The 269,976-nt window shown below is 40.4% G+C and overlaps 3 protein-coding genes and 1 long non-coding RNA gene across 10 annotated transcripts; all 4 read left to right on the forward strand.

The window, feature by feature from the left end:
* The first annotated feature begins 25,296 nt into the window (after positions 1 to 25,296).
* Positions 25,297 to 65,414, forward strand: LVRN (laeverin). Of its 3 annotated transcripts, XM_075740305.1 has the most exons (20): positions 25,297 to 25,910; positions 33,439 to 33,581; positions 34,794 to 34,933; positions 38,118 to 38,244; positions 40,458 to 40,612; positions 41,970 to 42,083; positions 45,037 to 45,180; positions 45,474 to 45,539; positions 45,675 to 45,740; positions 46,808 to 46,977; positions 48,410 to 48,486; positions 51,393 to 51,532; positions 53,037 to 53,092; positions 54,381 to 54,534; positions 55,386 to 55,480; positions 56,091 to 56,198; positions 59,996 to 60,166; positions 62,277 to 62,417; positions 63,631 to 63,706; positions 65,191 to 65,414. In XM_075740305.1, the coding sequence occupies exons 1-20, from the start codon at positions 25,312 to 25,314 to the stop codon at positions 65,335 to 65,337; spliced, it is 2,889 nt and encodes a 962-aa protein (XP_075596420.1). In that variant the 5' UTR covers positions 25,297 to 25,311; the 3' UTR covers positions 65,338 to 65,414. The 3 variants fall into 3 exon arrangements, with proteins under 3 accessions (XP_075596420.1, XP_075596421.1, XP_075596422.1); XM_075740306.1 differs by lacking the exon at positions 62,277 to 62,417; XM_075740307.1 differs by lacking the exons at positions 62,277 to 62,417; positions 63,631 to 63,706; positions 65,191 to 65,414 and adding an exon at positions 56,896 to 56,914 and having other exon boundaries at positions 59,996 to 60,146.
* An 8,028-nt stretch (positions 65,415 to 73,442) lies between these two features.
* Positions 73,443 to 83,870, forward strand: ARL14EPL (ARF like GTPase 14 effector protein like). 4 transcript variants are annotated; one of them, XM_075739795.1, is made up of 5 exons: positions 73,443 to 73,593; positions 76,024 to 76,108; positions 80,562 to 80,681; positions 83,045 to 83,184; positions 83,567 to 83,870. In XM_075739795.1, the coding sequence occupies exons 3-5, from the start codon at positions 80,571 to 80,573 to the stop codon at positions 83,787 to 83,789; spliced, it is 474 nt and encodes a 157-aa protein (XP_075595910.1). In that variant the 5' UTR covers positions 73,443 to 73,593; positions 76,024 to 76,108; positions 80,562 to 80,570; the 3' UTR covers positions 83,790 to 83,870. The 4 variants fall into 4 exon arrangements, with proteins under 4 accessions (XP_075595910.1, XP_075595907.1, XP_075595909.1 ...); XM_075739792.1 differs by lacking the exon at positions 73,443 to 73,593 and adding an exon at positions 73,831 to 74,051; XM_075739793.1 differs by lacking the exon at positions 73,443 to 73,593 and adding an exon at positions 74,475 to 74,582.
* An 8,321-nt stretch (positions 83,871 to 92,191) lies between these two features.
* COMMD10 (COMM domain containing 10) lies at positions 92,192 to 206,893 on the forward strand. Of its 2 annotated transcripts, XM_075740315.1 has the most exons (7): positions 92,192 to 92,289; positions 92,431 to 92,521; positions 95,447 to 95,557; positions 97,278 to 97,433; positions 119,867 to 119,977; positions 205,665 to 205,724; positions 206,365 to 206,893. In XM_075740315.1, the coding sequence occupies exons 1-7, from the start codon at positions 92,258 to 92,260 to the stop codon at positions 206,401 to 206,403; spliced, it is 600 nt and encodes a 199-aa protein (XP_075596430.1). In that variant the 5' UTR covers positions 92,192 to 92,257; the 3' UTR covers positions 206,404 to 206,893. The 2 variants fall into 2 exon arrangements, with proteins under 2 accessions (XP_075596430.1, XP_075596431.1); XM_075740316.1 differs by lacking the exon at positions 119,867 to 119,977.
* A 1,901-nt stretch (positions 206,894 to 208,794) lies between these two features.
* On the forward strand, positions 208,795 to 217,437 carry LOC142599476 (uncharacterized). The gene is made up of 3 exons (XR_012833046.1): positions 208,795 to 212,376; positions 215,600 to 215,746; positions 217,307 to 217,437. It is a non-coding gene; the product is annotated as an uncharacterized LOC142599476 (long non-coding RNA).
* The last annotated feature ends 52,539 nt before the right edge of the window (positions 217,438 to 269,976 follow it).

Here is a 269,976-nt window from a genome sequence, read left to right on the forward strand (position 1 = left end):
ACATTTGCCAAAGTATACAGGTCCAAATGAGAGCTATAAAACTTCTTGGTCTTGGAGTAAATATGTTGAAATTGTGTTGTTTTTATGAAAGCATTGTTTTAGTAGAAGCTTACAGTTAAATGGTATTGCGTGTGCCTTTCTGTTTATGGAAATGTTTGGATGGAGGGACTAGCAGAGAGAGGGATGTGAATCAAGAAAGGGATCTAGGGATTTTTGCTGATAGTTATGGAGGTAAATGGGATCAGAGATCTACTGGAAATTTGTTAACTTGTGAAATTTCTAAGCTAGTGTGCAGGAGTGGACTCAGGAGATAGATAGATAGATAGATAGATAGATAGATAGATAGATAGATAGAAGTATAATAATTTCTTTTCCTACTACTTCTCTAAACTCTTCTTCTAACTATGAAAAGGTCCTTTGTCCATGCTGAATAAACCATAGCCTCACTTACATGGCATTTTTGCCGAGATGAATGTGCAGTGTACACATGGTCTACCATTATGTGGCAACTGAGGAATGATAACTCTCATGATTAAAACTGATTTATCATGGTGTCCCTGCAGTTCAATTTAGGTAACCTCTGTTCTCTTTCCTGTGTTTTCTTAATGAACAGAATGTTACAAAAGTTAAGCAATCAGAAAGTTAGAGTTGTCGCTGTCTAAAGTGCACTTCTAATCTAAAAATTATATGCCAATAATGAAGAAGTAATAGCCTGCAAAATGTTGATCCATAAGAGGTTGTGAAGACTACTATACTTCAATCCCTGTTTTGAAGTTTGAGGTTTGTTTAAATACGTTCTCTTTTCTGTCCCTTTTATTATGAGGATAGCATTGAAAAGAAGATTTTTGAATGTTTTAGAGCTTGAGGTGGTCTGAGTAGGTGTGACCAAGATGCTTTCATATCTACTTATGTAGTAGTACACTTCCTAAGCTCCACCACACACAGCACTTGTACAACTTGAAATGAAATTCAACACGGGCAAGTGTAGGGTCCTGCACCTAGGGAAGAACAACCCCAAGCACCAGCACAGGTTAGGATTTGACCTGCTGGGAAGCAGCACTGAGGAGAAGGATCTGGGAGTGCTGGTGGACAACAAGCTCTCCCTGAGCCAGCAATGTGCCCTCGTGGCCAAGAAGGCCGAAGGTATCCTGGGGTGCATTAAGAAGAGCATGGCCAGCAGGTCGAGGGAGATTATCCTCCCCCTCTACTCTGCCCTGGTGAGGCCACCTCTGGAATCTTGTGTCCAGTTCTGGGCTCCCCAGTTCAAGACAGACAGGGAACTACTGGGGAGAGTCCAGCGGAGGGCTACAAAGATGACAAGGGGACTGGAACATCTCTTGTATGAGGAAAGGCTGAGAGAGCTGGGTCTCTAGCCTGGAGAAGAGAAGACTGAGAGGGGATCTTATTAATGCTTATAAATATCTAAAGGGTGGATGTCAAGAGGATTCATTGGTGCCCAGTGACAGGACAAGGGGCGACGGGCACAAACTGGAACACAGGAAGTTCCATCTGAACATGAGGAAAAACTTCTTTACTCTGAGGGTGACCGAGCACTGGAACAGGCTGCCCGGAGAGGTTGTGGACTCTTCTTCTCTGGAGATTTTCAAAACCCACCTGGACACAATCTTGTGCATCTTGCTGTAGGTGATGCTGCTTTAGCAAGGGGGTTGGATTAGATGATCTCCACAGGTCTCTTCCAACCCCTACCAACCTGTGATTCTGTGACTTGGCAGAACCAGCAAACAGGCTGTGTTACTTCCTTGTGTAGTGCTTATGTAGTGACAGTATAAATGTCCCCATATGAAGGAGATAAAGGAGTGTGACCTAAACTGTCCCAGATGTGATGATGCACTAATGCTGCTTTGTGGTCAGCTGTGCTTGGGGAAAGGAAGAGAGACAAGCACACTCTTTTCGAAGAGGCTGACAGACTTTAGGCACACAAAAGTATCCTATTAATTCACACTCTACTGTGACTCACTGCTATAATTAGAAACACATTGTGTTTATTTGTATCCCTAAAACTAATGAGCTTAAAGTACTCCTCCTTTAGGAATATTGAGATCCATCTTGTGTTTCAGTGGATAACAAACAGAGTCTAGCTTTTTCATGCTCAACATCATTGTTTATTTAGAAATGTCATAATGCCCTACCACATAGTAATTCCCAAATGCAATCACTCATAAATCAATACAGAGCAGCTTGTTTATCTTGGGAGAGAGACATCAGTTCTGCAGGTTAGGAATTTTGCAACATAATGGTTTTGTAAAATGATTATTAGCTGTGACCACAGCTGTTAATGACTGAATCAGACTTGATAGGAATTTTTACTAAGAGTGTTCACTGCATGCAATATTTGCTTAAAACCAAAGGAGCTCCCAAAGCAGCACCTGTGCATGGAGTGATGATGCCCTGCCATCCAATAGTAGTTCCAATTACAGAATGTTTTCCTCTGCTCTGAGTTTCTCATTCTCTGGTTTTTTGCAGGAAATCTTTGAGGATCTTGGTTTTCTCCCTAAATGGAACAGCAACAATTTCCAAAGTTTGAAAAATTTCCAGACACTCCTCCTAACCATTTCTGAACTGTAATTGTCTTAAGATACCATCTTTTTAAATTTTGCTAGTAAAATTCACAAAATACCTGCCAAGTCATATTCAAAGAAGATGTGCAATATTTATTTTATCATACATTTTCCTAGTGAAGCACAAGTGTGGGAATTAAGGTAACATGCTTCACCACGAAGACCTGGATCTTGAGGAGGTTGGTGGGGTTTAGCAAGACAGGATGTTTCAAATGCAGACATTTTGAATGACCGGGCTGATTTAGACTTATGTGAAAAAGTAATGTATGATAAATAGATTTTCACTATTTCATCCTATCACTAGGATCAAATAGTGAAGGTTTATGTCAGCATTCAGTGCATGTCTTTTTCCTACTTTGTATGTTACCATTTAGAAAATAATGGTGCATTTTTTTTCAAGTTTTCACTTTTCAGAATTGTTTCTACTTTTTGTGATTGAGATAGATTATGTTGGATGTTAGTACATTCCTTATTATATAAATATGTGATTTTGAAATGCAATGCATTACAGTGCTTGCTGTAGTGTAATACAACTACTCCACCAAAAAAACAGTTTGTTCCCCTAAGATCCAAACAAGTATGTTCTGTATTTACTTCATGCATTCAACCACAACAAATTTGACCTTCACTTAATTTGCATGTTTCTTCTCTGTTTAAAAACATACAACATCCAACACATTTATCTAGCTTGTGTTAAAACCACTATAAAAGATTATTGTTTCAGTATGTAACACAAACTAATACAAGTGGAGCATTTTTATTTTCTGTATAGTGTAATAGCAAAAATCTAATATTTTCAAAAGATAGAGAAGATTCTTAATTTCTGTTGGCACTTAATGTTATACAGGGAGAAAGGTGCCTGTGTTTATGGCTACCATTATTTATTTATATAAAACATTATATCTTTACATCATTCTTCATGTTCCTGCAACTTAATTTAGGTTATGAAAGTTGAAGGAGAGGTTACAAGCCAGACTCTTCATTGATTTTGCTGGTTTATATCATCTGTAGATTTTTCTTCCTTCGACTTTGGTACCAGGAAATGGTGGAGTCAGGAAATCCAGAGCACTGACCATGGGGAATGTGGGTTTCAAAAGAATCAGGCTAGTTTTAATAAAATACAGAGCTGATCTTTTCAGCAGTGCCAACCATTTGGGACTCCACACAGAAACCATGGGAGTCATCAGTCTGTACCGCTGCACATTGAGAAGGAGACCAATAAACCTGCAATTTAGGGTCCTGCACCTAGGGAAGAACAACCCCAAGCACCAGCACAGGTTAGGATTTGACCTGCTGGGAAGCAGCACTGAGGAGAAGGATCTGGGAGTGCTGGTGGACAACAAGCTCTCCCTGAGCCAGCAATGTGCCCTCGTGGCCAAGAAGGCCGAAGGTATCCTGGGGTGCATTAAGAAGAGCATGGCCAGCAGGTCGAGGGAGATTATCCTCCCCCTCTACTCTGCCCTGGTGAGGCCACCTCTGGAATCTTGTGTCCAGTTCTGGGCTCCCCAGTTCAAGACAGACAGGGAACTACTGGGGAGAGTCCAGCGGAGGGCTACAAAGATGACAAGGGGACTGGAACATCTCTTGTATGAGGAAAGGCTGAGAGAGCTGGGTCTGTTTAGTCTGGAGAAGAGAAGACTGAGAGGGGATCTCTCTCAGTTCCACCTGAACATGACGAAAAACTTCTTCAGTTTGAGGGTGACTGAGCACTGGAACAGGCTGCCCGGAGAGGTTGTGGACTCTTCTTCTCTGGAGATTTTCAAAACCCACCTGGACACAATCTTGTGCAACCTACTTTAGGTAATCCTACAACCTGCTGTAGGTGAACCTGCTTTAGCAAGGGGGCTGGACTAGATGATCTCCACACGTCCCCTCCAACCCCTGCCATTCTATGATTCTGTGATTCTGTAATTTACATTTCTGAGACTGAGCATTACTGATCAGACCAGCTTCCTTGACATCCTTGCACCTCAGTGCATGGGACTTTGACAGGAACAATGGAAACTGAAAGCTAGATTTTGCTGTGAAGATAGAGTAACTTTATGTAACCTAGTATTTATTTAACTGGACTAAGGAGTTATGCAAGTTTCACAGAGGGTCTGGAAAGTAGGACGGGGGGCTGAACCCCGTGATCAAATTTGCCAGTGTTGCTCCATGCGTTTTTGTACTCTTTTGTATTCTTTTGGGACCTCTGTAATTCTGGAAGCCTCTTAGATGTTACAGTTTGCTAAAGGGTTCAGAGATTAGCAAAGACTGGCAAAGAAGGATCTAAACAAATCTGTCTCTCCAGGGTAACCTCAATGACAAGCTCAGCATCATTGTGAAACCACAGGTCATATCAAACCACAAATCATAACATTCCTAAGTGGTTCAAAATATGTCTGTGTGTGGAAGGACCAGAAGGTCCATAAGGCCGTGTTTACAAGGCATTTGAACACCTAACTACCATTGCCATAAGCCTAGGTTCATAAAGTAGCTTTGAGCCTCTGCTTTTGGGGTTCTTTTTTCTAGGTAGTAGTTTCTGTTTCCAAACAGTGAAGTCCTCACAGAAGCAGTCTAAATTAAAGTTCTCTCTTCACACAGAAAAATCCCTGCCTGTAATCTGCCCAGCTGTACGTGAATGTACTAATAACAGGCTCTGCCTAAATAGAAGGAATTGCAGTTCTCTCTCTACCTACTTATGTGAATTGGCTTCCAGACTTCAGAAAACCCAAAATGTCAAACAATGTTTAAAACAAGAAAAAAGGTTTGGAGTACTTTCCTGCTGCCTGGATTTCACAGCCCAGATTCTTCTCCAGTGGATTTGAAGAGCTAGGCTTTTGAGAGTCTATCCACCAAAGCAGGGTAATGCATGGGAAGATAATCACTAGAGGTGCTGAGGAAAGAAATGAGGTTTAAGTGTTAACAACAACTGATGTCCAGGTGGATGTGTCTTCCTGAGCATTTAACGTGGTCAAGTATACTCTTGTTAACCACTCAATGATAAGATGCCAACATCCATGATGCCAAACCAGGTGATTCTGGAAGGTGCTGCATAACCTGCAGCTCCCACTGACCTAGTGCTTTTCAGGGTTCACTAAGCCCTGGAGCATCCTGACTTGGGATCTGGTCCGTTGCCAAGCTCATTGGCAGCTGTGAAGGCAAATAAAACATAGGTTGGTTGGCGTGTCGAATGAGTACTTCAGATTTTGAGAAGGGTAAAGGTGTACTAATATTTACAGTCCTAAATTAATCTGAATAGATCTAAAACAATTTATTCCAGCTGCAGGGGGAATGCAGACAGCTGCATGATATTCTCAGATTTCCTGTTAAACAGAGGTAAACGAATGCCTGCAAAAGGGAGAAATTATCTGTCTGGGGTTTTTTAAGGGTGGGGAGGGAGTTACATTTTGCAACAGGGACATTTTTCTAGTTGAAGCCTTCCTTATTTGGAATTTGTAAATGTATTTGTCTCCTCCTTCCCACACAGCTGGACTCGTGTGTTGTCTCCTGGAATGGGAATGATCACCCGTTCTTTTCTGGACAGCTTTAGCCAAGTGTTACTTTTGAGCAGCAGTATTCCATGACACCTTCATCTAATACATAAAAATTAGAAAAAAAGAGAACCTATATTAGAATCCAGTTTCTAAATATTTGCCTAGCTCAGAAGATGCTATTAGAATAGTTATGTTCTGTACGCTTGCTGAAACACGATGAGTAAACCAGGAGGGAGGACAAATTATTCCACAAGAGCAGAAGTAATGAAGCCTGATTTCCTCCAAATCTGTATGCTCTGTCACCCAACACCTCTCCCTGAAATAAGCCAGTTTCCCTCCAGTATCCCCTGAGATCTGCATCTCAGTAACTCGAGATCTTCCTGTGCTGGCAGTGTTTCCAGTTTAGCACTTGCCTCTATGTCCTTTTTTAATTTTTTTTCCCCTGTGTTTCTGAGGTGAGGGGAGAAACACAAGCTGGAGTTAAGAATGAGTGAATGAGCAGGCAGTGCCATGTGCTGAGGGGTCAGCCAATGCAGATGGGGTGAATGGCCCCCCACCCTGTGCCAAAGGGAACTGGGAATAGCCATTCCCCCAGCTTTGCTCTCGGTAAGGATACCAGGTTTTATTTTCTCTCTCTGTAGATACAAAACATCTGGGCAATTAAATATTTTTGAGATGTCTAGTTTTGCCACACAGGCTAAAATGGATCAACAGGTTCAAAAGTGAGACGGACGGACTGAAAAAGCTTTCTTCTTTGGACAGGTATGCTGATAATACTGGTAAGAATATCTGCCATTCAGCATTAATAGCCATAGCATATGCTATTTGATACATTCAAATGGCGTGTAATGATTGTAGTATAGAAACCTAGACAAATAAAAAAAATTAGTAAACTACTAGAGTTGGGTAATTCAACGGCTACAAAGTTTAGCATAAAAGCCAACAGGGTGCCTTCTTGTGCCATTGAGCTGGAGGGTTCATTTCTAAATGAATAAATGGACTCAATGTCTGTTCTTAGTTCCTTAGTCTTACTTACATGAAGTAGAAAGAACAAAATTCAAGTTCTACAGATCCTTTTCTTGATATTTTTGCCTTTTTTAATAGAGTAACCAAAACCATCTCTGACTTCCCAGATAGGTTATTATTTAGGGTTGGATAAATGTATTTAGGGTTTGGCAAGTTTTCCTTGTTTTCCACCACCCAGCCATGCCAGCTGGGTATTCTAATAAATAAACATCACTATATGTAGTAATTAAAAAAAAATTCTAATAGATTGTGTTTATGGGAGTTGTGATGTCATAACCACAGTGTGTATGTTATCATCATGAGATCTTAATCTACAGAGGAAAAAGAGTGCTTTAACCCTTACATGAATACTAATCCTCATTCTTCTTGTATGAATTTATTCCCTCCTATTCCCTGTAATTTTTGCTGTCACTATGGATCTTCACATAAGAAAATTGTTTATTTGAAGTCTTTTCTACTATTTCTTGCTAGCATTTAAAATTTGACTCCTATGCACGTCACTGTAAGTGACGTAACTTGATTGCTCTCAAGAGGTCTTTTCATGTTGATCACAGTGGGAGAACTTTCTTCATGTGGATAGGGCAATTATGTTCAAGTCTCAAAAGACAAGACTGTATGCTTTTAAAAATGGCTATTGTAACTGGGTCCAACAGTATAAGCTATTCAGTACAAGTAAATTCTATTTAATGGCAACATAAAAATAACTAACTTGAAAAATTCAAAATTATATAGCCATTTGTTACAGCTCATGAAATAACTTTTATTAATTGCTGTTACAACAGTTACAGATAAAATGTGTTTCTGATTCAGTCGCTTGTTTGTGACAGTTACTTAATAGCCCTTTCCCATCAAAGGAGTTCAAAAGTATGGATAATTAAATATCTATCTTATCTATCTTATCTATCTATCTATTTATTGTGGAGACAATTAAATATCTATCTGTTTCAACTAAGATAATTCATTCTCTGAATGAGACTACAGCAAAATCTACTACTAGGTGTAGGTGAAAAATTCTGATTGCTTTTTCTAACACCCCAGTCCCCTATTTTCTGCCCTTCTCTTCCCTTTTGTACCAAATATTTTCTGTTTGGCAAATGGATGGACCATCACTGTCCTTTGTGCCATTTTAGTAGCCTTTAGTAGTTGTTGACTCTACTCGTTATTACCTTGACATACCTGCCTGGAGAGGAGCAGCCGCTTTCTCTGTCCACGACATCAGATGGTCTTCAGAACCAGAGAGATTTTACCATACCACATTACATTATTCCTTTATAAGATCTCCTCCTAGGTTTGACATTTGTGCCTGACAGATTGCCAGATTGCTCATCAGTCTGAGGATCTGTGCTGCCCGGTTTTGCCAGAGTGTCTCCTGCCTCTTTTCTCCAGTCTTGGGAAGATTCAGCTTTAGCAATCCATTAAGAAGTGCAAGGGTAAGGCAGATAAGCCAGAAGAGAAAGTGGAAATGAAAGAGGACTCCTGAAAGGAGATGCAGAGACAGGTGCAGTATGGAAAGTGTGAAAGGGTAATTCAAGACAACAACCTTGTGCGGCTGCTCAGTTTTTTATAGGACTTGGAGCATGCCAATACGCCCTCAAACAGTATCTCTGCTTTTCCATGACCCCTGAGCACAGAAAAGAGTTGCTGGCCTGTAAAATACAGTGTGCCCTATAACTGTATAGCTTAGCTATGTTTTGAGGGGGTTGGCTTTATTGGTTACTGAATAACAATAACGGAACATAAATCTTGGATTAAGCTTTCTCCCCAAGACTCTCTAGTCCCATGATTTCCTGCCTGTAAAACCTCCTGCTGCCTCCAACTACAATCTTACTGTCACATATCAAACCCAGATGAATTAACTGTAGGATCACTGAACCCAAAGGGAGCTCTTGTTTTTCCTGGTATTACAACAGAATGAATCTGATGATTACATCAGCCATTTTACTGGAGTGATTTTTTAGGAGTTTTTCTGAATCTTCATATCTGTCCTTTGACATCCATTTTAAGCAACACCAATATGTAGAGAGCCAAATGGTGGGCTTTCTTCTGCTGCTCCTATGGCAGTATATCCTGTATAATATTTCTGAGAAGTTTGAGTGTGCACCTAGTTTATTTAAATATATCTAAGACTAGGGTAAAGCACGCTCTGTTAAACAGCCTAAGATGATAAATGCTAAAGTGGTAAAATGCTAAAGCGAATCGGTCTGGGACCAAGAGTCTCCAAACACATGGTAAAGTTAGAATTGTGTCTCCACCAACTGCTGTGTTTTTCTTACCATGTGCTGGCAAAGAGTCTGTGGCTGTTTCAGCATATCCTGTCTCTTGATCAAAAGGAAAAGCTTACGATGGCCTATACATTGTGCAGAAGTCCTCCCAACCATTCCATAAATCCTTTACATTTTTTCACAGGCAGATGGTTTACATTTTCCATTCTCTGTTATATCTGCATTGGGATACAGTCTTTTATCTTACAGTGACTTCAACTGAAAAATAAACACCCATCTATTACACCGTATTTCTTCAACTGAGAAGGATTCTGCAAAATGCTCTTTAAGCTTATTACCTTTGTCTTAGAAATCTTAGGACTGTATAAACCTCTTTGATATGAAGTATTTATTGTAGGCTCAATAACAGCATACAATAAATTAAGAATAATTTATGTGACAATTTATGTGGGATTCCCACATTCCTACAGTACTTCCCAGCCAAAGACCTCAAAGATGGAGGATAGTAATTTTTCTTGACTTTTCTGGGCTCAGAATAGCAATATTGGTACGGCTGACAAAAAGGTGGTTCGATTCCTTTCCCATTTGCTCCTCTGAGAATGCTCTCTTTGTTTTAACATTATAACTGATGAGTGTCTTCTTCAGCCAGTGCTGCCTAGAAGTGTGTATAACCCCCATGCAAGTCAATCATTCGCTAATTCAATAGAGTCTAAACACAAACTTGAGGAGGCAAAGTCATATCACTTGCACTAATTTGCTTTATCCTAATGTTCTTTATAAGAATCCAGTTTTGTTACGCCAACCCGGGGTTCGCTCTGGCTTGTCAGCCCTTGGATGTCTAGATTTTAAGTGGGAAGAGTACCATGTCATATGGTCACTCAGTAAATGGTACTCAGTTACCTGGACTTTAGAGAGGCAAATAATTCATTAAATGCGAGGGGAAAGGGCACAGTCATCACTCCACCATTGCTTCCCTCCTTCCTCTCTCTGTATTCCCTCTTTAAGTGGAAGAGGGGGGGGAGGTGTCATATTCTTTCCCATTGCCCTCACAGACCATAGCATTGGCTCAGCATGGGAGAGGGTGAACAGCTGCACGGGGGCAGGAATAAATAGTCAGGACTGAAGGAGGACGGGAAACTTTAAAACCAGTGTTGCCACTAGAGATGTGTAAGATGAAATTGCACCCTCCGTGATACCACAGAGCTGAAGATTTGCTAACATACCAAAAGTCACGCGGTGACATTCTTGCCTGTATATATCACATCCCCAGAAAGCACAGAGCTGGTTGCAGCCATAAATCCAATTAGTGAAAAATTCCAGCATTTCTACATATTTTTCATTTTGTTTTAGTTGAAGGTTTTTTTGCTGAATTTTAAATGTTTCATTTTGAATTCAGATATTTGTAGATTTTTTTTATTCCTCATTTTTATTGTACATATTTTTAAGTTATCATTTTGTTATATATATTCATAGTTACTTTTGTGATTAGAATTACAGTAGGTATTTTGGTAACAATTATATTAAATTTTACTCAGTAAGTTAATTACAGAGCTAGGAAATTATATTCAGGTATTTCACTGTTCATTGTTTCATAAGTGATACTAAAAAGACAATACAAAGAAAATGACTGTATAAAATTAAAATGTGAACAATTTAAAATAATTTCAAAATGAAAATATTTTTGAAATTACACAGTCCAATACTTTTCAAATGTCTTACTTCATTTTAACTCAAAGTGTCATTTTCATATTTTTCAGTGAAATTAACATTTCCTGGTTGCTACTGAAGATATACACATATTCTGCCACTGCGATGTAGGAAGATTTGCCTCGGTAAGTGTGCTAACAACTGTACCTGTGAACTTCTGTCTACAGTTGGCAAGAGTAAAGCCAAGGATTCAACTCGAGCATGCCATCTCAGTTTTGAGAGGCTCTTGAAGAGTGGGCAAAGAAACATTAGAATGAAAATAAGTAAATAAAAATAGAAGAAAAAGCTGTAATACCAGCACGCCAGATGCAAGCCCTTAGTATTATTTTGCTACTTACAGCCTGTATGGCTGAGCTATTTTGAACTTACCTTTTTTGCATGAACCTAGCAAACTCTCCACTTGCACAGCTTTTCTTCCTCTCACCAGATGGTCCCAGTGGATTGCATGGTCAAGATCTGATTGCTGAAGCTATTGGAGGGGGTGGTCTTTTCTGTATGATAGGATGCTTAGTGAGCTCTATATGTGCATTTTCTGATACTGCAGTCATTTTGTTGTGGTAATCAATTTTACACAAAAGAGAGAAGGTAAGATACTTTTGGAAGCAACCACAAAGACTTTCTAGGTTAACTGGAAAGGAGTGTGTTTGCATGAAGTTTTAGCATAAAAGATGTAACATTAGACCTTTACTAACTTCTCTTTTGGTTTTGAGACAACAATCTCTCTATGCATATTAAAACATGTAATTAAATAAATGAGCAGATGTTCAGAATTTCCTCCCTCTTTCTTTTCTTTTTTTTTTTTTTTAAACCTCTCCTGTTGGAAATCTATTGTTCCAGTTCTCTGATTGTTTGGATCATTCCTGGAATTCTTGTTTTTAATTTAATAATTCCAGAAATGTTGTCCTGCTATTTGTCTGCCTCTTTCTTTTGCAACTGCACACAAAAGAAGTGCTTTGCCGACAGCATTTACAATACAGAATAAGATAATATTTAAATGTCTGTAATCAGCTGTGTATGTTCACATTCAATGTTTTTCTTTTAAATAATCAAGTGTGTGCAAAAGATGTGGCATTTTGTACAGATATCCTGAGATCTGCTTCAGGATCAGCCAGCAGAAAAGTAATAATGGATATATATTTACAGCAGCGTCATGCTAAACTTTTAAAAAGGGGTCGTCACAAATTTATGCTGTTTCAATTGTCAATATGTATAACATTTCTCAATTAGAGAAATATAGACACCTTCCTTTTACCTATAAAATTCATACTTCGCAGTTCCTTCATCCCATAATTCTTTCCAATTTCAATTTTGTCACTCAGTTCCCACCATAGTACCTCTTTCCTCTTCTGCTAATTTCAGGAAAGATTCTTTGTTTGACAAAACAGTCATGGCAATGGCAAGTCTTGGTGTGGCAAACCACTACATCAACCACACCAGGTACCCTCAGATTTCTGCATGTGAGGCATTTGTGTGTGATTAGATACCGTTTCTGTGGCATGTTTGGTGGTAGATGGGGCAACAGGCTCGTTTTGGTTCCTGAGTCCTGCCAGTTGCTTCGGACTGCTGGTGAGTATCATTATTTCACAACTGCTAGATAGATACTTGGACAATAAAGATTTTGAGTTGCTTTTCGGTACTGAATATATAAGCAACACTCTAATGCGAGTTCAGGCAAAGAAAATGGAAGGCTGTGCAAGTGGAAGATGTCTCCTAGATGAACTTTTAGCTTTGCCATATCTTCCCTGTACTGTAGTAGCAACTGATCCATTGAGCTGTGAGGTGCTGGGGTAGTGCTGGGGAACCTATCTTGTACAGCCTTCTCTGATGGTAGTAAGGGATACAGCATGACAACAGAGATGGCAATAACAATAAACACAGTTGTTGGCCAACAGTCAACTTGGTTGCACTTTCAGAAGGATAGTCATAATGGTAAAATGAAGTCACAGTTCCCCATGGTGGATTCTTTAGTTCTTGCCTATTACAATCACACCACTTTGTTTAGGGATGACACAATGAATTTGGGGAGAATACTGAGATAATTCTTGGAATGAACTCCAAGCTTCATTATTTCTGCTACATATTACCCACAACAAGTAACCATGAAGATATTTGAAGTGATCCCACATTGTCTTTTTATGATACAATAAAACATGTTTATGCAACTCAAGTATCTATTACAAGAATGAAGTAGTATAACAAAAGTGGCATACTGGTAGGGATTTGTCTCACTTGCTTTTTAAAAAAAATCAATTGTTAGCTAAACTTTGAAAATAATCCCAGTTTGAGAAATAAAAACCATCAAAGGGACTATATGCAGTTTTTCTATTCAGAGATAGAGTCCTGTATAGTTGCATTTGGTCCAACAAGTTTGTTAGAGATATTTCCCCTAATATTCTTTTGAAAAATTACTCATTGTCTGAGAAGATTCTTTACCAATAGGACAGATCCCATAATGTATAGAATGTGAGCAGAGGGAAGTAAAGAAACTGAGAATGGAGTAAACCACTGTGACTTGATATGCATTACCATTCAAGCAGAATTATTTAAGGGAAACTTAATTACCAAAGGGAAAGAAAGTGACATGTATCAGGAGAGGCAGCTCCTGAAGGAGTAATGGAAGGGGTAGGATGAGAGCAGATCTTTCTTTGGAAGGTGTATTGTCCACTGTGCTCTATGTTGCTTCTTCCATTTGACAAGATCTTTCTGGCCCAGAGAAGCAGTGGTTAAATACTGTACACCCATATAATGCTATATTAATTGCACTGCTGTCTATACTTATTTCCTGACTAGTCTGCACCCACTCTGTATCTTATGACAACATTGGCCAGAGATTACAATCCAGAGACTTGTGGACAGAACTCAGTTGATGTGAGGTCTGTGTTTTGCCCTTTGTGCTTCCCAAATCTAAATGGAGACAAGATGTCAGGGTTCAACATTTGAGATTTCCATGTCTTTTGAAATGTGATTAGAAAGATTATAGTAAAGGGTTGGGTTCTAATGTACTCTTGTTTGTCTCCAAATTTAAGAAAGAAAATACTCACAGCCCTAACAACATAAATATGGAAAGGGGAATAAGGATGAAGGAGAATAGAGCCAGATTTGGCAGAAAGGCCAAAGGTTGCACTTGGGTTATTAATGTTTTGCAAAGTCAGCGATCCTGGGAGTTGAAGAAACATCTGTAATGGCTAGTCCACATCAAATGAGTATGATGCCAGTAAACAAACCAAGAGAAAAGAAACTGAAATTTTTCAGATCATGGATCATGTTATTATGATTCTTCAGCTCCACCTATGAGTTCTGTGAATCCCAAAGATCTCCTCACACAAACATGGAATAAATGGTGCCTTTGAAAAGTTCATAAGGAGCCCTCTGCCTAAACAATTTCCCAGGGCATAACCCCTGGATTAACAACATGCTAAAGTGGGCAGAGAGAAAAGAGTGATGAACAAAAGGTATAAATAAAACACAAAGAAGTGATTATTTTTGATCAGTGCTTTTTCATCCTTTACAGAATTCATACTGTTCTTGCATATCAGTATAGAGCAGAAATTAATATGATGAAGTAAATGGGATACATGTGTCTAAATGAATATAAGACAAGAAAGCAAATACTCTTTGTTCAATGTGGGTGAAATGTCTCAACATTTGCCTGGGCAATGTTTTCGGGAAATGTCTAGAATATGTTTTTATGTAATCCATGCAAAATAAGGGTGTCCCATCTACATTTTGTGGGTTATCTTTACTTTGAAATGTGTTATCTCCAGTTTGATCAAGATGCAGAGAAAGCAGTGGGACTATCAGCAAAATAGGAGTGATGTTACTCTACACAGTAGTCTCAAAAATTTGCTGCAGTAAACCAGTGCCGGTGCCACTTTTTGCCAGCCCTGGGATGAATTTCTTACCTTCAATGATTAATGCAAAAATCATTCTGTGTTTTTATACTTTCACTTTCCTTGTTACTCATTACTCTGCATTTTGAAATGTCTTGACTTATGGAAAAAAAACACGCTGTCAAGGCTCAGGGTAGCTATAAACTCAAGATGTTGCTGAGATGTAAAATCATGTACTCTCTATGCTGAGATTCATCTTTGTGTATCAACGACAGCAGGAAAAGAGCCTTTCCTGTGAAGTGTCTGTTTATAACCTCTGAGATGCCATCGGCTGAAGTAGAGTATGGAACAGTAGCCATCTGAAAGGAAAAGAGAACACTTTGTTGTATTATGGAAATAAACACTTCAGACTTCACGTTTTATTGGCACAGGCACTAATTTGAGCACATGGTGAGGGAAGAAGTCATGCAATGAGGGACAAAGGGACTATTAAATGAGAAGATGGATTGAGGGGGTGCTTGAAAGGGGTAATCAAAACCAGGAGGATTTGATACTTCAGAAAAGGAAACACTACGAAGCATAGACTGTTCATCCTGGACATCATTTGGAGCGTCCATAAAATGGGTGTGGGGTTGGTAATAAAAACTGAGCTTGCTTGAAAAGCATCCAATAGCTTCCCATGAGGTTCCCAGAACAAAAGTTATTTTAAAATTCCTTTTTGTAAGTGAGTCTATGATAATCCTGGTATGTTGGACATCTGCTTGGACTTTGAGGTTTATCTCTTCCTCAGGGTCAGCTTCAGGGCTTAGGACATGGATCTTGTGGGACCCAGGTTTTAAGTTCTGGTTAAAATTGCAGTTCTGATTGTAAGGTTACTTCATTCCCACCAGGCGTGACCTCAGGGAAGAAAAAGACCCATTCACAACGTTAGGGGCAGGAACTGAAAATGTGTGCATATGTCTGATTGTTGTCCATTACTGTTCTATGCAAGAGCTCTTTCGTTGCAGCACTGGAGCTTCCCCTGGAATCGCCTCTGTCCATTTTCTTCATTTTGCCATGTGCTTCTCTAGATCTAGGCATTACAGTGATGCTGTTGAGACAGGAGGTGAGCCTCTCCTTTCCCCAAACCATAAGCAAATCTGTGCAGTGGTCCCTCCAGAACCAGGTGTGACTGATGTAAGACCAAGAGTGGTGTGCGATGCTAGCACTAAATCCTTGAAAATGAGGGAGATCTAGTGGTGTGCTAGTAATTAAAGATGACTATGAGTCAGTATCATACAAGAGCAGTAAAGGAAACATAGCGAACCAAAGAGGTCCTGATATGAATGAAACCAATTTGGGGCATCCATGGGAAAGCGCCTTAAGGAGTAAAGTTCATCAAAAATACACCAAATGTTTTTTTCTCCAAGCAACTGAATGAATTATCTGATTTTCTAGAAGTCCCTAGCTGACAATTTAAGAACTAATAGTGGGATGTGATGTAGACAAGTCATGAGAGAAGGACAGGTGGCTTATCCAGCTTGTTGTTTAACAGCTTCTCTTTCTTCACGCCAAGTCCCAGAATGTAATTTTTTAAAAATCTAGCTGACTGGCTCAAGTGAGTGAGGTCCAGTCACCACAGCAGGTCATCCCAAAGGCTTGCCAGGCGGTGGGGTGGGAAGAATTCCTGGGCCACCCTTCTTCTGACTGGCTAGCAATACAAGACCATGCTCTTCCCCAGCGTCAGTGCTGAGCTCCACATAGCCTGAAGATTTGAACACTATCCCAGAACGTACTTGCTTTTTCTTCGGTATTTGTTTTGGTTTATCTGCCTGCTAGGCTTCCCCCTCTTCTTGCCTCGCAACTAGATTTGATAATATCAGTGAAAAGTGTGGCTAGCAGCCCATTTCTGTACTTTACTGACATCATTCTTTGTGTTTTCATAACAAACTAATAACATATGTTGCATGCACCCAAACTTTCTCAGGTTGAACTTGCCTTTTTTTTTTTTTTTTTTTTTTTTGAGGGGGGACACTCTGCTTCTGTCACCCCTGTAGCAGACATGAAGAATTTGGGATCCTCCTTTTTGTGACATGTCTCTCTCTCCTTTATAGAGATTTGATAATTTGATGCTGTAGATTGATTATAAATGGCACAAATTCCCCATCTTGACTCTGACTGTAGCAATCCTGCAGGTGGACACTAATCAATCAGAAACTATCACCTGAATAAACTAGTGATACAGCCTGCTGCCTTCAAAGCTCTGTGGCTTCCTACCATTTCTCCTCACCTTGCCATCAGCTGGGAGTTGTCTTCTCACTGATCTTCATGTCACCATCTCCATCTTTCTCAGAAGTGCATACTCACTGTGTACTCCTAATGCTTTTCCAGTATCTTCTTGGAAACCACCACAGCACACTTAGGAGTCAGTGGCATGGACCAGCCTGCAGTCCCAGCTCTGCAAAAAAGAAAGATCAGAAATATTTCCCCAACTCTATTCTTGTCACTGAGCTATCTCCAAAGGCATTTACTGTGTCATTAGTCCTGCAAGAAGGTTTTGTAGCTACAGTTTTTAAAACACAGAAAAATGCACACAAGTGAGTTTTGTACTAATAGAAGGAGCCATTCTGAGTCTGATCTACAGCCTTTATTCTGTTATGATCTTTTCTACACCAAAGACAGGGTCCAATACCCAGCAGCATTACTGTTTTACACACGTTAATTTTAGGTGAAAACATTATTCCTATTGTATTGCAAGTAGGGGTGTCCCATTTCTGTACCATATTCTATGTCACAATCTCTGTAGGAAACTGATTTGTAATTAATGCATTCTGAAATTCCATGACTTCTGTCACATACAGGTTTTCTTGTGCCATGTTGCACACCACCAAGTACAGAGATTTGGTAAACTATTTGCCAGCCGATCATACGGGCTTCAGCAGAGATCTTCCTCTTTTTTGTCTGAATGGATCAGAAGCTTAGCGATCACATGAGATCAGATTTAGGGTTTGCAAGAGCAAATATATCAAGTAGCAACAGAGAAATGCAATGGGATGGCAGGCTGCACCAAGACGATAATGCTACATAGGCACGGTGCTCTGAGATGCAACAACAGCATACTAGAGGGTTAAACATACTAAAGAGTTAAACTGGAGATCTGTTTTATTCCATTTATAAATCAGGCTCAAGCCTTAGTATGTTTCCACCAAAGTTCTGCCAGAAAGAGGCCCTGGAAAACGGGCTCTCTGAAGTCTGTAGGGATACACGGAGCTCTGGCCAATTTGATCACAAGTTGACACGTAGCCACATTCTGCAGAGAAGCACAGGTTTGTTGGACCAATAAAAATTTGGGGAGTGTTTTGTGAAGTTCTTCAAGAAGTGTATCTTGCAAAATATGATACCCAGATTCTAAGGATAAAGACCATCTGTAAGCTTTAAAGCTGTTGAAGTCTTGGGTGTTTGGCTTTCTGCCAGCATGTGAATTCAAAACAGTAGTTTTCAGGTGGTTTGTAGTCTGATTGGTTTAATGAAGATTTTAATAGGACAAAAACCTGTGAGGAAGCAATTGTCCTCATTTCTCAGTAATTTTGGAAACTTTGGTGCATCACAAAATGTAGCAAACATCTTGAGTTATAAGTTAAGAGGATAGATTTAAAAACAATCTTCAGTACCTGAAGTATTTTATTTTTGATGATGACTATGAGGAGGAGGAGGAGGAAGTGCCAGTAGTGCTTGCTGTAGATGTGCAATAATAATGCTCTGTTGCAGAGCTAACTCTCAACACATAAAAAGCAAGCAGTTTCCTAGGACAGTGGTGCTCAAAAGGTTAAGCTGAGATTATACAGATAGGGTGGCCCAAAAGGAGTGGGTCTGTAGAGCAAAGCAGTTGGAAGCAGAGGACTCAGACCTCAAAGCATACACATTTCCAGGGAGTTAACTTCAAATTAGCTGTGGTGTCCTGGGCTGAATGCCCGTCAGTGGCTGGAGCGCATGAGGTGCAGCAGGAGACTGGTTTCAAAGGTCTTGACAAAGACTTTGTGTTGCCCACCGTTCTAGACAGCCAGGCTGGCTGGCATCTGCCAAGTGTGGATAAAAACATTATTTCCAGCAGGAACAGCCATTGCTCTCTCTTCTGCTATTCTCCTTGCACTAACAGGAGAGCAAGCTGGACACTTTAAGGTTCTGCTTATTTCCCTTCCAGCTCCCTGTGCAGCTCTAGGGCTGAAGTAAGCTTTGTGAAGCATTTCCTGTACTTGGCTGTTGCAATCTCAGGCTTGCATACCATCCAAGAGCCTTACTTACAACAAAAGCAGACAAAACAAGAGGAGACACGTGTCCTTGATCCAACTCTGTTGGTCCAACTCCACAGGTGAGAAATAGTTTACAGTATCTCAATATACCAGTTCTTCAAACTTTAACTTGCTATTCCTCCTAGAGAGCTGATAAATCTTGGTATGACTAGCACTCAGGGGACAAATACAACATTCCTGGTTCATTTCAGTGAAGCTGCCAGAAAAATACCAGGCATTTGAAAGCTTGTAAAACACTTCATAAAAAGGGCCAACAACTTTGAAAATGCCACCATTCATTATATTAAACCATATCAATCTACTGACATTTAATGCCATTTAAAAAAAAAAAAATCCACTTGCAAGTTATTTGTGGTCAAATGTTTGCTCACTTTCATACAGTCTCACCAGACAAAAGCTTGAAAATATTGGTATATTTGGAGAAAAGCTGATACCTATTCAAGTTGGTTTTAAGTGCAGTAACAATCAGAAAACATTAAGCTTCACAAAAGAAAAAGTTAAATGCTGTCTGGAACAAAGTTTCACATGCTGCAAGTGATTCATGCATTCACTCTTCCTTTTCTTATTAAATCCTTAATTTTTTTTTTTCAAAACTTCATTTCAATTAAGACTGCATTGTTACAGTTTTTTTCTTTGCTAAGCAAAGTGGTGAAAACGTGGTACACTTCTTTCCCACATATCCTCAGTTGCAAGACTTCGTTTATCAGTCTTATTGATTGCCTGCCACAGCTTGGAACTCAAGGCATGGAATTAACAACTGACAGAGTTACCAACTACACAGAAAAATTACTGATAAAACCATGGCCTCCTTAATTCCATCTAAGACAGCCTGGTGTAATTTTTGTCTCCTGCTCACATTCTGGATAGTGGTTTTCACGTCTGCTGTGGTTGCTTCTTGGTTACTTTCCTTATCGCTCTATGGAGCTCCTTCAGTTCCTTCTGATGCTCTGCTGACCCTCCCCTCTGAGGAGGAGGTGGCTCTCCCAGGTATCATACCTTCAAACAGGGCTGCAGGCCTCCCTTGCTCCTTTGAGCATCCGGAGCTGCCTGGAGGGAGTCTTCTCCAGCTCTGAGCGCAGCTCTGCTCACTGGACACATCTATCATTTCATTAACACCCAGTTTTATAGTTCATCACTTCTCCATTTTACCCATACCATTTAGGGATTACTCTGTTGTCCTCCACAAGGAGCACTACCCGAAGAAATTGCTTGGGTTTGCCCCAGTTGCTGTCTTTTCTCCACTACTGAGAATTGTTGCTCCTACCCATTGTTTGTTATAGATCCAAACCATTGCATTAGTACATATGCCCACAGAGGGAGTCAGTGAGGCCCTGCTAAAAAGTTCACAACTGATCCATCAAACTAGAACAGAATTTAAAACCAAATTTTTGCATAGTTTGGTAGTCTCTGAGACAGAGGATTATCAGTGGCCTGTTGGTCCGAAACACTGAGGAACATCTTTTAATTAAAGCACGAGTGAAAAATTACTTCAATTACAGTATCAGACATCATTAGCAATAATGGCAATATTTCAGATAGGCTTCCCTACATACAATTTTTTAATTAGCTGCATGACACTCTACGGTGAAAGCACTCTCCTTGCTCATATAGCGGTCACCATGCAATGACACCTCACTCCAAACAGTTAATGTGAGTTTTCAGTATCACGTTTTTTGACAACACTCCAATGCTCGGTAAAATTTGACCCTTTTAAGTTGAAAGTCTTATCCACATTGCCTTTCTGTACTGGCCTGTATTGGCCAGTTAAGATCATCTTGTCAATACAAATACAGATCCATGCTCACTTGCTACTGTGCCAGCTTGTAAACTTTACATCCACTGGCAGATCTATACAAGGAGTACAAAATGTCTTTAGAACAGAAACACTGAAACAAAGGTTTGGTGGTGGGGTATTTTTTTTATATTGTTATTATTATTATTATGGAAAGGAAACTTTGTTCTTTTAAGTCTAATTCCAATTTACTTGGTAACTAGTATCACCTGTGTTGACTTTTTCATATTGAAGAAACATACTCCATGAAGGAGGACATAAAGCAGTCATCCTGAGCCCACAGGAAAGCTGAGGACTTCTTTGACACATGCAGTAAGAAGTTATGGTCCTCAACTGCTCATGCTTGGCTTATGTGTATTGCACTTATTTGCAGGTATGCTAACTATGTATGTCCCCCTATAACTCACCCTTCTTACTTCAGATGGCTGGGAAACCTGAAATATCCACTAAAGCAGACCTTCAAAGCAATAGTAAAAGTCTGCAACTTCAGCATTGCCTATGGAATAGCTCCTGTGACAGATACTTTCAGGCATTACAACATTTTCAGCTCTGAGATATTATTGGTTGTGTTGAAGAAGGAGAATAAATGATGCAGAGTAAATTACAGTGCATAAAATGAGGAGACTTTTTAACTTTTTAAAGTTAAAAAAAATACAGGGACTTCCTGGATGTAAGTAGTGCACATGGATCCCTCATGCCTAGAAGGAGAATTGGTCTGACTTCATAAATACAGAAAAAAATCCGGCACCTCGGCAAAACCTGAAGAGGAAACAAGATCTACAGTACTGTTAAAAACAACATTTCAGGAGTGTTGAGCACCCCCAATGCCCACTGCTGGAATCGCCATACATGCCATCCCTCAGAACTTCTCAAATTAGGTTGAACAAATCACCAATAATGAATCATCTTTCAGCCTAACAATTATTTCACATTACTTAAACACATGATTATCCTTTTTCTGAGCATCCAATATACATAATTTATGATGATATACAGTATTTTTTATGAAAACAATGCTATTAACCTGAAAATCTGAAAATCTTGATAAACTTTATTTATGGGTCATTGTAATATTTTGCTAATTGCAATTTCATCTCAAATTTCCTGGCCAGCTGCAACATGAAGTGCCGATTACGTTACTGCACCTTAATGGATAGCAGATCCCATGCTGTGATATGTGACCTTTTTCTGTTTAAAATTCAGTGGACACCGATGAGACTGAACAGTTAGTGAACATGGCACAGACCTCTTCGTCTGGAAAAAACATAGTGAAGTTTGTCAGATGCTTTGGTGTCCTTCAGAGCGACAGAGCTGTCTGACTCCTTTTGTAACAGGTGATTCGTTTCTACTTTCAGATGTGTACTAGAGGCTTCTGCTGGCTTAAACACAAGCCTCCTTTTTCCATGCAAGGTCAGGATTTGGGCTGAGCTACAGCCTGAACAAAAGACTCTGCCTGACATGCTGCGGCCTGGCCTGGCCTGTCCCAGGACCTCCTGCAGCTTCAGCCTCAGAAACATGTTGTTCAGACATCTTAACTTTGCAAATTAAGTTCAACAGGATGGTGAACTGCAGTATTTGCAACAGAAACTACTCACGTTTTGTACTACATGCAAAGTATTCTCCCATTTCAAACACGTGAGTGTGTGTGTTCCCACCAGGAGGGGAATCCACAGTTGTGGGTTGGTAAAAGCCTTCACCCATCAGTCGCTTTATAAGGCAACTGTTATAAATTATTTGGGAGGAAAAGGCAGTTAAACAACACTTCTTAAAATATTTATTGTAAGTCATAACTATTGTGGTTTTATTATGTGTTAATTGAGGAAAGGAGCAGGTTTGAATTCTCTGCTGCAAAAAAGAGAAAATAAAGTACATTTTATGGATATGAACTGTAAACTTTAAAACATATCCTGCACCATTAAGAAGTGCAACCTTCTTGTGGGGTCTGCATTACTTACAGGTTTATTACAGAGCAGTTCCACTTTTTTTCACAGACATGGAATGAAATGCCTCACAATTTTGATTTTGCCTGTACCTTGTTCTGAAGAGGTGAGTGGCTGAGCATGTTTTTACTGAACAATACTGAGGGTGTATAAACAACATTTGGAAAGCAGGACATTGAAATCCTCCACGATTTTCTACAATGTCTGGGCTCCTGCCTTAGAAATACGGCGCACTTTTACGATTTCTTGTTCCCACCACCTCCTTCTTTGTAGCACCGTCTTCTTTCCTGATCTTTCTGGGAGCTCTCGATCATTCCTCCTACCCAGTCTCTGTAGTGTATCATCAGCAGTCCCATGGGATGGAGCAACTCTGCGGACTGGCACAACAAACTGCTTCTCAAACTTACAGTGACAATAAGAGGGAAAAGACAGCTAAACAGCTAAAACATTTTCTGGGAAATTTTTTAAGTGGCGTGCAGCAGGTCATACTTCGGTGAAGGCAGTTAGTTTAGGGCTGCTGTGTGGCTGCAGGTCCAGTGACCTCCAAGAAGTTGGTTGGAGATCGTTGTAAAATCCTAATATGATGTTGCAAAACATGCTAGGAGAAAAGGGAGAAGCTGCTCATGTGCGAGTTGAAAAGTAAAAGTATGCGAGGTATGTGCGAGGATAAAGGGTGAAAGGATGACGGGTTCAGTGGAAAGAGTACAGAGGCCTGAACTCAAGAAACAGAAACAGGTCACAGGGTGTGGGTGGGGAAGACTGGAGTAAATGAGAACAAAATGAGAAAAGAAGCACAGAAAAAGAAACATACAGTCAAACTATGTGAAACAGAAGACGGGTCAGTGCCAGAAGACAGCCCATTGGGAAGCCAATGGTTAACAGCAGCAAAGGCATCAGGGCAGGTGGTTGATGAGGTGGGAAGGATGGGAGAGCCCACAACCAGCAGGACAAGCTGGCAGAGGGGTTCCCCTCCATCCCTCAAGTGACAGGCAAACAATAGATCATGGTCTTCTGCTGGGACCAGGAAATTTCTTTGTTCAGTGGCTCAGAACTATTCCCTAGACCTGCAGCAGCCAGCCCTGCTGTGCCCAGCATGAGGAAAGCAATAGCTGTATTCTGTACAGGACCATTAAATTAGCAGGAGGCATAACCTTTAGTCAGCCTAGCTATAACTGGCGACAAAACAGACTGTCCTACCTAATCCAATGCCTCAATTTTGCAAATAGAGCTGTTTGGTGTTGGGGGTGGCTGTTGTGTGAGCTACAAGCCCAAGGGAATTGACTTGGGTTCAAAACAATGGGGGGAAAAAAAACTGAATTAAAAAAAAGAGGAGGGGAAAAACCTGCTTGTAATCCAGATTAAAAAGTGTCCAAGGCAATGGCATGCAAAGGCCACCATTCCTGGCTACTGCTCCTGTTAAAGCATGGCTCATCGTGATTTTTGAAGTGGAGCTGCAACTGAGCAAAACCACCAGGCAAGTTTTATGAAGTAACAAAGATTTAATTTTGCAATCTCGCTGGCAATCTGGCCTCAATTTGACAAACCCTTTAAGTATATCTTTAACTGGGAACATGGGATTAATTGTATTGATTGTATTGTTTGTACAACGTGGTGATGTTTATAGCTTCAACTGAACTACGCAGGGAAGTGAGGCTCTAAACGAGGACGGTTTATCAGAAACCCACTTGGTCATTGGTTTTTTTATGTACCAAAGATTTTTCAGACTCTATGTGCTTCTCCCAAATCTTTTACCTTGTAGATTTCCCACAAGAGCCGATCCGCTGTAGCCACAACACTCTGCACACTTCAAGCAGTGACCCCCACTTTCTCACTCTTTATCTTGCCATTCGTTAGGGCAGTGAAAAAGTACGAATATTTCTGGGTTTAGTTTTTTTTTTTTTTCTTTTTCCTGGCGCCGCTCCCGCCCGGGCACGGGGAGTCCCCAGTTCCGTCCGACGGTCGCCCCGGGGTACCGGGGCTTTCGGCAGCCCCGAGCCGTCGCCCTGCGCCCAGCCCCGGCCCGGGTGTACCGGGGGCGGCCCGTCTGTCGGAACGGTGCAGTCTGTCCGAGCAGTGCTGTTACCACTCATCCCCGGGGGTCCTCGGGCGCGGTCCCCATCCAGTATCATCGCCCACCTCCGCCGCCGCCTGCGCCCCCCGTGCTCTAGGAACCGCTGCTCAGCTGCCCGCCGTCTTGTGTCCCGCCCGCCCCGCAGGCTGTCACGCTCCCTCTGCCCGCCGCGCCCCGCTCCCGGCGAGGGGGCCGTGGCTCTCCGGGCTGCCCACACCGCCGGAACAGCCCTCCCAGGAGCGGCTTCCCTAGGAGGGGGGCACCCATCTCCCCTAGCCCGGCCCGGCGCGTCCCGCCCTCAGACGCGCTCACTCCCCCCGCGCCGCCGCCCCGTAAGTACCGGGCGGCGCAGGCCGTCGGGCGGTGCAGAGCGGCGGGGATGGGTCCCCGCGGCGGCCGCGGGCTGTACGTGGGGCGGAGGGCCGCCGCCCTGCTGGCCGTGCTGCTGCTGGCGCTGCTGGCCGCGCTGCTGGCGCTCGCCGCCCTCTACGGGCGCTGCCGGCAGGAGGCGCCGCCGCCGGCGCGCCCCTCGCCCGCCGCCCCCGGCCCCACCGCCCCGCCGGGGCCCACTGCCGCTGGCGGCTCTGGCCGCCGCTTGCCTGGCCACCTCCTGCCGCTCCACTACGACCTGGAGCTGTGGCCGCGGGTGCGGCCGGGCCAGGCGGGGCCCTTCTCCTTCAGCGGGCAGGTGAACATCACGGTCCGCTGCCGGCAGGACACGGACGCGGCTGTGCTGCACAGCTCCGGGCTGCGGAGCTACGGGGTCCCCGCCGTGCGCGGTCCCTTGCCCGAGCCGGGCGCCGCCGTGGAGGTGGCGAGGCTGCGGCAGGAGGCGGCGGACGAGGTGACGGTGCTGGAGCTGCGCGGCCGGCTGCGGGCCGGGCGCCGCTACGTGCTGCAACTGGGCTTCCAGGGCCGGCTGGAGGAGGACCTCGACGGGCTCTTCCTCACCCGCTACACCGACCAGGGACGGAGCAGGTAGGCGGCGGCGGCCGCCCTGGGGACCCCGCGCCCCTCCGCCGACGGCACCGGAGGTCCCGCGGCAGGGTCACCCGTGGCGTGGAGGCGTCGGATGCAGCTCCGGGAGCTGCTGTGTCTCTGCAGACAGTATTTCAGGTGGTACCAGGGCTGGACGGCACTTGTGGGCGCAGCTCGTTGCCCTGCGTGGCAAGAGAGACGGCTGCTGTGCACGGCGGGGCTGCCCAGGGCGAGGTCAGCACCTTTTCCCCAGGTGCACTTCACCGGTTGCCAAGATAACATGTCAGAAACTCAGGTTTATGCTCAGTGATGGTCTCTCTCCTCTCCAGAGAGCACCAGCTAGATTGCCCTGGCTTTCCTTCAGCAGCTGACCTGATCCACAATACCAGCTCGTGGTGCCTTGCAAAGACCATGCTGAGATGGTTTGCAAAGATCTTGTTTGCAGAAGCTGGTGAGGAGCTGCTGCTCTGGAGTTAGTCTGGGAGGGCTTCCTGAGGGTCTGTTAGACGGGGGGGTCTGTCTTTGGCAGAGGAAAGAGTATCTCAACTGGTCAAGCAACGTTTTCTGGGCAATTTCAAGTCTTTCACTGCCTTTGACTGGCAGCGAGGGGTCAGACGATACCTACGCCCAGTTCCTGGGAGCTGCAGTCTGGCTCAGCGTCTTCGTTCTGGCCTCGCACATGTGTGTGTAGCACTGACAGCTCCTCACCTCCCCTACCTGTGCCCGTGGGGAGCATGTCTTTATCCAGAACCCAGGATTTCGAATGTGTGTTTGGGCAGGAGTTTAGAGACGTTCACCACGTGCAGTTTCAGAAGTATGGTGGGATAGGATGGGTGGCCGCTTGAGGCAGCTGGACTTTGTAGGTGCTGTTGCACATGAAGTTGATTGGCTGTTATCAAACAACCGATGATGACCTTAGTGAGTGCTATTTGGATGCTTTCCTTTTTGTTTTCTTTTGAACTGCAGAATCCGCACTGGGGCAGTGTGACCTTATCAAGCAGCTGATCATCATGAACACATTTTCACCCTCAAAATAGTGCTTGCTTATTTAATTTTTTTATTGGGAATCTTGGGAATTATAAACTTCTGGATGTGTAACTTGCTAAAGAAAAGTGAAACTTAAGATTATGATTCAGATAGTTCCAGTGGAAGACAAGTTTCTCAAAATAGGTGTTTAAAGCAGAAGCAGATAAATTGCTTATTTTAAAGTTATCTAATTTTTAATAATTAAAGATGTAGTGAATTGCTGAGGATCAATGAGTCAGAAGGAAAACGAGAATTAAAATTCAGGTGTTCTTGGCTCCTAGCCAAGAGTCCACTAAAATAAACTGAATCTCAACAGTTCATACACTTCTTGTTCAAGCAGATAGTATTCAGTTACGCACAAGATCCATACATGCAAATCCCTGTATGAGTAGCAATATTAAGAAACTACAAAATAAAGTTGGTTTTATTGAAACGGAGGAGGACTGTGTGGTTTTTCCACAACAATGAGTTGGCTTTTCAGCTGCCAGCTCTTGTGTAAATTTTTACTGATATCATTGTCTGCCACATCTGGAAAATTTAACTTATGCAGACTTTTTTTTTTTTTTTTTTTTAAGAGAAAGCAGATAAGTTGGTTAGCCTTAGAGAAAAATGCAGTATGCTAATAAGTATTTTTAGGAAATAGATTCTGGTTTACTTCAGTTGCTACTTCTTCATTCACAGGATTATTTGTGCAACTTTTGAGTTAAGGAAAAGCTAGAGTACATTGCTTAATTTACATAATTTTAAAAATCCAAGTAATTAAGAAAGGAGCAAGCACTTAATTGCATAATATTGTATCACGATGCTTTCTTATGCTGTATTAATTCAATCAAATCCTATCTAAGAAACTCTGAATTAGACTATGACATTTTTTGATTCAGACTGTGTAAAATTCAGAGGATCTAAAAAATAAAAAAGCTATTGTCAGCTGTGCTGCCAAAGTAGAAAATAAGAAAAAATGTTTTTAAGTCATTAAAATAATGTGTATAGTTCAATTTCCATTTGTTTAAAGGATTTATGACAATTGTTCTATTCCATTCTTAGCTCATCACGAAGCACTAATGAAATGTGAGACTGCAGTCTGGTTAAAGAGATGCCAGTGGTGTTCAGACATTGAAATAAATTAAAAGAAATCAACTGATTGCAGATATAACATATTGTCTTGGTTACTTGTTCCTGCTCGCATTCCTGATATTCTTGAATGGATTTTGCATATCTTTTCTGCTTGAAAAAGGCTTTCTCTAAATCAAGAGTATGCAACAGATTGTGTTTTTTTTGTTTTTATTATTTTTGAGGAGGTATGTTTTGAGGGCTATAGTCTGTAAGCTCTAGCAAGCTATTAATGATGCAAAAAGTTGGATTCTAATGGATTATCTATCAGGAGCAATTTAAAAACATTGAGTACCCTTCAGCTGTCAGTACAAAGCCTGTTACTATTCAGTGAGGAAACCACTATGTCCAGCAGACTGCCCTGTAGCTCTTCTAAAGTGACTCATACCTGGATCCAGCAGACTTTCGGGGTCTAATTCCTGTGTAGGCTTTTGATTTCAGCACGTAACCTAAACCACCAGCTGTAACAGACAAAGTGCCATTTATCTATGGTTATGCAGACTCCTGTATTTCTTGCATGCATACAAGTCTTAGTGTTTTTTGTAATTTGTGCTTATGGAACCCCTAGAGAGACCTCTTGTTTCAGAAGAGTTTAAGCACAGAAGGGCAAGCTTTCAGTAGACAGCTATATCCTAAAGAGAAGCAAAGTTCCTGAAATGTTTGTTCCATCTGGGCTTTGGCATTGGCTTTTTTCCTGGTCAGATATCCACATTGCTCTTGGCAGCTTGGCAGAATTAGGTAGTTGACACAAAGTACTGTTCCCTGTCCTCGCTCCAAGTTGGAGCCGGAGCACACTGGCAAGGTGGTGTGGGAAAGTTGTTTGCAGAGACAGCTATTTTCAGAAGAGTTAACCTCACCTCTGTGGAAAACAGAATAAACCAGAGCTCAAACTTTACTGAATTTCCAGCATGGAAATTGTTTGTTATCAGTTTGATCATCAATGACTGCATATATTTTTACTGTTGTTGACACTTTGTACTACTCACCTGATCGGTCTTACATACAAAAGAAAACTCCAGAAAATGGGAGCACTCTTTATGGATAGCACACATCCCATGTCTGCAGTGCTTGCAGGAGCAAAGAAAGTAAAAAAGGCAGATGCTCCCATTTCACCAGCACTGAGTATTTGAAGGCTTTCCTGTTGAAATGGGGAATCTGTATTCTGCATATAGCTGGGAGAGTCTGTGCCAGGATGTAGGTAGGCAGAAAGATACAGAAACTGCCTTTGCGCTTCCTCTGTAGTAGCCCTGGTTCAAACATATATGATGCATGAAGCAGGAGGTTTGCTGTAGCATTGTTCTGCACACAGATCTTGGACTGCTGTGAATGAGCTTATGTATACTACTCCAGGGTTAGGGGATCCTCATGGAGTGTACAGTAAAGTGCAGGCTCTATGTCACTGTTCAGATCAGTGTTTCAAAATCCTGTGAGAATTTTGCTTGGTAGCCACTCTGCACATACCCTGTGCAACTTCTATAAAATACTTGGCTGGATAGGGCTGGTATTAACGAGCATCCCAAAATGTAATTGCACACAGTATTTGTGCTGATTTTTATCAGTTGCTTCTGTACCAATTACTAGAATGAGGACAAAGGGAATTAGAACAGCATCGGTACAGTTAATTGTGTCTCAGAGCGGGGGATCTGAAGTTCTTCTTAGCTCTGTTTTATATGAATCTGTGGGTATGGCCATCAAAGACAAGGTACAGAAATCAGAGCAAATAATAGGTTTGTTTTTTTCTTGAGCTGCATGTTAGTATTGAGCACTGTTCATCTGAAAAACGGACTGAGTGTTGTGGACAGCTGCTGCACAGAACAGGATTCTGCTCACTGTAAAACTCCCTTACTTTGAGCCACTTCAGAGTTTGTTTTACGGTTTAATTCTTACATATTTTTAGAGTGGAATAAATCAACTATAAGAGATGTTAACACAAAACCCCATTATGCTATCAGTATTACAAATAACATTTTAATGAGAAGGCAATTTTAGAATAATAACTTTTTTGCATCAACATAAAACATTTCTTCTACAATTACTCTGGTTTTTTATCGGGTGAAGCAGGGTACACTAGGCATTCATGTACTATACAGGATGCATTTCTCATTTTCCTTTTCTTCTTTTTAGACACTAACTTAAAAAATAAAACTGTTTAGTATAAATTGTCAGTGATTTAGGCTAAGAGATCCTGTTATCTGTTTGTTTATCATTATTTAAAAGTACTGTGACTTTGATTTTGTTTTATGAGGGGAAGGAGGCATTATATGATACTTATGAAAAAAGAAAATTAAATCTATGCACAAAACTGTGGACTTGAGAGGAATTTATTTATCTGCTTAGGCAATATTACCCTGTTTTAAAAATGTATTTCCTTTTGGGTAATTTGTTTTGTGATAATATTGCAGTGTGGAAAAAAGTTTGCTAGTTATTCAATTCATGCTAATACCTTCACCTTAAAAAAACCCCACCAAAAAAAACAATAAAAAAGCCCAAACAATGACTCATTCTGACAAATGATGTGAGGTAATGAGAGTTTGAAACACTACTTACTTGTGTTTCATGCATGAAACATTTCCATTTTTCTTTTTTATTTGGAGTCCTCCTGAAAAATAACATTTAATCTGTCCTCATATTTCTTTTATATCACGATGTTTTTGCCCAATATGTGCTATATTGTATTCTTGACCAAGAATTTCTAGTGGGCAAATTTGCTAAGTGTCTGCATCAGTTTCTGCTGGTTTCTTGTGGGAAAAGTTGCAGTCGTGGAGTTGCTCAGTGTTTCCTAGAACCAAGCTGCAATTGATTGCACAACTGAAAGCACAGAAGCACACTTTGCTGCATAGGAAAAAGAGATATAGAGTATTTTCAGTGATTGATTCCCTTGGTGAACTGGCTCATCACTTTTGCTTCTCCTGTGCAACCCTGGCAGAAGTTTAAGTCACTTTCTGTCATTGGACAAGATAAAGGAGGAGAGGAGGTGATAACTTGTGTCCCAGGTGGAGTTTCAGCTGCATTCAGCAAGGTGGCTGGTGGCTGGCACAGCACACACTTGACTCCGCAGAGAATCAGGTCCGTAAAGAAAATCTCCCTGCACTGACAGGCAAGAAGTCGAATACACTGTGCTGCTTGCTCTCGAGCCGTTCCTTGCTTCAAAATAGACGTCGTGGTCCCAATAGTGACTGTGCATCAACATGTGTTCAACATGGGTTGTTTTAAATGTCAGAAGTTGTCTTGTGGTACAGCATCAGATATGTCTGTTAAATGAAATGTACCATGTTTTGAGAGTGCAGTGCTTTTACACAGTTGTCCTGTTGATAACTCGGTTCCCCAACATCATAAATGAGGATGACATAGTATAGATGAGCTGCTGATGCTTTCAGCATTGGGTTTATTAGATTGCCTTTGAGCAGGGTTAGATAGCACAGCTATAAAAATGGCAACAGCCAAACATTTTTTAAAAGAAAGGGGCTCCTGGAGGGCTGGCCTTGGGAACTGGGTGGAAAGCATTGCTGGCATTTGTCAATGGAAGCAGGAAGCTAGTGACTCGGTTGCTTGGGTTGAACCACATCCAGTGCGGTATATTTTCTGCAAAGTGATGTAAATATCGATGGAACGCTAATCCATTCATTTCAGGTACCAACAAAAGGGAATCTGAAAACATGCAACCTTAGGTTTCAAACATAGGTTGAGTGCTACAGATCATGATTGTGTGCAGTCACGTTGTGCTTGTAGGAGGATCTGATTTGTTACTCCACTGCATAGTGCAGATCCGACTCATTACATACTGCTGCTTAATGTATAGATTCTGACCTGATGGCTCCTGGCTCATTTGGCATGTCTCTGTGCTAAGTGTAAGCCTTTGTGAATCTGGTGTGAATACACTGTCAGGGAACAACTCAACTACAGGTGAAAAATATTAGCTCTGTGATAGTATTGAGGTCACTGAAACAGCAGATTATGCCATTCTTGTATGCCCAGCTGCTGGCTACTACTTGGCTGATAGGTATGGAGCTTTGAGAACCATTGCATGCGTATTTTTTTCTAATTCCTGGTAAAGTTGCCCTAACGTGAACAGCCCAGATGTACAGCTCTTCTCTGAAACTGTGGCCATGGGACACGGTGATTTATCTTTTGATTCCAGCCAGTGTGTATCACAGAAGAGTGAGAGATCATTCAGACAGATCTGATCAAGTAGTTAGTTTATTGAATTCTAATCAGTAAATTTAAGTGTGTAAAATATTTAATAAGTCCAGATGGATTGGCAGTCAATACTGTACTATTGACTACACTTAAAGTTAGTATGGGATTATTGTTTAAGCTTACTATACGTATTTTAAATGTTATATGCATGCCAAAAATGTCACTTACTAACCCACTGATGTCTGGTGTCAGGGAAAGGATCTCTCAGCCTTGAGGGGTAACCTTGAGAGGCGTCCCTTCTCAAGGGGAGATCACCGCCATGCAGCCAGCTGCTATGGAGGGAGAGCTTGACGGACCCTGATGGCTACAGATACTTATAGTGTAAAGTGGTTGATTTGTAGTTTGATTTTATGCTGTTAAGGCAGTTTTGGATGTTTTTCAGCCCAGTTTCCAGCCAAATGTGTTTTTTGGATTTGGTGCTGGGTTCTCACTGCTGGCATCACACAACAGGATTAATATCAGTTAAGCCTTCTTGCTGAGCATCTGCCTGGACCAAAGTTCAGTCAGTTCAAACAGGAGGACACATCCTTCACAGTGTGTCACAGAGATCTTGCCCCAAGTGAGGCAAGGCTCCATAGCTTAAGGTAGAAAAGGATTCTCTTGAATGTTTTCCCGGATTTGCCAGTGCACTGGGATAGCCCTGGTGCTGCTTTCCCTGGGGTTCTTCTCTGTGTGATTTGACAGAAATGTTCAAGTGCATGTATACGCAGTCACCTAACAGTTACTACATTTTTTTATTAAAATGTACCATTAAAATAAGAGTGCATGCATTAGAGGGAGGAGCAGATGTACAGAGAGATTCTAATTATGAAATTAAAGTTGGCCATTGTATCACTTTTGAGCTCTGGCCTGCTGTGTGCAAAACTTAAATCAACTCTGTGTTAATAAATGAACTAGAAAGCTCAAATATTTAAAATATGATATCTGGAAAAGGCCTGTGAGGCTGTGAGGGGAAAAAAAAAAAGAAAAGGACCTAATTAAAAAAGACTGCTTTTCTCTAGAAGCATCCAAACTGAACTGACTATTGGGCACAGGGATTTGATCATGGCTTTAAATAATAACCAAACCTTTTCCAAATTTGCATATCTATGTGAGTCACTTCTTGCTTTTTCTAATTTGGTGTTTCTATAAACTATATATTGATTTTTATCATCTGTAGCGTGCTGGATTAATCTTACTTGTATTTTTAATACAGTATGCTGATTGCATCCCAACTGGAACCAACATATGCCAGGACAGTTTATCCATGTTTTGATGAACCTGCCTTGAAGGCCACATTTAATATCAGAATTGTCCATGACCCAAGCTATGTGGCTCTTTCCAACATGCCTGCTATTGGTAGGTAAACAGCAAGTAGACTTACGGGTTTTTTTCCCCCTACATTACTTTTTAAAAGGGTGTAATTTATCTGAACAGACTATGTCATCCGATACAGCAGTGTTCTGTTGTCCATGTGCTAATGCCTTGAAAACGCACAGAAAATCTGTGCCTATGAAGTAAAAAATGTGGAGACAGTTATTCGTAATTAATGTCTCTGATGGCAATAATTCTGTGGGTTTGTAAGTTAAGATGTACTGTCCTCTGGTTGCTGGAGGCTGCGTAGGGTTTGATTCCTGGCATTTACTGCTTAGTCAGTGTGTCTGTCTCACTGCGTGACATCTGCTTAAAACAAAATGGCAGCCCCAGTATGCAAAGCCTGTAATTGTGTGTATGAAGGGATTCCTTTCATTCCAAGTAGATTTTAAGACATATTTATGACATACAAAAAATTGTTTTACCTGGCAGAGACACTATAGCCTTCTGTGTATGTGCAGAATAAGAACGAGAAGACTATAAAGCTCTGGAAATGCTTCTCCTGTCTCTTGCTGCGATCTTGTGTGGGATGCGTGTGGAGTATAAGGTTCCAAACAAATTCTGTAAATTAGTGTTCCTACGGAAATCTATTGGATCTCTTGCTTCCTTCTTAGTATCTTTTTTCCTGCAGTTCAGTGCCGTGAATCTTTATTTTTCACCTCAATAATTTTCAGCTATAACAGGAAGTTTTGTGAGATTCACATGGAAGCTAAGTAATAGATTATATTATAATAGATGGGAATCTCTGTGGAATCACTTAAAGCATTTTATTCCCCTGACAGTCTTGTCCACTTCTCTCTTATGTAGAAGGAAGGTATCTGATGAAGTATTTCATAATTCTGGGGCACACATGACCTATATTTGAATCATAATAGGTCATACATTTTAGAGATATGCAGCATGGGATAAATTGTCCAAGGTTTGCCCACATCCTAAAACTGACACAGTTGATATCCTTCCAAGACTTCAATTAAGAAGCTCAAGAGTGGATTTTTTGTTGTTTACATGGAAGGTCATGACTCTGATACGTGGCAATAGCAATGAGGCTGGCTACGTGCCTTCTACCAGAAACATATGAAGGTAGTGCAGAAATACAGCATATTAAAGAGAGGTGTAAAAAACCATGCAGAAAACACAAATTTCCTTATTTGTTATGGAAGAGCAATGATTTGAATATTTCTTTGATATTTTTTCTAGATGTATCTGAAATGAAGGATGAGAACGGAAGCCTGTGGGCTGTTACCACATTTAACACTTCACTGAAAATGTCAACTTACTTGACTGCTTTTGTGATTTGTGATTTTGATTATGTCACCAGAACTGAGCGAGGAAATGAGGTAATTATGAGACTGCGTAATACATTATAGCAGTTTACAACAGAAATTTGCTCTGTGGTACATCTTGTGCTTTAGAAGATATCATTGACATTAACTGTGCTTTCTGTTTCAAAACTATTTGCTTATGTGGCAAAACTGTTAACATTTATCCTGCAGATATTTCTCCAGAAAGCTTTCCCTTAGGACAATTAGTTTATTGTCCTGTCTTGATCATTTCATACAATTCCACAAGTAGGTATAGGCTCTGTATGTTAAAACTTCAGCTATGTTGCAGAAAGTACTGGTCATAATTCAGGGTCTTATCTTGTTAGCTCTCTTAGTTGGAAAAAATATCCATTTCCACTGCTGTGACAAACCATTGAAGCTCAGTGCCTTGTTCTTCAAGACCCTTTGAGGAGCGGTGCCATGACATCAGTGGGAGCAATACTGTGCTCCAAGCATTTTGTACACTAGTATTTTAACCTTTTATTCTGCAGTGGGCACATTTTTTAGCCTCCAAAAGTGACTGGTTTGTGTTTGAAGCTTCTCCATCAGTGAGTATTCAGTTTTGCTCTTACACTACAATGGCAAAGCTTCTTGAGGGAATCTGTTAAAAAATACACTCCGATGGCACCAGTCGTTTCACTTTCCTTTTGCTGAAAGTCAACAGGGGAAAGATGTTCCAAAATAAATAATAAATTCAAGCATAAAGCTATTAAGGGTAGCATATACTTGCTATCCTTAATAAATGATGGCACATGGTTTCTTCACTGTCATCCTACTGGGGAAAGGTGGGACAAGGTGAGAGGACAGTGCAGAGGTGACCAAGGAAGCACAGTATTAGCTCCTTTTTAAAGTGAAGAATTGACTTGGTGTGTCTGTATTGGGGTTGCATGGCAAGGTTTTGGGAGCGGGGGGATTGTAGGGGTGGCTTCTCTGGGAAGCTGCTAGAAACTGCCCTCACGTCCAATATAGCCAATGCCAGCCAGGTCCAAGACAGACCTGCTGCTGGCCAAGGCTGAGCCCATCAGTGACAGTGGTAGTGCCTCTGGGATAATGTATTTAAGAAGGAAAAAAAACCCAAACCCACCAAGAGCAATTGCAGCCAGAAGAGAGGAGTAAAAATATGTGAGAGGAACAGCCTGCAGACACCAAGGTCAGTGCAGGAGGGGGAAGAGGTGCTCCAGGCATTGGAGCAGAGATTCCCCTGGAGAAGACCATGGTGAGGCAGGCTGTCCCCCTGCAGCCCATGGAAGTCCATGGTGGAGCAGATATCCACCTGCAGCCCGTGGAGGACCCCACGCCAGAGCAGGTGGAGGCACCTGAAGGAGGCTGCGACCCCGTGGGAAGCCCATGCTGGAGCAGGCTCCTGGCAGGACCTGTGGCCCTGTGGAGAGAAGAGCCCATGCCAGAGCAGGTTTGCTGGCAGGACTTGTGACTCCGTGGGGGACCCACGCTGGAGCAGTCTGTTCCTGAAGGGCTGCACCCCGTGGGAGGGCCCCCAGGCTGGAGCAGGGGCAGAGTGTGAGGAGTCCTCCCCCTGAGGAGGAAGGAGCGGCAGAGACAGCATGTGAGGAACTGACCCCAACCCCCATTCCCCGTCCCCCTGTGCCGCTGGGGGGGAGGAGGGAGAGAAATGGGGAGTGAAGTTGGGCCTGGGAAGATGGGAGGGTTGGGGGGAGGTGTTTTAAGATTTGATTTTATTTCTCATTATCCTACTCTGATTTGTTTGGTAATAAATTAGATGAATTTTTTCCGAAGTTGAGTCTGTTTTGCCCATGACGGTAACTGGTGAGTGATCTCTCCCTGTCCTGATCTCAACCCAGGAGCCTTTCGTTATATTTTCTCTCCCCTGCCCAGCTGAGGAGGGCAGTGATAGAGCAGCTTTGGGGGGCACCTGGCCTCCAGACAGGGTCAACCCACCACAAGATCATACCTGCCATCCACTGTATAGAACATGTTGGATGCTTACGGCTCTGACTGGTGCGATTTTCTTGGGCTGATGTGTATTGACAGGAGTTAGCAAAGCTAAGCATTCAAACCAGCATTTTTCAGAGGGAAGTGGCACCACCCATGATCTGTGAGATAGAGGGGAGACGGTATTTCACCCTTTGATTTCAGACAGAGTTGCTCAATTTGTGCCTCCACAGTGTTTGTGTGAGCATGTTCGTTGTGTCCATTTTGTCATTGCTGGTAAGTAATTTACAACCCGAAACAGTGTCATTATAACTCAAAGCGCATACTAGAAGTAGGATTTTAAGTCTGCCCATTGTGTTTAAGTTTTGCAAAGTGAAGTGATCTGGTCTTTGAATCTCCTCTGAAGCCTTGGCTGAGAAGAGGGGCTCAGAGGCTGAGGATACTCTGTTGACTTTATTTTTTCCCTTGTAAATAAAATCCTGATGCTTCCCAACTGTGCTCTTAGCTTTTGGCTGTGCAGCTCCTTGTGAGGCCATGTATTGCATTTAGATGCAATAAATGTGGGGGCTTTGAGCTGCTAGGCTCCTGGGAAGGGTCTTGCATCCAGAGATACAGAGATACATAAAGTCTCAGTCTGCTCCATCACCTTGGGCAAACAGCTGCCCTCGTCAGTACTGTGACAGAGCAAATGGGCATGGGAGGGGAAAGCTTTGCTTGCTGCTGCTGTCTCCGTTATTCAGAAGTACAGATGTCATCTGCTTGAATATCATCTGCTCAGATGTCATCTGCTGTTTCCAACAGCACTGAGAGGCCAGTGGTTTGTTTCATGCTGTGAGAAAGTTCAGGAGGAGAGATGTGTATGTTCAGGCAGCAGACACACTCTGAACATCCATTTCTCTCTCTTCAGGGAAATAGTGGTGGTCTGAAGGAGAGTTTGTCACCCATATTCACTGGCTGGAATGCATTGGCTTAAGATGTGTGACTTCAAATAGTTTTACAGCATTTCCCGTTTAATAAAAGTGTCCGTTTATTCCAGCAATGTGTAGATGGATTCAAGTCTTGGCCCTTTTGAAGTGCTGGAACTCTCCTAGATTTTAGGAGGATTAGGCACTGTGCCACATTTTGTTAGGTCCAGCAAAACTTGAGTTGGATATTTTTTTCATTAAAAGCTTCATTGCAAGTTCTGGTGTGGACAGACAGCATTTTCAAACAATGATTCACAGAAGAGAAGCAAAGAAAATGAAAATAAGAGGTTTGTGTAAAATAACACTTCCTCGTTTTATTGCAGATACGTATTTGGGCTCGGAAAGAGGCAGTTAAAAATGGGTATGTTGACTATGCTTTAAATATCACAGGCCCAATATTTTCATTTCTGGAAGACTTACTTAACGTCAGCTACCCTCTGCCAAAGACAGGTGAGATATTACTTATTTTCTTAAATGGACCAGAAATGGCTGCTGCTGGTGTAATATTCACAGAAGCAATGGGTTCTTTTGCAGTATTCTCTTTTTACAGCTTACCACATTTATGGAAGAAAAAACCCCTAAGCTTTAACTCACTGAATTTGCCTTTCTGCATCATGGCTCTTATCAGCCTATGCCTCAGCACTCTTACCTTTACATCCCTCTCATTCTTTTAAAGCATCCTTTCCTAATAAAGGGGCAAATGGGGCTGCAAAATGGATAGAAAGGAGTTGTTCAGTCACATGGCTATTTCTGGGATGCATAGACTATACCAGGCAAGGATGTTGTTGTCAGTACATCCTCTTAATAAATCCATGCTTGCCATAACCCATGTCTCCCCAAAGCATTCCTTGCTCTCTTCAATATGCCCCTGTCGTCGTACCTGTGAATTGGCTGAGTGCTCCCGCACATTCCTCCCCAGAAAAAAAATTCCTGCAGGAAAACATTGTTTCTACTTAAAATGGACATCAGGTAAGTGAGTTAAGTGAAGCTTCAGTCAAGAAGAAAGGGTGCCGTCATGTAGTTCCACTGTACTGTTTGTCTGGTTCTTGTACTTGGATTCCCAAGGGCTTCAGCATTAATATTATGGGGAAATGTGCTCTTTTATACAAATTGGTAGGATACTGAGAGCACAGAAGGCAGTTCTTATTTAAAATGAGTTTTGGAGCTGCCTATGATCTTAGCAGATTGCAGGACTGTGGGAGAAGATTTTCCCTCCTTTCTAGACCAGATAATTTGTGGATTTGTCAAATCTATTTTGGCACTTGAAATAAATAAATTTTCATCTGTGTAAATGTATTATCTCCCCGTGTATTTGGAACAACTTGAGAATTACTCACTACACTTCTTGTGGAAAAGGTAGTATACTCAGTCTTCATTCATTACATTTTGTTATCTTAGTAATCACACAAGCTACTCAAGGGCCGTAGATGACTCTGTTTCACACTTGTGTTCTGTTTAGCAGCAGTGTCAATACATTAATTCATTAGTATAAAAATACTACAAAATTGAGGTAGAAGAATGGTATTGCAGGCTTCCTGTTAGGTAAATCTCAGTTTCACAGAATCCCCACTGTAACGTCTTGCAATACCATTTGCATTTCCCAATGACTTTCTTTGAAGTTTTGCTTAAAAATCAATAGGATTAGATCAACCAAGAATAGCTCCTTGTAAATGCTAGAGATTTCTATTGTGAACTCAAAATGTGAAATGAAGAACAAACTTATTTAAAATAATGGGTATTTAAGGGTTTGTCTTCACCTGATTTTAATGCAGTTATAAGTGAACTGTCTTGCCCCACGCTGGCTAGATGAGGACTGCCTCACCGAAAGTGAAATGCCTTTGCTGTAAGCCTGAGGCAGTAAGCCCTGCTGAGATGCAGTCTAGTTTTGCTTGGGTTCAGCACCATGCTTACATTTACTGCCTAGCTTTGGGACTGGAACTGGCTCATGATCAGCTGGTTTGGAGTACAAGCTTGTGTCTGCTCCCAAAATGCTCGGTGTATCTTTTCCAAATTTTGCTCTTTGCTGCTGAGTTTAAACAGTGTATCTGTCTTTGAGATCCTTGATGTTTCGTCCAGCTCTCACATTTGAACTGGAAAACTGCTTCCTGTGCATAAGGCAGGAGGGTAGTACAGAGGTAACAGCTCTACTGTGGAAACAAAGAGATGATGTTTCTAAGTCACCTTTCAAACAAGAGTGGAAAGGATCCCTCTACTCACAGAGCTGAAAGAGCAAGATTTTTTTTTTATCAGTTGCTAGTCTGAAGAAAGCGGTAAACATGATCTTTCCCAAACACATTGAGAAACTCATACAGAGAGATTTCTGAGAACCAGAAGCGAATATATTCTCTCCTAGCATTGGTAGAGTACAGCCTTCATTTTTGTTCAAAATATTTCTATGTACAAGATACAGTGCAGATCTGGGCTTTGCAGGAATTTCTTATGTGGCTCCCTGAAAGAATGGCAGTCATAGATGAAAAGTATGACAAGAAGAAATTTCAGAGACCATTTGCAAGAGTGTTGCCATAATATCACAAAGAACCACTAAAATGTAGTATCCTTTAATCGCACACTGAACCAGTGTGAGCATTAAAATTGTGAGCATTTTACTTCCAAAAATTTTAAAGGTTTTTTTTCTTTTTCTTTCTCTGTTTGAATCCATTTAGATCTGGTTGCACTGCCTGATTTTGGAGCAGGTGCTATGGAAAACTGGGGGCTAATGACTTTCCAAGAATCATCACTGATGTACCTCCCAAGTGATAAATTCACAAGCAGAAAGGCAATGATTGCCGTAATTGTGTCACATGAGCTAGGACACCAGGCATGTGGTAAAAAATTCTGTATATTTTTTTGTCTATGAGGTAGTTTCTTTCCAGATGCTGATGATGCAGTCACTGTAGAATAGAAATGGTGACTTGACAGTAGGAGGTGTGAGCACTGGAGTACTGGAAGACTGTTTGATCCTATGTTCCACTAATAAATCAATATTAAAAGCAGGTTCTATCATATTACAGACTGCATGCTGACTGCACAGAACTCATTGACGCAAAACTGTTAATGGGTTGCTTATTTTTTTTCTTGCACAGTACCTGAATGCCATGCTAGAAAACACTGTAGGGACATAGGGCTGACACAGTGCTCTCTATATGCAGTGTACTCAGTACTGCATGGGAGAATTAATGGACTTCATGAGTATTCTTTGGTAGCGCCAGTGGATGTACATATTGCAAAAGGTATTTTGGTTTTTTGTAAGAAAAAACTATGGTATGATAGAACAAAATCAATGTGAATACATTTTATGCTGTAGCTGGACCTTTGTCTGGTTTTCATAGAGATTTTCAATTTGTTTCTTACTTGGTTTGGAATGATAATGCAGTTTCATTTTTTTTATGGGCTATGTTTAATTTACTGTTGTTTGCCAGAGCAACAACTGTTTGCGCTTAATCAACAGCGTTAGTGAAAGAGTTTAACTTGGCTAGTGCACTTGTATGCCCTTCTGACAAGGTCTGTAACTTTTCAGACCTTCAGATGAGCAGAGTGTTTTTATTGCAGGCTGATAAAACAAATGTCAGTAAAGTCTATGTTAAAACAAGGCTGTAGTTCAAGTTGTTAAGAATTAACAAATACAATATAAATCTGCAAATGATCAGTTTTTTGTTAAATATGATCTGCCAAATAGGATTATGTAGGAGCTGTTGTGGAAGTTGTATTGCTTGCCAGGATAGGGATTTGCTGATTTTGGAAATGGTTATTTCCCTGGTTCTGTTTATCATTTCCCTGACAATTTCCTTTTGTTAAGAACATCAAAAATGTTTTTGTAATTGCTTGATAAATGCCCTACTTTCAATCATAGCCTGATATGATCTTTTAGATATTTAAATTTTATTGGGAAGTGTTTAAAATGAATAGAGTAAAAGAATGATATAAAGCACTGACATCCATACTCAAGGTATAAAATTGTAGATGAAACAACTAAAAACCAACTGCCCTGAACCTCTGACTTTTTCCAAGGTTCATCTTTTTCTACTGAATTTTCACTATCTGAAGGAATATCCAGCATCTTATTCAATTGACATGTACACATTAAATAAAGTTACTTCAGCATAGATATGTGTGTTTAACCTGCAAAAATGAAAACAGCAGTCCAAAGACATGTTGAGATGTTTTTTCTTTCTAAGTGGTTTGGAAATCTGGTTACAATGAACTGGTGGAATGATCTGTGGCTTAATGAGGGACTGGCATCTTACTTTGAGTATCTGGGAGCTACCTTTGTTGAACCCAAGCTTTCACTGGTAAGTACTAATGCTTACTGAAGGTAAGCTAAGGTAGCAAATTTCCAGCATGTACAAAGAAAAGGAAGGTGCAGAAGATGGGATTTAATTAAGCAATGGCATTAGTAACTTAAGTCCCCTGGGAAAGACCAGCAGGTATGATTCTTCCTTGGAAGGTCTCAATCTGCTGGGATCTGTGATCATACCCAGCTCTTCTGCAGCTGGACAGCTGTGATTCTGCAGTGACAAGGAGTTGGTGTTTTGCCCTAGATCTATTGTGTGCTTTCTCTCCTGGGTCCTGTAGCTGATAGTTTGCCTCCCTGCCTGTCCAAGCGCTTTTCCAAGCATCCCATACCCCAGGGATCTTTACCAGGCAGTGACTAAGTTAGGCCATTTTGAATCTGTTTACCCCACTGGATCCATGGAGGTCTGGTTGTGGATAAGGCAAACATAATGCACATCGCTAATCTGACAGCAGGGTAAAACTCCTTACTGTTTCACTCAAATGGGAATAAGCATAAGTCCCATGGTGCATTGGAAAACTCCATCTGCATTAAACTCTGAGACAGGAGAATAGGTGCTGCTAGTTGTAGCCACGAGCGGAGGTGCAGTCACCTGTGCAATCACAAATGTCTGTGCACAGTGCCCTCAGCTTCTGAAGAAGGGTGAAGCCTTTAGTCTGGGCACGCCCGAGACTGCAGTCAATGCAGTCTGCTTTTTATTGGCTCAGATGAAATACCATTTGTCAATTCCCTTTTCTAATTCACCAAAGTACTTAATTACATGCTTAATTTGCAACTAATACAGGCATGTCAAACAAATTCTGTCAGAAGGATTTTTAGGTCATGGGATATGCTTTGAACTTCAACAACAGCTCACTTTATTCTCTGTAATACAGTATTTTAATATCATTGAAAAGTGGAAAGGCCACAAAATTTTAAATTGGAAATAAATCCTTGTTTCCTTTTTAATTTTAATCTTTTAATTTAGAAGCTTACCTTTCTAAAAATCAACAACTGCCATTTTGTTTATGTCCATAAAGAAAATGTTAATAGTGGACAGTAATTCCATTTGATAAATTACAGTTATGTGATGTGCCTTGGAAATCCAGACGAAATTACTCAGGTGTGAGAATACGGGGCTTTCTTGTGCAGTTTTGTGAGCCATGGACATTAACAGAATCAGAGAATGGTTGAGGTTGGAAGGGGCCTCTGGAGGTCATCTTGCCCAACCCCGCCTGCTCAAGCAGGGCTACCTAGACCAGGTTGCCCAGGATCACGTCCAGATGGCTTTTGAATATCTCCGAGGATAGATAGTCCACCACCTCTCTGGGCAACCTGTGCCAGTGCTCGGTCACCCATAAAGTGCAAAAGTGTTTCCTGATGTTCAGAGGGAACCTGCTGTGATTTGTTTTGTGCCCATTGCCTCTTGTCCTTTGACTGGACACCACTGGAAAGAGCCTGGCTCCATCCTCCTTGAACCCTCCCTTCAGGTATTTATATGCATTGGTGAGATTCCCCTGAGCCCTCTCTTCTCCAGACTGAACAGTCCCAGGTCTCTCAGCCTTTCCTCATATGCGAGGTGCTCCAGTCCCTTCAGCACCTTAGTGACCTTTGCTGGACTCTCTCCAGGATGTCCATGTCTCTGTTGTACTGGAGAGCCCAGAACTAGTAACGGTACTCCAGATGTGGCCTGACTGTTGCTGAGTAGAAGGGAAGGCTCACCTCCCTCAGCCTGCTGGCACTACTTCTCCTAATGCAGCCCGGGATGCCATTAGCCTTCTTTGCTGCAAGGGCACGTTGCTGGCTCACTTTCATCTTTGTGCCCACCAGGACAGCCAGGTTCCCAGGTTCTTTTTCACAAAGCTGCTTTCCAGCTGTGTGGCCCCCAGCACGTACTGGTGCCGGAGGTTGTTCCTCCCCAGGTGCAGGACTTTGCACTTCCCCTTGTTGAACTTTGTGAGGTTCCTGTCAGCCCATTCCTCCAGCCTGTCCAGGTCCCTTGAGTTGGCAGCATGACCCTCTGGTGTACCAGTCACTTCTCCCAGTTTTGTGTCATCTGTAAGCTTGCTGAGGGTACACCCTGCCCCATTGTCCAGATCATTAATGAAGGTGTTGAACAGGACTGGACCCAATATTTGCCCCTGAGGTACACTGCTAGTCACTGGCCCCCAACTAGACTTTGTGCCACTGATCACCACCCAAATACAAACTGAACCCTGAAAATGAAATTTACTGGCTGTTTACAAGGTGAAAAATTGGTCAACAAATTTGATCCCATTAATTGGAAGCCTGTGCTCTTTTCCTTGAGATGTGCTCAAAGTGGCCTGCAGTGTTTTAAAAAACTTAGGGTTTTTTTCTTCAGCTTTGTAAGTATGTCATTTTCTATCACGTCTTAGGACAGACACTTGGGGGAAACTGAATCATCATTTGGCAAAAAGAGGACTTCATTGATTTATACCAAAGGAGCCATTTTCCTTCCATAGTTCTCACTGCGCGACAGCAGAAATGCTACATAGTTAAGCCTTGCTACCCTCAGTAGCTTAGTTTTTAGGTTATTGCTCAGTGTTGCAGCAGGAGAAACATAGAATTTAGGAGGAAAATGCTGCCATATTAATGATGTACAAATGTAAATGAGATACAGGTTTTAAGTTTTCAGTATTTGTTCATTTGCTGTTTAATATAGTTGACTTATTTTCCCCTGAGGATTACGCTGTAATTGTATTTGTCATGCCCCAGCCCACAGTCTTCTCAGATGTAAAGTTTTCAGTGATTAATAATGTTGCATGTGGAAAATGTTAGGATTGGGTGTATAGTCCCTTTTAGTTTACAGGGAAGTTAAGGAAGGGAGAAAAGGATCTTTTTTTTATTCACTGACAGACTATTTCTATCAGTGCTAATCCCATAGTCTACATTCTCTCCTTGAGAATAAGTATTTTCTGTTCAGCTCACTTAGATTCGTCTTTTTCTTGCAGGATAAAATCTTTTATGATCATGTTGTACAACCTGTCTTAAGGGAAGACAATGAAATAGGAGTTCGATCTTTGTCAGAGAGTGAAGACAAGATCAAAGGATCATTTTCTTTAATGTCTCTGTTTGACAGCATCACATACAACAAGGTTAGTATACTCTAAACTAATGGTACAAAGTAGGTTTGAGAGAAACTGTTGAATGACAATGCTTTTGATAGCTTGTTTTCTCATTCAAAATTTGTTTCTGCTGCACATACAAATTTATTGGGTGTTGCAAATCTATTTGGCTGTGAAAGAAATGGTGAAAACATTTCTAATCTCTGTGAAATACGAAGCCTAGGAGTAGACTGACTAACTTCTCTGAAATATAGTTTGAAAAAATATTGCAGTATAATCACAATAATAATTCATGTTTTCTCATTGCTTTTTTTGTACTTCAGGGAGCTTCTATTACTTGGATGCTTTCTGGTTTCCTGACTGAGAAGTTGTTTATCAGAGCACTTACTGTAAGTTTGAAAGACTAATGCCTTCATTTTGATTTATAAGCTTGAAAATGACAATTGTACAAATTACTGTTTGTCTTGCTGATGTTTTTCATTGAACGCTCATGAATTCTGATTCTTCTGTTTGTTTCCCTACAGTCATATCTGAGACAATTTTCCTTCTCAAATGCTAACCAAGATGATCTCTGGACCCACATACAGATGGTACTCATTTTATCTCTAGTATTCTTGCTCTGTTGTTTGGCACAGTCCAAATTTAGGGCATATACTATTTGTAGAAGACTGCACTGGAATGTGGCTATCCCTAGTGCAGTCCTCCTCTTGCATAAGATTTGCTTTGCTGGCTCTTTTGGCTAATGATTTCCTTCACAAGTGTTTATTTGGCTGCTTTACTGCACCTGAGATCAGTACCTGGAGCTAAGTACAAGGAGTAGAGAGATGAGATGGGAAATCAGAGCCAGGTGGAATTTGGGGTTTCATGGAGATCGTCTAAGCCTACATGAAATTGCATAGCCTATTCTTCTGGAGCTTAAGTTCTGCCAGATCAGAGTGTGTGATGCTCTGGGCTTGATGATCAAAGGTGCTGATATGTCACAGATCCAGCAAAGTCTATACACAGGGCAGTAGCTCAGCAGTTCACACTTTGCTGGTTTTGGCACAAATCTGAGTAAGAAAACAGGTGCTAATAATAGGTTTATTTTTAAAAATTTCACTTTCCTCTTCCTCTAAAGAAGGCTTCCACTGTGTTGCAGACTCAGTCTTGGGTTAAGAATGAGAGTGCCACAATTTCAGATATGCAAGGCTGCCACATCTTTTAAGCCAACATTGACTGTACCACTTCACACTAGTTGGGACTTGAGCTTAGTATCTTTTTTAGTTTGTCTTTACTATTCAGTTTGTTCACTAGGTAGTCACTTAAAAATCTTTGTGTTCTGGCAGCTTTATTTAGTGGAATTAACAAATCAAGTCTGTCATAGTGATGCACGGGTGTAAGTATATTAACACTATAAAGAGAAAGGTTAGCAGTCAGGTTATAAGAATGAGAAATGTCATCTCAGTATTTCATAATTCCTAAAGAGGCTTATGCCGTCTTTCTTATAATGTTAATAATGTCCTTTGGATTTTGTTACATTGATTTTTTGCATGGATCACCAAACTGCTAAGCAGTTATATGTTCTCTAATATGTTAGAACAACCCCTAGACTGTTGCTAAGAAATATCAGTAAGTCCCTGTTTGTTGTAAGTATTTCTAATTTCTGTTTCTCTTGCAGGTCGTAGATGCACAGGACAAAGTTCAGTTGCCAGCATCTGTAAAACAAGTAATGGATTCCTGGACGTGCCAAAATGGTTTTCCAGTTTTAACATTAAATGTAACCACGGGCACAATCAGTCAGGAACAATTTCTTAATAAAAAGAATGAAAACAGTACTGATTCTTACAAGTATGTTTAGCTTGTGTTTTTATTGTATGTTTATATCCTATTTTTTGCGGGAAACTCTTCAGTTACGACACGTTTTGACCATCTGATTTCTTAAGTTTATGTTTTTTCTTGTCACGAGCTGTCAAGTAAAATCTGAGGCTGGAGTTTGCAATAGTTCTGTGAGCTTCTTGTTTTGCCAAAAGGTTGCTTTCCTCTGGAGTAGTGACTTTTCCAGCCACATAATGGCTTTGTAAGGACAGACACAGGCCATGGATAGGTTGCAGGGTGGGACTTTTGCCTGGCATTTTTTTCTTTCCTCATCCTTCATTTGTATGGACTGGGAACCTGGATGAACCGTGCTGTATCTTCTTTCCAGTGCACATATTCCCAGTGTCTTCTGCTCGGCAAGGATAAAGGGATTGCATTGAAGTACTTATATAAATAACCCCTTTCTCAGAAAGTGCCGAGTATACCTTACATGCAGCTCTAAAGTTCCTGTCAGTAAGCATTGCTGAGTGCCTGGTGCTTTTGAAAGCTGCGCTGCTTATTTAGATGCCTAGGATAGAAGGAGCTGCCTTTGGTCACCCACTTTGGAAATTCATGGTTAGAGTTTGAACTTTCATGATATTCAGCAGTTGTCATGAGCCTTGGGATGCATGGACAGGGTCCATAAGACAAGTTCTCACACAGGGAAAAAGTATAAAGGAGAGCAAAACCTGAAACAGTTTTTTCCCTGGCTGCTATTGCTGGTCATACAAACAGCCAAAAGAAATTTTGACGAGAACCACAGAGTTTCCTTTGCTCCCAGGGTCCAGGAATTGCAGAGCGTTAGTCCATTCAGCAGTTTTAGTTAGCTCAGATAAGGAGTTCCAAGTTACAAATGTTAAGTCCTTTACTGTAGTTAGCAAGAGGCAATACCATGTGAATGTAAGAAAATCCAGGACATGTATTACAGAATTTTTTAGGGTTTTGACGCTTTCATCTGTTTTCATGAGGAGTTTTACATTCCCTCAGAAAGGAAATTACAGTTGTCAGAATTACAGTTGTATTGCTTGCCTGGGGCCTTTTTTAGTAGATACTCTTCTGAAAAGGAGCTTTATATTCTCCAGAAATAGGGTGAAGTGTAATAAGTGAGGAGAATAAAATTACTGCCTGAAGAAGGAGAGCCAGAGCACAGAGATAGGTATTCAAATACCTAGCATCAAACAATATTCTAGATATGAGTGCCTGTTTAAAGCGATGCTAAAACTCCCTTATCTTTGACGAACCGAAGTGCTGATCCAGCATAAGTACCACCATCTGATGAGATTTTATGCATCAGAGAGGAGAGAGGGTACATGGAGATTCTTGTAAGAAGGATCTCATCTGCAATCTAGTTTAGCATCAGCTGAGAGGGGTTTTTTTAAGCATCAGAATTAATTATATTATCTCTTTTTTTTTTTTTTTTGTTAAGTAACACATGGATTATTCCTGTTTCTTGGATGAGAAATGGATCATCACAACCCTTAATGTGGCTAGATAAAAGCAGCAGTAAGTAATGTATTTGTTCACGTGCTAAAACCAAGCTGATAAATACACACCTAACTCTTCTATAAACAGAAGATATATTTGAATTGAATAGGGAGATAAAACTTCATTACAGAAATGTCTGTGTTTACCTGTTGTGTTAATTTTATGTTACAATAGCAATAGATTTTCAAATAGGTTAATATATTGGTTTTTTCTATGTTGCATCAAACTTCAGTGTATGTTTTTAATAATATGATAGAATGCATATTATGAGTAGAGATTTCCACAATAACTTTTATTTTGTCATTTTGTACACAAATCCAAACTCCTCGCCCTTCATGCTTTTGTATCATTCTTACCCCAGCAGATCCCATTGAAGTTAATGGCAGCTTTTGAGTATAGGTAGGATCTCAGCTGTGATATATCAGAAAATTATCAGCTCAAGTAGTAGATACAAGACTGAAAAAATTAAAACCAGCTGTGTGAAGTGACCCAACATCGTCACGCATGGATATCTGTAAAAACAGAAAATGAATATTTTCAACACTATTTAATTTGTTTATGCAAATTAAATGCAAAAATACTCTTATCAAAACAGTAGCATTTTAAAAAAGTTTTAAAGGCTTATAGTGGAAAAGTGAGTTTATGGGCATCTCCAATCAACATTCAATTCTTTCTCATCTCGGTGCTTTCCAATAAACAGCTATATTTTTTTCAGAAAGAAGAAATGTAGTCATTAGAATGGGGTAATAATTTTTCTTTGGCAAGTCAGCCCTGAACTCCATCAGGTTTGTAATGAGTTACAATGAGATACAGAAACTCATGTTTATGCTGTGTGCGTATTGCAGCTCTCCACCCTCTGTTTGCAGTGGCTAAATGCTACTTTCCCTCTTTTTCAGGGAGTAAGATAGCTTGAGTGATCATTTCACAAGTAAATAAAGAAACAGTGGATGTTTATTCCTCTGAATGCTTTAAAGTTAAATAAACCAGTGATTGCTAAGGTTAAAAATTAGAACATTTGCAGAAACGAATTGTTAGGCAGCACTTGTTTGGAAGGACTAGTGTCACGTGCTAAGCTTGTACTGTTGAATTGATACCAATTCCATTTCCTCATGTATCATGTGACTTAAGAGCTACAGAAGTTATTAAAAAAACCCATCAGGATGCATCTGCCTGAAGGGACTATGATAAAATAGAAATTCAGTCTTTAAAACACATACCACTTGTATTTGAAAGCCATATATCAAACTTACCAGACATTATTCAGTCAAGGAACTTGCATTCACGTTTTGAGATTAAAATAATAATAATTTTCTTTTTGACTTTTTGATGCACAAATAAACCAAATGGTTTCTTACAAAGGTAGAAAAGGGTAATTTTAAATTCAGTTACCACTTAGTTCCTGTGAGATTGAAATGGCTTCTAATGGAGAACTGCTATGTTGTCATTTAGAGGTATTCATTAGAATGGTTTTGGTAAATGAATTTGGTACAAAGTACACTTTTAACTTGAATTTTGGAATAGTTGCTGCAGTGGCATAACAATACATAAAGAGGAAACATCTCAGAAGTGATTTTGTGCATGTGTATTTTTGCTGCAAAGAGCTCTGCAGGCACTAATTTATCTTCTAAATGGGTTAAATTAAACTCAGAGCTCCAAGCTGGGCTGCTACCAGCAGCCAGGCATGTTCATACAGCACTGCACTGTACCGTGTTAAAAGCCTGTCCTGTTGGTTTAGGGCTCCTTAGGCAAAGTCTACATACTTAGCTGCTGCCCATGTAATTGTGTTGGTCACTGTCCCTGAGTGAGATGTCTGCACAGCAAAAAAAGACACTCTAGGAGGATGGTGCTGTTATGGTAGAACATGTTTCACTCAGCCTGGGGAGTGGAGGACCATAGTTTAGCTATTTTAGCTGGATCTAAAAGTGCTCTTGATGATAAGCAGAGCATTGAACCAATATGCCATTAAAGGGGGAGTACTGCTAGTGCCAACTTCTAGCCACCCATGCAGTTTTTAAATGGTTAAGCCACTTTTCCATCTCATTTAATTTGTGAAGATGACTGAGGATAAATCCTGTAGTACTTGCTCTGTCAAAACAAATTGAAGTTTCAGTCATCTGTTCGGAGTAAAGCAGTGCTGGGACTAGACTACTCACCAATATTGATTTATTGTCTTAAGAGAATTTGTGTTATGTCAGGATGATCATAGCCAGTTAAAGCAGCATTTGAATCCTCTTCTGATGAGGCAGCTTAGAGCCTTCAGGGCTGCGGTGGCTCCTTCAGATGTACTGTAGGCTATCAGGAGCAAGTGTTCAGGCAAGCACACATAAAGTAGGCAGTAGTGAGATGAAATAGGACTGCAGAAGGAGGCCTTTAGTGAGTGATGTAACTCAAAAGGACTATGGGACTATTTTATTTAAAATAAAATTTTTTGATTACTTGTCTATTGCATAAACTTAACTGTTTTGCTTTCCTTGTTCTCCATTTATGTGAATACTGGTAAGTGGTCAGTTCTTCCATAAGGTACTGAGTGTTGTGTTTTGGAGCAGCACTGGCAGCAGCAGGCATGCTGGGGGTGCATGCCCTGCAGCAAGCATGTGAGGGTATTGCTCCTCATCCAGACTGTTTATGCTTGGGTAACCTTTTTGAACTCTCCCAGCTGCCTACAAGCTAAAGGGTAGGAGCAAAGCGGGTCTTCAGCCTCCCTTTTGCCATGTCAAGGTGGTCGGTACCAGAGGGCTTGGTTGAAGTTCTTTTGTGCAGAGCAGAGATCAAAAATGCACAGAGCTTTAGGGGGATTCTCTTTGAGTTCAAGCTCAAAATTGTGTCTCAGGTCTCAGAGGACCACTGAGTCCAGTGTTTATACATGCAAGATAATTTAGCAGTGCGCAGAAAATAAAATGAGACATTTTACTGTCGCTTCACAGAAATGTTTCCTGAAATGCAAGTATCGGAGTCAGAATATGACTGGATCCTGCTAAATGTAAATTTAAGTGGATACTACAGAGTGAACTATGATCAGTTAAACTTAAAAAGATTAGCACGCTTGCTTGAAAATGATCCAAAGGTAAGATCATACTTGTTTTCTCAAGCTTATGAACAGATTCTTGCCATGTATTTCTTCTTGCAGTTCTTACCAGTAATCAGATTGATGAAAACCTGGAATAATGAGAAACTCACATATCACAGAAGAAGAAATGATCCACCATTGCATCACTGAAGTCACTAGCAGCCTTCCATAGTGGAAAAGGAACAGGCCAAATAGTTTCACATAAGCATGAAAAATAAGTTTACATGACATGGCATTCTGTCTTCAAAGTTGTCTTAACATCTTGTGGTTCTTCCAATCTCTTAAATTTTGCTCAAAGAGTTATTGGTATGGAAGTGTGACTGAGCTTTATCTGCTGTTAGATAAACATGGAGAAGGAAAGCTGGGAGAAAGCTTTTTATTTCCACATTTCCTCAAAGCACAATGTTTCTGCCAGTGAAATTTAAAAAAAAATCATCATCTGACTTGGGTTTTTTGGTTGGTTTTGGTTTTGGTGGAGCTTTTTCTTAGAAGAGAAGTTCCAATCAGTTCTACTCGGGCTCTTTCAGTCCTCTATGGACACTATAACTCGAAGTTGATTTCATCCCACGCCTGAGTTGCTACAGCTTAGGCTGAGGTGAATACGGTACAGAACAGCCTATACATGTGGCTGAATATGGTGTTGCATTGTATTTAATGTTGCTTAGCCCTAGAGTGAGCCAGAGGTTCCAGTAGTAATGTCAGCTCATTGGCTTTAGTAACAATGGTGAGAAAGTTTAAACTTTCAGTAAAATAGTAATCAGTGCAGTTAGATGACTTCTCCAGAAGGTCGGGACACGAAGCCAATCAGAGCATGTGGTGTGGTTAAATCTTTCCATGGCACACTGGCTTCCCTTTCCTCTAGGCTTTTTTCTTTCACAGCAAATCTAAGCCAGCAGGAAATCAGGTGTGTGCTGACTTGGGGCTGTTTTTTGGCACCGGTCAGTGGGAAGGCTTGTTCTAGCAGCAGCTGAACCGAAAGGGCATGGAAGCGGGAGGAGAGGAGGAGGGACCAGTGATCCTCATGAGAGCACGAGCTGTAGGCTCTGCCTTGGTCATTTAATTCATGATAGTGCCAGACACTCTGCTCTGGACTAATCTGAACACCTATTCTGAACTGAAGCCTCAAAAGGAAAAAATGTACCAAAATGATATAACTAGGATATTTTTAGGAAATGTAGCATTTCCATATTTTAATTTTTATTACAGCATGCAAGTAAGAGTGGTCTTGAAATTCCATGCTACATACATGTACTGTACCTGTATATTTATAGATATATTATGTAGCTGTATATTTATATATTTTTATATATATATAACATCCCTAAAAGCATATACATAATTTCAGCTTAAAATGCAGGATCCATTTTATGATGTTTTGTAGAAGATTTTGGCTTAGAAAAAGTGTTAGGGACTTGTTTTATCCTTCTGAAACATAGTAAAGCTTTTTTAACTCTTACTGACATGTTTAGATCTCTTAATGCCACATGAATGCTTTCTGCAGGCTATTCCCGCTGTCAGCAGGTTCCAGCTGATAGATGATGGTTTTGCATTGACACAGTAAGTATGTTTTGAATATGTCATAGAAAATGATTACACTACACGATTGCATTCAACATAGCTACTTCTGCTTCATTCATTCCTACCCATATGTTCCTCATAAGAACAACTGTTTTGACAAAATGGTGGAGGAATTAAGCATTTAATCCATTCCTCTGTCAGTGCTGAGCGATTTCTTTCAAAATTTCTTTTAACTTTCTTTCCAACTCCTAGGAAGTATTTTAAATAATGGCACTATCAGGAATTTTTTAGGGACTAACCTACATTTGCTGTAACAGAAGAAAGATTCTGAATGAACACTCTGAATTTTCCTTAGTTTATTCTGGGCTATCTCAGCTATGCTGTCTTGCCTTGCTCATAATACCTCTTTCACTTCTCTTGCTGATGGATGACTTGGTTGTTCGTGTCTGTGGTGCTAGAGAGGTCAGTACTGAAGAGAGCTGAAGAAGCAATGAATATGCCTGTGCCTCAAATGTACCAGAGATCCCAAGAGCATCAGAGACCTATGATGTGGGAGCTCAGGGAGGAAGTAGCCAAGCATACCTCAGAGGCTGTGGAGGTAGCTCTGAGAGGAAGAAGTAGAAATTCCCATTCCTCCTCTCGTGCACATCCTTTCTCATAAGAGAGTTCAAACCTAGTTTGTAATAAGAAAAGCAACTGTGAATTATAGAACTGTGCACCTATGTAAGTACACTAGAAATGTTTCTGTTCGGGAGGAGAGGAGCTTGAACTGGAATTTTATTGGGAAAAAATGAATTTCTTGTTAATTATATGCTGAGGCACAGAAACGCCATGCTGAACTTCTCAGTTCCAAGAACAGTATGCATGTGAATTCAGTTGTTTGATTTTTGCAATAATGTTTATTCCACAAAAGAACCTGTAATGAAAAGATGTTGTTCCACAATGAAAGATACAAATGTATTATAACTCAAAACAGTGCTCTTTTCCTTCATTTTATTCTAGTGAGACTGACGCATGCTGTACATGTGCCTGTAACGTATCCTGCCAACACAAGCAGAATACAGTCTGCATACTGCCATGCTTACTGCCATGATTGTCTTGGTACTTTGGTAGTGGCATTGTGCTCTGTAATAAATGTTTAGAGAGTTCAGCTCTTAAAGGCACCATTGGTTTATATTTATTTTATTTTTCTGATGTCATTTCTACGTCACTCTCCATGCAGTTTCCTGATGTTTTATTGTCAGTTTCATAAACAAACAGAAATTTGTGGTAGGTAATTGATGTGAATGGGTATTCTCAAGTATGAGTTTTTTAAATCTTCAAATAGGTTTGGATACATTCAGATTGAAACAGCACTTGAACTCACAAAGTACCTTGCCAGAGAAGATGAACTCTTCATATGGAACGTGGTATTGTTAAACCTAGTACCCGAGAATTTGGAAAGTACTCTGAAGAACTATGAAGTATATCCACTTTTAAAGGTATCACCTTTTTTTTAGTTAGACCATTTAAATAAGTCAAACTAAAATGAATGTAATGATGACTATGACAGGTCATAGTTCTTGTCATTCCCTTTGCATGATTTTGTCAACTTTTTTTTTAAATAGGAGGAGGTACTTATTTGTATATATTAGTCAATGATAAAAATCATTGAATCATGAGGAATTCTTATTGTAAATCAGAAATATATTCACATTCTCTATATTAAGCCCGATCCTAGTTTTATGTAAAACTGAGGATCCGGAAAATACAGCTACAATCGGTAGTAAATAGTCAGTAGTAAATAATGACACCGCTGTGTATGAAGAGGATACAGAATGTACGTGCTCTGTGGTCTGTACTGCCTTCCAGTTCATCTTCATGGAGAGAAAGAAGGAATTGGGTTTGGATACTAAATGAGATAATTCTCTCCCATATTTGAGCTACCTGAGATAATATTGTCATTTACTTCCTTGAGTTGTATATGAAGATTTCACTTTTGTTTAAAGTGCAATCTCACAATAGTACTTAAGTCCTAAAGCAAAGGTATGTTTAAAATATGTGAGAAAACTTATTTTTCTGTGTTTTTCTCTGAGAATGAGCATTTGTTTTCTTTCATAATAAGTTCAAAGGTCCTAATGATGTGAAATGGTAACTTCACAGTTTGAGTGGATGTACAGGTGTATTGAATTTTAGACCCAGTTTATATACTTTATTTTAATATGTTTAATATCCTGTGTTGTCAGGAAACTAATAGTGGTAAATTTTTAGGAAAAATCTGAGTAAGTAAGGAAAAATATAATAAAATAAAAACTTGCATCTAAATTAATTTTTCTTTCCCTTCTTTTGAAAGAAATACCTTTTAAAGAGAGTGTTGCCAATATACCGTTATTATGCAGGTTTTATTCGTCAAAACGTTGATGCTTTGGAGGATGACTATTTTGCTCAGTAAGTATTCTGCTTTAATTTGAATGTAATTGAATTGTTACTTTTACTGTCCGATAAGTGTTATTTATAATGACACCTCCAATGAAACGGCAGTATCAGGATAGTTTAGGATATCATCAGTCTATTTCGTGGGCCTAAAAGATGGCAGTTTAATGATCTGAGTGGTAGCTTTTGTATATGGGAGAACAGGCTCAACAGGCTGCTGATAGTTGGGGAAAAACTGACAGCAATGAACTTCAGATGTGATTTATCACTAGAACTTTGAAATAGCTCATTTTGCAAGGCTACTGAAGACAGAGTCTTGAATGTTGGAATGATTTGGACTAGATGCAACTAGTTTCTTAAAACTACTAAGAGCAATATGACACACACAAAAAGCTAAAAAAAATATAGTACATTGCTAGCCTCTTTAATGTCCATGAATATTCATGTCAGGAACCCACTATTGATAGTTTAATTTTTTATTTTTATTAAATTTCAACAGTTTATAGTAGAGGTTCTCCTGGGTTAACAGCATTGTGTGCTGAAATTGTGCTGGGCAAGCACAGTTCAAGTACTCCAAATGTGGAATGCAAATATTTTATTCTTGCTATTGTGGCTTCCCTTCAAGAGTGTATTTGGAAAAACTTTTTGCAACAGTGTGCTGGCTGGGCCTCCAAGACTGTTTGAACCTGTCATCTGAACTGTATGCTAAATGGATGGACAACCCTGAGTACAAGTAAGAATAATAATGTGGTCTTAGAGGTGTGCATGCCTAAATGAGGTGGAAAGTTAACGGGCTTTTACATGGGGCAGGGGGGCTGGGGGGGGGAGCAGAATGAGAAACACTCCTGTACACTGCTCTTCTTTCTTGACAGAATGATAGAATTTAAACCCAACAGTGCCCCCCTGCTGCCCCCCCCCGCCCCAACCCTCTCCTCTTCCTCAAATACCAACTTTATGTTGATTTCATAATTATTGCTTTACATAGACTTCACAGGCTGGAGGATGCAGGTTTTTTTGCTATGAAGACCAAAATCTGTTTAGGCACATAACAGGTGAACCTCAGAGTAGGGCTAATATCCCAAATTGTCCAGTCACTTTGCTGCAGTACAGCCTCAGGATTATCATGTATACCAACTCAGTTTCTAAGCTTCTCTTAGCAATACTGAGTGAAATGATGTTTGTGTGGTACAGGCATCTGCCTGTGGTGAGCCCATCAAATTGCCTTGCATGTTCCGTACTCACATAAAGTCAGTTCTTATGTCAATATTGAAGCCTAGAGGTCAGGTTTCTGGCCTACAAGGATGGAGTCTGGGCCCTACCAGGATCAGACTTTCTGAATTCAAGTATTGCATTGTTAAAGAAAATTGATGATGTATTGAAATTCTTATTCTCTTTTCCTCCCTTTCTTTTGATGTTTTTCTATGCAATAGTCAAATATTATTGGCACTGGTGAGTGAATATTTAAATTTATTATTATTTTTATTTGTTGTAGTTGCAATAAATATTTTGTTGTTACTTGTATCTCTGTTGATATATGTAGTTGGCTAAGTAAACTGAACTTGTATTTTTATGTTTGTGGTTTTTTTAATAGCTTTGTAGTCATCATTGTAATAAAAACTAAATTGTGCTTTGGAGTTAAACTGAAAAGTTTAAATAGCCTAAATACATTCTGTTATGTTCCAGAGAGAATATTCTTACTATCCCACACTAAAAGCAATGCTATGCTGAATTCTCAGGCTGCTTTCAAAATAGTCACCTATCTCCCCCATTAATAATATATGATTTTTTTTTTTTTTTCTGGTGGAATAATACTTGCCTTATCTGACTTGAAGAGCTGAAAGTCTGTAAAATGTAGTAGCTGATTTGAATTAGATGGAGATTAATCACGCTGTCCTTTTCTGGCACTGAGATAAGTTCAAAGGGACTTTACAGCCTCACACTTCACATGGCTATAAGTGTGGAAGGAAATGCAGCTATGAATTCTATTGAGTGAAAAAGTGGTCATGTTTTAAGGAAAAAAAAACTGTAGGAGATAGGAAACTTCTTAGGTTTCAAATGACAGATCACAGTTCCTGTTCAGTTCAAGAGTAGGCTTTTCAGACGCTGGATAGAAAAGGGTACAATAAACTTTTGACTCACGTTTCACAGACGTGAAACGTTTAGATACTCTTATTCTCCCCTCTGAGAGCAAAATTCATAAGGGCACTCTGTAGCTGTTCTGCCGCATGTGGAACTCGGTAGGATTCTCACACCTGTGGAAGGGAGTAATGCTTTTACCTTTCTGATAAGGTGATCAACTTTCAGCTGAACATTTCCAAACAGTTCCTGGCAGAACTCAACTGGACTTGATATGGTGCGTGGAGATAACAAGCCAAGAGCTGTGACTTTCAGCCAATTTCTCAGTTTTACTCTTTTTTTGCTTATGGGAGTGAAGTGCAGCTAGCTAAATGAATGTGCTCTCTGTGGTGCTGTTACTGGCTTGTCTTCTTTTGAAGGAAGGAAATGAGTCTAGAGGGAGGGACAATGTTCCTGTACATTTTAATTATTTACTAAAGGTAGCCATACACTGCTATTGTCCTCAAAAATTAAGAAATCACTATTTCCCTTCTGCATTGGCTCCCGGAAAATGACATAAACTAATCCACCTTCCTTCCCCACACCTTTTTCATCTTCCCAAAATCCCAAAATGAGAGAATCCTGGCAGGCCAATCATCTCAAATGACACAACCACTCCCAGAAAAAATATTAAGATTAATAAGCCCCACCCCTCATCTAACATAACCTCAAGCTCCAAAGCCCCTCTGGACCATGATAGACTTCCTCTGTGAACTACATAACATAAACCACTTCAGGACCACCATAGGTGTCACCAGCCAGTGCACCAGTGTCCCATAGTCCCCCCAGCCATGAATGCTGAATGTCAGGGCTGCAATCAAAAGATACACAGAGCTTATCTATTTGATCTTCAATCACAACCTCACACTCAGTAACAAACATTTTCTTAAAACTATTAGAACAGCTGCAGTAGCAAAATAGCTGTATTTTAGCCAAGGCAGCTTTTCATGAAGCATCTTGAAAAGATTTTAATGTATACCCTGTCACCACCCTACTGTCGCCTCTCTCTGCAGTGTTATGAAATGATTATTAAGTTACTAGATCCTGTAATTCAACTAAGATCTGTCATAAAAGGTTTCCTCACAGGATTCTTTACCTTGACATAACCACTCAATCTCAGTAAGCATCATTCTTGGTGGCAAATCCCCTATGTTCCAGCACATATCCAGGTAAATGAATCCAAGTTATCTTTGGCAGAATATATAAAACATGTCCACACTTTCTGTTACTATGCCAGTGAATTTCCCCACCCACAACAGGACTATCAAAATCCCTGCATGTTGCTTCTTAACAAGTGATGCCTGCCATCCAGAACACCCGACTCTCTCCGTCACTGCCACTAGTCCTTCTTAGTTTCCTAAGTTTATAAATTACTTCTCTTTACCTTTTGCTTTGATGATTGCTGTCATATAGCCTTCCTTCTGACTAATGTTGTGTCTCTTTCTGCTGGTATCATCCCCATTTTCTCTAGGATGGTCCAGTGAAACTCTGAGGATTTTTTCTCAAATTTTATTTAAATTTGATTTTTCTGCTTCTGGTTTTGGGCCTGAAAAATGGTTTTTGTGACCAGAAACTTGCCTGGTTTTCCCAGTCTATCTCCTGATCTAATGGAAGATAGTGTTTACACTTCTACTTACAATGTTGGTCTTGTGTAATACTAAGCAGATTAATAGTATGCCATTGAGACATTCAATGTTTCATTTGTAGCAATATGGGATGCATTCTTCTACAGAGAATTAATCCAAAATACCATTAATTTAAACTGTTTTCAGATAGCCTGCATGGTAGAATACATTGCTATCACTGGAAAGGGTTGGCAATGTCTTAATGTCAGGGACACATCATTGCCATAGGGGAAATTTTCTGTTCAGCCTTTGCACATGGAGTATTACATTGATAATGTTTGCATTTAGTTTCTGTTATGAAATTCATCACCATGTGGAGGACTGTCCTCTGGGGTGGGAGTAATAGGACGCTGCGTGTTGCATGGAGAAATGTCCCTTCTGTTTCCATTTGTGCTGCACATGGCTCTTCCTACTGGATGCATTCACTGAAGAAGCTTTGAAAAGGCTTGTCTGTGATGATGCTTGTGTGCAGCTGTATCCTCTTTAATGGTGTGATCCATGTCCTAGGTTGTGATGTGAAAGAGTGACATTGACATTGTATGTACACAAAATAGCTTGACCCAACTGTTTTAAAAAGCATTTTTGGTTTCCCTTTAAACTGCATGCTTTTAAAATGTCTAAATCAAGAATAAAGCAATAAAATGTCCTAGCTTTATTTAGATTGCTATTTTATATTTCCTTTCTTGTGCATCTTTTAATTATAAATAAACATTTGTTTTCAGTTATGTGTTAACTGCTGATTTTGACTTTACAACAATACAGTACCTTTTAATCATATTTTGCTTTGCAGAATTCCCTTTTTAATTAGAAGAACGGTCTGCTGCTATGGTGTTGCAGTGGGAAGTGATAAAGAATGGAATTTTGCATGGGAAATGTATAACCATACCGACTCCACAAAGGAAGATAAAGAAATCCTGCTGTCTGCCATGAGCTGTGCCAAAGAATCATGGTTACTTTACAGGTGACCTTGATCAAAGTATATATTTGTGTATATAGAAGTAAATAATGAGAACACAGATACTGTACTGTGCAAACCTGGTGGAGTTTTGCCAACCCCAGGAGCATGTGTTTCACAGACCACTGGAAGAATCTTAAGAGTTTTCTCATGGAGAAAATATGATAAACAGGGAAAACACAAATGATCCTTCTGCTGGTATAACATCCCAGATGCTCATAATCACTGAGAAAGGGATTTCCTGAGCTGGTAACTAGTGTGTCATGACGAACACTGGGCCTGTCTTCTGTCAATATATCTAGAGACCTTTTTGAACTAAAATTATACCTTCAGGCTTTATAGCAGACTATGGCAACACACACCATAGTATAATTGCATGTTGTATGAGAACATGTTTATTTTAAGCCTATTTCATGTTGTTTTTTAATCTTGGAACCCATTGGCCCTTACTCTCTGCACTGTAAGAAACAGTCATTATCATCATTTGCTTTGACATTTTTCCTCACCATTTAAGATTTTATATAATTTTCCCATACTCCTTCTCCCAAGCTTATTTTGTTTCCAAACTAAAGTGTCATAGTCTATTTAGGCTCTGTGTGGAGGTCAAATCACCCAGGTTAAGGGCAAAAAAGAAAATAAACTTACTAACAAGCTGTTCACCATTTGAAGTGCAGACTCATACTGAAAAGTAATTTTTTTGAATTTCCAGCTTCATAGAATCATAGAATATCCCGAGTCGGAATAGCCATGAAGATAATTGAGTCTAACTCCTGACTCCATGTAGGGCAACCTAAATGTTAAGCTATATATCTAAGAGTGCTGTCCAAATGCCTCCTGAACACAGTTTGGAATACTGTATTTATTGTATTTCACTGGCATGCATATAAAATCTTTTCAGTTTATCAGTAAAAAGGTGTTGAAGCTGAATTCTCTAATCTGTCATGTCCACATTGCCTAAAGGATTTGTCAAAGGACAGAAACCTGCCAGTGGTGGCCTAAATAATGATCATCCAAGAACTGGCATAAGCTCAATGGGTCTAAAGCTCTGAACGTAGCAGAAATGTTTCTCCTGCCAGCCACCTGCTCTTGTGATGGTGGTCATTTAAGAAGACAGAACAAATATGCCTGAGAAGGCGGCAAGGTGGGTTGCGAAGACATGTCCAATCTGCTGTGCTGATTTTCCACCTAACTTATGGTCCTTTATTGACTTTGTCATTGGCACAGGCTAGCATTGGTCCCTGAGAAGCTCAGGAAGCTGTGATGACCTCCTTCCTCCCTGTGCCTCAGTAGTTGATAAGCCAATCTGTTTTTCTAAATGCCATCCTGAAAGTCTTTTGGGGTGTGGAATGTTAATCTGGGCTTTTCCTGGACGTCAATGTATTTTGTCCATTCTGTTAAGCAGGGTGGTGGCATGCAAATGGGAGAAACCAGCTCTTCTACTCTACCCATAAAGCAGCTACCTGCAAGACCCCATGAGAAAGTAACTCTTTAACAGTGCTCCCTGAAAGTAGGAGCATGCAAGGTGATACATTGAGGCAACGAAGAGAACAGTTACTTAGTTTTTTCAAGATACTCAGGCACTCACTGCCACAGACATCACTGGCAGGTCATTCCTTAAATACTTCTGAAATCATGCCTTAGCCCACATGAAAGCATCCAAGACCCGTTGCTATTTGGTCTTGTTATAGGGGACCCTATAAGCAGGTCCCATTTGCATAACAAAGTGTCTTGCTGCTGGCTGACTCTCTATGTTCCATCTGTGTCACGGCAAAGTGAGTCTCCAGAAACTGAGAAGCAGTTTGCCCTTCCACAGGGTTGTCTGGTAGGAGCGGTTGTCTTTCTGTAACAGGTAAGAAAAGCATATATATCCATCTGATGTGCTATACCCTCATTTCACTGAGAGGGGAAGAGTCAGTGTGCCAGAACAGGGGAATTCACCAACATAAGGACAAAACCCAAGATGAATACAAAGCTCAGAGTGACACCAACTTTGGTATAACCTTCCATGTTCTGGTATTTGCTGAGACAGGGAATTTTCCCAAACTGGATGATATTTCCAGATCATCACAGTTAAACAGCAAGTGATAGGTACAATTATTACCTTCTTTTCTAACAGATACTTGCAATATGGACTCAGCGATACATTATTTTCTTCCAATTGTACTTCAATCATCATCTTATATGTGATGACTAAGGATATTGGGCACCGTATAGCCTGGGAATTTGTTACGGAAAATTGGCCACTTTTAAGTGAAAGGTATGGTAAGCAACCAGCTTTAGGTTCCCTTTATTTCTGTGGCTTTTTGGCTTCTTCCTCCATCTTTATGTTTGAGCTGTAAAATACAGGTGCAGATTTTCCTTCCAGAGATGGCTTTTTTGTAATGATTGATGCAATTCCTTAAGTACGCAGAGCAGGGTTTTCAGAGGATTCAACTCCAATCAGGGCTTAATGCCAAAGAAGACCTCATGTCATACACAGAATACTTTAAAAATTAGTCTGTTCGTGATTGTTTTGGTGCTTTTAAGTGTTAAATTTCCTGGAAAATCTGACTCTAGAAATGGGTTTATCCCTAGCATTTCTTAAGTCTGGGTGTAAAATGCTGGAATAAGATTGTAAACTCTTCTCCAAAGAGAGTATGGAGAGGTGGGGGATTGGAGCATACAGGTTTACAGGCACTGCAAGAACCAACTGCAGTATTATTCCCTGACTTGAGTCCTAACCCATCTCCACCCAGCCTGCACAGATGCAGGTAAACTGCAGGTGAGCTTGGGCTACCTGTGTCAAGCAAAGCAAGTATTTTGATGTCTGTTCAAAGAGTCCCTCTCTTCTTGCCAATGATGAAAAGCAACAGAGCTGTGAGAGTACATTCCTGCTGCCTTTGCAGAGGAGTCCATCGGGAGCCATTAGCGGCGGCCATCTGAGAGCATTCAAATGCCTATCTGTACTGCTAATGCTATAAAACGCAGGTGGTAGCAGGTTTGTGTCACACCAACTTGTTCCCTTACAGAGCTTTTCTGTGTTCCATACTGATGAGAAATTTGCTTGGAAACTGACTCATTATTTTCAAACTAAAAGAATAGTGTGGGCGTTAATTTCTATGCCATCCTCAAGATACCAACAGAAACAACTTGTTAGAATCATTATTGGTTAGCCCAGTCTGGCTGTATGGGCTCACAAAGATTGTCTGTTTTAAGCAAAGAATTCACATTACAGAAGTAGAAATACGAGATCTTACCGGGAAATGAAAATGAAGGGTAATTCATGTGCTTCATCCTGCTCAAATGTCTGAATTGAATGTTAATTATATTTCTTTAAAATGGGAAAAAGAGTACACAATTGCAAGTTTCAGCTTAGTTGGTATTTCCAACATGGTAAATAATAAGTAAATAGTGGGAGTATTTTCAAATGAGATTAAATTTAGTATATTTGCTAACATGCTGTTTGAAGGATGTTTATCTCAATTTTACAGGTATGGGAAGGAATTATTACATGATGTGTTAAAAGTCATGGGAAGATTTGTCAACACAGATGTACAGATCCAAGAGGTAAATCAGAGAAGCAGTTTCTTTCAACTTTATTGCCTGTTTGTAAATAAAGGTTTTTTAAAGAAATCATAGAATGTAGTGTATGTTGCTGTGTTGAGACGTTGAGAAAAATGATAGTTCCTCGTCTGTGAAATAAACATATGAACATGCACCCACAGCTCTGCAGTCCGTGTATGCAGTTGGTTGTTAAGCATGGCACAAAATTCAGCTTTTGTGCAGGGATGGATGTTGTCCTGCTCTGTGTGGTTGCAGCTTAAGAGGCTGCCTGCCCATGCGCTGAACAGATGGCCTGCATGTGTGATACGGTTATTCCCTTTTGACTGTGTGGCAGCCCAGATGAGCCCATGAACAATACTTTCTAACTGGGCTGCTGTACGTCTGTAAAAAGGGAATGGGTTTGGGGAAAACTGCTGAAGGGTGGAAATCTGTGGGAGGTGGCTGTAGTCTGTTTTATTTTATTCCCCACAATAATCCATGTTAGTGCCTGGGACAAATTAGTAACTATTACTGCTTGTTTCATTCTCTTTTCCTGTTCTTTTGCCTCCAGTCCAAGTTTCCCTAGATTATTTCCCAAAATATTATTTTCTTTTCTCAGCAGCTCAGCTTCTGTGTTGTTTGCATGTGATCCACATCTCTGTGCCAGCCCTGAACTGCTAGCATCTGTCATTACAAAAAAAATTTGCTTCCCTTTTTTGCTGTTGATTGATGTGTGTGCACAGCAAGTAACTGAGAAGGGATGCTTAATGAAGAGAGCAATTCAGAGAGTTAGCTCCTAAAATCAAAGAAATCTCTCTTGAACATTCATGAACTATAAGTTTTTCACCTTCTGTTCTTAGGGAGAAGTTAACTCACTGGGATGGCAAAAGCGATAGCCCAGTGCCAGCCTTTAAATTAACCTTCAGGTTTGGAACTGAGTCCAAATAAAGATTATCAAAGATGTCTCGTTTTCCTCTTTAGAGATCTGTAGAGATCCTCTTTAGATCTGTAGAGATCACCTTTGTTATGACGTCTACAGAAAATGTACCAAAAGTTGGGCTGGTGGTATGGTAGGTTGCTGGTTGTCATGCTGACATCTGTCTTATTTTTCCTCTTGTTCATTTCCCACTCCCCTCATTATTTCTTTGCTATTCTACAGTCCTCTCTTGTCTTCTGCTCATTAGTCTAAAGATAGGAAAGACTTCTGTGATTGTAGAACAGGCAGCACAAGAGGATTCTGCTACCCAACTAGTCCTAGACACTGTGTGGTACCACCAGGACTAGTGAAGTTGGCTACATTTGAAAAGATTTTCAGAGGGATAGGAAAAGGGCACATTCTCAATGTGCAAGGAGTTTTCCCACCTTAGCATTAATCAGTAACCTTGCCCCATACCCTCCTTAGTCTCTGTCATCTCCCCCTTTTCTATGCACTTCTGTCGAAAGCATGTCAGGTACACAGTTGCTTGCTGCAAGTCATGTGAACTAAGCTTATGTGTTTATTTCTTCAGTTGCAGGTTTTTTATAATGCTACACTGGAAGAAGATGAGAGAGTGGCTGCTACTCTACTACTGGAGTTCACAAAATTTGAAAATATGGAAAGGAGAGAACTGCTAATCAAAGTTGCCAACTGGTTACAGAAAAATGTAGATGATTGACTTGGAAAACAATTTCCAGTATATTTTAGAGTGTGATTCACTAGCATTTTGGTATTCATTTTAAGATGTTATTAAAGATAAAGCACATTTTTATGAGTCCTGTGTTTGTCTTCCCAACTGGAAAGTCAGGCTAAAATAATTCACAAAGAAAAGAAAGATTCAGCAAAAGAAATGAGAGAGAGATTTTCATATTATATCTAAATTAATTTCCTACTGGATGAGTTGTTACTAGGGCTACATTGCTAATAATAATCTAACATGTAGATACAGTCCTAAATCCTTTGTTTTTTTCTGAAAATCAGAATGAAAGGTGTGGTACAAGTTTGTGGCAAAAACACTTGAGGAAGCTGGAAAAGTTTTATACTCAGTTTTGCTTATAATTTGTACTATGACCTCAGGCAAATCATTTAATCTGTCTCTCTCCACTTCTATGTTTGTAAATTGTGAAGAGGACATGTGCCATGAAACATAGACTTGAGAATGGCTTCAGAGCTGTAGGGAGGAAAAGACTGAAGAAACCTGAAATTTTAATTGTAATAAATGAATTTCTTGTCCTTCAAATTTCATTTTCCCCTAGCAGATCTGCACTTAATGTGCCTATATTCACAGTTGTGTTTGATTACGAGTGTGCTTTTGAAGACACCCTTCCAGTTGCTCCGTTTAGCATACTTCAGCTCCCAGGACAGTCTTGGGAGTGTGTGAACTGGATTCTTTTTGGGTGAAATTTATCTAGGAGATGATGAGGTCCCAGTGTGCAACTGATAGATACCACCATCTGATGGTCATTTTGTTCGTGGCACTAGAGTGCAACCAGTCTAAACTAACCCCTCTGGAACATCACCAAGTGTTTCCATTCTTACTGCACTGAGCTGCTCGCTCAGTGTAAACATAGAATCATAGAATCATGGACTCATAGAATGGTTTGGGTTGGAAGGGACCTTAAAGATCATCTAGTTCCAACCCCCATGCCATGGGCAGGGACACCCCCCACTAGACCGGGTTGCCCAAAGCCCCATCCAGCCTGGTCTTCCAGGGAGGGAAGACTTCCAGGGAGTCTGGAACCAGACAACCTCTCTGGGCAACCTGTTCCAGTATCTCACCACTCTCACAGTAAAGAATTTCTTTCTAACATCTAATCTAAATCGACCCTCCTTCAGCTTAAACCCATTCCCCCTTGTCCTGTCACTACACTCCCTGATGAACAGTCCCTCACCATCTTTCCTGTAGGCCCCTTTCAGGTACTGGTAAGCTGCAATTAGATCTCCCCAGACCCTTTCCTTCTCCAGGCTGAACAATCCCAACTCTCTCAGCCTGTCCTCACAGGAGAGGTCCTCCAGTGCTCTGATCAGCTTCATGGCCCTCCTCTGGACTCACTCCAACAGCTCCATATCTCTCCTGTACTGGGGCCCCCAGAGCTGGACGCAGTACTCCAGGTGGGGTCTCACCAGGGCAGCGTAGAGGGGCAGGATCACCTCCCTTGACCTGCTGGTCACACCTCTTTTGATGCAGCCCAGGACACGGTTGGTTTTCTGGGCTGCAAGTGCACACTGCCGGCTCACATTGAGCTTCTCATCAATCCATACCCCCAAGTCCTTCTCCTCGGGGCTGCTTTCAATCCATTCCTCACCCAGCCTGTAGTTGTGCTTGGGATTGCGCCGACCCACATGTGGGACCTTGTACTTGGCCTTGTTGAACTTCATGCGGTTCGCACGGGCCCACCTCTCCAGCCTGTCAAGGTCCCTCTGGATGGCATCCCTTCCCTCCGGTGTGTCGACCCCACCACACAGCTTGGTGTTGTCAGCAAACTTGCTGAGGGTGCACTCGATCCCATTGTCCATGTCGCCGACAAAGATGTTGAACAGTGCCAGTCCCAGTACCGACCCCTGAGGAATGCCACTCGTCACCGTTCTCCACTTGGACATTGACCCATTGATCACAACTCTTTGAGTGAGACCATCCAGCCAATTCCTTATCCACCAAGTGGTCCATCCATCGAATCCATGTCTCTCCAATTTAGAGACAAGGATGTTGTGCGGGACAGTGTCAGATGCCTCGCACAAGTCCAGGTAGATGACGTCAGCTGCCCTTCCCTTATCCACTGACGTAACCCCATCATAAAAGGCCACCAAATTTGTCAGGCACGATCTGCCCTTAGTGAAGCCATGTTGGCTGTCACCAATCACCTCCTTATGTTCCATGTGCCTGAACATAGTCTCCAGGAGGGTCTGCTCTATAATCTTGCAAGGCACGGAGGTGAGACTGACTGGCCTGTAGTTGCCTGGGTCTTCCTTTTTACCCTTCTTAAAAATAGGGTTATGTTCCCCCTCTTCCAGTCGGCAGGAACTTCACCAGACTGCCAGCACTTCTCAAATATGATGGAGAGTGGCCTGACCACTTCATCCGCCAGTTCCCTCAAGACCTGGGGATGCAACTCATCAGGTCCCATGGACTTGTGCACTTTCAGGTTCCTTAGATATTCTCGAACCTGACCTTCTCCTACAGTGGGCGGTTCTGCATTCTCCCAGTCACTGCCTTCTGTGACCTGGGAAGCATGGCTCAAGCATTTGCCAGTGAAGACTGAGGCAAAGAAGTCATTGAGTACCTCAGTCTTCTCCATATCCTGGGGAACCAGGTCACCCATTTCATTCCGGAGGGGACTCACATTTTCCCTCGTCCTCCTTTTATCACTGCATACCTATAGAAGCTTTTCTTGTTGTCCTTGACATCCCTGGCCAGACTAATTTCTATCAAGGCTTTGGCTTTCCTAACCTGATCCCTGGCCTGGCTGCTCGGACAGTTTCTCTGTATTCTTCCCAGGCTACCCACCCTTGCTTCTACCCTCTGTAGGCTTCCTTTTTTTGTTTGACTTTGCCCAGGAGCTCCTTGTTCATCCACAGGGGCCTCTTGGTGGTTTTGCTTGACTTGCTCTTTGTTGGGATGCATTGCTCCTGAGCTTGGAGGAGGTGACCCTTGAATATTAGCCAGCTGTCTTGGGCCCCTCTTCCTTCCAGGGCTTTGTCCCATGATCTGTCTACCAAGCAGATCTCTGAAGAGGCCAAAGTCTGCTCTCCTGAAGTCCAGGGTAGTGAGCTTGCTGCGTGCCCTCCTCACTGCTCTGAGGATCCTGAATTCCACCATTTCATGGTCACTGCAGCCAAGGCTGCCCTTGAGCTTGATGTCTCCTACTAAGCCCTCCTTATTGGTGAGAATAAGGTCCAGCATGGCACCTCTCCTCATGGGCTCCTCTATCACTTGGAGGAGGAAGTTGTCATTGACACATTCCAGGAACTTCCTGGATTGCTTGCGCTCAGCTGCGTTGTCCCTCCAGCAGATGTCAGGGTGGTTGAAGTCCCCCATAAGGACCAGGGCTTGTGAGCGTGAGGCTGCTCCTATTGCCTATAGATGGCTTCATCTGCTCGGTCCCCCTGGTCAGGTGGCCAGTAGCAGGCCCCCACTATGATGTCCCCTGCCCCAGACCTCCCTTTAATCCTGACCCATAGGCTCTCAGTGGGGTCCTCCTCCATCCCCAGGTGGAGCTCCACGCACTCCAGCTGGTCATTGACATAGACGGTCATGCCCCCTCCTCACCTGCCCTGCCTGTCCTTCCTAAAGAGCCTGTACCCTTCCATCCCAACACTCCAGTCATAGGAGCTGTCCCACCACATGTCTCTGTAATGCCAATAAGGTCATAGCCTTGCAGGCACACACACGTCTCCAGCTCCTCTTGTTTGTTCCCCATGCTCCATGCGTTCGCGTAGAGGCATTTCAGTTGTGCCCTGTTGAGGCTGACTTATTGGCTGGGGTGGCTGGAATTCTTTTGATGTATCTTCCTAGTGTTACCCCGTTGGTTCCTGTTGCAACCAGAGCCCCTGGCTCGTCTCCTCTAGGCTTCGAGCGTGCTGTAGTGCATCCAGCACATCTCTGAGCAGTAGGCTGAGGGCCCTCGCCAGCGCCCCGTCCCTCCAACCTGGGCACATCATCCCACAACATGTTGCTGGCAAGCCTGGTGTTATTCCCCTCCCCCTTTGAGCCTAGTTTAAAGCTCTGTCAATGAGCCCCACTAGTTCCTGGGCACAGATCCTCTTCCCCCTTTGAGAGAGATGAATCCCATCAGGGTTCATCAGGCCTGGTGCCGTGTAGGCCCCCGCATTGTCAAAGAACCCAAAGTTGTGGCGTTGACGCCACGGAGCCATGCATTTATGGACTGCGTCCGCCTGTTCCACCCAAGATTGCTGCCCTTAACTGGAAGGAGGGAGAAGAATATTATCCGTGCTCCCAAATCCTTCAGTGACTGTCCTAAGAGCCTGAAGTGCCTTCTGATCGCTTTCATGGTATATGTCTCTGCTTCATCCCCACCCACATGGAGGAGCAGGAGTGGGTAATAGTCAGAGGGCTGTACCAGGCTGGGGAGTTTCTTAGTGATGTCCTTGACATGCGCCCTGGGGAAGCAGCAGACTTCTCTGAGAGGAGGGTCTGCCCTGCATATCGGGCATAGGGATCATCATCTTGCTTATGCAGCATTTTGGAGGTGGCAGACAGACAGAATTCAGTCCATTAGTATTAGCAAGCCATATTAGCTTGTGGTTGAAGAAGTATGGGATCCTCAGTCCTTGCAATTTATTTATTTGTAGGTTAATAGTATTATGACAAAATTACTGTAGTGGTGCTCAGGTTAAGATAGAAAACAATGTTATCTGGGAATGAAGGAAACCCAAGAAGTTGAGTCCTGCACTATGAGGAGACAAGGAATAAAAATCAGACTTGTTAATGCAAAATAATTTTTCACTGGCATCCTCTAAATGCATTTAGGGAAAACATTGTTGTGTCAGCTGCAATGAATCTCCTCTGCTTGCCATGCCTGAAATGAAAAAATTTAACTATTTTGAGACTACCTGTTGATCCCTTTAGTGTATGGGAATTACCAACTGGTGCAGCCAGATTTGTGCTGGTATCGTTTGACTGCTTTAGCATTCGATCCAGTTAAGGGTAGTGCCAAAGAAAATTGTGTGCATTCTTGACAGTCTTAATCAAGCTGATTCAGAAAGCAGAGGAGGTCATCGAGGCTGTGATGAGTTAGAGGGGTTTTGTTTAAGCATTTCCTGTGACTCCCACTAGTTAATTGCTGGCTCTGCATCCTTCATTGGATGGGCTAAGCAAAGCTCAAGAAAGTCATTGTTGCAGGATTAATGGACTAAACTTCCCATAACTACATTTTACCCCTAAGCCCAGTAGATCCAAACCATTTCTTTCCAACCATGAGTAACAACTCTTCCTTTCTAACAACTCTTCCTTATTGTTATCTTTCTCTTATTTCTACTAAACAAAAATCTTGATTAGAAATGCCAATATGTAAACAACTACTAAAGCAATTTTAAGCAAGTTATTTTCAAATAATGTGCCTCTAGGCTGACATTCTGTACTACAGAATAGCAGCACAGTTTTCATGGCAGAGGCAAATGATGAAGGTGATTGCTAGGCAAGCTGCCTGAGTAGCAGCAGATCTGAATCGCTCTTGCTTCGAGAGTCCACACATTTGCACTTGATGGCATGTAACATTGACAGCCGTACAATGGCAGTTCTTGCTGCTGTTGAGTACAAGTTGAGCACAGAGGTTTGGAGAGTGGTAACTGGGAGATGCAGCAAGGTGAGGTGCGCAGGAGGAATCCAGAGCAAGCTGGGAAAGCTGCTTTATTGCAAAGGGATTTGGTGTGAAAGGAAGTGCATTGAAATTGAGTATGAGGTCATGGATGGGACTTTAGGAAATGAGCTTTTACAGTACTTATACTTACCTGTGTAGGTGTTGTGTGGCATGTAATTGTGAAGATGTGTATGTGTACGGGGCAATTTCCAGTGAGAGGAAGTGTGTCATTGATAGACAGGATGCATTTACTGGACCCTGAGAGGAAAAAAAAAGTAGATATGATGGGAAAAGGCCAGCTTTTTGCCTTAAGTCCTGCTTTCTGCCCTGAGAGTGTAGAAATCAAAAAGTTACACTTGTTCTGCCTTTACAGGATGCATGGATGACAGGGCAGGACACTCAGGGGAGATGACAAGGACAGGGAAGAGATTGTGCAGTGGAAGGAATGAGGGAGAATTAAGACCTCAGGAAGACGTGGAGTGGTTACTCGTGGTTGGAAGGAAACGGTTTGGACTACTGCACTTAGGGGTAAAATGTTATTACGGGAAGTTTAGTCCAGAATAGTTAGGAAGGGAGGATGAAAAGAGGTGAGAGGACCGGGGGTCCAAAGAGGAAACAGGATGCGAAAGAAAATGAGGGGAGCTGCAGAAGCAAGGGAAAATCCAAGGGGAACGAGAATGAGGTAAAGAGGGAGAAGTTCAGGCTCCTCTTTGGTGCATTGCTTGCCCTGCTTCCTTTCCCCAAAAAACTCAACCTGAGGCATTTTGAAGGATTATGCTGTATTCATTCAGATCCTGTGTTGCTCATCTAGAAAAGAGCTGATATGCATCCCTGCCCCAGCGCTGGTCAGCTGCAGTTCCTCACCAGTGTCCCTGGTCTGTCATAAGTCGCCCACAGGCCTCAGTCACCTTGGAGGCATCATTCCTCTGGCATCAAGCACCTTCTCCCAAGTGAGGGAAGGGAAGTGGTGCAGGGAAAGGTGGATGGGGGCCAAAGTGCCATAAATGAACAGTGATGTAGCCTCACCACATTCCTGTTGTGCAGTGACTCATGGAGGACAAAAAGAGCTGTCATCTCTGCATCCTCTGGTCCAGAGGTGCAGGTGCTCCTCCGGAGTGGGGTGTGATGGATGGAACTGACTGCTTGACCAAACTAGTGGTAGTTTGGTTCAGGCTCCAAAGGCAGTAAAAGCCTAGGCCGTAACCGGGCCAAGAACTTCCCTAGTTTCAACCTGTTTTCTGAAAGGCCATACAGGAACAGGGTGACATGGTGAGCATTGATGCATGAGCTTGGAAATTGAACACCAGCCATGTGATTAACACAAGAATAGCAGGTGGTTCTTCCAAGACTTATTTATCAAAGATCAAAGGAAGTTGTTCATACAAGGAATCTCATGCTTACCTTTTCCATCGCATGTAATTTGACTGTGAGCCAACCACTTTATTCCATAAATATGACAGCCTGATTGATTCGCCTTTGAGTTCTCCCTGGTAAGCAGCTGCCTGCATAGCAGTGGTCTCCCCTTGAACTGGGACACCTTGAGGGTTACTCCTCGAGGCTGAGAGACCCCTTACCAACTGCAGATCTTTGGGTAAGTGACCAGTATCATGCATAACCTTGTATGATAGTGCACCAAGATTTTGTATTGGTAACTTTGAATCATTACTACGTCCTCTGTGCAGTAATAGAGTGAACCTTGACATGTTAAGGCTTTTACAGTATCTTACTTCAATAAAATCACTGTTGCTGCTGCCTTTGCTGGTAGTTAAGTGGTCAAAATCTCCCCCGTGACAGAGGGTCAAAGGGCTCTGGTCTTTTGGGGGCCGTTGTTTGTCATTCTTTGTGATGAGATGTTCTCTGATGCCAGGACCTCAGCGAGGATGATGGGCTGGCCTTGCCCAGCTGTGGGATGCCTGTCCTGATGCTCTCCTGCTCCTCAACTGGATGCAGGGAGAAAATGAGGTGAAAAAGCTCATGGGTTGAGATAAGACAGGGAGATCACTTACCACTTATCGTCATGGGCAAAATGGATTTACTGCCAATTAAAATAGACTTGGATAGTGAGAAGCAAAACCAAAAATTAAACCACCACCTTCCCCCACCCTCCCTTTTCCCCAGGCTCATCTTCACTTCCAACTCTTCCACCTCCTCCCCTCCAGCAGCCTAGCAGGAAGGAGGAGTGGGGGTTGAGGTCAGGCCGCTCCTCTCTGCTGCTCCTTCCTCCTCATGCTGCTGCTTTGCCCCAGCGCGGGGTTCCTCCCACAGGCCTCAGTTCCTTCAGGGAACATCCACCTGCTCCACCTCGGCCTCTCCAGGGGCTGCAAAGGAATCTCGGTTCCGGCGCCCACAGCACCTCCTCCCCCGCCTGCCTTACACTGACCTTGGTGCTCGCAGTGCTGTTTATCACTTCGTGGTTTTTTTTCCCTTCACTCCTTTGCTCTCATGGTATTTTTGCCCTTACTTAAGCAGGCTTTCCCAGAGGTGCCGCCAGCTTGGCTGAGGGGCTCAGGCGCGTCCTGCAGCTGACTGGAACCGTCGTGGCCGGCACAGGGCTGTCCCCGGCCTCCGCCCGCAGAGCTCCCCACAGCCCCCGCGCTGCCAGCGCCCGGACATAGCCGGTACAGAGCGGGAGATAGATAACGCTTGAAGGGGAACGTTGTTATATCCTATATGCGACAGCAAGAACTGAGAGGGAGGAACAGCAAAGAAGGCGAGTGTGGGGGGAGGGGGGCGAGCAGCCACCCGTAACTGGAAGGGGGGGGGGGGGGACGGGGACCTCGCCTGTGGGACGCCCAGCTCCCGGTTGAGGGTGTGGGGAGGTGCGGTCAAACCCCACTGCCGAGGCAGCCCTCCGCGAAGCGGTCAAGAAAACGGTAACGCTGCATCTCTGGCTTCGGGCTTTGTAACAAAGCGGTGGACAGGAGGAAGCGGCTGCTTTTGCTGCCTCTCCTTCGCCCGGAGGAGAGAAGGCGCTAAATAACGCCATGAGTGGTCTGTCAGCAGCTGGAGTGCAGGCGGGACCTGTCCGTGCCGGGCTGGTCGACAAGGCAGGATTTAGAGTCTTCTCCGGAGAAACGTGTTTTGTTCTCCCCTTGTGCTTCATACAAACCTTTCACCGTTTCTTCTCCTTGGCATCTCCGGCACTAAAATTATCTCCCTGCCTTTCATGAGCTTCCACCCTGTCTGGTCCGTCCCGTCGTCCTCCGCCCGTGTCGTGGCCCCCCCCCCCGACTATTTGCTGATTCGAACATTCAGAAAGGAAAAAAAAAAACAGAGGCAGAAACACCTGATGGACTTGGCAGTTCAGGAAAAATGAGGGTGAGGGGAGGAGGAGGGGAAAATGTATTATAAAATGGGAGGAACACCACTAAGACTTCACTCTGTGTTAGCGCTTTAACAATGAAATCAGAGAGTCCCAAGGAACTTTTTCCCAATGGGATAAAAACGTTACAGATTAATTTTTAACACTGAAAAATGTATTTTTCTCTCTTTAGCTGCAGGGATTCTACTGAGCACACTGTGCGGCAGAGTGCACTAAGGTGTACAAGGAGCAATCAGCTTGACAGTGGATAATGGCCAGGAAGCTTAAAAGAAATTTAATGAATCTGTAACCATTTGTCTGCTTTTCTTTCTCTCTCCCCCCTCCCTTTACAAATAGTAGGGACATTTGTATCACATCTCCCAAGGTGTATTTAGTCATATGTTCATGGTGGGGAAGACTTGTCCCTGTAGGAACCATTAGGAGTTTCACCACCAGAATCAATATCTCTAAATGTCACATAAGATTTTAATCTACATGTACATCCTCACTTACTTGTAGCCTAACACCCACTCAGTAAAAACTATTCTGAGTAGACTGCAGGCTGCACGTTATCATGTATGCTATGGTAAACAAGTATCATTACTCATGCACAAACAATTCAGAAAAAGTTCAGATACATGTGTGTAAGGATTAGCAAAATGGAAGAAAAGCAGATATTAAGTGCAGGATGGTTTAATTATAATTTTTGTATTTATAGAGTTAATGATTCTTGTTTTCTCCATTATGTAGACTGTGGAGAAATGAGAACAATGGAAAAAATACAGGAGAATAAAAATGGTTGTAGGTTTTTGTTTGTGTCTTGCTGTTGTACCTTGGAGATTGGGATTTTTTTCTTTTCCCTTGAGGGATTTGTGTTTTATTTTTCATGATAAGGAAAACAGTCTGTGGAACAAAATTAAGGTACATGTAGCAGCATTTAAATCACCTAGCTGAGGTCTGCTGCTAGAATGTTACATCAGCTTTTGGTTTTAAAAGTGTTTGGAGGGAAAGAAAATAGTATGGTAAATAATAAATTTACTTGCCCTCAGACTGCGTGAAATACCTCAGAGAATGGATGGCTACAGCTGATGAAGATAAAAAGATATGTTGGGCTATTTGTGTAAGCACAACAGGAGAATTTATAAGACTTTACAGTTTTGGATGTCTGTTAGGATTTAGCTGTGTTCTAGGGAAGACTAATGAAAGCCCTAAGTGATTGCAGCATGCTGGAAATTGGCATCTGGAGGTATCAGGAGAAGCCTGAGTTGTCTCCACTAGTGCAACAAAGAATCCTGAAAGGCAGCAAGCTAAACTGTCAGGTTGCATTGTCACTTTAGCTATTGGGGATCATATTTATTTGATAACTTTTCACTGTTGGAGATAATGAACAGATTCCAGAACGTTTTGTCTGAAGTGGTAAAGTGTTCCTTTACTACATCGATGTCCTAAACCCCCTCCATTTATGTAAAATGCAGTAGTTATTACAGTTTTTTGTTTAATTACCTTTAAGAAAAAAAGCTCTAAGAAATACATTTGTTCTGTGAACATTCCACAGATCCAAGTAATAAATGAGGACTCTCATCTGAGTTTATATTGTTTCTCTATTTCTACTCTTTGTGCTAAGTACTATTTAAAAACCATAATTAATGAGACAGAAAGTGTAAGGTCTGTTAAGATAGTTACCTGGCACTGTCTTCAGCCTGCTTCTCTGGGGAGCACTATTTTGATTATTTGTCTTCTGTTTCAGTCACTGTGGGGCTGATACTCTGGGACTTCCACTATCAGAGGAATTGTGCAGCAGTAAACCTACTACGTGCCAGCCCCTTCCTTTGGTAAGTACAATTTAAAATTGAGAACCTCCTTTCTCTCTTGCTGTCTGCTCTGAGCTGAGCACACCCCCATCAGATCTGCAGGTTTTCAGAAGGTAAGTCTGGCAGATCTCTTCTGCCTATTGCATGACAACCAGAAAATGCACGTGATTTTATAATTATCTCTTAGAGTTCAGCTCACTTTCAGATATGGCAGAAAGGCTCTTTGTTTGGCAGGGAAAACTCATGAGGATTTGTTTTATTTTACTGGGAGACGGCAGGATTTGCTCCTCCAGACTCCTATCACAGAATGGGCCATTGCTCTATCACCATGTTTATCAGTTTTCTGGGAAACCAGCTGAGTTACAAGAGATGAGCCCTATTTCTTCATCTGATCTGTGTTTCCCAGCTGGCTTCAAGGCCATCTTCTGAACACACATGCACATTTGGGGCTGTGAGAGAAGGCACGGACTAGTTAGTAAGTGGTCTTTCCACATCTTTACAGCTCAGTCCATCATCAATCCAGAGGAAGATTCTCATTTTTAATTTATTCTCATTTTTAATTTGGCTGGCACCAGATGTCCTATAAAGATTTCAAGATGCATACGTGAATGTGCCACAAACCTGACTGCTGGTTTCTAAACCCACAAACATCTCTGCAGAACTAGGCTATGAGGAAGATGGGACTATCACAATGGGTCAGCCTAATCCCTGTGGGCACAGGGAGATTAAAGCTATAGGGACAGCATCTTGTCTTGCCCTGGTGAAGGTGACAGACATGCTTATAGGTCTCAGTCAGAAAGCGTCCAATGGCATGAACAAATACAATGTGAAAACAATGTGCACTCACTCTGGCAAGCCCTGTAGAGATACTAGCTTTAGACTGCTGAGATTAAGCAGCCTTAAGTATCTGGAATGCTGGTCAGCACATTTCAGACCAGCTGAAATATTTAGCAGTGCAATCTGCAAGGATTGTAAATAGGAATATTAAATTCTTGAAAGACCAGATACAGGAAAATATTTCTCTTATGAAAATCATAAACAAATGCAGTGCCTTCCAAATCCCAACATCTTCTGAAAGCACTCTCTGAGCAGAAACATCTGTCTCTTGGATAAGACCAAGTCTCTTTTAATATAACACAGCCTCTGATTTTCTTCCTCCCTTAATCTGCCTTTAGCCTTGTCAGATGTGCCAAGGGTATGTGCTGAAACTGCTAGTTCTCAGCCATATGCTATGGCCACAGTGGGATGTTGAAATGTGGATGATCACATCCAGGAAGTACTTGCTGTATTCAAAAGGTGTGGGAGAACACAGGTTTTGGTGGAGGAGGAGTATGATTAGTGGTTGTCCTCAGAGTTGAAATTTTTATGGAAGAGACTAGTGTTCAATGCATTGCCCCTGGATTATCAATATTGCTGGACCAAAAACAGTAGAAGAAAAAACTCTGCTTCAGGACCAAGAATACTTTCCTTTGGATAATTAGGTTCTGCAGACTTGAGAGTGGATATCCAAGTCTCACAGTCTCCCTTGTTCCCCTGTCCCCTTTCAGAACATGCTATGGGATAAGCAGTCCTGTGAGTCTCACCAATTTCTGAATCTTTGTCCCGGTTTCAGCTGAGATAGAGTTAATTTTCTTCGTAGTAGCTAGTATGGGGCTATGTTTTGGATTTCTGCTGGAAACAGTGTTGACAATATAGAGATGGTTTTGTTACATAGACATGTTTTCGTTATTGTTGAGTAGTGCTTGAACAGAATCGAGGCCTTTTCTGCTTCTCATACTGCCCCACCAGCGAGTGGGCTGGGGGTGCAGAAGGAGTTGGGAGTGGACACATGCTCAGCATATAAGGGATAGCCAAAAAGTATTGTTTAGGTTTTACCCCAGCTGGCAGCTAAGCCCCACGCAGCCGCTTGCTGACTTCCCCCCGGTGGGATGGGGGAAAGAATCGGAAGAGTAAAAGTGAGAAAACTCATCGGTTGAGATAAAGACAGTTTAATAGGGAAAGCGAAAACCGTGCACGAGCAAAGCAAGACAAGGAATTCATTCACCACTTCCCATGGGCAGGCTTCTCCAGGAAAGCAGGGCTCTATCACACAAAATGGTTACTTGGGAAGACAAACACCATCACTCTGAACACCCCACCCCCTATCCTTCCTCTTCCTGCAGGCCCTTATATTCTGAGCATGATGCCATATGGTATGGAATATCCCTTTGGTCAGTTTGGGTCAGCTGTCCTGGCTGTGTCCCATCCCAACTTCTTGTGCACCCCCAGCCATCCCGCTAGCAGGGTGGTATGAGAAGCAGAAAAGGCCTTGACTCTGTGCAAGCACTGCTCAACAATAACAAAAACATCTCTATATAACAAAAATATCCCTGTGTTATCAACAGTGTTTCCAGCAGAAATCCAAAACATAGCCCCATATTTAACTAGTATGAAGAAAATTAACTCTACCTCAGCTGAAACCAGGACAATCTTGCACAGTTTCCTAGTCACGCTCAGCCTCAATTTTAGTATCTTTCCTGGAGATTAAAATTTAACACTATATTTACAATGTATATGGAGACAGAAAAGTGCTATGTTTTCTGTGCAGGATATTTTTTCTAAGGCGCAAGGGCATTTGAAATGTGTTTGGAACAAGATGCTTTTTCCTTTTCTGTCAATATTTCAAAAGTGGCTTCTGATTTTGGGTGTTTGGCTCCAGATAACTGCTAGGACCTAGTTTCTGAAGGAGTCAAATATTTACACCACCAGAGGACATGTGAGAATTCAGCATGCTAACACTGGTAGCTGCTGATGGTTGTTCCTGACCCCTACATACTGTAATAGAACAGGCACGGATGATGGTCAGGCATACTCATAAAGTGCTTTAACAATGCTGGATGCATGGTTGGACACAAGAGGAGATGTAGGAAGGAAATCCTTATCAGGACTCCAACTTGAGTGCAAATGAAGAGCGATATTCACCTTCTCTGGAGCAGTGGCCTTCATACCTGTTTTATTTGTGGGTCCCTAGCAAATTTCCAGCATGAAAGCACGCTCCCCATACAGCAAATATTAATTGCCTGGTAATAGCTTTCCTTTTCTAATCCTAAAAAGATGCTCAAGTCCCAGGTCTAAAAGTGTTGCTGTAAAGCATTCTGTTGTGAACAGTGTCAAAATCTCAGTCATTCTTCAGGTCACTGAAGAGGAGAAAAGGAAACCCTCTCTGAAACAGGCTGAAGGCTGTTCTTTTAATTTCTCAAAAAAAGCGTCCCCTCCTGTTACTACAAAGTCTTTCCCTTCTCATTGCTATTCCCACTTTGAATGTTGCAACAGAGGGAACTAAATGCCTGGACTCCTCTCCTGCTTCTCTCAGAGGTGGTGGCCCTTCGGTAATGACGAAATTAAGATCTTCTCTGTGACAGGGTTTGGGCAACAATCCTAAAGTGCAAGGTAACCTGGCAGAGACGACTACACTACCTTTCAGAGGCAATGGGAGACTGAGCAGCACTTGGGGAAGCATTGGAAGAACTCCAAAACAGCTTCAATATTTCTGGTGGTGTTTGGGGTTAGAGTCTGAGGCACTGGAACTGCATATATTGCATAAAAAGTTTCACCTAAGTAGCGTCATAGGATGGATAAGAAATAGCTATCCATCCTGAATAGTTGCCACCACCATTTCTGCATGGCAGGGAAGAGGTGATGGATGGCATTTGTAGGACAAATGTGGGACTCACGGAACCCACAGTCCTCTGCAGGTGCTTTTTTTTCTATTAAAACTAAAAGCTACACATTCTAAATATAAAATCTTTTGCAAAGCTAAGGACTGAGATTTAAAAGCCAAGAAGTTTTCTCGTAGTCCATTGGTTGAAGTCTTCAGGAAAAAAATTGTGAATGTGCAGGCAATAGTCTAGTTGTTATGGTCACAGCTCTGACATGCTTCGGGTGTCTATGAATAATGTCAGAGAATATGTCCAGGGCTCTCCTGCTCCCCACACCCTCCACGGCTGCTCTCTTTTGGAGCCTTGCAAAAAGAACCGCAGCTAGGACAACAGTGTCACCTGCCGGTAAGCGGAATGACTGCTCCTGCGTGCTGTTTTCATCTGCACTGCACATCGCTGATTGCTTTTATGTGTTCTGTGAGAATACCGGTTCTCACCTTTATGTTAAAGGTGACAATGCGGTGAAGGGATGTCAGGAGCAGGTTCAGAGTTGGCAGCATTTCTTTCAATTTCTGTGTTACTTGTACAGTAGAGGTTTTCTAAGGTTTGCTTAACAAATAATAGAGTGGCTTTGGTGATACAGCTTTTGTTTATGTTACTTAATTTAATACAGTTTTAAAATCATGGCTGATACTGAGCCTCATTTTGTTCTGCATTTGCTGTTGGTTAAGAACACATAAAAGCCTAGCATGGATATCACCTGCTTACCTTAAAACCTGAGAAGTCTGTGGATCTCTTTATATATGTAACACATATGTATGTGTATCTTTCACAAGGGTGATCAAATGAGCCATCACGTGGAAGAAAACTGCAAGAAAAGCAATTCTGCCCAAGAAACATCTGCAGATGGAAATGTCTCTCCTGCTAAGGACTGCTCAATAACACAAAAACAATTGGTATGAGTTCTCCAATACCATTTTATTATCAAGATACTTAAAATTGCCTTAAATTTCTTTCATAAATTTCTTTCATAAACAGCTGGAGTCAATAGGGAAATATCAGTAATAACAATAGTGAAATAAGTCAAGTTTGCCATGCATAATTTAAAGGGCTAACAGCAGTTCCGAACTCAAATGAAATACAGTAAGCATGGAAATAAGAGAGTAGTCTCAGAGAGAGGACCATCTCCATAGCTTATTGTTTGTTTCCAACTTGAAATTGCATAATTCATGGTCATGGTCAATGATGATGATGAAGCATATTTTCTGCACCAAAAATATACCCCAGACCTAAAAGCAGAAATGTCTAAATACTGTAGGTGCGTGAGATTGTTCTAAGGTTTTCAGAAGGATACAATTAAAGATGCACAGCATCAATGACCTTGTAAATAAGTGCATTCAACTGTACAGATATTTCTAAATCACTGTATCAGCAGATTGGACTGAACAGCCACTGCTTTCCCCATGAAAAGCAATGACGGCACTCACTTGTTTGCGAAAAATCACTGTGGACTCTGAAAGGAATGACACCTCCAGGGAAGCTCAGGGGTGGCAAGTCAGGTCTACTTACCTAAGAGGAAAGAAGATAAATTTGTATGTATGTTTGTGCCTTTGCATCATGAATGACAAGTGTATGTTCAATGCCCACAGTCATTGTCCAAAGAGAACTTGTTTGACACAATCATAGAATGGTTTGGGTTGGCAGAGACCTCACAGATCATCTAGTTCCAACCCCCCCCCTCCATGGGCAGAGACACCCTCCACTAGACCACATTGCCCAAAGCCCCATCCAACCTGGCCTTTAACACTGCCAGGGAGGGGGCATCCACAACCTTTCTGGGCAACCTGTTCCAGTACCTCACCACTCTCACAGTAAACAATTTCTTTCTAACATCTAATCTATATCTACCCTCCTTCAGCTTAAACCCATTATCCCTTGTTCTGCCACTCCATGCCCTTGTAAACAGTCCCTCTCCAGCTTTCTTGTAGGCCCCTTCAGGTATTGGAAGGCTACTATAAAGGATCCGTGGAGCCTTCCGTTCTCCAGGCTGAACAATCCCAACTCTCTCAGCCTGTCTTTGTAGGAGAGATGCTCCAGTCCTCTGGTCATCTTTGTGGCCTTCATCTGGATTCATTCTAACAGTTCCATGTCTTTCTTGTACTGGGGACCCGAGACCTGGACGCAGTACTGCAGGTGGGGTCTCACCAGAGCAGAGTAGAGGGCCAGAATCACCTCCCTTGAACTGCTGTTCACAATTCTTCTGATGCATCCCAGGATGGGGTTGGCTTTCTGTGCTGCAAGTGCATATTGCCAGGTCATGTTGAGCTTCTTGCCCACCAATGCCACCAAGTGCTTCTCATCAGGGCTGTTCTCAATCCATTCTCTGCCCAGCCTGTAGTTGTGCTTGGGATTGCCCTGACCCACGTGCAGTACTTTGCACTTGACCTTGTTGAACTTCATGCAGTTCACACAGGCCCACCTCTCAAACTTGTCAAGGTCGCTCTGGATGGCCTCCCTTCCCTCCAGCGTGTCAGAGGGTGCGCTCGATCCCACTGTCCATGTTGCCGACAAAGTTGTTAAACAGCCCATGCTTGTTTGCACTGACTTCAGACGTGACTGTCAACATACAGGGGCTATGTGGAATGGCAATACACAGAGCCAATGTTTTAACCTCCAAAACTATTCAGCAGTTTTAGCCAATTGCAAACATGAATTTCATAAAATAGACAAGAAAATGCTCCCTCTCATTTCTCAAAAACTGTGCTCAGTTTAGTTTATTTTTCTCTGTCCTTTTTTTATACTCCTCACTCGTGCAAATGCTTCCTGTGGTAGTTGCTCCTCCAGACACTTCTCTTGCCCACAGATGGTTTGGACAAAGGTGGGTTCTCGGCATCTGAGGGGACAGTGAAGTGAAGGGCGAATCCAGCTATGATGCTTATAATCATAGTACTTGATTTTACGTTATGGATAAAGTTGAAGAAAAAAATGCATGACTGTGCCTCCCACAAGACAACTTACAAACTCTATGCCACTGTACCAGTGTTGTGTATTCAAAGTCATGGTTGTTCACTCTCCTGATAGGATGCACGCTTGGCCATAGGAAAGACTGGTAGAGGAATACTCAATTAACAGATTACAAGGAAATATTTTAAACAATGTGATCTTAATTTAAGTCAAGGTTTGCTTCACTTTCCTACCTGTGTTAAGTTAACAAGAGTATTAATTTGAATGTCATATGAAAGCCAGTGAGGACATTTGGCAGCTAAGAAATACTTGGTTTAATTGTACTAATTATAAACTTTCTGTTGTTTATTTATAGCAACAACTTGAGAAACAATTAAAATGCTTAGCCTTTCAAAATCCAGGACCTCAGGTAGCTGACTTCAATCCTGAAACTAGAGAGCAGAAAAAGAAAGCACGCATGTCACAGATGAAAAAAGATTTTTTTTATAAGCCCAAGTAAGATGCACTAATTTGTAACATATTTTACTTTAAAAAATGTTTACTGTAAAAAATATGGTATACTGTTTACTGAATATAAATTAAACATATAAAAGCATTAATGTTTTGCAGAGAGAATTCTTATTACACATGAAAGCTGTGCTGGGAAAACAAGGTTTTTTTCTGTGTGACTTAAGAGAATTTAGATTTACTTCTTTGGCACACTTTCAGTTTTAATAACTATGGGTATTGCAATTAGGATATATTGCTGGTATTTATGCTGCGAGGTTGTTAAAGAGGAAATATTTGTTCCTAGACATATGTTTTCCACATTTGTTTGGTTTAATATTCAAACATGTTGAAGCATTCTCTGAGAATCACTTTTTCTTCTCTTTTGCAGAATTACAAAGAAATATGACAAACATGGCAGGCTGCTTTGTAATAACATTGATTTGTGTGATTGCCTGGAAAAGAACTGCCTGGGTTGCTTCTATCCGTGTCCCAAATGCAATTCAAACAAATGTGGACCAGAATGTCGCTGCAATAGGAAATGGGTTTATGATACAATTGCAACTGAAGCTGGGAGTGTGATCAGTGTGTTGCCCTTTTTTGTCCCTGACTGATTTTGTTCTGATAGCTTTTGCACCTGAGCAAAGTTCTTCTTTCTTCACATTACATTAAAATAAATCCTGGCTTTATGAATTGTCTCTAGTGAAGTGCCTGGTAGTGGTGCTTGTGCTTCTTTATTGCTGCCTGTGTAGTAGACTTCAACCTTCCCCATTGAGTAAAAGTACGTATTTCATTCTTCCTCATCCTTGCAAGCTTTAGTGAGGCACCTAGTCAGTCTTCTCCAAATCTTGACTTTCTAAAATTGAAGGGGTCTTTGCTGCTGTGGGAAGACAATTTTCTTACCTTGGGAAGCTGAACCACATTACTTGCCATCAGTTTTTTCTTGCTTATTTCTCTGCAGTCAGCATTTTTTTCCTTTTTCTTTTTTTTTTTTTTTTTCCCCCAGCATATGGTATACTCAATTTTGATCAGTCATTAATTATATAGCTAGAGGTAAATGGATTGGATATTTTTGCCTCTGGGCAGAAAAGTCTCTTCAGTTCCAGTCACTGCAAAATGTGACAGATTACAAATACCATAACTTACAACTTACACCCAGTCTTCTTATGAGGTTGCTGTTCCTGTTCATGATGGGCACTCACACCCTTTTTTAGAAGTGAGGGACCCTCTAGATCTTGAAGGGGAGAAGGCTGCCAATTGCCGCAAATGATCTCCAGGAGCATGCTTCTAGTGGGGGAATCATTCCCTGGGCCAGTGCTTCTTGTTTTTGAGGAGGCTCTCCCAACTTTAAATGTGGCAACACCTTTCTCCCCTACAAGAGGCCATTCTCTGTGGACAAAGACCTTCTGCTCCAAGGCAGAGATGTCTTCCAGTATAAGAAACTTCCTGAAACAGACGCCAAGAATGTCTTAACCCCACAATCTCCTGGTTTGATACCTTGGAAAGACTTGTTGCTCCACTCAACTAATGACACCTCAGTACTTAAGCTTGTAGCATAAAAACACCCAGTAGCAAAAAACTTAATAGCAATATTTTCTATGGTGGTTAAAACACCATCTACTTGGCAGTCAGATCTGGTGCTGTTCTCTTATATACCCCCACTGGTCCCAAAGTATCCTTTGACTTGTGCTGGGAGTCCAAATAGCCCAGGTAATCTCTGAGTTGTGTTTCTTAAGCTAGGTGGAAATCCTGCCAGCGTAGTCAGGGATTAGTTTCTTGTTCTAGGTGTGCCACAGACTCATTCTGAACTTGACTGAATAAGCAACTCTTGCAGAAGATAAAGTTGCTTTGCATGGACCGGAAGATGGCAGCCTTCCTTTCAAGATCTGAAATGGACATGTTTGAATTAGCTTCACCTTCTTTCCACTTAAAGGCAAGAACCCGAATAGTTTTCAAGTGGATTCCTATGGTAAGGCTACTGTGGGATGCTGGACTTGTCCAGGCTTGGTGCCGAATACAAGGTTACTATGAGTCAGTGCGGGATCCAACTTGAGTGAGAGCACAGATTGAGCAACTTATGTTGTACTGATAAACACCGGACCTGAACATAGGCAAGGGATGAGCAGCTTGCTCATCTTAACAGATGTAGTGCCTGACGGTCTATTCCTCAATCACCCGAGTGATGCCTGGGATGAGCAGGAGGCTTCACAGCCTGATGGTACTTCGGTAAAGCTGAACTGATCCCCCACACCTCTGTACAGAACACCTTTGTTCTCAGCTGCTCTTGCCTGATTGCAGTGCAACAAGCCTTTGTAAGAGCCAATCAGCACACACTACTTGACTTAGTCCCATCTCGCCAAAAGCATAAATCTGGCATTAAGAATCCTATGTTTTGAGGATCAGAACTCCAACTATCCAGACAGGTCGATGGGCCTACACCTCTCTGCTCCCCAAGCAGGGACGCCTCTTTGGTAAGACTTATGTCTTCTGACTATGATGGATGTTACCCTGGGAAAACTATGATTAACAAAAGTGCTGAGCTATTAACTTGAGCTTAAAATTTTTGCAGTATCTACCAATGAAAATTCTGAACTTTTGATATCTGTTGCCTCAATAAATTACCTCTCTTTTCAACTTTGTGAAACCGTTTCAGTGAAAGTCCTTGGTGGGGCTCTGACAGGCAAACATTGACTCTGTAAGTGGCTACACGCATAATCCCTTAGACATAAACCACTGACCAAGTCTGGGACTAAGACTGGACCTAGCTGCACCTAGCCTCCTCTCTGAGGAGTTTAGAAAGCAAGGGGGTCCTTTCTGAACTTTGTGACTCAATGGGAGGGAGGGCCTCCCTCAGCCACACATCAGACTCATATCCTTTACATGACACGCTACATGTTATACTTTTTGGTAATATGATTAAACCCAGATTGGTGTAAATCTTCAGAATCCCATTATTTAATTCATTGGTGTAACTTTGTGGTTTTTAACATAGACTGTGCCTCTGTCACAATCATAGCTAAATGCAAATTATAAGAGACCACCACCACAAACACACTTAGTACAACCTTGAAAATACAGTACAAAACTTGAAAAAACACGTGTGAGCCAATGTAAGGACAATGAAATAAGAGGATGTTGCAGAGGCAGTTCTGCTGTGGTTTGAGAATGACTCATTATCGTTGCAATGATCCTGTTAACTTTTTCCCCAATTCCGAATGAGCAGCTGACAGTGCATAAGTATAATCCCTATTAAGGCAGTAGTACATAGGGAGAAGAAAAAAAAAAAAAAAAAAAAAGACCAGTGTCATACATAGGTTTACACTGATTGTGAAACTTAGTCATAGATATATGTATATAAAAATAACAACAGAGTGCCCATATCTGATAGTTTTTGTTAGGCAATTATATAATGCTACACTGCACGACATTGTGGTTTTAAATAAAATCCCTTACCAGAAAAGGCAGAGAGCATTTCTTAGTCTTTCATGAAAATGGCCACTCTGCAGATGACACTACATCATCTTTTTACCTTACAAGATGTCAGTCTAAACAGAGTATGTTTTTCCCTATGGAATAAGTTTGCTTTAGAAAACTAACATTTAAAATAAAGGGAAGCAGATCGATGCACTGTTTCATAAGGTCTGTTGGTCCTTTTTCTCCCTCCCCCTCCCCAATTATGCAGGTTAAAACAGTTTATGACACTGTTAGTTTACTTTGCCTGCCTTTTCCTTGTTCACATGGCTGATTTGCTCCACTGTAGCTTAAGGAAAGATGAAAGTACAGGTACATATTAAACTATAGCCTAACTAAGATACAAAAAATTGATTCAGTTTGTTTAATTTGAATTCATTGTGCCTTCCACTTTATTTCCCTTGGTTAGAATCCATATGTATCTGGAAGGAGATGTTCATCCTCTACTTTCTTAGATGTTACTACCACAAAGAAGTTAATCTCATGTAAATGAATAATGTTCTTCTTTACAATTCTTGTGAAGATAAAGATGGTTCTTTACTAACCTCCTCTGTGCTTGGGCATTGTCTTATTGAAAGTTAGCCACTGAAGACACTCATTATTTGTACTTCTCAATACCAAAAGTTGTCACAGTTCTGAGAAAAAAACAACAGCTGTTCTTGTATATTGCATTAGATACTTACAGGTGCTCCTAAAACAATGGCCAATTTAAAGGAAATACTGATGAATTTATTATCATGTGGCCCAGAAGAGGCCACAATGAAAGTGAAGGCCACCAAATACGACTTATAAAATGTGGAGGTGTGCTAAAGACAAACAACACCCAAGGTTTTAGCAGATGAGTTAAAAGATGGGAGTTTTGAATAAGAAGGCAGACCAAAGCTGTGCTGGGGCACGAGTCTGACTAGCAAGGCCACCACTCCCATATCTGCCCCGGTTTCCATGCTAATAAATGGGCAAAATTATGCTGACTTTTCTCTTGCTCCGTGTTTGCAAATCCTTCATGCAAAGTTCCACAATGAAAACTTAGAATTATTTATATAAATCCTTTTATGTAAAGGCTCCATGATTATTAATCTAGAGTCACATATATAACATAGCACCTCTGAACTATAGGCTAGGAATACAACAGATTAGAGCACTGTAAAACAACAGGCAAAAAAATGAGATTTTTTTTCCAAAGTAAGCCCCCAAACTTTGTATGACGTGTTACTGGATTCCTGTCCACATGGAGACTTAATGTTGGGGTAACCGCAGTAAACTGAATGGTATTCACTTTACCTACAGTGCTTTAAAAATGATGAAGGACAGTGGTCAGCCCTGGGAGAAGTCTCATCTGTGGTTCCAGAGAGTCTAGATATTTCAGTCACAACCTCAGCCCACTAAACTGTTCCTCCTGGCTTTAAAATGAACTTCTGCACATCGTTCAACCCCACTGCATCATTTAGAGAGAAATAAGTCCATGCTGTTACTGGACTTACACTAGTATGTGCCAGCATTTGTCAAGGTAAGTTACTATTTGCCATCCTCTGTGATTCATGCAAACACAGAAAGGCATTAAAAAAACCCTCAAAACGAACCACTCTGAACTCTTTTCTAGACAATTTTCATGATCCTTTTAACACCTCCTATAAGAGCACAACCGAACTTTCTCTATATACTGCCACACCAGAGCAGAATACAGATTTGATTCACTTCAGTGGGAAAACCAAAAGCACCTGACTAAAGAAATATAGATTTATACTTTCTGGATAAATATTTAAATATGCCTTACATAAATATTTGCACCAAAAGCATTACAGTTGCTGCAGGTCTATTGAGTTTCTTACCTAGTGATAGCAATATTGATTGTAGCTTCTCCTTTAACACATAGTTCATGATCTTAAAACTTTTAAAAATAAATTATGCATGTTTCAATGGACTATTTTTTTTTATCCCATTCTACTTGGAAAACAGATATATCAAGTCTGAGCTAACAGCAACTTTGAACATTAGTTAGAATGTGATACTTGCATTTCATTAACCCTAATTTGTAATCTTGGCATGAACTGTAGAAAGATTTCCTGTCCTATCATTTGCAGAGGGCAAAGCATCTTTTCTCCATTGGCCTGGCCTTGCAAAGTACTGACCTGCTGCCACCTCCACTCAGGTGTGAGTGTATGAATGCTGGTTCCTTACAGGATCATATCGATTTGTTATAACGTAATAATTTAATGCCTGTTGCCCACAGCTCAATCTCCTGGATGCTCAGAGATACCTTGGATTAAAGGAGTAAGTATGCAGCCCTGATTTCCATTGTGAAGCACTGCCAATAATCTGGCTCCCTTCACATGACTAGATCTAACAGCGAATGTTCACATATAAGCACAAAAATAGTAAACAATAAACCAGCATACAGAACCAATAAACTAAGAATCCCCTGCCTGTATTCAGAATTCCCTGCCCTTACTCCTTCCAAGCAGAATCCAAATAGTCCTGGTGATTTTAATGAGATTACTCATTCAGTGGAATGCAAATAATTACACAGAAAGAATGGCAGATTGTTTCATAGTAACAGTCACAGACAGCAACAGAAGATTATCTCTTTCCAACAGTAATCAGTCAGTAATTTAACTGACTTAGAACACACTTCACAAAAAAGAAGCACTTTTTCAACAAGATTGCAAAAGTTCAGGTATTTAATACCAGGTAAAAGGCACAATTCAATCCCCACCACACCAATTTACAGTTTCCTAACTTCAATTGCTTCAGCCACTTGCAAGTTGCAAGTGAAAATTCATGTGAAACATTATTGGTTTATTTTCATTGAGTTCTAGTGCAATTATTTAGTCAATAAACAGTGTCAGGGATATCGTACAAATCAGATTTTGAAGGAGTTCAACATGTTCTGTTTTGTGTGGACCTTCAGAAGTAAGGAAAAATAACAAGAGATGAAGATGACAGAAAAAGGAAAGGCTTGAGTGCAGACAGAATGGCATTGCAAGTAAGGGGCTATGGAATAAAAAGTGGATCAAAAGGAGCAAAGTAAAAAAGAGAAAACAGTACTCAAAGAAAATAGGTCCTGATAGGATCTTGAGAGCCTCAATGCTGGATCAGCTTTACTCATTTTCTATGCATTTACCACTCATTTTTCATGATAGGTATTTGTCTCTTTGTGCTTCAAAATCTCTCATGAAAGAGATTCTTCAACTTCTCACGCAATTTCTTACACTGCTTAACTAACCTTGTGTGGAAAGTATTCCGTAATTCCTAACTTTACATCTGTTTCATGCTCTATATAATCATTTTCACCTGATAACCACAGAAGTATTTTAAAAAGCAGAGCCAAAATGAATTCTAACTGAAGGGCTGGGTCATGACCAAAGTCTGTAAAACAAATCATAATCAAATAACATGAAGGCTTGTTCGGTCTTTGTGAAAGAACAGAATATACAGTGCAATTTCTGGAAATGCAAAGTAGGGGAGATGATTGAACTTTTCTAGACTGTTGTAAGGCAGTAAGATTCCTAACTCTCATTAGCAGCTAAATGCTCTAAAGTCTCAGTGAGTGATGCTAAGATTTTGTCATAGGATGTGATCAGACTAATCCAAAAGCCCATAAAAGATCTATTTGCATGTCTAAGTGGAATATTTTCAGTCAAAATATGGGTAATAATTTGACTCAAAATGTGTCTTAATTAGATGCGTAGTTAAGACAACTGATAAAATACATTAAATTGTGTAATGCCATTAGCTAAGTGAAAAAAGCTATTCAGATTGAGAAAATGGAACATGGATGCAAGTACAAAACAGTAATAAATGAATGGATGTATGAGAAGTCACAACTTTTTATAATTCTTTTTTAGGAACTGAAAAGGTATTAGGAAAAAAGATTACTTAATTTTGTACTTGACAGCACCTTGTCAGCTTCATTATTTATTATTTCCAACTAGGTTCTCTCTTTCCTGTCTTTCTTCAGTGAGGCTTTGAACACAGAAGAATACAGGGTGGAAGAAACCTCCAGAGGTCTCAAGTCAAACCTCCTCTGTGAAGCAGATCCATACGGAATATGTTGCTAAGAATCCTGTTGAGTTTTTAATATTCATTTTTTTTTGACTATTCATTTTGAATATTCATTTGATGTAGCAAAGTATGAAAGAAAACGCTTTAAAATAGGTCCATATGATTATAAAACCAGAGAATTGGCAGCAAACCTGAGTGGCACATCCAATACCTCTATCAGCTAGAACTTTTTAAAATAAGTAAGCAATTGTCTAGACTTCCAGTCACCCTTGCTCATTTTGACTGAACTTTATAAAATTCTGCTCTCAGGGGACATCTCCTGGACCAAGAAGTTACATTATTTCAGTGTAGAGTGAAACACTCATTTTTCTTTTCCAGCCAAATAAATTTCTTGCAAGAATATTGTCTTTTCATGCTTAAGAGTACAGAAAACCAGATGAAATAGTTGAATGTAATTATATTTCACTCCAGAACAATAGCTTGAAAAATTGTTAGCTGCTTTTCGTAACAGCAACTGTGGGTGCAACTTTGGGTAAAAGGTACAGTACAAATGTTGTTAAAGTCTCAGCCAGGAATTCTCTGCTTTAAAATTCATGTTGGAGTATGGCCAGGTTTGTCACTCTTTTTTCCTGAGGTTTTCTTCAGGCCAAGTCTATTTAAACAGACATTATCTTTTCATAAGTCCTGGCTGAAATCCTGGCCCTACTTAAGTTAATGACTAAATTCCCCTCACTTTGACAGAAGCAAGATGTCAGCATGAATGTTTACAAAACATTTATTTACAGTACCTCAAAAAATTTCCAGCCTTTTCTATAACTTATTACCATAACTTATAAGCCTACTGTAAATTATTACCATACACCTAACCCTTCCAGCCACATCTTATAAACCTTTACAGCCACATTCAGAAGCCTTTTGCAGATTTTTAATATTTTTAGTTGGCTTCCTAGGAAAACAAGGTTTACACAGTCATGCTGCTTGTTCCTGCTTGCTTGTCCTATTGTCTTTTAAACAGATTTTTTTTTTCCAATTTCAGCCAAATCTGACAGAAATTAGAGATCTCACAGACATTACATCCATTCCAGGTAGTAATATCCACGGAGTAGGAATATCCAGTTCAGTGCCGCTTCCACGTGAACTGAAATTTCCAGGGCCTCCGGAACACTTTGCAGTAATACTGCAGGCGCCGGGGCCTACCGAGGAGAAGTTCGCTGTCCCGCGGTTTGGAGCTGGCTGCGCGCTACCACAAGGGCTCCGTGGGGCCTGGGGAGGCTGAGGAGTTTCACACAACCCACACTTCAGCGGTGGGACTCAAATACGAGCACTGCTAGGCACTAGTACGACTTCACAGCTTTTAAATCCGAGGACTTCAACTATAACCTCTACCGAGGGTTGCGGGGTGCTGCAAACCCGTGAGGGAGGCGCCGCCCGTTTGCTTCTTACCGCTCCCCCGCGAAGGCCGCCACAGGCTCGCTCTGCCTTTCCCGAGACTCAGCGAGCGCAGCCCCAGCAGCCACCACGTCCGCGCCGCACCGTACCGTGGCGAGGCGGAGCGCCAGCCTTTGGCCCCGCCGCGTTGCCGTCGCGGGGCGGGGCTGCAGCGGCAGCCATGGCGGCGCCCGTCGTCCCGGAGAGCGACAGGTACCGGTGGTGCTGACGGTGGCACCGGCGGCAGCGCTCCTGCCGCAGCAGGGCACGGCACGGCAGGGCGGGTCGGGGGCAGGGCCTTGCCGCGGTGCCGGGGCGCGGCGGGACCTGACCACCTCCTCTTTTTCCGCGCAGCATCCGCAGGGCCGTGTCGCTGCTGAACGCGGTGGACCCGGGCCGGTTCCCGCGGCTCGTTTCCCGTCTCCTCCAGAAGCTGCACGTGAAGGTTGGCGGGGCGGGCTGCGGGCGGGGAGCCCGCTGGGGCCGTGTCCGGCAGGCGGGCCGTGTCCGCCGGGCGGGGCGAGGCGGAAGCGGGGGCTCCGCGTGTGCGGCAGGGGTCTTGGGCCGCGGCCGGCGGACGCGGGGCCCAGCCGCGTCCTGCCGGGGCTTTGGCCGCGCTGCTCCGGGCCAAGCCGCAGGAGTGGGTGGGCCTGCCACACGCGGTGCCGGTGCAGCCGAAGCAGAGCGACTTGCCGAGTTCCGCTCCTCTCCGTCCCGCCCGCCCTCCTGCCGCGGCCTGCCGGGCCTGCCCTGCTACGGGACGGGACAGGCGGGGAACGGAGCCGAGCCGGGAGGAGCTCTGCCCCTCCTTTGTCCAAGTGCTACAGAGGCGTCTTTTTGGGGCGGATGCGATGCTCCCTTTTGCTAAGGGACAATTACTTCAATTTTTTTAAAGTATTTTTGATCTTTTGATTTTGATTAAATAATTTCACTCATCACTAATTATTAGAACTATTTCAGGTGAATGAAATAAGAACCGGTAATGAATGGCAGAAGGTGAATGGTGTGAGAACCAGTAATATTTATCATAACCTCCTTGCGTCGCCTCTGGGTGCTGGTGTCTCTGAGAACGTGCTCAGAGGAGACATGAGTCCCTTGTCTTGTTGCACTCGCTCCACTCCTGCCCTCAAATGGAAAGCCTAAATGCATTTTACCCCCCCACACCTTTTCTGTGTCAGTTGATCAAAGCTGTCTGTGGAATTCAGGTTAAAAATAAAGTCCTTAACTTTTAGTGAATAGTTTTGTCATCTTTACAGAAGTGGTTTTTTTTGTTTTTTGTTTTTTTTTTTTTAATTGCAGAATAAATACTAAAAACAAAATAAAGAAACAAAATCAGTAGTCAGTTTCATCAGAGTGCCAAAAAGTCAAACGGAGACTAAATCTAACCTTGGCACTAAATATTGCAGGGGGAAAATGTAAGACAAATGCTAAACCAGAAATTATTTTCTTGAGTTTCTTTATCTTTCAGTGTCAGTTTTTGTTTATTCCCTTGTTTCATGTTAAAAAAATATAAAAAGAAATACAGAATTTGTTTTCTATACACATATAGATACAAACTAAATGTTAAAATATTACCGGTTAGGAGCAGCATGGATAGAAAATACAAATGCATTAAAGGTCCTAATTCTGAGACTATAAGGATCGTTTTGATTATTTGATTCAATTGGCTGATTTCATTCCTACCAAAACTACTAGCTTGGGTGCTGCTGTGATTGCAGAGGGTTTTCTCGATTGTTGTGTGTGGATATTAACTCATTGGTAACTGGAAAGCGTCACCAACCTCCCCCCCCCCCCCCCCCCCCCCCCCGGCAAAAAAAAAAAAAACAAACCCCAAACCACCCTACTCAATAGCAGTTTAGTTGGTCTTCACAATTTTAATCAGTGTTTACGTGATCTGGAGTGGTCTTTTCAATGTAGCCCACTCAGTCAATCTCATGAATTGTTCAGCTGGCCTTTCCAAAGCATCTGACTCTAGGGCATGTTAGAGCACTGGAAACTTTAAATAAACTTACTTGCCTTAATGAAGCAGATATCCAGAGCTCTGCATTTCCTTCTAACAGCTAATGATTCAAATAATGTTTCCATTTTGATACTCTTGTTGCAGACATTGCGATCATTGAAATTTTTCTGTAATTGCCTCATTTTGTTTATTCTGACAGCTCAATTGCTTTTTTTGTGTAGCTTTGCAGTTTTGGATTACTAAGTTGTCTAAATATGGTGTTTTGATGTCTGTAGCATAGATTTGTTAGTAATTAAATTTTAAAAGATGGCAATATCTGCATTGAAATTACTGTTCAGTTTGGTGTAGTATAGTAAATGTGGCTGCTGTGTTTTCTCAGTAATAAAGTAGGCTAAAGATTCAGATCTGACTTTCAAAATAAGCATATGTGAGGCCTTTCATAGAATCACAGAATGGTTTGGGTTGGAAGAGACCTCAAAGACCATCTAGTTCCAACCCCCCCGCCATGGGCAGGGACACCCCCCACTAGACCACGTTGCCCAAAGCCCCATCCAACCTGGCCTTTAACACTGCCAGGGAGGGGGCATCCACAACCTCTCTGGGCAACCTGTGCCAGTACCTCACCACTTGAACAGTAAAGAATTTCTTTCTAATATCTAATCTATATCTGCCCTCCTTCAGCTTAAGCCCATTCCCCCTTGCCCTGTCACTACACTCCCTGATAAACAGTCCCTCTCCAGCTTTCCTGTAGGCCCCTTTCAGGTACTGGAAGGCCGCAATTAGATCTCCCCGGAGCCTTCCCTTCTCCAGGCTGAACAACCCCAACTCTCTCAGCCTGTCCTCATAGGAGAGGTGCTCCAGCCCTCTGATCATCTTTGCGGCCCTCCTCTGGAGTCACTCCAACAGCTCCATGTCCTTCTTATGTTTATTTCCTTTATAACAGCATGAGTGATTTTCAGAACAGTATCCAGAGTGAAAGAAGCATACCTAACTAACTTTGCTATAGTTTTACCTTCTGTTTTCTTTGGGTTCTGATTCAAGTAACACAGTTCCTACTTTTCATACCTTTATTTATAAAAGGTTGTTAGAGATGATCTGATAGTTGAAAGCTACTTTAAAGAAAAACATTTCTTTAATGTCTCTTAGGTGCAAAGAGAAAGCATTTTCTTGTGATGTATTTCAAGTAATCCTGATAAATTCTTGTGTAATACTGTTGGCTTTTAATTTTGATTTTCAGTGAGAGGACTTGTATTGTATTTTTCTGTTGGAAAAGAGCTTTACTTTTTATTTCTATTTAGAAACAACTGGACAGCCACTATGTTTATTAAAATGGGGAGAAGGTTTTTGTTTTGACAGATATGGTCTTGGTTGCTAAATGGAATGTTAGGACTAACCATTTTTGTGCTTCAGGCTGAAAGTAGCTTCAGTGAAGAGGAGGAAGAAAAGCTTCAAATAGCTTTTTCATTGGAAAAACAGGATCTTCATCTAGTTCTTGAAACTATATCATTCATTTTGGAACAGGTACCTTGTTTCTATCCTTATGAATTAATTTTTTTTCATCTGATTATATATTTCAAAAATTTAAAAGTCAGGTTAAAAAGGAATTAGTGAAAATATGTATCTGTAGCATATTATGTATGTTTTGGAGGTGATTTTATTGCTTTTGTTTGCATGCTTTCCTGATTTGGAGTGGACTCATTACATTTGTGGAGTGAGTTTCCAGCTAACGTCAATATGGGTGGTGGAAGTGAGGTCTGCATGACTCTGAGGGAAGTGTTGATAATTATGAGACATGGTCTTTGCTCATATTCATTGTAAGCAAGCCAGCTGGTGGTTTTTTTTTTTTTTTTTTTTTAAATTTCTGTAAGGAAAATATTAGATGACGTTATTGAGCACTGCTTAAGTTACATGAAGTGTCAGTTACGGAAAATTTTCATGCACAGAAGCAGTTTGCACTTGGGCGAACAGGCATGCCTGATGTAGCTGTAGTATCTGAAGCAGTAGGTGACTGCATGGTGTAGAGCTAAATATCTTGTAAATAGAGAAGGTTTTCTAGTTCTACAGTCTACCACTTCCTGAGGCTGGAAAGATGGTGTGTTATGGTAAATATCGTAACTTTCTTAGGAATTCTCTTAGCCATGGTGTTATCCATCCATTTTATGCACGTATAGTAAGAGTGTAGTCTGTGCAGAGGGCATGCATACTTCTGGTCTGTTGTGGGATTTGAATCTTGTCCTTTCTTACACGTCAGTTTATGACTAGTTCACATACCACAGCATTCGAAAGAAAACAAACAAACCATCCTCTTCATGGCTCCTATCCACCAAAAAATCAAAATGAAACCTGAGGTTGCATCCAGACTGGAATTTTGAATTTTCATTTCAAACAGCAAACTTACCTGTTTTATTGCCAGGTCTTAATTTCATCAGACTGCTTCATTTATATGAAAATTCCTGAAGGTGAACAGAAAAAGCAGTTCAGTGTCCTCTAGGACTTACTTCTTTGCATTAAAAAAAAAAAAAGAAAAAAGGAAGGATATTAATATCTGCTCAGAGAAGAGCCCCATATGGAATACGTATCATGTGAGGACTCTTGTGTTCCTGCTGATACCTACGCTTCTTGGAGTAGCTGCTTATTCTGTCAGAGCATAACTTTTTTAACAGCCCTTTGTTCTATGGACACATTATAGATAACAAAAACTGCTGCATGATCTTTTCCACATGTGTTGTTTCTTTTCTCTTTTCTTTTCCCCCACTGTGGTGCTGACGGAGTCCTGTTTTGAAAGTGGAGACCAGCATACTACATAGAGTGTTTACCACGAAAATTGATGCTATTAGGGAGGTTATAGCTAATTCACTGTTTTTGGGAAACTGTTCCTGTCTTTTCAGAATATTACCTCATAACTGACTTCAAAGCCTATTATTTTTTCTGTGATGGCTGCTTTGGCATTATGTACAGTCAAAGAACATACATATACTCTGATCTAGCTTGTATATGTGGTTTTTTTCATAGTTTGTTTATCTAGAGAAGAGTAATTTGTAATACTGCATTTTGAGGTACAATTGAGATAGTTACACTTTTCTATCTTCTCAGTCAGAGGGTTACGATAAACAGGATGCTTGCAGTCCCACAGTAGAGTTGCTAGTAAAAACCTTACGTGAACATGGTGGCCATCTGTGGTAGAATGTATCTGGCACAACTTGCAGTACTTGACAACAGCAGTTATTTTTCCTTTTAACAGGCAGTCTATCATAATTTGAAGCCTGCTTCATTGCAACAACAGCTGCAAAATGTTCACCTGGATGAAGACAAAGCTGAAGCATTTGCCAGTGCATGGGCAGCTGCAGGTCAAGATACGATTGAAAAGTTCAGGCAGAGGGTTTTGACTCCTCAGAAGGTAATGTTTTTTCTAAAAGAGAATAAAACTGTGTAGGTTTGTTTTAAAGCCAGGAGTTTAATCTAAGATACAAAGTTTGTGACAAGCCAAGGTACTGGAAAATAAAAAGGATACTTAGTAGGTAGTAAATAAATGTGATCAAGGCAGTGGAGTTCCAGTATCTTGAAGAGATGTTATATGTTAGCTGAGCTGCTGGAACCTGACTGTATGTGAACTGTTAGCAATGTAGTGCAATCTACATACCATTTGGAGATGTTTGTGAACATGCTTTACAATAGGGCAAGGGTAGAATGTGCTCAGGAACACTTGCAGTGGTTTAGCTCATCAGCCTGTTGATTCTCTATCTGAGCCCCTGCCATATCTAATTTTGTAAGCTGATTGGATGATGCCCTTTTTGAGATACTACGATTCTGAGATAACTTTTCTCTGATGACATAATAATCTTGCTTCATATGTGCCTGTTACCAGTTAAAACTTTGATACATGCTATGGAAGTCTCATTGTTTCTTTAGTTATAAATGTATACATCTATGAGAAGGTATAACAACATCCTTCTGTTGATTCGTAATAAGCCTTCAGCTGCATTAGAAGATGTATACTGAACACATCAGTGTCAGCCAGGATCAAATGCGTCAAAAGAATTGTGGAACACTGTCTCAATTATTGTTGCTTTATTTTTATCATTGCTGTATATCTTGCTGGGATAAAATTCAGTTTGTTACTTTATGATTTTGTTAGTAAAATATACATAGAAAATAAATTTTATATATAAGGTACACATGATACACTGACAGAAATGCAACAACATAATTTATACCAGCAGGTTTACACCTAAATAAACCTAGATTTTTAATTAGGTGTAAAATACAAATTTGAGGAGATAAGGCATGTCTGTGGAGCAGGCTAAAGATATTCAGAATTGCATCACAGATAATTTTTCAAAAGTATTTAAACTTGATCCTTTATAAAACTGGGTAATTTTAGACACAAAACTTGCAGAATTTTCGTGTCCAAAATTATGGTAACTCACGAACCTAACCAAATAAATGACAAAGTAAGTATGCAAAAAAAAAAAAAAAAAGAGTTTTGGGCTTCTGTCTTTTTGAGATAACATATACCAATGCCAAGCATACAGGTCCCAAAGTTTAAATGGTCAGCAATACTGCGAGTTTATAGGCAGGTATGACTGTCCACTGAAGGAGGTGAGTAGTTTGAAAACCAGGTGAAATCACAGAAGGTTGTAAGGCTAACTTTTCGGAATACAGCATGTGTGTGCAGAATGGAAGGCAATTCTGAAGATACCCTACAAAGCAGCTGTCGAAGAATTTTCTTCAGATGGACTATGCACTAATAGGTATTTTACTCCTGGGTCCTCAGCATATGAGAAACTAATAACACCTTTAATCCTTTTTTATTTGGACCTTGTACCATACACACTTGTGGTCCTTCTGTGACCTAGTTTGGGGATGACATTTCTCTGTTTCTTGTCTGCAGTTTTGTGAGCTCTGCAACGTACAATGTTTCTGGTGTATGATAGTTTTGGAGGTTCTTTGTGACTTCACCATGATCTCATGGAATGGCATTTTGCTAGTATATTGCTTCTCATATAAAGCAGGTTTAAACTGTCATTTGTAATTAAGCTTGCAGAAAAGCAACTGCCAAAATATAGTTCAACTTACTTGGTTTTTTTGCATGAAAGCAGGTTTAAATATAGGTGTATGTGTCTACATATGCTTAAAGCATAAGTTCACCCCATTTTTTCCTTTTCATAGCCTAGATGACAAGTTGAGTATCAGTTTGAGTGTGAGTGTAGACTCTAAGGTGTAATTTGAGTTTGAACTTAAATTAATTTTCTTAGTTTGTTTCAAAAACATTTTAATCTTATAGACTTTAGTTGAGTGAAAAACTCAAAGTTCAAGAGAAATTTTCCTTAACCCAAAGCCTCAATTCACAGAACTAATTGGTAAATAAAGTATTTATTCTGCTAACAAAGCAGAATAATGGAAGATAATGGAAGAAGATTCTTGCCATCTCCTTATAATCTTATGAATCTCCTTGCCTTATAAGTGCAGTAGATGACTGCATGATCACTTAATTAATTACTTCTATATTCTATAAGTAATTGTGTATTGACACATATTTGCTGTATTATTTTTCTATACCTTGAGAAACAGTGGGCAAAATAGTCTCTTACTTGTGAAACATTGTTACAGTAGGCAACTTCCTGTAAACTTTCATCAACATCTTAAAGTTAAAAAAAAGTTAGAATCCTGAAAATTACTTAGACCAAAGTGCTAGCTTTTTAGATTAGATATACAATTTCGGTTTTTAGATTGATTTAGAGATTATATTAACTTCTTTTTACAAAGAGATGTGTATCCAATTATTAATACTCTCTGCAATGTGTATGTACAGGTGTAATATTTAAAACAATTGACCCTCTCAGTGTGCCCTCTGTATAGGTACTTATTTACATGGCCATGTGTAAGTTAATGATTTGTGCTGTTCACGTCTCTCATAGAAGCAATACTAGATACATAAAAAGAATACGACTGTTCTGTTGTCATAATTGTCAGCACCATAATCACAGAATGGTTGAGGTTGGAAGGGACCTCTGGAGGGCATCTGGTCCAGCATCTCTGCTCAAGCAGGGCCATCTAGAGTCAGTTGCCCAGGACTGTTCTGACAGCATGTGGTGGGTTGACCCTGTCTGGAGGCCAGGTGCCCACTAAAGCTGTTCTATCACTGCTCTCCTCAGCTGGACAGGGCAGAGAAAATACAATAAAAAGCTCATGGGTCAATTATCCACAGATTACCATCATGGGCAATAGAAAATCTATGCAGGAAAATGAATTTAATTTATTACCAGTCAGAGCAGAGTCATAGAATCATAGAATCCTTTTGGTTGGAAAATACTTTTAAGATCATCAAGTCCAAGCATTCAGCTAGCACCGCCAAGTCCAGCCACTAAACTGTGTCCCTAAGCACCACATCTACATGTGTTTTAAATACCTCCAGGGGTGGTGACTCAGCCACTTCCCTGGGCAGCCTGTTCCAGTGCTTGATAACCCTTTTGGTGAAGAAATTTTTCCTAATATCCAATCTAAACCTCCCCTGGCGCAACTTGAGGCCATTTCCTCTTGTTGTATTGCTTGTTACTTGGGAGAAGAAACCAACAACCTCCTGTCAGGTAGTTGTAGAGAGTGATAAGGTCTCCTTTCAGCCTCCTGTTGTGTAGACTAAACACCAGTTCTCTCAGCCGCTCCTCGTAAGACTTGCTCTCTAGACCCTTCACCACTTTGTTTCCCTTCTTTGGAGACGCTCCAGCACCTCAATGTCTTTCTCATAGTGAGCGGCCCAAAACTGAACACAGGACTCGAGGTGCAGCCTCTCCAGTGCCGAGTACAGGGGGACGATCACATCTCTACTCCTGCTGGCCACACTGTTCCTGATACAAGCCAGGATGCTGTTGGCCTTCTTGGCCACCTGGGCACACTGCTGGCTTATATTCAGCTGGCTGTCTTGTAATGAGGAATGAAAATTAAATCCTGAAACACCTTCCCCCCACCCCTCCCTTCTTCCCAGGCCCGACTTCACTCCCCATTTCTCTCCCTCCTCCCTCCCAGTGGCACAGGGGGACGGGGAATGGGGATTGTGGTCAGTTCATCACACGGTGTCTCTGCGGCTCCTTCCTCCTCAGGGGGAGGATTCCTCACACTCTGCCCCTGCTCTAGCCTGGGGGCCCTCCCACAGGAGACAGTCCTTCACGGCCTTCTCCAACGTGAGTCCTTCCCACGGGCTGCAGTTCTTCACCAGCTGCTCCAGCGTGGGTCCCTCCCATGGGGTGCAGTCCTTCAGGAGCAAACTGCTCCAGTGCAGGCTTCCCATGGGGTCACAGCCTCCTTCAGGTGCCTCCACCTGCTCTGGCATGGGGTCCTCCATGGGCTGCAGGTGGATATCTGTTCCACCATGGACCTCTGTGGGCTGCAGGGGGACAGCCTGCCTCAGCATGGTCTTCTCCAGGGGCTGCAGGGGAATCTCTGCTCTGGCACCTAGAGCACCTCCTTCCCCTTCTTCTTCACTGACCTTGGTGTCTGCAAAGTTGTTCCTCTCACATCTTCTCACTCCTCTCTTCTGGCTGCTGTTGTTCTACCCCAGCAGGTTTTTTTTTTTCCTTCTTAAGTACATTATCCCAGAGACACTGCCACTGTTGCTGATGGGATTTCCCTTGGCAAGAAGTGGGTCTGTCTTGGAGCTGGCTGGCATTGATTCTATCTGACATAGGGGAAACTTGTAGCAGCTTCTCGCAGAAGCCACCCCTATAGCCCACCCACTACCAAAACCTTGCCATACAAACCCAATACACAGCGTTTGAACATCTCAAAGGATGGAGACTCCGCCACCCTCCTGGGCAGGCTGGTGCCAGTGCTTGGTCACCCTGAAAGTGCAAAAGTGTATTCCTGTGTTCAGGTAGACCCTCCTGTGTTCCAGTTTGTAGCCCGTTGCTTCTTGTCTTGTCACTGGGCACCACTGACAAGAGCCTGGCTTCATCCTCTTTGCACCTTCCATTCAGGTATGTGTATACATTGATGAGAGTCCAGCAGAGGGCTACAATGATGATGAGGGGACTGGAGCATCTGTTGTATGAGGAAAGGCTGAGAGAGCTGGGTCTCTTTAGCCTGGAGAAGAGAAGACTGTGAGGGGATCTTATGAATGCTTATAAATATCTAAAGGGTGGATGTCTAGAGGAAGGGGCCAGACTCAGTGGTGCCCAGCGACAGGACAAGGGGCAACGGACACAAACTGGAACACAGAAAGTTCCCTCTGAACATGAGAAAAAACTTCCTTACTCTGAGAGTGACAGAGCACTGGAACAGGCTGCTCAGAGAGGTTGTGGGGTCTCCTTCTCCTTCTTTAAAACCTTCCTGGAGACAATCCTGTGCAACCTGCTCTGGGTGTTCCTGCTCTAGCAGGGGGATTGGACTAGGTGATCTCTAGAGGTCCTTTCCCACTCCTACCAATCTGTGAATCTGTGAGATCCCTCTGAGCCTTCTCTTCTCCAGTCAACAATTTGCCATTTTGTTTATGTCCATAAAGAAAATGTTAATAGTGGACAGTAATTCCATTTGATAAATTACAGTTATGTGATGTGCCTTGGAAATCCAGACTAAATTACTCAGGTGTGAGAATACGGGGCTTTCTTGTGCAGTTTTGTGAGCCATAGACATTAACAGAATCAGAGAATGGTTGAGGTTGGAAGGGGCCTCTGGAGGTCATCTTGCCCAACCCCGCCTGCTCAAGCAGGGCTACCTAGACCAGGTTGCCCAGGATCACGTCCAGATGGCTTTTGAATATCTCCGAGGATAGATAGTCCACCACCTCTCTGGGCAACCTGTGCCAGTGCTCGGTCACCCATAAAGTGCAAAAGTGTTTCCTGATGTTCAGAGGGAACCTGCTGTGATTTGTTTTGTGCCCATTGCCTCTTGTCCTTTGACTGGACACCACTGGAAAGAGCCTGGCTCCATCCTCCTTGAACCCTCCCTTCAGGTATTTATATGCATTGGTGAGATTCCCCTGAGCCCTCTCTTCTCCAGACTGAACAGTCCCAGGTCTCTCAGCCTTTCCTCATATGCGAGGTGCTCCAGTCCCTTCAGCACCTTAGTGACCTTTGCTGGACTCTCTCCAGGATGTCCATGTCTCTGTTGTACTGGAGAGCCCAGAACTAGTAACGGTACTCCAGATGTGGCCTGACTGTTGCTGAGTAGAAGGGAAGGCTCACCTCCCTCAGCCTGCTGGCACTACTTCTCCTAATGCAGCCCGGGATGCCATTAGCCTTCTTTGCTGCAAGGGCACGTTGCTGGCTCACTTTCATCTTTGTGCCCACCAGGACAGCCAGGTTCCCAGGTTCTTTTTCACAAAGCTGCTTTCCAGCTGTGTGGCCCCCAGCACGTACTGGTGCCGGAGGTTGTTCCTCCCCAGGTGCAGGACTTTGCACTTCCCCTTGTTGAACTTTGTGAGGTTCCTGTCAGCCCATTCCTCCAGCCTGTCCAGGTCCCTTGAGTTGGCAGCATGACCCTCTGGTGTACCAGTCACTTCTCCCAGTTTTGTGTCATCTGTAAGCTTGCTGAGGGTACACCCTGCCCCATTGTCCAGATCATTAATGAAGGTGTTGAACAGGACTGGACCCAATATTTGCCCCTGAGGTACACTGCTAGTCACTGGCCCCCAACTAGACTTTGTTCCTCTGATCACTACTCTCTGGGCCTGGCCATTCAACCAATTTTCAGTCCATATCTCTGTCTGCATCATCAGCATACAACCAGCAGCTTCTGTATTAGGATCTTACTGGACACAGTGTCAAAGACATCCCTGAAGTCAAGGTAGACCCTCTCCACTGCTCTCACCTTGTCTACCTAGCCAGTAGAAGTTGTAGAAGTTTATCAGGTTGGTCAAGTGTGACTTCCCCATTGTGAATCCATGCTATCTACTTTAAGTCACCTTCTTGTTCTTCATGTGCCTGGAAATGGTTTCCAGGATTAGGTATTCCATCACCTTCCCAGGGACTGAGGTGAGGCTGACTGTCCTTTAGTTCGCTGGGACCTAGGAAGATAGGAGTGAAATTCGCTTTCCTTAGCAATCTTGAGGATTGGTGTTTGGTGGGGGGTTTTGGATTTCTTTTTTGTTGTTGTTTTTATGTTTTTTTTTAAGACTCTTGATGTATTCATGCTCTGTGTATGGTTGAAGTTGCATTCACAATGATGGTTTTTTTGGTCAAGTGTACTTGTACTTTTGTTAGTGATTCTGATTCCAAACATACAGGAGTTACTGTACTGGATCAGAAGACCTGTTCATTGTGTATCCAAGTCTTTGGCACCTTGGATGGAAGCATAGGGATGGAATCCTCTAGTTAACCTGTTTGATGAAAAATTCTGCCTCATCTCATGACTTAGAAGCTGTCTTGTACCCTCGGAGATGATTGTTTATCACTTGTGAAATATCCTACTTAATGAACCTGGAGGTTTCAGTCTGTGTACTTGCCTGATTTCTGATTTTTCTACCACTTGAGGGAGAAGTGATATGTATTGATGTTTTTTAAAAACAGTATATCCATTATCTTTTGATTTTAATGTATATCCCCTTTTTATTATGAGAAATACTAAAGAAAAGAAGAGTGTTGTCTATTTTGTTTTTATTTTAAGCTACATAGTCTGTGATTTCTCACTCTCTTTCCCTGGAAGTTTCCTGTTTGTCAATGTGCATGTTATCTGTCTCTGACATATTTCTGATATATTTTGGAAGAAAAGGTCTCCCTCAGGGATCTGGACTGGAACCAACACTATTTAATGTCTTCATCAATGACATAGTGGGATTGAGTGCACCCTCAGCAAGTTTGTGGACGACACTGAGAAGAGTGGTGCTGTTGATTAGCTGGAGGGAAGGGATGCCATCCGGAGGGACCTTGACAGACTTGGGGAGTGGTCCCATGTGAACGTCATGAATTTCAACAAGGCCAAGTGCAAGGTCCTGCACATGGGTCAGGGCGACCTCCGATATCTATACAGACTTGGGGATAAATGCATTGAGAGCAGCCCTGTAGACAAGGACTTGGGGGTACTGGTGCGTGAAAAGCTGGACATGAGTTGGCAATGTGAGCTTGCAGGCCAGAAAGCCAACTGTATCCTGGGCTGCATCAAAAGAAGTGTGAACAGCAGGTTGAGGGAGGTGATTCTCCACATCTACTCCATTCTGGTGAGACCCCACCTGGAGTACTGCATCCAGCTCTGGGGTCCCCAGCACAGGAAAGACACAGACCTGTTGGAGTGGGTTCAGAGGAAGGCCATGAAGATGATCAGAGGGCTGAAACCCTCTGCTACGAAGACAGGTCAAGAGAGTTGAGATTGTTTAGCCTGGACAAGAGAAGGCTCCATTGAGATCTTATTGTGGCCTTTCAATACTTAAAGGGGGCTTGTAAGAAACATAGAGGGAGACTTTTTACTGTGGGTTGTAGTGGCAGACAAGGCGCAATGATTGTAAACTGAAGGAGGATAGGTTTAAGTTGGATGTAAAGAAGAAATTTCTTACAGTGAGGGTGGTGAGACACTGGAAGAGGTTGTCCAGAGAGGTTATGGATGCCACCTCCCTGAAAGTGTTCGAAGTCAGGTTGATGGGGTTTTGAACAACGTGATCTAGTGAAGGATGTCCCTGCCCGTGACAAGAGGGTTGGACTAGGTGATCTTCAAAGGTCCCTTCTAACCCAAACCATTCTATGAATACAGATTTTTTTTATTTCATACTCTTTTAAAAATATGTATGAGCTTTTTGGTTGTGACTACATATTTGGTAGGGTCTTTCTTTTACTGACCTGTTTAGGTGGTATACAGGACTACATATTAATTTAGAATTTAGAGTATGTGTGAATATTTCATGCTTTTGCTTGCTCTGTGCCTTTTTGTACACTTACCACCTCTGAATTTTCTTTATAGTGGCTTTAGTGGGTGTACACATGGGATTGCTCATCTGGATCCGAGTGCAGAATCAGGGTTGTGATTAGTATTACTGAGATCCCAATTGTTTTGTTCCAGCATGAGAAGGTGTTCAGGGAAACTGTTCAAGATAGAGTTTGCAATGTAACTGAAAAGATCTAATTGGAATTTTATCTTTGTTTTAAAGTGTTTAAAGTTTAAAATTCAAGTGGCAAAATAATTCTGAGTCTCTCCTGGCACCTGGTACTTAGAAGCTGTGTGCTTTGGATGTACTGAAATGCTGCCCCTAAGTCCGTTTTCTGTACTGTACACAAGAAGGACCAGGGCCTAATCTTTCAGTTCTGTTTTAAGAGAACATAAAATGGTTGACAGTTTTCTTTTTTTATTTAGAAGTATGATTTGCACATCACACAAACACTGGAGCCTTTGGGCATACGGAAGGAAGAACTGATGGCCAAAACTCGTGGGTAGCTGACTGTCCAGGATTATTCTTTTCATAATATTACTAATTAATTTGGCTCATTGCCATTTTTGAGAGAGTAGGCGACTGCATCTTTTGGTTTGCAGCAGTGCTCAGTTTGGACTCAGACCATTAGTTACTATGCGAAGCAATTTCTTACAGATATTTCGCTTGTATTGACATGTTATTTCTCTTAAGCCAGATTATCTTCTCACGTGCAAAATACATCTTGGTAAAAAGTAGTATTCTGGGTTCTGGGTCTGTCAGTTCTATGCAAGAGATGTAGGTGGTAATGCGCTGGCTGATAGCTTCATTAGGGTGACAAGCCAAATTGAGTTTGTTAGAGCAACAGAACAAGTATTTCCGAGAATAACGATTTGGTGAAGTTTTCTGTGGCATATTGAACACTACTTCTAATTATTAGAGGAAAAAAATGTTCTTTTTTGAACATAGGTCTTTGAATTTTTTTGGTGGAGACTGCTTAGTTCATAGGACGTTAAGGTCTTGAGAAATGAATGAAAACTGTAGAGTTAAACTAAAGCTGTACTGTTTAATAGTATTTATTTTCTCACTTCATCTTTTCATTTTTCTTCACTGACCTATAGACAGTCTTCAGCTGCACAGGGTTATTAATTATGTATATTTTCCTGTTGCATTAATTGGTTCTTTGACTCTTTACTTGTATGACAGTCCCTTTGTTATATTATTTCTGCTGTATAATACACTCCTTGTTAATTACAATGGTGGTATTTGTATCAGTTTTTTCTTTGAACACATTCTTAATTTAGTCTCTAGAAAGGTAGGCCAGTGGTAATAGTCTGATATTAATCTGATCGAGTTTTTAAGTCTTTGCTTCGTAATATATCAGTTTAGAAATCAGAACAGATATTGATCAGATTAAAATGTGGTTTTTTCTCTCTGCGAAGAAGAGCTAGCTTTAGTAGGGTTCATTCTGAATTCTCATGGCAATTTTTCATTAATTCTGTTGCTTTCCTACCCTTCTTCCTCCCCCTATATTATGTTCTCTGCACATTTTTTGGTACTTTGTGTAAATCTATCTGTTTTAAAGGCAGGTCAACCTAAATGTCTCATAGCTTTCTTGTTTTGGAAAATTATTCAGGGTATCTTTAAAATATATATAATTAAAAAGATAAGAGTCCTGTGTTGCCAAGAAGGAGAAGTTTTTTATAGCCTTCAGACAGCATTGCTTCATATAATGATGCGTGGGAATGCAACTAGTGATGTTACGTACCTAAAATTCTTGACAAGAGCTGTCAATTCTGTGTCTTGACTGGCTGTTTGAAGCCATATGGGAAAAACTCTGAAAGTATTTTTCTCAGAAACTGGCCTTCTTGCTAAGGGGTGTATGTGTAATGTGAATATGCTAAATTCCCTCTTCTAAATGCTGGCAAATCTACAGAAATACACTGAAACACATGCATCCTATGGTGGTTATGACAAAAAAGAGAATTGGCATGCTATGTGTGCATGTGTGTAATGGGGGAAAAATTCTTTCTGATATCAGAAGAAATGCAAAAATAGGAGGTATACCGCTCCAACAGAATGAATCTTTCAGTTTCTTGTTAGTGTCTGATCTTACAGTGTCATTCTTACAGTGACAAGCAACGGTCACAAAAACCGTATCGTACCTACAGGCATTGTCACAATGGATTGTGAAGCAGCTTGCATTGTATGATGCCATCACAAACAGTGGCAGAGAGAAGCAAGTGATGAAAAATGTAGTAAAGACACAATTTTATACCCTCTGAGATTTATTTTGATAGCCAGCTATAGCACAAACGAGCCTGTTCAATCTTCCACTTGCTCATCTTTGTTAGTAAGTATTTTAATTGTTTAAAATTTGTAGCTAATACTTCCTGAGGACTTTTTAAATGGAGTTCTTCCTATGCTTCTTACCCTTTTCTGTTTTCTACCAAGAAAGTGTAAGTGATAAAGGTTGGAAGAAGGTACATTTTGAGAATGTTTAAAAACATCTGGAACATTTGTTCTGTTACTGCATGCTAAATAGCATCTTTTAAGGTTATAAGAGTACTATGCTTATCTTGTGTAACTTCCTGTGTAATACAAACTGTAATTTTTCTTCAATATGCAAAAGAGCTTTTGAAACAGGGGTGTACTTGTGATTTCAAGGCTTGAAATGACAGGTAATATCTGGGGTATTTTTTATGGTTAATAAATATATATTGCTAATTAAAATCTATCCAACTTCATCTTGCCACCATTGGATTTTGCTATATATCCTTATGCCAGATAAAAGAGCCAGTCAGCTATGACTTTTCCGTATAAGTGTTCGTAGACTGGTGCATATTTTTACTGCAACTCTGTGCCCATAAATTTCACAGGGAGAGAGCACAACACCACTTTTACCTTTTGCACAAAGTGAATCCCTAAATACTAGTGTTTTGGAAACTTGAATGCTGTTTCTAATGTTTGTCCTACAGTCCCTTTCTGTTTGCTTTCAAGCTAGCTGCTTATCAATTAAAATACATGTAAAGATGAAAACCTGCAGTAACTTCAATTAGGGAAAAGTCTTTTGAAGTTGTTGCTTCTTAGCAGTAGTCTTGCTCTACCAATTTCATGTCACATTATTTCTTTTGTTTCCTCCCTTTTGAAGTACACTAGTACTTTTTGGTATGTGTCTTTACCTTTTTTAAATTCAAAGATTAAAGATGTGAGTGTCTTTGGTTTGAATATTGAACACAGATGTCTGAAAATAACACTTTTCTGGCGTATGTGCTAACTTAGGTTTGCTGAAGAGAAATAGGGTTTTATCCTTGCAGACAAAAATGGGGAGTCAGAGGAAATTAACCTTTCAGTAGAGAGCCACTCTTGGATGAAGAATCTAGTTCATCTTACATACTCACCAAATAAGATGGCTTTAGGTACATAATTTCTGCAGATTTTCCTTTCAGAGTTAAATCAGTCTCTTTTTCTACTTTAGTACACTCTAAATATTCAGATCCTCTCTGAGAGGCTTTTTGGCTTACTCTTCTTGCTTTTGCTAGCATTACTTACAAGCTGAAACTTCCAGTTTGCAAAGTTAAAACACTTATTGCTCCTCATTTTATGTTTTTTTTTTCTGCCTCCTAAAGTTACTGGTATCATTAGGGAAAGTTGTGGTGAGGGCTCCAAGAGTTTCACAGCAAACATAATGCATGGCCTGTGGCTTCAGTGCCTCTCTATCCTACTCACTTGGTTTAACTACTTGACTGGGTCTTTGGCCCAACCTATCTTCAGTCTGTTGGTCTTACCGTGCTTTCTTTTGAGGCTAAGATACAAAGCCACATAAATAGCTTTTGTTTAAAAAAAAAAAAAACAAAAAAAAAAACAAACCAAAAACTTCCAGAATTTTTTCCTTTGGGCATTGTATTGTATTTGGTCAATCTTTTTACGGGATTGTGTAAATTCACTGTCCGTCTGCCTGACCCATTTCAACCATTCCTTACCCTTATGTTACAACTACTTCTGTGTCTAGTTCAACGCAACCTACTACTTCAGAGCCTAGAAGATTATTCTTGTCTACTGGTGAAAAACATAGTTGCTGCTTTCCTTTTTGTTTCATTTTGTTTTGTTTGTCTGTTTGCTGATAGTCTTGCAGTATCTGTGAGATTAAGGCAGAATTTGATTCAACATTGCATTCTAGTATTGTGACTAGGTAGATAAGATCCATCCAGTGATTCTTATTTCCTTACAATGACATGATTAAGATACATGGCAAAATTACCATTAAGGTTGCAAAGTCTGGTCTTAAAATTTAGAACAGGCACTGTGCAACCTCTGCTTAACTTGGCTGTGCATATGTGTTATGACTGTCTTTAATTACAGATTTTCATGCTTTTTAAAGTAAACTCCTATTGCCCTGACTTTGTTTTATGGATGGAGGATATATGTATGGTTTTATTGATAGTTACATACCATTTTTGTGGTGCCTACTCTGAGTCTTGGGTTTAATTTGAAGATTTGCCTAGTACTGTCAGCTGAAGATGCTGGTCATTCAATTTGTGACTTATATCTCTGGATAAAGATTGCGTCTTACAGATTTTAAATCTGGCATTGAAGAGCACTTCTCACTGAAACCACAAAATGCCTTAGTAATCCATTTATAAAATGGGGATAGTGGATTGTATTGAAGTTGAATAAGTTTGTACAGTAGAGTGACAGATTTTGAAATACTGTATACGGGCAGGTTTTTTCATTGCTATTCAAAATGTGGTACGGAACCGTAGTCAGAAACTTTCTGCAACCAATGTGAAAATCCAGCTGTTTCACTGCAGACTTCCTTGCATATGGAGCAGTTGTTACAGTGAGGCCTGTTGAAAAGAAGCTGCAACATCCAAATCTTCCTTCAAAGATATTCATGCCACCTTAATACAACTGAAGTCAGTAGCAACAATGGAGAATAGAAATCAGTGTGTTTATGCAGTCATCTCCCCTGCCCCCAGGGCTAGTTTCCCATCAGTAGGAAACTGATGTTTGATCTGGGGCTTATGTTAAAGGAAATACTCTCTTCTTGATTACAGAATATTTCTGTGATGAAGACCCTACCTGTGATGATTGCCAAATTGTGCCTGTCAATCATTGGCTTCCTTTTAAAAATGTGCACCTTTTTTCTGTTTTAGTATTTGTTTGCTGTATTGAGTACACTTTTGGCTTCATCCTGCTGGTGTCTCCTCTGCACTAACATTCTTTTCTTAAGCAGTCAAGGAGAGTTTTTGAAGGAGTTCAGAGTCAGACATGTTTTGTCATCCTTCTCTTGGCCTCTTACCTAAATTATTTTCATCATCACAGCAGGCAAAATTGACATTTTCATATCTAATTTGGAGTTTTGATTCTGCAATGCTGAATGTGCTGATGGAGAGTGGAATTGGCATCTTAGGCTGTAAATTTTAGAGAGCAGAGTTAATAGCTTGCTCTGGTTTTATGTTGATGTGATTACAGAGGTCTGAAGTTAGAGTACTGTGTTGTAGACCCATGCTTTTCTTAACATGTAATACACCTTTAGTACTCTCCTGTCCTTACAAAACTGATAGTTAAGTTATTAAAACCATAAATACATTTTGTAGTGCTTTCTTTAAACAAAAGGTTTTCCTTCATTTAACTACGATTTAGTACATTTTGTCTAATTTGATTGTTGAAAGATGAGAGGAGATGACCCCCAAACTTTAAAATGTGAGTATTCTGACTTTCTTTTTCTGCAGTGAAATGAGGAGTACTTGGTCTTCAGTGGAGTAACTACAGGAGTTACTCTTTTAAGAATTAAACTGAGTGGAAGGATAGCTGTACGTGTTTTCCTCTAGGTTATTTGCTTAGAACAACTGAAATAAGTGTATTATAGGTGAAAGATCTGCACTAGGAAAGTTCTTATGTTATAGATTATTTATTTCCTCAAAATATTTTGTTAGTTGGAAAACATTCGTAAATGTTTTCTCTCGGTGTGATATATACTATTGTAGTAATATGAGAAAAAGCCTTGCTGAACATCTCTTTCATATCCCATTATGTCTCGCTTCACTGTTTGCAACAGCTTCAATGAGTCTAATACTATGGACATTAAATTACATAAACAGCTCTTTCAGATTGTTCCAGAAAATGTTTTCATCTTTAAAGTTACACTATTCTTCTCAAACCAGAGTGAAAAAACGCTGAAATGAGTGAGTTAGTATCTGAGTTAAAAAGGCAACATTCTGATTTCATTTGTTAAAACAGGATTTTATTTTTCTCTTTCTGTAATTGTTACCTTTGGGGGTAGGGTAGGTTTCTTTTTAAGGTACATGTGGGCAGAGACATAGAGTTGTTCACTTTCCCCATTACTGCAAACACCCACATCATACAGTGCACTTTCTGAATTTGTCAGGCTCCACCTTTAAAGTATCTAATAGTTTTTGCTCACACTGGTGCTAGTCGTGGCTAGTTCTTGACCCTTAATTCTCCAGCTATCATAAGTCTACTTCCTCAAGAATGGACTGAAGGCAGGATTTTCATCCCCCTATTGTGCACTCTCTTGTAGTGTTAGTTACTCACTCTTAACACTATAATGGTAGCAGTTTAGACTTTGGAATCTTAAGTTTTCAATATTTATTTTAGAGTGTGAACTAGAGTAGCCTTTTAACTAAGTGAGCACTCCAGCATTGATGTAGTGAAGCTGAACTTACTTCCAAGAGTAGTTGCTATGTGTAAACTGATACAATGCTCGTACCAATATACTGTATTTGGTAGAAATAGATGAGGAGAGTGTAACTCTGAAAAATAGTGCCTTTACACTTGCATGTGGTTTTGATTTTCATAGAATCATAGAATGGTTTGGGTTGGCAGAGACCTCACAGACCATCTAGTTCCAACCCCCCTGCCATGGGCAGGGACACCCTCCACTAGACCAGGTTGCCCAAAGCCCCATCCAACCTGGCCTTGAACACTTCCAGGGATGTGGTTTTTTACAGAAAAAGCTTTATGGAAACAAGCATGTAGATTTTTTTCCTGAGGATATGAAAGGCATAATCTCATGTGCAGTAACATTTCAGTTATCACAAATAGAAGATCATTTTGAACTGAGTGGCCTCTCAAAAGAAGGATTAAAGCATTTGAAATTCAAATGGGTGGCCCTGCGTACCAGTGGAGCATGAAACTAATTTCTGTACTACTGTAATCATGCTACTTTATCTGAAATAGTTCATTAGGCTTCTGCCTAGCAGAGGACTATTTTCTGTGGTACCTGTAAAGAATGAGTCAGTAAGAAGTTCTTTTTTTTGCATACTATTTCTATTACGCAGTTCTTAAAAACCTCACAAAAATGAAGTTAATTACACTGCTTCAGCCTGTCCTGAAATTAGTCAGGCTGCCTGTGAAGGAAAGTAACTACAGATGCAGTTAAACTACCCTGAAATGGCTCTTTGAGTATTGACTCGAAGTCAGGAGACTTGGATGTTAGTTCTCAGCTGTGCAGGCCTAAACACGCGTTCTGTGCCATAGGAAGCTGCCGGCAACCAAGAGCAGGGGTGTCCATATTAATAAAGTCCTTCAGCACCACCAATACCACAAAAGGTAGTACTGTTAGAAGCACTCAGTTTTGTGCCAATATTTGAATTTTCAGAAGGGATGTTAAGATTGATTTTCAGCTGTGATCGTTAGTAATGTCGCTAGAGGCCAATTCGACTGAACTGATGTGTGCATTATGAACTAGATGAATAAGATTTAGTGTCATACCGTAATTTCCTTAGTACTTGTTCTTCTCAATATTCACAAGATGTGACGTAGTTATTCTGAAGGCTACTCTTACTGGCTTTTAATTCTTTCTGTGTGCCACAAGCTCAGTCTGCTTTAAAATTCTCATCACTCATGTTGGAAAGCTTCAACAGCCCCTTAGCAACTTCAGGGTAATGAAAAAGTTTTGTTCTCTAAAAAGGCATGTGGTGTTGGGGGGTTTTGTTGCTTTTAAGAAAAATCCAAGAGACAAACTATACCATAACCCGTTGACAATGGGAGGAATACCCAAATGAAGATACAATTTCAATACAATTGAAAAATTGTGTTATTATAAAGTTGATTTTCAAACATTACCAAATGTAGTGGTAATGTTACCACTTTTTTTAACCAATTACCTTTTGGTAATACTGAAAACATTTGTTGTAATAGTAGACTTCACAAATTGCATATGCTAGTTTGGTTATGCTATGTGTTCCTTTCCCATCCAGGGCTTTCGTAAGCTTCCCCCCCCACCCCCAAACATAAATGTACAGAACACCGCTACTAATTTAGAATTGCTTCTGCATTCTCTGCCCATCAAACTTGTTAACAAGTATTCATCCCAGAAGTCTGTTTTTCTCACTTTTTAGACTTTAAGATGAAACTCTAATTTTAAGAATTCTTTTTCTTGCTCTTTGCTGAATGCTAATCAGCATTTCTCCCTGTAGAAATGCATACAGTCATTTGTTTGTCTGAGAGGCTAATAATGGATATGCCAGGATCTTCATAATCTTTCCTGTAGCCAGTTTGTCTATAGCAGCTTGTTAAATTGTATTTAACCTATAATGGTGATTAATTGCATTTGCCCACATGTTCTGAGTTGTGTGTATTCTGAATATAATTATTCTCTCATTAGCTGAAGACTATGATTTTAGGTTTTAGTATTATGCAGAAGTGAAGTACATAATATTTCATTCTATTTAGGGAAAGCTAGGTGTTCTCAAAGCTGCAAATCTTGCCAAGAGAATGGAGTGCAAGAATCTGAATGAAATAATTAGATCTTCTTAATGCGTTAGATTTGATCTGCACAGTGATTGGCTATTTCATAAATGTCTAAATGTCTGGCGGTTATAAAAACCTTAGTCATGTTGATTTTATATGTCCAAGTGGTATTTCCATACTGTAATTCTTGCAGGTTCAGTGCTTTGTTTACTCATTGTTACTCCTACTTTCTCTGAGGTCAATGCTTACAGCACTTTCTAAGGGACAAATAGATGCCAAATCATGGATTATCCATGGAGGAGGAGTAGTGGTTTGCATGGCATTATGGCATCCTGCTTACATTGTGGCAAGAAGATGTTTGTGCCACATCAGTGAGTTCTGAGAGCAGTAATACTGATTTTCTATAGTTCGTGTAATAATTTGTTTTGGTATTAGATGATCTTTGGAAAGCTTCACTTTCTAGAAGCAGTTAATTTACATGAAAATTCCAGTTTTTCATTTAAAATTAAAACAAGCTTCCAATCTTCATGAGTGTAGAGGCAGACAGAGATGTGATCTTAGTATATCACTGAAGTCCAAAAAAAAAACCAAAAAAAAACCAGTATCCCCTTTCTCTGCTCCAGTACTGACTAAGCATTTAAAGCCTTTTTCCCCTCTCCTCCCTTCAAAATACTAGACCTTGCTCCAGAAGGTTTAAATGGCTGAAGTTGGAAGTATTAGGGAAGATGTTTTAGATGCTTACAGATTTTCTGAAATTTTGTTTCCACTTTCAGTTTTCCCTTTTTTTCACAATACTCCCACTTACTTTCTTTTCTGAAACTAAGGTCCTTGCCAACATTTTCTTCAGTGTGAGCTTCTCGGTCACTTTGGCTCTGTTCTTGGTCCTTCACATTGGAGCCCTGCAACATACTTGTTCTGGACATTCAGTCTGCTTTCACTCTCAAAGTCCTTCGTTTTTGAGTCTGATAGACTGGTTCTTGTACAGCTAAGATGATTGTTTTCCCCTTCATGTTTTTAGCCTGAATTTATTTGTCAAAAAACATTTATGTGCTTTCTTATTAAAAAGTATAAGATAAATATCTTCATGTAGTTGAGAAAGGAGAAGTGTTTTGATTTTTTGACAACTACTATAGAAACTTGTCATGTTTAATTTCTTCTCAGTTTTGGTTCAATTTGTAATAATGTTTATGGACAGTCAAAAGTGAAAGTAAGGAACTGTGGTGAAAATATGTGAGAAAGAGACAGTAGTATGTAAAAACATAATGGACTGCAAGTGATGAGGGAAATGGTGGATTCTGTGGATGTTAATTTTAGCTACGTGAAATCCTTTTGTTAGTTGGAGATCATGCTTAAAGTTCATATCAGATAAGCTATGAAAGCTGACTTGACATTTAGTACACATGGACCTTTTTGCAGAGGGTGATTTTCACCCAAACATTTTACCGTAGTTATGTTAGATTGCTGATGATCTTGTCCTAATATGTAAAATACTACACTTTACTATTTGTTACAAAAGTAGTCTGGTGGACAGGACAGTGGACTTGAGTTGGAAGCTCCCACGTTTTACACTGGAGGAAAATGACTGTAGATATCATAGATGTCATCATAGACAGACCAAAGGTGATGTATTTATGTACCCGTAAAGGCGCTAGTGATCTGCAGGTGAAAGGTCAGATCCTCTCATGTTAGGGGAGCTGGCAGCAATCTAGTGTGGATCTGCCCTGGGACAGGTGTGGATGGCCACTGAGAAGCACTACGTTTGTAGGGGGTACAGAGCTGGTTTAGCAGGTACAGCACCTTATCTTGTCTACAGCTAGTACTAAATGAGCGCTGGAGATGAGAAGTGCATAGGTTCTTCCATGCCTGTTAGTCCTGGCTGTCATGGTATCCTCTTCAGAAGCCTGAGTGGAACAAAATGGGAACTGAGCATTACAGGGGTTGTGGAAAGCTTCCTCGTATCTTTGTGGCCTTGAATCATTTGCCATGGGGTTCGTGGAGCAGATCTGAACCAGTTTAATACATGCTAGCTATTGGTTTTATTTAGTATCTATGTTCTCTCCTTTCCTTGTTTTCCAGCTTGCACCTGCTTTTTGTTTTCTAAATATCACCCTGAGGTTAAATAAGTGCCAGAGATACCAGTGAGTACTTACAGCACTAAATAACACATTTGCAATGGTGGTTTTTGTTGCAGTGACAGGGTTAGCTTGCGCATTTCTAAAATGCTGATAAGAAATTGTAAAAAGAAGCTAAAGGTCTACAGTAACTAAAAACATGGCTTATTTTCATGCTAGTTATGGAGATATACCTCCCTCTGCAGTAAATACTTTTCAGCTAATATATCGCAGATTCTGGCACCAATAGTCTCTCCCAACATTTTGTTCTCTATAACAAGTTTTATATCAGAAGTGAAGATAATTTTGTAGTCCTTTCATTTTTGAAAAAATTGACCATAAAATATGTACCACTTCATGGCTACCAAATACTGTGCCTTGACACGTCATGTAGAAACATGTCACCACTCTCAAAAGGTTAATTGATATTTCAGGATGTTGAGTATCTTCTAAGTAAACACAACCATAGCCAAATACACGTTTTTCTTTCAAGAAAATAAATAGTCGGACCACATTGAAGCCTTAGGCAGCATCCTGTTTGTTAATCAAAACTTGTTCTCATGCAACTATATTTAAAACAGAAAAGACACATGAATCGTACAGGAAAACAAAGTAATTTTAAGGTAAAGCAATATAAAAGAAGAGTTATGGCTGCTGTTCGGCTATAAACACAGGCCACTGTGCTGCCACGTGTATTGTATTTGTTCTGAGCTCTCTACAATATTCCTACATAGATATGTATTAAAAGTGAAATAGAAGACATAAATTTGAATTTCTTTACTTTTGATGGTTTGTTTTTCATGGTACATACAGTACCCTGTTTAACAGCTTCAGAAAAGTCTTAAAAGTCAGGCTTCCTAGGCTATTGTTCTTGTCTCTAGTGGCATTGTTTTATAATCCTGGATAAGCTGCTAGCCTGTCTAAGGCTTGGTTTCCATACTACTATAATAAACTGTTTAATGTAACGGATAGAAAGTCCTTTCTAAATTAAGGAGTGCGGGGCTTGAAGCGTAGTGACTGCAGTATGAAGAGCCATTGCATTCCAGAGCTTGCGCACTGTCTCTGTGCTTGACCTTAGTGGTTAGGTGTTTTATCAGAATAGGTGGTACTGTTTCCCATTGCCTGCTTTGGACTGCTCCCACCACTAGCCCCTAATTCAGCGTTTGGGTCCTTCTCTGTTGACCATTGTCAATTTTGATAGTGTTCTTTAAATGAACTGAACTTCCTTCTTGATCGAAAACGTAGAGTAAGGCAAGATGCTAGGATCTTTATGTTCCTGAGACAATGACAGGTAATTTCTTTACTTAATTTTATTGAAGTTTGTGCAGAGAAAAATGTTTTCCATCTGTGTCACTATGATATAATTGGCTTGAAGATTCCAGAGACTGGCCAACACAGGGACTTGTCCATTAGTGTGATTGACTTGAGCACAAAATCCAGTTTGGATTGTGCTGTACTTTTGGGTGGGATGGGCAATGCTCTGTTACTCTCATCAACCAAGATGTAATCAAGTTAGAGGAAATCAAAACAGAGAATTATGGCAGGGGGGTTGGAACTCGATGTTCTTTAAGGTCCTTTGTAACCCAAACCATTCTATTATTCTATGAATTATGATTAAAATAATCTGCTTTTAGAATTTATAAAACTTGACTATTAGAGCATCTTTAGTTCATAGGCTGTGGGCATACTGTTATTAAAGCTATGCCTACCACAAAATGAGCTAGGTCAGATTTACAGCATTTTAGCTGTGTCCATTTGTGTTGTATGCATGCTTTCATTGATTTGATTAATACATTAACTTCCTTGATTTTACCACAGAATGAAGCCTGAATAGGGACATGTATTGCAGGGCAGCTGATGGACTGCAGGCTGACCTGCTGAAGTTCTTCCTATTCTCTTGTTACTATAGCTGTACACGAAGTCAGCCTGAGATTGTTGTATCTTTCTGTTAACTTTGTTTGGCCTTGGCTAAACTCCCTAACCGTCTTGGACTGGCAGTGGTGGTTAAAAGGTCATGATGCGTAATTTTCCTTTTGGTATGCTTAGTCATATGGCTTTCAGTGTTTGCTACATAATTGATATAATATTGATGCAATATACAAGGAAATGCAGTATAACATACATTAATGTGTAAATATAAATGGTATAGCTGCAATAAATTTTGGAAGTTCTGTCTTTGAGCTGTGCCCATGGAAGATGTTTCTACCACTCACTTTCTCTCCTATCTTTCATCTAAGGAATACTGTCACTGTAGGAGGCAGGGCTTGTATTGGCTTCTGTGCTGTTCACAGTACAGCGCCTCTGGGATGGCTATGTGCTGTTGATGATTTTAGCTGAGATGTGGCACGCTTTCAGTTTCACCAAGTCAGCCATAATATTTACTAGCAGAGGAGAGACACTAGATTGAAAAGAACTTGTATGCAAATTCACTGCCAGATGGTAAGACTTTGTATTTCTACTTTTCTTTATTCAAGAAGGCCAGGTAGGTTATTTCGTGAAAGACTTGTAGTTCTATTCTTGCATACTTCATTTATGCATGAGGTGTAGCTTGATAATGTTTGAATATAATTTTAGATTAATGATTAAAAAGCAATTTGAAATGTAGTTTTGTGTAGCTTTCTATTAAAAATTCCGTTGCTCACATGCTTAACAGGTTTTTGGCTTTTCAGTAGTAACAATTTAAAAAGCAGCACAGAATTATTTTTATCATTAACATCTGTATATGGTAGACCACACATGAGTAGATCTGTTGATTAAGAAATTATCATTTTTAGCTGGCTTACCATTTCTTGATAATTTTTTCTTTTTCCTAAAAGAAAAACAAATATGAAATAAAATTGAATCTGCAACTTTGCTGATGAACTTCCACAAGGAGGCGGAAACTACTTTATTTTGGATCCTTAATTGTGTTTTATGGATTGACTCCAGCAGTTCTGAGGCATATGAAGTCGCTTTATTTCGGGTGGTCACAGGCAGTTTGAACTGACAAATTTGGCAAGAGAGAGAAGCAAATCTGTTGTGGAGTCCAGGAGAATTTGCAGAATATGCATTGCATAAAAATGCTTAACATTTGTAGAGCCTGACATGGTGTTCACTGGCAGAGGCTATTAACAATATTGAAAGTTGACCTGAATGCTTCTGTACCATCCGATTGTAATCTAAAGTTGTGTTTTATAGCTTGAAACAATTGGATGGCAGCTTAATCTTCAAATGGCAGAGTGTATGCAAGCGAAGCTGAAGTCTCCTCGAGCTATGCTAGAGCTGGGACTGAGCAATGAAGATTCAAAGGTAAGGAATATGTGCCTGGCAGAGTTGGAGTGAGTTTTGGTGATGGCCTTATGTTCAAAGTTCTGATGCATCAGTTGGAACTATTGACCATTGTTAGTCTTGCCAGTGTTTTCATTTTTATATTTCAAGCACTTGGAATTGTTAAGTACTGATGTAATAGCATACATATTAGGCAGACTGAGAGCTGTGTTACCGGCTCTTTGGGCTGTAACGTAATAGAGGAATATCATGGAATATGGTTATGTTAGGTCTCTAAAATATCTTTGTAGATAATTTATTTTTGTCACATAGCATGTGATTGGTGCTTCTTATACTTCTAATGTCTAGTTGCTTGCAGCCTTCTACCATGTGTGTAGTTATGTAAGATATTACTCAACACTTGCAACCTTTCTGTGCTAATCAAGTGTTTATATGAATGATGACACAGTATGCAAGGCCACAGAAAGACAATATTTGGATGTGTTAAGGTAAAGTCTTAAGTTCAAGGTTTTTAGTGACTGGTGGTGTTCCAGTGCCAGAAACCGATAATGGACACAACTGTTTATTCGTATAATCTGCATCTTTTGTTAGCTAGCATGTTTTAAATTAAACATATGAATTGCTTTTAACCTTATCTTGCTAAGGGAAATTGGAGTCTTCTGTGGTGTCTGTCAGAATGTTTATCTATGAAAAAGTCAGTATATAAGATTTGAGGGAAAAAATCAGAACTCATTTCTGCTTTAGCATTGTATTTAAATCACAGTAATTTTACTAATGTGAGTGGAATTTCTGATTTATGGTAGAATAAAAGAGATATACAACTTATGTTTGTGCTTCTCACCAGGACTTGCAGCAGTTGTATTTTTTTCAGTGGTTCACTGCAATCTGTGTTTCTGAAATTCAAATACAGGAACCAGACAATGTTTTATGTCCAAGCTGCACTGGGCAGCGCTGCATACAGATTGAGTTCTGTGGCAAAACGATTTAAAAAAATGAGGAAAAAAATGTCACTTTCATATGACATAAAGTTCGTCTCTTTCCTTTACAAACAGAATTCGACAAGTGGATTTTTTTGATTGTTTCCTCTCCATTTCTTTTTGCAGGTATAATTAGATACCAAGATCAGAATTATTTTGCAATAATTCCAAGCCTATAACAGACTTGTAACTGGCAATTAGATAGAACAGTGCAACGAGAAAAACATACTGATGCTCTCACACTACAAATACTAAAATTTAAAAATCTGGATTGGTGTGAGGGTATCTACAGTTTTTTTTCCTGAATGATTACATCCTAGTGTAGAGTAGGCTTAAGATTAGCTAATATCTGCTTATGTATTGACAGAAGTGTTGGAACATAATTTTTGTGCTGTATTTTGCATCTTCCTGATCTCTTTGTGCACTAAGTATTAAGTTATATGAAAATCCTAGATACCAGACACTTCTTTTTTTTCTCCTCAAACTTATGTGTGTGCCTTTTGTGCAGAAATTTGGCATGAATTTAGTGCGTATGTTTTTAATGATTTTCTTTGTTTCTCCTGGAACAACAACTTTTTTTTTTTTTTTTTCCCTGCCCGTAATTCATGGATATAACAACTTGAATTTTTTTCAGGAAAGACATGAAATGCTATTACAGAGGACCTTTTGTGGGCTGGCTCATTAGAGGGCAGTAGTGCTCTTTGTCACACTGGCTCTTTGAATGCTTTTTTTGAGATCATACTTGGAATCAGTTGTTGTGGGAAGTGTTAAGTGTTGACTTTTCTAATCTGTATATAACAATAGAAGTTTGTCTTGCTCATCTACAAAACTAAAGCCTATTAATAAAAAAAAAAGAACGATACTGAGCAAGGTAAATGAAATTGGCTGTTATTTCACTTTTGCTAACTAAAAGTAATTGTACCAATACATTAATATTTACTAAACTCACTCCACTTAAAGATCATTTAAACAGTTCTTTGTCAGAAGCTGACATTGAAAATTAATATTTAAATTATCTCTCCAGGAGAGGAATCCGAAAACCTGTGGATATATGAGTGTTATTTGTGCTTCATAAAATAGGGTCAGAAGATCTGCTATATACTATATAAATATTTATAGAGTATATTTTGTCAGCTTCAGATGAAATGCAGAGTCCCATAGCTATTGTACCCTCAACATCCAAAACTAAGGTCGTCTTTGGTTCTTTCATGTGATTGAAGCTGCTAGTGACATTTGCATCACCCAGGAAATATGCTGCTTGTGACTAGTAGTAATTGTGATCAGATCACATGATTTTTGGTAAACTGTTTTTTCCTGGATTTTGTTACAAATTTTCCATTTGCTTATACTCAAACTTCAAATTATGCTTGATTTGGATCTAACATATATTTTGCATATGCCATGAAAAGTTTTTCACCATGGGGGTGATTAAGTATGGGAATGAGTTACCCAGAGAGGTTGCAGTGTTGCCAGCCTTGGACATACTCAGGAGTACAAGTCCCTGAGCATCCTGATACTCAGGAGTACAAGTCTGTGAGCATCCTGGCTGAAGCATGGAGTTAGCCCCGCTGTGAGCAGGGAGGTGGATCAGGTGGACTACCAAACCCTGCCTTCCAGCCCAAGTTGTCCTGTGATCCAGGCTGCTTTGCAGCTCAGTTGCTAATGGTGTTTTGTACGGGGAGAAAAAAAAAAAAATCTTTCAATTAAAAATCCAATTAACGGTGGCCTCTTACAATGATTCAGAATTTGAAATGTTTAATTGCATTTTTAAATCTGAGGGAAGTAGAATTTCTGTGAACTAGGCACACAGAACAAGCTGGTATGATGGGAAGCGTCTTTTTGAACTGCAAGATCCTTTTGTTTCCATTCTGACATTATAATGAGCTAAGGTGACATTTAGAACTAATGTGTAAGATACCTGCTGCGTATAAGGGTTTTCTTTAATAATATGATTTGGTTTCAGATTTTTTAGGTTGTTGAGTTGCAACACAAAAGTCTGGGGATTTTTTACAGACTATTATTATTTTTATGGCTATAGAGTAAATTAACCAGTAGAGGGAGCACACATTAACAATCCTGATAATCAGTGCTGCTAATTATGATTTTGATTTGCAAAGACTGATCCCCAAAATTGCTGTGTTTATTTAAAATGTTTCCTTCAATAATGTATTTAATAAATATTCACATAGGCACAGGCTTGTACATTCTTTCCTACTGTAAATAGTAGTAATTCCTTAGGCCATCTAGTCCAGACCTTTCTAAAGAACTGTGATTGTTTTCTATAACTGTAGGAGCCATGTGAAAAAAAATAAAAAATGTGGTAAAGGCTGTAGAAAAGGTCTGAGGGTTTCAGAAACATCACATCACTGGTGCTGAATATCTTCACAGAGGAATGGGAGAAGTAAGAGTGTGTTACTAAAGAGTTTCTGCTATGCCTCTTCACTAGGAAGATCCAGTAAAGTACATTACTATAGAAAGTATTTATTATTGTGTATTTTTACACGTGATCTGTAGTTAACAGTTATGTTTGAATATTGTTAAGATAAATAAACTATTCTTGCCCAGTGTTGTCTCTCAATAGTTATCCAATTTTTTTCTGTGAATCCATTCCACAGATTTCATTAGGTTCGGTTATCTATTTACAATTTGTCCTATGGAAGGCTTTGTTCTTTTTGTGATATTTCCGTCTCTTTATTTCATCTACCATTTTATTCTTAACTGTTAAGGACTTCTTGGGGGAGCACTTTTTTTCAGTGTGAATGCTATATATAGATTCCTTGTGAGAATTCAATGCTTTGTTTAGATTGTTCCATCTTTATACATGTATTTGAAGAATTTTGTTACAGGATTTTGTCTGTCAATGTGAGACAAAAACTGATAAATGTGCTGGTTTGTTAAACCTGCTAATGTAATACTTTTGACACAAGACAGATAATATTAAAATGTTACTATACTAATTTAATTTTATTTCCGTTTAATTAATTTCCCCTGACTTCTAGATGCTTAAAATGGGGAATATAACAATGGAAATATTTAAAACTATTTTTTTCTGCAGCTATTTGTTCAAAATCAAAATGGGGTCTGATTGCATTTGAAACTGAGATCGTAATACATATTCATCATTCTACAGAGTAGATAGAAGCCTGGAAATCTTAAATTTTACTTGTTAAAGTAACAGAACATAATTTTCTTATTCTTTTCCTCGTACTTTTTACAGATTGTCTATATACTTCTGGACTGTGAACAAATCTAGACCTTAGGCATTTTGCTCTGTTTACTTCAATAAGTATGCCATTCTGCTTGCTAAGTTTGCCCATTGTGTATACTTTGCCCATCTTTAACAGCAAAGCAGAGTAGATGAGAAACAAAGCTTTTCTTCTAGTGGAGCTAGATCAATCAGTCAGTTTAGGCTGTAGATTATGTGCAGCCTGTACAGCATGCAGGCAGGACCTGCATTTGGATGGATATTCAAGGAAATATGGTGGTGCTTCTCATTCCCTCTCAGGTTAGCCCTTTGCTTCCCTCTGAAGTTGTATTTGTGGAGTGGCATAATAGTGATAGTTGGTGGATGCTAGTGGTACGTTCCCACTCCAGAGAGGTAGGAGGTGGCAGAGTTGAGCATCTATACCATGATGTACCCCCTTCATTTGCCTTCTCAGTTCTCAGCTTTTGGGGTGATACATTTAGGGCCAATTTTTTTTTTTTTTTTTTTTTTCCAAAATGGAGGAGTAATTTGTATCTGTGGGACCTCGAAAAAAGAGGGCAATTAAAAGACATGACGCTGGAGGAACTGTGATGAGGTGCAAACACTAAACAATTGTATATTGCTTCTCAGTCTCATCAGTTACCTCTCCACCACTTTCTCTTCTGATGAGGATGTCACCCTTTTCCTTCTCAGAATACAGACAAGTTTGCATGTACACCCTTGAACTGAGTTTTGCCTTCTCATCAAGCAGGTTTGTAAGTCTCCAGTAATTGCAAAAAGTAGGTAGGACAGGTCTTGGATGAATGCAAAAATTTTAAAGGATGAGATTAAGAGAAAAGGTTTTATCATTCCTATTTAGAGGAGGTAACTGGAGGCCTGGATAACCTCAGGTAGCACAGTCCTGGTTCAAGGTCTTTCTGAACTTCTACATAAAGGCAAGGTTGCTGCTTTTGGCAAGGTACATCATGAAACCAGTTTTGTTACAATCTAATAAATACTGCTACTGATAAGAAAGCAGAAACTTTCTTAAGAGGATGTTTCAGAATATTGAGAAAAGTCCTCATATTTGTAGGAGCTGTAGTAAGAATGAGTGTATAATCTTGAGTGTGTGGAACAGCTCAGAAAAATGAGCCTGAAATTTGTAATTTGCTTCCAGGCTGTCACATTGCTACAGAAAGCTGTCAGAAATTTCATTGAGCAACAATGAGAGCCAGAAATTCCAGTCTTGCAATGCACAGCAATTCTTGCCTTAGACTGCTTTTGATCTGTCATATCTATTATCTCTGATTAAATCCACTTAATTAGAGGAAAAAATGAAGCTGCAGTCCAGAATTTTCAGGATGCTGAGAGGACTTTTGTTTTCTTACCAGTGTAGAGATGGACAGCAGAGTAACCCATGTCCTGTAAGCTGTGAGTAGTTTGACATTTTACTTAGAAATCATTTACCAGATGGTGTGACTCCAGGAGTATGCACTTACCTCTGACAATTGTACTGCAGGGTGTAGTTAATTACCTGGATCCATTTGTGATCTTACATGATTTAATTATCCAGCTTATAGTAAGGATCTCTTTACAAGGGTCTCTTTACAGTATTCTTGTTTCACCTAGCTATATACACAGGTCATGAATACAATCTATAACACAGGAATTTACAAACATTGTAATTGTCTACAGCCTCTGCGCATGCTCTGTTCCCACTAAAACACTCCTGACACATGTCTTTGTGTCACAGAATTGCATTCATGTGCCCTTCTGTACAACAAAGTTGACTGCTGCCTTTGAGAATTGGAGACGAGGGCAGACGAAGACAATGCATGGTCTCCAAGTCAGCAGCTTTCTAATGTAGATATTTAAAACCAGATAATACTTCTATATATAGATACGTAAAACCAAAATTCATCCCTAATGTTGAAAGGTACAGAATTCAGAGGGTCATAAGGCCTTTGTATATATCAAGTGAGTAGCATTTTACAGCATTTAATCGGGTAGGAGTGGTTGTTTCTTGCATTATTTGACAATTAGTAGCAAGCAGAGGAGAGGTAGAATATGTTCTTTATAAAAGTAGATTAACTTTTTATATATGAAAACCTTGGTGTTGGGGAAGCTGTGCAGAACTACCTATAAACGTGTGTCTGTATGTTTTCTGAGTACCACTGGAAATGCTTCTCAGTTTTCCATCTTCAGCTTCGCAGTTCTTCCATCTGTAAAATGGAAGAACTTGTTACTGCTCAGCAGTTGCAACTTGGAGATGCTTGTGGAAAGTTTTGTTATTTATTAATCCTTTATTTTTCCTTTGAGGAGTTCTAAATGAGAAAAGTTATGAGAGATGTGGAATTTTGGAATTTTAAAAAAGGAATTTCCATGTGTTTTTTCTCAGTAGACTAGTGCTTCAAAATACGTCACATCTTTTACGAGCCAACAGTGTTTTATTTTCCTGTAGCTGGTTCCCATGTAAGGGATACCTTCAGAGCTTTTTGGAAGAGATAGGATTGTCTTCTACAGTCATGATTACTGCCTGTTTTTCATCTACGCTGACACTTCAGAAGAAATTGTCTTGCTCCTCATTACTGTTAGCGGTAGATTGGGAGCAGTCTGTGCTTTGCTGTTCACTTCTTGGGTGGGAATGGAAGAGGTGCACTCTTCTTAATGCCTTGCCTTCTGGTAGTGCGTACTGTGTTGGAGACACTCTCTGAGGAGATCTTTAGTCAAAGAGAAGCAAAATATAAAAGAGGGGGAGTTAAAAGTAAGATCTAAATATGTACAGAATGTTTTAATGGCAGTTGTGAACTTGCCTGTAAATATTTCTAACTTGTAGTTGCACCATAGAAATGCATTTTTTGGAGACACTCCAAAAAGAGGTGGGTTAATGACTTTACTTGGGATATCCAGAAAGAACAGTATGGAGTGTTCAAAGAAAGCTTTAACTTTTATACAGCCTATTTGTAAAAAAACAGAAAAGGTGATTAAATAGCAGACTTGCAGAAGAGAGAGAGTATGGTGTCCACACCTGCCTAGACTTTCAGGTGGACCTGCGCTACTTCTCCACATAATTTAATTCATGCATACATCCATACAATTATTTCAGGCTTACTGTAGTTAGTTAAAATTTCTTACCACTGTATTTTACTTCTGCACCTGTGGCAGGATGGGCAGAAAATAGAGGAAACTTTCTGCCTTCCATTCCTGTGTTAAATAGTGCTGCTTATTGAAACACTGCTCAGCAGACTGCAATGGGCATAGATGGAAATGGAATGCCTGTGTTGTAAGCATAAGAAACAAAATTCTGTGAAGAAACAGAAACACAATCTAATACAAATGCCAATGGAATGGGTTCTTTCTTCCACCCTAAGCAGTTCTTTAGTAATTTGTGTAAGTTCTTATTCCATTGTCTTCATAGAGTAAATAATGATACTGACTTACTCAAACTTGGGCTGCTGAGGAACACTGGCAGTTTTATTTCTTTGTTTTCCACAATATTTCATTTGCCTTTTATTAGTGCACCCAAAAAGCATACCTGCACAAACTTCTTAAACTTCTTTTTTAAGATGTACTTGATTATTTTGTCCTGAGTTGTGTATTTTTCATATTTGAAAGTTAAGTGGGTGGATTAGTTTGGAAACTGCAATATTATGTTGCTGTTTAATTTATATGAATGATATTCTAAGAGGAAGGGAGATGAAGGTATAAGAAGGCATGGAGTAGTCACTCAGCCTGTGAGTTTCTTATGTTGATTTTCTGTGTAGCTTCCAGAAAGTCTAGCTGCAGGCTGACATATTTTAACCCAAGTCAGACACTGATCTCACTCTTCTCCTGTGATAAGTCTTTGTTATCTTCATAAAAAAATCTTGTAGGTGAGAAGTCCACTATAGCTAATTGCTAATTTGTAAAATGTAGTATTTTCAATCCATTTTGCTTAATTATTGCTGTAGGATAGGTTTTTGTAGGCAATTCAATAAAAACATTATATAAATGAACATTTTTAGAAGTACCATAAGATTTGATGTATTTGTTTTCCTGCTGAGTGTCATGTTGACTAAATAACTTTTGCTCTTTTACATCTTTATGCACATCAAATAGGTAATTTTAATCAGTCTCTATTTTTTTTTCTCCCTGCAGTATCAAATCACCTGCTTGATCTTCACTTGCAGTAGACCTAGTTATTCCAGTTCTTTTATTATTTGTAAAGTTTTTTCTTTTGCCTATTTAGGCTGAATGTTAATTGTTTTTCCTTGAAAATACAGTTATGCTGTGTGTCCTGACAAAATAAGGCCAGCTTCAACATCAAATCTGCTTAAGACATGGACATTTCTAAAGCAGTCCTAACACTAATGTTGTGTATAATATTTGCCTAGTACAGGCTGATATTGATATTTAAAATAACAAAACTCCATTGCATATTTGTAAGCATTTCATTGCAAGCCTGAGTATAATTACATGCTTTTAAAATCTGTCTGACTGCCCTTAGATGCTGGAAGATGTCTGTCTTAATAGACAGAAGAGCTGAAAATAAATGTCATTTAACAAGTATGATTTTGCCTTTTTAAGTTTCTGAAGTGCAAAAAGGAAGTTGGACCAAATGGATTAAAAATCTCATAGATAATTCACAATATTTAAATAACTTCTAAAATCTGGCAATATTTATCAAAGTCAACTTTTGTTGTTCCTTAACTGTCTCGCATGCCAAATCTTGGATTTTTAAAGAAAACTCATTTCTAATTTGTCTTGTCTTCTCCAGCAAACTTTTCAACTCCCTTATCAGAGGATGTGCTCTGGAACGGGCACACAGAGCTGCATATGAGTAGCTAGTATGTTTGCATGGAGGAACATCAGCATCAGCTTGAGGGTCAGCAGCGCACTGCTGGAGTGGGGAGCTTCGGGTGAGCCATCTCCTGCTGCTGAACTGTGTGCTGGCGTGTTAGAGAGGTAACAGCAAGGTCTTGGTCCTTGGAGGGAGAGAGCCAGGGGGCTGCCCTGTGAACAACTGCTTGCTTTCCCTTCGGCATCTTGCTCGCAGCAATCCTAACTGCATCTTCTGCACTGGAAGAGGGAGAGATACTGATTGAGTGAGGGTAGAGGTTTCCAGTCAAAGTATCTGTACAGGACGTGGGAGACTTGGTCATGTCCCTTAAATTTATATAGTGAGGCAGTTTACCTTTCTACCAGAAAAAATGCTGATGACTGCCTCAGGGCAGAGGGATGGTAAATTTACAGGGGCTTTGTATGGTGCCTTGAGTCCTCTTGTCAGTATGAAGTTCAACAGTCGTGAGATTCTGCTTCAATATATGAGTGCTTGGCAGTATTTTCCTTTCAGGCTTTCTCTGAAATCCTTTCAAGAGTAGGGCTAGCCACTGAAACCAAAAATGAACTGTTTGAAGCATTTGAACACAGTGTCTCTTTCATAATACTAAAAAGTGAGGACACCATGTGTGAAACTGTCTAATTTGGGTCAGGAAATTACAAATTCTGTTACAGTATTTTTACTGTGCAGCTCAAAGGAGAGAAGCTGATTTGTGTCAGAGCATTTGCATCTTACCAGGGTCAGGTCCCACAGCTTACTATGGGACCACTTCGGGGCTGTGCATCCTGTATCCGGTCATGTTTTCCCCCTCTCCGTTGTCTCTACACACAACCTGTCACATGTCTTGTTGAACAACACACATGCATACCTTTTCTTCCTAACCATGTCAACACTTGTATCAGAAGAGAGCTGCCAGACCAGTTCATGTATCGTGCAGGTTGCACCTTGCTTTTTTCTCATGTTCTTTTAGAAGACATCATGGTGAGGAGAACCATATCCAGTTACCCTTTTGGTTCGTACCTTGCCAGCAGCTCTGTATTACTTAGACTATTACAAACTAATTAGGTGACAAGTATCTCACCAGCTCTGCTCAGAGTAGTACTGAAGGACCCTGCACTTCTTCAGTTGCATTCAATTTATGTTTGTGTTCACCATTGTGATTCTCCCCTGTGCTCTGCTTTTCCTTTGTCAGTTCTTTAAATGCATTATTTTATGAATTTCTGTCCAAAATGGTACTGTCAAGGAAAAGTAATCCTCTCAGTGCTTATGAGTTTCTAACCAAGCTGCTTTGTGGGTTAATAACATGTTTTTGAATTTAAAACCAATTGAACTGTTCTGTATTTTCTATCCACTTTGCAGAATTGCTGGGCTTACTTTCCTGTTACTTTTCCTGATTTTTTTTGTCAATGTGCAAACCAGTGAAATTGCCAAATCTGGCTTCCTGGAGAAGTAGCATGTATGTTCTTGAGGGAGGATAAAGTGATCATCTCCTGTGTTGCTAACATCTGTCCTGCTTAAGGCAATAAATATACAGTACCTGCTGTCAAACAGTATCAACACTGTGCATTTGACATTGAACAGGTGTCTGTAGCAGTGCTGTGACACCTTGTTCAGTCATGATTCAGGTGGAAGAGGGTAGGTCATCACCTCAATTATATACAAGGGTAGTAATTTTCACTCATCTTGTTTCCTGTTGTTTACAAATGACCAGAGTCTGGTATCTGGAACTGTGCGACATCTAAATTTGTGCCACTTGCCTTTGTATGAACATTTAGCAAACTTTAAAAGCTGCTATGACAAGTGACCTTTTTCACAGGTTACAATACATGAAATATGACCTCTTCCACAGGAAAACCACAACCCACAGCGTGGCCTACAGCCATCATACTTGTTCAGTATGATTGTATAAAATTACTACTAATGAAATAATAATGCATATTTCTAGGACTGTGCACTGACTGGCAAGGCAATAATAGAGATTTCAAGTGGGAAAGGAGAATAACTTTGTATTAAGACAAAGATCAAGACAGATCCTGTTACTAAGAATATACTTTGAAGCCTTGCGGTAATGAAAGGGTAATACAAAACCAAAAGTAGAGCCAAAGCTAATGAAAATGCTTGTCTAGCTTGAAATTTATGCATAAGGAAAAGCTGCTTCTTTCTGACCACTTGAGAAACATTTTTGAAGTTGCATAGATGTAGTCAGAGTAACTAAGTTGTGCAGCCAGCCCATGAGATAGAACCACACCAGTGGGTCAAATGGAAGAGAAAATGGCACTGTGATGCTTTCTTGGTGAGTTTATAGCTGTCTCAGTGTAAAGGCATGACATTCTGCTGTGCATGTAATCAAAATATTACAAGAATTGCTTTGTAAGTGGTGTTTGTAAATGCTTTCCTTCCTCAACAGCATCAGGATTAGGCACTGAGTTTTTCAGTAATACCTGACTTGAGGCTTTTTGGATTACTTCTGGTGCATAGAGACAGGGAGCAGAGTTTTAAAGAAGACTGAAAATGCTAGATTATTTCTCTGTCCTCTTTTCCAACATCAACAGAAACAAGGAGCTCAGAGATGCCTATGCTTGAAAATAAGTCATGTTACGAGATTGGGAATTTAACAGCAAAACAAGTTGCCAAGGGCCAGATTTGCAGGCAGGTCTGGTCGATGTATATTTCTTTCATTAGGTACTTCAACACTAAAGGGTGTGCTTGTCTCCTTCATGAGATGGAGAAGTATTATCAAGTGTTGGCATAGGAGAATCACAGGCTTAAGCTTTCTGGGGAAGCACTGACACCATACCTTAGGGGGCTGCCCACTGGTGGTTTAGGAGTGCTGTCATACCCAGTAGTCCTGGAGGGTTTTGCAGCATGGAAAATAGTATAGGATTAACTGCACAGAGGAGTTTAAGTTCATGTTGTCTTTCCTCTTCTCCTATTCTGAATCCTCAGTAAAGGCATTTCACAATCTAACCATACACATTTGAAAACAAATGCGTACCTTTGTTCAAGAACAAGTGTATAAACATTACAAATACTTCCTGCAAACACCTGAAGTCATTACTGGAAAGGAAGTGTGCTTTATTAGAAGGTCTTAGAGTACTCAGGAGGAGAAGGTTCATTTGAAGATGCAATTGACAGGCAGGAAGAAAGGTATCTTGTAGATTCAGGAAAGTCCTTGTGACAGCAGAATTCTTCAGCTGTTTTTTCTTGTTATTTCGAGATCATTTTACCTCTTCACATTCTGATTCCTTCTTCCCTTCTGTCATCCCATCTTCATAGGAACAAGCACATTGTGCTCCTATCAAAGAAATGCTACAGATCCCAAAATTTGAAATCAGATCCTTCCAATTTGAAATAATTCCTCAAACAGGAGAGTTGCCATCAAAGTGGGACAGAATTGCTGGGGTTGGTGCTGTGTCTAAGAAGTTCTACTAAATGTTTTCAAATGCTTCCTTCATGTAACTGGTATCTTTTTTTCTTTCATTGTTGCTTCTATTTCTTTTATTTTTGAAGAATAATTGATTAAATAATATATCATTATAATTCTTCAATAGATTGGTTTCCTTTATTCTTCAGGCCTGTGCTTTAGGGTATCTCCTGCTCCTAAAGGGATAGCATGGAATGATGTAAATGCAAGAAGGGTGTTTAGGCAGTATTCAGACAGTTTCAGAGTTCCTGGATGGCAGTGTATTCCTATCTGTACTTTTGGTGACTAACATTTAACAAGTTCTTGAGTGACCATTTTAGTTTCCTCTTTCTAAATTTGTATCACATTGAGTAAAAATGAAAGTCTTTCTGATGAGGACCAAAATTGTTTGCAGATAATATGGATGAGAATAGCCAGTTTTTAATACTGAAACTGGTACTATTTGATTTCATTCCAAATTCAGGTCTATTTGAGACAGTATACAGAAGGAAACATTTAATGCTAAACTTTTAAGGAGAACTGCTTTGCTGTAGCAGCAAGGAGCTTCTCTGTTAGAGTGCGTGTATTTGCCAAGGGTACTATAGCCAGGCAGACTCAGGTAAGCTGGCACAGTGATGTCTGAGGACGATATGACACAGAGCAGAAGTGTCTGAAACAAATATGGGGAGGTGGAGACAGTAAGGGCAATTAACAGCAACAGAAAAGCAAGGAAGTGTTCATAGAGAGCTAGCTGAAATTGAGTTGAACCTGTAGAAGTTTTTTTGGGTAAGGCTGAGGATGATTAACATGCAGGGAAGCGATGCACTGTGAGGCGCGTTATGCCGCATGATGCAATGCTTTGTCCTCAACCTGGTGTCTGAAAAGTCATTCTGAAAAGCACTTGAAAATTCAAGTGTAGCATAATTTGAATTTATTTTTTTAGTGGGGTTTCTTTAAAATTCGTATTATCATTTTAAACTGCAATTGTGCACTCCTCTGGCCTTGAAGGAATCACAAACAACTTGGAGCCATCCTTGACTTTAAGATTGAGGCCTGCAATGCCTGTCTAGGACAGAGTACACTTGTGTTTACTGCTTTTTGAAGAGAAGACCTTGACGCATCTTTAACTGAGGGAATGCAATCCAAGGGTGAGCCACAGACTGACAGCAGATCCTTCAAAGATGTGTGGAAATAGTAAGGCTGAGGAAGGATATAACAAAAAAAAACACCAAACCCAACCCCAACCAAACCCAACAAAGGCATTTAGTGCAACTGTTCTTTATGGATAGACTGATGAAACATATTTGTTAGCACTGAGCAGGAGGTGCAGCGCTGTAACTTAAGCACCACAGTGAGATGTATGGTTGTGGATACTCATTCTAAACTCTTTCTTCCCTTCTTTGCAATAAAATAGTTTGTTTTCAAAACATTCCAATCCAACATAATGCAGCTTTGAATTTGCTGAGGTAACATGAATGTTTTCGTAAATGTGACTATTTTTATGATGCTCAAGACTTACAAACTTGAGAGACTGCTGGTTTTTTATAGCAATGTGGCTTCAGACAATGGAAAAAAATCAGTATTCTGTTTTTCCCAGTGTTTTCTGAAGCACTTCAGTAAAGTGCTTTCAGCATTAGGTTTTTTTTCTTTAAACTAAAGAAGGAAATAAGAATTGCAGACCAAACATGAATCAGCCTATAAAACTGCAAAAAGCAACTTATTTTAGTATGTGTCTTTATATAAAAATAAGCACTTCCCATTTTCAGAGTAATGTGGAATTTGTATGTGTTTAATTCTTTCACCAAAAGTTGCAGGGGTAGGGAGAGTGTGAATTTTAGGCAGACTGCAGGTTATTGTTGCCACTCGAAACAATATCCACTAATGTGCTATTCTACCAACAGGTCTGGAACAGGTGCAAAATTAATCTTCTGCCTTTGTACATGTACAATGTAAGTTAATATCTTCATATTACCTCAGAACTTGAGAAAATTAAATTATTCTTTTGCTTTGTGGAAGTAAAGTTTTAAAAAAAATCTAGTTACGTGGAGTCACTGTTTCCTTATCATTTGCATCTAATTATTACACTTCCATTAAAATACTCTTAGCAGGTTTTTGTGGTTTTTTTGCTTAAAGAATACTTTACTGAGCATAAAAGCATTTGGAGCATGTTGAGAAGAAAGCCTTTGGGCTAGAAAAGTGTCTTTTAGTTTGTCCCACAAAATTCCTTTCAAGTTTAATTGACTTAAACTGTGTAAAAAATTACCATTTCATTTTTGCTGATTGATTCTCATAGAAGTCCTGGATTTTTGCCCAAACACTAATTGATTATGAGCATTCTGATTTAAGGTCAGGCTTTGCTGTCACTAAACACCAAGCAGACAACACTTGGACACTGTGGAGAGCACACAGTCCAGGTGCTGAAATAATGCACTTTGGAGAAGGAGAGAGCTTGGCTGGGCTTCCTTCTGATCTTGAATCTAGTACAGTTATTCAGCTGTCTACTCTCCAGTTTCTGAAGGTGGCGTATAAAATAACATAGAAGAAGGTGACTGACCTCCTCCCAGGTAGATGAATGCTCTACAGAAAATGTAAAAAAAAACATTTCCAGAGAGTATAAGATAGAATACACTCACATACTAGCAGAAAAATGAGTGACGTGACCAAAAGGATTTTTCTAATATTTTTTTTGCTTGTAATAAAAATTCCTATTTAAACTTGTAAAATTTATATATATATATATATATATGTATAATGAGGGACTACAAATGTCTGAGTAGTAAAATCTGATTTGCTTACAATTCTGTTACTCTGTGAGCTGCATGGAGCCTGGAAATCAGTCTGGAAAGGGGGAAAGGGGCAGGAAATCCCTGACCAGGAGGGAGGAGAAAGTTCCCTCTGGAACAGGCATTACAGCATGGGATTGAATTTCCTTGATTGCTCTTGTTAGAATATCGGAGATGTTTTTGTCCTGAGGTTTCTGATACAGACTCTAAACCTTAACATTGCTTAACTTAAGTGGATGTTTTTTGCACGTGAACAGATATATATGTCAACAGTTGTCAAGTGTCCTTCAAGGGAAACACAAAAACAGTAGAACAAACTGTAACTGCAGAGATGAGCCTTGGAAATAAAAGCAAAACCAAACAAAACCAACCCCTTTCCTCCTGCGGCTGTCGAGAAGTGTATTGATTCTCCCTTTAAATCCATCAAAACCCCAAGTGTGTTTTCTTCTGAAGTCGGTGGAAGAAAAGCTGGTGAATGAAGTTCACCACTTTCTCAGTTGTGCTGCTATGTTTGTAAAGCTACACAGCAAATTAGATCCTTGAAGTGAATTAGAAAATGAAACACCAATGTCCTGGAATTTCTAGAAATCATGAGTGCGTAAGTTTCCAGTGGGGCCTGCGAAAAAATTGCACTGACAGAGGAGGGAATAGACTGTGATTTACAGGTGGTTGTGGGTTGTTGGCATGAAAAAAGGTGTGATGTAGCAAAGAAAATCCAACTCTAAACTATGCCCTATTCTTAACTGTTACTCTTCTTTTTCATGGTTGCTGGACTCATGCTTTCCAAAATGGCGGTTGTCTCTTCAATTTAAGCAGACAATTTAAGACTAGCATTTTGCTTTACAGGTGTAGATAAAAGTGAGACTCTTCTATATGTATGCTTGTGGCTTTAGTATTGCTACGAATACAGAGGTCAGGAAAAGTTTTGGTAAGCTCATAAAACAATGTTTTCAGAGGCAGGAAAGAGAAATGACTTGCATGGAATTTATTAAGGTTGGTGCATTTGCATTTCTTGTTTAATGAAATCAGCGAGATGGAGAGACAAATATTTCAAGAATTCCTACAAATTTAAAAAGCAGTAAATTGGTAAGCATTCTGGTTATTTTTTTTAATCGTGTTTGTATATGTTTGTCTGAAATGCTATTTGATTAGATTCTTTTTCTGTTATTAGTAGTGTCATTCATATCCTCAGCCTTAAAATAATTTTTACCCCAAGCAATTCACAGTCTCTTAGAGCTTTATGTATTAAGTTTGCATATAAAGTGTTACAGATGGTGAGCTTATCTCATGTTACTGTAGCTGTTTTAAAATGTTTTTCTCTTGTGTCCAAACATAAGCCAAAGAATACAATAAGAAGAATTTGATTTGCAAGTAAAGTACATATAACTAAAAGGTACAGGTATAAAATAGCAATGGTAAGAAAGTTACCTGATTGTAACCGACATGCATTATGAAAGAGAAAATAGGAGGGGAAGAAGAATGGAAATGTTGGAAATGTCAACATGGAACACATTTAGAGTAGATACTGTGCACATTAGTAACAGATAAGATAAAATTGCCAAAATAGTTTTGGTTAAAGGATCAAGAGTGACATGGAATCAATGGAATTGACCAAGGCCGGAAATGAATGGCAGAGGAGCAAAACCCTCTTTGAGCTGCAGGAATTAGGCTACCACTTTGTTTTCTCAGCTAGTAATTGATGTGTAGCTAGCTAAGGAAATCATAGAAATAGGTAACATCTGCAGTGATACAAAAAATAAAAAATGAGAACGTTATGAAGACAAGATAAAAAGGAATACAGCGATTAAGGCAACCACAACTGAAACTCAGAGATTCTTGTCTAAGATGATGGTGATTATTATTGAAAGGATATCAGTGTATTCAATTAATATTTTAAATAAGATTTTCAAGTTAGAGGGGAGAAAATTGAGAACATCACTGAGAATGGCTAAATTTAATTTGGAAGGAACAGTTCATGTAGTTCCGTAGCTGGAAAGTTTAAAAGAGATTTAAATTTTCATGCTGTGAAAGTACTGTCCTTGAGTAAGAGGTCAGAAGTGGACATTTCTGGGGAAGCTATGTGTTGAAAATTCTCTCTAAAGCAAAATACTTGAGAGTTTCAGGGTTACCTGTGCTTTGATCGGGGGGAGTGGGGATAGTTGGGCCAGATGACCTTCTGAGGCCTATTTCAAGCTAAATTATTCTGCAGTTACGGAGAGATTTCAGTTATGGAGGTGAAGCTAGACTCTTCTGCAGAGTCCTGAAAAAGCAGCTGAATAGAGTCATGACTAATTTAGTATTTAATCTGCTCTGTTTTCTTTAAACAAGAAAAGTAAGCAAGAGTGCCCAGGTTCCAGAGAGAGTCAAAGGTGGGACCACCCTTTTAGAGGAGGAAAGCAACAGACATTAATTCCACAAATCAGTCTCTTTCCTAGACAGAATTGCACTCAGCTTTTGTGAAAGGTTCCTGATTTGTTTTGGCTCTTTCTAAAACCCACACAATTCTAGTTAGTCACATTTTCCATTCCGGGTATTATGTTAAGCTGTCCAAGTGAATTTTCCTTAGGAATGCTACTTAGTGGGAGATGTACAAAAGTGCTATAGCATTGCAGATGAGTTCTTTAGTGAAATTGATTCTCATTAAAATCACTCAGTCTCTACTAGATAATGGAAAATAACAAGTTGCTCATAACCTGGCAGACTTAGGACCTATGTCAAGCATTAACCAGTATTGCCGTAGTTAGTATAACCTGTCATTATATTAATTATGTGAAACATGCACAATAAAGAGCTTTTTGACGAGAATGAAAGCACTGAAATGACGTAAAAAAAAAAAAGCAGGGTAAAGGACCAGAGGCAATAGTAGCTTTGTGCCTGGAGTGCAAATTTTGTGGTATTCCATATTTAGTATTATATTAAAATAGCATTTGAGCATATATTTGTGGTTGCAGTTACTGTGGGAACAACTTGTAGTGCAGGAAACAGACAGTTTGGGACCTGGATTCTGATCTCTTGTCACTCTTTTTGATTATTGACTTAGTTTATTTAAAGAGTAATACTAGTGTTTTAACCTTGTTTGGACCAATAAGCACAGTAGCATTTCAAGGAATTTTTATTTTTTATTTCCACTATGAATCTGTAATCTGACACCACATTTTACAGTGTAGGATTTGGTGAGTGGGACATAAAGATTATATGTTAAAATTAATTAACAGTACATCTCTGAAAAGCTCCTACTTTTTAAATGCTGACCTTAATTTGCTGCAGATTTCTTTCTAAAATCTGCAGAGTTCTGCATTGAGAAAGTACATTATTGTGATAGGTAACTTTTAGGAGTAATTTCCCTAAGAAGTTCTGAAATTAGTGGTGTGGTTTTTTTAACTTGTTGCTTTGTGTCTGAATAAGGTATGCATTTGTGAATTCCTTGCAGCAGGATCCATTTTTGCTGTACTTAAAAATAACAGATTTTTGCCACAATTGGAAAATGTTTCTCAGACTATAGCTAAAGGCAATTCTTGATTTTAGTCTAGCACTTTCATATTTCTTCATATCAGTGTTTTAACCTGTTAAGTGATACGCCTTGTAATTCTGCAGTTCTTTCTTTAGATACTAATTTTAATCTAGAGCTAATGCTCTGCAGAAAAAGCTATGGAAGCACTGTGGGAGATTTGGATCCTGTGTAGCTTTGCCCCTCCTATTCACAAATAACAAACAGCAATATATTCTTTATTTTAACACACTGTCTGCTAAAATTACCTGTTGCCTCTACTTCAGTGTGTCAAGCTCTGTACCTAGTAACAACACCCAAGTTGATGTGTGACACAGGGACGACCATAAACCTGTGGTCCATTGCTGGCTCAACGCTGCTTTGCCAGCGGGTCCGCAGGCAGCCGGTCGGTGTGCTGAGCCATCAATAGGATGTATAGTCCCCGGTGCTTTGAGATGGGCTCTTTTGTGGCACCTGAGACTGCACCTGTATGTTCGCAACACCTCCACGGGCCAGTCAGACGTAAGGGGTGGTGTTGATGTGGTTTCCCTTCAAGGGACAGTCAAAGCACTTACCTTCCTTCAGTCCACCGCAAAGACTAGCGTGAGGATGGTGAACAAGGGTGGAGAAGCTGGACAGCTTGCTAGGGAAAGCGGAGGAGTGGGTGGCAGTGCTGTCTTGTGTGCAGGTGGTTGTTTTGTAAGCCTATTAGAAGATGAAGGTTTGTAAAACCAAAATGCCCAAGCCAATTATTAGACTGAATTCACATTTAGTTTTCATGAGGTGTAGGGAACAGGATGGTGGTTGTAAAATGTTATATTGCTATATTTAATAAATTGAAAAAGTTTATAGAAAGCATATTATAAAATGTAACATATTAATTACTGTCAGGGTAAGCCTGGAAACAGCCCTTTGCTCATACACTTTTTCTTTTTTGAACAGTGGTATTCTGCCAGTGGAAGGTACTGCTCAAATTTCACATGAAACTGCATCCTAACCTGCAGTGCTAAAAGTATGTTGTGCTTGTTACAGAACATAGCATGAATAGTAACACTGTTGCCATCCTCACTTATTTCATGTAAAACTTACGCTTTGTTTAAAGGGAAAAAATCATGCACTGAAATGTTCTACCATTTGCTTCTAATATGTGCACCCTTCCCCTTGAGGCCTTGTCTATTTTATTAATTCAGTTCTTAAATTAGACTTCTGAAAAGTTTTGGAAACTCAAAATTAACCCTTTTTCATCAAAATGAAACACAGTCTTTGCAGTGAAGAAGGGAACTGGTTGTTGGCGTTTTTTTCTGTCAATGCTCTCAAAGACAAGACAGACCTTTTAGGTGTAACAACTGAAACAGTAGCAGGAATTGTGAATTAGGAGTGGAATTACATTTTTAAAATAATCTATTTTTTGAATAAAGTCTATTGGAATTCTCATTTTCAATATTATCTCTATTTGTAAATTGTTAAAAGCTTTACATCAACAAAGAAATGTTTGAATTCTTTAATCTGAAACAGACTAATGCACACAGAGGTAAAATATTAGCAAAAGGTCATGCCACACATTGAGAGTAAGTTCAGGAATAGAACCCAAGCACTGTCTACTGGGAAGGAGGATGTGTTAATTCTGGTTCTTTGTGAACAGAGGGGAGCAAGGATATTTGTAATGTGTGTTGTAACAGTTGACGCAATCTGAACTATTCTTACGCTACCAGATACTCTGAAGTAATAAATAAGTATGTCTGAGACACAGCCAATACCTCAAAGTGAGAAATCCACGTATTCTTTTATTGTCTTTGATTTTGTGCTGTAACCATTGTGCAGGTCTGGACTGTATTACTGCTGTTTACTCCTTTATGTTTTACTTTTGGCAGTACAAATATGGCACACACAGCAGACTGGTGGGTGAATGGATGAGTGGGTTTTGATGTTTATGGCATAATTTAAAACAGTGTAAATGAAACTTCAGATTTGCATCTCACTATGGCTATATTTTATAAAGTAAGGCTTTATAGAAGAAGAGAAGCTGGAGAAGTGAGGGAAGAGGTGGATAGAGGATGGAGCTGGGCTGGTCCTCAAGTGTCTGGGGTGTGTCGCCTTGCTCTAAGAGCTGCTTTCACACTAGCCATTGCTGCCTGCATCAGTGTGGCAAACATGCAGGACATGTTTTAGAGCTTCTGTGACATAGGGGTTCTGGTGCCTTCTGACAGAAATGAACAACTGGGCGTAATTTTTAGACTAGATTTAACCAAATACATGATCTGATCTTTCAGGTCTTTGGATCCCAAAACATATTCATTATTATTTGAATAATTTATTTTATACACTCTCATCAGCATATTCAGGCTATAGAAAATATTTCTTATGGAGAAGGATTCCCTATGTAAAGGGAATATTTTTGCATTATTGTTAATCTTATATTTTTGGTTTGGTCATTTTCATGTTTGCCAAGGCCCTGTGGCCAGATTTGATACTTACTGTATTCCAGATACATTCAGTTACCAATGTGATCAGTTTTCTGTACTTCTGCGGGTAATTTTTTTAACCTCATCATCTGATAGATAACTTGCTTGTTGAAAGCAAAAAGCTTGTGCATGTTATTTATTTTTTCTTGATTTTTTTTTTTTTTTTTTGTGAGCAAGGGATTATTTCATTCCTTGTGCTCCATCAGCCCAGCTGGTCTGATTTATTAAGTCACATCCATGATACCCATGACCTTGGAAAAGTCATAAAAAGTTCAGATACCCTCTGCTATTCTCCTGTGTTACTTAAAGGACCGTCCTAATGGGGTAAATGGCAGGAAGCAGAAAGAAATATGCTACATGGATATTTTTTTTTTTTCTTCTTGGTGTTACATTTAGTTTAGAAGACTTCATTTATATTTTGAGAAGCCAGATTCTGTGACTCAAATAACCTAGGATAACCTGAATTCTGTGTTTGGAACATTGGTTTTAATAATTGACATTTATATGCATTTCCAGACCACATTTTGGCCATTTTGCACATATCAGAGAAGTAAGGCTTCCTCAGTGCGACAGTTACTATGAGTGTGTGTTGTGGTTTTACCCCAGCCGGCAGGTGAGCACCATGCAGTTGCTCGTTCACTCCCTGCCTCATCGGGATGGGGGCGGGAATTGGAAAAGTTAAAGTGAGAAAACTCCTGGGTTAAGATAAAGACAGTTTAATAGGTAAAGCAAAAGCCATGCGCACAAGCAAAGCAAAGCAAGGAATTCATTCCCCACTTCCCATGGGCAGGCAGGTGTTCAGCCATCTCCAGGAAAGCAGGGCTCCAGCACACGTAACGGTTACTTGGGAAGACAAACACCATCACTCCGAATGCTGCCTCCCCGCCCCCCCCCCTTCCCCCAAGCTCCTTATAAACTGAGCATGACGTCATATAGTATGGAATATCCCTTTGGTCAGTTTGGGTCACCTGTCCTGTCTGTGTCTCCTCCCAACTCCTTGTGCACCCCCAGCCATCCCACTGGCAGGCAGTGCAAGAAGCAGAAAAGGCCTTGGCCCCGTGTAAACACTGCTCAAGAATAAGTCCATAGAACAAAAACATCTCTATATTATCAATGCTGTCTCCAGCACAAATCCAAAACATATCTCCACACTAGCTACTATGAAGAAAATAAACCTTCTCAGCTGAAACCAGGACAGTGTGGTATAAAATCCAAATATATTTGTGGAGTTGGTGTAATAGCTATCTTTTGAGGAATACTGTTTTTCTTAGTCCTGAAAGATACTTTTTAATTGGTGTTTAGAGGGAGTAGGCCCTTGTGTCACAAACTGTGAATATTTGGAAATGGGATATGTGTTTAAGAGGAGCTATGAATAATGTGGCACACAGTTAGTTAAATTCTACTGAATTTAGCAGGTTTTTTTGGCCAAAGGACTGGGTTTTTTTAGTACACTTTCATTATCAAGCAACCATAAAACATGGAGGGAAGTCAGAGCAGAATTTTTGTGCACAATGGAGATACCCAAATATAACTTTAGTTCCCTCCAAAATCATATGAGTAGTCCATTGAGCAGAATAATTGCATGCAGCTCTGGCTCAGAAGAAAACAGTTGTTTCTTGTTTACCCCTTCACTGTGGCCTCTTCTTTTCAGATGCAATTAAAGAATCCGTTAAAATCAAGTGAAGTGCATTACTGGAGGACACATGTGGTGACTTTCTTTCCTTAATCAAATGCTACAGCTTAATAACAAAGACTACATAAAAGATTTTAGCATGACACTGTTTCAAATTTAATGTTTTAGTTTTTCCTGGTATACCAGCACCAGACTTCATGCACCTTGTGGGTTTTTTTTGTAGTAGTGGTAATGTAAAAGGGTAAGGAACATTTTCACCTAGAACTGTATGTTTCTGATGAACTCCCATGTTCCCATAGCAATTTTAGTAACCACACGCTGTTTTACTGGAAGAGTGACTTGAGGATATTGCCTGATCTCTCTCTACCTCCCATGGTAAACCTTCTGTTTGTTTTGTGAATTTAGTAGTCAGAGGTGCGTGATAAAACTTGCCATCTCTTACTTAATGACACTTCACAGCCAGTAACACTCCAAACTGCTACAACTTTCCTTTTTACTTCATTAAGCAACACAGAGGAACAGATCACAACAATTGTTTTCTATCCCGATGCCTCATATTGACTGAAACATTTAAGTCTAAAAATAGATAACTACCATTAAAATAAAAGGATTACATGGGGGAAGAGACATCTTCACAGCTCCAAATGGGTCTAAAGAAGAAGAAAAAGTGCAGAAAGACCCCAGTCAAGAAAATTGCATCTTTTCAGATGACTGAAGTATGAGTTAGAGAGGGACTGCAAAAGGTTAAGCTCTGCTTATCATAGTAGGTTATATTAGAAATAAAATTTAGGTGGGGTTTTTTTCAGCAAAACAACACTAGAGGAACAAACTGGCTTTCTCTAGTGGCAATAGTTAAACTGTAGTGACACTTAAAATAATCTGTGTGCTATTTTGCACAGAACATTACTGTCTCAAAAGTCCTTTAATAACTGGCTGACCTACCTGCATCTTTGATGCTTTAAGGATATGGGAGCAGTAGTCTTATACTCCTCCTCACATACCAAAATGACTTGCAGTATAAATTGTTTTCTTGTGGTTATGGAGTTTGTGATTTCCCCTGTGTTTTCTGGTTTTAAAGAGTTGTAAATACAAAAAAAAAAGCAAACACATTTTCTCCTTTCTCCCTGCCTTCTCTCCAACAACAATAATAACAAAAAACATTGGACACACCACCCCCCATCCCCACCCCCATTCATTTATAATAGTGGTTTGGCACATGGTAGCTTATTAGTTAAAAAGCAAATAGACTCAATGTTTGTATTACACTAGCTTCATTTTTTTTTCTACAAGCAGCAGATCAGGCAAAAAAGTTCAAGAAAAGGAGGTGAAGAGTGGACAGGGAAGGAGAAAGTGTACTGTGTGTGCAAACCATTGTATCCATGGAAAACACTTCAGTGGCCTTGGAAGGAGCCTACAAGTCAGTAAGACTAAAACTTGATTTCCACAGTGTGTGGCTGTGAATCTTTAGTACAGATACAGGTTTGAAAAGTGTGGCTTTTCTGTTGTGAGTGGGCATAGACCACAGTTTATGGCTAAAGACTGTGGTGTTGGTGGTGGTAACTGAGCTTGGGTTTTGCAGAGAACTTGTTATTTTGCTTGTGAGTTCAGATTTCACTGGAAATTCAGCTATCATTGAGATGATGCCTTTGCAAAAAAAAACTTGCCACTTTAATAGGCATGCGGTGTGACACAACAAACTGTGGACAGCACATAAGGGGGTGAAAAAAAGATAACCGACTATTGTTTATACTATTTTTACATTGCATTGAGGATAGATAATTTTTAAAAGCAGAGTATAAATATGTAATGACTTTTTTTTTCTCTTGTCCTGTAAGGAGAATAAGTTCTGGAGCCTTGTGCTTATACTTTTTCATTGGTCCTTCAGTCATTGCAAACAAACAAAGACCTGCGTTCTTAATTTACATATTAATGGAACCTCCAGCCAGCTGCCTTCAGTGTAAAATGGGGACCATACGGATTACTTCGATAATATTGCCTGAAAATACTCTAGAACGCACTGCTGTGGGTTAGAACACACTTAAATAATCTTGCACTTGAAAATGAGAGCTCTACAATTGTGATTGTTTCTGTCCTTCATGCAAAACAGGACAAAGATCTGACTCCTACAGAAAATAATTGTGAAATATTGCCCCACTATTTCTTTATTTGTGTTTTTGTTATTTTAACCTGCTTATTCATTTAGGTGATGATTTCTTAAGTGATGTCTAGGTTGTCAGGTTCAATTATGGCCTTTTTATAAAATAATGTTAACTTTGAGAATTTGACTTTTTTTTTGTCTGTCATTTCCTCCCTTGTTCTGGCTTCATAAATCTTGCCCTGAATGTCTGGCCTTTTCAACGTATTTTTCCAACACAAATCTGAAATATTGAAACCACAAAATTGAAAATACTGAAATATTTGAATTGAAAATGCTGAAATTGGGCTTTGGGTAGCAAGCTGAGCCACAGTTTGATAAGTAATTGATTTCCCCAGTTCTGCATTGAATTAATCTAAGAGGAAACCAGTGGGAATTCCCCTCTGCTGTATTTTAGGATTCTTCCTGCATGATTTCCTATCAGGATCCACAGAGATCACGTCAGTGAGCAATTGGTTAATGTAATTAGTTAAGTAGACATAAATTCAACCTCTGCATTAGAACTAATGAAACTACAGAGGCTGATTGTATTCTTCTGCTGCAACAAGAAAAACAGGAAAATTTTTGTTGTGATTTTGAAGAAAATGTTGAGTAGGTGCAAAAAATCGTTACTATTACCATGGTAAAGGCATTACTGATGCCGACTCCTTGTTTGGAGCAAATTCCATAAAGCTTTATAAGTATGTCTATACCATGTATGCTGACAGACCCGGCAATAATTTGGTGTACTCATGCAGCACCCCAGTGCTGGGAGTGGACAATGGCAGTGGAGAGCACAAGGGAGCAAGCTTTTGGAATAGAAGATGACCCATGAGGGTTCTCATGTTAAAATACTGGATGACATGACTGTGTGACTTTGTCCAATAACTTATTTAGATCTGCCAAATATTTGGTCATGTTTCCTAAGAAAAAAAAAAACCAACCCCAAAACAAACTAGAACTAAACGCATCACCAAACTTCTGGATTATTTTTATTTCCTTGATTCAGGTTAAAAAAAGAATCAGTTGCTTCCACTTCTGCACTAGGAAAGGAGTGTATTTAAACAAGTATGTGGGGAACCAGTAATAAGGGTTGGCAGTGCTCCTTTAAAAGATGTGCAGTACAGTCTGCTAATTGACTTGAGATATCAGACTGAAAATTTTAAGCTTTTTAAATAGGACTTTTATTATCCCATTATCTTGTTTCTTAATTAAACTCTAAATCAGGGGTTGTTTTAATTACCACTAGAGATTTAAAGAAAAAGTATAAGCTGATACCTTATTAACATTGCAGTGGTAGTCTGCAGATCTGGTAGCACCAAGGCCAAGTTGTAGAAACCCATTCATTGTTGAACACCAACTCTTTAGGTCATAAGACATTATAAACACTCTACCACTTTCCTTCATCATAAACTTCAGATGTATCCATTGTGCATGTTTTAGAAGTGTCTTGGCTTTAATTAACAGCCTGTAAGAGGAAAGGATTGTAAGGTAAGGGGAACAAGTATACAAGTAGTTCCTCACAGTTGCCAAATTTTACTGTGAGTACTAAGACTTGCTTTCATATAAACTCACAGTATAAAATAATCATGAAGCAAAGCTTAAAAATGTAGGCAAAAAGTTTGTCTTCATATTTGGCTATGATAGGCTTAGTCTCTCTTATGAATTTGTTATGCTGACCTTGAAGTACTTCATGTTTTTACAAAAGTTTTCTTCCACAATTTGCTGGAATATTGGAGCATGGAAGTATTTTTAAAAACAAACAAACAAACAACCCCCTGAAGAATAGTTGAGCATTGAGGACTAAGGTACCATCTGCATCTGTGGCCTATTACTTCCATTTGGGTTTGGAGACATTTCCAAAAAACATCATTATATCAGAGAATCCTGGGACATTGTGCCTTAATTTGAGATGTGTGCATGCAGCAAATTTACCTTGCCATCCTTGCAGTGTACAACTCAGTGTGAGCAGAGGTGTTGTCTGAGACCAATGCGACACTTGCAGTAAGTGCTGCAGGCTGCAGTATTTTTAACATGATTTTTTCAATTTGCCTTTTTCTCCCAGGTTTCTCACGTGAGAATCTTGGGTTTCATTTCTTCTGAGGAGTGAGCCCTTTCTGACTGAGACCCAAGTGCCTCTCCTTGTTGTCCAAAAGGACAGCCTTCAGCATGGTTACCGGATAGAAATATAAGAACTTGCATATCTGTTTGCAGAATTTCCTTTGAATGCTGACATCCATATTGCTGGTACTGGATTACTCAAGAGGAGTAATTCTTTGTTGGAAAATAGCGAATCTTTTCTAGTATGAAGAGAATGGTGTGTAAAAAAATAGTAAAATTCAGATCAGTATTTATTCCAGCTCTTAAAAAATTGAAGCTTTCAGATCAGAGATTCTGTTTGCATATTATCTCTGATTTGCATCAAGAAAGAAGGAAGTTATTAGAATGTGTTTATAAAGTATGTTAATAAATGTTTGATGATTTGAACATTGTGATGTCTGGAAGTTGGATAAAATACTTACTGAAACAGCTGGACAGCTACTCATATGTTATTTTGTGCAAATCCAGCACGGGTTGATACAACTTTCTATTATTTTATTTTAATTTACAATTTGAAGTTATCATATTTTAAAGTGCAAATGATCTACATGTGAAAATCTGTTCCACTGAGATAATGTAGCCTTTTAAAAGAAACACATTGATTGTAATCTGTCAAGACAGTATTGAAAAAATAGCTCCCAACTCCCTTAACTGAATAATAAATAATAAATCACTCAAATTAGCATTTTTTAAAAAGTGAAAATAAACAAAAGCTTAAGAAATGCGAATGTTTGCATTGAAGTAAGGATACGTAGTGCATGTAGCCTTCATAATCCAACAAGCATCCATGCTCTGGTTTCTTCTACTGTGGTGGGTTGACCCTGCCTGGAGGCCAGGTGCCCCCCAAAGCTGCTCTATCACTGCCCTCCTTAGCTGGGCAGGGGAGAGAAAATATAACGAAAGGCTCCTGGGTCGAGATCAGGACAGGGAGAGATCACTCACCAGTTACCGTCATGGGCAAAACAGACTCAACTTAGAAAAAAATTCATCTAATTTATTACCAAGCAAAACAGAGTATAGCAATGAGAAATAAAATCAAATCTTAAAACACCTCCTACCACCCCTCCCTGCTTCCCAGGCCCAACTTCACTCCCCATTTCTCTCCCTCCTCCCCCGCAGCGGCACAGGGGGACGGGGAATGGGGGTTGTGGTCAGTTCCTCACACGGTGTCTCTGCTGCTCCTTCCTCCTCAGGGGGAGGACTCCTCACACTCTGCTCCAGCCTGGGGGCCCTTGCACGGGAGACAAGGGCCGTGAACTTCTCCAACATGAGTCTTTCCCACGGGCTGCAGTTCTTCACCAACTGCTCCAGTGTGGGTCCCTCCCACGGGGTGCAGCCCTTCAGGAACAGACTGCTCCAGTGTGGGTCCCCCACAGGGTCACAAGTCCTGCCAGCAAACCTGCTCTGGCATGGGCTCTTCTCTCCATGGGGCCACAGGTCCTGCCAGGAGCCTGCTCCAGCATGGGCTTCCCACGGGGTCACAGCCTCCTTCAGGTACTTCCACCTGCTCCAGCATGGGGTCCTCCACAGGCTGCAGGTGGATATCTGCTCCACTGTGGACCTCCATGGGCTGCAGGGGGACAGCCTGCCTCAGCATGGTCTTCTCCAGGGGCTGCAGGGAGATCTCTGCTCCGGCGCCTGGAGCACCTCCTCCCCCTCCTTCACTGACCTGAGTGTCTGCAGTTATTCCTCTTACATCTTCTCACTCCTCTCTTCTGGCTGTTGTTGCGCAGGTTTTTTTACCTTCTTATCTCTGTTATCCCAGAGGCACTACCACCATTGCTGATGGGCTCGGCCTTGGCCAGTGGTGTGCCCGTCTTGTAGCCGGCTGGCATTGGTTCTGTTGGACATGGGGGAAGCTTCTAGCAGCTTCTCACAGAAGCCACCCCTGTACCCTGCATCCAGCTACCAAAACCTTGCCATGGAAATTAAATACATCTACGTATTCGAGTTTCTTCTACTTTCTTGTATTTTGCATTTAATTAGGTTTAATCTTGTGAAGTGTAAAACTATGGTTTAGGTCTAAGGGACTCCTTAGGTACTGTAAGTTTGAACTGCAGAGGGGAAATACTGAACAATACGTAAAGAAAACTGCACGTACAACCCATTCACTTCAGTGCAGCTAATTATTTGCAGATACAGGGGGCAGTTTTAGTCTGGAGAACTGGTATTCACATTTGCACCTTTGTGCAGCAGAGAACTGTCTGCTGTTTCTTTAATGCCTGTTTCAGCCAGACATTTGTTCTCCTTGTTTGAGCCATTACTGCACTACCCTACAGGTGGTAAGGCAGTAGAAAATGAACTTTTATCATCTAGAGCCACTAAATATAGGATGGAGAGAATGGTGCATTTTAAATGCTCCTGTTTAAAATATGTTCAGCACAATTAAAAGTTGGTTTCTAATCAAAGTGTAAGGGTTCAGTGCACAGAAAATAAAACCAACTGCCGCAAAAAAGCAATATATGAAGCAAAGCCACTTCCAGGCAGGTTTATCAACACACCTAAGCTTTTTATCTCAGTGTCCGCCTTTCACAAATGCGTACAGTTGTGGCCTACTTGCTTCTTCCAATTACTTTAACAATTTTCTAAATGCCTGTAAGCATTGGCTGCTATGTGAAAAAAATGTTCTCCCACAGTGTGCCCAGTTGAAATGCAGTTATAAGTTCATCAGCCTTTTCCTGTTGTAGCATCTTCTGCAGTATTGCAGCTTAATTAGTTTCAGAACTCTGTTTAAAAGAACACAGCTGTATTTCATGTCCATTGAAGCTTTCATATTGCTTTGAAGTTTTCACAGTATCTAAAGAGTGGGAAAGGAAGCACTTAATGAAGTTTTGCAACAAAAATAAAATATTAAAAATGTTTTATAAGCTCAATAATCACAAAAGAAAGGGTGTTTTTGCTGGTTGTTTCAGTTTCATGTGTACTTTTTAGGGTTATACCTTTGACTACCGGAGTACTCTTCCTAACATGAATAATAGAATGTTTTTCTGAAATAGAGCAAGAATATCCAGTGTTCAATACAACACTGATTTTAATTTTAGTTTTATAGTGTTCTTGTTGTGCATCTTATTCTGGCTCAGCTTCGTATTAATGATGTATTTGTTGGAATTTAATTCCATACCATAGTTTTTGTAGGAAATAGCAGCTTAAACATACTTTGATTTTAGGGATTTTTTTGGTTTGTGTTTTTTGGTGGTTGGGTTTTGGTTTTTTTTTGGTCTAAGGAACAGCCTGGTGTTCCTAGCCATATTTCATGGCTTCCAAGTTAAATTTCATATTAAGTGTAGGGAAGAAAGATCATTATGGTGTTTATGTTTTCAAAAGAAAGAATCCTAAGAGGGAAGCCTTTCTTAATAGCATCCAGAAAGCAAGGGGTATTGAATGTATTCATTTTGTATTGTTGTTTGTATTGTGCAATATACCTTTGTGCTGAGGTATCTGTTACCAAACAGCTATCATTGCCATCAAGAGTTATGGTTTAGGATTACTGGATGCTCTTGGCAACACGTTGTTGATATCTATTCTGTGCTCTTTCAAGTGTACCACAAGTCTATATGTCAGAGGTATAGTCCTAGTCAGCTGTCGTAGGATGCATTGTGCTATCCAGTCAACTGCCTCATCCTGGTGAGGTTGCTTTACTGGTGCTTCCTGTGCTTCAGGTGATGCCCTGGAGGTTTCTCTGGCTAGTTGTTTTCTGTGCTTTGAGCCAGTGCTGTTTTCAGCTGCTCTCCTGCTTCTGGGATGATTTTTCTTCCTTTCATATTCCATCTTGAGAAGAAGGAGTATTGCAAAGGAAAAACAGCATTAACGTATGTTTTACTTCAGGCAAGCTATTGAACTACAATCTTTGTAATAATTGAGATGAGCTTTACCACAGGTAGTCATGTTAGTCTTGTGGAAAAAGGACATTATGAATTTTTTCTGGTCATATGGTGTGCTGAAGTTATTGAAAGATTTCTTTGGGTAGAATAGCAGAAGAGCATGGCACTTTACTTGAAAATTACAGTGGAGGTGTATGCTGTAGACATTTTCTTGCTACTTCTTGCTGGTGTGCTTCAAATCTGGGTTTTGGACAGAACAAATTACATCTAGAAAAGAGAAAAAAAAAGGAATCTGTTGGCATCTTGGGATGCAGATACATATTTTTAGGGCACTAGTCTTAGAATGTGCTTTGCATAGCCACCAGTAGTTGGTGGATATTAACAATTTGGACATTGTTAATAGATACCATGATCAGATAAACCTGTCCTGTGATTGTGTTGCACAGTTCTCATTTCACTGAGAAATTGAGGCATGTGGTGCTCCAAGGGTGGAGCTTACTCCTGATAGTCTTGATAGATCCATACTGTGATTTAAATCATTGTAAATGCCTGGTTGGATTTCCACAGGGCAGAGCACCCAGTTAGCCTGTAATTTTAACCTTGTGGTTCTTTTTTCTCGTGTAAATACTAATTTTAAAAAATGTATTCTCTTGTAGTAGTATCTTTATGTTTTCTATCCACAAATGCCGCAAATGCCTGATATTCCCTTGGAATTTAAGGAAAGAGCAACACTAAGAATTATTAGATTTTCAATGTCACATTTGATTTAGAAGTTTGTTGTATTATTTTAGCCATTTTCTTCACTCATCTTCTTTTTTCAAAGACTGTGCCATTAAAATAAAAACTCTGTTCTTGATCTGTTTCAAAACTAATAAGCAAACCCTGTTTTGGGGAAAAAGAAATCTTATCTTTTTGTAGCTTTTATACCAACAAGAATGTTTTCCCGAGGTCAGCAGCAGGAGGAAAAATTATAGTGAAATGGAAAATCAGTGGTGCTACAGTTTTTTTAAGATAATTTTGAAGTGGTGATTTTTAGAAAAAAAATGTTAATTTAAATTATCATTCTATCTTATCTTCTTCATTTGTTGTCATGGAATCCTTTGTAATATTAATTAGTGAATCAAATACATTCAACAATCATACAATTCTTGTTAAATGAGTGGTGTTTAGAGAACCAACGAAAATATTGATGCCTACTGAGATTATTGTGTACTTTCAAAGAAGACTGAATATGTGTAAGTGGAGAATGCCATTTAGGCTCTAAGGACAAACCACGCAGTGAAAGGTTTTTGCCAAAGACACCTAATATGCTGGTTATAGGTAAAGAACTGTGTGCTCACAGAGTTGAAAAGGCATTGGGCGCGTATGCTGCTCGGTCTAATTATAACATTACAGGTGGCCATTACATAAGGAATGCCTCCAAATCAATATCGTCCATGCAGAGAGACTTCTAAGTATTCCTGATCCTGAAAGATCCGCAGCTTGCTGTTTCTCTCCAGGAATGTAGCTCTTGAAGCAGCAAGGTGCACCTTCCCTTCCAAGTTACCTTCTCTCTCATACCAGCCTGGTATTTACAGTCGATTTTCTCTCACCCTTCTTAATGTGTTTTTTTTTTTTTTCCTATATGCATCCACCTATTAGATGGAGACAGTTGCATTCTATTAAAAATAAATGACGTATGCCCTGCCTAGGGTCTTTTCATTACAAGTAAGAATACGGTGATGCAGAGACTGAATTTAGCTGAAAGGGAGTAAACCTAGCTAGCAAAGGAATAACTTACAGAAGCCATAATTGCCTAAGCCAAATTTGGTTTTAACTGCCTACAAAAACTGGCACCGAGTTTTCAATAACAGGAGTAATTAGGATCAGTGTGTTAGCAAGTGATCTGCAAGTGCAAGCTCTAGTGAACTGGAAGGAAAAGTACTTCCTAACTGTTGTTATGATCAATGCAACAGTGGTTGAAATTGGGGGAAAAAATTACACAATTTAAGTGAAGTTTAGGATTAATACAGGATTAGACATTAAAAATATCTATCCTATTTTCATACTGAATGAAAGTGCTTTCCTTCCCACCTCTTGGTAAAGAGCTCATCACCTTTTCTACCTCCATGGACCTAAAGATGAGGCTTGTGGTTATATCAGTGGTCCATATAGCTCACATTTTTAACTAAGCATGCACTTCTGTGTTTAGATATGTCCAAATTCTATTACTTTCAAAATACAATAGTGCATGTAAGCTTGACCTCTGAATCTCCAGCCATGTTTAGGTAGTGTAGTCTTCTACCAGTGTCTCCACAGTTTTAGGAGATGTGTGTGTTTTCCTGCAGCTGATTGGGGAAGAGTTGTGAAGGGTCTGAACACAGGGGACTTGGGATGTGCCTACGCATCTGCTTTGCAGGATGCACATTCATAATCTAGCCAGACTAATGTAAATAACTAGTGTGTTACATACTCAGGGTCATCGCCAAGGAAGGTCATTGCTAGTCCACGCTGGATTTCTGGCTGTAGATATTTCATAACATTTGGGTTTTCGTAGAATAATGCTCTTCCTTAGGATAGTGTGCAATTTTTGAGTAGGACAAGCAGTGCTTTGACAGTCCACTGCCTCCATGTTTGAAAATAACAGCTGCCCCACTAGGCTGCTAACGGTACGTTCATTTAAGTGTTACAGGTGTAGTATATAGACTAGATGGGAAAGATTTAGGTATGAGATGGATTGCAACAGCACGTATCAAGCTATTGTCTGGTCTCTGTAATTGTTAAGGTGCATGGTCTTAGCCGGTTCTAATTAGTGGTGAAAATCTGCTAAACAAATTGAAGAGAACTCACTCTTTTCAAGTGTTACTACTTTAAGAACCCTTATTTATTTATTTATCTTGAAATTGGAACCTTATTTTTAAAATGCATTAGCTTTTTGGCATTTAAAGACTAAAATTTATTATTGGTATGATAGGCTTTTTGTGTTTGTATTTAATGACATGTTACATGACAAAGTTATGTGTTTCTTTAAAGACTGAAATTTCTACGTAAGTTGCCCAGGATGCTGGGAGCTTGCTTACATTAAGTAATGTGGTTAGAGTGGTTGACTAGTTGATTTAGTTTGTTCTACAGTGCAGCATGGAACAGTTGTTAGTTTATTACCAGCTTTCTGTGGGATTACAATGTAAGGATGGGGAAAAAAAGCTAGAATTGGCAGACTGGTTAATTATGCAGAACAGCATGATCTATAAAGTTGCTGTCTGGTGCTGTTGTATTGGGATGTATTGCAGACATTAAAAATACTCTGGGTTTTTGTTTAAGGGAGAGCCTGACAAAACTGCTTCTACACCTTTAGGTATTCTAGATGATTATGTCAGAAAATGTGAGTGTTTTAGCCTTGGGCAAGAGTCTCTGAGCTGAGGAATACCTCAGGGTGAGGAGGGTTTTTAGGGAAGTGCCTGCAAATAGTCTTGTACCTCTGCACTATATGTACAAAAAGAGAAAATGTGGAAGGAATGACAGTCGAAAAAGTGGAGTCTGAGCTTGTAACATGGGTAAGGCACAGACCTGTAGAGAAGAGAACTGTCGGGATCTTCTGCCCTTCAACAACACTAGTATTGTGTATAAACATAGAAAAATGCCTCTTGCTCCCCTGATGTTTCTTGTCCCTATTAGTGCTGGTAAAAACTGTTCAGAATATTGTTCACCTGATGACAAGGACTTAGTTCCCAGCTCTGCTTGTTAATATCCACTTCTTGTGTGCTACTGTTGTCTACAGCTTAAGGGTTTTTCTCCCTTTTCTTACATCCCTGATTTGTCTGTAGAGAGCACTCTCATTGCCTCTCAGCCTTCATTTTACTAGGCTAATTAAACCAGGCACTGTTAGTATGCTCTTTGTACTATCCTCTCCTTCGTTCCCTGGTTATTCTCATAGCTTTTCTCTGCATGTGCTTCAGCTTAAATAATTATTTTTTTTTTAAAGACAGGTGACCAGAAATGTTCACAGAGGTCCAGCTGAGATCTTACCAGTTCCTTGTAAAATGACTTTAATACTTCCCCATCTCTTCTGAAAATTCCTCCCTTGATACAGCCAGATTGCAATTGCCTTTTTTGCAACTGTATCTCTCTGACAGTTTGTATTCATCCTGATTGATCAATGCATCTACGTCGTTCCCGTCCTCTGTTATTTCCAGCTGATGATCCTCCAGCTTGCAGTAGAAATTCTTCCTGTTCCCAGAGTGCTTGACCTTGACTTTGTGCTATGTATTTTATTATTACTATCACTTTGGTCCTCAAAAGCTATTCAGTTCTTGCAATGTGATGGTCTGATCTTTTTCTGTATTGATAGTAGTTCAGTATTTTTTTGTAATTTTTTTTTACTGGTATCAAGTGTCATTATTGTGATCCAATTGTTTTTGTTTCATTTTTGCTATAAAGTCAGCTTGCAGAATGGTTTGTACGGAACTTCACTCTTAATCTCATTCTAGTCCAATAGTTCCTGTCCACACTGTAGCCTCACTTTTTCTTAGTAAAGCTCTTGCTGTTTTGCATTCAATTTGTCTGAATTACAAGTGTCCGTACAGTTTTGTATCGTAGGACTTATTGAAGTACTTAGTTTTAAGACATTCATTTCAGGAATCTAAAATTGTATTTACCTCCACAATACAGAAGTTAGCTTGGACTATCTGCTTCTGGATATGACCGTGTCTAAATCCAGCCTTTTTCATTTGGATGAGAATCTGACCATTAAAACACAACATGACCTGATGAAAATACCATGTGAAGAAAATGCAGTTCTTCAGTGTCAAAAGAACCATTACTGACTTTTAGCTGTCTCTCTGAATTTCTTACGACCTTTTCTGAATGTAAAATATGCTTATTTATAAGCTTCTCTAGGCCTTTTTATAGGGCCTTTGTTTGTAAGACTGTGTTGTGGTTTAACCCAGCAGGCAGCTACATCAACCACGCAGCCGTTTGCTACCTCCACCCCCACCAGTGGGATGGGGGAGAGACCTGGAAAAAAAAGGTAAAACTTGTGGGCTGAGCTAAAGACAGTTTAATAGGACAGGAAAGGAAGATAATAATAGTAATAACAGTAATATAATATTCAAAATGAGTGATGCACAGCACAATTGTTCACCACCCACTGACCACGGATGCCCAACTAGTTCCTGAGCTGCGGTCTAAACCCCCAGCCAGCTCCCCTAAGTTATATAGTGAGCATGACATCATATGGTATGGAATATCCCTTTGGCCAGTTTGGGTCAGCTGTCCTGGCTGTGTCCCCTCCCAGCTTCTGGTGCACTCCCAGCCTCCTGGCTGGCTATGCAAAGCCAAAAAGTCCCTGACTTGGGGTAACCATTGCCTAGCAATAACCAAAACATCCATGTGTTATCAACAGATTGTTCTCATCCTAAATCTGAAACACAGCACTATACCTGCTGCTGGGAAGAAAATTAACTCTATCCCAGCTGAAAGCAGGACAGACTGTCTAGGTCTACTTTTCAAAAATGTATTAGGCAAGTAATTGGGAACCCTGGTGATGCAGTCTCCAGGGTTCTAAAGCTATTTAGAATCCATCTTTGGATTCTAAAAATTAATGTATAGACTCAGAACTACGTTGAGTTCTGCTTGATGCTTGCTGCACGCTATGAGAAAGAGGCAGAGGATTTTATAAAAGTTTTTGTGAGATACTAAGTTTTCCTCCTTACAGTGAAAAAGAATTTCAGATATATGACAAAAAAAATCCAGTGATATTCCTCTAACAGGCCAGACATAGGATTACAGAACATCTTAATGAAATACAGTATTCAAACCTGTTTTTTCTTGCACAGAAACATAAATCTGCAAATCTGCTGGAAAAGGTCTGTAGTGGTGTGCGCCTTCCTTAACCAACATGATTGTTAGACATAAATCCTACCTGTGTCAATCTTACTAGCCTTCATCTTGATAGTACCTGACTGTCTCCTTTGTATTTAAAAATAGAAATGACAATCTCTCTCCCTCTGCCTTTTTAGCTTGATGAGTTTATAGTTGAAAGTGTGAGACACTTGAGGGAAAAGCGAAATTGAAGGGTTGAGGCTGCCGTTCTGAATGTGGTTAAGATCCATTGTTCTTATTCCAGGAGCGATTGCTGCCGTCTTTTGTTGAAGTCACGTGAAAGTCTTCGTTTCAGTGCTTTTTATTGTTTGGCAGCTTCCCTGGTGCAGAGGAGCGTAGCTGTTGTGGTGACAGAGCAGCGAGCAGTGGGGAGGGACATGACCCCTCCAGCAGCTGGTTCTGGTGCTGTAGGAAATGCTGAGTACTGGGAGATGCTTGGGGCTGTGCTCAGAACACAGCAAAACCTACACCAGAGCAATGGGTGGTGACCTTCCTCTCATTTAGGCTTTCTAGGCTCAATTATATGTGAACTGGATTTTTGTTAATGTGCTCACCTTTGTTTTTCACTACAATGATTTAAATAATTCAAGGTGGAGGTCCAGGGATATGTGATACACTATGGTTTTGCTTTATCACAGGTAAGGATGGAGTGAAAGATTGCTGGTTATAGATTGCTGTGAGTCATTTTCTCCTGTTTCTATCTCAGTGTTTAGTGGCACTGACACCATTGACAACGTGATGCTGAACAGCAGTGAAGAACACTTTCTTTGCTTTGAAGAATGTAGATGCATCTATGAAATAGCCATTTCAGTGATTATTCAATAGAAATTGGTGGGATAGGAGTTGTGATAAGGAAGAAGACTCACATTTTGTTTGGACTGAATATTATTTAAGGGGAAAAGGAGTAGGACTTCTTAGGGGCATGAAAATACCTCTTCCTTCCATATACTGGATTGATCCTATCCAAAGAAAACAAAGTGCATGCTTTGTCTTTTCTCATGATTCCTCACTGTTGTTTTTTAACACTGGAAATAACACTTCTAATTACTCTCTGTCTGCCTCTGGTCAATCTTACTGTAATTTCTTCACTTGATGTAATTAATGTTTTTTATATTCCATAATTTTTTTTTGCAGGAAGAGTGCTGTGATTTAACCTGATAATATTAATAGCAGCTTATGATCAAAGAGAAGAAACAAATAAACTTACACATAAACCTCATTAATATTTTGAATTCTCTATATTGCAAGAAAACAATGCAGAGTTTTGTGGGGTTTAGTAACTAAGGCTATTTAAAAAGATGTATTTTCGCCTTCATCCATCAGAGGAGTGCAAATGCAATATGGTGAGCTTAAGGTCTTTGTGGAGCTTGGAGGGGCGTAGAGGGAAGTGTTTAAAAACAAGACAGTTCTGAGAGAGAAATACTAAAAAAATGCATATGTATCATTCCAAGCTATGTATATAAATACAATCTATGTATGTTCCTCCCCTCCCTCAAGCAAATGTGGTGGGTTTTTGTGTCATCAGAGAGTCTTTAAGTAGCTGTGTATCCCTGTACCTCTGTATTGAGAATTCTTCTACTCAGTCAGGGCAGGCTGGGATGCTTCAGTGCTGTGATAGCAATTATGAAATGCAGTCCAAAGAGGGAGAAGATAAAAGAAGAGAACTTGTACATTTTCTCCTGGGAGATAGGACCCAGAGCACAATGGGGAAGGCATTACAGTGACGCCAAACAAACTTCTGGGGCATTCAAGCTCAATTTAACCTCTACTAGTAACCCTGCTTTTGTGAAAATACTCCCCAGTGTAGCAGGGAGTAAGCCTGGCCAACCATATCTTCAGACAAGTTTGTTTTAGACGCTGGAATTGAATGTTAATAGATTAATTTGGAAATCTACTCAACCTGAAATTTCATTTAACAGAAAAAATGCAGAACTGTAATATGACTTATGCTGAAAATATTTATTTTTATGAACTTTTGCAGATGCTGCACCTTAACAACCCTCTCGAAGTGGTGCATCTAAGTCTTGTATATCTGGGTTTCAGACTGTCATAGTGTGGTCCTGCATGACAGATACTGCCCCGTGTTGTCAGAAACACGAGATAAAAAAGGGTGTTTCTTGATGCCATATTATCAGTAAGTTGTCTCTGTCTTTTATAGGTATAGAGAGCCCTTTTTTTTAGTATTTCAGAAGCACTGGAAGTTGATGCACAAAATACAGGGTTGTTTTTTGGTTTGTTTATTTTTGGTTTGGGTTTTTTTTTAAGCAGCAAAACTTGACATCTGTCTCTGTTTCTGTGTGCCTATTTTTTTGTTCCACCTGAAAAGTAATTACATTAGGCCTAATTGCCCAAAGATCTCTTACATTGGTTTTAAGAGTTGTTTTCTTTCTGTTGTGATGTGCTTGAAGGTGAATATTTTTAATTATTATTATTTAGATATGCTTGACTGGTGGCAACTTAGCTCATCCCATTTGGTAGCTACCACTGTTGGCAATGAAAAGCAGAAGTAACTGTAGGTCTCTTTTTAATACAGTAGCATCTTGAATCCTGATGTTACACCTGGATCATAAAATGAAACTCAGGAGAATCGTGGGTGATGAAGAAAAAGGAAATTAAAGTGAGAGAGCTCAGGAGTAAAAGAGGTGGATGGTCTCTTGAGGATAAGGCTATGTCATGAGCAGAAGGGAAGTGGATGTGGCAAAACGGCAAGAAGATTTACTCAAACCCCATATGCTTGGGAAGAACTCAACTCAATGGGTAGCTTGCAGAATTCAGGAGTTAGTCTGGACATCTGAAAAATGTGAGAGGGATTTTAATTCCCCTGAAAGCTTGATGTTATAGAACACAAGTCAATTACTAGAGTTAGTGTTGTGAGAAATTTGTACTCTTATGAAGAGGAGACCAATTGTGTTTTTCTATGACATGAAGGAGTGGTCAGAAAACCTAAGTGCTATCACTCTTCATGTAGATAAGGCAGATTGACTTATGTTTTTGTCTAATCCTAGACAGATAGCAGAGCGTAGCATTTAAAATATTGACCATCACAACTGTATTCATAAAATCCACCAAAAAAATCTGTATAGTGTGTACTTACTTAAATTTTTATTCCTCATTTGGCAGGTCCCAGGATCAGTATTGTCCTTGGTCCTGTTTTCCAATCATCCTTGTGTTTGATATTTACTATATTCTTCACATAAATATTTGGTATGAGAAATACATTTCAGTGAAATTGCTGAAATATAACATTCTAAGTTAGGAGACTTACGAATAGGTTATAATTGTAGGTTTATATGTTTTTGAATTAATCTAAGTTTAATTTACTGTAACTCTAACATGCAGATAAAAGTAGTCTCCAAAAGAGTTAGTAAGAATCAGTCTAGCAGCAATGTATTCATTTTTAGATAAGTATTACAGGTATACTTTGTGTATGCATTCTGGGCTGACCATATGGCTCAAGTGTTCATTAGTACTTTAGATATTTAAACACTTGGTACTAGTAGACACTGTTAAATATTCCTATATAAACATTGTCCTTGTAAATGTAGATGGAAAAAAAAGACTGGCTTCCAAGCTGCTCACTAAATTATTGCAATTAATATAGTTGTGTGTTCCTTGCTAATGCTGCAATGTACTGTAAAGTTCGTGTCATGATTACTGCTTGCCATTCAGTTGCTGTTGCTAGCAGTGATGTAACTTCATCTTTCTGTCGTGGAATCAGATGCAACTACTTATTTTAATTGAGTTTATTGCTTGGCATAGCTGAAAAGAGCTCCTGGTTTGATTGCAAGGAATTACCTACTTTTTAAGATTTTTATTTTAATTCACTAATTTGGAAGTTCATTTTTTACTTAGTTGAGGCCTGAGTTATCCTGAGTCAAATTACACTGATGTGGTATGTTTTTTCATACAGCCATTAGAAGCTCATGTCTTCTTACCCATTATTTGCAGAAGCTAGAAGTACTGCTCTAGTCTTACTTTTTCCTCATTATTGTCTTTTATTGAAGTTTTTCTTTAAAAAAAAAAAAAATCTACCTGAAAGGTTTGCTTTAAACTTCAAGACTTTAAAAACTACTTCCAGATTTTAGAAGTTGTCTCTGTGTTACTCATGAATAAGACAGATAACTTTGTGCATTGTCTGTATGTGACATTGGAAGACAAGAAACATTTTTTTAATGGCTATCAATTATTTTTGTTTCATTTTTTTTACTTCTGAGTACAAAAATATTAATTCATTATCTTTTGGAGAGCACCAGCAGCTTTTTTTTTTTTTTGTTAATTGCATTTCTAGATATGTTGCTTTACAGTTAAAACAGAATCTGGGTTCAAGAATAGTAGACTGGTTATCAATAGAAGATGTGACTGGCCTAAAGGTGAAAGAAACTTAATATTTTAAATGAATGAATGTAAACTAATTTGTGGTCTCATCTGTGACATTTGTTTACAGCATTATGTATATTTATTACAGCATGTTAGCGAATGTTTCAATAAGCTCATCAATGATGTGTAGACTTCCCTGCTACCGTCAGTTTTCCGGTTCGGAAAAACAGACCTTTTTGTTTTGCAGTGCTGGATTTCTTTACTCGCTTCCCCTCACCCCCAATAAAAATACAGAAGAAGTAAAAGTTAGTCTTTGTAATCCAGGTTCATCATTATTTGCAAACCAATAAGAACCAGACATTATGTTGGGCCAAAATCACTTATGAAACTCAAGCTACTTTTTCCCCCACTAATTTGATCTTTTGTAAGTATCAGCAAGAAAAAGGAGAAAGTGAAATGCCACATGCGAGATGCACGTACATGAGAAACTGCTATAGGTAACAATGGCTGCAGGTTTTTCAACGTAGGTGCTCAACCTTGAGACTCAGTGCACTCATTTGAAGTGCTGCTGTGGTAAGAAGGAAGCTTCAGCTGTCATTTCAATGAACATCTAATTGTGGGTTGATGGGGAAGCAGTTTGTAGAATCGGTGCATGTTTAATAAATGATTCTGAATTAATTACTCGTATAGCATTATTGAGCTTAAGGCTACAGATTCAAGCACAGAAGTTAGAGGATGTTTCTGCTTATAACTATTGTCATCCTACATTCTTTGACTACAGGACAATGCACTGGTTTTTCATAGCATTTCTCTCTTTTGTTGTAACAGCTGTATAGTGAGTGAGGCAAAATGTAGCAGGAATAGAAATAACGGTCTCATGACAAAGAAATTGGGACGTTCTTTGAGAATTCTTTGAATAAGCTAAATCATTTTTGCCAGAAAATATTTAAGTAAATTTAAAAGCAAGGTCTGAGGCAGACACCTGCATGGAAAGTTTTAGTCTCAGTATTGTTGTTCTTTTTGGCAGTGTTGCCAAAACTCTCCTTAAATAAAAAAATAAAAATAAAATGATATGTATATTCTTGTGAAAACTAGGATTGGATTAAGTCATGTGGAGTAAATGGAGATGTGAGGTATAGGTAGCTTGAATGCGTGATATATAGTCTTACAAGAAATTGATTGATTTATTTCAAAGGTCAGTAGATCTAAAGTTATTTTTAACAAATTAGTAATACCTTGGAAGTTTATTTTGACTTAGACCTTAAATCTTAATTTGAAACTGTGTAGCACACTGGCCCGTTCCTCTTGAGTCTATGTGTATGTCACTCTGAGTATGTCTGTGTTAGTTAATACCCGAATACATCTACTGTAAGAATTTTATTTGTATGGATGGCACTAATTGGTTACTCAGAACTGTTGAAAATCAAACTACCTTCCTTCTCTTTTTCCCTCTCTCTAAGTGTATAAATTCAGAATTTTAAGCACAGCTCTGTCTTTTTGGAAACTATCCTTTTTAATATTTTCTTTTCTGTTTACACCTTTCTCAAAATTCACCTATAAATTAAAGTCTGCAAGCTAACAATGAACATCATTTCTAGACAATAAACACATTTCTAGAACCTCCAAAGCCTGAGGTGAAAAGTAGGGAAATAAGAAAAATAACACCAACGTTCTGTGTTCTCACCGCAAACCCCAGCAAGCATCCTGCCCCTTAACTGTTACTCATTTGAACCTTGTGTGCATCACAAGGAAAAAGCTTTCTGGAAGAACTTAGTGGATACTTCTCTAAGGTTTACTGTAATTTGACCAAATATGCGGTTTAGAGAGAAGGTGTTAATTGTTGGGGACAATGCATCATGTTCTGCCAAGATTTCATGCTTTGTAGCTAGTGACTAAATTTATGGCACTTCTGAACAGCTTCACAAAACATTTCAGAAATATTTACATCCTGTTTTTACCACTTCAAACATTTTATTTTGATTTTTTGAAAAGCACAAGGCTCCTAGTTTTAACTTGCAATCTTGTTTTATTTTTCTTTTATTTTTAGAATGGCAGGATTTTAAAAAAAATTAATTGGGACATCTTTTACTTTGTTTTGTGGTTGTCTTTTTCTCATGCAGAAAGAGAGCACTAAATAGAATCTCAGGTTTTATAAATGTAGAGAAGACATTTTAGTTTGCATTGTGATTTGTGAGATGTGGGATTTTAATGTAGTAGTTGTGGTATATGCATTTGAAATACAAGTCTAGAATAGATTTGAAGTTGATAGTCATAAAATATTGCTTGATTATTAAAACACTTCTTAATAGATACATACCTATAAATATAGTTGCCTTTCATTTGTTTATTTTATAACTATTGCATCATTCATTTTTATGACTTTTATGAAACGATAAATAACAAAAGATTTATAGCTGAAATGAGATCTTCCTCTTAAACTCTCTGCATATTTTAAGATAATTTAATCTTTGTTCTTGTCCTCTTCACTCTTCTTTTTCACAATACTTGTTTTGACTACACCATTTGTTACATTGTTTTAGAAAAGGACTAAATTTAAAAAATAGTGAAAGTGTGTCCCTAGAGAATTGAAAACCTGAATAAATTATAGACAACACGTTGAATAGAACAAAATTAGTGATAATTTTATAATCTGTACGTTAGCATTTTCAGCTGCCCTGCCTCTTTCATTTTGGATGTGAGACCACTGCTTAGACTTTAATTGCATGACATTACTTATAAATTTCAGTTGTATTTCAATTATAGAGATACCCAGAATAAAAGTGTCCTTGGCTAACCAAATTCAGTACCTGTTTATACTGTCAGACAAAAAATTAGGCTTTCTTATATATCTAATGAAACTTGCAGTGATACCTGACTGCAGTGGTCTTACTGGCGTGACCATACAGCTCTTACATGTCTAGAGGCACTGTTTGGGTATTTGAATCACTTGCAAAATAATGGGTAAATTGGATGGTAATTTAGAGTAAAAATCTCACAATGACAACAGCTAGGTAATGGGACACAGAAGGATACATTATAAGAGAGAGAGGAAAATATAAGAGGACATCCTTATGTGGCAGAGTACTACAGGAGGGCGAAAAATAGAAGCTGAATAAATGAAGAGGCAGCTCGGCCACAATACGATTTGTGTGGTGATTTTATACAAATTCAAGCTAAGTTCTAATTGATGCAGTCCATTGTGCTTGCAATACTTTTGTCCTGAGTAGATTTACAAAAATTAAGTTTAGACTGTCTTCATTATTCTTTTGTAACCCATTCTTTCAAAATTAAGATTTTTCTCTCCAGGAGCAGAGACTTCTTTGTTTAGGACAAGATGTCCTGTATCAGAAAGATACAACATTTTCTGGACAAGGAATACTGAAAGTGCAAGGCAGCTTTTCTACTTTCACTCAGTTACAAGTGCAAGGCTTGTAGAATTTTTTTTTCTTTATTCTATGCTAACTTCGGTGGCTTGTGTACCATGTACAGTAAACATGATCTTCAACAAATGCCTAGTTAACACTGATTTTACAATCGTCTGATGCATTGCACCTTTCCGTATTTGCAAAATGGGCTGCATAAACTTAGATGGTTATTATGATTTTCAATTGATCTTGATGTTGAAAAAGAATTTGTGAAGAGGACTGTTTCTAATGTTGCTTTTCACTGCATTTTGTTGGAATATAGAAGGAATTTATTGTTCAGTTTGTTTCTTTTACTACATAGTTGTGACAATACTTTTTTTTTTTTTTTCTTTTAGCTACTGGCCATTTCTTTCATCAAATGTGGCCTGAAATTATGGTATATATGGAAATATATATTAATTTGGGGACAGGAACGAAATTTCTCATAATGACTCAATTCTTCATAGGGCATGTTAATAAGTAATTTCTAATTTATTGACAAAATCCTTCCTTTATTCAGCAAATTCTTGTTTGCTGCTCTGATGGCAGATCCAGACCTTCATTTGAAACAGGCTGGGAGTGACCAAAGTTGTTGAACACTCAGATCAATCCATTTTCGACAGGTAGAAAGGAGAAGCTTTGAGAAGGGAGGTTTTACTGTACAATCTCCAGAGATCCCTTCCATCTTCACCCACCCTGTCACTCTGTGAAGGCTTCTTGTATTTCCTGCTTAGATGAAAAAGCGTAAGAACATGAAGAACAGGATCCTGCTCAGTATTGCTGGATATGCATTTATTCTACGTTACTGCATAAAGTTTTCTTATGATTGTTTCTTTAGATACAGGTATAGGTGGCTGCAGGCATTTTGAGCACAACCTGCAGTGGACTGGCCTGAAGTGCTGCAAAATCCTGCAGGCAGCAAGGTGGAGACTTTGAGCTGGATGTAAAAATACCTGTGCTAACTGTCCCAGTTGTGCTGGAAGCTGGCTGTGATACCCTACATTCTCACACTGCTCTCCATGCAAACAGAGAAAGTGGCAAGTAGGAAGGAGCCTCTGGTCTCTCTAGCTGTGTTTGTCCTTTTGAACTTACAGTGTAAGTGACAGGCTGGAAAGCAAAAGCAAATTGATGGAAAGATGCATTGTGCTTAAGCCTTCCCCAGAAATATTTCTTAACTGTTCTTTACAATTTCCCAGTGGCAGAGATTCTTTTAAGTTTCTTACATACTTTCTACTCGGGCGAATTATCCATATAGCTGGAAAGGAAATCTTTCCAGCTATATAGATATGGACACTAAATCTCCCTTACTGTAAATACTCCCTTACAGCTTTTACTGTGCAAAGTGGCCATGAGTACAGATCTCTTTTATAACACTCTTCTGAATATATCAAGATGTGAAGTATGTGTCCTTGATCATCTCTTTTATTCTAAACAAATTATTTTTTTCAATTTTTTAATAAATCACGTTCTCTGAATGTTACATCATGCTGCTGCTGCTTGTGCCTGAACTCTTTTCAATGTGTCTACATTTGAAGTAAAGTAACTGAAATTGGACACAGCTGATGCTTCACTTCTACTGAAAAAAAAAACAAAACAGCTCCATGTGTCTTGTATACAGCACTCCTGTTAAGGCACTAGAGAGGGCAGCATCATCCCACTGTTGATTTGACTTGTGGTCTGCAGTAGGTTCAGAATCCTTTTCTGCAGATTCAGAAGGGGTCACCTCTGGAGTGAACATTTCAGGATTAAATTTCTTTCAGTACTGCAGAAGAAGGCATGTGGCATGGTTCCTTTGTTGGTGATGGTTTTGTTTTTTCTTTCGTCAAAATGGAAACTATTTTTCATCCTGTAGCAAAGGAAGGGGAGAGGGAAACTATCTACATTTGAAATGCTCGATATTAGCGTTTTGAGACATTAATCGTTTTCTTTGTTTTTCTTCCTGTTTCCTCTCTTCTCTATTCCCCCTCACCCTCACCTCCCCAAATCTGTGACACTGAAAAAGAGGAGATTAAAGAACAGCATAGAGAGCTCTGCAGAGACTGACTGCAGAGGTCACTCTTCTATAGAGAAAAGAAATCTTAAGACTTTGGGGTTTTTTCCAAGCAGAAAATAAAAAAGAGTTTCAGGAAAGAGTGCCATAATGCAAATCTTTCCATTGGAAAATTTCTGAAAAGAACAAAAACTGGCTTAGGAAGATCAGAGAATTCTTCCTTCATTTTATGGGAGCAAGGATGGCTCTTTAGTCTTGGGGTCAGAGCTTATGGAGGAGAATACAGCTTTTTAAAAATTTTTTTCCTTCTCCCCTGGGAACATTTGAATCTATTCCTTGGATTCTATTTCAGATCATGTTTCCCAAAGAAATATACAAATAGGAATGAATACATCTACACGTAAATCTACCATACTTGTAAGAAATTGTCATTAAAAATAATAAGCAGAGCTATAACTCTGCTATAAGCAGAGTTTCCAGAGCATCTAGTATTTTCTGCATCTTGTGCAGATTTCATTTATTGCGGGTAAATGATCCTCTGTGGCAGGAACCTTGGAAAAATAAAAGTGTTAAAATGTTTGTGTGTAATATGGATACTGCATGAGAGAGGGAAAAAGCAGGGAGGGTGGAAATTGCTAGTGTATGTACCTTGTCTGAATTGCACTTCAAATGCCATATAACTAAAGTAAAAGCAGTGGTACAGATTTGTTAGCCCCACTAAGCAATTGACTTTACTTATGTGCATCATTGTATTAACTTTCCAAGATGCTTTTCCAGGAAAGACTGATGTTTAGGAAACAGTGGTTACAACACATATGTCATTTTTAGCCACTTGCATTTGTACTGACCAAGTGGCTGAGACATATCAGTATAAGTATTATTCTCTCTGGGTTCCTCATCAGAAGCTTCTGATGAAAAAGGTCACTTTAGAACCCAGCTGACATGAATAAGGCACAATGGTAAGTAGTGGTTAACTTGGTCTGGATAAAAATGAAATGTAATGGTGTTTAGATTTTTTGTTAAACTCACAGTAAGATGGTACACCTCCTACTATTTAGCTTGTTGCTGTCTCTGTGGCCGTGAGCATAGGATTGTGTGAGGATGTAAAATTGCTCATTTTTTACATGAGTGCAGTCCTTTTACTGAACACCCAAGTAGACTTATTTTTGTTTCCCTCTTAGAAACTCTTTCAATTTCCTATCCTTTAAAGCTTGTTATCTAGCTATAATCACTTTAGAGACTAGCGTTTAGGGGAGGATAAGGAAACAATGGCATTGTTATTCTTATGAGAGTAAAATTGTGTTAGGAAGCAATATGGTATTTATTGCAAAAATAAACTTGGTTACAGGAAGTTTCCCCTCTTCCCCCCAAAGCTTTTGCCCACTTGCAAAACAGATTTAAAATAAGTAAATTAATTAATTAAAATATAAAGCAAACAAACAAACTGACATATGCCTCTGGCACACTTTTAGTTTCAGATGAGTTATGAAATTCCAGATTGAATGCAGCTTCTTTTCCAGAAAAATCTCTAGCTATGCTGGTATAGAACTCATAATTTATCATTAGTAACAGCTGCCAGGATCCAAATTTTCATATGCCCTGAAAGGTGCATTTTAGGTTTTTTGAAGGTTAAAAAGAGGTGTTTTTCTCTTCAATCTTCATGCTCTTTCATTAAAGGCTATGAAAACACTCTAGCCTGAAAGGCCATATGGAACATACTTAAAACAATGGTGAACAGACTCTTCCTCATAGTACTATTCTGCATTTTTAATTTGCAAAATGGTGTATTACTAGTCTGTCTCTCTGAAAGCAGTATCTATCTTAAAAATCACATCTTTGTCTTTTTTAATCCTTTGCTCTCTTTGGTGACACGTTGTTGGACATCCCATCAGGATGGAGTTAAATGCTTTCCGTACAAAGTGGAAGAGAAATACTATTTTTCTTTACTTAAGTTTATTTAATGGAGAGTATTTATGTATTCATCATGTTCAGCAGGGTAGGCTAATTCTGAAACAGACTAGAATTTTCACTTTTGGAGTAAACAATGCTCTTCTCCGATTTTCCCCCCCCATTTTCCATGGTTCTTTTAAAAATTCTTTGCTTGAAGAACAGCATTGTCCTTAACTCCTCTCTTTCAACTCGAGTTCATTGTCAGATCTTAACCTGCTATTCCACTGTCACAGGAGCTTCTATTACTATTTCTGAAAACAGTTGTTCTCATACTGAATTGGTTCTGCCTCCGGAGGGGCTGTCTGACCGGTGCCGCTGCCCGGGACAGTTGGTTGTGGTGGGCGGTGACGTTGCCACGACCTTGCTGTGTACATCGCCGAGGCCGGACGGCTGAATGCCGCTGCCCGGTGAGTTGGCTTCTGCTAGCAAGCAGGAATATTTGCTCTTGTCTACAGTAGTTGCTGTCACAGAGCCTTATGTTGCTTCCAGTGGCAGCATGTAGATTAAATACTACTAATAAAACCTGCAAAGTAGGAAAGCTGCATGCATTTACTTTACTAGTAATTGTGTTGCAAAGATTTTTCACCTCCTTCAAAAGCAAGTTGAAATAAGCTAATTAGGAGTTGCTAAATATTACAAATTCAGAACATGTATGATGGCCCCAATAATGGAATGATTTTGATTTATGAATCCTGGTTTATGGTAATTATTTTTGTTACCAGCTACTGTGTGCACAATAGGGTCCACAAGGCTATTATCCAAATCTTGGCCTTGAAAGTTTGTATTTCTTCACAGAAACTGACAGCAAAGAGATTTCATATGGGTTTCTATTATGACAGCTGCTACACTTATGGTTTCTTTTTGTGAAGCCTTGCCATTTTGAACAATACCTTATTTTTCAATTCTCAAAGTTTTACTCAACAGTGGATATTTAAGGAGTTGTTCAGCTTTTTGTATGAACTGTGCCATTCCCAGAGGAGAAGAATTGGCTGGTATATCAACACCGTATGTATTACTCCTGCTGATTCATTAGATCTAAAATAGTTCAGATGTTGGAGTAATGCTTCACATTGCTAATGGGCGTATGTTCCGGAACCTACTCTGAAAGAGAATAATCTGGAAACTTTGATATATATTTTGGGGATTGCTTAGTAGAGTCCTCTAACCTTTTCCCATTTTAAAAAGCCTCATGCTTTTCAAAATTCATTACCAAAGTCAGATTTCAACCCCCATGCCCCAAGTTATTCAATATGTGTTATTTTTGTTAATGTTTTTCTGGTTTAGTAATCAGATTCAAGAGTTCCTAACACATATATTGAAATAAGTTATTTTCTTTTCATTTTGGTGGCTAGGGGGATAGCATTTAATTGTTTTCATAGCAGAATAATAAACTGTAGAAACTAAGGCCATGGTACTTTAGTGTATTTACTGCCACAACTTTTATGGCTATATATTTGAATGTTTATGCTAATTATGTGATACACTTTGGCTTATTCAAAACAAAGTGTGATCTAAGGTAAAAACTAATAGGTGTAGAATGAAACTGAAAGATATCTCCTAGCTGGGTGATACAGTTATATGCATCTTTACTGTAGTTAGGTGGTTTAACTTTGCTGTTGGTACTACATGTTTGACCAGAATCTATACGCTGAAGACAATGAACCTTCTAATATTTGGTCTCTTTTCAAAGTCTACCCTCCTTTTTGTTAGTGTCTAAGAGTTATCTGTCATCCTAAGAGTTTTTTATGACACTTCCTCTGACATTTAAAGAGCAATCTTATTTCCTAATTGTCATTGTATTGCAATCCTTATGTAAGCCAAGCCGGTTTTGTTGCTAATATAAATAAGCTTTCCATTCCCTGAAATTCCTAGCATCCTTTTCCTGTTCTCGTGCCAACTTGAATCATATTTCTTGCAAATGGATTGCCAGATTTGCATGTAGCAGATCTGATGAGGTCTTACTGGTGTCCAGTGCTGTGGCTTGCAAAGTGTTCCAGCAATTTAGTAGCTGCGTTCCTGCTCTCATCCTGATGAATCCTTTTCTCCAAAGTAGTAAAACTTGCATGATCTTCTGTAGTCAGTTTGTCTTCTCATCCCCTAGCAATTTGAACCTATTATTTGTTTTATTCTAAGTTTGGAAAAAAAGAGCAGAAATATCAAAGATAATTTATTTATTTCCTGTGTATTTCAAGTGCAGGACAAAATAATCCCTCTAAATTCTTGACTAAATGGAAAGTTGCAGAATGAGCTTACATAGTATCTGACAGAAAGAGTCCATATAAGAAAGAGAAGTCATAAATGCCTCGGTCTTACCTGGGCAACACAAGTGTGTGCACACAGGTGCACAGTACATTAAGAACCATACTTAGTTATTATCAGTTCATTATTTTTTCAAGTTTTAGTTTCTCTATTTCTTCAAGAAAATTACTTAATCACTCAACAGCATGAAAGATCTGTTTTCCTCCTTTGATTGCCATACAGATTCTCAAATATTCTGATTGTTTTCCTGATCTGTCTTAAAGAAATCTCAAGCTCTTGCCATTCAAGTCCTGAACTCTTCAGTAAGGTTTCATTGTTTTTATCTTACATGTTACAGTGTGGGAGCTCTAGTTGAACAGACCATTTACATGTACTTAACTTTGCATCTGTGATGCTTCTGTTGTCTTCCATGAGACCACTCAGGTATTTAAAAGTGATTGAATTTGTATACTCTGTTGGATTGGAGCAGCCAGGATCAGGAGATAAAAAGTATTGCATCTACCTCAGAATTGCATGGGGATTTATGTTCAGATTTTACATTTTCTTAAACGAACAAAAGTTAATCCATTGGTCACCTGAGTGGAGTAATGAGAATAACAACATATGCTTTCTGGGGTTTTGTTTGGGGTTTTTTGGTACTCTTGTTGGTACTTAGGATGGTAATAGTACTTCTGTACCTGAAAGCAAGAGAGACTTGGATGCCAAATGCATATGCTTCAAAGCAGCTTAGGGTCAGCCGAATAGTTAGTCTAAACAAATGACAATATTAAACAGATACATACTTTGATAAAAGTAGTTTAGTAGCTGTTCTGCTAGAAGTGATGTAGTGTTAAAAGCTGTAGTTAATATACAATAAAATTGCTGCAACAGAAAATGCATCTGTTTAGTCCTTGCACATTCTGGCATTTTCAAGATGATCTTCTGAAAGTATACCAAGCATTTGCTGTATTTAAAAAAAAAAAAAAGTCTTTGAGTTACATCTCTCTTGACAAATTTCCAGTTGTGTGTGAGACTCCATTGACTCATCAGCCTTACAGAGACTCAGTTTTCCCCCCTGAAACTTCTGAATGAATGAACAATGGAGGTGACTTTTTTGTTTGGGGTTTTTTTCATCTTTTACTCTAATAAATAGATCAGCAAAGTCCACATTAAATATATTGGAAAAGCAGTGTAATTAAAGAAGACAAGCTATTTACCGAAATGTAATTGAAGCTGTTTCCTTGAAGAATAGACAAAAGAAGTTATTTTTGGTCTTAGGAAAACAAGCAGTGTGTGAGGCTGGCAGTTTTACAGAAGTGAAGTTTGTGAACAATAGTATTACAAAATTCCTCTTACAAGATAAGCATTAAGACATGTTAGCACGTCTGTCTTTCATGGATATTGTAATGCTTAGGGAAAGTTTAAGCATAAATCTAAAATCAGTGGTTTAGATTTGCCATGGTGATAATAGTAACGCAAGATATGTGCCTTACTGTCTTACTGAGGGGAAAGTGGACTAAAAGTACAGCAGTTTCTGAGTTACTTTAGATTTAAAAATATATATGATGTCCTCTAAATTTTTTTTTATTATTCTTAGCATTCCTTTGTATTCTTTATTCTTAGCATTTTGTATATTTAAATGATATTAAAGATATTGAAAGCTGGATTGTTGAGTAACATAAATTTACCTCACCTTTATGAAGCTCCTATGTTCAGAGATAAAGCCTTTCTTTAATATATATACAAATCAAGATCACTTTTTTCCTAATTTTGAACACTTAAATTGGCTTATACTCTGCTCTTCAGCATGTTTTAGGTCCCATGGTTCTCATGAGATATTTTATTCAAATCTGAACTGAGGCTGGAAGACAAAACTATAATTTAACTTTATTGTGTAATGTTATAAGAAGCTGAAGCAGATTGAGTACATAAAGCACTAGCTTGCTACTTGTTCCTGAAAAAGGTATCTCTCTGGTTCTGAAGAGAAAGGTACAACTGGTTGCAGATCCAAAGTACACCTGTGTAGAAGGAAAGGTGTGACTGATTGGTGTGTGTTATCATTTAACTTTTCTCTGGACACTGACTGCCTTTCTAAGGATGTTTTATGGGAAGGGACATAAGTACAGTGATCGACAAAATTAAAATGGAGGAGAGCCAAGAACTCCTACTAAAAGTGTCCCCTGCCCAGGTGAGAAATACTTGTTTCTCTTCAGCCTGAGTTCCTCTGGAATCCCCTTTGCAATTCTCCCGAGCAGCTGCAGAGGCGCGTGGCTGATGGCAGCTGCCTTTGGCAGCAATCCTGCTGCCTAGGAGAATGTCCGAATTTGTGGGATGAAACAGGAGGGGCACTATTTCATAAATACAATGCTGTTCGTGCCTCAGCAAGTCCGAATGTCCCCTTCTATACAATTCCTTACTCTTCCTTGCCCACTCAGCAACTCCCAAACCTCCACTGGGTAAACTCATGCACTGGGATTTTCATCTTTCTCTGAGCCACATGGTGCTGTGCGTTGCTATGCTGGAGTAATAAATGATGAATCAAGTTGTTTTGCATGGAAGCTTTTTAATAAAGGTGAATTTTAGACTATGACTATCGTGCAAGAATGCAGTCACCGAATCTCCTGAGGATCACAGGAGACTAAGCGATGTAGAAATGTCAACAGGACAGTAGGGATAGCCATAAATAGACAACTTTACTTATATCTTAGGAAGATGGTATCATGCAAGTAAAAAGAGAAGTGCTCTGGGAGTAAATTTCCCCAAATTGGATGAAAGAACAAGGGAGCGAGAAAAATAATTAACATTTCCTTAATGAATTACATTTTGATGAGAAATTTTGCATTTTTATTCGTGTAGCTTGTGTGACTTACAAAAGGGTAGTAGTCTTTGTGAGAGATGAGATTCAGTAGACACCATTATGTGTAATTTTTTTCTAGAATTGTGCCCCTTGTAATACTGCTTTCCCTAATGCCATTTTATAATGGTAATTATAAAAGTTTTCTGGAAACTCTACAAAAGTTATAGTTTGGATCAAAGTGCCATATTTTACAGGAATTATTATTCTTATAAATCTCATTTGAAAGTTCAAGGATGCTGCATCCTGCTGAGCCATTGGGTGTTTCTATTTTCAGTACTTTGTGTGCTACTTGAGTCATATTGATTTCCAAATACTATAAAACTGTACAAAACAGGAAGAGTGTAATAGCCTTATACAGTAGCTGAGATGTTGGGGTTTTTTTCGTAATTAAAGTATTTATTAAAATTGAACAGGAATAGCTCAATGTAATAAGAAGCTGCATTTTCTCTGCAACCCAAGCTACTGTTTGAACTGTTTCCAGTTGTTTCTTGTTATTGTTCAAGTGTAAGCCTTATCCACTTTTGAAGAAAAGTAAGGGAGAAACTTTCTCTTTATGTCCTTTCAAAAAGTAGGAACACGCAATTTGTGCAGGTCAGAAGAGATGAAGTTTAACAATAACAAATTGTTAAAGAAAGAATAATTTTCCTTGTGCCTGTGTTATTGTTCTGATCTATTTATCTACATATCATTTTAATAATTAATATTCTGGAACACTAACTTGCTATAATTAAGCTACTTTTTATTTCAGTTACCCTGAATGTTCTAAAATACAAAACTTGGATAGACTTGTGGTTGTGAAATAGTACTGGCAGTTCACATTTACTTTTTTTTTCAGAGTGAGGATGCTTGCAATATTTTTATTTTTAAAGTAAGTTGAGAAATACGGCAACAGCGTTTTCTGCTTCTAATATATACAGGTACAACAATACTTCCCCTTTTCTTACACAGAAAACCCCAGAGTACCTGTTTGGTACCCCTCTGGAGATTTTAAGTTCTGAGACTTGATGGTTCCAGGTAGCTGGTTGCTTCCTAAGAGTGATCAACAGTCTGCCAGATTTCCTGCACACACATTAACTAGCCTGGTGGAAATCATCCAGAAGGATTTATTTTTGTGGTCTTAAGAGACTTTACTCATTTCTTCCCCTCATACACACACGCCTGTGCCTTTCTCTGAAGGACAGGGACAAATGTCAGGGGCTGATGCCAGCACCATCAGTGTGCAGCTCCCTCCCGTACCACAGAAAGCCTACCATCTGCACGGTCCCCACACTGAGAGGGAAAGCTGGGCTCGCATGCAGTGTTCTCTGTTTTGGCTAACAGCATTTTGCAAATGTCCACGCAGCCTCTGATTTTCATGAACAGCTTGCAGAGTCACGTGTGGCTGTAGGCATGCCTTTCTGATGTGAAGGTGCGCACCTGAAGGCACTGGCTGTTGTCAGTTTCTGTCCCGCGGACATACCCTTTATTACTACTGATGAAATTCTTGGTTTAAAGGAGGAAGATATCAGTGAGAAGGTTGTATTTGTCAATGTAAAGACTTTATTAATCTGGGTGGTGCAGGATGATTTGGACCTTGCCCAAGCCTTGATAAGGTGACTGGGTTATTTCTGTAGTTCCTGGTGAACTGCTGCGGCAGTGGCTTATATACAGGCAAATCTCAGTGTAACTTCAAGCATGGGTAAGTGTTAAGCAATTTGCCCAAAACTACATAATGAGCTTGCAACAGCAGAATATGAAGTCAGAATTTCACAAGGCCTGCCTCTATCCATCTTCCTCTCATACTGCTGGTTCCTGCTCTGTCATAACCTTTTAAATGCAGCCTTTTTCCAAACTGATCCTTTGCTGTTCTTGCATCCTCTGCTCCTCAGTTCCCCGTACCTTTACTAAGGTCTGTCTTTCTGGGAAGATATCTCAGGAGTGTCAACCAGGCTGTCCTGAGCAACAGAGAAATGGGAGGATGATGTAAGGGCAGTGAAAGTAGTAATTAGAGCATTCTGTATTCAGAAGTATCTCCTCAAAGAATCCAAATAAATGGATAGGAGGATTAGGCCTGTGAATTAAGGGTCTGCCAGGAAATTTGTTGCTTTGAAGACCAAGGAAATAAATGAATAAAAGCTTCACTAACGTGGGGTTAAGATTATTCACTGGTGCTCTGTAGTTTTTGAGAATGTAGAGAATAGCTGAGACAAAGCCTCTAGAAACCAGAAAGTGCATGATTTAATGTATTCAGCTTCCACTGTGGGATTTTAATTCTGCTTTTCTGGAATGATGCCTCGCTGTATCTTCACATGCTCGTGCACAGCCCCTGCAGGTGCCCTGACAGCTGTGGGCACAGAACACCTAGGCTCTGTAAGGCAAAGCCCTAACATATCCTTCTTTCCATAGCAAAATTTGGATTTTTAAATAGGTATGGCAAGCAGGGGCTTTTCCCAGCACTGAGCTTACTTGTCACAAATTACACCAGACTTGCCTGGGGTTTCATTCTGAGATGCTCCTTTCATTTACCCCTCACTATACTTTCAGGATTCATTGTCATATATGCCAGTAGGCTATTAGTAATTCCATGACACGAAGGCATTTTTGTTCATCTCTAGGGAACCTTTGTAGCTGAATCATTCCCACACAATCAATTCAGTTCAGCCCTGAAAGGAGGCATTCTTGATTCCTTGGGATAAATATATACTCTTTTCAAATCACAAGATGCAGCTCTTCCAGGCTGCTCTCACTAATAACTCCACTGGTCGCCACACTGAGTGTTAACATAGTGAATGCAGCTGGAGTGTTTGCAAATATGTGCCGGAATGTAAATGTGTGAATACGGCATAAACAATAACACATTGTTCTAGTTCATTCACATATCTATTCATGTATCTTGTTGCAATTTTCAGGCCCCTGAGAACCATCATCTAGTCCGTCCTCTTGGCTATCCTTCCTGTATGGGTTTCTCAGATGGTGGCTTTCTTCAGGAGTTCGTCTTCGAGCTCCAAAGAAATGAAAAGATGGACAACCTCTACTAGTTGCAGAGGTTTTCCTATCTGTGAACCCTTGTCACTGAACTGTTCCCAGGGACTGTTGGCAGTTCCCTGACTTCATAACCGAGGTCATGTTGCAAGGGTGGTAAGTACATTATTTTTCATTGCCTAAGGCACAGTCTAAAAGCATCTGAGACACCACTGGCACACTTGAGCTGCACTAAGCTTTGCGACATTCAAAGCATAGAAAGAGTGGGTTTTTCCCTTTTTTTTTTTTTCCATCTTCACTTTTCAGAGGAAAACCTGGAAGAGAGCACTAGGATTATTTGAATAAAGCTTTTAGGTTTGGGTGTAAAATTGCTAAAGTTCTTTTACTTCGTTCCTGTGTACAAGGCTCAGCAAGTCCTTGCAGGCTGTAATTCAGATGGAGAAGCATCTACGAAGAAGGAGTTAGCACATGGGGTGCCTTAAGGGAAATCTTAAGAGTAGCAATTGAGGAAGAATACCTTTGTTGAACCTGAGTTTTGGGTACTCGGTAATGCCAAAACATGACAGGAGTTTGAATATTAACTTTTGGACTGCGTTTTCCAGAGTCTCAAATATGCCCTTCCTCTGTTCATTTTCTGTATGTGATTGAGCTGTGTTTTGGGAGAGCCATAGTCTCTAAAGCTTTAATATTTTGTATTACTTTATCCGTGGTACTTTGCAGGCTTATTATGAGAACGACGCTTGCTGATGCTCTCTATTAACTTTCATAGTTATCCTTACAAACAGTAATTGATCTTTTGGTGAATTTAAATATCCTTCTTCAAAGGCATGCTGGGAGATTTTTTTCTGTGGCTGAGTGATAATCTTCTTTATTGTATTTACAACTTTTAACAAAGCTCTGGTTTCTCAGCTAATTAAATTGTGTGTGGGGTTTCTTTCTTTTTTTCTTTTGATAGAAGTATTTTCATCTTTAATGCTTTTTCACCTCTTGAGATATTTTGAAAATTAAAATGATAATATAAAAAAGCCACAAGAAATATGTTATCCAGCCATGGTTTAGACATTTATAATGAATTCTTGAGCCTCAAGTGAGAATATATCAAGAAAAGTTTAATTCACTTAACCAGAACGATGAAGGAAGTTTGTTCAGCATTATACTTCATTTTGACACAATTCTATTCACATTTTAATAGAATTAACTCATGATCTATGTACACATGAGTTAAGATTGTATTAATTTCCACTTTTTTATTCCATTTACTGCATTTCAAATACAACATTTTAAGAGCAGCTGTTGAGGGGTGCTACATCATGCTCATATTCTGTTATCCCCTGAATGCTGCAATATAGATTGCATTAGCAGAACTTATTTTATTTGAAATAGTGTCTGAATATATTATTTTTAGTATCATATATGTGCTTCAGAATATACAAAATTTATACATTCTTTTAAGTCATTGCAATGATCTATACTGTCAAGGTGGGTCAAGTTAGCAGAAGTTTTTTGAAACTTGTTCTGAGATCTGTGAAGAAATACACACTGTATTTTCTTCTTGATCAGACATTTTTTTCTACCATTATATTAAAAAATTTAAAAAATGCACAGCAAACACTGTTTTTCCTAGTGCAAATGTGAGTTCTGTTTCCCTAACTTCAATATTGTTATAATGATCACTTCTGCATGGATTCACTAATCTGAATGCTTTGACAACAAAATGAACCAAAGCATTTTAATTAATAAGCTTTAGGACCTTTTCAGTATTCTGTCCTCAAAGTTGTAAAGTGGAAGGGTTTTGCTGGTTTTTTTTTAATTACGAAATTTTTTTTCCTGTGAAATGCCATTTTGTTCTGTTGATAAATGAAATATTCTAGAAATCTCTTAGCTGGAGTAATTTTGCTTTGTCAAGCTAAATACATTGCCCTGTCAGTGTGCTCTTCATTCTCCTTGATGTTCAGTGTTTTGAGGAGAGGCATGGCAATTAAGGCAGCCATGAACTTCACAAAGTAGAGATAGGTTACTTTGAGATTTTCCACACTGGGCAGGACATCAAGGTTTTGGTTCAATCCAGTGGAATGTTTGAATTTTAAGGATTGAATTTTTATTTCTTTTTTGATGAATTCTTACAAGAGCTGGCTCATCAGTAAAAGGATGAAGGGGTTCCCTTTCTGGAAGTTGTTTTTGAGAAATTTAGGGGGGAAATGTGGCCTTTACAAGTTGGAGTGAAGTCTGCTTTTGTTGGAACTGGGGGAATAAGATTTTTTTTGGTGAGCAGCATTACTGAATGACAGCAAATAGTTACATCATATTAGAGGAAGGGTGCCAGAATGCAGAGCTTTATGTGTATGGGCAAAACCATATTCATAAAGGCTAAACTATGATAGAAAAGTAGGGACACGGTATTGAAATGTTTGAGATAGGTTGCTCTTTGTCACTGCATTTGAGGTAAGTATGCTTGCTAAGGACAAGAATCCCTATGGAATAAATAAGAGTCTGTTGTAATGTGAGAGGCAGAGGGTTCTTTGTGATGGCCCTGGACTCTGCAGTTCATAGTAATAAATATACTATTCTTGGTCATACAACAGTGATATGGTGAAAAGTTTTTCACATCTGTCTTGCAGAGTGAGTTCTTTTACATCTAGCTAGAATTGATTGTCCTTCTGCAATGTGTCTTCTCTCCAGTGAGGCTAGGATTGAAAATACTCAAATATCAACCCCAAAAAGAAATCAGTCTGTATCTGGTATCTGAATTCCTTCCAAAAGGAGTCTGAATATTCCTTTTCAGTGTCTGAAGAGTATAGGATGGGACAAGCAGTGGACCACCACTCCTGTTGGTTGGTTTTTTAATTCTGGGTGGTTAGCATATGAAGACCGTGCTATGATACAGGCTGTGCGTAGGCTGGTGGGAGAGGGAGGCTGCCTGGCTTGTGGGATGAGCAAGTGTACCTGAGTCTCAGGCACACGTCGTGTAGAGTGTGTAGAAATTTACTGATGGAGACCAAGCCATGTCAATGTGAATGTGCACAGTGCTTTAGTGGTTGTATTTTTCCTTTGTTTTCTCAGAGAAAGAAGAAAGATTTCATCCATTTTTACAGTCTTTATTCATGAATTTTTAGGAAAAATATACTCTGTGATCAGCTGTCACCTAGGCAGCATACAGGAATGTTCTCATCCATTTTATGGATTTGGAAGAAAAGGAACTGAAACTGAGAGAGACTTTTAATTTTAACACAGCAAAAATATTCAGCAGTTTTTAGCGAGTGTGTGCTTTTGAGCTGCTTTACTCAATTTGATAAATTATTAACAGATGACTGCAAATTCTAGCCAAATTGCTTTTTTAAATGCATCATTACTGGACACCTCACCAGCTTCTCATCCATTTCAGCACAGTGTACTTCTACTACATTTCAAAGCTTATTTTACTTAACCACTTTATTTTCCCTGGTTTACTGACTGTGCTCAGAAAATAATGATTTTACTACTCTTTTAAACCATTTTATATGTTGCTCCCATTGCATCAGATACAATGTTTAACTATAAGGCTTTTTTCCTGCTTATCTGGTCCATTTTATATGATAATGCCTAAAGTAATCTATTATTTAATGAATAGTTGTTTATTAATCTACTTTCAGATTCTACCCTTCAAATTTGGTTGCTGGATATTTCATACAGAATGGCTCAGGATTTCTGGGTACAACATGTCATAGTATATATAATGCCTTTTTCTACTTAAATGTTTTAACTGCAATGTAAGTAAAAAACAGACTGGATTTTGTGTCCAAAACCAAATTTTAATTGGCAAACTGGTTCCTTTGGGTGATACCACAGTTGTGATTCAACCCACAGTACTGGAGAGTAGGAAATCAAGTCCCAGTAGAGGGAAAAAAAGAAAAAATACTACTTTTTTAAAACATCTTCTTGTGTATTATTTTTTACATACTTACAAAACCCACCAGCAACACAAACGAAAAACAGATACTTACTGTGCTTTGTCTTTTGCTTCAAAAGACAGTTGTCTTTATCAAGCTGGCTGAGGACCATAGTGAGTACAAAGCCTTGTTCAGGTCTAAACAGTAGGTGTGGGAAAATCACATCCAGATAGGAATCTTGATTTCTTGCCAAGGAACATATCAGACTCCGAGATAATCTGGATGACTTTGTACCCTACCCTGTGTGACAGAGTAGTAGATGTTTGGCCAGCTGCCACCCAGAAGCACTGGTAACCTTGAGGGTCTGGCTGGCCATCAGACAGCATCTTGGCAAGGTCTTGGAAGCCAAAGCTTCCAGCAGCCTGGTGCTGCTGTTAGGCCCAGAGCTCAGAAACCCCAATGTCTTCATCGTTCATCAGCCGGGGATGGTACTGGTTTGGAAACCCCAAACTGTTGGTGTCCTGGTACTTTCGCTCTGCAGCAGCCCTGTGGACAGGTTGTTGGAAGATGTGAGAACCTCATTGCCGTTGTGTGCTGGACAGTTCAGGCTCAGGGAGGCAGGCAGAGGACCTGCCAGAAAAGCAGACAGGTTTCTAGCTAAGCTTTTCTTAGAATTAAAATTTTCTGCAGGAACATGTCAAATTCAGCATTTTCTCGCAGCAAGTTGCTATGCTGGAGCAATCTTAACCAGCCTTATTAAAGGCTTAAATTCTTTCAGCCTGAAGAAGAAAAAAAAATTAGGAGACTGGAAGTTGTTGATGCCTCCTTTGCCTCTGTGCGGTTATGATACTGTTCTGGTGAAGTCTAGAATAGGTCAGAAAACTGAAACAACCAGAATATCCAGAAGAAATGAAGGGTTTGGGTGTTGGTTTTCAAGAAGGAGCTTGAAACAGTGTAAAAAGTTTTGCAGTTCATTTAGGAATTTTTTGAAAATTTGAGGGAGAAGAAAGATACGAGGTTGTGCATAATTTCTTAGCCTCTTCACATTGTAATCCTGATTTACCCTGTGGCAGATCACATTTACAAGGTGGTGTGCCACCCAAGATGTTTTACCCATATTCAGTAGTTGAAATCTGAAACATTTTTTGTGTTTACATGTTTATTCCTTAATATTTGTTCAACTTCTAAGATCCTGGTTTGAAAATTTTTAAAAATTAGGGGTTAGTAATGAAAACATAATCTCAATTAATTATTTGTATTTTAATTAGTAACACATCAGAGAAGGGGAGAATAGTTTCTGCCATTTCCGTGTATGTTGTAAAGCTTGATGAGACCTAGTTGCAATTGAAACATGATCACTGCACATGTTTCTGCATAAATTTTTCCAAGTATTACCTTGAGCATAACTGTTATCTTTGTGTAATATTAATTAAATGATATATCCCAAAGCACATCAACAGTGAACAAATAAAAACCCAAGTGGATTGCTACTCTCATTAGATTATCTCCCTTTCTTTCTCCTCCCCTGTCTGCCTAGAATTGATGTTTCTATTTGGAAATGCCAGATCCCAAAGTGGATGCTTTGAACAGTGAATGCTGTAATGTGGTAAAGCAGATTTATCCTTCAAAGAAGGAAAGATAGCCGAGGAGGAGGAGGAGAAGGCAGGTGGCCAGAGAGCAGAAGCCCCCTTTCCTGTTCTGTTTCATACTTTTTGTGCCTCCCTGTGCTAGTCCAATAACTTTTTAGTACTGAGAACATGTTGGAGTCTAATACTACATAATTCATTGTCCTATGAGTTGAGGTGATTATGTGAACATCCAATTCTAAGGATTAAGCATACAGTAAATTGTGATTTAGAATGAAGGACAATATTGAAGTGTCAACTATATAAAAGTAAAAGTAATAATAATTTAAAAATCTTGTAAATCTTTCACCAGCAACTGCAAATGGTATATACAATACAGAATTAAACATCCTGACCATTTCAAGATGTGTTCAGATTTTTGAAAGTCTGAATTGTTCTCACATGGTGGTACTGTTCCTTTCTTCTGTATCAAATCTATAATGTATATTTTACACATGTTGCTTCTTTTGCATCTCTTATAAGGAGCTCTCTATGAGAATAAGTGGCGTGTAAAGCTAGGCATTTCTTTTAGTGGTTCCATAAAGTGTTAGCTTTTGCCCTGTGCTGAGGAACACTGCTTCCTTCCATGTATTTTTTAAAGCACAATGTGCCTTTTATTTTTCATCCTTTAAAATAAGTTATTCAGGCTTAGCTTGAATTTGCATAGTATCTTTTATTTCATTTTTCTTAGTGCTCACCCCCGCCCCGATATGTGAATTTACTACTTTCTCCATGTTTATTCATATACACATACACCTGACAAGAAATTTGTGGCAAGCTTTGACGCTGTTTATAACTCCTCTTTCTTCTAAACAAAAAACCTGAAGATGCCAAAGATACTACTACATATCAGGGTTTTAAAAGTTTGCTTTTTAGAAATCAGAATGTGCCTCAGTCAGGTCCTCTGTTTGCAAAGTGATTTTTGAGGAATGGGAAACTTTTCTTGCTATTTGAGGAAACTTGCTTTAAAAACAATGAAACTTGTTTTCAGTCAAGTACAGATTGTTTAGTTATATACAATTACTGAAGTGTGAAAGGATCGTTCTTCTACAAAATCTCCTAAATTCAGCATTACAGTTTAAATGTTCTTTATGTATCTGTTAGCAGAATGAAGGTACAAGAAGAAAATTAAAATTAGTTTCTGTTGTGTATCTGAAACAAGCATCAGAAGACTGCGTTAAAAGGAAAATTTGAATAAAGAAAGCTTCGGGGGGTTTTGGTACACAAGCAGTAGGCTGTTAGAGATGAGATGTTATGGAAGCAGATACGAAGATTAGAGATTTTCAATTTGGACAAGAGCTGACTGAGAATGTTTTATTTCTGTTGTGTGGAAATCAGTCCTATGATGGTAGCAAAATTAAATATTCTGCCTGTGTTCATTTAGCTACAGATTGGCCCTTTTGGGACTCAGCTCAAATGCAGAAATAAAACTAAAACTACTTTTCAGAATTTTGAAGACTTTTCCTTTCCTCTGTGCCCAAGAGAATTAAAGGAAAAAAAGTAAAACATGGATCAATGAACTATTTTTTTCAATTATTTTACAAAACAATACAGATTGCAGGGAATGAATCATCTAATGATATTTCACTTCTTAAAAATTTAATGAAAGAGATTATTCTCTGAAGTAACCTGCTGTGCCTGTTTCACAGTGACAATATACAATATTCCCTGAAGCTATTTCTGACATCACTGAGTCTAACATGGTTTAGGATGTTTGATGGAAAATTAGGTGTAGGAGAAATGCTGGTTAGAGTACCAGATAATCTCAGGGATACTATACTAAACTGAGAGTCTGGGCAGAGTGGATTTTTATCTCACCAGCTGTCACAAATATTAAAGCAAATTAAACAAGTGGACTGTGTGACAATCTGATACGGTATTCTGTTGCTTCACAGTAGTACAAGGCTGCTTCTGAGATTTTGTAGGTTTGATAACATTAAGGTACATGTTGCTATTTATGATGTGTTGGATGTAGAACTGAAAGCTTTACATCGTGTTGGGACATATTATCAACAGCACTGCAAACAATGGGCAGAGAGCAAGGTACGTGGGAGGCTGCTTGCTTGTTAAGTCATCAGCTTCAGGATTTTGAGATTTGAGGGAGGTTTGTGGCACTAACTGACCTTAGCTGTCAATATACAGTGGATCTTTGTGTTATTTTTAATGTGGGTTAATATTTAATGTGCTTTGATAAGCTAATGTTGTCTAATAGTTCAAAAAGTTGCTTTGTTGTAATATATCCAGCGATACAGTGCTCAGAAGCAACTTCTGATTTTGGGTGCATCACTCTTTGGATGAGAATTTAAGAATCTGGAACTAAAAGTCATACCTTGTGCTACTATTTCCTTGCTTTCATTAGATTGCTGTGTCATATAGCTCCTTCATAAATTCTGTGATCTTCATTATAAAATTAGTTCAGATTTTTTGCCCCATTACTTTGATGGGAAGCCTGTTCCAGGCTTCTCTGTCACAGTGTTTAGGAACCTTCATTGGAATTTGAGCTGAATATTTGGCTAATTTGTGTCCATTTGTTTTCATTTCAATGTTCTTTTATCCTGACAGCTTTCTGTCTCAATAGTATTTAAACTCCTGTTGTATTTATGCTCTGTAAGAAACTTAAGGACTCCTGCAGTCTAAAAGAATTTGGAGGGCTGATGTAAACCATCTTCAAGCATCTAAATCATTAATTACTTTTGATTTCTCCCTGCCCTTATACCTGTAACTCTTCTCTACTTTTGGTGCATATAGCATGCAAGTTTTAGTGGTATAGGATTATACCGGTGATGTAGTGTTATCCGTACTACTTAGGATCTGTATTCCCTTTCTCTTTCTAGATGCCCTGCACAGCTTCATGCTTGATGATACAGAAAACTAAATATAGTATTTCTCTGCATATATGGGCACTAGATTTGCAAAGGCCATCCATGAGGGTTGGACTTTCTAAATACTCAAACTAGGTATTGCAATATAATTCTGAAGTGCTGTTCAATGCAGCGGTAAAATTACTTATTTTATTTTTGAGGGAGCACTAAATTTTCCAACTAAGATGACGTCCATGTCATCATCACAGATTGCTGTTTGTTCAGTTCCTTTTATTTGGATGAATCTCAGAAAAATATGTATGTATTATGCATGAACTCTGCAGATGCACTATGAAATCATAAGCCATCTAAACATTGAGCTGTTTTGTATTACACAAATGCCAGTAAATTTGCAGTTACCAAATACTAAACTACTTCTGTACACAAGGACTAAGGCAATATGTGCACTCAGCAAGTTCTTTGTTTTCTTCATTACTGCAAAGACAAAAAAGAAAAAAACAAAGCTGTCAACAAAGAAAAGTTTGCTAAACGAAGAGCAAGGATTGTCTCTGCAGCCTGTGTTTGAGATTGTTGCATAGGCAGCTGAGGAGACACAGCAAGACCTTCAACGAGAACTGTGCTGCTGTTGCGTTGAATTTTATAAGCGTAACAGGCATGAGCCAGAATAAATTTAGAGAACTGTTATGCTAACATTAACAATTGCGTAAGTATAGATACTGTTTTTGAAAATGCTTTGACAGATACTCAGGGAGAGAAAAATAACTTTTAGCATCTTTAAGTTTTTTCCCTATATGTGAAATATGTATCTTGTAGACTTTTTTCCTCTTTTATGGCTCTTTTCTCTCCTGCCACACACAGTATACTTTCCTGCAGAACACTGAACTTAAATTGAGTGTTATTTTATAATTCAAGATACATCAAGTCATAAGAGCAAATTATGTTTTCTATAGTGTTCTTGTCTTTGTTTTTTTCGTATTAGGAAAATAACAATCTTGCCTATTGTTTATTTCAATAGAAAAGCAGCGGACATAAGTATATGCCTTTATTAAAATAGTTTAGTGTTAGTTGGAGTGATGTTAATACAACTGCAGACTAAAATTACGGAAGACTGATAAAGGCAATGCAAATATTTCTTCGTTCTTAATTAGAATTTCTACATATCCTTAATGATCCACATCACATTGCTTATGTTGGGGAAAAAGGTACAACCTTAGAAAAGAAAAATCTGGATTCAAAAGTTATATCTTATATGAATGATTAATATTATTCTTGTTTAGCTCACTGTAAACTCCAACGAAGATTAAGAGATTTAAATAGTCTACTCGTTTGTCCTTTAGGTAAAATTTCAGGTGCTCAGGTCCTGAAACAAACAACAAAAAACCAATAAAAACCCCTCCAACCCAGTAATAAAGTGTCCTTGGTTGTGTTAAAAAGATAAGACAATTTAATGGGTACTAGTCCTCTGTGTGTGATAAACAATATGTTGGATTAAGTACTTTTCTTTTGCTTTCAATAAATATGAATTGAGAAGTTGTTGCTTTATTATTGAAAAATTTATTTCCAAAGTTTTGGTAAAGAAAAACAATCTGTGGTGCATTCAATTTTGGGGTGGCTACATGACAGTACTTCCTGCCATGTGGTAGTGTATCAGCTTTGTAATGATTAGAAAAGACTCAGCTATTATGAGAATGTAACATCCACATTCTACCAAAAAGTCTGCATTCTTCATGAATTTGAGAAGTTTACTCACATTACCCAGTTTAGTCTTTATGGATAAAAACATCACTTGAACTGTTCTGAATTGCACAGCTCTAACCGGTTGTATATACATAGAAATCAGCTGTTCTTCTAGCATAAGGTGATGAACAGTTGGCAACTATTGCAAGTCATTACCAGATTTGGCTAAGTGGAAATCCATTTTACATTAATCTCATATGCTGTCACCTAAAGACAGACGATCTTTTGAAGCGCATTTAGGCATGTTTAGGCGACTGTAGTTTTTTGTAGCAGGTTGCTGGGACATTTCTACAGTAGAGTAACAACGTACATTTTTATGAAATAAGAAATTAAGCACATGCATTGAAGTGATAAGCTTGCATAGGGGTTTTGCACAAGGAAGGAAGAATATTTTACTATCTAGAGATGGAGTAGGAGTAGGATGGCTTTGGGAGCAAAAAGAAAAATCAGTTACATGCTTTTTGCAGTCTGACTATGATTTTTAGTAGTTAGTCCTGCTGCTACTTAAATGTATTATTTTTACTATGAATGTAATTATTAGTAATAAGTTTATTAACAGTTAACACATTATTATCCATTATTTGATGGAAAAAGGAATCATTGGGTTCTTAAATTTGCGAAGTGTAAGTGTAAAAGAAATAATATGTACTTACTCTGAAGAAACTGTAGTTGAGTCAGTTATTGTACTTTGTAATTGTGTTTACTTAAAATTAATGTAATGTTCTGAAATTCCTAACTATAAGGGACAACACCTTTTTGTAAAAGAAGGGGGTTTCACCTTTAGGTATGGGAATGCAAAATGGTAGGAATTACCCAGGTGTTGAAAAAATAATTAAGAGAAGAATGGATGCTAGCAAGATGATTGATGGTGAGCAGTAATTCTTTTTCATTATGAATGTAATTTCTTCATCATAATAATAATAATTTAAAAATATAGTTTTTTTCAGAATCAACATGTGATTCTTTTAATAATTGTATATTGATTATAAATCAATAGAAAAACTTGCTTTTCTGAAGTTAATTTCCATTCTAAAGTCATATTTTGCCTATTTCTGGAGTTAAGCATCTTTTATTTTGTGAAAGGAAATAAAAGACTCCCAAATCGTGAGTTCTACATGTAGAGAGAAAACTGGATTCTTTAGTAAAGAGAAGCTGGACTAAAGATGGAGAAAAGCTGAACTAATGCATAAGGTGCTTTGGGAGTTAAAGCAAATCCCTTATTATTACATTATAAAATACCTCTTTCCAAAGCTGAGTGGATAAAATGTAGTATAACCTTTAAGTAGCATCTTAATATATTCCCCTCAATTTGACAATAGCATGACAATTAACAGATGGAGGGAAGGCATTTACTGAGATTAGCAATACAACTGACATTGACTCATACTAATTTTATAAAGGGAGCTGATATGTCAGGATGTGTTTTTTTAATTGAAGCTGAAGTGTTGATATGTTTATGTAAGAAGTAATAGTCCTTTGGAAAGCCTTGCCCAAAAATGTGGGTGCAAACATTTTATGTGGGTTTAAGGGAAGATGTTACAAGCTTGTTATCAGAGGTCTGCTGATGGTTATTAGACAGATAAACCCACAAGAGGCTCAAGAATTCCAGTCAGAGTATGGGAGGGTGCTTGATGGGGATGTACATAGACATCTACCTCTGAAGTCATCAGTTTCAGAGTGTTCACAGTGAAACAGAAGAAATCTGAAAATGAGATTTTTTTATATGTTTTTTTGCTGGAAAGCTAATTATCTTTTAAAGGAAGCTTTGCCTACTCATTTCTGCTACCTTTCTCATTCCAGATCTTTGCTCCATAATTACTGGTGTTTCATCTGTTGTGTGACTTGCTTCAGAATTCATCAGGTTTTCTGTTTTGTGGTAGAGTTAAACTGAAGGGCCAGTTGGGTCTGTTACTTTAATGGTACACAAAAATTGTAATGACAAAGAGTATATTTCGAAGTTTATTTTCTCAGTAATAAAGACACTTATCAAGGATTCTTTCCATACTGTAGTTAGGTTAGTTAAAAATGAATTAATGATTGATGACATCTGAAGGCTGGACAAAAGTTGACAAAAGGTGCTTCATTCTGGAAGGTGCTTTCAAGTTTGACAAGTAAGTTTTTAAAGGGAGTATGGCTGTGGCTTTGGGATCTCCTTGGACTGGGAGCAGAGTCCAGCATTAAATATGCTTGTGTTTTCCCAATTCTTTGATTTTGTGGTATTGCAAAAGAAAATAGCTTCCTTCTCCAAGTATGTATCTCTGACTTCCATGGCAATACTAGATATTCCTATGGCATGCTTTAAATTCTCTTGTGAAGTTGTTTGTTACACAGGAAAAAAAATAATTGCATTTTGTGTGTTAGATTTCTTTAATCATAATTTTTTTCCCATTTAATTTATTTTTCTGTCTTTTGCGAGTTCTTCTTGGGCAAAAACAAATGCAGGTATGTGTTTTAAAAATAATGCCACATTTGTTTTCTTGTGGCTGCGTAAAATATGTGTGTCACCATTGCCACAAAATTAGTTTGGGACAAAAGGTTTGCATATTGAGAAAATTCATATTGTCAGTTAGCTTTCTGTACAGACACGTGACCTACTCATGTTAAGACCGGCATTCTGATTCCACGCTAATAGCCCCATTGTTATTAATATGTGCTGCCTGGTTCTGACCTGCTTTGTTTAGAATGCATGTTGGTTTTTTAATGTGCATGACATTTAAGGGTTATGGATTAAAAAATTAAATTTTCCAAAATAAAAAAAATCTCGTACATTTTTAATAGGGTTTACAAAAGAGCTACTCTACATTTTCCCTCTAGCAAGATGGTACAGTATTGAATTAAGTGTCAGTACTTCTGTGGCCATGTAAGATTTAATATTCTGGGCAAAGATATTAATCGTCTTTTGGAATGGACAGATGGATTTGCCTAAACTCTGCTTGTTAGTTAATTGGATTTTTTGAAAAATGAGTAATTTTCAAATGAGATTTCAGACTTTCAGTTCTTTGATAGAAACATTTTTATATTGTAGGTGTGTCTTTTTTTTCTTTTTCTTTTTAATAGGTATATATAGAGGGCCACCAGAAAACATTCCTTTGTGTGATTTATACATTTTGTATTGGAGTGTGAAAGTGGAACCCTAGGTAGTGTAGAAATTCAGATCATCTCTCATGCAAAACATGTCCAAGCCTGGATTGAAAATAAATAAAAATATCTCAAAGAGTCAAGCTGTTACTGCTCTTCACTGTAACATGAGGGAACTGAATTTACCACTCATTTATACAAATTTGCACTTTACTCCTAATAAAAAAATATAAATTGCCACTACAAAATTATGTATGAGGCAAGTTACCACTCTTACAGTCTCCTAAGCTTTTTTCAGAAGTGCCACTTTTAAAACTTCAGCTTTTAGTGTTGAGGATCAAGAGGGAAATGAAGTCAGCAGAAGCGCTTGCAAGCTGTTTCATCTTTCAGTGAAAGGGAGAACTGAACATAGGAGCTGTGGCTAGCTAAACGTATCAAGAAAGCATTAGGCTGTATATCCAATCTGATCTCATGCTGTGCTGTAGGTGACGCACAAACCTGCGAACAAAGGTAGTATATATTCGGTAAATTCTCAGGGATGCTGGAAAGCTCAAATATATATATTTTTATAGACTTTCATTTACCACTGTAGTTCTTTCAGTCTACACTGATGTAGGACTAATTCAATGTATCCATTAAAAACTCTTACTTTTCCTTGTTCTGTTCTTTCGTCCACAGAAATACATCTTAACTGTAATAAAATTCTATTGTGCTAAGCATTTACATAAAGTGTGTATGCCCATGAGCATATTTCATTTTTGTTGAAAAGAAAAATCTCTAAAATCAGTTTACTTATTTCAGGTGCCTTTTTCCTCCCTGTTATTCAAAAGCTTGAACTGAGACAATGTTTAAAAGGACAGAATACAAGATTTTAAATAATGAATGCTGTGTATGTGCACCTACTATTTACTCACAGGTTTTAGGACAACTTTTTTCCTTTGATACTAGATTTCCTACATTACAATAGTGTGGAAGGAACTATTTCTGATATAGCGTGAATAGGTTCCCTCATAGGGGACTAAAAAAGAAAGAAATTAAAATAATAGGTTTGCTGCAATTCACTGAAAAGCAGCTACAAAAAGCCCAAATCGTAAAGCATTCACAGCAGTTCACTGAAAAGTAGCAATACAGGCAAAACTATTGAGCATACTTTGAGACTTTAACATCAAGTGAATGAGAGATCTACAGATTCTTAAAATTTGTCTACTTAGTTGAAGACATTAAAGAAATTTATTGCACTGATAGAGCAGAAAGTTTTTATCGTTGCAAAACACAACATCTGTATTTAACTCTTTTGAAAATCTCATTTTAAAAAAAAGTTTTCTACAGTACTGGTGTACCACTTTGGTCAAATTCCTTATTCAGTAGGAATAAGTTGATTGTGGGTATATCTTTTTAATATATGGACTTTATGTTGGTCTATGACCATTGTCCATCAAAATTCCTTTTTGGCAGTAGAAAAAAATCTGCTGGTGGTATCTGCTGTTGTCAGTCCCTTGCAACAAGGAAAGGAATAAGCTTTTCTTGCTATAAGAAAGGTCTCTGTTCCACCTTTCCTGTATTATACATTGTTATTTTGCAGTCCTGTTTTTCCTAATACATAACAAGATTACCCTTCTCTTCATGCCCTGCTCTTCAAACATGCATACGGAAGAACAGTGTTTGTTTCCTGCACTAAGACTCTGTCTTGGCTACCTCTTTGAATGAAAGAGCAGTTTATTTCTCACTGATTAAGTGTTCAGACCAATAAAACATGTAAACCTCAGCTGCTTTTTTTCTTCATGCTGTGGGTTATGACTGAGATTCCCAACCTCATTTCACATAGCTGCCCACATAGTAGTTTAGAAATACAGGGACAGACTGTAATCGAAGCCCAGTTATCACCTAGTTGGGAATTACAGGAATGATGAAAGAAGGAGTATCCTTTCCTCCTGGCTCCTGGAACACAGAGCAATGGCAGGGCTGGGCAGCAGCTGCTGTTGCAAGCTCTTGATCCTGAGGTCGGTCTTTTCCAAAGTCTACTTTGATTTCCAGATTGATCTGTGTAAACTAATTACTTTAATTGTAATACTCGGTCACAGTTGATCACACACATTTTCTAGGCTATGAAACCATTGCATACTGAAACTACTGTGGTCAGGGTGGAAGACGGGATTTGTGACAAAACTACATTTTTGTTTTAAAATTCTTGCAGTATGTTTCACTCTCAACTGTAGTCATTCCACTGAAGAGAATTTGGGAGCTTTTTGTAGTCAGCAACTAGAAGCAGTGGGATGCTGGGATCTTATGAAATAACCAGTGTAAATTGTCTTAAAATTTCATTTAGTTGTATAGGTTTTGAATGTGGATCTCTGTCAGTGTTTAATGTGTCTTGGTTTCTGTAAACATAGTGTTAGCAAAATGCATTATAGCGGAAAATGCAACTACCAAGGAAACAATGCCATGCTGCATTAAACAGAAATGTAGAAAATGTAGTGTTTTTCTAGTAAACATTATCATCTGAATAATGGCCTAGGAGATTCCTTGTGGTATGGCTTCACAGTAGTGAAATATTCCAAGGAGCTTTTGGGTAAGAGCTTTAAGCAAGGTAATTTACAGCCCCATTTTGATATTTGTCTTCACCTTCTCATTCTTGTGTTTGCTTGGAAATATTGCCACATACTGGCTTGTAAATAGTGTTTTCAGTTCAATTTGCAGCTCTTCAGTACCTGGAGAAGAAATTAAGTCTAATGCCATGGCTTCACAATTAAGTTTACACCATGGCGTCTAGGCATGATTTCACAATCATTAATACTGTATCTCTGCACTACCGAATTGCTCACAGAAGAATTGTAATGTTGGGTACATGATTGCCATTCTGTCACATTATCTAGAATATATGCAAGTAGTACAGAGTTTACGCCAGCCTTGTGTTTTTATGCTGTCTTTATTCTGAGAGAATGGACTGTGCAACCATTAATGCGAAATTAACCTACTGACTTTCTATTAAACACATTTTAGCAGTTGAAGTGAATCTAGCACCTTGTATTACCTAACCATAGCATTTTGATTCCACACTAATGGTCTGATGGCTAGGTGATGCTCTGAATGGTAATGTCCAGGGGCATAACTGACTAATAGCAATTTTTTATCCAAGAGCTCCAGACCCTTTGGGTATTCAGGCCTATCTTGCTCCTTATGGATGTTTTATACCCTTTTTAAAGTTTCAGAGCTATTGGAGATTGTGCTGAAATACTTTTGCATTGTTTAAAAATCATTAATCAGACTCGAGTTGCAGCACTTTTAAACTGGTGGTGATGGACAAGCAAGAGGTCAACAAAGTCTTTGGATCTCAAGACTGACCATTCAACAGCCTTGTGACTTGTGAGTTTTACTAGCCTGCTACCAAGTCATTTAGATCATCTTTCTGGCTACTGTCACTGCTGATCAGCCAACATGTATTGAAATTACTTGTGTGTTCAGTTCCACATCTTCTAAGAGTGAACAACAGTGGCCATCTAAAAGATGTCATTGCCAACTTCTAGGGATTTCATTTGGGTTGACGCCCTGAGAAATTGAATCCTCATGGATGAATTGAAATTATATTCCTTATCAAATCTTCAGCTAAGGGATGTTGTTATTTATTACCAAATACCATTCTTTTTTATGAGGTGGGCTCTCTAAACAGGTAAGATCTGTAATCTTTAACAAGATAAACTAAAGTTACCTGTCATAGAGGTACAATTTAGTGCTAAAACTGTTACAGATGGGACTACAATTAGAATCCCCATTCTTAACCCTGTTTCAAACTAAGCAAACCAACTTCTCCTAGTATCTCTTCACATATGGTACATCCAGATGACAAGCATCCAGATGATGCTGTACTCTCCCCAGTTTCTTAACATCTACTGGGAGTGTGCAGGACTGGATGCCGTGTCTCAGATGAAGCCTCATGAGTGTCGAGTAGAGGAGAATTATTTCACTCTGCCTGATGGCTGTGTTCTTCCCAACAGAGGTAAATGCTCTCTTCTCTTCCTTATACAATGGGATGTTTTAAGACAAGAAGTCTCTTGTCTTGGATGCAGAACTGTTGAAGGATGTGGTTCAGAAGTTTTAGTCCCCAAAGAAAAAAGGAGTGGAGATTCTTTCTGTATCTTCTGTATCCTAAAGCTTTAATTCATTGCTGTAGCAAGCATGTTTATTGTTGAACGGCTTGCAGCTTTTGACCACCCATGTGTTTACTTTCACATTTCAATATTTTCAACACACAGAAAACACGAGCAATTCCTCGAGAAACATTTCAGTTCAAATAAAAACCCTCACTTTGTATATTTACAAAGTTCTTGCTGATACGGAGATGCAGTTTATTCAGTTGGTCCTTCCTCTTGCAATCTCAGGCTGTGTTCTAACATTTTAGATTCATAGATCTCTGTAGGGTTCAGCTTCAGCAAAACTAATGACACAAAAAACCAAGTACTGCATTTGTCAGTTTGAGAGCTGCATTGCCAGCTGTCAAATTAACTGTTGGATCTACATATTCCTTAGACACCCACTGATCCCACACTGTCTTTGCCTGACCACCACAGTTCTGGCTAATTCATGGTTGCAGACAAGTTAATCTCTTTATCTCCAAGATAAACAAAACAATCCAAATAGAATTGATTGTCCTACACAATAGTGCTTTAATCCTTTTAAAATAATGGTCCCAAGAATATTGGACTATTTGTTCTCATTAAAGCAACTGGTTTGCAATTTGGTAATTCATTCCTCTGCATATGGCTGTGGAATTACTCTCTTTTCAACAGTCACAAAACTTTTCTCATGCCTGGAATCTAATGGCATCTCCCTTTAGTGTCTGTTCAACTCTTAATTCTGTCACTCACCACTAAGAGTGCAGATACTACTTAATATGCTTTTTTATAAGACTGCTGTCAGCCTGAGGCCTCAGCCAAGTACCTGACCAGGTTAATCAGCGTATCTTTCTGGCTTATCGGTTCATCTGTCAGCTATTTGCTTTCAAGTTCATTTTTCCGCTGGTCAGTGCACAGTTTTATGCATTGAATGCAACTAGAGCACTGCCTTGGTACTAAATAGGAGAAAGTCAACTAAGTCTAGAGTTTCCATGTTGTCTCTGATGTATGCTTAATTTGAACTTGAAATAGTTCAGTCTCCCTTACTTCATCATTTTTCTTAGGAAAAAAGTGCAAAAACCACAGAAGCTTGCTTTAGATAGGAAAATACTTGAATCGTGAAGATTAAAGACAAAGCAATTTACTGTACATGGATAGTCATACCCTAAAGGCATTCAACAACCCAGAATATGAGAGAATGTACAGTGGGTTCAACATAGATAAGTTTTCCCTTATATTGTTGGAAAATATTTCTGTTGTATAAAGGAAAGCCAGACTTAACGGTCCCCACTTAGCCAGTGGGGAAGTAGCCATTAACAGTTCTCTGGTAGTATGCTTCACCATCATTCTTCTTTCTCTGTTTATGCTAAACTACCCAGTGTATGTAAAACCAGCATTTATATGTGTAACATTGTATGTGTCATTATGTCAGGTTAGAAATTATTTTTTTATCCTACCATATCTGCATATCGTTCTTCGTTGTTCCCGTTACCAGCAGCTCATTACTTCTCTTTAGAAGAGAAAATCAAGCTGGTTTGGACTTGAATGTATTGAAAGTCAGTATTAAACCCAAGCTATTTCAGTATTATGTGACAACATTCCAATTTGTCTGAATATTGTAGTACAAGTATTAAAATATATTTTTATCTGTAAAATAACACCCGATGTTAAGAAGACATGTATCTTCAAATCCTGGAATGGTTTGGGTTGGAAGGAACCTTTAAGAATCATCTAGTTCCAACCCCCCTGCTGCGGGTAGGGACACCCTCCACTAGACCAGGTTGCCCAGAGCCTCATCCACACCTGGCCTTGAACATTTCCAGGGAGGGGACGTCCACAGCTTCTCTGGGCAACCTGTTCCAGTGCCTAACCAATCTCATAGTGAAAAATTTCTTCCTCATATCTAATCTAAATCTACCCTCTTTCAGTTTAAAAGTGTTACCCCTTGTCCTATCACTCCATGCCCTTGTAAACAGTCCCTCTCCAGCTTTCCTGTAGGCCCCTTCAGGTACTAGAAGGTTGCAATTAGATCTCCCTGGAGCCTTCTCTCCTCTGTGCTGAACAGCCCCAACTCTCTCAGCCTGTCCTCATAGGAGAGGTGCTCCAGCTTGCTCGTCATTTTTGTGGCCTTCCTCTGGATTTGTTCCAACAGCTCCATGTCCTTCTTGTCCTGGGGACTCCAGAGCTGGAGGCAGTACTCCAGGTGGGGTCTCATCAGAGCAGAGTAGAGGGGCAGGATCACCGCCCTCGACCTGCTGGCTCATGTTCAATTTTTCATCTACCAGTATCCCCAAGTCCTTCTCCTCAGGGCTGTTCTCAATCCATTCAGTCCTCAGTCTGTGTTGATGCTGAGGGTTTCCCTGACCCAGGTGCAGGACCTTGCACTTGGCCTTGTTGAACTTCAAGAGGTTTGCATGGGCCCACTCCTCAAGCCTATCAAGGTCCCTCTGGATGGCATCCCTTCCCTCACGTGTAGAAGCTACACCGCTCAACTGTCATCCACAAACTTGCTGAGGGTGCACTCAATCCCACTATTTGTGTCATTAATGAAGACAATAATGAAGATATTAAATGGTACTGGTCCTAGTGCAGACCCTTGAGGGACATCACTCTTTACTGCTTTCCCCTTCGACATTGAACCATTGGTTGTAACTCTTTGGATGCTGCCATCCAGCCAATTCCTTGCAAATCTACCAGTCCACCCATCAAATTCATATCTCTCCAATTTAGAGGTAAGAATGTTGTGGTGAACAATATGCATGTTGAAAACCTTCTCGTGATTAAAAGGAGGAGAAAAGTTGTGTTAAATTCCTTTCTGTAGTAGCATATAAATACCTTTCAAGGAAAATATTTTAGAACATTTCCTTTGTTTATTTTTCTTATGAATTTAGAACCTTTGGTAGTCAGCAAATATTTTCTTAACATTCTCTCCATATAGAAGAGGAGATGTATGAAAAATCTGGAAACATGTTACGTTATTTTAAAAGTTCAATAACTAATTAGATTGTGAATCTAAATATCAGTTACTAACCCATATATTAGCTACACTTTTAACCTGTGTTATAATCACTGTAGACAAGACATTAAACAAATCATAAGCTTTCAGTATTTTTTGAAGTGACTTAGTATTTTCGACATAGATTTAAACATCAGTTTATAAAATCATTCATACAGACAAATAGCATTTGCAACCTGACCTGTAAAAACTTATTTTTCCATTTTCCCTTTGAAGAACATGTATGTTAAAAAGGTGAAAATCTGGAAGATATTTAGCATAGTTTAAATATTAATTTAATGTTAAGATTACACCATATAATATCACTTTTTATTCCATGCTTTACCATTTTAGTTTTGCATCATGCAGTGCTGGCTTGAAAGAGAAAAAATTGTAATTAATTTGGAGCTAAATGGGTTTGTTTTGAGAGAAAAGCATAAAAACTATCTTGGTTTTAATATTCACTGAAACCATTTCAGCCAGCTTGAGTACTGCATTGTACTCCAGCCATCTGTAGAATAATCCAAATGTAGTATTGTATTCCTTCACATTGCTCACTCTTTTTTAAAGCAACCTGTATGAGCTGTAATTCAATAGCACATAGACATGAAGAAAATAAAAAGGGATTTGATACCCTTTTTCAAATTGCCTGTGTTAGCCAGAAGTTTGGTTTTTTTTCCTTCCCTGAGAGGGTATTACCTATGCACTTATATTCATATTCTGGATTTGAAGGAAACTGTGGGTGTATGGTTTGATTTCATCTTCACTGTATGTGGAAACACTTACACAGCACTTGTAGTACTTTCTGTCCTTAGCACTCTGTCCAGTTTTCTTTGTAAGCTGTGAGAATTCACACCACACCACTGCATTGAGCTTTTCAGCAAAAGTAACAAGGAAAGAAGGTCTCTGAAATTACTTTGTCTCAAATCCAAAGTAGCTAATTTTTGCATCATTAGAACATGCGTAATCTTCAGCAATAAACTGAGACAGAAAAATTGTTGGATTGCTTTATAATAGCTGGTCATTTCCACATTGCTCTTAATTTTGCAGTCATAATTAGAAAAGACCACCCAGTCTTTTTTTTTTTTTTTAAATCTTTATTTTAAAAAAAAGCTTTTTTGTCTAATTTGAGAAACTTTGCTTTTAAAGACCTCTTCCAGTTTTGCACTGTGCCATGTTGCCTGAGAAATGTTGGTGCTTGCTTGTGTCGGGGTGGCGATGTCTTTTTCATCACACTCTGGCATCTGTATGTCTTTGATCCAAACGGGTAGCCCAGGTTCAAGTCCTGTTGGCTACTTCTGGTGAGGAAGTGATACTGCCTATGAGTCTGACACTTATTTGTATACTTTGAGTATTGTAGCAAAAGCTGTACATCTGTTCTATTTCTTAGAATACAGTAAAAATAGTAGGTGACTTCCTAATAATAATGATAATAGAAAATATACATTCCTTTACAAAAAAAGAGTTCCATCTTTGATCCTGGAACTGGACTGCTTGTTAGCCTCCTGTACTCCCACATGGCTTTCCAATCTCTTTCAGCAGCCGAGACTTGTGTGCAAGCACCCAGTTGATAGCTGCTGGAATGTTTTACCTGCTGGAGATCAGAGATAAACTTGCTGACAGCCACTAACACCCTTTTAGCACAGAAAACCCCAAAATATTTTATCTTTGCCTGTCTGCCTAACAAAATTCAAATTGGTGATACTCTGAGTGACCCATCCCAAACAAAAGAACTAATTTACAAATTATCTAATCTTGACATTTTGTACATATTTAAGCAGATTTTTTGAAAGGATATTTTCACATCATTTACATTGATTTCATGTGGATCTGAGCTTCCTTAGATCTTTCCTCTCACTGCTAGTATCTTTTATCCAGCCTCTTTTCTTGTGCCTCAGTAGAAACAATAGATACTTTCATGTTTTCTGGTGGTGAAGACAGACTTTTCATGGTAAAACAATGCAGTGTTGCAGTATCTTACTGAATCAGGTAGGCTCAGAAACTAACGCTGCAAAAAGATGCTGGCTTCATTCATCTAAAGCCTTCTTGAAGTGTTACTTATCTGCATGACTACACCATATAAAATTCCTGTTGGAGCAGTTGCTCTAGATGTGGATGCAGATGACAATAATCCAAGTTTCTTCCCCTGGACATAGGAGGAAGTCTGGCTTTTAGTTGAGACCAAAGGGGTGGCTTCCTGTGTGGTTTGGATCACAATTTGAACTTTCTCTAAGTCCAACTTTCTTCAGACCCGACATTAGATGTGTATCTGATTCGAACATAAAAGATTTGCAACTCCGTGTTAATCACATCAGCTACAAGCAAGCTGTGTGAGCAGCTGTCTAAAACACTCTGTGTTGTTGAGCTGCTTTCCTTGCTGCAGGAGATTTTGACCATTGTATATCTACATACATATCTAAGTCTGCCTTCAATGCTGTAGGGCTGAGCTTTGCTGTCCTAAGATACTTATCCAAGTTACAATATTTGCTGTTTGAGTCCATAATCTTAAGGTTTCAGATGCCAATGCTAGGCTAATGTTGCACTTAATATTTACACTCAGTTCTGTTAGCTTCCTAGAATTTGATTATTTTCTGAGTACAATAATGGAAATATTTCATAACATGCCTACGTGACATCTTTTTCATGTGTAGTTTGTAAAAAATAATTTGGCTGTGATCAACTTTGGTGAACATGGGTGGTCAAAAAAGCTTGAAAGCATTTCTGGAGCCATCATGCTTACTGCTGGGCTCTCTGTTCCTTCAGCGGCAGTTCTCTACCAGTACAAGCATAAGAAGAAAAGAGAATTCCTTATCATTCAAGGTGAATATAAGACTATTGTGTCAGTCTGCCTCCAATGATCTGTGATCTTCCCAGCCTATGTGGTCTTCTTAGTAGTCGTGTCCCATTTCTTGTATGTAGCTTTGCACCAGTTCATCCAGCCAGTTACAGGTATTTTCATGAGGGTGGAAGGGAGCAGGAGGAGTGAAGATGGAAATGACTGACAGTTCTTGTTGCCATTTGGAAGTATGTCAAGTCTTCTGCAGGTCTCCAAAAGCCTGCAGAGTCTGTTTGCTCACTACCAGACAGGGCAATGAATTTATTCTAGGCACCTTCCATGAAAACATGCTTAGATGATCCTGTATCTGCTGGAGAAAGGTTATCTGAATGTATCTCCAAACCATCAGTTTCCAGTAGAACGCTGATTAGATCTCAGGAATCAACAGAGACTTTGGGTAGGGAGCTTATGAATACATTGCAAAGGGAGAGAAAGACATCCTTAGTATGCTGCTGATTTTGATCTCCCAAAATACCACAGGGAATTTGAAATTCTTAAGCTTATATGAAAAAGAAATGCTACTTTGAAAGGCAGAATGCAGTGTATGTACAAACTATACGTTAACATACTGGTCAGGAAAAGAGGGGGTTAGTATGAAAAACGTTCTATTTTATAACAGTTGCACACAGACTTGAAAATGTATGTAATTCAGTCAGAAGGCACTTTTTTTTTTTTTTCCCTACAAAAATAATTATTTGGTATTGCAAATGGAAATCAGCTTGGAAGAAGAATGAAGTTTGAAGGTCACATTTTCTGATGATGTGAAAGAAGTGTAATTAGGAATATATAAGTCAGTATTTAACTCCCTGTGTTCTACTGAATCCCTTAGCTGAATTATATCCATCTACTGCTGTAAGAATATAAAGAAGTCTTAATTGCTGTCTCTTATGTGCAGAGAGTTAAGGAACAGGTGTACTTTTAAGTGATGCTGGTCTGTTTTTTTACACATCTGATTTTTTTACCACGCTACAGTTCATCGTTCTGACCAAGCAGCTTAAACTTGCTGATAAATTCTGTGAGATACAACTTATGACCCTCTTCCCATCTGCAAGTGCCTAAGCGAATGCACAGTTCTGCAGGGTCCAAGGAAATTAAAAGGAAGTCTGAACTGATGTAGCACAGACAGTGATAGGTCCAGAGGGAAATGTAAGCTACAAAGCATCAACTGGAGTCTGTTTAGGAATGCATCTGAATTGGGCCATCAACTGATTAGTTTAATTATCCCTATCGTTCCATTATATCTAAGATTTTAAGGATAGGAAAGCAAATGTGAAAAGATTCTTAAACCTAACTGAGACGTTGCTCAAGATAGTAGTAAAGATTCTATTAGAATACAGAGACAGGGATATGTGTTGCTTCAGGTAGTTACTATTAACAAACTTAGCAGAATCTACTGTGATTTTTTACATGTGCTCAGTCATAGAACATTATCATTATCAGTAGACATTTAGATATACAAACCAGCCTGTCCCTCCATCTGTTTGCTTCAGAATACTTGGCATTTATTTTGCAACGTCGTAAAAGTAGTTACAGCTTTGCAGTTGAGAACTATTATAGCAATATCAATTTTTCATATTGAAGTTAGCTTTAAAACCAGAAGTTTGTCTTTTATTTATAACTCCTAGTGCCTTGTTCTATGCTTATGCATGGAGTGGCAGAGTTAAATGTGTGGAATACAGCTGGGCAATAAATAAGGTTGTAAAAATCTGTCATTAGTAATAAAGCCTTTGCAGTAGTACATTAAAATAGAAGTATCTAGAGCATTGGATGAAAACAAAACAAAACAAATCCTTTGATTATAACCAGGAATTTGCCTCTGCTTTCTGAAGTATTTTAAGGAGACATAGTTTTTGCATGGTTTCCACAGAAACATTATGCAGCAAGAAGGTATTCATGTTTAAAATGAATTGTTAGCTGAGGCAATGGGAAATCAGAGACTCTTTTACATCTTACATAGTTGACTCTTCATCATCTTATGCTGATGATCCTGTTCAGCTAAAAATTTGCCTAATTGTTTGCTGGTGGCTGTAAGCTAAGTGTATATTAAATGATTGTGGCTATTTTGTAGAATTAGCCATACATTCAGAATGGCTGTTTTGGGTAGGATAGCATATTAATGTTGACGGGGAGCGGGAAATTTTTATCTTCATTTTCCTTTCCCTTCCTTCCTCTCTCCCTTCCCCAAAGGAAATTGTTCAGTTGAATAGCTGTTTTAGAGACTGGTGAAGATGTTGTGTTTTTTAAAATGATACCAGACAATAAATGAGAAGATAGGTAAGGGGAGAAAACAACCCTAATCAATTAAACTCACTAGAATTTCACAGAAGTTCTCAGGAGACTTTAAATTGCAAATTGATACAACCCTGGGGTGAGAGAAGAGGTAGAATGAATTCAGATTCCATCTAGATCTATAAAGGAAAAATGGCACTAAAATTTAATTTTTACACTTAAAAGTACATTCAGTAGTGATATGTGGCCAAATGTGTTAAATCATAAATTTCAGAAAATCTATTACCATATTCCTTGCAAACGATGCAAGTGATGTAAAGATTTGTCTTGGGCAACACCTGCAATTCACGTCAACTTCTCCAGTGGTAAATGCAATGGTCTGTCATGTTTAACAGCAGATGAGCACATTGAACTTAACAGGAAGTGTATTTAGCTGAAGATGCTGTGCATCACCTCTTTAGCTATGCTCAATGAGCGTGTATCACCCCAGTGCTGTCCCTGCCACTCTTCATGGGTATTGAATCAGACAAAAAGCCTGTCTCCACATTTTCAAAGCTGCCCAAAGAATGAATGTTGCTATGTTAGAGATTCCTTTGTTTTCGTAAGAATAACATCTTCACTATGTTTCTCTGATGCTGTGAAAAACTCTTAAAAGTAGGAGCTAGGACTTTTACTGCCACAGTGACGAAGTTTGGGATGTAATTAGAAAAAGTATTAGAGTGACTGAGTGTGACACTAGGAATAAATTCAGTTTAGTTTTCTGATTGCTCTGTTTAGTTTTCTTTCACATGAAGATGATAACAGCAAAGAGAAAATGAGATGCCAGAAATGAGGGAAAGAGTAGAGTGAAGGTGAGGAATGGGAGGAAATTTATCAGGAAAGAGGAAAAGAGATATACTTGATAGAAGGAAGAAAGAAGTTAGACATCCAGCAAATTGCTGTTTTCTTATTTACGTTCTGGGAAGCACATACTAGGTCAGAGACAACATCTGAAAACCTGTATGTGTAGATAAAAGAAGGCAGCTTAGCTGCACTTTTTGTAAATAGGCTGAGACTCTATCTGCACAGAGTGACATTTAATTAAGTCAGTAAGCTGAAAGTTATTTTTTTTTTATCCTGTGTTTTAGTTATGGTTGAAAAATTATTGCCATTTGTAATTTTGTATCTTTATCTGAGCAAAATTCCATAAAGTAGATTAGGAATTTGCCTACTCTAGGGGCTTTAGCAATATTCTATCTATACAGTAATTTTTAATGCGATTTTACTGAGTAATTGAAGAACTGGATGGTAACCTAGTTCTGTGACACGTTGTTTTAATTACAGTTGTTTGTCTTCACACGGAATAAAGCAAACGAGCGAATAATGGGTATCTCAGCTAAAAATGGGGGGCCATCAACCTGCTCAGACATAGCTTTTTCTTGTAGAGACCTAGTTATGATATGATGTTTCTGTGGTCTATATAGGAACTCATAGATCATAGGATCACATAACAGTGATTGTTTGGCACTTTCCTCAAGGGACTCACAATAGTGAGAAATTTAATATTGTAAAAATAACATTTTTAACTGGTGCCACACTTCTGCACGTTTTTTGTGACACTACTCTCTGTTGAATTGATGTAGTAGATGTACCAGGTTTTTACACACAGAAACAATTTTGTTTTAGCAGAGGATTAAGTGCAGATAAACAACATATTTCATAAAAGATTGTTATATCCTCTCTCCCATTGACACTCCCACCCCCACCCCCAGATCAGAAACATAACCTGGCACGGCATGCTTTCTTTTAGATCTCTACAGACATTTGCCTGCCACAAGACAACATAAATTTTGTCTTAGTTATCAGACTGTGATTATTAAATAATAATGGGAAGAGAGATCCCAGCCTGTTCATAAAGCATATTGATTTTTTTTTAGTATAAAAAGAACCTGAATGAAAAGGACCGCACTTTTTTTTCATTTGCATATACTATCTTAAAACTTATAATAATTAATGTAGTTAGAGGAAAGTATGAAAGACTATCTTTTCAATTCCTTTTTCTTTTGTGTGTGTGTGTGAGAGAGAGAGAAACTGATCTTGCTTGCTGATCTGAAGTGGTACCAGAAGGTGCCCATCTTGAATGAGACATAGAGCTTGGAGAAATGAGATCTGGTGTTTGGAGGTTCCTCACACCCACTGCCCCTCTCTGGAGGCATTGCAACACTGTCATATTGATACCCAGGAGACTCTGCTGCCAGAAACCGTGCAAAACATGACCCTGACTATTCATTGTGACTGATAAACTTTAAGATATATGATATCTTCCTTTTGTTCTGAACGTCCTCGCTTCAGTTTCACTTCCTTCCATTCAAACACCAAAATCCTTCTGGAACAGCAAATGCCAAACATTCATCCAGGCTGAAATGGTAGATCCATTTGCTATTAGTGTATCTTTCTTTTTTCCTCTACTCCCTTTCTTTTCTGAAGTAACCACTTGTTTGCTTTGTCTTTGTTTCTTAGCTGTTAGAAAGCCTTTAAAAATGCTTTTACTTCCCTGTCATGGCATTATGCTCTTTGGAGGGAGGATCAGCTGGAGTCATGGCAAAGAGAACTGCTGTCCTGGTAGTTTTATTTTGTATTCACCATACGATTCCCAGAATTGCATTGTTCCTTCCCAGAGGGGGAACATTGGTCTCTCATGCAAATCACTGGTCCTTTTCTAGGCTTTTGTGGCCTTCCTGAAATTGTTGGAAAGGATCCTTCTTTCTGCAGAGCAGGGAGGAGGAATTGCACCAGACAGGCTGGCCCCAGTCATTTTATCCCTTTCCTGTGTCTTACAGCTCCTTTTGAGGAGCAGGCACCAGGCAGTACCTATCCTGAGTTCCCAGGGCTTCTGCTGCTCTTGTGCATTATTTGGTGCGCCAAATTCAGCAGCATTATTTGACTTAAATCAAGACTTGCATTGGTATGAGAGTATACAGAATCTGGCCCACAGCCTCGTCTGTATGCAAAAGTACCCTTACTCATTTAAGCTGAATTGATAAATGTTTTTCCACTGACTTCAGTGGAACGTGGAGTTGGTACCAGTTAAACAAAATTAGCGTGTGTAGGTTATTTCAGCTGATAACATTTTGTGAGTAGACGTGTCCACAGATTCAGTTTTCACAGAGCCTTGTTGGCGTTTGTGGAAGTGCAACTGTTATCCTCAGGAATGCCTCCAAGCCTTGGAAAGTCTAGCAACAGCACAGAGAATGTGCAGTAATAGTTAGGAATTTCTTTTAAAAGAAGTAAAGTGACTAAGCAAAGTAGGAGGAATAAGGCTAGAAACAGTCTGGAGAGATCTGCACTGTGATTGAAAGTGGCAGGCATTAAACTACCTGTTTCTTGCAAGCGAGTTAAGAAAGATAGAAATTTTAATTTAACCCCCATCTCCATAGACATCAGCACATGCGTGCAGAGGATTATTACTACCATCTGTTTTATCCACAGTGGTTTCCATCAGTTGTGTTATTTTGCTTTTTTAGTGTTTAAGCACTGCTTTGAAGCTGTTGTGTTAATTGTTAACTTTGGCTGAATCTGTGCATAGATTCCTATAGCAGTGTCAGCGTGCTAAGATCATAACAGTTAGATTAATGAATGCAAGTATTAGCTCTGTGCTGGTGCAGTACATTAATAGCTGTGCAAGTTAAATCAAATACACTACTGACTTTGTCATTGTGTAATGGTATTTACCAGATCTTAGGTGGACTGCTGAGAAAGATGAATGTAATCTTTCATTTTTATCTGACTTAAAAATAAGGTAACAAAATAATTTTCATAGGATATTTTATTATTATTATTCACAGCAGGAGAACAGATGTACCTGAAGACTTGAATTCTTCGCTAAACTGGAATATGCATATATGAAGGATGTTGTAGTAAATGGAAGGAAAACTAACTGTTGCAACCATTATCTTTTCTGTAGCTTAATCTCACATTCTGAATTTTTGGAATGAATACCAAAAGGGGGGGGAAGTATGCTTATTGCTTCCTTTCTTTTCTTTTCCTTCACAGAACCTGAAGAAAGTGTTTGTGGAATTTAGTCATCAGGAGCTGTTTGAGTTCTATAACAAGGTCTGTAGATTTTACAATACTATAGTTTCTTTGTAAACACCTTATGCTGCTCAGCAGGAAGTGTTGCCTATAGGAGTTAAATCTAATGAAACTGGGAGGGAAATGGGTCCAACTTTAATTAAGGCTGTTGGATTTGTTTGATCACATAAAGCATTTTCAAGAAGACTCTTTGCATTCAAATTTGGAATAGGCAGGGCTTGGGTCATTGTAAGCATACCTAGCAGTTAGATCGAGAGGAGTAGCTGATGATTAACAATGAGGAGCTCTCTGGAAAGAGCATCTTTGTGTTACGTCTTCAGTCGAAATGCCAAGCTCATAATCCAGTCAAAATGAAATCTATTATTTTTTTACCTTGTTATTATGCATTGGAAGTTCACAGCAAAACATCTGTGCATGTAAAAAAGGCAGTATTTAGACAACTGTTTCTTTAAAATTTGAATATTTAAACTGCAGCAATGAATTCTAATAGCTTCATGTAAAAACAAATATTCATGAGTACAGGACTTTTTATTGCTATGTGAATAGATTTAGTATGCATAGTTGAAGATACTGGAATGTGGGGATTTTTTCTGCTTGCATGTTTCTAAACAACATTTTATATGAGTGGAGTTTTTTCTCTCTTTTTTGTTCCTTTAAATAGCTGGAAACTATACAAGCACAGCTGGATTCCCTTACGTGATGTTTTTGAAGACTTATTTCTCCATCACACTCTTGCCGCCTCATTATTTTGAATTGAAGATAGATTGCCAAGCTGTGTTTGCTGAAGGATTCAGTGGGTTGCTTCCTGTAAAATTATATGGCTTATCTCTTTTTTAGACCAGTAAAATTAGGCAAGCGTCTTTGTTAAGAATCTGAAGATTCTAATGGACTTTCTCTTGTTTTCTGAGCAATTGTGAAGAATGGCTTTACTTGCAGAAAAAAAAGAATGCTGCCCTGCTTCAGAGATGGGAGGGTTTTTTTGTCCTGTTATGTGCGTTACTTGATTCTGGTAGAAGTTTGCATACTAGTCAGGGACCAGGAATAAAATCTATTTTTTAGACATAAAAGGAATATAAAAGTAGTAAGAAAATACACAGCTAATAAAATCTCTATCTTTTTGAATTGTTACTCACGTGATTGATAAAGCTTATTGCAAATTTGTCAAAATAAATTCAGAATTTTAAAATGGATTGGTTTAGTTTGGGCTATTTTAATTTCATTATCTTTCTTCTTTTTCAGTTTTTTGTTCTAAATAATAAAAAATGTCGCTGATTTCAGTGTTTACTTTTGGCACTGAGAATAAATGCAGCTTCTCAGGACTGCATGCATGCCAATGAATCTAAGTAGTATGTTGTATAACTGAGGGGAGACATCTCGGAGTGTGTAACAAAGCACACTGAAATAGTCTGGCAATCAGGTTTCTGAAAGCTATTTGTTGATCCTTCCTTATGTTGTCCACCACTGTTTTTACATCTAACAGGAAGAAATAAAGTACAGTGATTTAACGGCCAAGTTAGTCCTGTTTTCACACATTAGTTCTGGATGAATGGAGGTTCATGAACAGTATGAGAAGGTAAAAGTCATCTTAGTTCTTGTTTGTTGCCATTCATTGACAGACAACTTCCCTGCTGCACCTTGATAATAGGTGCAGTGTATAACTCTCCACTCCAGGCTAATAGAAAGTGAGAGGAAATAAAAATCTTTGGCATTAGCCTGTCTTTCTTTCTCCTTGAGGGATTCCCTGAACAAGGCTTTTTTCTTCCAGATGCTTAAAACAGGGATGGTTAATGCCCAGCCAGCCAGTTTTCTTTTGAAGTCGGTTTGCTCATGACACTAGATATAAGTATAGCCAAAAGGTATGTTTTGAATAGCTGGTGCTTAGGTCCTCTTGTGCCAGACTTCTTGCTTTGTTGCTTTTGGAAGGTTGTTTTGGGCTTTTTGTGTTGCTTTGTTAGGGATTATGCCATTACCTGTAGAATACTGAAGGGGTTTGCACCCATTGTCTGGGCTGTGAGATAATAGATTTAGCAGGTAAAGTCATTAACAGCCTACGTGTGAGTAAAAGGCACTGAAGAATAAAAACACATTTATCATAGTTCTTAACCAAAATGCCAGATGATACTGTACCACTCTGGTAAGGTAACACTGCTACTCCATTAGAAAGAAGAAATGAATCATGATTGCACAGCAGAATCTTACCCCCGTACACCTTGTGAGGCTGGCTGCCAAAATCAAGTCTTGTCTCAAGCCACTGGCAAACGTGTCTCATCTTCTTGGCATATAACACTCCCACCGACAGACATCACATCCTCAGTCTGGCTATTCAGCAGCAGCTTGCTGGCTCACTCATCTCAGGCTGCATAGGTTGGTATGTGTCTGCAGGTGAGCACACCCCCACCATTGCCTCTACCTGTCAGTATTGGCAGTGCTTTGTAGTTAGCACAGCTAGGAAAATCCCGTTCTTGAAGTCCTGGCTTCTCTACTGGTCCTGTGGGACAGTACGTTGTGTGCTAGGACCCTGCTTTTGAGTGTTTTCCCCAAGTTTCCAGAGCTTCAGTTCTGGAAGTCTGGTCCGAAGTGAGTAAAAGACTCTCCTGTGTAGATGCAGAACATACTAAGGCAATGTGAGTCCAAGTGTGAGAGACGGGTTAAGTTGTCTTTGTGGATATAGGCAGTGATTGATGAATCCTGGAGGAGGGGGTGAAGGCAGGACCAGTTTGGAGTGCAAGAAGCATTGGACAAATTAGCAGGCACATCCGAAAGAAAAGGAGAAGTCAGAGTAGGAAGAAACTGGGTGTGGGAAAAAGGAAGGAGAGGATAGTGCATATTCCCAGGGGTGGAATTTGGGAGTTAGAAAACTGTAAGGAAGAGAGGAGGAACACTGTGTGTAGAAAAAGTCTATACACAAAGAAAATATTAGGCAAAGGGGGAGAAAACCCTTCTATATTAGAGGAATGGGAAGAAAATTGAGGAAACAAAGTAATCCGGAGTTAACTACAAAAAATGAGGCCAGTTGTGTAACAGTATCTAGTATTTTGAACTAACCCATGTAAGTGTCAGCCGTGGTGCAGATTTGGCCAAAATCAAATAAAAGTGTGGGATAACAAAAAAGGGCTTTTTAAATCTGGTCCTAATAGGAAATATTTTAAAAGTGATAAAATACATGTTAAAGGGAAAAATAGAAAAAAATGAAGACTAAGTTTGCAAGGATTCTGTAAAATTTATTGTGTTCATCCTTGTTTGCAGATGGATGAAGAGATTTATGATTTCTTTAGCAGTGGTTGTCTTCTTTTTTTACCAAATGTACCAAATTTTTTACTGTCAGAAGCCATAATAAAAGCCATAGTATACCTCACAGTAATAAGTACAGTTGTTATCTTTTGTCAAGGAACACTCATAAATAAATGGTTTAGAAAGACTTTTCTGTATGTAACATGAAGCTTTGGGGTTGTACATTATTAGGTAATGATGGCATAACCAGTACCATCTTAGAGAATAACATTGTCACTTATTTAAGTGCTCTTGTATAAGGAGAGAAACTTGACTAACTGCCAGAGCAGAACTATTTGGGGTTTTTTTGTTAGGTCTTGCAGAAAAGAACACTTTTATTCTGGTTGCTGCTCTCTGGCCTGAGTGGACCTGGAGAGGGGAAGATTAGTCTTCCCCTGAGAGCAGTTGCCCCTGCTGAGTTTGGGTAAAGTCCTGGTATCCCAGCAATGTCAGAGTGTGCTGGTTTTGGCTGCCGTAGAGTTAATTTTCTTCATGGTAGCTGGCATGGGACTATGTTATGGATTTGTGCTGACAACAGTGTTGATAACACAGGGATGTTTACGTTACTGCTGAGCCGTGCTCACACAGAGCCAAGGCCTTTGCTGCTCCTCACACCACCCCACCAGCGAGTGGGCTGGGGATGCACAAGGAGTTGGGAGGGGACACAGCCAGGACAGCTGACCCCAACTGACCAAAGGGATGTTCCATACCATATGACATCATGCTCAGCATACAAACCTGAGGGAAGAAGAAGGAAGGGGGGACATTTGGAGTGATGGTGTTTGTCTTCCTAAGTCATAGTTACGTGTGCTGGAGCCCTGCTTTCCTGGAGATGGCTGAACACCTGCCTGCCTGCCCATGGGAAGTGGGGAATGAACTCCTTGTCTTGCTTTGCTTGTGTGCAGCTTTTGCTTTACCTGTTAAACTGTCTTTATTTCAATCCAGGAGTTTTCTCACTTTCTCTCTTCTTATGCTCCCCCCCCAATCCTGCCATGGGGGAGTGATCAAGTGGCTGCGTGGTGCTCAGTTGCCGCCTGGACTTAAACCACGACACAGAGAACGAGAGAGAAACTAGCACCAGTACAGACTGGGGGATGCCTGAGGAGAAGGGGAGATCCACCTGCAGCAGGGACTAGACCCAGTGCCATACCTCTGAGGCGGCAGAAAGAAAAACACTTCCCTAGGAGGAAGAAGGCATGTAGCCTGTTCAGAACTGCATAAACCAGGTTGGTGTGGGAGCACAGGCAGGGATGTGCATGCGGAAGGTCTTCAGGCTTTTGTTTCGCATTCTGGTAAAACGTAGTTTTGAAAAGTATGTCTTGTGGGTATTTTGGAGTTTTTACTGCAAGAAAGGAAAGGGATACGTCCCAGGTTCTCTTCAGTTCAGGGTCCTAGCAGAGCATTGGTCTGTGATATTTCTGGGGCATGATCCAGAACTGAAATTACCAAGGCTTCTCATAGCGTTGAAGGAAGATATTTGTAGAGAGTTATTGAGCTCTAAACTGGAAATTTGAATGAGTAAGAATTATTAAATCTACTTTCAGATCTTTCAGTGCATTTTAAAAACATTTGATTCATCTTTGCTCAGACATTAAAGACAGTATTTTCTGTGACTGTACTTCTCTCAAAGGTGTAATAAAAATCTGCCTCAGATGGACTATTGGCAAAAGAAGGAAATCTTTTCTTTTGGGTGTAAAAAAATACCAGTATTGTTTTGACATGAAGACTTGGAGTTGTGGGCCTAAAATGAAAACCAGTGTGAGAACTACCTCAAAAATACCAACTTAGTGGTAAAGAGCAACCATTTGTAGACCACTTAGGAAAACCAACACCAATAGCACATTAATGCTTGTTCAGTATAAATGCATTAGATTATCTTTGCCCAGTTCCGCCTTAGGCATATACTTCTTGTTTCTCAACAAAATATGAAATCTCTGTAAGTTTCTGCATTCTGGTTTTGTTGAAATAAAATATATAGGTAGATAGACATTTATAACTTTATTATCTCAAATTTTGACTAATTGCCAAACCTGCTTTGGCTCTCCAGAGGAGACTTTCAAATTCCCCTTTAATTCCTGGGTTAATTGACATACCAATTTTGAGTTATGAGTTGCAGCTTCACTGCCTACAGTCTGTGATTTTAAAGACTCTGAAGTCTTGGTCTTTCAAAGCATAAAGAATTTACTGAAATGCTATGTCTTACATTGGTGAAAGGAAGAAAAGTGTTTATTTTAATAAAATGCTGTAAGCTCCCCATCACAGTTGTTCCATCTCATATTCTTTGCTTTCCAGCAGCATCAGTAACATTTCATTGTTTGGCCATATTGGCATATCATATCTTCAAAGATGATGAATTCACTCACATTATGGTAAAGAAATGACAGAGCTTAATAATGCATATTGCCCAGTAAGTAAGTATCACATCACTCTGTGACCCTTGTATAGCTTATTTGACTAATGAAAATGAACAACATTTTGAGCCAATGTGAGGAAGTTCCTTTTCTATGGATCAGCCAAACTGGCCTTCTGAGTAACAGTGATTTCATCTGGGTGGATGAACTACGGTGCTGCTGTCTGATACGCTGTTGGTGGTGTCTCATAAAGATAAGTTAATAAGATTCTTTTATCTGCAACGCTTGCATAAAGTGATTTCTAATTTCCATAGTAATGAATCAATGTTATTGCATTTTCCCTTGGCCTTGTGTTGATCAGACCAAATTATATGCTGTAATTTTAACAGAAATAAAATGTTTAGATGATCCCTTCAATCCTTCATTATTTTGTTTCTCAAGAGGTAGGAGTAAATATGGGTCTGTCACAAATCAGGTGCTGTCCAGCTAATTGAGCTATGTATCCATGAAGCACTTGTCCGTCTCACTGACAAGATTAGTTCCTTCTCTGCTGAGGCCAAAATATCTTCCATGGTTTTCCAAGGTTTTGTATATTTACTGAAATTATAGGAAGGCAATGTGGAGCTCTGTACGTGTTGGAAGCATAACTGTCTTGACCAGTGTTCAAATAAGATGATCATCTTGTTAGAGCAAATTCATGTTTTAGTGGGACACTTTTAACTTCTTGTCATCACTGTTACCTTAACTGTCCCTCTGTGGTACTGTACAGGATACATTCAAGGAAATTTGGATGAATGTGGTAGCTGTGTCTCACATGGCTGTACAGATTCACATGCCCAAGCAGCTGGCCTCTTCTGCAGAGTACTAGTTATGGGACTGGACATGCTGGAGCACCAGATTGTCTTTTTTTTTAATTCACTCTCTGGTCATTCAGGACAAGTGAAGGAAGGAGAAGCAGCACTCCCTGGTCAGTGCAAAGGAGACTCCTCACATCTGTGCTTTTGTTGGAAGGTTCATCTTCTGAGGGTTAATATGAAGAGCCCTATGTACAGGTGAGCTGACTTTGTTTCTTCTCATTCCAATCCATGGGTTCAATAGTAGGGCAACTTAACTAAATTGCATTTCATTGGCAGCATGAGAATGCTATGCTTTTTTCATCACCCGCTTGTTTTTCTGCCTCCAGACTGTTAAGAAATGTAGCTTTGTTTAAAAAAAAAAAAAAAAAGAAAACCAGTTTGATTTAAGAAATTGTACAATTAATCTATACAGCAAGCTTTTTGAAGAAGGTTTACTTTCTTGGATTTATTTCTACTTTTGTACTTTTGAAGTGTCTGCCATAGCCAGTATCCTTGTAGGCAGCAGAGAATGAATCTAAGCAAAGCCCAGGGGAGTGAGGAAAGGACCATATCTCCTGTTCCACCCACTACTCCCTGTTGAGTGTTGGGGTGCAGCTTAGCCTATGAGCTTTGGTGTGCAATCTCAGACTGCCAGTTAGGTGAGCTCTCCCTCTTTCCTGGACAAGAGTGAGCCAGGAAAAGATTAGAGAAACTGACTACATTGAGAAAAACATAGCCCACACTGAATGTTGTTAGCTTAGCTCTTCACTCTGGAAGGCATGAGAATATTTACTTCATGGCAAGCAGCACTTTTGCCCAGATCGCCTCCATATGAGGAATGAGGTCAGAGGAGATGCGCTTTGCATTCCGGATGTCTCAGTCAGGAGGTATGCCTTGTGATGGTGGGTCTTCTCCTCTTCTACTTCCTAACACATTCCTGCCAGTTCCAGCTCATACACACCCTGGAGACAGGTGCCACAGACCTCAAAAACAAAAAAGGACCTTTCTTCTCCCCTGCTTCATCTCTGCTCCCAAGGGAGCATTCTCCTATCTCAGGCCAGCATTCAAGCACAGCTCCAGGTACGATAAAGCTTTGTGGAGGTTGTTCTAGTACCCCAACTTTGAAACTCACGTTGAGAGAGAGCCAGAAAGGATCTGTATGAGAAGGGAAGTAAAACAAGACCAGCCTTTCAGGACAGGGGAATTGATTACTAATCATTTAGCCATTTCTGGAGCAAACTCTCAGTGCAACCTATGAGTGACCCAGTTTCTCCTTTGCAGCCAAACTCCCTACATGAATAAAATCATCCCACATAATCCTTATGGATTGTAGCAAGCTAAATCATCCTCAGAATCTGATTTAGGGCAACAGAAGTGAAGTACATCAGATAAATGTAGAAAAAACAAGCCCGTAAACGTGAGCTGATCCCTTTGGAGCTGGCTTCACTCACCATCTCTCACAGGATGAGTGGCAGTGGTCCAAGCTTCTTAGAAAATCTGATACTGAAACATAAAAGACAAAAAATGTGATGAGGAGCCAAAAAGGAAAAAAATAAGTGGACCAGAGTCACCTTTAAGCAAGAGAGCACAATATATCACTGAGAACACTTTCAGTGAAATGGAGTTTTCTCAGTTCTTATTTGGGCAACACAGACTGCATGCTTTCTTCATTGTGCAACATCCAGTAAGTGACGTGGTATCCTTTTAACACCCTTCTTCAACTGAACTGCAGCTTACCATACCCTGTGACATGTCACCCCTGCGTCTCCCCATCTAAAATCTGTTTGGTAGCCTAGTGATTGATTCCTTTGTGTCTGTGGTCAGTAGAAGTAGTGCCCTAAAGTCCTTCTTTATGTCAGGACAGAGGATGCAAGGCCCTGAATGACCTCATGCAAAGCTGAGCAGTGCTGCCTTGCCCTGCCCTGCCTCTACAAACGTTGCCCAACTGGGAACACAAAGCACATCAGGTAACATCTTTCTGGCTGAACAGGCTATGTTTGTTAGGCTTGAGAGACCCAAGTTTTGGACTGGTGAACCTCTCAGCATTGAAGTCAGTAAGTTTTGAGATCAGTCTTCTCTCTGGGAACAGAGAGGTGTTAAATGAATATTTAGTTGAAATGGTCAATATGAAAGCGAAGCCAAAGGTGGAGCTTACTTTGGTGCCTGGAGCAAAGTTCATGGTTTAACTACTATGTTAGATGAATAAAACCTACCCTTGAGTTCCTTCCAGAAGGGCCTGGATATGAATGTGTAAGAAATCTGAGCAAAAGGTCGTATCCCTGTGGTATAATGATTTCAGCATGTTGGAAGAAAGGAAATTTCCTATTAATCAACCTTATTTCAGTGTGCAAGGTCACAAAGCATGAACTTGGAACCTCATTCTGCATTTCATAGCTCTGCCTAAATCAAACCCAGGCTGCAGACATGACTGTACTTTTTATTTGTCAGAGTAGCCCCCTTCGTCATGCCTATCTTCAGTCAAGTCATTTCAGTGGTTTCAAATCAGATAGTGCCTTCAGCTGCTGTGTTAGCCCACTTCTCTGTCAAAAGTAATAGTTCCTCCCTTGAAAGTACAGTCTTTGAGAGCTGTGTCAGCCTCTAGATAAAGTAGCCGTATCTCCTGTATAAAGAGATACAAGAGATTTTCATATCACTTCTATGAAGATCTGTATCCACTGAATACTTTATACAGGCTTTAGTTAAAAGCATTTGATGGTTTTCTTTGGTTTGACAGAATCTTTCCAATGACTTGGTGACCAGGCAAAGATGCTACAGATTTATTTGCATAATCTTTTCTCCTTATTTCTCCCTTTTCTCCTTATATTTCTCCCATATTTGAAAGCTAATCCTTTTCTTAGTCTGGGAACGTGGTGCTGTGGTAAGCCACTGGTAACCATTCAATGGGCATGAACGTGAGGAAGAACAGGAAAATGTAACTGCACCAACCTGTAACACCACTTTGTCTTCAAGGAAGAGTCTGCTTGGAGAAAAAAAAACAATTAGAAGTTGATTTCCAAAGATTTAGATTAACTGATCTGAAATGTAATGGCTGTCTATGGCTGTTCCCAAGCTGAAATCCTGCTGTGTGGATCTTACTAACAGCGCATAATGTGAAAAGCACGGATACCTTTCCCTAGTCTCTGTTCTTTAAATCATCAGATTTTATGAACGTGATCTAAAGCCCCAGTAAGAATGATGCAGCCCACTAAACCACGAACTGGAGTTCTGGTGCTCCCTTGGATTTCATGAAAACCTTCCTCCAAACTTGCTTCTTCTTTCACAGATTCTGTCTTTTACTGGTTTTACCCTGACTCACTATGCATCTTGAACTAACTGATTTTGCCCATAATTTGCCCTACACTCTTAAGCTGTAATTAATGTTCTGCTATGTTCTTTCCCTATTTGTAACATATGTACCCTGGCCACTTTTGAAAAGAAGGATCAGGAGATACCATTTTTCTGTCAAGACTCCTCTGTTGGTGTGCACTTTTGAAGGACTCAGTAAGGATCTTAAAGCCAGTAAAACACCATTCTCAAATGGATTATATTGTGTAAAATTGCACTGTTCATCATGATGACACCCAAGGTCAGTACTACTGGTACGGGGAAGTTACTAAATAAACCAGCCAAATGAAGATCAGGAAACAGTAAGATACAGAAAAGCCTGTTCAGAAAAAAAAAAAAGTCTCTGGACACACGAAGCACATTTCTAATTCACCTTTATTAGAAGATCAGTCCTGCTAAGAAACAAATGCTTCCATTGCTTCCTTCAGTGATCACATAGTTTTTCTTTATAGAGGTTTTGCTACATTAGCAAAAAGATCTGTTAGCTGCAAATACAGTCTGTGTCTTTGGGTATTAGTACACAGTAGTTTTCAGGCATTTCATTGAAAAGCAAATAGGTCTGAGCTTATCCTAGAGAATGTGGAACAGCCTTATAGCTATAAAGACTGACAGGAGCATTGTGTTCAAAGGAACAGAAGGTTGAAAACACGATGCTTCAGAAGTACCTATATTTGAAAAAGATTTTTATAATCAGAAGAAAAAGACTACCATGTAATATAGGATGGCAAAAAAACACCCAAAGACTTGTCTGCAAGTCTGATGAGATTTATGATCCACGGTCCTGGCCCAGGCATTTTTGCAATGCTGAAAAAGCAAACACAAGGTAATGGAAAACAATTATGAGTCATTCCTTTACTTCAGAGGTGATTAATGTGACACAGTCAAGTTAAATCCTCTGAAGAGACATCAGCAGTGCTTTTCACTGATGTGTTTTGTAAGCATGGATTTGATACTATTCCACAAGAGATTTTAATTTCCTGCTAAAAGATATGGTTCATGATCAAAACCAAGATATACATAAATACTAGATGCTGAGCTTGCAAGATTGATGCATTTCTTGTCAGTGAATGATAAGAACATGGAACATCTTCAGTTTTATGATATAAATAATTCTATATTACCAGAAACATGCAGAACTGAATTGAAATATTCTTGTGGACTATGCTGTGAAGGATCTGATAGTAGCACAGCAGACTACCAAGTAGTCTCTGCCCATATTCCAGAGAGTCTGTGTGTACTCCTAATTTAAAAACTGAAAATTTTTGCTGCTTTAAATAAAACAAGGAGTGGCACTCAGAAGTTTGAATGGCTTATTTTTCTAGGATGAATTTATGACATACTGTCTGATTGCTGGGCTTTGAGTCCTTTGATGTCTAGTATAATGCAGTATGAAGCTAGTTCAGGTGCACATATACTTTGTTTTCATGCAGGTACTGTGTACGAACAGTTTTAAGTCTTAGACTCAGCTTGCCATTGTTCTGATGCTTTTTACTGGACACAGATTGACTTAATAACCGTCAGGATACAGAACATCTGAACACCAAGAAACCAGCAAATTTTAGTGGTTCAGGTATTACAGCCAGTTAACAGAGCAGTGCGCTGGGATACTTCTTTGCATATCACCTACACTGGGGCCTTTTTCCAGAATAAGATAACCTGTTTACAGAATAAGATAACCTTTTAATTTGTAGGTTTCCATGCTGTACCATGTTTGTTTGGCTCAGGAGGCAATGGAGACCAATGCTATGCTGAAGAATTTGCTGTAAACATCTCCAGATGAACACCCTTTTTGTATCCACAGACTGGTGGATCTCAGGTTCTCCCCTGACATACTGTGTCTGCAGTTTTGCTGCGTGTGGCTGAAAGGTCCGTCCTACTGCTTTGCGGTACAAGTGTTTCTTCATGTATTAATGCAAAGTGCTCTGTGCCCTGTTGTGCAGTAAGTAGTACATAGCACTCAAGAGGCAGAGGGCTTCACACTGTTCTGTTTCAGGATCAAGACAATCTCAGTAACATGGACTACAACAAAGACGATTTCAAAAATACAGAGGTTCTTTGAAAAGCTGCCAAATAAAAGTGTCTAAAGCCCAAAACTGTATACCTGGTTTGCCGTTTTGTCACCATGCAATATTGAACCCTGAGCTAGCTCCATGTATATTTGCATAACCGAATGGTGTGACTGTGAAGGGGACGAAAGTTACATTTAGTCCCTCACTAGTTTCCCTTGATGCATATCACTTAAGGTGCTCATCCAAGAGCTTGAGACTGTATTTCATCCAGTTTCTAATGGGAACCATGTCCTAGCTTCCACAAAAGGATGCTTTGCTATCACTCCCAATATTTACGTCCTAAAAGTCCTCCATACAGACCTTTGTTTCCAATTTTGTGTGTGCTGTATTAGCCCAGCTCTTTTATTGCCTTCCTCAGCTACAGCAAGTCCTTGGTTGGAACAGCCTCTTGTTAGGATGGCAACTGAGCCCAGAGGTTCCTCCCAGTGTTACTGAGCTTTCTTTTGTGGGTATAGGGGAGGGAAGTGTTTTGCAGGATGTGGTGCGTTGACCCTGTCTGGAGGCCAGGTGCCCCCCAAAGCTGCTCTATCACTGCCCCTCCTCAGCTGGACAGGGGAGAGAAAATATAACAAAAGGCTCCTGGGTTGAGATAAGGACAGGGAGAGATCACTCATCAGTTACTGTCATGGGCAAAACAGACTCAACTTAGAAAAAAATTCATCTAATTTATTACCAAGCAAAACAGAGTAGAGCAATGAGAAATAAAAACAAATCTTGAAACACCTCCCCCCACCCCTCCCTGCTTCCCAGGCCCAACTTCACTCCCCATTTCTCTCCCTCCTCCCCCCCCAGCGGCACAGGGGGGACGGGGAATGGGGGTTGTGGTCAGTTCCTCACACGGTGTCTCTGCTGCTCCTTCCTCCTCAGGGGGAGGAGTCCTCACACTCTGCTCCAGCCTGGGGGCCCTTGCACGGGAGACAGTCCTTCGTGAACTTCTCCAACATGAGTCCTTCCCACAGGCTGCAGTTCTTCACCAACTGCTCCAGCGTGGGTCCCTCCCACGGGGTGCAGCCCTTCAGGAACAGACTGCTCCAGTGTGGGTCCCCCACAGGGTCACAAGTCCTGCCAGCAAACCTGCTCTGGCCTGTGGTCCTCTCTCCACAGGGCCACAGGTCCTGCCAGGAGCCTGCTCCAGCGCAGGCTTCCCACGGGGTCACAGCCTCCTTCAGGTGCCTCCATCTGCTCCAGCATGGGGTCCTCCATGGGCTGCAGGGGGACAGCCTGCCTCACCATGGTCTTCTCCAGGGGCTGCTCTGGTGCCTGGAGCACCTCTTCCCCCTCCTGCACTGACCTTGGTGCCTGCAGAGTTTCTCACATATTCTCACCTCTCTCTCTGGCTGCAAAAACTACCACTAGGGGTTTTTTTTCCCCCTTCTCAAATACATTATCCCAGAGGCACTACCACCATCACTGATGGGCTCAGCCTTGGCCAGTGGTGGGTCCGTCTTGGAGCCGGCTGGCATTGGGTCTGTCAGACACAGGGGAAGCTTCTAGCAGCTTCTCACAAAAGCCACCCCTGTAGCCCCACCCCCACTACCAAAACCTTGCTATGCAAACCCAAAACACAGGAGCTACCTCAAACCTTGTCTTCTTTTACCTGTCATCGGGATGTCAAATCTCAGCTTAGTCACATCCCATTTCCTTGCTCAGGAAGGCAGAAGATTGGGCATATGAAACTCATTTTTGATGTATCGAGTGCAATTACATTCCTCTAAAATCACAAAATGAGGTAATGTTTTACTGTCCTACCACTGAAAGCTTAAAGTGGATGTTTTCCTTGGGACACTGTGTGTCACCCAGGTAGAGTCTGTTCAGCCCTTATCTCCCTCCATTTCACCAGTATCAGAGACAGGTGAACTCAGGGCTATGGACATCCACACACAGAGATGCATCCTGGTATTTTTTTCTTTCTCCAGTGGGATCCATCTGTATTGAATTAACCACTGGCAGAAGAATTTAGTACATTTATGGTCAGTTTGTTCCTAGAAGAATATTAAAAAAGCTCAGTGGTCTCAGCATTTACCTAACACTTAATGAACTGCATTTTGGACAGAGTCATTTTGGCACTTGGATGACTCATTTAATGACAATTTTTTAAAAGCACTTTAGGACCTTGTTCCTCACCTGGTGAGCTCTGATGTAATCATTCTTTCCATCTTTGCCCACTGCACTTTTCACAGTTCATCTTCCTTTCCATCTTTTTCTCCAGACTTCACCCATTTCCATATTCACCATATAGGTATCTGTAACCAGGGAAGGGTTACTTGGGCTTCAAAGGGTCAATACTGCCCCATTCTGTGTGGCAGATGAGCTGTTGCTCAGCTTCAGGAGCTGGATTTGAGATTTGGCTGCTCTGGAAAGGAGGGACTCGACTCCCTCCAGCATTGTTCTGTTGTGCAAATGGACTGCAGTACTGTGGCTCCTGCTGAAACCCCTGGCTAAAAGCTTTTGTTTACCTGGTAGGTAAATTCCTTTTCCAAGTCACCATTTCTCACATTGCATATCATTTAGTACATTCTGTATGCCAGCCCTGACTTTATTGTGTCTTCACCTTGTCTTATTCCCACATTACTCATTTACATAGGTAGTTTTATTTTCTATAAGAATAATTTTTTTCAGGAGAGCAGAATGTGACAGATTTCTGGGGATAAAAATTCTAGGTAGTCCTCCAAGTCCTGGTTGTCCAGTTCTGTGTTGTAAATAAGCACTGACATGCTAATCAGGATACAGTGATTTTCCTGAGGTCTATGTTATTAATCTCAAGGATTTCTTGCCTTGTCAGGAGAGAAGAGTGGGAGGCAGGAAGCATGTCCTCCTTTATTCACCCAGCTATTTCTTGTATCTGTTGTTTTTAGCATCTAGGCAGCATAACTGGAGGTTTTTTCCTATCTTCATTTTTCTTTGTTGTTTTGTTTTTCTGGGTGGGTTTTGGGTTTTTTTTTTTTGTTAATTTTTTGTGTCTGTTTTTACCAGCTTTCAGTATTAGTATTTATACAAACTATTCTTAGCTTTTAATGTGATTGCTAGGAAGGTTATTCAGGTGTTAGACTGTAGTTACTCCTCTAGTGCTTCTTTCTTATATTGGAGGTCCATAAAAGAAGGATTGTTTTAAATGTGCTGCCTACTAAAGATGAAGATATCTCTTAACTCACCTTTTTCCTGAGAGACATCTTCAGGCTGTGAAAAATTTTGCAAGGATCTAAAATGATAGGGAGCCTCTCGTGAAAGAGAGGCCAAAGGCTGCTTGAACTAAAGCTAAGCCACATGAAATTTCAATCCCAAAGATTTTTGCCTCTCCTTGCGAAAACCTGAAAAAAAATCAAAGGGTGAAGCAGAATGTTTAATTTATAGCCACATAGTTACTCACAGCTTGCAGATAGATCTACAGGAAATGCCCTTGTTGATGAAGTTTGAAGATATCCAAGAAGCCTCCATCTGGTGGGATGTCCAAGTAGGTAAATTTTACGCATAAAGAGTGTTTGACATTGCTTTGGAGCAGATCTAAGTTTTGTCTCTTTTTCAAGGGCAGATAATTTATTGTTGTGCTCAATTAAATCATTTTTAAATTTCTTTTCAAATTAATAGGTATTAGTTCTTAGGGTCTGTTGCTGATTTGGAATTGAGGGTGGGGTCAGAGGTGGGAGGATAGAGAATTTCTATTTGAAGGGAGTTCACCACAAGGCGCTATCAAATTTTTTATCAGGTGTCACATATATAAAGTGCAAAGAAAAGAATTGTAGTGTTACAGGAGTCTGGCAATCTCTAAAACGGTGACAGAAAGCTAATAAATTTGACAGAGAACTAAAATATTACAGGATCTTTTCTACTGCCTCTGTTAAGATCCATTTTAAAGGCATTACATCAGCTTAAATAGAAATAGTACTCACTCACATCCCCTGTTGGATCAAGAAAGTCAAATGGTCAGCAGAAGAAGGAAACAGATGAAAAATTATTTCCTACTTTGAATTCCATCAGGCTTCATCTGTGGACCTATCTTAACACGTTGTAAAAACCTTAAAAGTCAGTATATGACAGTGGTGTCTACTAATATAAGCAAAAAAGAACAAGAGGAACTCTTCCTTGACAGCAATAAAATCCACATGCAAGGTAATATTTATTCTTTCATCCATAAAACCAGATATGCAAAGTACAGCTTCAGTGTCTGCCTCATTAGATAAAATGGAGCCTAAATTGAAAGGGAAACAAAGTGTTTGTTTGGTTTGTTACATCTTTTAATGCAGATAATCTTTTCAAGGGAAATTGACCAAGCAGGTTGGCTTCTGGATAGTGGACGTGATTGTGTGATAGGAATAGCTCTAACTTCCCAAGACTTCTATTTTAAAATCATGCCTCTCCTTGAATGCTATAAATGTAGCTAATGGTATTTAAATACGAAACAAACCAAAACAATATATATAAGAATTTACATTGTTACAGTATGAATCCTAAACCCATGGTACTTAAATTCAGTTGAGGTCCAGATTTGTTATGTAGACCTCATTAATGCAGAAAGATCTATTTTTCTAGTGTTTATTATGTCATTTGCATCCAGTCTTATCCTAATTAGGGAATGTGGGGTGCTGCCACATAGGATTTCTTGAGGAAAGGATACCCAATGTGTGTTCCAGAGCAAATGAAGGTGAAAAATGGGAACACAGGCAGGTCCAGGCAGTGGTAAGTAGAGATACCTGGGCTACCTGAGGTGCTGAAGTAGCCACAAAAGAGCAGCCCACTACCCAGGCTGTTATATTTTGCTTCTCAGCCAAGTTATTTAGACAGACTGAGCAACACATTAACACTACAGAAGCAGGTGAAGGTAGCTCTGCATAGCCCTGCAGTGGGCCATGAAGATGTGATCTGTTAATTGCAAACCCTTTTGTGAAGTCATTTCCTGTGCTGTCATGATATAGAGTTCATTTAGTCTTGGCAGACAGGAAGATGTTACTGAAACGAGACTATTGTTTTATCTAAAAGAATGGTTTAAGATCACCATTTTTTGGTGATCAATGATGACAAATTGTTCATCATTTAGAACTTTGCAAAAACTGCTAATATTCTTCCCCCTCCCACTTCTGGTTTCATCTTTTAAGGGATCTATAAGCCCCCTCTAGTATTTTAAAAATAATTTTTAAATAATTTCAATTTTCTTTTCTTACAAAGCTTCTCTCTCATATAGGATTTAGGGTGCTGCATGGTACAGGTTTTATTTGCACTTGATTTCATCTTACTCGTAGTCTTTTTATGGGATTCGCTTTTTTTAGCTTTTGGGATAGAATTGCTTGTACAATGACAGAGCAAGGCACTGCTGATTCTGAAAGGGGTCTGTGGGTACTACTATCTTGTGAGCAATGCTGAAATAATTCTGGTTTGCACTGAGACTGCTTTCTTATTTGTCAAGTTTCCCAGAGGAAAGTGGCAGAAGCAAGGGCTCTGACTGCTAAATTTCAGCTGGGTGCCATTCATCAGGATAATGTCGTGCTAAGAACTGCCACAGAGCTCACTCTTAAGGTGAGTCCCATACCCATTAATCTCCAGAACTAGCACTGTCATCATTTCTGTCTGGATCCTACATACATAGCAAAGAAAAACTAAGGTGTGCATTGGCCACTGAAAGACTCTTAAGTACATCTGCAGATGCACTTAAACAAAAGAGCTTTCAGACTTTCAGAGATTTCAGACTTCCACTGGCTGTGTTTGTGATGCTAGACATCACCCACACTAGCTAGTGACTTAAAACCCGCCTGTCCAAAACCTGTAAGACCAAAAAGAAATCTCCAGCAGAAGTGATCCAAGTCCTCACCACAAGTTCATTTCCAGCCTCCTGGGCTGACAGAACAAGCTCTTCTGCAGAGGAAATCTGAAAGCCAGTTACCTGTTTTAATAGCCTGACTGTGCTATAAACCATTATAAGGTAAGTCTGTGATGTTCAGCAGATGTGGTGTTTGGAAGCGAAGACTCCATGCTGTGGTGTCTAGTTAGTCACTGTACATTTAACCAGCAATCTTTATAGGGTGCTCACGTAACTATTTATGCTTATCTTTAATGGGAGGCATAACAGCTCTATTTTTTCTCACTCTTATCTGACTGTTAGCTGTGTGTAAACCTACAGGCTATTATGTGGAAAGGAGCTAAGTTAGGAACGCTGATGAAAAAGTGCAGGAGTTTTTCTAAAATGCTTTTTTTCCTCCTCAATCTATTTTTTTAAAAAACTTTTTTTCCTGGAGAGGGGCTGATGTGCATTGTCATTAATATTGCATCTCTCAGCATTGAACACGAACATGGACAAGGCTCATCTGTCATCTCCTTCACACATCACAGTGAAAAGATGATGTATGGCTGCCTTGGCCATCAAGGGGAAGGGATGCTTTTCATGCTGTCTAACCCATGGGCAGCTGACAAGGTTAAAAACACGGTTTCAAATCTACCAAGTTAGATTACATATTTGATAGTCACTTATTAGCTTTTAATCCAGAGTTTTAGGGCAACTTTCTTGAGTAACTTTGCTGTGAACGTCCTTCGGGCTTGTTACGCAGTCTGGCAGCTTAAGTGAGACACTACTCTGTCACTTGAGGTAGCAGGCACATTGGGCAGAGCAATGCAGTGAAGGACTAAATATATTTTTGGGTCTATATTTACTCTGTTGCAATGTTTGTATTCTGTTCTATAAGCATCATCTTGACCCAGTCTCAGCTGCATTTTATTGTATAATATAAAGATCAGAAAGCTGACTCGTACTCAGATTCTTTGTTGGAACCAGATTACCCAGGTTATTTCAGAATTTCCAGAAATTAGACTCACTCCATTTGTTTCTTTTCAGAACAGATGGTGGAGTAGAATTTGAATCACTGAAGTGATAGTGGGAGAGAAGTTACAGTGGGGAAAAAAAAAAAAAAACCACCACGAACTGAAGTGAAACTTTTCACACTTTCCAGCTTTTTGCTGATTCCCAGCTTTTGTTTTTATATGAAGAGTTTAATAGATCCAGCTTTCAGATTTGTCTCCATATTCGAATAACTATAAAATCAGATGGATAAAATCTGGAATATTCTGCACTTTTACTAGATACTTAATGGATACTCATAAAGCATTAGACTTTCACCTCTCTGACTTTAGTTCAAATCTATTTTAATGGGCTGATTCCTTCTTGGTGTATGTTCTCTGAAGTGACGGAGCTAAAAATAAGGATTAATTTTCCCACTCTTTAAAATGAGATGAATGTTTGAATTTAGCATGGTGTTTGAAGAAGGCACATCAAAGCCACCACCACTGGTAAAACTGAAGCCCTGGATGAGAACTCAGTCTATTTCTAGGTCATCTCTTTAAATTATTTCTGTGGAGATACTTTTTATTTATGTCCCTACATTGTCTGCTCCTGTGGGATCACAGACCAGGCTAGCCCAAGAAAACAACTGCACAGGGCAGTCATGGAAACAGAGGACTGTACTCCTGCTCCCAGGAGAAAAAGGCAAAACAGAACCCTAAGCTCCTCTCTGCTAGGCTTGACTTCATTTTAACAATGGCTCTTGTACTTGGCGCAGGGTATCCCGAAAGGATAGAGGGACATGAATTAGTGTTCCTTGAGCCTCTGTGCCTCAGTTCTCTCACTGACACCAATGAAAAGCCAGAAATGCATTGCTGCCTCTTAGATGGATGAAAGATTTCCCCAGCCCCCGTGCCATAAACCAGTAATTGTGGTGGTGGTGGTGTTTGTTGGCTTTTATTATTTCTGCTGTATTGAATTGCACAGAGGCTGCAGACGGCTGAGCACAGGGCACAGGTCCCCTGGTGCAGGTTACAGGCTCAGTCATCCTGCTTTTTATGGGCTCCCTTCAAACATATCGCAGGTGGGCTCTGCAGGCTGGGCTGTGCCAGGCATTCACTGCTTCCTTACTGTTTTCTTCATTTTGTGTTTTCACGTCTCAGTGTGCTCTCTCTGCTACTAAGTGCCAAACTCCAATACCTCAGTTCCCACTGAATATCACCTTGTCCCTGCAAGGGTCTCGTGGAAGCCAGCTGGGCTGCTCGTGGCATAGGCATTTGATACAAGGTTATCTGAATTTCATCCTATGGGAGCTTTCATCTTTCTTCATTTGATCTGTCTTCACTTCCATCTGTGCTTTAAACTGTGCTTCTGGGTCACATAAGTGGTGGTGGGGTTGTTAATTAGACTTTGGCAAACTGTTGTACGGGGTAAGCAGTCTAAACATGGTTAAAAAAAAAAAATCAATAAGCTCCCAGGGACAGATTCAGCAAAGTACTTACGGAAAATGCCTAAATGGAGATGTGAACAGCCTTGCAGATTTCAGGGGGATTATGGATGCACTTAAAATTACACCTGTGATAAAAAAACCTGGCTGCACTGGAGTCTAGTCAGGGGATTGTCAGAGCTTCACCTGGCTTTATGCAGCCCCAGCGTGGTGCAAACCTCCATGGTTTCCTGGGGCTTGTCTGCAGCTGGAGTGTGGTGCAAATACTAATGGCTGTGCTGTGCCACCAGCCTCTCTGGCAGCCAGATTTCCTTTCAGAAACCACAGATCTAGGTTGGGAAACAAACAAAGATGTGAGCACGGCTTTGCACGTGTGTCTCCTCCTTTTCTGGTGGCTGAGCAGCACTGCCAGTTCTGTGACCTGTGACGTGCTGGCAGATGCCGCTTCGGGGCTTGAGATCTGAGTCAGCCCTGCTCATCCCCTGCCACTCTTCCCAGTGATTTTCTGGCAAGGAAGCAAAGCCAAGTTAGATTGGTAAACTTTTTGGAAGTGTTCACTGTAGCTTCAGGAAATACGGTTGTGGTCAGTTTTATCTTGGTGCCATCTGGTACATGAAATGGCATAAAGAAAGAGGGGTAAAAAAATGTGGAATGGTAAGAGAAAAATGTAGTGACACAAAAAAGGGCAGAATTCAGAGAAGGAAATGAATATGAATATGAATATGAATATGAATATAAAAAGAAAAGTGTCATGTTTCACAACTGGGAGGGTAGAAAGATCATGTTATTTAGTTTAACCCCTTGCATCCTACTCACATGATTTTCCACATCCCAGATGCTCCAGATAGATTTCCAACCTATTCTGAGGCACTTCTAATGATAAATCATCAATTTCAAGGCTGTTGTGAGATTGCCCTTACATTTAAGAAACTTTCTTACTGTGTTATCAAAATGCTTCAGCATACCACTGTCACCTAAAATACCCATGGTACATTAAACTGTAGGTGTTTGTGGGATCCTGTAAATGTCTCTGCAAATGTAAGATCAAACAGGTTTCTGTTGATTCCCTAATTGAGTTAGCAGAAACCCCTGCCTTCTCCTCCTCCCATCCCTGGTCTCTCTGATTCCACGCAGCCTCATTAGCTACTAACCTTTAAATGCTACCACCCCCCCACCCCCACCCCCCACTAGGTCCAGACCACTTTCCACTGAAAAAGAAAGAAGCTTTTTGCAAGATGAAATTATATCTTCAACTCCCCTAGGTTTCATTTCCACTTAAAAAACCCAGCCCAAAGACGCTGAAGTCACCAGGGATCTTCCAGTGAGCAGTGGTGGCATCTTAGGTGTATGTGGTTGGGCTGTTAATGGTCATTTAGGAGACCCAGGGCTTGGCTTTTCCACTGAACAATGCAATACCTCTGTTTCTGTCTGCTCCTCCATTCAGAGTGGCAAATCATCTCCGAGGAGACCAATCTAAGACCCCTAGTTCATAGGCGTTTCCTCAATATCTAAGGCAGGGAGTTAGTCCCACTTGATATTTTTTAAATCAATATTTCATTAAGTAATGCTTTTATGGCATTTCAGTATTCATCTATAATAATTAATATAAGCCTTTTATCTGTATATATCAAAGCACTTTGTGAAAGTTGGAGAGCATAAAACTCTGTATTAAAGACGAAAAAATGAGGCATGCAGAGGGATTATGCGCTTTGCCCAATTGCCCAGCCAATTAACAGATTAATTCTTAATCCGGTTCTATATCCATTGGGCCACACTGCCAGATTTTATCTCCTAAATGTAAAATGTTCTACATCTGAAAACATCTAATCAAGTTAATGACATAGTCACTTTGCAAATGAACTAATGGTCTATTTTTAATTAACTTAAAAATAAAATAAATGTGTTTGATTAGGGTGTTTTTCTGAAATTTCTGTATTTCGTTTCAGCATAAGATTTTCAGTTAATGACATGTTTAACACTCAACTGTTTGGCAATGTGTTTAATTTTCTTTCTTTTAACATTTCATTCTGGTTGTCTGCACATACAACTGGGAGAGAAGTCTGTGTCTCACAGAAGCATTGTTTCTAAAGTCTTTTATCACCAAGACTTAAATGAAAAATACAAGTGGAAAGCAGTGTTTATACAAACTTGATGTTCTCTGATTTCCCTGTATTTTTTTTTCAAGGGGTTAGCAGCCTTCTATTTCATAGCCTGAAAGCAACCAAACCAGAGGGACCTCACCTACACAAACACATTTTGTGAGATAATTATTCGACTGACATTACAGAGCTTAAAAACACTCAGACTTCATGGTCTCCGAAGACTGAATTCATTATGTCTTGAACAAGACAAGATTCTGCTTTGGGAATTTTCTGCCTGTCTGTTTTTTCTTGTATATATAGTTTACCTGCTTAGGAATGAAGCCAGGAGAATAGATCAGCATTGCTTAGTTGATACTTTTGACACTTTATTTTTTTTCTTCTTGAGAAAAAAAAAAAGAAAAGAAAAAAGTGTCTTGCTATTCCAAACGTAACCCACTTCTCTTTATGTAGGCAGGCACATGCTTCTCCCCTCAGCTGAGACACGAGGCCCTATTCTTAGCTCCACTTTCATTTACGTTGTGCCTTGAGGCAAGATGCACAGGATGTAACAGCTCTGTAGTTATGACTGGTTTAAATTATGCAAAATTAGAGCTCTCTCTAACATTAAGGACCATTTTAAGGATATGTGAAAGAATGTTAGAAACCTGTTATAGAAACTCTATCCAAGGATATGTAATCCTGACAAGCAAGAAAGGAACATTGAAATTGTTTGGAAATATTTGGAAACAGTCACCCAGAAGGGTATATAACCAGCCTGCTGTTTCATCTTTTGCAGCAGAGAATCAGGAAATCTCTGCAGTGAAGGGGTCAGCTCCCCAGCAGATGCAGCTCACTTTGTTTCGCTGATGTGGACTTGCACAAATTGACAAACTAGCCCTTACACTGTTGACCACTTGTTATTTCTCCAGCATTGCTCTGGCACTACCTTTCGACCTTTTTTCAGTTCTGCACCTTACCTCTCCCTCCCATCTCTGCATGTGGATAAAAGGAGAGCAGAGTAAGTGGTCTCCTGGGGATATGACCTTCATTAACCTAAAAAAAAAAAAAAAAGAAATTTATTCACAAACATCACAGATAATTTGACTCGTGGTAAAACAATCAATTTTCCCAGTGAAAATTCTGTCCATACAGGGTTTTATTTTAAATGTCCCTGAGTAACCCACAAGGCATTGAGCAGAAGAAACAACAGGGAAACAGTTCTTTCCAAATCATGAAAACTAGGTGTCAACATGGCTGATTACGGCTTTGCAGTTCATCCTACGACATCCAAACCAGGGGTTTGGTCTGCAGGAGCTCAGATGGTTGCTGGTTATGTTTAGGAAGTGTCCTAGGGAGGTAATGGGTCACTTCTTTGATGCTTTGACCTGAGATGTGAGCAGGAGTACACATTGCCCTGCTGGTGGCAAGGCCAGGCTGTACTGTGGAGGTGCAATCTGTTCCACCTAATGCCAGAGCAAAAACTCATCAGCTTTGGAAGCTGCAGCTTGCTTCCCAGCCAGAAATGGGCAGGAAGATCCCTTTCCCTCCTCTGAAAACTCTCAAAGCCCTCCCTGAAGCCCTTGAGCAGAGGAGCACTCTGTGGAGGCTGTGGGGAAATAGCTCCTCTGGGTGCCTCGAGCAGGGCTCTCCCCATTGTAAGGAGTGGACAAAGCAGAAGTGAGAGGAAATTATTTATTTCTCTTTGTCTCTCCCCACCTCTCCAAGTGTGCTGGGGCACCGTGGGGAGGCTGGCTGGTGGTGGGCTGGCATCGGCCCCATCAGGCACAGCTGCCACAGAGCTCGACACAGAGGTGGGAGCAGGGACCAGTTTGGCTTGACCTGCTGTGCTGGTTCAGCCCTGGTGCCAGCAGCAGCTATGCTGGTTCCTAGTTTGGGGACTTGGAAATAATTTCCTCCAGGTGAGGAGTCTGGCAAAAGAGCTGTAATGGGTTTGGGGATGGTTTTTAGGCATTTAAATGACAAGCATTTGCACTTTGAGTGTCGGGTGCACGAAGAGTGGGAGAGAACCTGATCTGAGACCACATAAATCAGAGGGCTGATTAAGCAAGTTGGATCACTGCAGTGACATATGTCTCTATGAGAAAAAAGACTCTGGCTTCAAATCAGTATCTCTGGCTGTCCCTGAGGGTGAAGTGAAAGCGTGGATTTCATCACCGCCACAAGGTTTCCAGTAATTAGAACTATTGACATGTCTTGCAGCTGGTGCTGGAGCAAAATTACCAGAGATCTGGATGTTTCCCTCCTCTGGGTAACAATGGTAGATAAAGATGTAACTTCATAATTGACCAGGCAGGGATTTATATGCTCACTGGGCTTTGTTCACTATGTTTCTTTGCACAGCACAAAATTATCATCTGTCATCTGCTTCCTCTTTCCCTTGTTATGCCTGAAGAACTGTCTATACCATACAGATACCCTGCGCTGAAAAGTAGCAAACAGAGCAGTACAGTTTCTGCAGCCAAGGCACATACACAGAGCCCGGAGCATCTACATGGACCAAGCTGGTGACTTGAGATGGCTACGTGAAGACAAAGACATCACTGGACCTCCCTTCCAAAGGACTTCATTTCTTCTCCTGTGTGAAAGCTCCTAAGTAAATTCTGGCTGCTGTTGTGTCTGTTATTCATTCAGTAGCTCTCTCCCTTCTATGTTAGCTCTGATCCAAGACTTCTGGATGGGGTTGAGGGAACCATGATACTAGAAATGCTTTGTTTGGGATATTCCCTGACAGGTCAGAAAAGTTAAAATACCCCTTGGTAGCATAAGTGCAGAGTCAAGGTTTGGGATATCAGGTGAGCTGGTGTCTATGTACCTCATGGCATTTTTTTAGGTTGGTCGTTCTAGAGTCTGCTTTGAGTGCTGAAAATAGCTGTGCTGCTGCAAAAATGCAGGCTTTGGGAAGTAATTTTATAAAACATTAGAGTATGGGTCTGCTCTGAAAAATAACCTTGGAAAAATTGTGTTGTAAGAATCCATACTTATTATGTTCATAATTACTTGGGGTCTGTATATGAAGCTGTGGCTTCTCGTTGTCCTGTACTGTCCCTGGTAAAGAAAATGTTGTGAAAGCTGATGAAACAGAGGAAACAGTCCACCTTTTCCTCTTTCTCTCTCTCTCTCTCTCAATGGTGTTGGCTTTATGCAACTATCAAGGAGAAGGTAGTAAGAATCTATTTCAGTGACCTGAAGTCAGCAGATGTGACAATTCAGAGTGAGCAGTGTGGCTATGTGAGAAGGTCCTGTGTTTGCAGTCAATTGTCAATGCAGAACTTCATTGTAATTTCTCACCCCCAGGAACAGATGACTGGAGGAAAGGCCATTTTCTCCCCCAGGAGTAACAGCTGTCCAGACATAGGGACATAACTGCGAAGGACCTGACTGCTAGTCTCTGGTGGTTTTTAGGTAAGGAGCATTTACCACTTGCTAACCCTCCCAAACTGTAACTCCATCCTCAGGCCCGGTCAGACAGTCTGTGCTGGGCAGACATTGTCTCTGGTATAAGCATTCCCTGAAAGCTGTAAGCCAGAGATCACCAGAACACTTGCAAACATCTTCCCAATCATGACCCATCCCTGCATGACCCTGATCAGGAAGAAGACCCTGCATCGTCTTTGCATGCTTTGTCTCAAATATGAATTTGCTTGCATGGCAGATCTCGGTTGTTCAAAGAGGGAAACTCCAGTACTGTCCTTATGAATTTGGGGCAGCCCAAAAGAGTGGAAAGGGTTTGTCTTGAGGAAGAACAGCTGCAATCAATCTGAACCATGAGCTGAAACAAAGCTGGACTTGTTGTCTTGGTTTAAATGTCATGGCCATGCTGGCAGGTCCCACCTGGACAGTGTCCCCACTGAAGAGCACAGGTTGCTGTTGAAAGTATTGCTGCACGTTGTCCGATGCACAGGGTGGATGTTTTATTGCTATCTTTTGCACTGTGTGCTCTATTAAGGCAATCAGCTCTTCTCACCAGTTGCTGCCACCTCTTCACATGCTGGTAGCACTTTGCTCTGCTCCAGTAATGCTTCAGCTTCTTCCAGCAGTACCTCTCCCTTGGGCAACCCCTGTGATGAATCGAACTGCTCAAGATAGAAGTTACAGGAGGCAAGAAAGTCACTAGCCCTGTCAGGCAAAACCCAGCCAGCACAGGCTGTTTGCACCTACCCTGTGCCTTGCTGCTGGCGGGTCTCCTACCAGGCTGCCCACCCTCAGGTGCCTGCCAGCACACACTTGCCCACCATGCAGCAGGAGCATGGTCAGCACGTATGTACCAGACTGATTAGAAGTGCTATTTGAGCAGAGTTGGATTGGGGTTAGGGAGCTCCTGTTCCCAGGTGACATCTGAATATGGCTCAAAAACAGTTGCAAGAGATGGGTGAGCAGTGCCTCCAAAGTGCTCATGACCTGCAGGCAAAGTTGGAGATGCAACACTAGCACCATGTTAGCTCTGGCTGTCCTCTCAGCTGCCAGCATTGACCAGAGGTGCCTAGCTCCATCCTCAGGGACCAGACTCCAGCCTGGGCTGTGGCAATGTGGGCTTGCTCCCCTCTCTCACTTATAACTGAGGTCTTGTTTCCCCTACTAAGACCCATTCTGCAACAGCTGGCATCATCTGGAGGAGCTGGCACAAACACACCATTATTTCCGTAGTGCCATGGAACACTCTAGGAAAAAAGAAATCACAGGCTGGTACCCTCTGAAAGACTTCCAAAATAGGCTGCAAAGTAGGATTGGGCAGGGCTGCTGGTAATGACAACTGGAAAAAAAGGTGTTCTGCTTCCCTGTATGTGCAGCTCAAAGTGCTGCCACTTGGAAAGTAATTATATTTATCCAGGTGATTTTACTATTAAATATAAAAATATTAAAAGTCTTTAAAAATACATTTTGTGTACTAATCTGGCAGGGTGGCTTTCCTGAAAAGAGGCAGCCAGCTCCAACTTCTTTTCAGCAATGAGTTGTAAAACATTTCTTTTTTTTTTCCTTTTTCCCCCTTGTGACCAAGAAAAATGGTTTTAAAGCATTCAAAAAATAAGCCAGTCACTGGAATTAGTTATTGGTATTGGTCTTGACTGTGCATTTTATTAAACCTAATTAAATATTCATACCATTAGGTCACTTTTAACTGTCATTTTGTCATTGTTATAGATGTTAAGGCTTAGTAAGTTTTTTTTTTTTTATTAACTATTACATGTAAATATTTATGTCAAAACTTAGCTGTAATTTTCCTGGCAGTTTATCTTGAGGCATCTCTATAGGGCTGAATATTACATCTGAATTGACTGCTTTATATATTGGCTCTTATTATTCTTGATAGGTGCTATTATACCTCGATAATGAGCCTGGTGGGGAAGCCTGGTGAACATGAGATAAACAGGTCATATATATATCATCACAACTGAAGCTGAGAAATAGCTCATTAGGTTTTTCCTTTGCTAGAAAGTGCTGTAAAATTATTGCTTTATCTTGGACAATAATTGGTACTCTTCTCAAAAACAATGCCAGCTTAACTCAGTGTGTTATGCCTTAGCGAAGAAATAAAATACAGGATGTGTTTGAGAGGAAAACTACCAAAACCTGAAGCATTATTCATCTTGAAAGAAAAGTGAAAGACTGCACAGTTTAAAGTACTATACTGACTATGCTCCATTGCTGCTTCATTGACAAATATCTATATTCTATGTGTTTTTCAAGCAAGAAAACCTTTACATGAGTGAGATCTCATTGGACTAGCAGCCAAATTAACTTCAGAGTTCTCAGACCAAAAATAAATACCTTTTGAAAGGAAGCTGAGGCAAATGTGCCACTTATTACCGCCGAGCAGCTTGACACCACTTCAGTCCAAATTTCAAGCCGACTATCCACTCAGCAGGAGATATATTCGTTTTAAATTAAACATGCCAGGAATCGGACTTCAAAGGGAACAAGGCGAGTTTGTTGTTTCCACACTGGAAATCTCTATGTCTGCATCAGTGAATTTTGGCTCCCTGTTTTTCCTACTAAAATTAATTGGTATTGACACTAAACTAGAGCAATTAGGGCCTGAAAGCTCCCACACAGTGGTTCTTGGTGGGGGAACCAAGGAGGGAGACAGAGGAGAGAAGGGTAACTAGCAGCAAGCCAACCTTTATCAGACATGGAAAAATAACAGAAATGCAAGAGAGCATAGAAAAATGATGTCTGGTGTTTCAGTGAACTGACTATTGGGCTAGGATACAAAACATTTTACTGTGTGTGAAAACCTGGGATTATGTTGTGGGATGAGGAAGACGAGCCTTGCTCCAGCACGCCTCTCACAGCTGCAATCGATGTTGTTGCTAGAGAGGTATCCACCAGGATGGTATCTGTCATGTCCATGTTTACAACCATTTTAAGGGGTCTGCGAATCAACTGGAAAAATTGGCTTGGATCAGGAGTCTGGCTGACAAAGCTATGCTCTTAAAGCAATTGTAAAAAAACAGATCATCTGCTTTTCAAATTGCAGCAGGAGAGAAAACATACGGGCCTGTTTTCTGGGTCTTTTTTTTTTTTCCCCCTACTTGTAGTTGCATGACACAGGCTATTTCCCATATTTTAAATTAAACTATTGGTTGTCATTAATTAGAATTTGAGATATGTGAGAAAGAAGTGTGAATGTATTAGTAAAAAATAAAATGATTGATACTACAGGGTAAGCTTTTATATATATGGAGCTGTGTTTTGCTTGTTGTACACAGATTGCAATATAGTATCAAGGTCAACATCGTTTGAAAACTTCCAAATAAATCTGGAGTGGGAATTACTGGGTGAAGCACTATTCCCAGGGTATTTGGAAGATCACACCAGATGATAAAGATGGTCTCTTCTGGCCTTAAAACATGCATTTCTCTGAAGTTTCCCTTCCTTTGCAGAAAGCCTTGCAGCCCCAGAGGACAGGCTGGGTCTCGGGCAAGGCTGTGCGGTGCAGAGCAGCTACCCTCTCCTCCCACTGCTGCGATGGCTGGTCCGCAGCGGGTGTGTCTGGAGCATCCCCTGCAAACCCAGCCCTGATCCTCACCCAGGGCCAGGGGCTCACCTTGTCCTGTCAGCATCCTGCAAGGGACAAGGGCCAGTGGAGATGGTGAGCCTGGCGAAGACAGCTCACAACACCCTGGTGCACCCACGCCCAGGTCAGGGGTTGCAGCTGAACTGGTACTCTCCATCTTTGCCTTACCTGCACTCCTAAGCCAAAGATCCTTGAGGCATTGAACAGCTGGAAATGCCCCTTGAGTGGTCCGGATTGATAATGTTACCTTTCCCTGGGCACAGGCTGGGCGGTTGAGGTGGGAGCAGCCGCCAGCACAGCTCCTGGTGCAACCACACCTAGCGTAAACACCCCCATGAATATGCACCAACATGTTTTTCCAGCTCAATGGGTAGCTGTAATTATTTTTGAATAAGTAATCTCTTTGCTAGTCTAAATTGTGTGAGACCTCAGGTGGACTCTGGTACGATGCCTGGATTCAAACTTGGTCTCATGACATGGCTGTGTGCCTGCAGGTGGAGGTACTTGTGAGTGAAGTCTCCTGGTTGGGCGAATTGTCCCACCAAAGCTGGCAGATCACTCAGTTCCTTGGTTTGGTTTGGTTTCCTTTGGCAGGGTGGAGGTCCGGGAGGCTGCAGGTTGTGGTATAGCAGTAGTAAGAAAGTCTCAGAGGGCCACATATCTGTGAAGTCAGCATAGCTCATGCAATTACCAACACAAGTGAAATTTGGGACCTTGAAACAAAGCCAGCTGTTTCTTCTGGTTGGCTGAGGCCTGATTGTACAGGGAGAAGAATAGCAGCAGCACCAAATGCGCAGGATTATTGAGGAACAAAACATAGCAACAGCACAGCCTCATCACTTAGTAACAAGGTAGAATTACGATGAAGAAGGAGTGAACATATATAAATAAAATATTCAGGAAATACATATTCATTAAAATGATACCCAGAAAACAGAGAGGAGAAAGGCAATAGCTAAGTATCTAAAAATATTCTTTAATGAAAAAGAATTTTAAATATCTGTCTCCACTGTTAAGAGCTGTGTGATGGCATTATCTTCCCACATGAAGCTATGCTATTTCAGGTTCTCCTGAGTTCCTCCCCCCATCCCTCGCCTTGAGTAGCAGAGAAGTCTGACAGATGAACCCACAAGGGTTGCTTTATGTTCCCAGACATGGGTTGCCAATTTATTATCCTAACCACGTCTATGTGAGTAATGTTCCTTATGTGTCGTCATGCCCAGTGCTGATGAATACACAGTGATATATTTCAGCTCTAACCAGCATCCCAATTAATTTGCCTGCTACGGTCTTTTGCCCCGGGACCAAGAACGTGTTCCTCATTGTTATGATTGCTTTCCTTACCCCTTGGATCAGGAGAAGAAGAGGAGAAGACAGAGAAATTACACTAGTTAGTAAATAAAACTCCTTCTGTCGTTTCCACACCTCTACACTTAAATTTATTCAAAAGGTATCAGCTGTAATTTAGGAAAAAAATTCCAAATCAAAACCTCAATAATCTGAAATTCAAATCACTTTCATGAAAGAAAGAGTAAGAGCTTGGAAGCAGTTGCAAAACAAGATTTTACGTTATTAGATGTTGTTCTCCTATCTTGGATATTTAATCAAATGCCCAAGTCTGTTCCCACATAAAGTGAAAGATTAATCATTGCACTTATAAATCATTCTCCTCATCTCCCTCTCATTTGCACTGAAGCTGCTCTCCTCTTTTCCAGTTCTGTAGAAACTGCTGCCTGTTATCTCCAGGTTCTTTTTTTCTAAGGGCTTAAGTTGGGATTGTAAGTAAATGTTAAGCAGTCACCTTTATTGCTTATTTTGTGTATGACAAACTCATCACGGGGATAAGCTTTTCTCTTCAATCCACTGTTTTTAATAAATATTTTACCTTCCATTACTGAAACACTTGTTATGAATTTTCATGAGCAACTTCACATTAATCTTTTTAACAACTCTTCACAGAAACAGGGGCTTCAACACCACTATGCCTGGCTAGGCAAGGGTCATCTTGTATTTGGTTTCTCTTTTTCCTGTTGAGTACTTTCAGGGATTGAATGGAAAATTTAACACAAAGAAAGGTGCTGTTCCAGGCTCCATTCATCTCCTTCAACAGCAAATGTTTGGCGTGACTGGTGGCTACACAATGTGCTTGTGGGCTGGTTATCAGTTAGTTTTGGTAGATTCCTAAGATAAAAATTGCTCTTGTTTGGGAAATACTCAAAAGAATTCACATTTGTGTTTGGATGTGTACCAAGATCACATTTGGTGTTTTCCATCTGAAATTTTCATAGTAAACTTAGCAGCATGTATTTGAAGTATAAATTCATTTAAAATCTATCTTGATGTATAAATATTAATGGGATCAGTTTGGCTGTGCAACACCAGTCCACAGTCCATAGAGATGATCAGGAGCTGGTGGGGCCAATAAATGACCCCCATGTGAAAAGATCAGCTGGTGGACAGCAAGGGCATTGCAGAAAAGCTGAGCAAATTCTTTGTATTTGCATTCACTATGATAGAGACACCGTGAGTCTGAGGTACCACCTCAAATGGAGGTGTTGGGAAAAGGCATGTTAGAACAAATTGATAAACTAAACATTAACAAATTCTCAGCACCAGATGGTGTTTACCCAGGAGTCCTGAAAAAACACACACCACAAATAAGAAATTTCTGAATTACTAACTGTGTGTAATCTGGTGCTACAATCAGCTCTGGGTTGAGAGGGATGGAGGTGGGAATGCAATGCCAGGTTTTCAGTGGGGCTGCAGGAGTGATCCTGGGAGCTAGCAGTCAGTCAAGGCTTTCATTTGTAGTGGTCATGGGTTTGGCTGGAGGTTTGAGAAGCAACATGGGTGTTGAGAGGAAGATCAGCCACAAGAACTCTCGGAAGGATTTCATGAGCACACAGATTGTGCTTGTCCAGGCTACGTAGCTTTCAACACAGCCTTAGGGAAGTAAGAAAGGCTCTTTCAAATGACATTTATTATGGAACAGAAGAGGTTACCCTTTAGGCTAACCCAGGAGAGGTTACCTGTGGGCTAAACCCCAGAAAAGAGAGGGTTGGAAGAAACGGTCACCTCGTACATCGGGAGGAAGTCCTACAGACACCATTCCTGGGTCTGATGTTCAGCATCTTCCTAAGTGGCCTGGAGAAAGTGGTACAAGCAAACAGTGACAATGTTTACAACCAATGTAATGTTATTCAGGATAAACAAAGCTAGTGCTGACTCTGAAAAGATGCTGAAATAGCTCATTGCACTAAAATGAAATTCTGTGTTGGGGCTGTCAGGGAAAAAGTGACTACATATACTAAATTATGATCTCTTAGCTCAGGAAAAAATGAAAGACAGCTTGAGTCATTGCTAAAAGCACCCAAGCATTGCTCAGTGGGCAAGCTGGTTATCATATTTGAAGTGGAGACAGGGAAATGTTTTTTCATGTGATGTAGAATTGCAGTGTATTGGGGATGCCAGAATATGAATGGGTGCAGGGAGGCGTAAGCAAAGGAGGATGAGTGCAGGGGGCAAGTCAAACCGGGCAGTGTGGCTACATTCTCCAGTACAGCCAGGTCCTAATCTGGAGGCAGCAAGGGAGAGGCACTTACCCTCTTTCACATACCCCTCTGAAGCCCTCACTGCCAGTCTTGGCTGGCTGCAGTTTGTGGGCTAAATAGGGCTTTGCTGTGATATTTCTTAAGGCAATCCCAAACTACCAGGCTTTCAAGGGTTTGAGATGCGTCGTTATTACACCCAGGAGAATAGAAGCAAATTGATGGTCGGTAGTGGGTGTCTGTCACAGCTTACGCCTGTAGCTGGGTGGCTACGGTTGAGGGAGCATGAGACATACCTAATCAACTCCTAGACAGAGGGGTGTTTTGCTGGCACTTGTTTTACATGTTGGAACTTGAACCTGGCTGAGGTTCACACTCCAGGGTGTCCTGTCTTATCTTCCTCCCTTCCCCATCTGAAAATAGCATTGTTTTTCTCTCTGGAGAAGTGAGATGTGGCTCTCTGCTGTCCTTGTATTACCCACATGAAGAAAAAAAAAGACCAAAATGAACAATGAATGTAGCTGCTTTTCCCAATTATTCTGTATATGATTTATTGCCTTACTTTGAGACATGAAGAATGCTGTTAATGAGACCATATTGGTTACAACAGCTTATTGTTTTTATCTTGGTGACTTTCCCTTTTTATCATGAGAGTGAGCAGTGGATTTGCATCTATTTGACATTTGAAATGTTTTGCCTTTGGTTGATCTGCAGCTCTGTGCAGCGTGATCCAGACTAACAAAAGCCCATTTTGGTTCTTAGGACAGGTGCAAGATTAAGCATCAAGCATCTTGCTTCTAAAATCACTTGTGATTTTTTTCTCCACAACAAACGTCTGCATAGCTAGCAATTAACTGCATCCAGAGATCAAAAGCTAAGTTGTGTCAGGAATTGCTGTATCAGAGTCTGGTGCTACTTGTACTATAAGCAATCAGGCACTTCCACTGATTGTTCTTTGCTGAAGGTGAAACAGCAGGCTGGGCTTGCTCTGCAGCCAGAAAGGGGGAAAGGATGGCATGGCAAGATGGGGAGAAGCATGGATTTATGATGCTGGGATTATCACACCACAGGAAAATGTTGCTGTTTTCTCTGTAGGGCTAAGAGAGTGAGAGGGAATGCAGACTATGCCGTCGGCATTGAACGCCGTAGATGCCCTCTGCACGGTGGTGGGGGTAAGCCCTCCACCAGCTATCCTCGGGTGCAGCACAGTGCCTGGGGCTGGGCACCTCCTTGCAAGACAGGCGGACGTGGGAGAGGGGACAACTTTCTCTGGCCAGCTGGGGAAAACATGTCCCGGTAGCGAGAGAAGGCCCGAGCGTGGCACCCCCCAACGCTGCAGGCAATGTGGGCTCAGGGACGCAGAGGGCTTGGTGCCTTGGTGCCTTTCTCTGATTTGGAGGGAAGCCCCTGATGCCTTCACTCTTAATTGCCTTAAGTAGTCCATTACCCTCCTCTAGGGGAATTTTCTCCAGAAAGAGAAGACGTCATCTCTTGAAACATTTGACTGGTAGACCAGAAACTCCTCTGTCAGCTTTTTTCTTTTTCTAATATATTCTAAATTGAACTATCATATTGACAAATTAGCATCTAATCCTATTGCTCTAATTCAATCATTTGCCTGTGTATTAGGATAAGAATGATTTGCATAACAGTCTTCAGTCTTCTGTTTAGAAACAAAATATTTTTATATTAGCTCGTGCTAAGTGGGATCAAACTGCGAACAGGCTGGCAAGTAACCCCAGGGGAGCTGTGCTGACGCTGGCACTGCCGGGCAGCTGCGGCAGCAACTCTTCCCTGCAGACTGCCTCGCAGGGAGCTGGGGCCTGCCGGTAAATGTCCCTCCTTGGGAAATTTGAAGGAAAAGGAGGAAAATTGCTTGCTTGCTCCAGTCAGGGAATCAGGAGTGGTTAGACACCACCTGCCCGCATTTATCGCAGGCTGCACCACTGATAATGATTGGTTTAGCAGCTCTGCCTTTCTGTGCAGTGTTTTCCTTCCTCAGAGCAGAAAAGGTCTGTAAATGAATTGTGAACCTTTCATTGGACTGTCAGCACTGTCAGTTTTTTGCTTTCATGGGGATGGTTGCCAAAGAGACCACTGCACCAGATTTTGCTGGCAAGAGCTGGAAGTGTGTATTCCCTGTCCAATGGGTGGAGGGCTTGGCGCAGGTCAGAGTTGCTGCAGGTCCCCCATGAAGCCCGTTACTGAGCTGTGGATGCCCCTGCCCAAACAATCCTTCTCCCACAGGCTTCATTAAGCAGTGAGCTAAAGTATGTGTCTCACCCCACCTTCCCTGTACATCGCTTTGAAGTTCTGCAGATGTCATTGTTACACTTCGCTCGCTTTTTCAGTTTCTTCTACCAGGCATTTTCATTTTGTTTAGTAGCTAGATTTTATATATAGCATGCAGCACTCCATAGAAATTTGACATTCGTTTCCTGTGGCTGGTGGATAACATTTTCCCAATCGATTAAGTATCCAGGCTCTTACAAAGGTAAAGCTGCCATGTCACGTGCTGTATATGACTTTAGGCACCTGCAAAGTTGTGGCCCTTTGTGGCAGATCAGTAACTTTGGATCAATAGGAAAATCACTTTTTCTCCTCCTTTTTTGTTTTACCTTTATTTTCTAGTGTCCAGATGCTTCTCAGGCAGGCATCTTCAGAGAGCTGTCATTCCTCTAACACACACTTGTATTATTAAAGTAGTTCTGCAGGTAGTACTATGAAAGTACTGAAATGAAATGCAAATCTAAACATTAAAGACAACTACCTTAATAACTGATGGTAGACTTCGTCAAGCTTTCCTTTTTTAAATTGTACTTCTTTTCCTAGGAAGGAATACGGACAAAAAGGCATGTTTCTACAAAGAACCTGTTTTTACAACCCTCCTTTGACTTCGGTACATCTCTTCCTGAGAAGGTTGGGGAGGTCGCACCATTTGCAGATGTCCACACTGTGTGATGTTCTCCATTGTATTTTAATATCTATCTTTTTACTGGGATGTGGTCTATGTATTTAATTCAAATTATTTTTCCCTCTGTGACGGAAAAACCTCTGTGGATGTTTTAGTTTTCCTGAGGCTGTCAATAGCCTGGGGTTTGCTTGTTGGAAGAATGTGTTTTAATGTTATCTCCTCTCTGCTGCTATACTGTATGCAAACAGTACTTCTGAAGGTAAGTAACTCCAGTTTTCATTCTGAAGATAGTGCTGGGGTGTCTCTCTCCACATGCCATCTCTTCCATGAATTCCCTCCTGCTGTTATTTAGCGTCTGTCCTGCACGGCAAGGTGGAGGCACTAGGAGCAGCTGACCCAGCCCAGGGCCCAGCAGCCCTGGACCAGGGAGGGTGGATCTGGGATCGGGGACTACCCGGTCCTTGTGCAGTACCGGGGGTGCAGGGCTTCACCCCACTGCGGGCTCTCTCTGTGTGAGGGGAGGAGCAGAGAAGGCGATGGGTCTCTTCTGAAGTCCTGGGTCTTTCCGATGGATGTCGTGACATTTAACACATCTGTCTCTCATTTAATACCTCCGGCACTTTCAGCCGGGGGAAATGCTGTTCCCGGACGGTGGAGAAGCTGTCTCTGCAGTAGGTTCTGGGTGTTTGCAGCACCAATCCTGCTCATTGCACACTCGCTGTTGATGGTATGTGTTAATACATCTCACTGTCCCATGTGGGAAGCAACCAGGTCCCTGCCATGTCCCAGACACAGGCCTTTAGCTGTTTTACATAAATTAATCCCCGTACATGGATCACATCAAGTTTTTATTCTGCACTACAACCTACACAGATACACAAAGTAGTCCATCTAACTCATAAAGGGTTAATATTTTCAGTCCCAGGTGCTTTATTTTATTTTCATAGCCTTAGTCAATACCATAAAGCCCCCAAACCACTAGCAGTCTTTACCGAGATAACTGCACAATGAACCTATCTGCACATCAGGTAAATTTACAAGTACTTTGTGGGACATGGGGCCTCTGTTGCTGATAACCAGCTTTGGCATTGAATAGGAGCTGCACATTTATGCCTGCTTTGTTGTGGTTTTTTTTTCCCTGCTGATAACAGCTCATCATGAGAAAAGGCAAGGACTGCTGCAGGAGCGCACTCAGTGCCCTTGAAAATACATCTGTACTCTGCCTCAGCTCTCCTGCCTAGTTTAGTCTGTGCTGGTGTTTGTTCCTCTCTCTTTTTTTCCCTCTCCTCCCTTGTCTCAGCTAATCCATTTCACAGCTTCTCTGTATCTTATGGGCCAGAGATAATTTCTATTGAAACTGCTTGAGTTGCACCAATTACGAGATGTTTTTCCCTGGTGCTCTGGGTTTAATCTGCGTTGATGTTAAGATCCTCATCTCTGCTGAATGCTTGCTGGGGTGTGAAGTGTCTGCTTAGCTGTTATGTAAAGAAATACATATTAAGGTGGTTAGTGTAACCACGTAATCTTGACAGACATTGGTGGTGCAGTCACAGTTCCATATTTTGTGAAGACAGAGGGTAGGTAAACAGCCAGGCAGCAAAGGGAAGGCGGGCGCGTTCCTGCTGTTGAGGGACTCGTTTGTCAGGGCTGTGTTTCCAATGTCGGTTTTTGGAAACAAGCATATGGGTGTTAGCTGTCTGTGAGTGTAAGGATCACGTTGGGAGTGGGGGCAGGGAATGGCAGCTCTGTGTCCCTTGCTTCCCAGTTGAAGGGTTGGAGGGTGGCTTTGCAGGTGATGCAGTGCCCTGGGCAGGGATGGGGATGGGGACAGGGCTGGTGGGACAGAGGAAGGTGCCAAGGACCCTCTACCCTCTGAGCTGGTGGGAGGTGGTGGTGTCTGGGAGGGGGCAGGCACCGTCCCGCAGCATGGCTAAAGCTGGATGGAGTTTCTCTGGGGGAGCGGGGGACCCCCAAAGCATTGCAGGGAGGATGGTGTCAAGAGGAGTTTTGCAGCATCCTTGTCGAGGTGTTTGGCGCTGAGTGGCTCCTCCAGGTGCAGATGGTGACCAGCTGGTTGTCTGAATTTGTTAGTGCCATTGAATGGAAAGGAAATGTTTCAAGCCCTCGTGCTGCTGAATCTGCACCAGAGTTCATCCCAAATGTACACAGTTCTTGTGATGATGCGTGCAGGAGCAGGAACTGGGAGGGATGAGTGTGTATGGGGAGACCCCTGCAGATGCACCCTTTGCAGGAGTCCCTCTGCCTGCACTGCCCAGCACTGCTTGAGTGGTGGGGCCTGTGAATAATCTCTTCCACAAGAAGAAATCTGAGAGATTTGAGCTAATTGTGCTTGATTGCCCAAAGGGGAGGACTTTCCTCAAATCCTTTCAGTGCAGGCTTGCTTTGTGTGCCCCCATACATTCAGGGCCAGGTGCTGTCACCCCCAGCTCTCTGGATTCGCTTTACCCACAGAAACGCCAGCCCAGCAATGGGAATAATTTGCATTTGTGGGAGAGGTGCAGGCTAGAAATCTCTCTAAGCATTTTAGTCATGCAAAACTGCCACCTTTGATTTTCAGAAAGCTGCTACCCCCTTACCATCTGCTCCTGGTGCCACTTCCCTCCCTGGAGACACCCGACAAAATAATAATATGGATTTTTGCATGTGAGGATGGAGATGATCAATAGCAATCCTTCCCACGGCAGCGGCACAGTACGAGAAGCACAATCTGTAACGTTTGAGTACTGGAGGCTCAAGAGAGGCAGGAGCAATGCCCTGAACTTCCTTGCTGCCCTGCTTGTCCTAAGATAAATCCCAGCGTGCTAATAAAACCAGAAACTCTTGCTGATATGCTTGTGGTGTGTTTCCCCTGATGCAGAATGAGAGCAGAAAAGGTTGACCTAGTCACTGGCTCTGAGGAAAGTGCTTGCTTGTGGTGAATACACTGGAAAAGAGTTTTCCTTCTATTTCTTCTATTTCTTAATGACCTCTGTTACACTGTCAAGGTCTGCAGTGATTTGCTATCTGAGTGCCAGTCAGGCCAGCTAAATATATTGACTGCTTTATTGTACACATCCAGGATGTCCTCTGCCCACAAAGGATGCAGCACTTTATATAATGCAAGTATGAGCAACTTCTTTGGGCCAATTCCTTCATTTAGCTATTTTTGCCTCCCCCAAATTCCCAGTATACATCACCAGTATTTCTGAGATTTCTGGAAGGGGTAACATCAGCATTGAATAATCACAGTGAAAAGCCCAGTGTGTCTATGAATTTTGTCTAAATTATTCAAGAATGCAAGAGTGCTTTGTGAAGCATGAGTGAACTCTGAACTCTGAATCTGTATGTGTGTGAGCCTGCTGGCATGATGGAGTAACAGTGCACAGAGCTTTTGGGGGACTTGTTCCTATTTTCCTTAAGCTGTCACTGCTGATGATGAGAAGGCAAAAATATTTCTAATTGCTTTTTCACTTTGCTGGTGGTATAAAACAAGCCAACCCACCACCCTACGATGGTTTTTCTGTGCTTTTCTGTCACAACAGAGGAATGAAACTGGAATACCTCAAACAGTTGGATGAAACAGTCTCTCTCTCCTGTCAGAAGGTAGTCAGAGGTGGCATCCAATTTTTCCCTCGCACACCATATTAAGCTCTTTTTGTGTTTGGAATTAATTGTGATAAGTTGACAGAGCTCCAGAGATTTCTGAAAAATAAATCAAACATGTTGTCAGTTTGCTCGGAATTTTCCACACCTCTCCAGTGCATGTTGAAGCAAAGACCTTTTAAGTATGTTGTAATCTGGTATCAGGCATTTCTTGAATTAGCATTTTCTGTAGCATTGCGTTTGAATTAGAATTCTGTTGATACTTATTTTTATAACTAAGCCGTTTATATGTTACATTTAGGTGTATGCCATTGTGTCCATTTGCATGGATTTATTTTCAGCAAGTAAAATGTATGCAGTTTGAAGGATTTTGCTAGCCGGTGATGTTCACTTCAGTATGCAAGGGTGCATAGTGGGGAAAGCATCTTCTTATTTACATGTATTACCCTTTGGATAGGTCTTAATTTGCTGCGCTCTCTGTACGAGATTTAAATACATCTCAAAGTCATTCTTTCACTAATCAAGTCATCTTCACAGCACAAAACTACATAATGGCAGTTTCAGTAAATTTATGTTAAAATTAGCATTAGCATTTCTAGAATGCCTTACTACTTCCGCAGTGTTTAGGTGTCACACTTCATGCCTTTGTTTTCCATATTCTCACTTCCCCGCTCCCAATAACACGTGTTATTGTTTTAGGGAATTTTGCAGACGTGTCACAAGAGGATCTGTACTCTCGGTTCACCTACCACATGCTGGGTAATAACATCAAAACAGCCTATGCTTGTGGAAATAAACTGACTTTCTGTTTAGAGCAATATTTACAGAGATGTGAAAACTGCAGCCAGGGCTCTCACCACATGCATGAGGATGGGCTTTCTGCTGCCTCCAGCTTCTCCCCTCTGGCACCTTCTGTGCTACCCTCCAAATTTTATCCAGTGCTCTAGCAAGTGAGGGCTTTCCAGCTCTTTGAGCCTTGTACATCTTTGTGCTATGGAGGCACAAATGTTCATTCATCCTCTTGCCTGGTTTGGCCTGAAGCAAGCTGCTGTGGGAGGGTAAGCTCACACTGCTGAAGGGTTGATTACAGTTGTGGACGGCTGCAAGCCAGCATTGTGCTGTACACATCTATCCCATATGGATATTGACGTTTGAGTGCATTTGCAGACATATGGACTAGTTTCAAATTTAAGGTGTCAGTCTGGGAGAGAGTCCTCAAACTGAGAGGTGAATGCTTTGGGGGTCGGGGGTTGCCCCCTTCTTTACCTACAGGAGTAGCCGATTAACTGGCTAAATCCAGGCGATAATGCTTGGCCTCACAAAACCATCTTTGCGTTTCCAAGGAGCTGAGCAATGTTTGTTTTGATTAGAGAGTGGCAGGACTATCTCAGGAACACGTCAGGGGGAGGAGGAAAGAGGCACAGATGTATCAAAAGGAAAGTCGGACCCCCTTGGAAGAGTTTAACTGTAGGAGCTCCCATGCTTTAACAAGGTTGGGTGCTCTCCAGCCAGCTTTGGAAAAAGGCCAGGAAAGAGGGAGAAACAGAAAGATCTTTCATATTTTACTAGCTGCATGTGAAGCACACTTTCCTTTCATTTCTTTACCTGTGTCTTCAAAAGAATAAACTGTCCTATCTATTTTGAAGGTTGTGATTAAATGTTTCTGTATTAACATAGTTTGATTTAAGGGTGATTTGAGAGTAATTGGACAATAAGCTGTCTTCCACCAAAGAGCTGCCAAATCCATACTGGGAGACAGCAGCAAGTGTCCATCTCCCCTCTATGTTGCTTTTGCTTGGTACCCCTCATGTTAGCAGGGCTCAGGAGAGAGGAAAGTCCCTCCCCAAGAATGGTACCCAGGAAGGCTTTGTGGCACACCTGCAGCTCTGTGTGTGTATGTGTGCTTATAGTTTGATCCAAGGAATGTGTCTGGCTCATTTTCCTTTCAGAAACTTATCTCAGTGTGTATGGTATTTGCTATGTCACCTAATAGTTGTCATTGGCAAGCTAAAATCGTGGTCTGCTGTGGAGCAGATGAAAAAGATAGTCAGAAAAGCATCTGGCAAGTGATAGGGCGAGGGTCTGGGGTGAGACCCTGTGGGGTAGGTGGAGGAGGTTCCCTGGAGCACTTAGCCTTGCAGGTCACTGCCTTAGGGTGACAGGGTGCTGAGGAGGAGCATCTGGGGACTGTACAACACTTGCTATGGGATGTTTGTAGGGTGGCTGTGGGGATGTGCAAGCCTTGTAACGGGATGGACTATGGAAGAAACAGACGTGGTGAAAGGGAGGAATTAGAACCAAGAGGACAGTGGGAGTAGTACAGTAGACTAGAACACATGAAAAAAATCAGACAAACTGTGCTTCTTTAGCCAGAGAAGAAAAGCCTAACTGGAGATAGGAAAGTCTTGAATCCAAAACAAGTTGTGGTGAAGGGACTGTTTGCACCTGATGTACTTGGACAGGCAGGAAGAACTTGATTTCCACAAGGCTAAACATTAGAGGGAACAGAAACAGGAGGACGGGTGATGCCACGGGGCAGGCTGCCAGCCCACGGGCTGGAGGGGTCTCCAGTGCCCCAGGGCTGCTGCCAGCAGGCAGGCATCTCTCAGAGGTGCCATCAGTGCACATCATCCCTCACAGCCTATCATGCCCTGCAGTCATCCTTCAAATCCCTGTCTATGCATGCCATTGCTGGAAACAGAGGCCAGGTGTGCATGCCTTCACCAGCAGAAATGTATGGACCACAATGAGATTAGTGCAGGAAAGCACCCAGACCTCCCAGGCTTGTCCAGGTCTGGGCTCACCATCAGCTGTAAGTCATGTCTTCCCTCTAAAACTTTGCTGAGCTGACACTTTGCGGGAAAGAAAGGGCTATTGAAAACAGCTACTAGCAAGAGATGATGTGTAAGAGTGTTTGTCGCCTCCAGGCTTAGTACATAAGTCGGGTACAAAGTACAGAGTTACTAACCCTTTGTAAATAAGTAATTAGGGCACTTAATGTAATTGAATAGCATAATGAATAGTAGCAATAGAAATGAATTGCAAAATATTTCTGTCCTTCAGAGAAATGCATAGGTACGCAAAAAGCATTTGCTGGTATATGTGTTACCACGTTTGTGAGTGAGAGTAGTTATCAGAGAGACAGAAAGAAATCTTAGGTTTTCCACTCCAGTGTCCTGCTGGGGCAGATTTGGTTCCAGCAATGCACTTTACAGTATTTTGTTACAAGAACTATCAAAGGTAGATGAAATATATACTTTTTAGACATAGGTCCAAGAGCCTCTGTGGGTGTAGGCTGACAGACTGCCACCGAAGCCAGCAGAGGTGTGCCAAGTTACGCCATCTGAATTAGCTAATGCACACACGGGTCAGATCCTGCTGTGTCCCCCACACCTCTGCGAGCTCAGCAGATTTTGTCAGTGGTAGAAAAAGCCTGTGGCAGGTAAGGGCTGTGTCCTGCCTCCAGCTCCCCCCCCAGCACTGCCCTTCCTTTCTGTTTCTCCTTGGCTCGCTCCCCTGGCCGTGTAATGGGGTAGCATTTTCCTGCCTCAAACACTGTTGTTAAGGGTCAGTCCATTAAAAGGATCATGATCAGGTATCATGAGGAAATAAACCATTTAATTATCTAAGATGAATCTATTGGAAGACACTGCTGGGTTAGTTTTAACTTCTGTAGGCTGACGTGCAAGGATGTAGCTCCTGGTATATAATTAATATTTATATATTTCTATGGGAGCCAAATATTAATGAAGTATAGCCCTAAGAAAAGCAGAGTGTCCAGTCAGTAAGCCACTCCACATTTTTCTTTAATTAAAAATTACCCTTTTTCCCTTTGTCTCCTGTGTTTGCTGAAGGCCTAATTCAGGTTGTCTTCAACATGCTGTTCATGTTTAGCTGTAATCAGTTCAGTGTAAGGAAGGATGGGGAATTTGTTCCCAAAGGTGTCCTTCTGGTGGAAAACCAGAAGGCAGTCCTTTTACCTACAGAGAGGTCATAGCTGGAGTTACCCCTCAAACCTGGGCCCCAGCTTTTGGCACCCCCTAAGCTGCTGGCGAAGTCCACGTGTGCTCCAGGAGCTCAAGATGTTGCTCCTCACAAAGACTAAGAACACCACAAGTGAGTTGGCTGTGTAGTACATTTGGAGCTGTATTTTATGTGCTCTTCTTTAATATAGTTCCCTAAGGTAACATATATAATACTGGTTTATTTTATGTATAATCATCTGTGCAAACTACAATTACATATTTCTCTACAGTTAAATAATGTAGTTGTAAAGAAGAACAATAAATAATATCTGAGTGATTGAGAAATTAAGAGGTACAGGTGAAGGAGAAAATATATGTTTTCAGATGAGATTTGAAAAGATATGTAGAGTCAATGGGGCATATAAATGTATTCTTTAATCTTCATAAAGGAACTTGTGTTTCAGAGGATTTTACCAGTTACTAGAGTTTCTCCTTTAGGCTACAGAGGATCAAAACCACCTGGTGTCCTGGGCTGTAGCCAGGCTACAAGCAGTCATTCCACAACACCGTACATCCTGGGGTTGCGCAGGACCAGAAGCAGCTTAAGAGATTTCAGAGCAGAGCAGGATATAAAATAGATTCCTTGAACAAGAGATGCAATTTATGGCAGAAAGCCTGATCCTGCTGTCTCGCCTTTCCCCAAGGTGCAGTCTCATTGTTGTGAGTGGTCCCCTGAAAAGCATCACTTGCTCTGGTCTCTTTCCTCTGGTCTCTTAACAGCTTAGTGGGTGATGTGAATGCAGCAGCTCATGTTGCAAAGATGGGGGATCATTCGAGCTGGTGTTGGGAGTGTGTATACACACACATAAATCCTGCGCACAAGCCCTGAAGCATATATTGAACTACAGAAGACCCAAGAATGAATTTCTACAGTTCAAATAATGACCATTGTAATTTTTTAAAAATCTAGGTTACCTGAGGTTTATTTGGACTAAGCTTAACAGCCAAAATAAAATAATATGATGAAATAAAATTAAGACTGCTAAACACAACATCATTTGGCAAATAGTCTGTTTTGTAAAACAAAGGGGTGGATAATTCCCATCTGACCCATAATTTTGGTCTAACAGGAAAGACTCAGTTGATTTAACAAAGAGCTAATTCAAGATAGTTGTGAAGTGTAACAAACTAGGAATAAAAGTAGAACTGTTTGATGGAAGTTTTCAAAGGATTTAGTATTTTTTTTCTTCCTTCTCTTCAACTTTTATCTGAATGTTGGCTGAAGTATTTCAGGACTAGGTTAAACATTGTTTAAAAAGGTCCCCTTTTAAAGCTTTCCATCCCTTAGGTTTTTACTGTCATGTCTTTGAATGAATGCAGTTTCTGCTTCTAAATGAGATGTCTTTGAACTGCTCTTGTTGCATGGTTTGTTTGTGTGCTTTTATAGGTTAAAAGCTGACTGCATTCACATCTAACTGTGCTGGAAATGTATTATTTTCCCTGCAATAAGCTTAGACAAATGCTTTCAGTCCTCCCAAGCCCACAGTCCCTCAGGTATTTTATCCTTAAAATAAACCCTCCCAGTGGATGAAAAATGCCTTGTAGCTTCCCAGACAGGAGGGCTGGTGAGGTTGTCTGCTGGGATCCAGGCACAGGAGTTTCCCCTCGACCTGCACCCTATCCCCACAACCCTTGGGTCCCCAAGGACAGGGGAGGACTGTGTTCTGGCACTTCGAACAAGCCATTGCTGATGTCATGGGGCTTTGAGCACAGCCGCCAGGTGTGTTTAGACATCCTCCCCCCACCCATCTTCTGCTTTGTTTGTTACGCTGGGACACCCCAAAAGGCAGATGATGAGCCTTCTCATGACCCAGCTGATTGGCAAGGGGTCCCCTGGGGTCTTTGCAGCCCCCGACTTCTGCCGTCCCTCCAGTGTGCGCAGCAAGCAGCCGTACAAAGCATTTCCCTCTGGCGCGGCCTGCAAGGAGAGGGCAGGCTGCAAGCCCATCTGGACAGGTGGCAAAACGCACCCAGCAAAATGCATTGAAACCCCCTGGGGACCAGAGATCTGGTTTACAAGAATCACATAAATCCCCAGGTTTTCTTATCATGAGCCTGGCCGCAGCTGCCTGTGCCTGCTCTCGCATTCACCCCCTCCCCCTGGGGCGTGGAGAAGGAGGGATGTGGAGCAGGGTGGTGGGGGGCTGCAAGCCTGTATGTGCCTGCCCATGCATGTGATGAGGGGCAGCGCAGGGACAAGACCCATTAACAGCATGGCTGCTGTGTGGAGGGCTTTGCTTTTCCAGTAATTTAGCCCAGACAGTGTGATTTGATGCAGAAAGCTGTGCCTTACCTAGCTGATGCTTTATTAGGCACTTTCCCAGCTTGGCTTTGCATGGTTAAACAGACTTTGAACCCTATTATGTGACCTCTCGGGTCCTTGCCTGTCAATTGAGTTGCTTTCCACAAGCTGCTCTCCCCATTTACAGCTAGCACTAGACCTTGCCCTCTTCAAAAAGCATCATGTGAGTGTGACCTACTGCTATTTTAAGTGAAACTTGGCTGTTACCAGCTATTCCTATCCATACCCCTCATTTACTGAGAGAGCAGCAAAAAACAGATGTGATCACAACCTGCATTTTTCCCTCCCTTCCCCAAAGTGGCCTGAAACCCAAACCTTAGATTTATCTCCTCACCTATACACATATTGAGACAGGGAGATTACTGCTTCCAAATTGGTCCTACCCTGCTTAGTTTGGCTTGCACAAGTGTGCAGCACTCTGTTGAGCGATATCTAAATTCAAGATCATCTATGCAGGCTGGCTGCAGGAAAAAAGCCATAGAGACACTTCTGCCTTGTATCTGTCCCGGGGATATTCAGGCCATAGGTGTTTGCTTCCAATGTGCAAAGGCATGGAAAGAAGAAAGGAACCAGCTAGGAGACTGCTGGGGCCACATCCTTCTCTCCTTGGGTAGTCCCCCCCTCGCTCCGATGGTCCCCGGTGTCCCTGTGCCAGGAATCATGCAATCACTGTACACTTTGCATTTCTGAAGGGCTGGTGTTTGCATTAGAAGGTTCTTCACGCCCTACTGCAATTTACATGTTAAATAGTAGTAAGATAATGAATTAATGATGCTTATTCTTCCTATTACATGCAATACAATCATTCAAAAAGACTTAAGCAAATAAAATCCTTTAATGTGAAAAAATTATAATTACATCAATGTTTGAAGTGAATTGTGTTATTTTCAGTGAGTGTGGCAAAGGAATCTGAGAATATTTTAGATCTGTATAGGTTTTACCTCTGAAAGGTAAAATGAACAAGCCCCAGAGTCATGTTTATTGCTTTTTTTTGCACAGCTACAAGATGTTAATGGTAAGTGAAAATACTGTTGATTTGAAAACAAGTAGGAACATTTTTTCTGTTTTGATAACCAGTTCACTTGATTTACACAACAAATACAAAAAGAAAGTAATTTTTAATCAGGAAAATTCCTGTGGAGGGATCTGCAGTATCTAATCTTTTTGCCATGATCACTGTACTCATGGAGGATACAAAATAAAGTCAAGAGCACTTTTGCCTGCTGCTCTAACACACAGCATTGCTTGTCCACCCCACAAAATGTTCGGTGTGTCAGAAGGATGCAGCTCTCCCATTCTGGGATCCCCTCAGCATTGTTCCCTGTGGAGAAAAGCCTACGTGGCAAAAGCAGAGGAGACTGGTGTTTGCGTTGCTATGTTGTTTATTGCCTTATGTTCACGTGATGAAAAAAAGTCCAGGGTTAACCTGTATATCAGTGCTGTCAAAAGTGTCTTCTGAAGGATGCCATTTATTCCTCTGTTTTTCTTTCTTTTTTTCTTTTCCTTTTTGGCTGTATGTTTTGGGAAGGGGGAACATGAATAACATGGCTCCTTTGGGTCCAAAATGCCCTGGTGTACTCCCAGCCCCTTTGGCAGGCACTGCTGCTGCAGCCGGGGACTGGAGCTGTCCAAGGCAGAGGGCTGGGTCTCCACCTTATTTTAAATGGGCTGGCACAGTAGGCCTGTGTGGATGAAGAAGCTGCAAATTTAAAGGTTTCCATATTAAAAAAAAAAAAAAAAATCAACAACAACCTTCTTAATAGCAAAGGTAATCTTGACTAGCAAATGAAGGATTGCTTTACAAGTTGCTGAAAACTACCATTGTATGTAAGAAACCCACTTTATTGCATAAACTTCATTAAAAGCTGGTTTTCTGTTCCAGTGTCGCTGCTGCAAGAGCAAGGTCAATGGCACAGCCTGGGTGCAAGGCTGGGGGCAGGGGAAGTGGGTTCTGCTCTTGGCTTGGCCATTAATGGGATATAAGACCTGAAATAAGTTCCTTCATCTCTATTTTGCCTTCCACCTCCTTGGATTTCTCACCTTGGTGGGTGCAACTTTGTTATAAGCAACAGCATTTCAGCAGAGCCCTGCAGAGTTTAAGTAATGAGTATTAAGTAATCTCAGCCTGGTCCCCAGTAAATCACAGGCTATTTAGCTGTCTGGTGGCCCCCCTGGGTATCCTGCAGGCAGAGGTTTTAGCAGGGCTGAGCCATCGCACACCCCAGAGGCCACATCCCAGCAGCCAAGCAGCACACAGCCCAGCCTTTGCACAATGCAGAGGCGTTGGGATGCTGCTGCGACATTCCTGGCAGCCAGACTGTCCCTCAGCAAGGCCAAAAATCACCCTGGTCCCTCTCCTGCATGCACTGATCACAACCACTGCTGTGTTTTCCTACAGAGACATGGCTCCCACTACCTCCCTTCAAGGTGGGCTGCACACTGAGCCCATATGGCAGCTGGGAGCCAGCCTTTCCCTGCATCCCACCTGAATTATCCCATAAGGGTGGGAGGTTCTCGCATACCCCAGAAATCATCAAAATGTGGCATTTAGCTCAGCTCAGTGAGCAGCCACAACCTGTCCTGCTTGCTGCTCAGTGCTGGGCAACCAGTACAGCATTGGCAGGCAATGCCATTGAAGATTTTATATCATCTTTTGGAATATTGATTAGAAACAAATTAAATAATGTTTGCCCAAGACTCCTGTGAGAATGCTGCTGGATCTAGGCCCATTAGTACCCATACTTTTGGATCTACCAGAGAGCCAGTTCGTAATTTATCTTCATGCACAATTAATGTAATATTGTTTTGGAACCAAAATGTCCATGTCTAGACTTCACTGGTGTTTGAAAATCCTGGAGGCAACACCTGCAGATGGGAACTTTAGTATAAATCAGAACTTGGTCTCAAGGCAAGATCGCCTTCTATGCTCTTATTACTCTCACAAAGGTATGTGAATGTAAATACGGCAAGTGGCCCTATCAGGTCTGCTAAGTCACAATGGTCTCTGCTGTGGTTAAATGACAGCTAACTAACAGAGGGGAAAACTCACTGTTTCTAATGTTTTCTCACAAAAAATCGTTTTCTTTCAGCCTAGTCTTTGGTATCTTGGTCTGGCCTAAGAGATGTTGAAGGCTTGAAGGATACTGATGTAAGCTCTTCCAGGGACATTCAAGACACAAAATGTGTTGCCTGTGTCTGTGGACAGGCCGAGCGAGGCAGCACAGCCGGCTGTGACAGTCAGCGGAGGCTGCGCGGGATCTACAGGGCGCCGGGGGATGCAGGGGGGGTGGTGGGAGCCTGCAGACGGTGTGAGAGCAGTGCAGGAAGAGGAGTGTGAACCTTCCTCGCCTGTCTTACGCTTAGAACGTAATTAGGATCACATAAATGCCAGTGCTGTTAACAACCGCGGTGATGACTGTTGTATCAGAAAAATCCCCCCGCCGCCCGCCTCCCAGGTGTTTGCACTTACATATCACTTCCCATTAAAATGGTCTGCAGCAAGTGCCAGGGGTGTCAGAGCTGGGTGATGGAATTGAATTAGTTAGAATAACTGAATAAGTTTTAGATCTTGGACTGACAGCTTGTTCATATACATTTTAAATGCCCAGCAGCAGCTGCATAATTTGCTTTACCCAGGCATGGCTGTTCACAGCGGCACGGCAGGGCTGTACATGGCTGCTGCTTACTTTTAACCTCGTCCCCTTCCTTGTGGGGACGCTCTGAAAGACACAAACTCAAGTGGTGTATCTGCAAATAATCAACTTATACGTTTCATTATGGGTGTATTTTGTGGTTTTTTGTTTGTTTTTTGTTGTGGTTTTTTTTTTTTTTTAATTTGAGAGAACTGAGAGGCCTGTAAAGTTTCTCAGGTACGCAGTGGCTTCAGGTTGCCTGAGAAGTGTCTCTGCTGTGCCTTGCAGAAAATGGCGTATATTCTGATTTATTCTGAGTCTGCCTCGTCCTGCACAGTACAGGCACAATGGTGAGGAGGGGGAAGTTTCATAAAGGCCTTTTGTGTATCTCACTCTGAAATCTGGTATCAGTAGATGAAACGAAGACTGAGCAAGCAGATTTTGAAGAAACATTTAATAATTTATTATGTGCTTGGCACTTGTATAGCACCTTTCATTCATGGTTCTTAAAAGACTTCAGAGATGTCAATAAATGATACAAACATAATAATGTCTTATTATAATAAAACCATTTTGCATGTCCATAAACAGGAAGAAAATGCATTCCTAGCAAGATGAATTGTTTTATCTATAACCAAAAAAGGAAATCCCTAAGACAGTGGGACATAAAAGCAGAAATCTTTTTTTCCATCTCTTCCTTGTAAACTTTTTGAGAAAATTCATAGCTTTAGGCAAGAGAATTTTTTCATTCTTTACCAAAAAAATACCTGCTTGACTGGCATTTATTATCCATGGTGCTTGTAAGGCTGCCTACAAGCCTTAGACCTGGTGCATAATTGCCCTCCTGCTTGGTAGCCTGCCAGCAGAAAGGGTTTTACCTCTGTATAAAGCAACAATGTGAAACACCTGTCTCTGTGATTAGGCTCATCTGCAAATATTTTCTTTTATATGTTACCAATAAATAAGATATTGTCTGTAAAATTTTTTTCCCCAAAATTCAAAACAGGTGATGGATGGCCATAAAAATCAGAACCACCGGACCCTCAGTCTCCCCTGGAGTTTTGGTTTGGTTTAAAGATTTCATTATTTCCCATCATCATCTAAAGTATATATAGGCAAGCATTTGAGGTTTTGAAGCCAAAATTTCCAACAGGTTTTTCTACTTACAGACAGGAGTTTAGGCTTTAATAAGGCATAAAGCAACAGAGAGGGAGGAAGGCTGAGGCTTAGTGCATGGTACTGCCTGGCAGCGTGCACTACCTAGAGCAACTGGTCTCATGCACTTGGAGCTGCTGTATCCTACAGAAATGTCCTTTAACTGATGGCAAGTACAATAGCACTTACAGCAACATGGTGCATATAGCGATGTAGCTGGGTTCAGAAAAGGTCTAAAAAAATTCCAAATGGCTTTCAGTGAGATTTTGATCCTCAGCAGAGGATAATAAAAACACCCAACTCTGGCTGGTGCATATTTCTACCGTGCATTGAATTAAATGAAATATGCAGAAATTAAATGGAACTATTCAGACAAAAAAAATCCTTAATGCCAAAAGTCTTCAAGTGAGAATGTAACAAGCAGAATTTACCATTAAAAACATTGTTATTTGCCAGTGCTTACCACATAGTGGCATCTGAGATATTATTCTGATAAGCTATTCTAAATAGATGTATTAACTGTGGTTTCTTGGAAAACGCACGGTTTTTAATTGCAGTAACATTACCTGCATTAATGGCTATGGTAGGATGTGGGTGAACATGTACTTATACTTAAGGCTGTCCAATATTTTCCTCCGCAAGAAGCTGTTTGCTGTTCTTTATCACCAGGCTTTGTCCAGCAAGAAGGCAGGGGCCTCAGCTAGGTGGGTGTTTCAAACCGATGTTGCTTCTGAGGTGCCAAGAGCAGTGGTTCGTGCAACCACGGTGAAGCAGCTTCTCCCTGCCCCATTTGGTGCCTCTAACACCTTGTTTTGAAGTTTCAGATGTGCTTTGCAGTAGCACAAGCTTTTGAAATGTGGTGGGGGATTAGGGTGCTGTTAGCCCAGTAAAATTCTTTTTCACTCTGACTGAAACACACACTTTAGGAGATATGTAAGTATATGATCTGAGGAAGTTTGTTAGCATCTGACAACAAATCTTCCTGGTACTCTCATATGCAGACAGACAAGCTAACTACGTATTTTACCATGTAGTTTTGCATTCCACTTTTGCTTTCCTGGCAGCTTGCCTCTCTTCCTTTATGTGTTATTTGGCTTCAGTTACAGAAGCCCTCTTTTATTTTTCTATACCCTTAAACATAGGGTATTAAAAAATACATATAAATATACAAATACCTGATGGGAGGGACCCAGGCTCTTGTTGGTATGCACAAGATAAGCAGCAATGGGCACACTCTGAAATACAGGAAATTCTGTTTAAACATAACACCCCCCCCCCCCCTTTTTTTTTCACTGTGGAGGTGATCCAATGCTGGAACAGGTTGCTGAGAAAGGCTCTGTTGTCTCCATCCATGGAGATACTCAAAACCCAAGTGGACACGGTCCTGGGCAGCCTGCTTTAGCTGACACTGCTTGAGCAGGGGGGTTGGACAGGATGGCCTCTGGAGGTGCCTGCCAGCCTCAGCTGTTCTGTGAGCCTGTGAATACATCTGGATTCTGCAACATGCACAAATATACATTAAAAAATGATGACTTCATGATGTGGTCCGGGGACCTGGCCTTATCTCCACCAGAGCACGCCACTGCCCAGCAGAGCTTGCCCAGCCTGTGTGGGGGGTGTTAGAGCTCTCCAGCGCTTCCTCTCTGGCACAGCCAGGGTCACAGCAGGGACCAAAAACATCCTGAGACGAGAGGAAGGAGGAAAAGGATGTGGTCCAGGTCCAAGTTGCTGGGACTGAAGATCTTCCAGGCCTTCTTGGCAGAGCTGCTGGTCGGAGATGGCAGGCGGCCTCCTCCCCTGCTCCGGCGCCGACGCACGAGAGTCACTGCCACGCACGGCAGCAGAGGAGAGCAGGGAAAGAAAGGCATTGCCACGTGCATTGTGCTGGTTGTGCAGACAGCCGGCTGGCACGTCGTCTGTGGGACCCCTTCCTGGCCGTCTCTAGCTGCGAGCACGGATCAGCCCTGGGAAAGGGACAGCAGCCGAAATAGCTGCTCATGGTAGACAGCCCTTCCATTCTGGCACTAGCTTCCACTTAAAATAAAAATAAACCCATACAAACACTCCATAAATAAACAGAGAGAAAGGCTGAGTGAAGACCATCCCAACTACTTCAACAGCAGCAGTACGGCTGATGACTGATTAGAGAGGTAGTTCACCGAAACCCAATTATAATCTAGTGTTTAATTGCTTCTGGCCACTGCCAGCGCCCTGGGCAGGAGGCAGCTGGCTGCCTGCAGTTCTCATACCCTGGAGAAGAAAGGGAAAAAACTATGCTAGCTCTGTGGGTTTTTTGTCTTTGGCACAATTTGGAAACAAATCACTCATCGTTTTTATTGCTGTAAATGTTATACTTTTTTTTTTCCTTTACATGAGGTAACCTTTAATTAGCTGCATGAGTAAGACCACACCATTTCTGTTAAATGACTTACATTCTAGCCTCCTAAGGTTATTTCTTTTGTGGGAAGCTAGCAGGTTTTTCAGCCCCATCTACTCATACCTTCCTCGTGGAAGAGCCTGCTGCTGCGCTCCCCTCCCACCCCCCAACATTGCTTCCTTCTGTGCCTGTGACCTTCACGCTTCATTTCTGAGGGAGAGGTGAGGTCTCTGAGATCCCCGAGCACCTTGCCGTGCCTCATCCCAGAGGCAATGCTGCTCCTTGGGGAGGGACCCCCCCCTCCTTGCACCCACCACCCTCAGGCTGCAGCACTGGGGCAGCTCCCCTCTTCACTTTCCTGGTAAATCCATGTGGAGCTAAAAAAGGTGCAAAAGGCTACTTTCTGCCAGATTTTCTACAATTGTTTTAAACTTCACTTTTGAAGGGACTGGGAGAGGAGGGAGAAAGGATTGGTGATCGTCAGCTCTTGAAAAATAAACTTCACAAATTTTCACTGCTGGGAAGAAGTTGCTGTACCAAGAACTGAATGTAAGCAGTTAATCTGTTGTATAATATCAAGCTGAGTATTGTTTTTTAATATATATAAAATACATCTTATATATCATATATGTAAATTGTATAAATATTTATTACTATATTCTAATATAGATTTTTATATATATATATATCAGTGAAGTTGAAGTTTTACGGTGAAATTACTGCAGGACAGTTTCTGACAGCAGAAATCTTATGATACTGGAGGCATCCCCCTTGCCTGCCCTGCCCGTCCCTGGGACACATGGGAGCTGGTGTGAGCTGGGGGTTCAGCTGGTGGCCAGCCCATCACCTGTGGGTGGAAACGCACGTCTCCAGGCAAGGCAGCGAAGTGCTCTGTGGAGAGCGCCCTGGAGTGACCTGTGGCCTTTGTCCCCTGGGAGACCACGCTGCTTTCCTTCCCTGCTCTCACATCAGCAGCTTCCCTTTCTACTCTTCCACCCTACAGGAAGGGTCATTTTTGTTCCTGGTTCCTTTTGCTTGAAACAGGAATACCTGCATGCCTGCCCTATTTGGAAATTCTTGACGAAAGAGAATTCTTTTCCTTTCAAAACCCCTTCCTTTTTTCTCTGTTTCTGACACCTGTCTCTGCAGGCTCCAGAGCTGTGCCTTTCCTCAAACCTGCCAGTTAAACACGGCAGTTCAAAGGAGAATGTGGATGACAGTGACCTGGGACCTTGTGACTGGCCCTCGTCCCTGCTGCTGGTTTGCAGGTGGCCTGGGACAAAATGGCTTCAGTCCTCACTTTGCCTGCTCATAAAATGGGTCATCCAGCCTATTCTCCTGCATCAAAGTAATCCCAGTTGGGCAGGCAGCAACTTAAGACGGAAAGGAGAGAGAAAAGAAGGATTTAAAAAGGAACAGCCTGACTCAACCCACTTTTGAAATACATGAAGGTTCCCAGCATTCTCCAAATCAGATTGAAAGCACTTGTGGATGCCCACAGACTTGCAGGCTGGAAGGGAACAAGAGCCACTTCTGTGCAACCACTGCAGAGGACTGCAAGCACCCTTGCCGGTGGCTGACCCTTGCACCCCCAGCCACCCCCCTCCCTGCAGTGTTCACAGCACCCGCATTTGCAGTGCCTGCCACAGGAGCCATGCTGGTGCTCAGGCCTTCCCCGTCCCACGGGCATGCCAAATCCTCTTGGTTACGACTGCAGTACCGGCAGTGCATACATGTCAGGAAGGAGATCACACCAGAGCAGTGCCTGGGTGATCAGTGCTAATGGGACAGCTTTCCATTTCCATTTTTAGGGGAATGGGGAAAGGCCACATACATATTTATAGGTATGTATGGTTTAGGGGGGAGTTTATCCTTTCTCTTTTATGATGTACTCACAGAATCCAAAGATGATATATTCGTTTTTATTGCTTTTAGGCCAACTCTAATTATGAGTAAAGTCCTTCCCAGCATTGTAGCAGGTAGTAGTTCAATCTTCACGTAGACTTGTTTTTCATACTTTCATTGGAAAATTAAGATGAACAAAAAACTACTGAGTCACATTTTTTATACAAAACAGCATGTTCATTTGAAAGCAAATACCCTGGAGACTATTTAGCTTTTTGCCTGTCAGCCTAATGCATTTCATATTCTGTGTTCTAGCGTCAGAGAAGGTCTTGTATCATCTGTGATTATGGGGGAGACTGCCTTCTGGACAGTCTAAGTAAACTATGTGGTGAGCTGGTTACACTGCGAGACAGAGCCAAAACCTCGGCATCACAAGCTGACTAACTCATGACTTTTCATCTCAGAAAGCCCCTGCCTGAAAGTCAGGTTTCCTTGCAATGACTAATATTTAGTATGACTTACTCACATTGGTAAATGTGTTGGTCTGTATAGGATTTTTAATCTCTAAATGCAGATGTACTACAGTTAGGAGATATTTAAGCTTACAAGTTACAGTAAAGGAGAGTTGTTTGAATGTAGACGTGAATTATTTAAATCTTTAGTAACTGGGAACCCAGAATAAACAGTTTAGGACAGTGGGGAAGTGGGATGCATTTCTACTCAGGAGGTGTTCATATAACCATGGTGCATCTCTGTGGACTTGATTACCTGCTGATCTTAAAGATGAAATCTCATTTAAATGCATTTTAGTTCTATTAGTACAGCAGATCCAGTACAGCAGAGGATGAACAAAACAGTTACATGCTGCAACAGCCAAGCCCTATTCATCTGTCCTTGGTGCTTCTGACATGCCCATGAAGACAGCAGGTGAAGACCACACAGGGTAAGCGATACATCCACACAGACTTAGTGGGACATGAGTGAGGAGAGTGGAAGCAAGTCCTGAGTCTGCAAGTTACCTTCATTGGCATGGCACTGCTTTATACCCGTTCACCTCTGTCATGTAACTCCTGAGGTTTCCTGGCTTGAAGGGCAGTTGTTCTTATGGAGGATGCATGGCTGTCTGCTCTGGGTTGGTCTGGAAGCAGCTCAGCACTATTCTTAATGTGGTTAGTGTTTTCTTCAGGAGGGGCCCTGGGGCCCTGCCCAAAAAAGCAGTCATTCAGGCCTTGTTTTAAACCCGAGAGCTCACTGGATGAAATCACGCTTCAAGTTAAGTGTTTCCCTGGGTCAGCATCTGTGCTGCCAGCAGGAATTCACTCCAGCTCTTCCAGGGTGCACAGCTGGACCCAGATGCTGCTCTCTCCTTTAACTCCTGGTCACTCTGCCACATTCAATAGTTCCCCAAAGTTCACATTTCTGCACTGACAGTAAACATCAGCCCTTAATCCACCTGCTGCTTGGGCTATGCTGTGCTATAAAGATGAGCTAACATCTCAGGACTTTGTTCAGTGATTTTTTTTTGTCAGTTATCTGCAGCACAAAAATGTTCCAGGGACCTTTCCCAGGACCAGATCCGGATGCATTACCATGCATGCTCCAGCTTGCCACTGTCCCAGGCTCTGCTTGAGGCACAAAGGATCATCCACTGCAACAAGGTTGTAAAATTTAGCAACTGGGGTGGGTGGGAAGGCAGCACTAGGGATCAGCACATTGGGTGTCTGCTTCTCAAAGGCAGTCCAGGTAACTCGGGGAGGTTTACTGGCTGTGGCGGCCTGGGACAGTCGGTGCTGCTTCTGTCATCTATGAATGATGCTCTGCTTAAACTAAATGCTATTATTTCTGTAATACTGGTTCACCTTTTCTCTAAACCGGGTGAAGGCAGTCCTGAGATCCAGTTCCTACCCCCAGCCCTGTTCCAATATTTTACCCAGTGATGGTCTATTGCAAAGCAACTTCTTGTAAAATATCTTGCAAGAAATTAGACGTGCCCTCCCCACTAGCCATGCTGAGGCTCGGGCCCTGTCAGTCTGGCTCTGTTGCCTTGTATGCGCTGTTGTAGCGGTTCTGCCGCTGGGCCAGCATGCTTTTTTAATTGGACATCATGCTGGGCAGAAATGCATGGGTCTGGGTGCCCAGGTTGCAGCTGGGAGGGTGAAGAACATGTTAGCAACGCTGCATAGGGTCATGTATTGTCTGCCTAAGGACTTCAGTGTGTTGAGGTCTTGAGAACAGTCAGGGCTAGGGCAAAGGGTTTTATACATCAGTATTTCTGCACTCTTTTAACATGCATAGGAAATACACCTAATGCTATGTCATTATTATAATCTATAAGAGTAGTACAGCTAATGAAAGAGGCGTGCAGACAGGTGAATTCAGACATAGACAATTCATGTCTTGTTTGGATAAACAGCTGAGTTGTCCCAGTTAGAAACTTTGCGTTTCTGGGGACACACTGCTTGCACATAAGGAAAAGCAAAGTGCTTCTCTCAGATGGGCATTTTATTAGGCTTTAATTAAAAGGAAGATCTGGACACCTGTCTGATCTTCCTGTTACACACATGTCCAGATCTCTGGTTAGCATCGCAGGGTGTTGGTTTCTGCTTTACTCCCACCAGCTTATGTTGTGTAGTATAGGCTCCATACAGATGAGAAAATACACTGGGTCAGGGACGAGGACTGTCTGAAACCTGAATTTGGCTCTGAGAATTTTCAGTCATTGCTTTTTCCTTATTCTGAAACCATGGTGCTACAGATGAAAAGACTTGGTTTTGATCGAAATTATTCTTTTCTGTTTAGAGAAGACATTAGATTATCAAAGAGAAAAAAGTCCTTCAGATTGTGGGTTGCTGTGGTACGAGATTGTTCTGTTCTTGTGATACCATCAAAAGGTAATATTGGCCAGTGATACCATACACCACACCAGGAAAAAAAAAAAAAGGGTCAGGAGTAACACACGCTTGCACACACTAGTTCTTGAACTTCCACAAAGAGATATCACATTATATTTTGCAGTGTTTCCTAGGAAACCATTTTAGTGTAAAAGGGACTCTTTGTCTCCTGCTCTTTGCAAAATTGTTTGAACCACCATATCTATAAAAGGTTGCTTCACAGGCAATTTATGCAGCATTAAAAAAAGCTCAATCTGCAGTTTGCTGCACCATCAGAGGCAGTATCTGTATCAGCAGCCTGAATACTTTAGATTGTATTTATTGAGAATTGGTAAGATTATGTCATAATTTCTAGAAGTCAGAGAAATAAAAACTTCTTGGTTTTTTTTTTTCTTTCTTTTCCAACATGGAGCGCCTTTCTCTACAGTGCAAGGCAGTATTAAAAAAAAAAAGCAGAAATTGTTTTGGGAAGCTCTTATCAACACCGTTTTACTACAATGTTGGCTGAGGCAAAGGTACATTTTGTTGTTTTTTTCCCCCTTTGACCACAGAAGAGGCTGGAACCGGATTTCCACAAACATGGCTCTTACTCCCTGGCATTAGTTATTGCGTGGCTGTGCCCACGTGCTGATGCATGCCACCTGCTAGCCCAAATCCAGCAGGTCGGAACAAAGGACTTGTCTGCCCTGAACTACCTGTGCTCTTCACTCCCCCAGCGGTGCAAGGTGCTTCCCCAAAATGGGGCAGTTTCTCAGCTGATGCCAGGGGTGTCAGTTTTGCTGCATGGGGGGCAGCCTGACTGCCCTGGAGGGTGCAGCCGTCCCGGTCCCGGGCTGCAGATGGGGGAAAGTCCTCCGTGGGGCTGAACACTAGGGCAGAGCTTGCAGGCCAGGGAAAGAGCTGGGTTTTCACCAAGCTCTTTGCCAGTTACCTTTCGTTATTTATCATCTTCCTTTAAATCCAGCACTATACGTCTGCTATTTCAGCTTAAGAAGGATGAATGTGGGAGCACGCAGTGCATTCACCACTGCCGGGAGGCTGGCCTGTGCTTCCCCTGCACTTTGCTTAAAGAGCTGACCTAATGAGTTTTGTTCCCTCCTGTAGTCCCTGTCATTTATAGTTGTTATAATTTCCTGTCATAGCCACTTTTTTCCTCCCCCCCTTGTGATATTGCAGGGTTCAGCTATACGGCTGATGTACTCTGACTGCAGCCTGCTAGATTTGTCTTCGTCTTAATATATTATTTATGATGCTATTATTCCTTGCAGCGGACTGCCAGCCACGCTCTGCATACAGTTGCTGGTCTTCCAAATGCATCATGGCCAGCAAAGGAAAACACTGATCTAATTGAATTAACAGTGGTGCTGTTAGCCTTAATAGAGTTTGTCATGAAACACTAAGCAGATGTGACAATGATCTTGGTTAGTCATATTTTTGCCCCTACTCCCAGACACGGTAACTGTTAGCCAGATCAGTGGGGAGGATAATTCTCTTTTGCTGATCAGTAATTGTGCTTACCTAGACATGTGGCAGTCACTTTGGACTGGTGGTTGAAATAAGCCAAGGACTTGAATAGCAGAAAGTTTTATATTCTGATAATAAACTTGGCTAATTAAAACAAGATGCAGATGGTACTGCCACCTAGCAATTTTCACCTCACTTACTCTGACTCCAATTATAGCCTTTCCCTACTGACTTACACTGTTTAAATTACAAAGTTAGGGGATAGATGACTATTTACCTGTTTCTATTCATACAAAGAAGACTAACACATTGTTCTCCTGCACAAGGCAGGTGATGATGGTCTTCTTAGTACTTATTCAGAAAAGAAAAGTATCTCCGCTCTTTAGGAAAAAAGGGAAAAAAGTAATAGAAAGACTACTTAGAGACTCATTAGCAGCCGCATGCATCAGCAGGAAGCATATGAATATTACACACACAATGTGTTTCTCTAACACTTGTTGGTTGTAGCAGGTGCCATACTTCTGGGAAATTAACTTTAATTGGATAAATAGAAAACTGGCTTTAACTAAGCCAGTCCAATCTCCTTTCTTAGGTTATTATTTTCTTTAGACACTCTGAAATGCTTGACGTTGATCCTTTGGGTGACTTTCGCTTCTTCCCAGAGTAAAACACCTTTACAAGGAGAGGTTAGACAATCAGCTATCAAGAGTGGGTTAGGTTTGCTTGATCTGCCTCAGTGCAGTGGGGTAGACAAGACTACCACATGACGTCCTCCACATTGCTTTAAACAAGCTTTATAAGCAAGCTTTAGGGAGCAAGAATCTATGTCCAGCCCTGGGAGAAAGCACAGAGTAATCCTGCTAATTCTGTGACAGAAGAATGATCTGGAATTGCATCCCAGAAATTACTCTGGCCATCAGCTGGACCACTGTGTTGTTCCTAGTGTCTATGTATTACTGTTCTGGCACTTTATTCTGGCACCCCCTTTCATGCAAAGTCAGCCCTGTGTGTTGCCATCCTGCTGGCAGTAAAATGCACTGAACTGCCCATGCTTTTCCCGATTGCCTACACATTTTCCCACGTGAGGAGCTTTCAGGAACAAAATATTCCCTGCTGTAGAAGCTACAATGGGGCAGGTTTTGGAGTTATCTTTGAAATGACATTGTTGTGTAGTTTGAAAAGGTGTGCCTATTGCAGTGAGAGGGAAGGAACAGGGTGGTGGACCAGGATCTATATACAGAGACTTGCTGTTTTGAGTATTTCAGCTGGATTCCATTTTGTGTAAAAAAATGTATGCAAATTAATGCTGACTGGAAAGAAACTTCCATGCATCCTTGATGACATGCTAAATGAGGTCAACATGAGTTATCAACGCTAATACGATGAATAAGGTGACACTAACATGACTGAAGTGCTCAAAGCACCCTTGCTTTCTCCACGGTATCTTCTTTGCCCCATTCAATCCCAGGGAGTTTCTGCAGTATGGCACCCATGGTCCATGCAGAGGACAGATCTCATGATTCAAAGAGACAGCGGGTAGCTCAGAGGTCTCCCCACTGTGTCCAAAGCCACCACACCGCAGGCTGAGGGGCTGAGGAGCTGAGGGTACTGCATCTTCTGGGGGGGGAGCTGCCTGCATCGTGCTTGGCTGGCCAAGACCCCACCAGGGCAGTGGGTCTGATGCACCCTGTTTTCTTCAGTTCCTCCTCTGGTCATTTCTGCACAGCACTATGGTAAGACAGACCATGTGCGTGCCAGCGCTGATGTGCACATTCGGGGAAGTGCTGTGAGGGAAAATTGCTTTAAGGGGATAGGTCCACACCTTCCCTCGGGCAGTAGTTTGTGGGCACACAAGCAGAGCAGCTACAGACCCCATATGGCTCGTGCATCAGGGCGTCCCCCTTCCCACCCTCCCTCCTTCATGCCCGCACCTTCCTTTCGCTGGCAACAGATGGAAGAGCTCTGCAAAGGTGGCAGCCAGCACCACTGCCAGAGGCGTTCTTGGGCCCTGTCCTCCAGGCAGCAGCCTGCAATTGTTTATAGAGGAATATTAATGTTCAAATAGAGGTATATCAATCTTTGAATAGCTTCCCTAGGTGCTGCTTATATGAAGCATTTCAAACAAAGCGGGACAAAGTAACTTCACAAAGGAGTGGCTGCAGGACTGAAAAAAAGTATGTGTCTCTAAGCACCCAGAGAGCTTTTGCGTTCCCATTTGCTGCAGGTCAAATGCAGTGGAGTGTGGAGCACTGCATGACTGTGCAGTGTCCCCGGTCCCCAGAGCAGAGGTCCCCTAGCATCACTTGGGGCAGCCTGCCAGGTCCCAGCTGTTGCAGGCATCCTCTGCACATCCACATCGCACATCTGGATACCAGTGTGCCTGGTTCAAAGGAAGCCTGCACCCGAGAAAAAAACAGAGACACATCTGTGGGCAAGGCACTGAAAAGATGTTTGCAATGCTCTGCTCTTGTGTGTCACTGCTATGTCAAGGCCACCACCTTTGGAGCCCTGGTGTCCTTCAGGGCAGAGAGGGGGAGATGGAGCTGTAGAGGGGCCTGCTGTTTTCTACCGAGGAGAGCATGCCAAGGCTTTGTGACTTCTCTTTTTAAATCCATCATGTTCCGCTCCTTGCAGAAAGCTAGTCCTTCACCACTTTCTGCAGAGCCAATGACAGGGCTACACATGGGGTGAGGTGGCAGACCGTCACATATCAGTAAGGCTCTAGGTCCAGAACAGGGTGTCCTGGCAGGGCAGGAAAGCCCAAGTATGACCTGAGCAAGGGTAACTTACTGGATCAGATCCCTCATTTCTACAGGGTCATGCGAAACCCTGCCAAAAACGAAAATCACTCAGCCCAGTAACTAATGTAACCAAGTGTTTACCTGTACTGTAATGGCTGTGCTAAGTGATCCCCATTTACACAAAATCAATGTGGAGAATGCAGGTATGTTTTAATGACTCCCAGGACTAGGGAGATGATATACTCTTCTGTTATTTATCTGTTTACTACCATGTTCTTGCAGAATTAGTCTCAGGCAACATCCTCTAAATCAGGCCTATGAAGCACAGTAGATTTATGCCTGCTAAAACAAAACACAGGCTCCTCCGTTATTAATGTGTAAAGCCTGGAGATGAAGTCACATCTGTATGATGATCTATTTTGGTGGACTGTGCGTGCTTAAATCCCAGCCTTGATCTTTTAAACTATCAAGTCTGCCATAAATATTTGATGATGAACAAGCTCATAAAAAGAAAATGCAGAATATGAATAGAGGGAGAGCAAATGTGTGATTCAATTTTTAATTATCATCAGCTCACTCTAAATTCAAGTTCATTCTCTGTAAGAGACAGAAAGTAACAAACTTCTTTCTCACCATAACCTGATGTAAATGATCAGCATCACATTTGTTTGTATTTCTTTAAGGAAAAGGAGAAAACATCATAGAAACAAAAGAAGCAGGACACAAGAAATAAGGTAGAACAGTCTGGTTTTATTACCATATGTAATCAAGAGCTTTTATTTCCCCTTTTCTCCTCCTTCTTTCTTGCTTTTTTCTTTTTTACAACATACATTAAGTTGTGAATCAGATGTTAGGGGATGTGGAAATGAAGGGAAACTGGTGACATCACAATACTCTACAACTTTACAACAAATGAGAGTCTGAATCTGTTGCATCTACCAGTGTATAGCAAGGGTGGAAAGCAAAGGCACACATAGGTTCATGAACCCCTCCAGAGGGTGGAAGGGAACTGAGGGTGGGAAAGGACGAAAACAGAAGACCTACCGAGTACAAAATGCGCGTTTCAAGGTCAACCCAGTAACTGGTGTGGTGTATATTGCGAAGGCAGATCGCTGCACAAGCTGTTGGCATGATATTCGTCTCTATGTTTTGGGAGAACACCTTGCAGGCTAGTATCAAGGGGACCTGCGCATTTGGTGCTCCAGCGGTTTGGAGCTTGGTAAAAAGGTTGTGAGTTGGTTCTTTAAAAAAAAAAAAAAAAAATGACCCTGCTACCTACTGTTTTCAATGGGTTTTCTTTTTGTTTTTATTAAAACAACAACACTGCTTTGGATACAGATCTATCTACTCCAATCTGCATAGTTCACTAAGGGTGAATAAAACTGTTTCATAAAAGAAGCCATGATGAAACGAAAGAACATGCAAGCACCCTTGTTACACACTTTGGTCTAGACCATCCAGACTTTATATATACCATCTATAAGCTAATGGACTTAAAATCTGTCTTTTCAGTCATTCAGAAACAAAACCAAAACCCTGAAAAACAAATGGAAGTATAAAATTTTAAAAAACAAATTGAAACAGAAACAACCACCTTACTCAAACATACTGTTCAGTAGATATATATATATATATATAAAAAGCTTAGAAGCGATCCCCATCATTTTTCTACAGTATGTTGACACAGTTATTGTAACAGATTAAAAACACATCTACATTTTTGCATAAACTGAAAGACTGGAAAGGAACTTACACACTTGCGCGCGCGCACACACACACACACACACACACTTGTGTGCGCACACACTCCCACGCTAGCTACATGCACAGTCACACAAAAGAAACAAAGAAAAGAAAAATACATTTTTCCCCAAAGAAGTAGATGCAGCATCCTTCTGGAGCAGCAGGTAGCTACAGCAGGAGCCTGCCTGCCTGTCCTAGCTCCACATGCCCTGTGTGCTGTGGGATGCGTGGCCGGGCTTTCTGCAGGGCTTGGCCCCTCTTGCCGGCACTCGTCACCAGCGAAGGGACACACCAGCCCTGTGGACAAGGGTGGTTGTCACTTCTTTGCTTCCCAGTGAGAATCATCCCCATGCTGACATGCGGTAAAAGGAAAGCAGGAGGTGGGGCCGGCAGAACCCCCAGCATGGTGCTTTGGGAGCATCACGGTGTGTGTGTGGTTTTGTGAGAGGACTTGGCACAGCTAGAAAGCGAAATTGGAGTCGAGGGTATGATGCTAGCCTAATTCCTTGAGGGACACGGAGTTATGAAAATAACCACCATGTTCTGCTTTCAATGTCTTTACTCCAGTTCTTAAAGGGGCTTGGAGAAGGAAGGATCAATAAATATTTGCATTACTCAAAGGGGAAAAAGAAAAAAGGTTTTACATACTACAGCTCACAAGTATACACAACTGAGGGTGTAAGGCACAAATTTACATGTGGAAGAAAACAGGCTATTCACAGATATATTCCCACGAAAAACCCGTGTGATAAGACCATAATTTATGCATGGTAACAGCCGGCATATTAACTAGTTCACACTGTTTGAGGATTTTGTTTGCCGTCTCACATGCAAGGTG

The sequence above is a fragment of the Balearica regulorum genome, chromosome Z (genome assembly GCF_011004875.1).
Source record: "Balearica regulorum gibbericeps isolate bBalReg1 chromosome Z, bBalReg1.pri, whole genome shotgun sequence".
In the NCBI taxonomy this organism is placed as follows: Eukaryota; Metazoa; Chordata; class Aves; order Gruiformes; family Gruidae; genus Balearica; species Balearica regulorum.

Bases quoted from the DNA above. Each gene is read 5' to 3' on its own strand.
- LVRN (XM_075740305.1), top strand. From the start codon at position 25,312: ATGGGTCCCCGCGGCGGCCGCGGGCTGTACGTGGGGCGGAGGGCCGCC. The intron at 53,093-54,380 runs GTAAGTATGTTT...ATCTTCAAATAG, and splicing joins GATGGTTTTGCATTGACACA to GTTTGGATACATTCAGATTG. The intron at 62,418-63,630 runs GTATGGTAAGCA...TCAATTTTACAG, and splicing joins TGGCCACTTTTAAGTGAAAG to GTATGGGAAGGAATTATTAC.
- ARL14EPL (XM_075739792.1), top strand. From the start codon at position 73,960: ATGAGTGGTCTGTCAGCAGCTGGAGTGCAGGCGGGACCTGTCCGTGCC. The intron at 74,052-76,023 runs GTGTTTTGTTCT...CTTCTGTTTCAG, and splicing joins AGAGTCTTCTCCGGAGAAAC to TCACTGTGGGGCTGATACTC. The intron at 76,109-80,561 runs GTAAGTACAATT...ATCTTTCACAAG, and splicing joins CGTGCCAGCCCCTTCCTTTG to GGTGATCAAATGAGCCATCA.
- COMMD10 (XM_075740315.1), top strand. From the start codon at position 92,258: ATGGCGGCGCCCGTCGTCCCGGAGAGCGACAG. The intron at 92,290-92,430 runs GTACCGGTGGTG...TTTTCCGCGCAG, and splicing joins GTCGTCCCGGAGAGCGACAG to CATCCGCAGGGCCGTGTCGC. The intron at 119,978-205,664 runs GTAAGGAATATG...TTTCCTTCACAG, and splicing joins TGAGCAATGAAGATTCAAAG to AACCTGAAGAAAGTGTTTGT.